The 232,148-nt window shown below is 34.3% G+C and overlaps 37 protein-coding genes, 1 non-coding gene and 2 pseudogenes across 78 annotated transcripts; 18 read left to right on the plus strand and 22 right to left on the minus strand.

The window, feature by feature from the left end:
• The first annotated feature begins 810 nt into the window (after window positions 1–810).
• Window positions 811–2,939, plus strand: LOC102612618 (peptidyl-prolyl cis-trans isomerase FKBP13, chloroplastic). Its single transcript, XM_006468526.3, has 5 exons — window positions 811–1,236; window positions 1,496–1,588; window positions 2,285–2,345; window positions 2,434–2,502; window positions 2,595–2,939. The coding sequence occupies exons 1-5, from the start codon at window positions 862–864 to the stop codon at window positions 2,657–2,659; spliced, it is 663 nt and encodes a 220-aa protein (XP_006468589.2). The 5' UTR covers window positions 811–861; the 3' UTR covers window positions 2,660–2,939.
• A 534-nt stretch (window positions 2,940–3,473) lies between these two features.
• On the plus strand, window positions 3,474–5,262 carry LOC102611829 (hypothetical protein). Its single transcript, XM_006468524.4, has 2 exons — window positions 3,474–3,780; window positions 4,921–5,262. Exons 1-2 carry the CDS (start codon window positions 3,570–3,572, stop codon window positions 5,055–5,057), a joined length of 348 nt encoding a protein of 115 aa, XP_006468587.1. The 5' UTR covers window positions 3,474–3,569; the 3' UTR covers window positions 5,058–5,262.
• A 344-nt stretch (window positions 5,263–5,606) lies between these two features.
• LOC102612315 (receptor-like protein EIX1) lies at window positions 5,607–8,342 on the minus strand. Its single transcript, XM_006468525.4, has one exon. The coding sequence runs from the start codon at window positions 8,340–8,342 to the stop codon at window positions 5,622–5,624; it is 2,721 nt and encodes a 906-aa protein (XP_006468588.2). The 3' UTR covers window positions 5,607–5,621.
• A 3,560-nt stretch (window positions 8,343–11,902) lies between these two features.
• LOC102611540 (vacuolar-sorting receptor 6-like) lies at window positions 11,903–17,534 on the plus strand. 2 transcript variants are annotated; one of them, XM_052434783.1, is made up of 13 exons: window positions 11,903–12,436; window positions 13,324–14,016; window positions 14,096–14,184; window positions 14,317–14,386; window positions 14,932–15,015; window positions 15,126–15,202; window positions 15,308–15,389; window positions 15,821–15,903; window positions 16,044–16,107; window positions 16,241–16,369; window positions 16,810–16,913; window positions 17,028–17,145; window positions 17,248–17,534. In XM_052434783.1, the coding sequence occupies exons 1-12, from the start codon at window positions 12,109–12,111 to the stop codon at window positions 17,142–17,144; spliced, it is 1,920 nt and encodes a 639-aa protein (XP_052290743.1). In that variant the 5' UTR covers window positions 11,903–12,108; the 3' UTR covers window position 17,145; window positions 17,248–17,534. The 2 variants fall into 2 exon arrangements, with proteins under 2 accessions (XP_052290743.1, XP_015382642.2); XM_015527156.3 differs by having other exon boundaries at window positions 17,255–17,534.
• A 1,340-nt stretch (window positions 17,535–18,874) lies between these two features.
• On the plus strand, window positions 18,875–24,526 carry LOC102610649 (protein PLASTID TRANSCRIPTIONALLY ACTIVE 14). 6 transcript variants are annotated; one of them, XM_006468519.3, is made up of 13 exons: window positions 18,876–19,086; window positions 19,179–19,322; window positions 19,504–19,641; window positions 19,844–19,969; window positions 20,198–20,326; window positions 21,343–21,432; window positions 21,539–21,689; window positions 22,214–22,323; window positions 23,122–23,193; window positions 23,411–23,516; window positions 23,623–23,823; window positions 23,971–24,013; window positions 24,116–24,526. In XM_006468519.3, the coding sequence occupies exons 1-13, from the start codon at window positions 19,030–19,032 to the stop codon at window positions 24,192–24,194; spliced, it is 1,446 nt and encodes a 481-aa protein (XP_006468582.2). In that variant the 5' UTR covers window positions 18,876–19,029; the 3' UTR covers window positions 24,195–24,526. The 6 variants fall into 6 exon arrangements, with proteins under 6 accessions (XP_024951465.2, XP_006468585.2, XP_024951466.2 ...); XM_006468521.3 differs by having other exon boundaries at window positions 19,185–19,322; XM_006468520.3 differs by having other exon boundaries at window positions 18,877–19,086; window positions 23,626–23,823.
• Window positions 24,527–25,176: 650 nt separating this feature from the next.
• On the plus strand, window positions 25,177–27,018 carry LOC102610128 (uncharacterized). Of its 2 annotated transcripts, none has more exons than XM_006468518.4 (3): window positions 25,177–25,495; window positions 26,258–26,493; window positions 26,729–27,018. In XM_006468518.4, exons 2-3 carry the CDS (start codon window positions 26,273–26,275, stop codon window positions 26,817–26,819), a joined length of 312 nt encoding a protein of 103 aa, XP_006468581.1. In that variant the 5' UTR covers window positions 25,177–25,495; window positions 26,258–26,272; the 3' UTR covers window positions 26,820–27,018. The 2 variants fall into 2 exon arrangements, with proteins under 2 accessions (XP_006468581.1, XP_006468580.1); XM_006468517.4 differs by having other exon boundaries at window positions 25,180–25,495; window positions 26,254–26,493.
• A 185-nt stretch (window positions 27,019–27,203) lies between these two features.
• LOC102609813 (pentatricopeptide repeat-containing protein At3g57430, chloroplastic) lies at window positions 27,204–30,393 on the minus strand. Its single transcript, XM_006468516.4, has one exon. The coding sequence runs from the start codon at window positions 30,137–30,139 to the stop codon at window positions 27,491–27,493; it is 2,649 nt and encodes an 882-aa protein (XP_006468579.2). The 5' UTR covers window positions 30,140–30,393; the 3' UTR covers window positions 27,204–27,490.
• A 1,942-nt stretch (window positions 30,394–32,335) lies between these two features.
• LOC102609530 (uncharacterized) lies at window positions 32,336–35,941 on the plus strand. Its single transcript, XM_006468515.4, has 8 exons — window positions 32,336–32,541; window positions 33,293–33,442; window positions 34,263–34,439; window positions 34,688–34,776; window positions 34,866–34,930; window positions 35,202–35,304; window positions 35,479–35,589; window positions 35,680–35,941. Exons 1-8 carry the CDS (start codon window positions 32,445–32,447, stop codon window positions 35,797–35,799), a joined length of 912 nt encoding a protein of 303 aa, XP_006468578.2. The 5' UTR covers window positions 32,336–32,444; the 3' UTR covers window positions 35,800–35,941.
• A 269-nt stretch (window positions 35,942–36,210) lies between these two features.
• On the plus strand, window positions 36,211–39,449 carry LOC102609251 (uncharacterized). Its single transcript, XM_006468514.4, has 8 exons — window positions 36,211–36,519; window positions 37,089–37,238; window positions 37,819–37,995; window positions 38,225–38,313; window positions 38,403–38,467; window positions 38,746–38,848; window positions 39,014–39,124; window positions 39,203–39,449. Exons 1-8 carry the CDS (start codon window positions 36,426–36,428, stop codon window positions 39,326–39,328), a joined length of 915 nt encoding a protein of 304 aa, XP_006468577.2. The 5' UTR covers window positions 36,211–36,425; the 3' UTR covers window positions 39,329–39,449.
• A 1,756-nt stretch (window positions 39,450–41,205) lies between these two features.
• On the plus strand, window positions 41,206–46,952 carry LOC102608678 (pentatricopeptide repeat-containing protein At4g20090). 8 transcript variants are annotated; one of them, XR_008052331.1, is made up of 6 exons: window positions 41,206–43,297; window positions 43,913–44,028; window positions 45,328–45,613; window positions 45,794–45,892; window positions 46,461–46,509; window positions 46,599–46,952. XR_008052331.1 is itself a non-coding variant. In XM_006468512.4 (2 exons), exon 1 carries the CDS (start codon window positions 41,298–41,300, stop codon window positions 43,290–43,292), a length of 1,995 nt encoding a protein of 664 aa, XP_006468575.2. In that variant the 5' UTR covers window positions 41,206–41,297; the 3' UTR covers window positions 43,293–43,297; window positions 43,913–44,138. The 8 variants fall into 8 exon arrangements, 1 of the variants encoding a protein (XP_006468575.2); XR_008052330.1 differs by having other exon boundaries at window positions 45,396–45,613; XR_001507153.3 differs by having other exon boundaries at window positions 45,413–45,613.
• A 507-nt stretch (window positions 46,953–47,459) lies between these two features.
• On the minus strand, window positions 47,460–49,646 carry LOC102608385 (cationic amino acid transporter 5). The gene has a single exon (XM_006468511.4). It carries the CDS (start codon window positions 49,412–49,414, stop codon window positions 47,642–47,644), a length of 1,773 nt encoding a protein of 590 aa, XP_006468574.2. The 5' UTR covers window positions 49,415–49,646; the 3' UTR covers window positions 47,460–47,641.
• A 1,691-nt stretch (window positions 49,647–51,337) lies between these two features.
• On the minus strand, window positions 51,338–56,831 carry LOC102607687 (uncharacterized). Of its 6 annotated transcripts, none has more exons than XM_052434663.1 (11): window positions 56,350–56,831; window positions 55,742–55,859; window positions 55,591–55,647; window positions 55,444–55,506; window positions 55,261–55,329; window positions 54,970–55,062; window positions 54,393–54,497; window positions 54,244–54,321; window positions 53,985–54,113; window positions 53,779–53,884; window positions 51,338–51,701 (listed from the first exon to the last, which is right to left on the minus strand). In XM_052434663.1, the coding sequence occupies exons 2-11, from the start codon at window positions 55,847–55,849 to the stop codon at window positions 51,646–51,648; spliced, it is 864 nt and encodes a 287-aa protein (XP_052290623.1). In that variant the 5' UTR covers window positions 55,850–55,859; window positions 56,350–56,831; the 3' UTR covers window positions 51,338–51,645. The 6 variants fall into 6 exon arrangements, with proteins under 6 accessions (XP_052290623.1, XP_015382634.2, XP_006468571.2 ...); XM_015527148.3 differs by lacking the exon at window positions 51,338–51,701 and adding an exon at window positions 53,171–53,643 and having other exon boundaries at window positions 55,742–55,856; XM_006468508.4 differs by lacking the exon at window positions 51,338–51,701 and adding an exon at window positions 53,171–53,643.
• A 145-nt stretch (window positions 56,832–56,976) lies between these two features.
• On the minus strand, window positions 56,977–61,643 carry LOC102607305 (uncharacterized). Its single transcript, XM_006468507.4, has 4 exons — window positions 61,423–61,643; window positions 59,077–59,477; window positions 58,598–58,804; window positions 56,977–57,546 (listed from the first exon to the last, which is right to left on the minus strand). The coding sequence occupies exons 2-4, from the start codon at window positions 59,332–59,334 to the stop codon at window positions 57,250–57,252; spliced, it is 762 nt and encodes a 253-aa protein (XP_006468570.1). The 5' UTR covers window positions 59,335–59,477; window positions 61,423–61,643; the 3' UTR covers window positions 56,977–57,249.
• A 1,440-nt stretch (window positions 61,644–63,083) lies between these two features.
• Window positions 63,084–66,036, minus strand: LOC127900231 (proteasome subunit alpha type-4-like; annotated as a pseudogene).
• A 2,300-nt stretch (window positions 66,037–68,336) lies between these two features.
• On the minus strand, window positions 68,337–75,595 carry LOC102631204 (DNA polymerase eta). 4 transcript variants are annotated; one of them, XM_006468506.4, is made up of 16 exons: window positions 75,430–75,595; window positions 75,058–75,178; window positions 74,508–74,619; window positions 74,256–74,426; window positions 73,145–73,309; window positions 72,928–73,031; window positions 72,708–72,827; window positions 72,253–72,376; window positions 71,277–71,390; window positions 70,951–71,166; window positions 70,405–70,510; window positions 70,200–70,330; window positions 69,666–69,699; window positions 69,412–69,551; window positions 69,008–69,104; window positions 68,337–68,894 (listed from the first exon to the last, which is right to left on the minus strand). In XM_006468506.4, exons 1-16 carry the CDS (start codon window positions 75,503–75,505, stop codon window positions 68,536–68,538), a joined length of 2,190 nt encoding a protein of 729 aa, XP_006468569.2. In that variant the 5' UTR covers window positions 75,506–75,595; the 3' UTR covers window positions 68,337–68,535. The 4 variants fall into 4 exon arrangements, with proteins under 4 accessions (XP_006468569.2, XP_024951004.2, XP_024951003.2 ...); XM_025095236.2 differs by having other exon boundaries at window positions 72,928–73,034; XM_025095235.2 differs by having other exon boundaries at window positions 69,412–69,533; window positions 74,256–74,619.
• A 2,162-nt stretch (window positions 75,596–77,757) lies between these two features.
• LOC102630904 (hypothetical protein) lies at window positions 77,758–79,586 on the minus strand. The gene has a single exon (XM_052435396.1). It carries the CDS (start codon window positions 79,416–79,418, stop codon window positions 78,789–78,791), a length of 630 nt encoding a protein of 209 aa, XP_052291356.1. The 5' UTR covers window positions 79,419–79,586; the 3' UTR covers window positions 77,758–78,788.
• Window positions 79,587–80,838: 1,252 nt separating this feature from the next.
• Window positions 80,839–82,791, plus strand: LOC102630599 (UDP-glycosyltransferase 43-like). The gene has a single exon (XM_006468502.4). It carries the CDS (start codon window positions 80,937–80,939, stop codon window positions 82,605–82,607), a length of 1,671 nt encoding a protein of 556 aa, XP_006468565.2. The 5' UTR covers window positions 80,839–80,936; the 3' UTR covers window positions 82,608–82,791.
• Window positions 82,792–87,933: 5,142 nt separating this feature from the next.
• Window positions 87,934–89,863, plus strand: LOC102628876 (protein UNUSUAL FLORAL ORGANS). The gene has a single exon (XM_006468588.4). It carries the CDS (start codon window positions 88,353–88,355, stop codon window positions 89,712–89,714), a length of 1,362 nt encoding a protein of 453 aa, XP_006468651.1. The 5' UTR covers window positions 87,934–88,352; the 3' UTR covers window positions 89,715–89,863.
• Window positions 89,864–92,027: 2,164 nt separating this feature from the next.
• Window positions 92,028–97,506, minus strand: LOC102630297 (GTP-binding protein ERG). Its single transcript, XM_052435355.1, has 8 exons — window positions 96,937–97,506; window positions 96,160–96,249; window positions 95,541–95,686; window positions 93,776–93,934; window positions 93,598–93,668; window positions 93,296–93,399; window positions 93,023–93,162; window positions 92,028–92,510 (listed from the first exon to the last, which is right to left on the minus strand). The coding sequence occupies exons 1-8, from the start codon at window positions 97,411–97,413 to the stop codon at window positions 92,423–92,425; spliced, it is 1,275 nt and encodes a 424-aa protein (XP_052291315.1). The 5' UTR covers window positions 97,414–97,506; the 3' UTR covers window positions 92,028–92,422.
• Window positions 97,507–100,124: 2,618 nt separating this feature from the next.
• On the minus strand, window positions 100,125–104,276 carry LOC102629521 (protein SUPPRESSOR OF FRI 4). Of its 2 annotated transcripts, XM_006468499.4 has the most exons (7): window positions 104,083–104,276; window positions 103,433–103,533; window positions 102,757–102,883; window positions 102,085–102,506; window positions 101,362–101,516; window positions 101,179–101,232; window positions 100,125–100,461 (listed from the first exon to the last, which is right to left on the minus strand). In XM_006468499.4, exons 1-7 carry the CDS (start codon window positions 104,274–104,276, stop codon window positions 100,390–100,392), a joined length of 1,125 nt encoding a protein of 374 aa, XP_006468562.1. In that variant the 3' UTR covers window positions 100,125–100,389. The 2 variants fall into 2 exon arrangements, with proteins under 2 accessions (XP_006468562.1, XP_006468561.2); XM_006468498.4 differs by having other exon boundaries at window positions 100,125–101,232.
• A 111-nt stretch (window positions 104,277–104,387) lies between these two features.
• Window positions 104,388–106,276, plus strand: LOC102630001 (phosphatidylinositol N-acetylglucosaminyltransferase subunit C). Of its 3 annotated transcripts, none has more exons than XM_015527154.3 (3): window positions 104,388–104,525; window positions 104,604–104,748; window positions 105,178–106,276. In XM_015527154.3, the coding sequence occupies exon 3, from the start codon at window positions 105,207–105,209 to the stop codon at window positions 106,107–106,109; it is 903 nt and encodes a 300-aa protein (XP_015382640.2). In that variant the 5' UTR covers window positions 104,388–104,525; window positions 104,604–104,748; window positions 105,178–105,206; the 3' UTR covers window positions 106,110–106,276. The 3 variants fall into 3 exon arrangements, with proteins under 3 accessions (XP_015382640.2, XP_015382641.2, XP_006468563.2); XM_015527155.3 differs by having other exon boundaries at window positions 105,196–106,276; XM_006468500.3 differs by having other exon boundaries at window positions 105,200–106,276.
• A 793-nt stretch (window positions 106,277–107,069) lies between these two features.
• Window positions 107,070–108,833, minus strand: LOC102629235 (hypothetical protein). Its single transcript, XM_006468497.4, has 2 exons — window positions 108,587–108,833; window positions 107,070–107,594 (listed from the first exon to the last, which is right to left on the minus strand). The coding sequence occupies exons 1-2, from the start codon at window positions 108,681–108,683 to the stop codon at window positions 107,374–107,376; spliced, it is 318 nt and encodes a 105-aa protein (XP_006468560.1). The 5' UTR covers window positions 108,684–108,833; the 3' UTR covers window positions 107,070–107,373.
• A 4,550-nt stretch (window positions 108,834–113,383) lies between these two features.
• On the minus strand, window positions 113,384–115,508 carry LOC102628292 (zinc transporter 8-like). 2 transcript variants are annotated; one of them, XM_006468493.4, is made up of 3 exons: window positions 114,811–115,508; window positions 113,912–114,061; window positions 113,384–113,815 (listed from the first exon to the last, which is right to left on the minus strand). In XM_006468493.4, the coding sequence occupies exons 1-3, from the start codon at window positions 115,450–115,452 to the stop codon at window positions 113,510–113,512; spliced, it is 1,098 nt and encodes a 365-aa protein (XP_006468556.1). In that variant the 5' UTR covers window positions 115,453–115,508; the 3' UTR covers window positions 113,384–113,509. The 2 variants fall into 2 exon arrangements, with proteins under 2 accessions (XP_006468556.1, XP_006468557.1); XM_006468494.3 differs by having other exon boundaries at window positions 114,823–115,507.
• Window positions 115,509–116,216: 708 nt separating this feature from the next.
• Window positions 116,217–119,386, minus strand: LOC102628588 (beta-xylosidase/alpha-L-arabinofuranosidase 1). The gene is made up of 7 exons (XM_006468587.2): window positions 118,952–119,386; window positions 118,451–118,756; window positions 118,180–118,349; window positions 117,961–118,061; window positions 117,530–117,871; window positions 117,006–117,419; window positions 116,217–116,911 (listed from the first exon to the last, which is right to left on the minus strand). Exons 1-7 carry the CDS (start codon window positions 119,384–119,386, stop codon window positions 116,301–116,303), a joined length of 2,379 nt encoding a protein of 792 aa, XP_006468650.2. The 3' UTR covers window positions 116,217–116,300.
• Window positions 119,387–121,431: 2,045 nt separating this feature from the next.
• Window positions 121,432–124,555, plus strand: LOC107175587 (beta-xylosidase/alpha-L-arabinofuranosidase 1-like). The gene is made up of 7 exons (XM_052434152.1): window positions 121,432–121,866; window positions 122,062–122,367; window positions 122,469–122,638; window positions 122,757–122,857; window positions 122,947–123,288; window positions 123,399–123,812; window positions 123,907–124,555. Exons 1-7 carry the CDS (start codon window positions 121,432–121,434, stop codon window positions 124,515–124,517), a joined length of 2,379 nt encoding a protein of 792 aa, XP_052290112.1. The 3' UTR covers window positions 124,518–124,555.
• An 8,085-nt stretch (window positions 124,556–132,640) lies between these two features.
• LOC102627999 (zinc transporter 5-like) lies at window positions 132,641–135,234 on the minus strand. Its single transcript, XM_006468492.4, has 3 exons — window positions 134,384–135,234; window positions 133,209–133,358; window positions 132,641–133,025 (listed from the first exon to the last, which is right to left on the minus strand). Exons 1-3 carry the CDS (start codon window positions 135,074–135,076, stop codon window positions 132,714–132,716), a joined length of 1,155 nt encoding a protein of 384 aa, XP_006468555.2. The 5' UTR covers window positions 135,077–135,234; the 3' UTR covers window positions 132,641–132,713.
• Window positions 135,235–141,070: 5,836 nt separating this feature from the next.
• LOC102625965 (C-type lectin receptor-like tyrosine-protein kinase At1g52310) lies at window positions 141,071–146,478 on the plus strand. Of its 4 annotated transcripts, none has more exons than XM_052434699.1 (7): window positions 141,071–141,330; window positions 141,787–141,887; window positions 141,987–142,044; window positions 143,493–143,918; window positions 144,351–144,921; window positions 145,343–145,864; window positions 146,320–146,478. In XM_052434699.1, the coding sequence occupies exons 2-7, from the start codon at window positions 141,795–141,797 to the stop codon at window positions 146,387–146,389; spliced, it is 1,740 nt and encodes a 579-aa protein (XP_052290659.1). In that variant the 5' UTR covers window positions 141,071–141,330; window positions 141,787–141,794; the 3' UTR covers window positions 146,390–146,478. The 4 variants fall into 4 exon arrangements, with proteins under 4 accessions (XP_052290659.1, XP_006468547.2, XP_024950918.2 ...); XM_006468484.4 differs by having other exon boundaries at window positions 146,323–146,478; XM_025095149.2 differs by lacking the exon at window positions 141,071–141,330 and adding an exon at window positions 141,354–141,470.
• A 105-nt stretch (window positions 146,479–146,583) lies between these two features.
• Window positions 146,584–151,065, minus strand: LOC102626654 (allantoate deiminase 2). The gene is made up of 12 exons (XM_006468486.4): window positions 150,847–151,065; window positions 150,658–150,731; window positions 149,813–149,916; window positions 149,648–149,732; window positions 149,396–149,512; window positions 148,766–148,875; window positions 148,583–148,688; window positions 148,368–148,454; window positions 147,346–147,588; window positions 147,122–147,247; window positions 146,877–147,038; window positions 146,584–146,788 (listed from the first exon to the last, which is right to left on the minus strand). Exons 1-12 carry the CDS (start codon window positions 150,926–150,928, stop codon window positions 146,666–146,668), a joined length of 1,419 nt encoding a protein of 472 aa, XP_006468549.2. The 5' UTR covers window positions 150,929–151,065; the 3' UTR covers window positions 146,584–146,665.
• A 3,630-nt stretch (window positions 151,066–154,695) lies between these two features.
• LOC102626946 (uncharacterized) lies at window positions 154,696–160,794 on the plus strand. Of its 8 annotated transcripts, none has more exons than XM_006468487.4 (8): window positions 154,696–154,843; window positions 154,947–155,059; window positions 155,155–155,603; window positions 156,006–156,191; window positions 156,958–157,065; window positions 157,462–157,665; window positions 157,750–159,662; window positions 160,190–160,794. In XM_006468487.4, the coding sequence occupies exons 2-8, from the start codon at window positions 154,963–154,965 to the stop codon at window positions 160,725–160,727; spliced, it is 3,495 nt and encodes a 1,164-aa protein (XP_006468550.2). In that variant the 5' UTR covers window positions 154,696–154,843; window positions 154,947–154,962; the 3' UTR covers window positions 160,728–160,794. The 8 variants fall into 8 exon arrangements, with proteins under 8 accessions (XP_006468550.2, XP_015382631.2, XP_024950915.2 ...); XM_015527145.3 differs by having other exon boundaries at window positions 154,747–154,854; XM_025095147.2 differs by lacking the exon at window positions 154,696–154,843 and having other exon boundaries at window positions 154,861–155,059; window positions 157,552–157,665.
• Window positions 160,795–160,996: 202 nt separating this feature from the next.
• TRNAL-CAA (transfer RNA leucine (anticodon CAA)) lies at window positions 160,997–161,080 on the minus strand. The gene has a single exon. It is a non-coding gene; the product is annotated as a tRNA-Leu (tRNA).
• A 3,486-nt stretch (window positions 161,081–164,566) lies between these two features.
• LOC102625680 (polygalacturonase QRT3) lies at window positions 164,567–167,197 on the plus strand. The gene is made up of 3 exons (XM_006468482.4): window positions 164,567–165,210; window positions 165,329–165,565; window positions 165,767–167,197. The coding sequence occupies exons 1-3, from the start codon at window positions 164,983–164,985 to the stop codon at window positions 166,769–166,771; spliced, it is 1,470 nt and encodes a 489-aa protein (XP_006468545.2). The 5' UTR covers window positions 164,567–164,982; the 3' UTR covers window positions 166,772–167,197.
• Window positions 167,198–170,943: 3,746 nt separating this feature from the next.
• LOC102625404 (polygalacturonase QRT3) lies at window positions 170,944–174,292 on the plus strand. The gene is made up of 3 exons (XM_006468481.4): window positions 170,944–171,300; window positions 171,379–171,603; window positions 173,035–174,292. The coding sequence occupies exons 1-3, from the start codon at window positions 171,139–171,141 to the stop codon at window positions 174,127–174,129; spliced, it is 1,482 nt and encodes a 493-aa protein (XP_006468544.2). The 5' UTR covers window positions 170,944–171,138; the 3' UTR covers window positions 174,130–174,292.
• A 4,055-nt stretch (window positions 174,293–178,347) lies between these two features.
• LOC102628293 (choline-phosphate cytidylyltransferase 2-like) lies at window positions 178,348–183,037 on the minus strand. 2 transcript variants are annotated; one of them, XM_052434758.1, is made up of 8 exons: window positions 182,727–183,037; window positions 182,037–182,150; window positions 181,489–181,584; window positions 181,029–181,071; window positions 180,242–180,397; window positions 180,032–180,100; window positions 178,970–179,080; window positions 178,348–178,861 (listed from the first exon to the last, which is right to left on the minus strand). In XM_052434758.1, the coding sequence occupies exons 1-8, from the start codon at window positions 182,864–182,866 to the stop codon at window positions 178,727–178,729; spliced, it is 864 nt and encodes a 287-aa protein (XP_052290718.1). In that variant the 5' UTR covers window positions 182,867–183,037; the 3' UTR covers window positions 178,348–178,726. The 2 variants fall into 2 exon arrangements, with proteins under 2 accessions (XP_052290718.1, XP_052290719.1); XM_052434759.1 differs by lacking the exon at window positions 182,727–183,037 and adding an exon at window positions 182,240–182,678.
• Window positions 183,038–185,200: 2,163 nt separating this feature from the next.
• LOC102624831 (organelle RRM domain-containing protein 1, chloroplastic) lies at window positions 185,201–187,327 on the minus strand. The gene is made up of 4 exons (XM_006468479.4): window positions 187,045–187,327; window positions 185,919–185,987; window positions 185,690–185,796; window positions 185,201–185,607 (listed from the first exon to the last, which is right to left on the minus strand). Exons 1-4 carry the CDS (start codon window positions 187,196–187,198, stop codon window positions 185,470–185,472), a joined length of 468 nt encoding a protein of 155 aa, XP_006468542.2. The 5' UTR covers window positions 187,199–187,327; the 3' UTR covers window positions 185,201–185,469.
• A 349-nt stretch (window positions 187,328–187,676) lies between these two features.
• LOC102624547 (VQ motif-containing protein 22) lies at window positions 187,677–188,553 on the minus strand. Its single transcript, XM_006468478.4, has one exon. It carries the CDS (start codon window positions 188,422–188,424, stop codon window positions 187,744–187,746), a length of 681 nt encoding a protein of 226 aa, XP_006468541.2. The 5' UTR covers window positions 188,425–188,553; the 3' UTR covers window positions 187,677–187,743.
• A 3,549-nt stretch (window positions 188,554–192,102) lies between these two features.
• On the minus strand, window positions 192,103–193,345 carry LOC102624261 (U4/U6 small nuclear ribonucleoprotein Prp31 homolog; annotated as a pseudogene).
• On the minus strand, window positions 193,304–201,092 carry LOC102623787 (copper-transporting ATPase RAN1). 2 transcript variants are annotated; one of them, XM_052434675.1, is made up of 9 exons: window positions 200,552–201,092; window positions 197,496–198,110; window positions 196,574–197,003; window positions 196,131–196,453; window positions 195,644–195,702; window positions 195,170–195,512; window positions 194,691–194,891; window positions 194,324–194,581; window positions 193,304–194,117 (listed from the first exon to the last, which is right to left on the minus strand). In XM_052434675.1, the coding sequence occupies exons 1-9, from the start codon at window positions 200,837–200,839 to the stop codon at window positions 193,641–193,643; spliced, it is 2,994 nt and encodes a 997-aa protein (XP_052290635.1). In that variant the 5' UTR covers window positions 200,840–201,092; the 3' UTR covers window positions 193,304–193,640. The 2 variants fall into 2 exon arrangements, with proteins under 2 accessions (XP_052290635.1, XP_052290634.1); XM_052434674.1 differs by having other exon boundaries at window positions 196,131–196,456; window positions 200,552–201,091.
• A 7,039-nt stretch (window positions 201,093–208,131) lies between these two features.
• On the plus strand, window positions 208,132–208,977 carry LOC127900339 (uncharacterized). The gene has a single exon (XM_052434983.1). The coding sequence runs from the start codon at window positions 208,132–208,134 to the stop codon at window positions 208,975–208,977; it is 846 nt and encodes a 281-aa protein (XP_052290943.1).
• Window positions 208,978–210,144: 1,167 nt separating this feature from the next.
• On the plus strand, window positions 210,145–213,228 carry LOC102623497 (thioredoxin O2, mitochondrial). Of its 3 annotated transcripts, XM_052435502.1 has the most exons (8): window positions 210,145–210,473; window positions 210,561–210,626; window positions 210,731–210,781; window positions 210,872–210,951; window positions 212,003–212,047; window positions 212,615–212,709; window positions 213,053–213,067; window positions 213,150–213,228. In XM_052435502.1, exons 1-7 carry the CDS (start codon window positions 210,245–210,247, stop codon window positions 213,060–213,062), a joined length of 576 nt encoding a protein of 191 aa, XP_052291462.1. In that variant the 5' UTR covers window positions 210,145–210,244; the 3' UTR covers window positions 213,063–213,067; window positions 213,150–213,228. The 3 variants fall into 3 exon arrangements, with proteins under 3 accessions (XP_052291462.1, XP_052291463.1, XP_052291461.1); XM_052435501.1 differs by having other exon boundaries at window positions 210,146–210,473; window positions 213,053–213,228; XM_052435503.1 differs by lacking the exons at window positions 213,053–213,067; window positions 213,150–213,228 and having other exon boundaries at window positions 212,615–212,713.
• Window positions 213,229–223,602: 10,374 nt separating this feature from the next.
• LOC102623018 (protein RGF1 INDUCIBLE TRANSCRIPTION FACTOR 1) lies at window positions 223,603–226,312 on the minus strand. Its single transcript, XM_006468473.4, has 4 exons — window positions 226,106–226,312; window positions 224,551–224,625; window positions 224,335–224,475; window positions 223,603–224,244 (listed from the first exon to the last, which is right to left on the minus strand). Exons 1-4 carry the CDS (start codon window positions 226,310–226,312, stop codon window positions 223,918–223,920), a joined length of 750 nt encoding a protein of 249 aa, XP_006468536.1. The 3' UTR covers window positions 223,603–223,917.
• Between the last annotated feature and the right edge of the window lie 5,836 nt (window positions 226,313–232,148).

Genomic DNA, 232,148 nt, shown 5'->3' on the forward strand with positions numbered 1-232,148 from the left:
ATTAAAAATTTTTGCCTCCATTCCCCACCCTATTTCCCAATAAATTTAGTGGGTTGGGGATGGAGAATCCCCACGTGGGGAATGATTCCTCTATCCCCACCCAATTCCTCATTTACTTATTTTATAGTAGATATAAAAATTTGATTTCAGTAAATTAAAATTTAGAGACTTAAAATAAAACCATCACCATATTATAAAGTATTTAATTTTTTTTAAATCTCTAAAAGTTTGAAACAATATCTTAAAATGATATTAACAGTGAAAAATATTTAAAGAGATCAGCACTTTAAAAGATAAAAGAAAATATAATAATATTTTAAAATTAAAAAAATATTGTAAGGTTTTCTTTTACTCATATCATGTTTATATTACATAAAAAATAAAAAAATTATTAATTGACATTATAGTTGATAAAATAAAAATTATTAAATAAGAATTAAAAATATATTTATATATAATGGGGATTGGGATTGGGATTGGGGTTGGGGTGGGGTGGGGAGTGCAATACCAAATCTCACCCGGTTAACAATTTGGGAATTACTTTTTCCCTACTCCCCATCCCCTTCCTAAAAAATTATTAAAAATTTTCTCCATTTAAGGTGTGGCTCCATAGGACTCCAAAGCCGTGGAGAATTTTGTCATCCCTAAATTTCATACTGAGTTTAGGGCCTTTGGGCCAAAGCCGAGCTTTTAATTGTCGTAGGCTGAGTTAGGAGTGGCGTGGTGCTAGCCCAATTACATGTTTTGTTTTGGACTGGATATCTGTCACAATTGTTACAAGTGCAAGTGTTGCTATTCTTATTATTGTGGCAGTAACCCATCTATCCTGTTTTATAGCTTTCAAAATTCTGGTTGGTGGAGATGAGTTCACTGGCATTTTCAGTTGGAAATTGCTCTCTCACTAAACTCACCACACTCAAAACAAGAAGACTCAGTAGACACTTTAATAAAACAGAGGTATCAGCCATAAAATTCTCAAGCCAGCAGCAGAACAGTTGCCCTCCTCAAAAGCTGCATCACCTAAATGAGAACCCAACTCCATTTAGGAGAAGAGAAGCAATTGGCTTTGGCTTATGTTTTGGTCTTGTTGATGTTGTTCTGCAAACACAACCCAGTTCAGCAGCTGAAGCAGCAGCTCCAAGTCCATGTGAACTAACTGTTGCTCCTTCGGGCCTTGCTTTCTGTGATAAAGTAGTGGGGGTTGGCCCGGAGGCTGTCAAAGGACAACTGATTAAGGTAATCAATATCTCTTTTTATAACCTGTTTCTCTTATGTTCATCCAATTGAATAGTTGGAAAATTATATAATTTTGAAATAGAAGAGTTCTGCAAAGCAAAGAGAATCTCATTTTAGTTTGCAGTAACTTAAAGCTTAAATTCCAGGCTACTCTAGTTAGAATGTGTTCCTGCACCCTAAGTATTGAAGCTATAATATCAAGAAGTTAGCTGTTGCGTATCTAGTGGTATTTGATTTTTGTCAACGAAACTATGCACAGGCACACTATGTTGGAAAATTGGAGAACGGGAAGGTTTTTGATAGCAGCTACAACCGTGGAAAGCCTCTAATCTTCCGTCTTGGTGTGGGCGAGGTATGTAACCAATGTGCTAACAAGAGTAATAGAGTTAAGAGTTGGAGTTTGGAATTCGATAATAACCAGCTGTCTTTCGAAACTTGTTTTCCAATCTTCATCTGGTGGCTGTGGTTTTACAATGGTAGTAAAACCATAATTTGTCAGTTACTTCCCTATCCATGAGATTTAGCCAGTGACATCCCATCTACATGGATGTATGAAGGTCGGTGATCTATTTTGTTGGTTTTCAATAGGGTTTAAATTCCATCAGAAGCTTGACAATAGTGCTTGATAAAGAAATTTGGTTCTACCATTTGTAGTAATAAATGACAAGAAAACTCCTTCTGAAGGGTAGAGTGTGAGTGGGTCAGACAAAGGATTTAACTATTCACAGACTGCAATGTGATCTATATTTTATTTTTATTTTTTAACTCCTGTGTGTGCTTGGAATTTGTCACAAGTGGAAATCATATTTTTCATAATCAAGTTAGGCAACAAACTCAGGAAATATAAATGAAAGATAGGATAATGTTCTTTTTCAAAGTAGTTGGTTTCATTGGTAAGACCTCTTGATCTGGTACAAGAGGTTTGGGTTCGAATTCCGCTCACATCAGAGTGTAGGAGGGGTTTGGTTTATTGAAGTAATACATATTTCGGTTAAACATATTATCTCGACAACTAATAGGAAGTCTTATTTTTAATCAATTGGAATAGGTCATCAAAGGATGGGACGAGGGTATTCTAGGTGGTGATGGAATTCCTCCTATGCTTACAGGTATGACGTACTTGTCATTATGCACTTTAAAGTTTTACTGGAATTTGGCCATGAACGATGCTAATGTACTTTCTCCAACTTTCTTTAGGGGGAAAACGCATTTTAAAGATTCCTCCTGAACTTGCATATGGCATGAGAGGGGCTGGGTGCAGAGGAGGTAAGTTCTCATTTTGACTAAACTCGAGTTTTACACAACTGGATTTGCTTGAATATTGATCAAGATTGAGATATGTTTCATTTTATGCGCAGGTTCATGCATCATCCCTCCGGATTCAGTTCTCATGTTTGATGTGGAGTTTGTAGGCAAGGCATGAGATACGCCTGTGGTCTCTTATGAATGACCATTCGATTGTGTTCCAAGTAATGAGAGTGAAGTATCCATGGATCTTTTATTGCTCGGTTTGTCTTTGTATTCTATTAAATTTTACGGGAAATACGGCGTCAGTAATGTAATGTGATATATTTGCAGAAATGTAGTGAAAGAAGTCAGATCTGTACCAAAAACAATCTTAAATGTTTAAACTTAAGAGAAATGAGCCGATGAATGTATTCAAGAACTCCTGATCAGGAACAATGTCAGAAATATTCGTCATCGATTTGTTTGTGATTCTTTTGGTGTGCGCTTATACAAGTTGCTTACATGAGTGCGAAGAAACACCCACAAAAACTTTAAGATCATCTAAAATGCCGCACACAGTTATGATAGGCTTTTGGTATTACACAAATATAAAGAGAGATAGCGACCAGCAATCTGAGGATTATCACCAGCAGTTGCAGTTCACAAGAAAGTCTAGCAACCTGCCATCAAGGTGATAAAACAGCCCTTCAAGGATAAGATAAATAAAGTAGCAGAAATGTGAACAACTATAATTTGTAAATATTAAGTTTATTGAGACTTTAGGATTTTTCATTTATGAAATAAGCTTAGGGGGTAATTCTGACAGTTACAAAAATATCACTTCGAGTCTTTTGACAGAGTCAGAAAGGGAGTAGAGTGTAGAATTTCAATACACTTGGGATGTGTTGTTGTTTTTCAATAGATTAAGGGGCCAGATGAAATTAACCGTATTTTGTCCAACATATTTTAACCGAACAAACAATTTTGGAAATACCAAACCGACACCGTCTTATCAGTTCTATATTAAAAAACAAGAGGAAGTCCACTTGTCAAAACCCTCGGCGGAAACAGAAACCCTAACGCCACCGGAAGCTGAAGGAAAAAAAATGGCGAAGTCGATGAGATCGAAGAGAGAGAAGAGGCTGAGGGCTATAAGAAGAGAGATAGTGGAGCCTTTCTACGAGAAGAAAGATGAAGCTAAGTTTGCTGCCCAAGAAGCTGCCCTTGCTGCCCCTAAGCTGCCCGTCCGCTCTCCCAAAACAAACTCTATGGAGATAGCCACTCCCACTGCTACCTCAACAGCTGATAACAATATGGGTCAGTTATTAATCTCTTTTTCTTTTAATCCCTTTAATATCCTTTTCGAATTATTGCTTAATACTCGATGCCCACTTGATGGATTTCAATTTAATGCCTTATCTTTATCGAGTCTTAATTGGGTTTATAAGCTTAGCTCATTTGGTATTCATGCATATCATTCTTTTTAAGTATGCCAGTTTTGATGAGGTACCTAGATTTTACTGAGGTTAACAGGACGATATGAAAGTATCTGCCAATGGGATCGTACCAATGTTTCTGTTAACCTCTGGTTATTCTTATTTATACATACGGTTGTTTATTGTACGAGTAACTAACTTTTATGTCATCTTGGCAATTATGTCTATTACCTCGTGTTGCTCATGTCACTCCCATGTATGGTAGTGATCATTATCTGAGATGGCTAAATTGTCAAACTGCCAGTAATTATGAGGTTGGTGACTTTCTCTCTGTGTTCAAGTAATCTATTGCTGTTCTTTTGTTAAATGTCAATGTTTTACTCAGTGAGCAATCTTATTGTATCTAAGTAAATGTTTGGCAGGATTCAGTGTCTAATGTTTATGATGTGGGAAAGCATATTCCCCAGACCTTGTATAACCCATTACTAAAAGATTGCTCAAACCCTTTATCAAAGGATAAGGAATTTAGCTGTTTGCAGAATGTGTTTAAAATGTGAGTATAAAATAAAAAGGGAAAATAATATGATTGATGCAGAAGGTAATTAAAGTGTTTTAATCATATTAATTTAACAAAGTATGATTAAGAAAAATGTGATTAGTTTTCTTGGCAGGGAGTTAGTTTGCTCTCTGAGCTATTAGTGCTTAAAACTGGCACGTGAGGTCAGTTCAGTTTCACTTATGCGTCTCACTTTCTTCTTTCAAGATGCATTGATTAAATGTTGGTGCTTGTTTGTTGACATGCATAAAATTCAATTCAGTTTTAAGCAATTGACACTACTTCAATCATCTTGTGTATTTTTTAGCGTCTCATTGTTATGTTAGAAATAATTGTGTTATTATGAATGGTTTTTATCCAAATACTATTATACCAAATTGTATGATTCTGTACTTTTTTTCCCTAAACATAATGCCAGATAGTTTTCAAGTATGTACCATGGATTTTGATTTGGTTCTTCTACAGATGTGGAGATGGCTGATGGAACCCAAACCAAGGGCTCTTTGAAGCCTGTCGGAGGAATAGGGAAGAAGTCCCTAAAGAAGTTGAAGGTGGGAAAGAACAAGCGTCGCGGCAAAGGCAGGAAGAAGCCAAATTTTTAATTACAAATATAGATAGTGATACTGATATTTTTAATGTTTTGTATCATGCGGAAATTTTTATATATTTTTTTAATTTCTTACTGAGTGTCATTAACAGTTGGGAGATAATGAGAGTGTTGGGAGGATTTTTGACATGTAATTTTTTGGTGAGACTGAGGCTTGTAACTTATTGCATACGAAGTTGAATGTGCGTTTTTTTGAGCTATTATTGTGGCCTTGATGTTTCAGGAATTTGAGGTTAACACGTAAACTTGAAAGCATGGACTGAGCTTGTTGGGCAAGCATGCCCTTTGATAGCTTGATGCAGCTTAGAACATCAAAGGATTGGCTTCACATCAATGTAATATATATGAATTCCATAGCTATCTTCCCTTAGAAATGCGATTGAGCTCTATATTTGGTGCAGGGTTGAAATGAATTGACATGTGAAATTGGCAAAGTATATTCAAGGAGATGAAACAAAGGACCGTTTTATAGAAAAAGGATATATTACATTCTGTGTATTGTAGAACAAGTATTTCGGACCATCTCCGTCTTTATTGCCTTTGCAGTTTTAGCTAGAAGTTAGTGTAACGGACTGTGTTTCCCTGGGCATTTGGTAGGCAGAGGAGCTCCACAGAGCAATGGATTACCCTCATAAATGGAGGGGTCGTTGAAATTTGGCAGTGAAGGAATTTTTCCTGCCAAATTGTTGAAAGACAAGTTCAACTTACTCAAAGAGGCTAAAGATGACAAGCTTTGAGGAATTGCTCCCGAAAGTTGGTTATGAGATAAATTCAAAATGTGCAATGCTGAAAGATTTCCAATCTCATCAGGGATTTGTCCTGTTAGATTATTCCATGAAAGATCGATGCTGTTGACATCTGCAATAATGTTGCTATACTCTGGATTTCTTCCTTTCACTACCCTCCAGATCAGCTGTTGAAATACCTCACTGTTATTGCCATACACCAATGCAGACAGATTTCCGATGCACCTGGGAATGGCCCCTGAAAAATTGTTGTGTGAAAGGTCTATGATGTGAAGATTTTGGAGATTGCATAGACGCTGTGGGATGTCTCCACTGAGCAAGTTTGATCGAAGACGGAGCATAAAGAAAGAAGATAAATTTTCTGATATCCATAAGGGTAGACTTCCTGACAATTGGTTTCCTCCAAGATCAATGCTGGTCAATCCTGTGCAGTTTTGCAGGGAACATGGGATTCCGCCACTAAGATTATTATTGCTCAACAGCAATACACTGAGGGAACGTAGGGAACCAAATGAACTTGGGATGCTGCCAGTCAAAGAATTGTTTGATATATCAATACCCCAAAACATCTGTGAATGGTACCAACAGTTGGGGAATTCACCAGACAACTTATTGCTTCTAATGGAAAGAATTTGCAGGTCCTCCAAATTGCAAACGGATGAAGGGATTCTGCCACTAAGCTGATTCCAAGAAAGATACAGTCTCTGCAGTCTTGGCATCAGGCTACCAATGTTTTCAGGTAGAGGTCCTGAAAAACGGTTGTCCTGGAGAAACAGTTCATCTGCATTTGTAGACCAAAGTGGGAGAGTACCCTCAAAGTGATTGGAACTCAAATCAATGGATCGTAAATTCGGAGAATTCATCTGCCTTGGCAACTTCCCCTTGATTTGGTTATTCGACAGAATTAGATAAGTGATCTCAGAAGATAATTTTGAAAACCAGTCCCCTGGAATAGTGTCTGAGATTCCTACATTTCTAAGAATGACAGAGGTGAGCTCAGTTTGAACTTGAAGCCATACAGGAAAGGAAGGACCAACCTGGCAGTTTTCGATTTGGATAGATTTGAGCCTGAAAGGAGGAACCCAATTGTAAGAAACATTGAAAACAAATTTTTTTGTTGGTTCTGTTGTGAGACGGAAGCTTTCTAATCTTTTAAGGTTCATGAACTGAGATTCTTGTAAGATGCCTTCCCAGGAATTTTGGAGAAGGTTTGCTTCAACTAGCTCTGAGAGTTTTCCAAAACTTTCAGGAATTGTTCCATTCATCCCGTTGTAGGAGAGATCCAGTTTTCTCAATGATGACAAGTTTCCTATTGATGATGGAATTGAACCCCAGAAAGAATTGCCGGAGAGGCGAAGATATTGCAAATTCTTCAGGTTTCCTAATGATTTGGGCAGTTCTCCTTCCAGTGAGTTAGAACTTAGATCAAGATATTCTAGGTTGTTTGGCCTGCCAGAGAAACCATCAAAGAACTCATGAACCTCACCGTTTAAATTATTTGCAGAAAGATCTAGACTCTTCAACCTTCTGAGAATGCCAAAGAGTTTAGGGAGTTGACCTCCAAGGTCCAAATTATTAGATAAATCAAGGACTTCAAGCAGTTTCAAGTTTGCAAATTCATTAGGAATGTGACCAGTGAAAAAGTTCCATCTGAGATAGAGCTTTGTAAGGCTAGTAAGACTGAATAACCATGGAGGGATGGCAGAATTGAAAGAATTTTCTGACAAATCAAGGACTGAAATAGAGGTGAAGTTGATGAATGGCAATGAAAGCGGAATGCCTTGAAGCTGACAATAATGTAACCGTAACTCCACCAGGGAAGGAAGCATATTGACTGCTTGCAGCCAATCTGCTCCTACGTGGTCCAGTTTCACAAATCCCAGGTTAAGGAGTTTCAAAGAAGAAAGACCTGAGAGCCAGTTCAGGTTCTGTGCATGCAATGCCAAAGAACCGGAATTGCTGCTGAATGAATCTGCATAGAGATCAAGGTATTGCAAGCTCGACAAACTTCCAAGCTGGGGAGGAATCTCTCCAGAAAATGATGAAAAGGACAGATTGAGATACCTCAAGTTTTTGAGCTGACCAAAATACTCAGGAATCTCAGCACCTTCAAAATCATTCAAGCTCAAGTCCAAAGTATCCAAGTACTTCAAATGCAACAAAGAAGGATTGATCTTACCACCCAAACAAGACCCTTTATAAGCCGTGGAATCGCCTACTCCACCATTGATCAACTGATAGGGATTCCTGAGGTTGAGTTGTGTGACATGACCACTTTGGTTGTTGCAGTAAACACCATTCCATTTGCAGCAGTCTTGACCCACCCAAGAAGAGAGCCTTCCAGAAGGGTCAGTGAGACTCTCCTTGAAGGCAAGAAGCCCCTCTCTTTCGGCATCTAAGCACAAGACTTCGACATTAGCATCAGCTAAACAGTGTTTAATGGTACTACCTAGATATGAAGACAGAGAAAACAAAATGAGGAATGTGCAAATGCTTTTAAAATGATCTGAGCTGAAACCAGTACAAGCAGCCATAGGTTTTGACAAATTTTTGTTTATAGCTAAAGCTATTGCACACAAGCAAATTTATACAAGAAGCTTTTGAGTTTGGACTATAGAAGAAAATAATAATGGGAAATATAGTGTCGGCTCTCTTCATTTGCTAGGTGACATGCGCATTTGCAGAAGTGGTGTGAATTAACTTGTCAACTACGGATAATTTTGACATAGTATGAATTCACTAGCTGAAGGGATAATATATTTTAGAACAACATTGGCCTGATGCTTGGAAAACAACAAAGCTTGGAGAGGAGTGGCTGATTGAGTTTGGATTTTTATAAAATATTTAAAATGTACTATATACCTGTAAACACATGTTGAATCTTAACTTAATAGCTTAAATATATAATATGAACATGCCCTTCGTGCCATATTATGGGACCAAAATCTATTTAATATTACGCTGATTCCCAATAAATGTAGTTTTATTAGAATGGATTAAGATTTTCTTCTGATTTGAGCTTTTTTAAATTGTTAAAAATACTCGATCATATATCTTTTTAATACTAATATATGGATAAAATTTAATATTTTTTTTAAATACATTCATTAACCACCAATCATCAATCAAACTTTTGCCACATGATAGATATCCTAATCCCATCAGCACAACTTGGTCAAGCTGTGAAGTTAGCAATGAATCCCAAGCTCCTTAGGAAGATATGTATCTTAAGCCAACTATTGCAAGCATTACTAACATTTTACACTTGATCGAAAATGGGAAACAAACCTTTTACAATTCAAATAGAGGATATGGAATACTGCATTTTTTAACACAGTTTTTTTTTTTTTTTTTAAATCGTTGAATTGGTGAGTTTTTGGTAATTGTAATAAATATGATATGCATAATGTGATTAGCCTACTCTTGATACTGAATAGTAAATGCTAATCTGAACATATATGACATCAAACGATAATTTTGGGGGTCCATTAGGAGCCCAACAAAAGCCCATCAGTGTGTTCCATCTTCGGGCCTAAATTAATAAGCAAGGCCTTAACTCTTGAAACTCATTACTCAAAAGGTCTTTGAACAAACCCCTTGACCCCTCCTGCCCTTATTTTTATTTTTATTTTGTTTAGTAAAATAATTGCCGCTTAAGTCAACTTTAGCCGGTCATAAAAGAAAGGAAGTTTTTTACAGTTTCATTTACTTCTAGAGAATCATCGATCGAAGCAAATAAATATAATATATCTAAAGATTCTACTAGACCTAGATAAATTTAAATTTAATATATTTATTTCGACCTTGTTTTCTGTAAAATTACAGAAATGTTAAACACTGGGAATTCTAATGGAATTGATTATTCAATTCTATTCTCAAATTGGCAACGGAAATGTAATCAACTAGTCATCCAAATTTAATTCAATTTGGTCAATGAAATTACGAAGAAGTGTATGGTTGACCAGTGAAGGGTTCCATTTTGAATATAAAATAAATTAATTTATTTATTTAACAAGTTATGAGTGGTGATGAACATTTCCAAAATTTAATAAATTAATTGTTGCCTCAATTAATAAAGTATGATGGTTGCTTGTGGAATGTGGAAACATTCAACTTGCCTTATAAGATGGGTTATGCTTTAACCCAAATTTTCCAATTTTCAATGTCTATTTGTTATTAAAGATAGAATAAGGACTTGAGAGGCAGAGGGCCGCTCATCAGTCATTTTTTAACACACATGACATCTCACCTGTAAGAAAGCACTTTTTTATGATATGGTCATTGGATTTACGTAGGCCAAGACTTTACTAAATTGCCCATAATTATTCTTTGGCTCCCTTATCATTAATATATTTTAATTGCAAAAATAAGCTTAAAATTGCTTTAGAACCAAAATAATATGGTATATTAGCTTCAGCATATTACTAATATGGTTTTACAATCAAAATCTCTCTTCCAGACTCTAATATTTAATTTTGTGGGTTATTTGATAATACATTTTTAGAAAAGAAAATAAAACTCTAACAATTTTCGTTGGCAATACTATAAAATAGATAAATTTTTGTTTCTGAACTTACAAAATTAATAAAATGATGGCTTTGATTATTGGCAAAATTCTTGATAGTACCCAAAAGTATAAAAAGAAGAAGAAGAAGAAGAAAAGAAATCAAGTAGACCTTGAAAATTGAACTATGCAAATGCACCTGAAGTAGATAACAGATTAGCTAATCAGGCCAAACAAATTATAATAAATTGGTCGACTGCAAGCATGGTAGAACTTTAAGTTCAATAAAATAATTGTGATATTTATAATCCAATCTTGTAGGTCCAGTTGGGTTTATTTTTAGAGGTTCAAAAGTAATTTTTTAAAAATTAAAATTTAATTTTGAAGTTTGATAATTTTTAAAAAATTATTTTTGACAAAATCATCTTATCTTATACTAAATTTTTAAAAGTAGGAGATGAGTAATTTATTAAAATTTAATTTTAAATACTTAATAGAATTTCATATATATTCTCACATATATTATAAAAATCTAAAATTATTCTTATTCAATCAGGAAATAAAATTATTAAATTTAAATGGATTATTATTATTACTAATTATATGGAGATAACAAAATAAAAAGATAAAATTAATAAAATAAAAGTATTTATTTTAATTATCAATTATTAAATATACACGATAAAAAAAATTAAATATAAATATTTATAAATATATAAATATATAAATAAATTTCATAAAACATTATGTTCATTCCAATGATTTGCATTCTTATAGTAGTTTAAAAATAAAATTTATTAAATACCTACAATTATTTTTTAAATTCACAGCACTTTTAAAAAAAAAAATTTACCAAACGCTTTATTGATTTTTTTTTACAGTTGATTATATTTTCAGCACAATTGTTAAGTAATTATTTTAAAAGTTAGGGCAATATCGAAGTGAACCTTAATTAAATAATAAGTTTTAGACATATAGTTAAATAAGCTTTGGACATATGTTAAATCTTCAAGCCTACCATCAAAATAAAGAGAATAATTTATTCCCGTTTCAACTTTGTCTTAAAAATTTTACTGAGTTATGCAATTTATGAAATTTGTCGAAATCTATCATTTTTTTTTTCAGATTTCCGAAATTAATATTAGAAGTTTATATTGAAAATAAATAAATAAAATGTCGTAGCATATAAGTTGATGTCGTGCCAAAGAAGCTGGAAATGGTAGTTCCGCTGACTTTGTCCACCACCACCTTACTCCTCTCGCTTGACTTTTCTTTTACGTCATTCTTTTAATTATGCTTGAGACGTACAGGAAGGGATAGATTCGTTTAAGCCCCCAATATTTTTCAAATTGTCAAATGGACTCTTGGTATTGAAGAATGCGTACTTTAAGTCCTTAATATTATAAATTTTAGTGCACCATAGAATTTCCATAATGTAAAGCTACTAGAAGATCAATGAACCATGATTTAATTTAAGAACTATTTCTCAATAATGAGGTTTATTTTTTTGAAACTGAACAATAGAAGGACCTTAATAATATCTGACTTGGATAGAAAATTTAAGTTATAGCACTTCACTCCCTCTTAAAGTCTTAACAACAAAGCCAAGTTCCTTCCTTCTCCTCTCCACCTGTCGACCGTTGCAAATTTCTCTTCTACAAACCCGTCCCCGTTTTTCTCAGGAAACAATCAAACATATTTTAACACACCATGTTCACGAAATACTGAAACAGAAACAACCCACATAAGCGTCTGAAAGCCCCACCTCAGTTTTTCTTATTCTTAGCGACCACACGATGATGATGATGATGATCACATGCATGGCTTCTTCCCTGTCGAAGAAGCTCACGGCTCTGCTTCTCATACTCACAGTTGTTTTCAGCAGCTCCGTGAGTGCGAGGTTTGTGGTTGAGAAGAGTAGCATCCGTGTGTTGCATCCGCAGAGTCTACGTTCGAAGCATGACAGTGCAATTGGAAACTTTGGGATTCCTGATTATGGCGGTTTCATGGTTGGTTCTGTTATTTATCCTGATAAAGGAGCTTCTGGCTGTCAGCCTTTTGAGGGTGATAAGCCCTTCAAATCTAAGTTTCCAAGACCCACTGTGCTTCTTCTTGATAGAGGAGGTATTTTCACTGTTACTCTCTCTCTCTCTCTCTCTTAAAACATTTTCTAATTAATATTGTTTTCTTTTCTGTTTCTCAAGTCTTTGAATCTACAAAAAATGGGTTGCCACAGTATAATTCTTTTTTTTTGGGTTGACTTGAAATTTTTTTTCTAAGTTGACTTGTTTGTTGAGAGTTTAATTGATTACTCATTGAATTAACTTTTTTATGTAGTCATGTTTATTTTGATTCAGTTTCATGAACATTTAGTTATTTTGGTAAGGAGGTGTTTGATGGTTCATGAAAAAAGAATTGTTTAAGCGATTGCTTTCAGAAGATTGATCAGTTTTAGAATGGGTAGATGTCAGTTTGCTTTTGTTATTGAATAACAATGACAAGTTTTCTTTAACTGCAACAGATCTTTCTTATAGAATAAATAAAATTCTTGGTTTTGTTTCCGGATGTTTTTAATCACATTTTGAGGTGGGTGCTCTGGCTTTCCCCTGTTTTTCCACTTTAGTTTCTTTTAATATCCTCATAATCATGATAAAGACAACAGATGGGAAACAAATATTGGTCAGAAAGCCTATGCTCCTTCACTTTGTTGCACTATTTAAGTGTGATTTTGGAATGATTCTTTCATTGATTAAATCAGATACATATTTTATTCTTTCTTTTGAAGTTCCTGTATATGCCGTTTGGGGCACATAATTTGAATCTTCATTGAAAATCTCATTTTTCCTTTATAATGGATTTGTTTGATTTTATGAATCACGAGACACATAATCCTGGTTATTATTTTTCTTCCATGTTCTACAAGTAGTTCAATTTTTGTCCAATGAAAGTTTGTCTGAATTTCTATTTTGACGATTGTAAACAACTGAAGTAATGCAATATTGCACTCTTAGAGTGCTACTTTGCCTTGAAGGTATGGCATGGTCAACAGGCAGGAGCTGCGGCAGTTTTAGTTGCTGATAGTGTAGATGAGCCTCTAATCACTATGGATTCCCCTGAGGAAAGCACTGATGCAAATGGGTACGTAGAGAAAATTGGAATCCCATCAGCACTGATAGACCGTGCCTTTGGTCTGAGCTTAAAGGAAGCCTTGAAGAAAGGTGAAGAAGTTGTGATAAAACTGGACTGGACAGAGTCGATGCCCCATCCCGACCAGCGAGTTGAGTATGAGCTTTGGACAAACAGCAATGATGAGTGTGGAATTCGTTGTGATGAGCAGATGAACTTTGTGAAAAATTTCAAGGGCCATGCTCAAATCCTTGAAAGGGGTGGTTATACTTTGTTTACACCACACTACATAACATGGTATTGCCCTCGGGCTTTCATTCTTAGTAGCCAATGCAAGTCTCAGTGCATAAACAATGGGAGATACTGTGCACCTGATCCAGAACAGGATTTTGGAGAAGGGTATCAAGGGAAGGATGTGGTTTTTGAGAACTTGAGGCAGCTTTGTGTGCATAGAGTAGCGAACGAGAGCAACCGCTCTTGGGTTTGGTGGGATTATGTTACTGATTTTCATATCAGATGCTCCATGAAGGAGAAGAGATATAGCAAAGAATGTGCCGAGGAAGTCATGAAATCACTTGGTGGGTCACTGCTCTTATTGCTTTATCAGAAAATCCAGCTATTGTAGTATTTTTAATGATTATTATCTGATCAACACAGATCTTCCCATTGAAAAGATCAGAAAATGCATTGGCGATCCTGAAGCTGATGTAGAGAATGAAGTGCTGAAAACTGAGCAAGAATTCCAGGTGCTTATCTTTATATTTCCACCCTTAGCAACTACCAATGACCTTAGAAGATCTTAATTTTAACAAAAACTCCTCTACAGCTCCATATTTGACTCTTTTTTTTTTTTTTTCCGATTGATTGTCCAAATTTAGGTCGGTCGAGGGTCCCGTGGAGATGTTACCATCTTGCCAACCCTAGTAATCAATGATGTTCAGTATCGAGGTTTGCTATTCAATGAGCAGCTTGTCATGTTTTGACTTAGAAAATTTTACTTCCAGTTTCAATATTAAATGCTTTCTCTTAATTCAATATACGGTAACCATGCTTGAAGTCCCAGTCATATTTATTAACCAGCATAACCAGATGTAAAATATGATTTAGACTTCCAAAATCCATATTTTAATATTGGTCTGAACAAAGAGCACATTCTACTTGTTTTGCCCATCTATTTCTTAATACTATCTTTGCGACATTAGGTTCATTGGCACTCTTTTATTTTCCATCTTTGTTCAGTCTCAATTCTGGTAGCAATACACCAAGCATGATCTATCCAGTAACCCTCTTCCCCCCCCCCCCCCCCCCCCCCCCCTCTTTCTTTTCCCCCATCTTACGACCATCAAAATTAGTTATTTTATCAGCTCCTGGGCTGCGTTCTGTGGCTTGAATGTGTTTTCGAGCCTGCCTATGCAATCCTTTAATCATAAGTTTCATAATATTTACTATACCGGATGCTGACGCCCTTATCCCTTATTTTGCATTATGGATAGGAAAATTGGAGAGAACTGCCGTACTGAGGGCCATATGTGCTGGATTTAAGGAGGCTACTGAACCACAAATTTGTCTAACTGGAGGTTGTTATCCTTAACCAACTTTTTTGTTTGTACTGATAACCAGCTCATTTCATTTGGAAGTGCATTGATTTCCTTTCCTTTGTAATTTTTCCTTGATTTTATGTTGGCAGATCTTGAGACTAATGAATGCCTTGAAAGGAATGGCGGCTGTTGGCAAGACACACAAGCCAACATAACTGCTTGCAAGGTATACCATAGAAATTTTAGAAAATGCTCCTTGTAATTAATGCTTCGATGCTGGAATTGTGTTCAAGTGCAGAATCAATTTTAAACAAATCTGGAATTCATTTAGGATACATTTAGGGGAAGATTGTGTGAATGTCCGATTGTGAAAGGTGTCCAGTATAGAGGAGATGGGTACATATCCTGTCAAGGTACATATATATATATATTCCCTTCTTTCATCTTTTCCTATCTTTTACTTCCTATATTTTTTGTGAATGAGAATTTTACACAAGTATTTTTACACTTTATGCCCCATTTGCTGCATAATCATATCAGCTTTTTCACTGATGTACCATTCTGCATACGTTAGTTTTGTGAACTATCTCATCCAGCCTACCCAATTCTTTTTCATGAACAACATTATCTTCCACCACAGTTTTGTTTGGAGTTGATGTGTGACCCTATAGTTTTTAACCTTCTCTCAGTGAGATGACAATTTGTGTTCAACAGCAAGCTGCTGGATTGTTCATGTCCAAATCTGTTGCAGTTGTTTTCCGATTACAACTTTCTATTCCGTGAAATGCAGTATTGCGCCTATCAGCTTATACATTATTAATTACATTTACTCGTTAATTGTCAGCTTATGGACCTGCAAGGTGTTCAATAAACAACGGTGGGTGCTGGTCGGATACCAAAAATGGATTAACCTTCTCAGCTTGCTCAGTTCAGTGATGTTAACTTTACTTTCGTGATTTTTTTTTTTTTTAAGATTTCGTTATTCGGTTCACCAATCAAGTAAAGTTTTGTCGTGCGCACATAACATCTCTATTATGATATCGTTTATTTTTTCTTTTCTATTTTAGGAGTCCCAAATAACAGGCTGTCATTGTCCAAAAGGCTTTCGCGGAGATGGTCATAAATGTGAAGGTGCTAGTCTTGCCCAAAATGACTATTAAAGAACAGTTCACTTATATTCTTGCCATCTATAGCTGTGTGATCCTTAAAATTCTGGTACTTACAAATAACAATGTTCCGCTTTTGTTTGTCGGATGTGTATCAGATATCAACGAATGCAAGGAGCGTTCTGCTTGTCAGTGTGATGGTTGCTCCTGTCAGAATACTTGGGGAGGATTTGAGTGCAAGTGCAAAGGCAACCTTCTTTATATAAAGGAGCAGGATGCTTGTATAGGTAAGACCAGAAATTTAAATGATTATCCTCATTTCTTACGTGTGGGAAATTTTACGGAAAATTCGATGTGTTTCATGCATTGCCTTCTCTTGATTTAGTTTCAGAGTGAATGATATCATCGTGCTGCATTAAGTTTAGTTGTCTGATGTATGTGCTTCTTTGATAGATGCGGAGATCTCTTAACCCTAAAACAAACTCACTGATCTCGTCGTTGATGTATTGGGACAAAATAATTTTTGACAAGCGTAACTAATCCAATGGGATGAAACCAACTTGCTTTTATTTTTAACATATTCTAGTTCTTTTTCTTTCATGAAAGAGACCTATCCTTGATCATCATAGCATAAGTCTTAAGGCATTTAATTGTCAGTTTAAACCATTAAACGTTATTATCAATGATTATTGGTGAAACTTTTTATCCATGTGCATCCATTTTACAGAGAGAAATGGATCTCGATTTGGATGGTTCTTCACCTTCTTGGTCCTGGCAGTTGTGGTGGGTGCTGGTGTAGCTGGTTATGTATTCTACAAATACAGACTCCGGGTACGTCTAACTAAGTTTTATAGTTTTATTTACTGGTTTTATGTCCATTTTTCAATATTTTCATCCCAAATATGCAGCTAAATGCTTAATATACATTCTTCCTTTCATTTTCAGTCTTACATGGACTCGGAGATCATGGCTATCATGTCACAATACATGCCTCTTGACAACAACCACAATAATGAAGTTCCAAATGAAGCACAGCCTTTACGACATGGTTCATCAGTGTAAGGTAATCAAATTTTTGCCGCAATGAGCAATCTGCCTTGTTTTATGCTAAGACATTGGTCATAATAACTTGATTTATACTAAAACATCGTCACCATTTGTTGAGGCAAAAGCTGAAGCAACTCGTGCGATAAAAGGCTTCCTCAAGAGGACTAGATTACACTTATGCTGGCAGTGAACGTTTTGAATCCATATAATAACAGGTCCTATACAAAACAACCAGAGAGGCCACATTTGCAGGAACTCGCGAGTTTTATGTACACAGAGTACTATTATTCCTCATAGTCACAGGATTATTTTGCTTTTTTCCACTTTGTACATAAAAGGGGTTGAGTAATTTGTATACTTTCGTAAGAAAAAATAAATGCACCAACTCAATACGTTGTGTTGTCACCACGTAAGATAATTTAATTTTTGATGGAATGAAAAACATAAAGTTAACATAGCCCCCGCGCGCGCGCGTCTATATATATTGAGGGAAAAAATTAATTATTTTTCTCCACAGCAGCAAGTGTAATGTAGCTTTGGCTTGGACCAGATTGCAAAATCAAAGACTAAGCAAACAAAATTACGATGCTCCCAGCCTTTTGAAAAGAATTCATTTTTGACCCAGCCTAAAATAAATAGCAATTATATTTTATTTGTAACAAGTGTTACTAACATCTTATAGTAGGAATGATAAAATTTTCTACAGGTTTGGAGTCCTATTAGGCTTTACTTTAAATGGGGTGAATTTGAATAATTTTTTGAGTGGGGTTTAATTTTGTACTCTCCACGCCACGCCACGCCACGCCACCCCAATTCTCATTATATATGATTTTTCTTTTTTAATTTTTGTTCAATAATTTTATTTTATCAATTACAATGTTAGTTAATAAATTTTCTTTTTATTTTTACCTAATATAAATATGATATAACAAAAAGAAAACACTACATTATAGTTCTTATTTAATCCTATAACATTGTTACGTTTTCTTTTTTTCTCTCAAGATGCTGTTCTTTTCAAATATTTTTTAGTTTTGATATTATTTTAAGATATTGTTTCAGCCTTTTGGAAAAAAATTTAAAAAATTTAAATATTTTATAATATGATAATAATTTTATTTAAGTTTTTAATTTTTGATTTACTGAAACTATTTACCCATATCTATTATAAAATAAATAAATAAGGAATGAAGTGGGAATGAGAAAATAATTTTTTACATGGGGATTCTTCATCACCGCCCCACTAAATTTATTAAAAAATAGAATGGGGAATGAAGGAGAAATTTTTAATAAAGTGGAAAATTTAGCCCATTATCTCTGTTTTTCACACCCACCCCACCCCATTGCCAACCCTACTGTCAATTCTTCATATCAAAATTTGCACAACAATAATTTGTATTCTAGTATTTGTTAAATATAATGGTCAAATTCTTTGGTAAATATTTTTATTCAATAAAAAAATCCAAAATAAAGAATGTCAATGTTTTGACTTTCACCTAAAAAAAATTCGCCAAATTTCATTTTATTTTCAAAAAATTTAGAATGATAGATAAACGTTAATATTTTACGCAAAATAAAAGGAGAAAAAATTATTTACTTTTATTAGTGGGCTACAGATTTTATGATAAATTTATAAATTTTATATTCTATTTACAATATTTATGACTAGTTACAGTATTATTCAGTATTCAGTGATTCATTAAAAAAGGATACTAAAAATTTAAATTCTTTCATTATTAATTTGTAATTCGTTGTTTTTAAGAGGCAAAGCAGACGACAGTTGAGTGGCAAAGCGGATAACGTTGTCAAAATTTGTAAAACCTCTTCACTCCAAAACCTTCAGTATGAGTACAAGTTGAGCTTGTAATTGTGAAGTTTGAATTCTTTCTTTGCTACCTCTCAAATGGCCATTTCTGTTCCTCTTCATCAGCTCACTTATTCTTTCTTCTCCAATCCTCAGGTCCGTTCTATTTTCTTTTTCTGTTTTTGTATGTCTTCTTTCTCTAATTTTAGCTAATATAGTATTGACTTTCTTTCTTTTTAATGCAAAAGGGACAGTGGAAATGGTGCGCAAAACCCAGTTACTCATTCAGCAATAACAGTCAAAACAATATCAGAGCCATCAAAGCTTCTGTTGAGACTCCTCCATTTCCTCTCTTTCAGAATCCCAAACTGGAGGAAACACCAGCCGACGGGGTAATAATTTTTAGAGCTTTTAATGGGCATGTTAAGAATGCTACTTCATTTGAGCTCAGCATAAGCTTTAATAATTCAAAAGTCAAGCTGGAGATAAGTTTGCCTTTGTTTCTTTTCATTTTCCTTTTAAATGGAATGGAGTTGTTGACTGTGATGTTTGCATTTCTTCATTTGTATATAGTTGGAGCCAGCAGACCCTGATTTCTACAAGATAGGTTATGTCCGGAGTATGAGAGCATACGGGGTTGCATTTAAGGAAGGTCCTGATGGATTTGGAGTTTTTGCTTCCAAAGATATTGAACCATGCCGTCGTGCTCGGGTGAGCTCAGTTGATTATTTCTTATTGGAGGACCATATGATTGATGGCATAATAGCTATGCTTTTGCAGTATCCATTGTAGTACTTCGGATTGGCTGTGGTTTTGGTGTTTCCTGTTGTTTGCATGACCTTAATTGACCTCTAATTTTGATTCCTATATATATATTTACTTACAGTGTGGGGGTTCTGTTCTTACTGTGCAGTTAGTCATGCAAATACCTCTAGAGTTGATGCTAACCATAAGACAGAAACTCCCATGGATGTTCTTCCCTGATATAGTGCCATTAGGCCATCCAATATTTGATATAATTAACTCTACCGACCCTGAGGTAACTTAGTTTCTTCTAAATATCAGAGATTAGCTCTTGATCTTATTTTCAATTATTGAATCTTCACCATTGCATTGGCATATCTTTTTTTTTTTTTTTTTTTTTAATTTCTCTCTTTTTGTGTATTCCATTACTATATATTCTGTTGATAATGGAATCTTAAGAGCTGAGTTCAATATCTTTTTTTATATCCGAATGTGTAATTATGATAGATTTCTCTATTGGCAGACAGATTGGGACCTTAGATTGGCATGCCTTCTTTTATATGCATTTGATCAGGACGATACTTTTTGGCAATTATATGGTGACTTCTTACCTAGTGCAGATGAGTGCACTAGCTTGCTTCTTGCGACAGAGGTGCGTGATCCACAGAATGGGAAACCACATATGCATATAGATTGTGACTTGTGTTCTTCCAGTGATATTACTGATTATTTCATGCAATTAACTCTAAAGTTTGTAATCTAGACATATATGGGACATTCCTTGTATTATATACTGACATTTTCGTAATGCATATGCGCTTATGTCTTCCGCTTAGAGTCCTACCTTGATCAAGGATGAGGGAAATGCCTTGGGATGAACCTCAAGGCTCATGTGTCAAATATTTATGTGCACATAACTTGTCTTCTAATGTCTCAGGCCCATGAAGATAATGATCTCATATAAGATTCTACTAGCCAGCTGTTGATTGAAAGGTTCTTAATGTTTAGTATCTCCATCTCTCACAAGACATCCAAATGTTAGCCGACTGATTTCTCCATTTTTATTTTTATTTTATTAAAAAAAATGAAAGTATGAGTCTTGAGGATTTAACATAATGAAAACATTTATTTGTTTGCCTTATGACATTTCATTAATTCATTATGCTTTCTTTGCTAAATTGCAGGAGAGGAAAAAATGACTGAATGACTACATATACAAACATATTAACTTTTTGAAATTAGTTCTTTAACTTTGACATGCTTATGGGCAGATTATATGTTTGAAATAAATAATCTATCTTCAAGTTGAATGAGATCATTGTAAATTCTTAAGGTGGTTTTGGGGTTAGTGGACATCTCGTTCACCTTTTGTAGATCTTGTTTTGTATATACAATCTACTTAACTTTTTTCTCCAAAAGAAGAAGAACAAGAAGTTGAATGAGATCATCGGCTGTGGAAAACCCAAGCCTTACCACTTAAAGTTATTTTCTGTGTCATTCTAACATTAATGTTATTTATTTCTTATCTGAACTTGCTTTCATTCTAAGTGTCTGTTAGATAATCCTTTGTCACTAATCAACTTGTTATCTTTACAACTCTTTTCTCTACAGCTCTGTGAAGCAAAATTAACATTTTTCCTCTTCCTCATTGTTCTATGTGTCTTGTAGGAGGACCTTATGGAGCTGCAGGACCCAAATCTTGCTTCAACTATGAGAGAACAACAAAAAAGAGCCCGAGAATTCTGGGAAAAAAACTGGGTACCAAGAAATTAGATGTTGCACAGTATAAAATGTTCTTATTATCTCACAACTTTTATCTACCCTTTAATTGATGGAGCTGCTTGTCTTTTTTAATGTCGCTCAGCACTCAGGTGTTCCCCTCAAGATAAAGCGTCTTGCTCATGATCCTGAAAGATTTATTTGGGCAGTAAGTATTGCCCAGTCACGGTGCATTAACATGCAAGTGAGGATTGGTGCTTTGGTACAAGATGCAAACATGCTAATCCCTTATGCTGGTAAACATTTGTTGTCACATTCTTCTACTTATATTAGTTGATAGCTTGTCATCATATTTATGATATAATGTAGAGGAATGCATACAGGATTGCTGTATATCATCTGATGTTTAACTTCATTAAAAAAATTCTCACTTGTATGTTGTACTTGACAGGAAGTATTCTATGTAAGCTTTAATTAACAAGAAGAACATGAAGTTTTTCATTCATAAATGTTAATGGCAAGTAGATTGAAAACAATTGCATAGATGTTATGTGATGACACCTTCTCTTTTTTTATTTTTATCTGTTAATCTTTGGTTGTTCTCTCTTTTCTAGATTCCAACCATTGCCATGTTCTTTATATGTCTATCCTATATTTGTTCTCAATTTATTCACCATTTTGTTTACTTATTAGTTGTCTTGGATGTAATGTTATTTCATTCCTATTCATCTGCTTTTCATTAGCCACATTTGCTTAATTGTAGTTGCTTTGGCTATTTATTAATGTGTTCCTGTTTTGTAACTTCAATCTTATTTCGCAGACATGCTAAACCATTCGTTTCAGCCAAATTGCTTTTTCCATTGGCGTTTTAAGGATCGCATGCTTGAGGTGATGGTAAATGCTGGACAACACGTTAGAAGGGGAGAAGAGGTAATATATTCTAGAGTTTGATGTTTACATATGCCTTAAATTAGTTTGAATATATATATCTATATGTTGAAATGTGCACAGAGCACTGATGGCAGAGACAAAACTGAGTGAAACATTGTTTGTCGAGCAAGTGTTTAGTGGATGTAGAAATGATTTAAGATATTTAGCAATATGCTAAATTATGATATATTCTGATGCATGATGGCCAAAACCAGTTTATTTCAGTGAACTTTTTCAGTTATAGTCGAAACAGAATAGCAATAGAAATTGGAGCACTGCAGTTATAAAACCCCATGTCAACCATTATAGGACCAATATGTTGCTTTCTAACTGAAAACCAAACTGCATGTACATTTTTCCAACTACAGCAAACACTAATCTGTTCATATCATCAAGGGATCTGCCTTATGTTGAAAATTGGTAGTCATTTAAGCTATGTCCTGTGAACAATTCTTTCTTCATGACTTCAAAATAAGTCTTTTAGTGACACCATTGCATATGAGAAGCCTAGAGGATTGGCTTCCAGCATTCACAAGCTTTCTAAGTTCTATGATGAGTGTTATTGCCCCCATTGTAGGCCTAAATCACTTGAGTACTATCAGTAAAGTAGTTGCAAAAGCTTCCACAGTTCCTGGGTCTATACTGCATCCCACGAAATTAATGTTGACTATTTAGAGTTTGTCCCATTCTGATTCTCTTATCTTATTTTATTACTCTTTTTCTTGTTCTCAAATAACCCTTTTTACATAAATTGACATATTGCATTAGTTCCTCATTGATCTTGTAAAATTTTTACAGATGACTGTCAATTATATGCATGGGCAGATGAACGACATGCTTATGCAAAGATATGGTTTTTCGTCACCAGTGGTAATTTTCTCTCAATTTGCTCATCAGTAACGGATTCCTGTTTTAGATTATGTGGTTCTGGTTGCACTAAGAGAGTAATGTATTGTTTATTCTCTCAAAAGACTCTTCTAAAAGTATTTGATCTTGGTTACTTTTAGTGCTTTTTAAATTTGATATCTTAAATGATCACTTCTCTTCAATATTAACACACACGTATGTCTCGCTTGTTAAACTGCAGAATCCTTGGAATGTAATTCAGTTTTCTGGCGATGCCCGCATACATTTGGATTCTTTCTTGTCAGTTTTCAATATATCCGGTCTTCCTGAAGAATATTACCATAATAGTACGTGTTCTGCATAGTTCTTTGATTTCCTTTTCACAAAAAGCTGTATATTACTATCTAGCAATTCGATTCTAGCATCACTGTAAGATCTGCATAAAATTGATAGTAGGTAAAATATCGAGTGACGAAGAAAGTTTCATCGATGGAGCAGTCATAGCAGCAGCAAGAACACTGCCCACTTGGTCAGACGGGGATGTGCCCCTGGTTCCAAGCATAGAAAGAAAAGCTGTGAAGGAATTACAGGAAGAATGCCGACAGATGCTAGCAGAGTTCCCTACCACTTCTAAACAAGATCAGAAAATGCTGGGTAAAGTTGCTATTCATATTTTACTCCTTCCTAGACTTTAACCGCTTGATACTCTTATTATAAGCATATTTACTTTTGTTCCAATAGAAATATAATTGTTATTCAGTGCTTATGTTTATTTTTTTTCATCTTTTTACCAACTCACAGATTCTATGAAAGAACCTAGGAGGACCCTTGAAGCCGCAATCAAGTATGTAGTTTAGTCCTTTTGAGAACTTTTTTGCTTCTAGTTGAACTGCAAATCAAAAGCAATTTTTAGTGATTCGTTTCTTGAAAATCTGAAATAATGCAGGTATAGATTGCACCGGAAATTATTCATCGATAAGGTTATCAAGGCATTGGACATTTATCAAGATCGGATACTGTTTTAACCATGATGATCTTGAGTTTGCAGGATCTGAAACAGTTTTGTTACATAGCTAATGTAATAAAACGATCATTGTGTTAAGCTATTTCCTGTTTGTGAAGACCTCGGTTGTAATTTAGTTGACAGAATTAGTTTTCTCTTTTTTTTTTTTAATCTCTTTTATGTGTCTGTCTCTTTCTCCTAATTTTTTTTTGTTAGTCATATAAATTATAAGAATAATGCTCGGCACACAATTTGTATCTATGTAATAACTGACCCGACATTGGATATTCAATGCTGAACAAGATAATAGCTGTTGGCTAAATTGCTTACTACAAATAGTTTTTGAGAGGGCTATTTTTATAGTTATTTTTTGATTTTTTTTTTTTAAATTCAGCTAACATTTAAGGCTATTTGTGTTTTGCAATTTGTAAACAAATATGGAGATAAGAAATTTGTATAGGTTTGGTACAAAATTTATTATCATAACGATTACAAATGGATGAGACTTTTTTTTGTTATATATTCATTTTCACACCAATGCATTTAATGTTTAACAATATCAAGCAATTTTTTTTTTAACAAACTCTGATGGCATGAATATGAAAGGACAATTAACAATTTTACTATTTATTATATATTTTTAATAATAATAATAATAATAATAATAATAATAATAATAATAATAATAATAATAATAAATGTTTAATTAAAATATCTATTTGCAAAATTTCAACTAAGAGCTGCTCTTCCGCGCTAAACTCTTTTGCATCGGATGACCGAAAGCGAGCTAATCAGGTACATTCTTTCCTCCGCGTAGGGATGGCAGTAAAATCCGGGTCCGGCCTGCATCCGCAAGGATCCGGAAAATCCGGATCCGGATTTGAAAAACTCAAATCCACACGGATCCGGATGCGGATCCAGATGCACTTGCATCAGGAAAACCGGATATCCGGATCCGGTTTTTTAAATAAAAAATATATATAACTTGAATAAAAAAAAAAAGTCTAATCCCTAAACTTAATCGTTTTCGTTTCTATTGACAGTCTCTCTTGGGTCTTGGCTCTTGGCTCTTGCTGCCTCTCTACCTTCATTCAACTTTCCCACACCCACACCTCACCAGCAGCCGTAAGTCTTGCTTCCGACCAGTGGCTGACTCGCCGTGAGGCGTCTTCCTCCCAGCTCGCTGAAGCCGCGCGGCCCACGCCCGATCTGCCGAAGCTCGCCCCCCCGATCTGTCATTGAAGCTTCGCCGTCCAAGCCTCGCGGTGGTCGTCGAAGGCTTGCTGTGACGCCGCCGTGCTCGTCCAAGAAATTAATTTGCCCGTATTGATTTTGCTCCCTTATTTCATTTACTTTTCTATTTTTTTATTAAATACATGGCTTTTTTTTGGGTTAATAATTTGGTATTGTGATTAATTATTTAATTGTATTTAACAACTTTAATTTAATGTAAATGGTTTAAACTTGAAAATATTGCTGGTTTAATTTAATTTTATTGTTGATTGAATTTTTTTCTGGTTAATAACTTGGTATTGTGTTTAATTTTTTGTTGTATTTATTATTTAATGAGTTATAAGTGTAATCTACTGGAAATTTGTTAATCGTTCGATTATAATTGAATTTTATTTATATTATTAATTAAATTGTTGAGTTTTTTAATTATATTTTTAATTATTTAATTTTATGTTTTGCGGATCCGGATATGCGGAATATCCGTCCGGATTCGGTGCGGATTTTACCCGCATCAAGATATGATAATGGCACTCCGGATCCGGATCTGAATGCACATACACCCGGATCCGAATCTGGATTTTGCCAACCCTTCCTCCGCGCGCTCTCTCTGAGTCTCTCTAGTGATTTTCATTTGCTCTTGTTTTTATATTTTAGAAACACAAACAAAACGAATAAATCTTTATTTATGTAACGCAAGCTTAGTATTTTTATCTTTTAATGTTTACAATAACTATTACGTTTCGCTGATAAGAATGCTCACCAATTTATCCCCGCACCATCAACTGTTTGATAAAATGCCTCAACGGGCATCAACTGTTGTGTACGCCTTATGTTTGTTGTTGTGTCAGGTAGAGTTGGCGAGTGACGATGGCTACAGGAGGGAGGCTTAAGAACATTTTGGCCACAGTAGTGACCACAGGGCTGACTGAGGCGAGGGCCAAGATATTTGGGCATGTACTTAACCCCGCTGGCCAGAGATCACCCCACAAGATTTTGCGGAAGAAGCTCATCGGTGACAAGGTTGCTGGATGGTACCCATATGACATCAAGAAAGATGATCCTCTCGTCATGGCCCGCCAACAACAAGAGTAATCTCTCATACCCATTAAATATTTGCTCTTTGTTTGTTTGCATAGTGCTATTTGCTAGCAATTGCAACATGATATTCTGCTAATGGTTCCCATGACTTCTGTGCTTCGATTTTTTTCTTTTATTGTAAGAACTGCTTGCTTGTTGAATATGATTCTTTTTAGCTATAACAATTATAGTTATGCATGCTGGTTTTTGGTAAGTGTGATACATTCTATTGATTTACCTTGGCAGGCGCTTATCCAAGCTTGAAATGTTGAAACGTCGTGGAAAGGGACCTCCCAAGAAAGGCCAAGGGAAGCGTGCAGCCAAGCGCAGCAAGTAGATATTCTACCTCTGAATTACCTGGGAATTGGATCATTAATGATTTGAAAGAAGAAATGCAACTGGTTTTGGTACCTTTGTTTTAGCTTGTGGAATATAAAAACTTACCGTTTTTTGTGAGATTTTCCATTTTGTGCCCAGTTACTGATACTGAGTAGAGTTTCCTTCTTGAATGGAAATTGAAGTATTTGTTGGTTTTATGTTATGGACTAGTTCGTGCCTATTAACACTCAAAAGTGGCCAGCATATTAGGGAGATGCTCAGCGAATTGGTTAATTTTGTTGCCATAACATTCTGGCAGTTGAAGCCCTAAAGCATAAGCTGCTGCCTTCTACTTAAAAAATGAGAGATAAACATGTGTTATCGGAAAAGAAAAAATAATGTATGAAATCAAAAGAATTATCGACCTTCGAGGCAGCAAAAGGAATTAGACAACTACACAATTGTCATTTTCCTTTCCTCTTTTTACATCAACGCTTCAAAAAGCTTCAAAAGAATGTTGAAACTACAAGAAATTCATGTTTGGTACATTTCTGTGATACAACTTTGGAATTGAACGTATATAATTTAATAGTGGCACTTGAGTCTCAACAATACTTGTTGCTTCTTGCATGAACAACAAAAATCAATCACTTTTCTTTTTCTTTTTCTTTTTTTCTTTTTTTCTTTTTTTTACCAATAATCTCCACAAGAACAAGTTCCATTTTTAAAATGATGGAACCTCCTCACATCTCTTAGGATAATTTCTCTACTTTCTATCTTTGAGATGAACTTAGTAGCCTGATGGCAGTCGTTGCAAACTCTGAGGTTCTTGGCAACTCTGATGGTAGTTCCAGGAGGGGTATTGAGGATACCAAAAGCTATCGCCAACTTCTCACTGTGTCCACAGAGTAATGTTTCTTTCTCCTCCTCATTTACATTGTGAAGAACACAAGAAGTATCAGGCACATAGCCCTCCTTTCTCATTCTTTCAGACAAGTTTTCGAGGAAACCATGGAGCTGCTCACTTTGTTGATGTGATCCATCCCCAGCTAAAAACTTATGAATCTCATCACCAAACTCGATCCAACTGCAACCTGGTTCTTTTCTTACTCCCATTTCCTTCATCTTCTTCCGGACATCCATTGCCTTGTCCCAGAGTTGAGCAGAAGAGTAAATGTTTGAGAGCAGAACATAGTGGCTTGCCACATCAGGTTCCAAGAGGAAGAGATTTTGAGCTGCAATTTCCCCAATTTCTACATTTTGGTGAATCCTACAGGCACCAAGCAAGCTACTCCAAGCACCAGCTTTGTCAAATTCAGGAGGCATCATATTTATAAGTTGATATGCATCCTCCACTTTACCTGCTCTACCAAGCAAATCCACAACACAAGCATAGTGATCTGGCGAAGGTTCAATCCCATAATCATCTTTCATTTTGTAGAACAAGTCCATACCTTCACTTACCATCCCTGAATGGCTACATGCTGCAAATAATGCAATAAAAGTGACTTCATTAGGCTTCACTTCTCCTCCCCTACTTCCTTCTGCCACCATATTCTTTAACAATTCTAAGACTTCTTGTCCTTCTCCGTGCATCCCATAAGCCATGATAATAACATTCCAGGTGATCACATTTCTGACAGGCATCAGATCAAAAACTCTTCTCGCAAAGTTCAAGCAACCACATTTAGCATACATGTCAACTAATGCACTTCCTACAACAACATCGGTAGCTAACATGTTTCTAATGGCATAAGCATGGATCTCTTTCCCTTTTGCTAAAGCTGACAGGGCGCCACAGCCAGGTAGGACAGTCATGAGGGTTATGGAATTTGGTTTCGGACGAAGTACTGTCTCGTCCAGATCATAAACATTGTTCCTATTCTTTTCCTCTTCCATGTTTTGCATCTCACGCAGCAGCATAAGTGCATCACCATGCTGACCGCAAATAGTGTAACCAGTGATCATTGTGTTCCAAGAAACTGTATCTCTAACCTCCATGTCATCAAAAATGGTTTTTGAAATCTCTATCCTCCCCATTCTAGAGTACATGTCCATGAGTGCATTTTGCACATACCTGTCCCTCCCCAGACCCAGCTTTATAGCATGTCCATGGATTCCTTCTTTGTCGGGGAATGCTTCACTGCGCACGCAAGCAGGCACAACACTTGACATTGTGGTGGCATTTGGCCAAAGCCCTGCAACTTCTTCCATTTTAATGAATAGCATCAATGCCTCCTCATCATACTCATTTTGTCCATAACCAGTAATCATAGCATTCCAAAGTGCAATTTTCTTATCTGAAATAAAATCAAAAACTCGACGACCACATTCAACCTCTCTGCAATTACAGTACATGTCAACCAAAGCACTACCCACAAAGGAGTTGTCAATCAAAATATCATTTCTCAATGCATATGCATGAATTTCCTTGCCAGTATCTAACATCTCCAAGTGTGAGCAAGCAGGAAGCACGCTCGCGATTGAGACCCCATCAGGTTTAATTCCTCTAAGTGCCATCTGGCGTAAGAACATCACTGCTTCTAAGAACTTATCATTTTGAGATAATGAACTGACGATGGTGTTCCATGACACCAAATCACGATCCTCAAATGACTTAAATAAAGTTTTTGCATCATCAACTCTACCTAATTTGGCATACATTGCCATCAAAGCATTCATAATAAACGTATTCCATTCACCTACGCGTAAACTATTCCCGTGTACTTGCCTCCCAAGCCTCAAACCGTCACGCCTACTCAAATTTGAACAAGCAAGAGCCACACTGACCAAGGTAAACGAACTAGGCTCCACGTTGCTATATAACATCATTCTAAACGCTTCCAATGCTAGATCCCATTTCCCAAAACGGCACAAAGTAGCAATCATTGAATTCCAAGAAACTTGGTCCTTCTCAGTAATTCTATCAAACACCTTATACACATCCCACATATCACTACCACATTTACCATACATATTTACAAGGGTATTGGCTACCGTCACTGAAGATAACCCGTACCCGTACTTGACAACGTGGGCATGAATCTGCTTCCCTAAGCTCAAGTCCTGGATGCCCGCCACGGCCTTCAAGACGGCTGGGAAAGCAAAGTTGTCGGGTTGAATATCCGAACGAGTCATCTCAATGTAGGACAAAATGGCTTCACGGAATTGATTGGAGCGGGCTTCGGAGCGAAGGGACTCGATCCACGACTCCTTACACCGTGTTTGGGAACCGGGTAGCGGCAAAGACGTAGCGGTGGTTGCCGGTGGTTGGTGTGTTTGGAGGGAAGAGAGAGGCGGCGAAGGGAGGAGAGTGAGACACTGAGCGGAGGAAGCCATTTGGTAGTTATTACAGTTAAAAGGAGTTTCAAGCTTTTGCTCACGTGAGAAAGTGGTTTATGCAGAAGTAACAGAACCAAACATGGTCTTGACTCCTAATAAATAAAATTTCCTATAATTCTGAAAATTTTTAAAAATTCGTTAATTAACATGTGGATCCCTGATTTTTTTATTTTTAGTTTTTTAACGTTTTTAGAAAAAAAGGGCAAAGTGTTTCCATTAGTATCAAATAGGCCCCTATTCCGGGGTGATGGCCTTTATGGTGATGAAAGAAAATCACGCAACGGTGGCTCTATTGGTACGAGGATGTTGAAGCTTAGAACAGATGAACGTACTGTTCTGAAAAGCAGTGCCAAGAGGAACAGTAAATGGTCCTATTAATTCAGTTCGGTTCCATCATAATGCTCAGTTGCTGCTTGTTGTGCTGGGTTGGATAGAAGGCCTAAGATTTTTTTTTTCGGATTGATGGCAAACGGAATACAAAATAGAGAGTATTTTACTTGAAGATTGTCCCGTTCGAAAGAAGAAAGATCTTTTAATGTGTTACCAAATTGACTGAATCCCTAAGGTATGGCTGTATAATTATTTCATTGCTTCCTCGGTTCATGCTGCCGGCAGTTGTTAGAGATACAATGCTGCAAATTTTGGCCAACAACCATGGGGATCAATTGGTGTAGTAATAGAACTTCCAATGTTTTCTACTTGTTGGTTACAGAAACTGATATTTTTGTTGGTGGATTTTGATTTTTGATTTTTTTTTTCATGGTATCAAAGTTTTTGATTGATTAAAAAACATGAAAAAAAAAGTTTTAGAAAAAGAGAAAAAGCTTTATAATTTTATTTCTGATGCCAACGTATCTTTTTTTTTTTTTTTTCCTTCCTTTTTATGCGATTCATTTGTGATTAACTGGTCCATGGATGAATATGCTTAAAGTGGAACAATTGCAATTCACTTTTTTATTTCAGAATATACTCAAAAACATTGTTTGTCAATTTTGTTTCTTCTTTTTCATTTTTTACTTTTTGTTGAGACGTTACTTTTAATGTAAGATAAGATTTTGTGATATTCTCCGATCCTTTGGAATATTTATTTTTCATAGTTGTGTGATAAATTTATAGAGTAATGAAAACATTTTCAGGTTCCATTAACTTGTTTGGTTAGAAAGAGATTCTACCGCTAAATTGTCTCGTCATCATAAATCATAATCCAAGATTCTCTTTGTAACGGTGCATTTGTAATATAGATGGATAGATTCTTATAGTTTAACCCAAAATATGGTTTTTAAGTGCTCGCGTTCTTTTGGATATAAGAGAATTTGAGTTTATTCTATCATGCATACGCATTGTAGGTTGTCAGAAAATCAAACTAATAAGGGTAAAATGATCAACATAAAATATGAAGAACAAAAAATTTATAGTCTTGGTTCACTATTTTTCTAATGTTTTTTTAGTATTTCTCCTTACACACACCTTAAGAAAAGGTAGTTAAATTTTGAAAATTGAAGAGTAGGTTTTTTTTTAATAATAAATTTCATTTTCATGGATTTTAATATTAAGTTAGATATTTGTGTAAATCTAATCAAATATTTAGATCTCAGGCCTTGTTTTTAATGGATTTAATTGCCTTCTAAGCATTTAAATTATATCATTGGACTAATAAATTATAAATAGATGAGATTTGTGTGTGATTTTAGAATAAATTTAAATTTAAATTTGATGCATTTAATTAACTCAAGGGGAAAATTTTTAATTTTAGCTTATTAGATAGAATATATCCTCTGAAAATTTTTGGACAAAGCGAGAGCAGCTTGTCCCTTAATTATTCTGCCATTATTTGTTGGAATGTGTTTGTGGATGCTTGGGACTATATTAAGTCATCATCTTGGGACTATATTAAGTATCAGCTTAACTTGATTAGTCTCTTATCCAACTGGCTCATGTAAACTCTTTTGTTTAGATATATATATATATGTATAAAAAATAAAAATCAAAAGTTAACGTGTCAACAATTTTGTCCCAGTGAGTAATGACACCATCAATTATGACAATCTCTAGGCTTGGACGATTATCTTCTATTAGCATATTTTTATCGTGTGAGAAAAGTAAATCAATCAGAACGAGATAGGTGTTGTATGAACAGAGAATCTAGAGATCCATTAAAAACAAAAAGACATGGAATCTAGATAAGTGGGCCAAAGTTGGGTGCACTGAGCTTTGTCTTATTCTTGAGCAGTACAAAAGTTCAACAACCATAAGCAGTAGCTGACGATCGAGCAAAGGAAAACAGTGAGAGCTACTGAGAAAAATGGAGGCTGCAGCCAAAGTAAAATCAATATTTGTATACCCAATTAAATCATGCAGAGGCATCTCTGTCTGTCAGCAGGCACCCCTCACTCCTACTGGTATGTTATATGCTTATATTCAATCCAATTATTACATTTTTTTCATGCTAATTTATTTATTTATTTCATGCATGTTTGTCGCTTTGACCCAGATGATCTTTTTCTCTCTTTTAATTGATTTGTGGATTAAAATATCTGTGTAATGAATTCTATGTGCTCCTCTTATCAGTTTCTTGCATTTTTCTTAGTTAAAATTCTGTTGGGAGTAACTTATGTGCATCTGTGAATGTCTTTATTTTATTGTTTCATTATCAGTTAAATAAATTAGGAAAAATAAAATCTTTCCATCAGCTCTTGATTCAGTGTTGACTTGAGAGGCCTTTTTATTTTATTTTTTAAATTTTAATCATGTTTTAAATAATCATGTGTGCTAGTGCTTCTTTGAACAAATATCTTCAATGAATTATATCCATAAATGAAGTCTGATTAGCCATCTGTTGTTGCTAAGCCACAGCAGTTTTGCAACTTCGATTTCGAAAATTAATTGAAAAACTAACCTGAATACTGTAGTCAATAAAGGTTACTTGAATAATTTTGCAATTCTGAGATGATTCGATTCCACTGACTTCTCCATATGGTGTAATGATTTTCATATCAATAAAGCAGCACCTTGCTGTTCTTTGCGGATGTTGATAGACTTGTATAACTTTTAACATTTTGAGCTCCTAAACAATTGGATTAAGTTGTGGTTAGCGGTTTGACATGCAAGCTTTTTCACATCTTTTTGTTCATGTTTGTTTGCTATATGCAGGATTTCGATGGGATAGACAGTGGATGGTAATTAATAACAACGGGAGAGCATATACTCAGAGAAACGAGCCAAAGCTTGCTCTGGTTGAGACAGAGCTGCCAAATGAGGCATTTTTAGAAGGATGGGAACCCACTGGGAGATCATTCATGGGTAATTCTAGTTCTTCTATTTTGCAACATAATTTTTCTGAAATTACAGTTGTTATATAGTTTCATGTAAGCCAAATTAGTACCTAGTTATAGCACAAAAGAATTTAGCTGTTAATGCCTAGATGTGGAGTTTAATAGCTTTTCTTATGTTCCCTGAAAAGAGATGCTGGGTTTTCATTTTTCTTTTTTTCTCTCTAAGGTTATCAAATCTCTTTATATTTGAGTATATAAGTTGAGAAAAATTCATAAGAGGTTATAATCTTAAAGAATTCTGGGATTTTCTAATGACTTGTCATACCTCATGTTTGTGAATTGAATCTCCTATTTACTGCAGTTTATCCATCACCACAAGTGGAAAGCATTTCTTGCTGCTTACATAATTCATAATCTAAGATTCAGTGATCATTCTCACATATTTGTTTGAATTAGAGGAAATGAGACGGGCAAATAGTATGTTCTATTTGATGTGGACAAATATAAATATAGTGTTAGTTGTCATGGTGGTTAGGACTGTATCCTGTTACACCTTTTGTACCTGTCACTCAATTGGTCTATTTTTTTCACCATGATTCCTTTCTATCATTTCAAAATTGGTATTAATGGGTATAGTTAGTAGTGCTTTGGGCGCATCCAGCTTGATCTTCATAGATTGATCTATTTTCAAATATTATTTATCTTTGAATGAAAAATTTATCGCAACTGTTTCCTATTCTGGAGTTTGTATTAATATGCTTCTTTTTTCTTCTCAGATAGAACATGAGTTGTTTTTTGCCTGTTGTTTTATCTGATTTTCAAATTGGACTCGACTGTTTCCTGTACAGTAATAAGAGCTCCAGGGATGCAGGCTCTTAAAATTTCACTGAGCAAACCCCGTGATATAGCAGACGGTGTTTCCGTATGGGAGTGGTGTGGCTCTGCACTGGCTGAGGGAGCTGAAGCTTCAAATTGGTTTACAAATTACCTTGGGAAACCTAGTCGGCTAGTTCGTTACAATGCAGGTTGGGTTTGATTTTGGTGCTTTTCTTAAAAATGAGACATTGGGTGCAGTAACTAGTAACTAGGGGCACGAGTAAAAAGCAAAATACTTCTGGTAGGGAACTGCTTTAGCAAAAAATATTGTATTGCAGGCTGGATTGGTGAGGGCATATGACCCATTCCTTTTGGTAGAATGAAATTATGTCGTTTTATATTTTCAGTATCCAAGTTTAGGTGGTTGATAATCTGGCTGCATTATTTGGTACCGCAGAATCAGAAACTAGACCTGTCGATCCCAAATATGCTGCTGGAGAGAAAATAATGTTTTCTGATTGTTATCCATTTATGCTGTTGTCTCAGGTAACTCAACATGATGAACATGTAATGTACATCATCTTTCCTCTGTTATAGAACCTCAAATCGTAAGCTTATAAAAGAATCTTTTGCAGGGATCTTTGGATGCACTTAATAAGCTTCTCAAGGAGCCTATTCCAATTAACCGTTTTCGACCAAAGTACAAATCAGAATCATACAATATCTGTTTATTATCTAAAAGTATCCTTTGTTTATATGTATATAGCATCTGCTTTTCATTGTACATTGTTGGAGTTATGTTTTAGTCTTCTGGAGGAAACCCCCCCCCCCCCCCCCCCGAAACTGTATATTGGTCTCACTACGTTGATAATTTTTTATGGCATAGTTTTCTCGCCCCTCTTTAATTACCCACATTATTTTTCTCATTTTGTATGGTGTATGAATCCCTTTTTTATACTGGAATTTGGCAGCATCCTTGTTGATGGTTGTGAACCGTTTTCTGAGGACTTATGGACGGGCATCCGAATAAACAATTGCACATTTCAAGGTGTTAAGCTGTGTGACCGCTGTAAGGTAAAAGTTATCTTTCTTCATTTCTGCATCTTTTGTGAAAACGTTTCATTCAACTAAATATCATTTCTGTGGTCACTTGTCTAGGTGAGAACTGTGGTCCATTCACTGAGAGATTTTCCAAGCGATACCTCCATTTGTATTCATGTTTTTAACAATACAGAGATTGTTTTCCAGGTGCCAACTATCAATCAAGACACTGGTGTTGCTGGTCCCGAACCAAGTGAAACACTAAGGCAAATTAGGTCAGATAAAGTTTTGCGTCCAAATCAAAAACAGCAGGGAAAGGTGAGCTATTTTCGAATCCAAAACTTCCGAGTATAATCTGTCACCTGATAAAAGCACAACAAAAGAAAAGCATTATCTTGTATCTTGCAGATATACTTTGGGCAGAACTTGGTGTGGAAGGACAACCTTAGTAATGGAAAGGTGCTTAAACTTGGGGATCCAGTTTTTGTCATGAGGAAGGTCAATTCTGCAGCTGAGGCAGCAGCTTGAGCTCTATTGAATATTTGTTAGTAATGCTAATGCTATTGTTGGGGCCAATAAATTAAACTCTGTTGTGTGTGTATCATTGTCTAGTGGAATAAGAAACTGGTTTGTTGCTTGCTATGCCACAGCAAGGTGCCATTTCCAGAGACATCGATATTGTTTATAAATTTTTTTTTTTCTTTATATAATCCGCCGCCTGGCTCCCCCACCTACCAAATCCTCCAACTCTCATATGTGGCAAGAACAGTCCTATGCTTATCCGCTTGTGCGCACACCTCTTTAGATATAAATAAAACAAAGTAAAAAGATGGGCCAATCTTAGGTCAGGTGCTCTGACTACTGAAATTTATCTGACTCGTGGGTGCAAAATTTTGAACAGACTTCTCCATAGAATAATGACAATATACGAAAAGAAAAATGATGGATGCTGATAGAATAAAAACATCTGTATATATGATAAATTAATTAAGGTAAATAATTTGTTTTTGTATCCTTTGTCTTCGTAAATCGTAATTGCCCTCGATTTGATAACACGTATTATACATATTAGTCATGCAAAAACTATTGAAAGCATGAGCAGTAGCTGAACCTGAACTGAGTCGACAAGCAAAGAAAAAACTGTGAGTGAGAAAATGGAGGCTGCAGGCAAAGTCACTTCAATCTTTGTATACCCAATTAAATCATGTCGGGGCATTTCTGTTTCTCAGGCACCGCTCACTCCTACTGGTATATTAAATCCAAGAACTGTAACTGTTTCATTCTGATATTATTGTTGTATTTTCGTTTCTTAAATTTTTTTTTTAATGCAATTTTGTTGTTTTGACCCAGAGAATCTTTTTCTCACTGTCTATTGATTTGTGCATTAAAATATAATTATAATGAATACTAGTTCTCTGAGATGATTTAACTTGGTTTAAATTTTATCAAGTTTGACCAGTTTCTTCAATGCAATATTTGTATGAGTCTTAATTAGCCTTCTGTCGTTGATAAGCTAGAGCAATTTTGCAATTAGGTTTGGAAATTAATTGAAAATCTAAACCTGAATACGGTTGTTAAAATAGATTACTTGTAATAATTTTGCAACTCTGAGATGATTTGATTTCTTTGACATCTCCATATGTTGAAAGACTTTTCATATCACTACAGCAGCAACACGCTGTTCTTTGTGGATGTTGATAAGACTTGCATAAATTTTGATGTCTGAGCTCCCAAACAATTAGATTAAGTTGAGGCTAGAGGTTTGACATGCAAGCTTAATTTGTTTCTATTTATACATGTTTGTTTGCTATATACAGGATTTCGATGGGATAGACAGTGGATGGTAATAAATAACAAAGGGAGAGCATATACTCAGAGAAACGAGCCAAAGCTTGCTCTGGTCCAGATCGAGCTGCCAAATGAGGCATTTTTAGAGGGATGGGAACCTACCGGAAGTTCATATATGGGTAATCCTTGCTTTCTGTTTTGCTACGGAACTTGTTGAAATTACAGTTGTTATATAATCTCATAAAATATTTTAAACACATATTATACCAAGTTATAGCATAAAAGAATTTAGTTGCTCAAGCCTAGATGTTAAAGGAATACAATTTTATTCCCTTTGATCTGTCAGATAATTGAAATGCTTCATGTTAATCTAATTCTGAAGTTTTTTTTCTCATAGTCCCTGAAATGATGCTAGATTTTCATTTATTTTTCTCTGAGGCTTAGTATTTTAGTCAAGAAAATCGTAAGATGTGTTTAGCCTTTGTACCCATCACTTGATTGGTCTCTTATTTTTGCCATGCTACTAAGTTAGTATTAATGGATATGGTAACAGCCCATACAGCTTGATCTTCATGGTTTGAATCTATTTATAATAAAATATTATTTATCTCTGACTGAATACTTTTTCTCTCATATTTCTTATTGTGGAGCTAGTATTAGTTTATATGCTTCTTTTTTCTTCTCAGATAGTTTATGAAGGATGTTTTTGCCTGTTCTTTTATCTGATATTCAAGCATAACTTGACTTTTTCCCTTACAGTGATAAGAGCTCCAGGGATGCAGGCTCTTAAGATTCCAATGAGCAAACCATGTGATATAGCAGATGGTGTTTCCGTATGGGAGTGGTCTGGCTCTGCTTTGGATGAGGGAGCTGAAGCCTCAAATTGGTTTACGAATTACCTTGGGAAATCTAGTCGGCTAGTCCGTTATAATGCAGGTTGGGTCTGATTTGGTACTTCCTTAAGAATAGGACATTGATTGCACTAACCAGTAACAAGAGTTAAAAGGGGAATGCTTTAGGTAGGAAATGCTGTAGCAAAATTATTTGTATCACAGGGGCCACATGGGCATGACCCATTTTTTGTCTGAATGAATTTAGGTTGTGTTATATATTCACAATCTAAGTTAGGTGGTTGATAATCTGGCTGCGTTATTTGCTGGTGCAGAATCAGAAACTAGACCTGTGGATCCTGAATATGCTGCTGGACAGATAACAATGTTTTCTGATGGGTATCCATTTATGTTGTTGTCTCAGGTAATTCGCCATTATGAACCTGTAATGTGCATCATTTTTCCTATGACATGAAATCTCAAACTGTAAGCTTATAAAAATATCTTTTGCAGGGATCTTTGGACGCACTAAATAAGCTTCTCAAGGAGCCTGTTCCAATTAACCGTTTTCGGCCCAAGTATAATTCAAAAATCAGAATCATGCAATATCTGTCTATTATCGGACAGCATACAAATTTCTTTTATAAAATAGCATCTTCTTTACATTGTTCATTGTTGGAATTATGTTTTGGTCTTGTGGAGGAACCCATACTAATTATTGCCTCATATCCTGACAGTTTCTGTCTTGATATTTTTTACGGCATTAGTTCTTTTCTTCCCCCTCTCCTTTGTTAACCACATTATTTTCCTCATGCGTTTGGTGTATGGATTTCTTATTTATATTGGGATTTGGCAGCATCCTTGTTGATGGTTGTGAACCGTTTTCTGAGGACACATGGACCGAGGTCCGAATAAACAAGTTCACGTTTCAAGGTGTTAAGCTGTGCTCCCGCTGTAAGGTAAAAGGCTATCTTTCTTCATTTCTGCATCTTTTGTTCTAAATTTCCATTCAATCATTTTGTTGGTCACTTTTGTTGGTGAGTACTGTTATACATTTGGTAAGAAATATTCGAAGCTATGCCTCCATTTGTTATGTTTTTAACATTGCAGAGATTGTTTTCCAGATTCCAACAATCAATCAAGACACTGGCGATGCCGGTCCTGAACCAAATGAGACTCTAAAGCAGATTAGATCAGATAAAGTTTTGCGTCCAGGTCGAAAACAGCGGGGAAAGGTGAATTTTTAATCCAAGATTTATAAGTCTGGCATTTGATGATAAAAGCATAACAAATGGAAACATATTATCTTGCAGATATACTTTGGGCAGAACATGGTGTGCAAGGATAACCTTACTGAAGGAAACGGAAAGGTGCTTAAACTTGGGGATCCTGTTTTTGTTCTGAAGAAGGTCACTTCTGCAGCTGAAGCAGCAGCTTGAACTCTACAGAATATTTGTTGGGGCAATAAATAAAACTCTGTTGTGTATCAAAGTCTAATGCAATAAGAAACCGCTTGCTTGCTAGACCATGGCAAGGTTCGGTTTTATTTTGATCGGCTTACAGCAACCTCTACGCATGACACGGTTTTCAAACTTTCATAAAAGATCACCATTATACGTGGAACAGTAGAAAAGATATACGCCTAATAAGATATGTTAGAGTATCTTAAAAAACCTTTATAAATTTTACTCTTCAAATATTTATTTGCTTACCTATGTGGCAAATAGAAGGGTGAAAAAATATGATATTCTCTAAAATACTCTTCAAATAAAAATAAGGGTGGGGCTATTTGAACCCACCAATTTACTCAATAAACCTATTTACTAAACAAACCAATCTTTAAATTTTAAAATTTTAAATTTTACTCAGTAAACCCACTAAAATACCTAATATGCCCTTTCTAAACCCAATTTTTATAATAATAGTGATTTTACTCATTAAACCCATAATATTCATTTATAAACCCATTAGATTGGAAATTGATTATTAATTGGAAATTTAATAATCAATTTTGAGTGAATGGCCCTCGTTCAAGGACAAATGAATCAAAACAATCTAAATGGAGAAAATAGTTGTCATCATGAAATTATTTTTTTGAGTTATATTATAGTGGTGAGAAAAATCTTGTATGATAGTATGAAAATCTAATATGAGGAATTTGAGAAAAAATAATTTTTTCAGAATTTGGGAAAAAACAATAATTGATTATTAATTGAAAATTTAATCATCAATATTAATTAAACAATTTTGAGTGAGGGGTCATTCCCAAACGAATCATAACAATTAAACAATTAATCCTCCATAAAATCAATATCCATCAAATCAATAACAATTAATTTTGTTACTCTGAATCAACTCACATGTGCCTATTTAACAATATATATGGCTTGAGAGAAGAATCTCACCTCTTGATTGATTAGGGTTTAATGAAAATTTGATTAGGGTTCTATAAAACTATGTTGAATATAAATATGGGTTTAAAGAGTAAAAATTCTGTTTTTTTTTTAATTATATTATAGTGTCCATAACTGTAATTTAATTTAGGGGTATTTTAATGATAAAAAAATTATTTTTAAAAGTGAGTTTATTGAGTAAATTAGTGGGTTCAAATAGCCCCACCCTAAAAATAAATTAATATTATTTTAATCAAATAATTATCTTTTTTAAGAAAAAAGTCAATAGCAATTAAAATAATTCTCTCTCTTTCTTTCTTTAATAAAAAATAATAAAATATAAATTAAAAATAGACAAATCAACTCTCCAAATTTGAAGAGAGAGAATAATTTCTTATTTAAAGAATTTTAATTAGAGTGTTTTTTAGAACTTTAAATATTGATGTGGTTCTTAAAATAAGTAATAAAATCTTATTTAAAGAGACTTTTGGTGATACTCTTAGGACTTTTTTGCTTCAACTTAAACTTTCAAACTGATTGTCAAACATGGATAGCAATTAAAACGGTAGCTAAATATTCACACTTTACCTCACTATCATTTTCATCCGATAGCAATTATGGATTAAGATTTACAACACTTTTTCCTCAATTATTTTTCTGATAGTATTTGTCTGTATATGGTATACTGGATTATCGGTAATGTAATATTTTTCTGATAGTATTTTTCTGGTAATGTAATGTAATATTTAAGTGAACTGATGTAATATTTACTGGATTATTGGTAATGTAATATTTTTCTGATAGTATTATTCCTCAATTCTTGTGCCTTTTGGCTTAATATGAGCAAACTGCAAACGTAGCGGGGCATAATCGAATTTCTGAAAGAAAAGAAAGAGTCTCTATCGCCCAACTTCCATCCAAGGTGACAAAACAAAACCCATTAAAGACGCTTTTCGTTTGTCGAGTTCTCGAATTCCTCTTTGAAACCTGAGAAAACAGAAACCCTGTTGAACCCATGCGCAAATGGTCGCTTCCTCACACAAAAACCCTTCTCACCATCACCAACTCGGCCATGAAGATGAAGACACTCTCTTTAACAACAATCCCAAGTGAGCGTTCTCATCGATTCTTTTCTGTTCGCAGTGCAGTTTCATCAAATAAACAAATGGAAACTGAACCCCAAGGCAACGCCAAATCAGAGCAACCATTCTCGGATGAAATATTTAACTCCACTCCAAAACTGGGTTCTTACCAGCTAGGTGATTCAACATTTTATTCACTCATTCAACACTATGCGAATTCTGGTGATTTCAAGTCTTTGGAGATGGTTCTGTATCGAATGAGGCGCGAAAAGAGGGTGGTTTTAGAGAAGAGTTTTATTTTTATATTTAAGGCTTATGGTAAAGCCCATTTACTCGAGGAAGCTATTCGTTTGTTTCATACAATGGTTGATGAGTTTCATTGTAAAAGAACTGTTAAGTCGTTTAATTCGGTTCTTAATGTTATCATACAAGAGGGTCTATATCATCGAGCTCTAGAGTTTTATAATCATATTGTTAATGCCAAACACATGAATATCTTGCCGAATACGTTGACTTTCAATTTGGTTATCAAGACAGTGTGTAGATTGGGTTTGGTTGATAATGCAATTCAGTTGTTTAGAGAGATGCCAGTAAGGAATTGTGAACCAGATATTTATACTTACTGTACGTTGATGGATGGATTGTGCAAAGAAAACAGACTTGATGAGGCAGTTTTGCTATTAGATGAAATGCAAGTTGATGGTTGTTTTCCGACTCCAGTTACATTTAATGTTTTGATTAATGGGTTGTGCAAGAATGGCAAACTGGGACGGGCGGCCAAGCTTGTGGACAATATGTTTCTTAAAGGGTGTTTACCTAATGAGGTTACATATAACACGCTCATTCATGGTTTGTGTCTTAAAGGGAATTTGGATAAGGCGGTCAGTCTCCTGGATCGGATGGTAGCAAGTAAATGCATGCCTAATGAGGTTACATATGGGACAATCATTAATGGGTTAGTGAAGCTAGGTAGAGCTGTTGATGGGGCTCGTGTGTTGATGTCTATGGAGGAAAGAAAATTCCATGTGAATGAGTACATTTATTCAACTCTTATTAGTGGGTTATTTAAGGAGGGGAAGGCTGAAGATGCAATGAAACTGTGGAAGCAAATGATGGAAAAAGGTTGTAAGCCAAACACTGTGGTTTACAGTGCTCTTATAGACGGGTTGTGTCGAGTGGGCAAGCCAGATGAAGCTGAGGAAATTCTCTTTGAAATGATAAATAACGGTTGTGCAGCCAATGCTTTTACTTATAGCTCCTTGATGAAAGGTTTCTTTGAGAGCGGTAAAGGTCATAAGGCGGTTGAAATTTGGAAAGACATGGCAAAGAATAACTGTGTATACAACGAGGTTTGCTACAGTGTGCTTATTCATGGTCTTTGTGAGGATGGGAAGCTCCGAGAGGCTAGGATGGTGTGGACGCAAATGCTGAGCAGAGGATGTAAACCTGATGTTGTGGCTTATAGTTCAATGATTCACGGCCTCTGCAATGCTGGGTCGGTAGAAGAAGCTTTGAAACTTTTCAATGAGATGCTTTGCCTAGAGCCAAAGTCTCAGCCTGATGTTTTCACTTATAACATACTGTTGAATGCTTTGTGCAAGCAAAGCAACATCTCTCATTCCATTGATCTCTTAAATAGCATGATGGATCGGGGCTGTGATCCTGACTTGGTTACATGCAATATATTTTTGACAGCCTTAAAAGAGAAGCTTGAAGCACCTCAAGATGGAACAGATTTTTTGAATGAACTTGCAATCCGACTATTTAAGCGACAGCGAACTTCGGGTGGTTTCAAGATTGTAGAAGTGATGCTGCAAAAGTTTTTGTCCCCTCAAACCTCTACTTGGGAAAGAGTTGTTCAAGAACTTTGCAGACCTAAAAGGATTCAAGCAGCCATTAACAAGTGTTGGAGCAACTTGTATGGCTGATTAGGGTATGATGTTTCTTTTTGTTTTGCTTTAAATGTTTGGTTACGTTTCACTCTTGCTCCTCATTCTATTTATCTTCTGTCATACCTACTGTCCTTAAACCCTTCAAATTGAAATTGCATAGTCTGTTTATGTGAAAAAGTAATAGCAGAGATAAGCTGTCAATGTTATTTGTTATATGTTTTTATTTAAGCTTGTGTTTATTCACTGTTGTGTATTCCGTTAGTATCTTCTATTTTGCTGATTTTGGAACTTTAGGGATGGGGTTCAATGCATTTTTTTTCATATGTAAATTTACAATTATGATCATTATCTGCTGTGGCAGACAGGTTGGGACCTTAGACTTTAAGTATGCATTTGATTGGAACCACAAGGTTTTGATGTTTAAATGGTGATTGCTTACCTAGTGCAGATGAGTGCACTTGCTTGCTTCTTGCAACATTGGTGTGTGAATCCTTGGTACAGGAAGTTGTAATTAATGTAAACTGACTCTTACTTGTATTCATCCATTGATAGATTGCTATTGTTTCCTCAAAATTAGGTCTATATTTATTATTATGATCATATCCCATAACTTCTATATAAATGACGGAACCTCTTGTCTTTTTAATGTTACTCAGCACTTGGTGTTCCTCTCAAAACAAAGTCCCTTGTTCTTGATCCTGAGAAATTTATTTGGGCAGTACGTATTGCAGTGTTGCCGTTCAATAACATACAAGTCAAGATTGGTGAACCGGTACGAGATGCAAATGCCCTTATGCCTGTGAACATTTGTCATCACATTCTTTTAATTATATTGTCTGGAATCTTTGACTTGATTAAGAAAATGTATATGCATTTCTGCTATCTCTCTCTTTTGCATCTGTAACACTATTAGCTTAGTCCTCAAAAGCTATTCTCATTTGTGTGGGATATATGACATGAAAAATTCATTGTAAATTAACAAGAATGTTTCTGCCAAGTCAACGAGAATGTTTCCCTCCGCAAAAACAACTTTTTCACACTCTTTTTGTTTGTTAAAAGGTAAGAAAAACTAGAAGTTTCAAAAAACCACCAATTCAAATCCTTATTTTCCAATTCCTGTCATCCAAATCCTTTGACACAGTTGATTGCTAAAGGAGTTAACTTCTTTGGTTAACAAAAACAATTAAATGATGAATTTACTCGGTAAACTTAGTTGAATTTGTAGACAATTTAACCTGTGTTTGAATGCCAGATGCAGGTAATAGGAAGCCTGTGAAAGCATATGTTTATGGGTCAATGATATCATTCTGATTGTACTAGATGTAATGATAATCATAAAGTCTTCATAATCATATCTCTAAAGTCTTCATAGTTACATGAAATTGTGCATGATATTGCGAACTTTGGTGTGAAAACAATTAAAATAAATGTTTTAGAGATGTATCAACTGTGAGGACGTTTGGTTGGGTATTTTCTATCTTATTAGGACTTAATTGTCTCTATCGCCGAACTCGAGGGTTCTATATGTCCCTTCCCAATTGTATTTGGCTGCTATATCTGTATTCTTGGTTGTTATATTGGTAAGGCATAATTTTATGATCATTATAAAGTCAACTTGAGAATGGCATCTAATATTAATTCATGATTGTTTCTTTCACTGCACTTAAAGTAGACTATTTTTCGTAGTTATTATCTTAATTGAAATGGTAAGCTGTACTGCCAGGATACTGGTACCAGTACCTTGCAGATAATATAAGCACATATGACCAAAAGCATATAAGCATTTGTGAGAATGATAAGAGATTGAAGGTGTTGAGTACAAGAATCTTAGGGCCTGTTTGGCACTGTTTTCAGAAGCTTATTTTCATTTTTGTTTTGGGAATATAGATGTAATACATGCTCCGTGAATTGGATTCAAAAAACAAATTATAAAACAAATAATTCAGATTTTAATTTTTAGTTATAAGACTGAGAACGTGCTAAGCACGTTCTCAATGAATCACAAATCATATTACAAAATAAATTATAAAATAAAATTTTCTTCTTCTTCAACCGCCCTTTCATGATCCAGATCTAAATTCATAGCTCTCTCTCTCCATGAATACTCTTCTTCTTCATCCACAATTGACCGTCACACAGCTCTCTCTCCGTCGCAGTTTTTCAAGCATAAGTGGCTGCTGCATTGAGAGAGAAAGCATCAATGCAGCAGCCGCTGCTGCATTGAGAGAGAAAGCTGCTGCTCTGTCTTGGCTCCGTGTGCTGCTGCTGCTGCGTCTCGGCTCCGTCTGGTGGTGCTGCTGCGTCTCTGCTCTGATTCAGCTGGTGGTGGTGGTGGTGCTGCTGCTACGTTTATTTGGGTAAATTTTGCTGCATCTATTTTGTTCATATGATTGTTAATTGATTTTGTTTTTCTGTGTTTTGTTCATATGATTTGTCACTTAATTTTGTTTTTTCGGGGCTTCATATGATTGTTAATTGATTTTTTTTGTTCTTTTCTTTATTTGCTGTGATTTCATTTCTCTTTGGGACAAATTCAGGAAGCATGAGTCCAAATTGTTGTGAATGTATGATATGTGAAGGCCCTGCCTACAATTACTTTGGCTAGTGTGTCAGTTGCAGGCTCTGTGGAGGGGAAGGTACAATAATTTGTGAAAATATTGAAGGGATGGTTGTATAGGCAGTTATGGCTGAAATTGCAGTAGAGTTTTCTTCAATTTCTACCCAGCAAGTAAATGTGATATTTTTTAAGCCAAGGTTGAACACTAGAGTTAGGATTATGGTATTGCATCTGCTTTCTGGAACTTCAATTGCTATCTCCATTATAGTTCTCTTACATCTTTTTGGTTACATTAAAAAAGATGGATTATGGAATGGGGACTTTCAGGTTTTTGTGCGAACTTCCCCTGTGTTCCCTTGCTTATGCTTCACTCCATGTTTTCATTATTTCCTCATTTTATTTTTCCCCTTTCAATATCATTGGTTTATCATAGTTCCAGGGAACGTGTCTTGTCAGAATGGGTGTTTTTGATAGATGGCTAACCTAAAAACACTGATGTAGGAGTGACAAGATTATAAATTAAAAGCAAGTTGAGGGCATTTTTTAATTAAATTTGCTTATTGATGCATTCGCAAGCCTTTCTTTTTATCTATTTCTTATTGCCAACTTCTGTGCTCTCATTCGATATAATGATGTTGACTGCAGAGACATAAACGGCTGAAGAAAATATTTGCTATGCCACATAAGGAGTTGAAGGTGATTCATCGAAATACTCTCAACCTTAAACTTCACATTCAATTTCTATTTTCTGGTCTGATTTATATGTGCATATTCCTATATTGCAGCACCTCAAGCAGAGGATAAAAGACTTTGCATATACATACATGAAGGATTGAAGATTAATAACCATACTACCAACAAAGTTTACCATTCTCACGATGGGCTTGTCTACACAGCAGAGGGCAAAACTTTCACGGTCCTGCAAAATTTTGAAAGTTTTTCAAATATTTTCAATACATCAAAAGATAAATGTTAAAAGTTTTGGGAATTAGATAAAAAGCTAAAAACGTAACACCAGTGTAGATTATTGAGAAATGATTAAATTTCATGGGTTTAATTGAATCATTAACCTTCTGGTGTAGAGTTTGATATAGTTACTGGAATCACCCTTATAAGATATGTTTGGCCAATTGTGATAATACTGGTTGTAATTTTTATACTCTCGATATAATTATTTCTTGGTCAAAGCAAATGAAAATCAATATCAAAGCAATATTCATGACATTCCTTTAAGCATATGATATAAGTAGTCAATGTTACAACACAGATGAACTAAAAAATTGGCTAACTAAATATGAACTTCCCTGTCAGTAGTGAATTGTGCTAATGAAAGAGTGAAAAAGTCTCAAAGAGTACGCAGCGGATTTGATGGTTTAAGAGCTATTAAAGTGTCATCTCCCTTGCAGCAAACTCTAAAAGTAATTGTTGATAATTATTTGTGTTAAATCATGTGTTGTAATATATATTTTAATCATAGTGTAAAAATAATGACAATATAAAACTTTTTTTATTAATTTTAATACTAAATTATTTATGGTATGTTTGTGTATGTATTATTTAAAATAATTATTTTTTAATTATAAATATGATTTAAATATTTAGTAAAATTATTTTTTAAAATAATACTATCAAACACATATCTACTGTTTTTATCCTTCTTAATTGTGTCTATTGAACACATATTACTATTTTTAATTTTAAAATTTAGGATACAGAAATTGATACCAACACATACTTAAATTCGAAATACATAAATTACAAAATACTATTTTCATTCCCATTTTTATGTTTAAAAAATACTAATTCAAAAACAATATCAACCAGACGGTCAAGGTTCTGCTTTCCCTATTGTGTCCTCATCATTATCTTTCAGTGGTCCTGGCCCGTGTTGCTGATGAGCCATATCATATGTTGCATGGAGGCCAAAGAAAAAATAGTAAACCAGCATTACAAGAGTGCAGATTCCAAATCTTACAAAAGCTTGATAGCCCAGAGATCCCATGAGAAAGATATTTGTTGCAATTGACAAGGATGGAAGCCATGGAACTAGAGGAACTCCCCATGTTTTTGGGGTTCTCTGCTGAGGCAGAAGCACTGATATCCCCAAAGTTCCCAAGAACCAAAGAGGAACGGTGATAACATATCCAACCCAACCATTGGGCTTTAACCCCCAGTAAGCTGATATTCCTGCTGAGGAAGCAATAATGATCAGGAGGAAGATTACAAGCATCAAGAGGTTTTTTCTTGGTGTTATTTCTCGCACATAGTATCTCCTCACAAGAAGCGCGACAGCCATCATCATGAAGACGAAGAGTGTGCTTAGTGATAACAAGGCTGACAGTATATCTAAGCCTGAAAATAAAGCAATGAGAGCACTTGCAAGGACAATCAGAAGGTTGGCATTTATTGGTGTTCCGGTCTTTGGATGAACAAGAGCAAACCATGGTGGGATCATATGGGCTCGTGCAATATGAGTGGTGTACCGGGCGTTTCCAAGAGCTCCTACCAGGAGAACAGTGGTCATTCCTTTAAGGGCGCCAAGGGCTACCAAGTATTTTGCCCACTTCATCCCCACTCTCTGAAACGCAACAGAATAGGCTGCATTTGGATCTATATCTGTGTACGGCTGCATCACGCATAGTGAAAGTGCCATTAAGCAATATATTATGGTGATCATAGACATTGATCCAAGCAGTCCAATTGGTATGTCTCTTGATGGATTTTTAGTTTCTTCTGCCATGGTGGCAATATTGTCAAATCCTCCATAGGCAAAGTAAACAACAGCTGCTGCTTTGAAGATTCCCTCCGACCCAAAAGGCAAAAATGGTTTCAGATTTGAAGCATCGGCATGAGCAAACCCTGCAATTATCACAAACAAAATTACTACGGTGTTAATTGCAGATGCTATCCAATTCAATACTGAAGTTTTCCTTGTACTGATCGATGCAATTGTTGCAGCAGTTGCTAGAACTGCAACGGCTATTGGGTCCAGGAGATTATATCCTTCTCTGAGATTTGTGTGGATGCGTAACGAGTTGGGTTCCCGATTCAATAGAGTTGTGAAGTAAGAAGTCCACGCTCGGGCAACTGCTGCACCTCCTACAATGCTTTCAAGAAGTATGTTTCCAGCTGTGATGAATGCTGCAAAATCTCCCAATTCAATCCTTAGGTAAGCAAATGACCCTCCTGCGACTGGAATTTCTATAGCAAATTCTGTGTAGCAGAAGACGGAGAGCATTGCCGAAACACCTGAAGCAACATAAGATAAGACAATAGCTGGTCCAGCATGTTTGTGAGCTTCTTGGCCAGTGAGCACAAAGATACCAGCTCCAATGACCGCACCAAATCCAAACCAGGTGAGATCCCACCAGGTGAGACAACGTTTCATGTCATTCTCACTCTGTTTCCGAAGTTCACAAATCTCATTTCCATCGTGTGATCGGCTGATGAGACGGTCCATGAAACGAAAATGTGTCTGGGAGAGTGCATGTTTGTAGTTACCCCAGCTCTGGAAGGATTCTTCTGGTAAGAAATCTTGTTTGCTCCATCTCCAATAACTCCTTTGTTGAACCTCAGCACCCTGCTCTCCCGTGGAACCCATCTGCTGAATTCTCTTCAATCCCCAACTTGTAGTGATATAAACTATAGTTTCTTAGTTGTAGGAAATTGATTTCTGACGACGCGTGAGCCTCTTTTTAATAGCCCTTATCATCAATTATGGTTCTCACTTAGTTTCTTGGCATCTTGCTTAGTGTTGACTTTGATGTTGAATATTGAGCCAAAATAGGTCACTTCGTCTAGCAGCCGATTGATTTTGGCTGTTTGTTACAAGTTGCAATGACTTGCTTATTAAAAATGTAAAGATTCCGTATCGTTCCTCGTGTCTTTTTTCTTTGAGTATTCTGATGGTTCCCAACCTAACTATATGAAATAATACTGTCTGTACCCTTGGTAAATAAAAAAGAAATATCTTTGCTTCTACTTCTACTTGCTTTGGCAATTTAAAAAATTATTTCTTAACACATTGACGATCTGCACCAACGGAAACGACAGTGTATCGTTTTTAATGTCATGGGTGGCCATCCCTTATTAATGATTCTTGTCCATCTCCAGAAAATATGGCTATTTCTGATTAAAATTAAAAGAAGGGAATAATGGGGCAAGCTTATGAAATTGGAATACGGAATGTGCCGGGTAATTACTGACTTTTTATTCCCTTACTACTATACATAGTAGTTTTACAGTAGCTATTATTAATGAACGGTCCAAATACCATGCTAGTGTTTATACAAACTCTCATTTTGCCAATTGGTATTATGTAATGCAACTCATCATCTGATTAATATTTAGATGAGAACACGTGTTTCTGGTATCGTCATTGGTATAATATCTTAGTACTTTTCAACACTAAAAGTCACCTAAGTCTATAATTTGGACTCTTCACACCCACTTACAATTTTTCAAAAGAGAAGCCAGTCAAATTAGCATTGTGGTCCCTCAACATGCCTCCTCGAAAGCGAAAGCATTGATTCCAAAGGTGTTTGTTATGTATTGTGGGCAAATGGGCATTGACAAGAACTCAAAGATAGGCACTAGGCAGTTGGCCGTGTTGTGAGTGACATGACGAATTAGAATATCGAGATATCAATGCCAAAATAAGATGATGGAAATAAATTGAACAGGAGACTGGCAGCAGCGGTACAAGACTTCTACTTTTTCCAAATTCCAACCAGCTGGGCACAGTTTTTCCATATCATCTCAGGATTCTTTCAACATTACTACAGAGTTGAAGCATGACTTGTTGACATTAGCCAAAGCCCTCCGAAGAAGACCAAAAAAAAAAAAAATCAAGTTTTGTCTATAGAGTGCTGCTGTTTGCACTGACACAATCAGATAAGTCAGAACAGTTATGTTTGATTTAATTTTAAAAAGCCACTTTAGTTGACCAAATAAAAAAAGTCAAAAAGAAATTAAAATTTATCCAAATCTCATAGCACAAAATCCACCCGTTTCGCTCACACGGCAGGAAGCGAGTTAGACCGCACGAGAGCCCAACTCTATAGATGACTTTTTGTAAATAGTGAATGTAATTAGTTGTAGAGTAGGTGTAGAAAAGTACGAGAGAAAGACGAGAGAATTTTATCATTTTTTTTATTTTTTTTTGTTTTATTTTTTTTACCTTTTTCTCGTGCTTCTTTTCATCAAGTATTTTCCTTAGTTGTATATAAATTTCAAAAAAAATACTAAAGAAAGAGAAAGACGAGAGAAAATATATTAAAAAAGAAGAGAAAAAAAGTGGACTGAGTAGAGAGAAAGAGTAAAATTCTCTCATTTTCTATCGTCTTTCTCTCTCTTTAGCATTGCTCTAAATTTCAAGAGTTGAACTTCTAGCACCCCCTCTGTGGTTACGATAAAGTCGAACTCTTGAGAAAACTAAAAACCCTATTAACTGATAAAAGATTAAAGAATTCATTAATTATAAGGACACTACAATATTTCAAAACTACCCCTACTTCAATCGCTATTCCGATGGATTGACAGAAAGCCATCTTATAATTTGAATACTTTGCGATTGTTCATTGTTATGATTCTCACTCTTGCTTATTTTCTCTCATTCTCAGGTTTGTAAAATTGATATATCTACTAATTGTTGCAAATTTTTATTTTCAACTAAACTTTTAGCCTACAAGAGCCAAGTATCAACCCTACAAGCAAGCAACAGCTTCTTAAAACGTCTGTCATCATTACAGAACAAAGCTGGTCTTCAGAAGACAGTATTTTGACGTGTGCTACAAGAAAGTATTCATCAAGCCTTCCCATGTTCAGTTCACCCTAGTCACCGGACTTTTCCATATGCTCAGTTACGAACCAAGCTGTCCAATTGCCACCTTGAAGAAAAGTAAACCATCGAAATATATTAGGAAGAAATATTTACTTGTACACTCAGAAGATATGGAAAAAAATCATTTAAACCATCAGTATGTTTTTTTATATATAAATATTAGACAGAAAATATCCAAGGAATTCACATATATATAAAATCTGATAATCTCTACCTTAACAAAGTATGAAAAATAAAAAATATATCTAACATATGTATTTTCTGACATTAATAGATGATATTTATAATCTTCTTTTTGGTTTATTATATGATATTCTTGCTTGTTATTTATGCAAGCTAACCAAGAATTGTTTAATCATTTGAATTAAAATTAATGTATTAAATAATATTTAAAATCTATTAGAAAAATTGTAATTATCAATATAAAGAGATAGACCTATTATAAAATACAATCATCTTAAGTCTTATTATATTTAAATTTCTGGTGTGTGTACACACACACATATATGATAGTTGAATTGATAAAGATAAAAGAAAATTGATAAATAATAAAAGAATAAAAGAATAATTCATATAATAAAAAATAAATGTATTTAATAGGAATATTAATGAAAAAATATTAAAATTTCATTCGTATGTTTTTCCCATTCAAATAAAAGTCAGAATATCTAACTTTTTTTATTTAGACCTAAACATCTTATAATCAGACATTTTAAAAAACAAAGAAATTAAAAACTCTAAATGTCAAAAAATAATTAAAATTCAAACTTCATATAAAAAACAAATAAAATGTTCTACGATGAACCGAAACAAGGGCAAAACCTAGTTTTGCATGCATGTGAAATGATGTAGCTACCCTTATGTTGGAAGTTTTTTTAGTTAACTTAGAGCATTTCCAAAAGTCTCTATTAATTTTACTTTTTAAATATCTATTTGCTTACCAATGTGGCAAATAAAATAGTGAAAAAATATGTTATTCTAAAAAAAACTCTTCAAATAGAAATAAGTTAATATTATTTTAATCAAATAATTATTTTTTAAAGGAAAAGTCAATAGCAATTAAAGCAATTCTCTCTCTTTCTCCAATAAAAAAATAATAAAATATAAATTAAAGACAGAGAAATCAACTCTCCAAATTTGAAGGGAGAAAACCATCTCTTATTTGAAGAATTTTAATTAAAGTGTCTTTTAAAACCTTAAATATTGATGTGGCTCTTCAAATAAGTAATAAAATCTTATTTAAAGAGTTTTTTGGTGATTCTCTTAGCATCCTCGGTTCACCGTGTTATGTTAGTCGTAGTTCCGTCAATATTATATCATCGAGAGTTGGGGACCTGTGCATGATTCAAATGGACAAACCTATTTTAGAATTATGCAAAAAAGTGGGACCGTAGTACAGTACTCTGCTAAATTTATTTAGACTTTTCTCATATTAACTCCTCGGATAATTCCATTAAAAAAAAAAAAACTCCTCGGAGAATAAGGTAGGCGTTTGGTAAGTTATACTTTTGAAAGTGATATAAATTTCAAAAGCACGTATATTCGATTGATGAATCTCCATTCTCAATGCTGAATTAATTACTAAAATAGACGTAGCCATTCAAACAGCAGCAATCATGAACTCGCCCTGCGTCCCCAAAATTAACCGAGCAAGCAAATACAGCTTGCAGCACCTGCTGTTCTTCAAGGTCATTACAAGATCAAATGTTCACCACCCTCTATCATACCCAAAGATTATAGACTTAATAGTCTACTGGTAAAATCTCATGTGTAACTAGAAACAAATGGGCAAAAGTATCATCTCCAGGATTTCCAAGCCTTCTCCATCTTCTTACCAAGATATCTTGCAGCATTGACGCCACCAGCAGCAAGTAGACCAGAGACTGCCTGCCTCGCACTTGAAATCATAACTTTTCTCCTCAGTACATTCTGCAAGCATTTGGCAGCCTTGTCTCTTGAGCGAACTATAACTTCACTTACAACTCGACCTGCAAAATGTCAGATATACACATATCGTCTAATCTACATGACAAGATATACAGTTATCAGCATAAAACAATGACATTAGAGGTTTGCTTAGAATTTTCCAATAAAATGTTTTTCCTACAAGCTGAAGTTCATACCAGATTCATTCACTGTTTTATTCTCTCCAAGCTTCATTCCCATTTCGCTTTTAATTGTTGGTGGAAGAGAAGAAACAAGGGAGAAAGTGACAGACACACCACAATCCTGGTTTAATAGAAAGTAACATTTTAGAATTTTCAGAGATTTTGAAAAGGCAAATTTTGAGAAGCACCATTGAAATGAGAAACTTCAGATTTATACAAACCTGAGATACATTTGCTTGATGATTTCCATATGACGAAAATCTTAAGAACTCTTTGGCCTCATACTCTTGAATAAGTGGGTTATACATTGACTTGAATAAATCAAACTGCCCCTGCACAATCTTCTTTACCTGGGGAAAGTTGGATCCAGGAAAACTATAAGCTCTAAGCGAACAATATTCCACAAACACGAAAAAAGCCAGCCATGTCCCATTTCCATAGATGCTATCAAACACCATATAATTTTATCTGAAATGTTACCTTATTTTTGTCTTCTGCAAAAAGCATACGCAAGTCACCCATATATGAGAGACTACATACTTTGGCAAACAAATCTTCCTGCACAAGCATGGAATGAATCATACTGCCCAGCAACTCTAAAATGAAGGAGAAATAACATGGAAGCAGACCTGAGTGAACTTGGATGGCAAGAGGAGAAGAGCAGCAGATAATGCAGATCTCAAATTAACAGAATTCGCATTTCCAATATCCAAATTATCCGCAAGTATTTGTACCTGCATGAGAAACATGCCAACACCATGAAATTTGTATATAACTATGGTCTCTGATATATGACCATTTAAAAAAAATTAAAAGAAAAAAGAACCTCTGATATATTATGAGACAACAGCCTCATTCATGGATCTCAGGTCAGAAATAACACCAAACAAAAAGCAGATAAAGTACGAGACAGATAGTAGAATGAAAGTTTGTGGACCAGATAAACATAAATCTCCTGTCATTGATAATTTAACACATCAAAACAAGTATCAAGCTGATAGATGTACCACACATCCTATTAGTCACTTCAGCATATGTTAACCTCCTTTTCTTATCCCACGTTTATTATGACTACTTGACATAAGTAAGTCTAGCTATTTATTCAGGGAAATTCCATTCACCAGCCCTACTGCAAAAGTGAAATGAATGGTAATATGTACATAAAATTAAAAAATGAAAGGAAATGGAAAAATCAAGGACACACACCGGTTTCTGTAGCCGACCACTCAAATAGAATCTCTTCCAGTTCAGTATGTCCGAAATCAAGTCATCCATACGAACAACGCCATACTTCAACACCTTCGCACAATTGTTTTAACGTAAAAAACACAGGAAAAACTTATTAAAAAGAGAGAAATGTAAGAGAATATTCAGAGATTGACTTCATGCCCATTTAAAAAATAAGCTGAACAGAAGTCATCCAAGTGCAAGTATATGCGTATGTGTTTAATGGCATTTGTTTAAATAATTGAACTAAAGTTGTTGAGAAATCAATACCCTGTCATTCCAGGTAACAAATGGGTTGAAGTGTACTCCTACACCTATTTCATCGGCAACTTGAGTAATCTAACACAAGACAAGCAGCCAAATTTCAGTCTTGCTGCAAACAATAATGAATTATTTTCATCATGTCTTTGAAATATGCTCAAGAGATTAGAAGAGAGAGAGATAGAAAGGCACCAGCTTTGCCCCACCAAGCAGTCTCAACCACAAAGCATAGTGATCTGCATTCATTTTCAGATTCTTGGATGTATAAAAAACTAATTAGATATCTGGAATAATGTATCAATAAAAGTTTTCTTCCCAAAACTCCTATGTTAATCTCACCTCTGAATGCCATTGCTGAGGATCTGATACACCAAGAACGTAATCTACCATGGCTGACTACATAACCAAAAATTCATGTGTTAATAAAAAAATGCAATTAAAAGTAAAATGAAAAGATACAATGTGAAAAATAAAAAGAGCAAACAGAAACCTTGTCTTTGTTATTCGGATGGAGAGATGAACCATAAACACAGCAGAATTCAACAGGGGGAATGACTTTCAAAAAGCTAGCTAGCTCAGCTTTCTTGTCATTCTCCATTCTTAAACTGCTGCAAAACCAAGTAACAATAAGTACAAAACAATGTGATTGCATAAAGTAACTCTGCATGATTAATAGTTGCAATTAATCCACGACAAATAATTAAAAAAAAAAAAAAAACTCATACCATGAACCTTATAGCAACAATACTAAAATACAGCGAAAAGGATCACTGAACAAAATTCGGAAAAGTTTTTTAACAAGCAAAGATGGCAGTAACCCATTATTCTACTGTGATTATAAAATTCGACAAGGCTGCATTGCAATGCGTTGTTGAGGTTAACTTTCGCAAGCTGTTTTGAGCTGAAAATAAAGCAACTAACAACAATAGAATGCACGTAAAATCATTTCGTTGAGGAATTATATCAAACAGGAGACGGGCAATGCAAAAAAACTCACTATAATTTCCAGCATACTAATTTTCTAGCAATGAAATAAAGTACACTTTGAATCAAATTAAGCAAATTAAACAAATATGAAAATCAAGGGGTGCCAGTTACGGTGTCAGATAGATGATTCCGTCTTTGTATCTAATACAGTTTTCGCTCTTCTTGTAATTTTCGGTCGGTCCAAGTTCGCTTGTCCAAAAATGGCTCACCGTATAATGGCACGTCGTGAGCGTGATGACGTAATTTACAAAGAGTCCTTGTTGTTTATTATATAAAAAAAAATACACCAGAGTTTTGTCATTTTAATGAATGGAACGCCTCAGGTTTTGAAATTAATCAAATAGACCCTCAAAGTTAATCCTGAGGGTGTTCGGTGACTTCAGACTTCTGTCATATATTTTTTAAATCCCTCCGGTATCGTATATTTCTTCCTACTTATTTTATACTTTTTTTCTAATGATTAAATGCACTTTTAATTTAAAAAATCTATATTTTCACCCTTTCAAACTTTACTTCAGAAGAATTATACTTTTTGTTAGGGGGAAGAAAAAAATTCGTACCAGCCAAAATATTGCACAATTTCTTGATAAATATTAAATCCCCATAATGTCTGAAATTAATAAAACAGTTGTACATTCTACTTTTTGTTCTGTCATTGATAGAACAGTGATTCACGTACCTCAAATAAATGACCCCGCGAGTCATATATCTCGAATAAATGACCCCATAGTAAAAAGGTAAACAGAAATGAACTTATAATTTTATTACCGAATTCAACTTTTAAAACCATGTCCAAGCTAAATTTGTTCTTGTTTTAAATATTTACAAGAAACTCATTCTCTTCAAAATACATATGCCAACTGACCAAGCAAGATTAAATTTCATTAGCATACATAAAATGAAGATGGTTAAATAAATAAAACAATAACAATAAGGGGGAAGAAGAAGCCACTTGCAAAAATGACCTGATGTCTTCATAGAACCAAGATAATATTGAGGCTCATGGGGTGTTTAACAAGCTGATATCTCTGAAGTAAGAAATTCCTTTACTGCCACCAAATCGGGAAGCACAATTGCTCCAGATTTTCTCCATTCCTTAGCATCAGGTGTTTTAAACCTATCTACAAGCAGTGCATGCATCCCCACACTCTTTGCTGGCACGTAATCCTTGCGAAAGCTATCTCCAATATGCAAAGCTTCCTCAGGAGCAATATTTCCAGCTCTTTCGAGAGCAATCTCATAAATCCTAGGATCAGGTTTCTCAACGCCTTCAAGACCAGAAAAGACACCAAAGTCCCACTCGGTCCCCTAAAGTGTTTAGTACGTGAGGGTGTTCTAAGGAAGCATGTATATAATATAAAAGTAAAGACAAAAGCAATTCGTATAGCTTCCTTTTTGTCATGAGAATGTTAAAAACTTCTTGATGTTTCAGAATGGAAAATGTTGAGTATTTGTTTTTCTTTTCCAGACAAGTAACCACCATCCAATGATCCACAAGATTTATATGCAAGGACATATCAAAACATGCATATTTGAAAAGAGTGGGGCTTTTTGAACTCATAATTTTACTCACTAGAACCATACTTTAATAAAAATTTATATTACAAATATGCCCATTAACAAATTACTAATATACACATTATGACATTTGTAAGCTTTCATCATTTTACTGCACATCCAATTTATCTTTTAAATATATTTCTTTAATTCAATTGCTCGCATAAAAAAACTATGAAAGAATGTTAAAGATTTTATAATGAAGATCAGGTTTGGAGACTTTCCAAAAAATTAATAAACTATGATGATTTCTCAAGTTCTAAACAAAGAAAAATACTTCGGATTTAAAAAAAAATTGATAAAATGTAAATTTTGGGTTTTAGTAAAAAATAAAATATAATATAATATACTCTATGTTCCAGAATAAAATGTAATGAATGATTCACTGGGGGAATGTAATCTATGAATATTTTCCTCTTCTATTGCTACAGTGAAGAAAAATAGAGAGAAGAAGTAGGACTTTAATTATTGCATAAGCAAATATTGTGGATTTAGAAAGAAAATAAAAATAAGAAAAGGAATTATTGATTAAGGTTAATTTGGGAATAATGAGAGGTTTGTAAAGTAAAATTTTTAATGTTTTAATTTGATAATGGGTGTACAAAGGAAATGGATTTGATAAGAAATTTTATGGGCTCAAAAAGCCTCAATGTTTGAAATTTAATAAGTTTTTGGACAATTCGCAGGTCCAACAGAGCCCACAGACTGAACTGGGTTATGTAATTATACAAAAAACAATAGGAATGCAAGATTCAATAAGATGCTATAATTGGAGAAAGATTATAATCAGTTTACGGTTTACCTGGTTCACACCCAAGGCCGGAAGAATTACATCCTGATAACGGTATTCTGCATTGCTAATGATCCCCACTATTAGACCCTTTTCGCGGGCCCATCTCAGGAATGGTTGAGAGTCTGGGAAGACTGTATAAGGTGCAGATGAGCCAAATGATGCATATATGCGTCTAAATATCTTCTCAAATGTATCCTCATCATAATCATATCCTGCCTGTTAGTGCAACAAGAAATACTATCATAAAATTCCAAAAACAAGATCATAGAACATATATGGATGCAATTATTACTCAAGAATTGTTTACTTAATACCATTAAAATCAGAGCACATATGGTAATCATTAAGAAGCCCCTACCCACCAGAACAAATCCAAGAGAGTGCCTTCAGAGTGATGTGGCATGCAAAGACAATGACAAGCTGATTGCTATGGTAATTGAGAAGTACACAGAAATATAATTTTACAATGGGTTAGGCATATGTTTTACCCTGACAAAAGAATCTCTGACACAAGTCTTCCACCAGACAATGTTGGGCATTTTGGCTGCAAAACCAAAACAGGGATAATTTTTGGCCATCTCTTTATATGCCAGCTTAAATCCCTCATGCACACGTTTGTAGTCAGGACAAGGCAGTCCAACAGATTTGGCTGCCATGCAATAATAGTCGCCAAGCTCCCCTTTGTAAGCTAGAAGAGTACCAGTAACATCCACAGTGATGCAGCGCAATCTTGACAGTAAAGCCATTGCAACAACTTTGCAGTGGATTCTTAAAATAGAACAAAGTTGATGTGCCTAACAAGATAAGTAGAGTTCTCTGGTTATCACAAATTGGACCCTTCAGTATAGTGGATCAACCAGTTTCTTCGGTGAATTCAAAAAATTTGTACCTGCACAATTCAATGGTGTCTGTGATTATCTCTGACAAAAAGAGATGACTGTAATGTTGTAATACTAAATATGAACTTCAGCTTCTTTTGCCATACAGGGTCAATGTTTCAAGTAGTCAAACATGTGGCTCAGGTCATAGAAACATCATTCACCATATTAACATCAACTAGTATGACATGCTACATAAGCCAGCAACTATTGGCCATCTAGATCACTGAAGCAGTCAAGAAAATGGATTATAATTAAACAGAAAAAGTAAATGAAAGAAATTCAGATAGCATTGACTGTCTGTTGAATGTTAAACTGAAATGAAAGAAAGCATTGAGAAATTCATTGGTCCATAACAGATTAATCACCCTCTTGATACAGTGCCCTCATACTGTTAAATATGTGCTGTGTCCCTTGAAAACCAAATGATACACGTTGATAAATACAATAATTAATAAAAATGAATTAGTAAAACAACAAAAAGTTTTATGCTAAAATGCCAAAAAAAGAAAAAAAAGAAAATGAAAGACATAGGCATGCTTGAAGGCCCAACTAAATTCGTAGAGCCTGCTAAGCGATGCTTGGGCGCACAAAAACCTTAACACTGCAAAATATTAGGGGAATTCATTCCTCATATGGAAAATACAGGAATAAATGGTAACAAATCTAAAATTGATTTACTTTGGGAAAGCAAGAGGTAAAACTAGCCTATATGGAAGCATAATTATGATGGTGTTACTGTTAGAAAGAAAATAAAGGAACCAAAGCAAACAGTTTGTGAGTTGTGAGTTGCTCTTATCATGGTAAATATGATAATAGTGATTATCTAATTGCAGCTGGATGACAGCAGGCATGTGAGAGATTAAGTTAACCAAAAAGGTTATAAATTGTTACACAGTTACAATTGCGCAGCCAGAAAACAACCTCACTAAAACATTCTCCCAAAAATACCATTGATGCACGGGAAACTAATGAACCATTAACTTTACTAACTCCAAACAAAAGAGAAAAGAACCCAAATCCCACAATTCTGCAGTCAGAATAACACATCTTGATCACATCTCCTTTTAATCACTTTTCTTCAATCAAAATTGTCAAACCGTCAACTCAAACTGCTCTTTGTAGACTCAAACTAATGCCACTACTATAAGCTATATTTTCATGCACAAAAAACTCATCCTAAGACCTTCATTCAGACATGAAAATTAAAAAACTATTGCTCCGGTCACCAAAATTCTTACGAACCTGCTGCTTAAGATATGACTCCTAATCTGAGAGTCACTAAAAGTTTTAAGAGTCAAATGATTAGTTTTTTTCTTTAGGAAGTACACGTTCCACAATTTGGAACTATTGATGCAATTATAATAAGATTGAATGAAGCACATTTCCCATCTTGTCCAATAGTTTCCCAAATCTAGTTCATTGGTCCACTTTTGTAATAAGTTCAATAAACGAATTAATGCTTAAATAAATTGTTTGAATAGATTGTTACAACCAATTTAGAACTTTAAAAAACAAACAACCACAAAGAAACTGCTCATAAAAATCAATATAGCTCATACGATATGAACAAGGCAAAATTTCACTACAACAAGTGAAAATCAGCCATCAAAAGCAAAATTTGATTCAATATAAGCAAATTATGTACATTGCATAAAAAAGTAGATAATCCAATTCACCAAGAAAAACAGCTAAAGAAATTCAATCGCCAGCAAAGACAACAACATCATAGATCAATCTCAACTCCCATAATCCAGATCAAAATCTCAGATTCTTGCGCAAAAGGGACAAGATTTATTTTCAGTTATTCAACAATAAGAAGGAAAACACATTGGAAAGTAATCAAAATAAACACGTAAAAAATGGGACAAAATGGCAATGCAAGCTGACGGTGAAATAAAACAAATTAAACAGAAATAAGAAAACCCAATAAGAGACATAGAAAATAGGACATACCCAGAAGCTCAAAATGAAGAAAGGATCCCTGCCGGTGTAGTGTTTGGTTATTCTTTTTGGAGTGCATCTACAAGCAAGCTTCAGCCACACTGCATTTTCATGGGACACTCGGACTACGCTTCTGTTTTTATATGGTAACTAATAACTATGACTTTGAGAGATAAATAGACACGTTTTTCCTTTGTTGCAATATTATCCCTCTACATTTCTTTAATTTTGACGATTCCCTTCTAAATTTTTAACTTTCTCATCCGTCCTCACCTTCATCCACCTTCTTCAATATATGTACATTCTGCACAGCCATCTAATTAATGTATAATCTTTTTTATATACTTTAAAATCAATTTAAAATATATTATTTTCTTTATATGATATGAATCGTAAGTGAAGAATTTTTTTTACCAGATAAATTTTAGCTAAAATATTTATTGTTAGAATTGATAAATTTTTCTAGTAATTTGAAATCAAGTCTAACTCCAATAGTAAGGAGCGGTTCTTTAGGGTTTAGATCTTGAGTTTAAGTAATGAGTGCATAAGTTAATAATAATAATAATAATTTCTTGTGATTTACATAACACGTACATGTACTTAGTTTTTCATTGAGAATCTTCATATAGAGAAAGAATTTGATGTAAAATTCAAAAGAGGTTTCTAAGAAAATAAAGCTTCCTTATAAATTTAGAAGATATACCAACAAATTAAATAAAATTCATTTATAACTTAACGTAATTTGGTCATTGAAATTTAATCCAAATTCTATATTTTCAGCATCACTTGATATAAATATTCAGAAAGCGTGAAGGTGTACATCAAATTAATTTACATATAAAAAGGATTTAAAAAATAATAAAAACAAAACATGACATATTTACCTATTTTTTATCAACGTAGGGAATAAATAAAATTTTATTAACCTATTATGTCAGCTACTTAAAGCGATCTAATTCTAAGTGCAGTGTGGAGGGAGCAGAGATGAAGAATTTTGAACAATCTCAGGTTTCAAATGTGTGGTTTGATATGATTTTGTATTTTTTATCAGGGCGAAGATGAATGAAACTTGAATGCAATGGGGTAAAAAAATAAAAATACAAACGTATAAGGGTGTAAAAATAAATCAAAACCCATTAAACAACCAAAACTGCGGACGCTTGCGGCTCTGCCTGCGGTATCACAAATACCGAAATCAGAGGGGGAAAAGAAAAAGGCCACGTTTCATTAACCAAACCAAACTTATTTCACATGCTATTTCTTATTATAATAATAATACATTTGCACGTGCAACCACGAGCTCATGTGGAAAGCCTTAATCTCACCAACTTTTTGGTGGATTATCATAAGCAAATCAGCCCTTGAGAGTTGGGACCTATTTAGCAAAGTTTAAACATAATTATTAAAAAAAAAACTTACATAAATTAAAGAATAACTTGTAATGATAGACTTACAATTTAAAGAGCTAAATTAACAACTCAAAATCGGATATAAACCAACAAACCTCCCTTGAATAATAGTTCTGTATTTCAACCAAACGATGAATCAATTCTGAACTTGATGCAATTCGGATCTTACTTTATTCCTATCTTAATTTTGTTGTCGTATCATCAATTCCATTCAAACCTATATCTTACCGGGAAAACACGTGATGTAAGTAAAGAAATAATCAGTTTACAAAGAGAAGCAACTTTTCATTCCGAAAACGTTGTTCTTCATAGCTTCTTATCGTTCAAGTTAAGTTCATCTCCTGCTTTCAACAAGAGGAGCAAATGTATTGAAGCAAGTATCAAGAAATGTTCTGCTGAAGGTGATAACCAGTAAAACATTCAATCTGACAAACGAAGTTGTTCAAATTGTCCTGAAACTATTTAAAAGAAGTACACCTAACTCCTAAGAGACTTCAGAGGCAGGTTGAGCCACACCAAAGTTCTCTAGCAACATGGTCAGTGACTCTGGTGAGCATATTCGGTACTTCACCTTTCCAGAAGGCAAAAGGAAGACCTCAGCCAATTCAAGCTTTTCTGAAGTTAGACTTGTGCTATCCATTGTCTTTCTAAGTACCTTTAGTGCAAGCTGAACTGCCTCTTGTCTTGTCATATCATCCTTGTAGTCCTGGCTGCAGCCTTCCAGCCACTATAGTTCCCACTTGGATCACTCATATAAAGCTGGAAAACATAGTTTTTGTCCCAGCCCACAAAGAGAAACAAAACACCAAATGGACGAAGCCCACCAAATTGTGTGTAAAGCTCCTTGCTTGGTGTCACAGAGAGACTGGACAAGCTGTTCAACGGGCATTGGTTCTTGGTAACATTGGTTCTTGGTAAGCATAAGCATAACGCCGGGCTTGGACCCTTGCAGTGTTGATGAGGATATTGGCATCGGACATTATCCCAGCCACAGCACATGCTACATGATCATCAATCTTGTACATCTTCTCAGCTGATGTTGATGTCTGGAGGAGTTTGGAGGTGACATTATTTTCACCCACTAAACAACCCATCTTTAGACAATATCCCAATAGCTGATCCTGCATGGCCAATTGCCTCTATCACATAGTCAACTTGGTAAAGGCAGCCTTCTGGAGAGAAGACTGTTGTTTGCCTATCATACCTTCGAGACATGTTATGTTACCCTGAAGACAAAAGAAGGAAAGAAATTCAAAAACTGAAAATGTAAGAACCTCGGCTTTCATGACTAAAACCAGCCTAACAAAGAATATTACCCAGAACTATGAAAATTTAATTGGGGAGACTCCATCACTCAATCCCATTCATTTATGAACATGCCTTTTCATCTTTCATGATCTTCAAATCAGATGAACATGACCTATTTTTGCACTGAATCAAAACCAAAATAAAGCCAAAACAAAGTTTTTGACTTGGATTTTTCTAGTTTCAAACAAAAGTTTCTTGGAATAAAGTTTCCTCCTACAAGAAACTTGGAAGAGACAGCAAGAGTGAACACTCCCAAATGAAACTTAAAAGGCCATATATGGCAAAAAGAGGTTGTCACATAGGCGAGATTGAGACTTATAACATAACTGTGTATATAGGATACCCTATAGTCAAACAATGCTCCTCCAGGACTTAAAACTGATGTCTTCCCTTGAATCCTAGACTCATGTGCTATGATTTAAACACTTCGTCAATGGGTTACAATGCTGCAAGCATCAGATAGTACTTGTTTGACATTCTCTTAAATTCAACTTATGCAACACATTGAACCACCCAATAAAAGAAGTAAAATTATAGCATAGCGTATTTTAGTTTCTCAGTTGACAGTCTTAACCTCCAGAGGAAAAGCCCTCAGAAACCCCACCCACCAGCAGTGGGGTGGAGAAAACTTATAATGGTAACGCAGAAGAGTAGGAAAAAAAGGTGCCAAAGAGGATCTTATATCTTACAAATAAGAATCAACCAAAAATACAGAAAAGAAGGTTTGTTTTTGACAAGGAATTGCTTTCCAACATGGCAAAAACAATTGGAAAGCCAAAAATGTTATGGCGTCATTCCAAGATGAGAATATTTTAAGGTCACCCGTAGTGTAGCAAAAGAAGATACAAATTTTTTAACTAAAAAAGTAAGAAAACCATTTTTAAATCTTAATGAGAAAGATGAATGCAGAATATAAATGGCTTCCATGAAGCAGTAAATTCAACATAGCAGAGTATAAGACAATAAAGAATCCCCTCTTTACTTGTTCAAGAGCCAGTGAGTGTTATATAAGACAATAAATAATCCTATGGAAAATATATTTTAAACATGAGTGAAAATACATAATCTCCTCCAAAACAAGAAAATCCTAATGAAAATGCCAAAAGAATCTGAAAGGAAAAGGAATAGATTTTGGCTACATCACCAAGGCAAACCCAGTGAGTGTGTGATTGGCTAGTGTTTACCCACCTGAAAAAAGAAAAAAATAACAATTAAATAAAACGAAGAAATGAAGCAGAATTGCAGCCAAAATTAAAATATAAATTTCCAAGTTGGCATTCCGAAATATTTGTTCAGTCGACTTAATTGACTCTTAGCAGCTGTAATTGGGCCAAAAATAAAAATGGAAAAACCATGGAAAGAGTTCATGCGATAGTTACAAATTGAAGGTCCAAAAGAAATTACCTTGGATTTCACATTTTCTTTCCCAATGTATTGGAAAAGTTTATTCGTGATACATCAAAATAAAGCTTTTTTTCTTTCCCAGTGCAATGAATAAAGGAACTTCAATTGCATTATTTCTAATATCAACATTAGAACACACTATACGCTCTATTAAAGAAAACCCACTTCTTAAGACAAGCTTCTCGCTGAAAATTCCAACACTCAGAAAATAATCGTCTTCTCATTTTTCCCTTCGTTTTGTTAGCAACCAAACAGATCATTAACGAAAAGTTCAAGGCAGATGATAACAAAATCAATATATTATATTATATACATTAATGAGTATTCAACATAGTGGAGAACAGAAGCAAACCTGAAGAAGGAGAAGCACGTTTGTGCTGGCCTGAGGATCAAGAAATCTGAAAGATTTTCAAAGGAATTGCTGTTTCGCCAGAGTGCTCCTAGGGGACATGTCGAGCCGGCTGGCCCATATCCATGTGGACTATTGATCGGGTTATTAAAATAAAATAAAAGCCTGGTTTTAGATAATTTAATTTAAAAATAATTTGAAATTGGAGTATTGGCGCCCTCTGTTTTCCTCTTAAAACCACTTTTCTAAATACACCCTGTTAAGTAATTTAAAACGTTACGGAGTTTCCATTGACACCGTCTTTTATTCCATAAATATCCTATTTCACTCTTTTCCTTAAACAAACAAGGATCATGCTACGGTGTTGCATCTAGCCGTTAGATGCAGTTGGATTAGTGAGGTCCACTGACATCCAACGGCTAGATGCAACTGTGGCACGGTGTCACAGTTGCACCTAAGGTTTGCCCAACAAACAAACCCCATCCATGATCAGGGGCGGATCCAGCATGTGACCAGTGAGCCCCCACTGGCTAAAAAAAAATTGTAAAAATAAAAGAGAAAAATATTTTTGTTTTCTAATTAGCTCTCATTAAATTTATTAAAATAGTCACTATAAATTATAAACTCCATAAAATTTAAACTTTAACTTTTAAGAATTATAAAAACCTATATTTTAATTAAAAATAATGATAGCCCACCACCCAAAATATTTTATATTCTCAAAAATATGATTAATTCTTACATTTTCTATAATAATAGTAAAAAGAACATTTTCAGTAATAAAACTCATGAAGAATCATCTTTGGAATTGGATGAGATAAATGATAGTTTGGTTGTTTATATAAGAAATAATAAATTTAATAATATTGATGACAAGTCTATTGCATAACATTTTTAAAATATGAAATTCCGTAGAGAATAATTATAAATGTATTAACAAATATTTTATATATTCAAAATTTTAGTTTTTTATATTTTACTATTATCTAATTTAGCCCCCGATAAATTATTCTTCTAGATCCGTCACTGCCCATGATAACTCTTTTCTTCATTTCTTTAGATATTTAAACAAAAATTTATGTGTTTCTCGCTAACCATACATCTTGTGTTTCTCTTATTATTTAACGGTAACCATGCATTTTATTAGAGTTGAGATTCTAACCCAATATGGAAAATAAACAAGCTGCTTAATATCTATATATTTAACAAAATTTACATCAAATATTTACACATTATTATATATATGTATGTATGCACGTTCAGGAGACATGCTTTTAAATATAAGTTTAGACACAATGTTATAAATATTAGATTAGAGGTAATCAAGGGTTGAGATCAAAGATAATATGACCTTTTTTAATTCTAAAATCTAAGAAATAAATGCAGTGGATCCCTATAAATTATTGTTTATTCTACTATCTCTTACTTAATATATTCTCTCTTTCTCTTCTATAATATTAGCCTTCTCTCTCTTATGAAAACAAAAAAAATAAAAAATGTAAGAGAGCGCATAAGATGTGACAATAAAATCATATGAAATGTGCGTAGAATGCGGGCTGATGAAATAAATAAAGTGAGACTATATTTAATCACACTTATAATTTAATTAACTCCATCTTTTTCTTAATTTTGTAAAATTACTCTATTGTCTTTTCAAGCAAAATTAATAGTGCTCTTGCAAAAATAGGAAAATTTAAAAATCTAAAACCTTGAACAACAGCTTGTGTTTAAAATTCTACTTTTGGTAAGAGAAACCCTTTTGACACCCCTCAAAATTCCTTGGAAAACTCTTTTTAATTGAAATTACTTAAATAACCTAACACAAATAAATTCATGTTTTGTTTTGAATGAAAATTCAATTAAATAGTTACATAAATTATTCTTTTGAAAAACTTTTCACTCCCATCCCATTTAATAATTTATATTTATATTTTAAATTTTAATTATTTTTGTTTGAAAAAATTATAAGAGTTTAGAATTATGAAAAAATAAGAAAAAAATATAAGATAAATTTAATATTTTCAGGATTTGTATGTAATTTAAAAAGAAATATTTTTTGGCAAAATTTTGAGAAAATAATTAATTTTAATATATGAATTTACATTTTATCAATTTAACTAAGGATATTTTAAGAAATAAATTTAAGGAGAATGATATAAGGATTTTAGAAGTGTTACAAGTTGTTCTCTTTGGATAGATTGATAATGGATACGTCTAAGAGAACCTAGCAAGCCCATCTTCAGTTTCAAACAATAAAATAAGCAAGCCCATTTTTCAAATCTCTAACAAGGTTTTTTTTCAGCAGGAATGAAAATCAAGAAAAATTTCTGGATTTAAAAAAGAAGGTGATTATGCTGTTATGTTGGACAATGCATGTTATTATATTGATTGTTAACATCTAATCCAACTCTGAAGGTTGGATAATACCAAGACTCAACATCTTAGCAGCAAGAAACTACATCAACCACGAACATTATATCCTTCAAATGTTCTGCTCTCTGTTACTTTCTCTCGTAATTACATGAGAAGTCCAAGAGATATCGAGATACACACAGTGACATTTACAAATAAACGTGGACTCCAAAGATTTTCCTTTTTAAATTAAATAAATAATACAGCGCCTGCAAATAGATCATATTGCCACCACTACTGCTCTTATCTATTTTTAGACGGCGAGAAATAATCAGCAATGGTGAAACCTCGTTTAACTCTATGAGGTCGCTTACTAGGTCGGAGCCAGGCCTGGATTTCGTCTTGGATTTCTTTTGGTAATTCATCAATCACCGAGGGGTCAATCTCCTCAATCCTGAGTTTCCATGATTCACTTCTTTGTTGAATCTGATCTGAACCACACCTGTCAGTGGATGTGCTTGTGGTTGCAGCCTCTGCTAGTCTCTCTTTTGGTATATTAACTTGATTCTGATTAGACTCAGACAAGCAATCACCTGTCGAATTATCTAGTCTCTCTTTTGGTATATTAACTTGCTTCTTATTGGACTCTGACAAGCAATCACCTGTCAAATTATTGTCTAACCTAATTAAGCCCTTACAATGGGAGAACGTATTTTTTGGTCTAAATGCAAAACCTCAATCTGTTCTACATAAGTAAATAGGATGAAAAAAATACCCAAGGGCAATAAGGTTTCAGCATGTTCAGTATCATGGTTCCCCGAAGAGCAAGAGAGGTCGCCGCTCTTGAAGAAATTCAAGATTGAACTTGCTCCCTGACACAAGAAGACAAACAACACAAAACAATTCCCTCAAATCTGAACTATTATATATAAACTAACGGTATGTTTGGAATTAAGGTGCTGTGGTCAATTAAGGTCAGGATCAGCGTATTTGTCCAGATATAGCTACAAAACCAACTATCAATCCCCAAATCTCATTTATCAGATATAAGCATTCAAACATGTAAAGAATGTTTCCCCATCACAAGAATATCACTGTCTGAGAACACAAATGGTGATTGCAATGTGATTCAGTAAATGGCAATAATCACTGAAGATAAAATGAAGGGCATGAATGAACCTTATCTTTTAATGCACTTTTCTTATGTTCCTGCTGGTTGGATTTAATCGGGACAGACCTCATCCGAGAGTCATCCCTATTCTGTGGCTTATTCTGGTCCAGGCTTGAAGAACTTTCAGTTCCTGAATGAAACCATTGACCTTGATCGCCATGTGTAAAATAAATATGAAAAGGCACCAGAGGGAATTAAAAGAAACAGCATTATATGTTAAGACCTGAGGACAATATTAAAGAGATTTATTGGGTGAACCTACCTGAAGTCTGCTTTGATATGGAGCAAGATGGATCCTGCTCGAAACAGAATCCCAAATTAGACATGTTCCCCCACGAAATATTTACCAGCCAGACATATAAGATCAATGAATTGCAAGTGGTTATATTTTGATTGTTTCTTTAAAATAAAAACAATAAAATAAAATAATAATAATTAAAAAAAAAAGTATTCATCATAATTTAGAACTAAATCTGTTCAAAGAAATATATGCCTTCAGTAATATCACAGCATCAGCTGTGTTCTAAAGTCATAAGTGCCTAAATTCTCAGTAAAGTTAATGCAGCAAATTTTCATTTTAAAGTAAATTGTTCTCAAGAGTCCTTTCTGATTTGATGATCTTAAACAGATTCAAGCTGGCTTCCCAGCTGCATATATGTCTTAACAAGTCCAACTACCATCTATACATGTTGGACTGGCTGCGTGAAACGTCGACGGGGTTAACATTCTCGTAACAACATATTTATTATCATGAAAGAAAGTTTTCTTGGAAAAATTAAAGAAAAAGCAATCATACCAGCCCGTTCCATGTATTTGCTTTCATTTCTAGTTGACCCAAATCAGCCATAGAATGTTCGATCCAAACTTGTTCACCAGGTAACTCATTTTGCAGCTCCGTTGAATTCAGTGTTGAATAGCTTTCATTCCCTGAACGAAAAGAGCATCCTAACAAAGCTGAACACAAATGACCCAGAAATGCAGGAAAGTAAAATTTAAAACACCTGAGGGGGACAATGGTGCAGCATCGATGAAGTTGTCTGGTAACTGCTCTGAAGTCGAGCCGAATTTATCTGGGCCATTAAAGTATTTCATGATTGAACATGTTCCCTATGACATTTATTGTACAATGAGTATTAATGCATTAAAATCATTATCGAAGATAAAAATCAAGTGTATATAACTGAGGAAAAGAGTATCTATGCAAACAGAGAATTTCATCAATTCAGATTAAATAGATTTTCTTTAACTTGTTCTAAGATAAATATTTCAAGATAAAAACCACTTACAAGAAGACAACAGCGCAGTAGATACAGAGATCATGCTATTTTTCAACAAACTAAAATAGCAACAAAAAGAAAAAGAATGCAGAATATTTCCAAACTGTTACGGTTCTTTCCTAGCAAGCTAGAGACAGGGAACCCTTAGCATTATCACAGGCAGAGAATAGATTCCCGTTCATCAGTATTGAACAACAAAAGCCCAGGAATACAAGGAGTCCAAAAACATACAAGCACCAAATATTACAGACCAAGTGAATTTGAACTTACTGAAAGTACGGGAACAATTTTACTAGCTGAAACAGAAAGAGCTGTTATTCTCCACCCACTGTAATGACTTCCTTGAGTCTTAACTCCAAATGAACCCAAAAATTCACGTAATCCAGCTTGAAACAGGTTGAAGGTATCTTCTTGAATCTTGGCAGTTCCATACCTTAAAGGACACGACTTTGAAGGAAACTTTTTACGAGAATCTGAATCACTTGACTGCAGGAGAACTCTAATCAGAAATGTCAAAATAATAAATATAGACCAATTGACGAAAAAGAAGTTGCCAATATAGCATCAGTCAATATAGATCTGGTAGAAATTGGTACCTTGAATGCACTGGCATGAAGAGTGAGTGTGTGAGCAATCCGTTTGTTTTGCTCCAAGTCAGAGCAAAGACGCTCACTTAGTTCTTCACAGAGTTGATTCAGCCAATGTTGAACCTGAGGAAAAGTAACAAAGCCCCATTGATTAATATGAAACTAACTCTAATTCACCTCAAGTGGTTTTCAACTTCCATGATGCACAAATACATACATAATTTAGAATTCATAGACTCAACGATTTCAGATCATAGTCTCAATATATATCTCCAGATTTTTGAGTTTATCAGAAATGGAGCAATCTAACAGCAAATATGTTTTAAAACAAATAATTTACAACCTAAGAAAATTTTGGGTTAATGATAAAATGGTAACAAACAGTAGATTACTGAAAATATTTAACATGTCTTATGCCCAAGAATGCACTTAATCTAATTGTTAAATTGGCAAAATAAAAATAATAAATTGCAAAGAAATATCATTAAGTGATGTGAACTGGTATAACATGATCTACAAATAAATAAATACGTAAATATATGAATTAGGATTAACTACCCCCTGTTCAAAGAAGTTCATTCTGACTTATGAATCATTTCATTATTCCACTTTATATAACTTAGATACAGCTAACATGTGCTACTTCCAACTTTAACATGTTAGATATAATCTCAGTCATTCAAAGTACATCAACCAACATAATATATATGGTCAAATTTAACAATTTAGAGAAATAGATGCACATATTATGTTGATTAAAATCAAAAGCTGCAAACCTTCTTGTCACTGAAGGGAGAAAATCTTTCTCAATACAATACAAATTCATTTTTTGTATACAAATAAATTCTTAGCTAAATCACTCTTTTGTGTCACTTACACATGGGATAACAAGATTATACAACCTAAATTATGCGCAGCCTCTACTTAAGTACAACATATATTTTTTAAAAAAGAAAAATTGAGTTGTGTAAATAATAAATCTTACAGAAGCAACTGTCTTTAAAGCCCGAGGACCAGGAAATGACTTCCCAGAACCATGGCTTTTGGGGAGAAGGCGTGCTTGAACTTCTTCACCATTAATTCCTCTCGCAATATTCCATAACCAAGTACTTGAATGCATATTAAAAGTACAAATAAAAAACAGTAGCATATCAATTAAATAAATAAGCATAAAATTCTTTCTTTGTAATTATCTAGAATTATGGAGGAAAAAAAATAAATATAATGGCTAACCTACCATGAAGCTTAAGAAAATATTTGGCATATAAAGTTCACTAAAAAATCAAAATAACATGAAATTAAGTTTAAAGGAATACATAATAGTTAAGAGTGAAAGCATCTTTCAAGAAGAAAAAAAATCTAATACACATGTAAAATCATTTTTTTTTACTATCTAAGAAATTAGAAAATTCTGAATTTTGTTCTGTAATTGACAATTACCCAGTATTGAAACCATAACGTTCTTGCAGCTTATCCTCTGAAAATTTCAATAGATCTCCAACTGTGGTAACACCCAATTCATTTTGTAAGGATATGCCCAGCTTCCCACCAAGCTGTTTCCTGCAAACGAAAGTTTCCATTATGAAAATATATTTCATCTCAGAAGATCATAAAAAAAAGCAACCGCTCTACCTTAAAATAAATGAAAGGAAAATTCTACATTTTCTTTATTGGCAATGAATCGAGTAGCCCTTTCACGGATGAGAAGGGCACAGTAGTTTGTTGGGCAGGTTTATTCATACCACTTGCAAGTTTAGCCAGCATCTGCTATCAAATTCATACATAAGGTTTACTACAGGAGTTCCCAGAATCCCAGTTATAAAGACAGGCGTATGGAAGACATAACGCAAGCAAAAAAGTAAAAGACTGTTTCAAACCTTATTATGAGCAATTCCAGCAGAACAAGTAAATTCAGTCTCCTTTAGAACTTGCATCCTAAGCTCTGTAACAATAAGGACACCACAAGCTAATAACTTATCACGATGATCAGCATCACACCTACACAGCCACTCCTTCACAGTTGCTTTGGAGTCATTTCCATCCTGAACTTAATGACAAATTAACTGTAACAATTGCAGGAAGCTGATAGTAGGGAATGTTAAAAAAACAGAGCAAGAACAAACAGGCAGTTCACAAAATTCAGTGTTCTCATGTCTAATCCAATGTTAAAAATCTTATTTGCTCAGAACAGCATGATATTCACTCACAAGAAAAAATTCTGAATTTCTCTTTTAAATTCAGTAATAGAAAAGAAAGTGAACGGAAGCTAGTACTTAAAAATTCAAAGGACCACAAGATTTCCATGTCAAAGTAGAAGGATATAAGAAAAAGTTAAGCGGCAACCAGAAAAGAGAGACATAGTGCCCTCACCCCATGCTTCATCTACTTTGTAACACTGGAAAAAGAAAAGGAGAAATACAATTTTTTTTCTCTTCAACACTCATTTCTTTTCTGGAAAGTCAGCGTGTGTAGTTTAAGGAAAGACTTCAAATTCTCTGAGCATAAAACTTTTTCCTAGACTTCCCTATCAAAGTTCAAGCATAAATTATTTTCAGCCAGAACTTGAAAACACTCATTTATCATATATGTGTGATAAGTCACCCTTAGCCGTCAACTCTTGAAGCAAAACCCAAAAGAATAGTAGACTTGGTGTCTTACATCTCACTTTATGGTATTCTGCACTGTTTCCAAGAGTAACATTTTGAATATTCCAATATTAGATAGTGTGGATACCCCCTTCCACCAAATATGCACATAGCATAAAAAATAGGAAGCAGAGCCATTGCTCAATGGTTTTATGGTAAGATAAATGAGGAATGGGCTGTAAAATTTTAAATGATCAATGATCTTAAGAGCTCAGTGGGCTTTCCACAATTAAGGACCCGTATCTAAATGTCACCCACTTCATTCATTCAAAGGCTGAACTATCAAAGTTTAAGAACTACTGAACACATAAGAATCTGCAGAATCAAAAACAATGACTTATACCTTGCTTTCAAGCCCCAAAATATGTGATTTAAGAGCTTCCTCATCTACTTCATCCAAGCTTTCTGGAGGAGTTTCTGCTAGCATAGCTTCTGCAGCGTCAGTAAGGTCAAGATACACTTCATCAATAGAAGCCCTCTCACATCGGCCCTTCCTAGCAAGAATGGAGACCACCTGTAATTTGATAAAAGTCCAGCATAAAATATAGTATTTACAAATAGAAATCCATAGAGAAAACATTTCAACTACAGATACCTCTGAACCAGCATTACGGTATGAACTCAAATCAGCTTTACCACGGGCTACCGGGACTTGGACTAGCTCAATTTGTGGACAAACTTCCTTCGCCTCATCACCTCTCATTGAACTGACAACCATGCATTACATATTTACATTCTGACAAAAATCAGTTATAAAAGATTCAAGTAAAAGTAACTAAGGCTCCATTGTGGTATAGCTTATCAAGTATCGATTTTACGAAAAGGATGATATTTGTTTCACTCACAACTTTTAGTTAAAAACTTATAATTAAGTAAAATAAGGTTATGGTACGAAAAAGATATAATGGAATTTCTAAAATAATGTAGGCTGTTTTGGACAGATTAACATTTCAAAAAACTCCATAAGTACTTATCAAAGAAGATAAGAATTTGAATGGATGTAAAATAGCTTGTTAGATTATTGAGGAGATCCACACAAATTTGGAACCAAATGCAGAGAATAAAAAATTAGAAAAAGCTAATAACTCTTCTGGTCATTCAAAACTCTGCATCAAATCGACACTAAACGAAAGCATTTTGCTTACCGCTTCACACCATAATTACGGGCCTCATAGCCAACAGCAATCAAGCCCCCACCTTTCCACTCATTGTACTGTACCACAGCAGTAGGTAAGCCTCTTAACTTTGGTTGCTTCCTCTGCTCCACTACAATTAAAAACAAACAAACCCAAAGAGCAAAATTTCAGTCAATTCACCAAATTTTGTTTAAATTCAGAAAAGAAACGAGGGGTTATCAGATATTTTCTGCCTCGCCAGGCTTATAAAGTAACATGAGACAGAAAATAGAGAGGGAATTTCTAAATTATTATGTACAGGTTAAACGAGAATAAAACAAATACATAAAATTTTTATAATTAAAAAGAAAACTTAGGGAAAAAGGAGAGAGATTAAGAAACCTTGAACGTAGAAGCAGTCCAAGTCGACGTGAGCAATGATCCGTGCACCAGAAGAATCTGGTCTCGCCACTGGCATTTTCTCTTCCTGCCCTTTCTTTCCCTCCAATTCCAAATTTATTGATTAATTAAAGAGCGAAAGAATCTGAGATACTTTAAAAGTCGTATGTGTAATTCAGAACGGTGTCGTTATATGATTATTCGTGCCGTGTCGATTCAGCAGCCACAAATTAAATTAATTTTGGGCGTAATGTCGTGATTTCAAAAATAATTGATATCAGTTGTAAGGTAGAAGAAATCTCTAAAGAAAATCAGTTAACTATTTATTAAAATTTATTTTTTAAAATATCGGTAAATTTTAAAAACAGCCATTTTTATTTAGTAAATTTTTATATTAAACTATTGTAAAAATACAAATAACTGAAATATTGAATAAACTTATTGTGTATATACAATAATATTTATTGTATATATATAATAATTGATAAAAAATAAATATTTTTATTTTATTTTCATAATATAATTAGTAATAAAGTAATCTCTTTCATTTACTAATGGAATAAAAATAATTTTACATTTTTATTATAGACATATGGATATAAGAAGGACTTTTTGAATTCACCAAATTACGCATTAAACCTGTCTTTGGAAATATTTTTTAATTATTAAAACATCCCTAAATAAAATTACAATTATGGAAACTAAAATACAGCAAAAAAAAAGAATTTTTACTAGGAAAATTTATAAAAACTCCATAACCGTTTTGTTTTATAGATAAAAATTTCCAATAAGTAAAAACACTAATTTTATTCAAATTAGTAATGGTGAATTCTACATGTAAGGATAACAATAACAATAATAATGATAATAATTTCCTGTGGCTGTTTGTTTAGAAAAATGAAAGATTGCCAAAAAAAAAAACAATATACTTTCCCTTAAAAAGTAATATATAGTTAACAAAAAATAATACACGTGTAGCCCATGGCGCTAACTTTCAGAAAGGTTGTTGGGTAGTTTCCATTTGGAAGCGGAACAGGAAAGCAATAGGAGAAGCCAAACAAAATGAAACCTCCGAATTAGAGTATCAAAGAACTTGACTGTTTGCTTGGTCCCAAATCCCAGCAATAGCTCCATGTTTTCACAAGGGAAATTCCATCGTTAATGAATTAATCTTTATTATCGTTACTAACACGAAGTTATTTTGTTTTTTTTTTTTTTTGGGCTATTCTATGAAATTTTTACTCAACAAGAATTTTATACTAAAAGTATTAACAGTGAGCCACATCATTATGAAATTTATATGAAAGAAAAAAATAAATTCATGAAAACTACATCCCCATGTCTTCATAAGATCTAAATCAATTAATAAGGGTTTAAAAATGAATTTAATGCATAAAAACATTAATATTATATAAATTGAATTTAGTAAAGAGATAATGGGTATTTAAGTTGAGCTGTCGAGTGAAATTTAAAATTTTAAAATTTGAGAGTGGGTTTATTTGTTAAATGAGTGTAAGTATACAACTAATCAAATTATAAGTATGAAACTACTCCTTCCTCCTTCTTGAATGTCATAAGATGTGGTGGTTTGATAAAAAATGATTTAAAAAAAAAATAAACACCAAATTAATTTTTTAACATTTCAAAATCACTTCTAAACCTCTAAAAAATAATCTCAAATAAACTCTTAAATCGCTTCAATCCCCAGGTTTAACCGCCTCAATGGGGATTGATTTCAAATTGATTTCTATTATTATTAACCTAAGAAAAAAAAAAAAACTCCAGTTAGCATTTTATGAAATAATCAATTAGTCATTCCTTTAATTTATTTTTTCAAAAATAAGTCCCTCAATACCATTCAGTTAAACTTCCAAGGGCAATACTCACAAAAAGATTAGTCCATTCCCTGGACTACCTAAATTTTAAGAAAGACGACTAACTGATTATTTCAAATTCATAAAACCATTTAAATTAATAACTTATGTCGAATCCAGACATCTAGATATGTGACACAGGAAAAGGTCAACTTTGATGTCCAAAAATGCAGAAGGTAATGATGCAGAGATAACTTTCCAGCCTGTGATTACTCCAAAAGATGGATGCAATAACAATTGATAAAGAAAAGCTTCTGATAAAAACCTTTTCTGATGTTCTTATCTCTAACCTTGAGAACTAGAACAGAGCTACTTTACTCCTTACATGTGAAGAAAAGTGCTCCGAAAGATTGTCTCCAGTAAAGATCATGGAATCATAAATTCTATCCATTAGTGCATAAGCTACTCAAAACATCAAGGTTAAGAGAAACAGGAAACTGATTCTCCAACATTGAGAGACCCCAAAAGAAGCCATATGAGATAGAATCAGTAAGAAACAAATCAAGGAATAATGCTCCTAGTTTAGCAAATGGCAACAAGATTTTGGTGTTATTTGTGGCTTGAAAATTCCTCGGTATATAATTTTACAATCAAAAGAACTATTTTTGCTGTAACAACATTTCAACTTCTTAAAACTTCTACAAGGCATCACAAGAGGTATCATCTGATCTTCATCAAAGCTAAGCTATTGTTTCCAGCTTCTGAAAAATCTTATTGGGGATAGAACGTACCACAAACCATTTGATTGTCCTGGTAAAGTGCATTGCAAGCCAATCGCAATATAATTCAGACGTAAGCACAGACTAGACAGTCAAGTTATGGATGCAGGAAACCAGGCATTACATAGGTGCCCATTCAACGCACCAAAGCAAAGAGCGCAACTCTTATTTTAGGTTAATGTTAAAGCAAAGATAACTAATTTTTTTTTTTAACAAGTTACCGTGTATGTGAATTCCAGCAAAAGTTACTCTAGTTCTTGTTCTTGTTCAGATTTTAGAAAGAGTAGTTATTTTAACAAGTTATCTATCTATTATCTATCTCAATGTCTATCTCATGCAAACATGCAACCACACCCGCACACTCCATTCCACGGAAACAATTCCTGTAAAAGAGCAACCATCACTGCCAGGACAGTATATCTACAACTCAAAACCATTGATTCTATCTTCCCTCCCTACCTCCCATAGATGCACGTGTCTGAAATAACTCGGATATAGGAAATCAGATAAGATTTTCAAACATCAAGTAAGAAATTATCAGCTCATTTCTACCTATTCAACACAAAAAATCTTTTCAAACATTAATTGGAAATTCCCAAGATCAAGCAACAGGAAATGCAAAACACTACGAGCAACTCAAATGTAAAATTCAAACATGGCACTAAGTATCAAAATGTGACAATACCACATTAGAAACTGGCACGTACATCCAACAATCAAAACTGTATCAATATTTGAGAACCCAATATTCACTATTAATGACACTTACTCACGCTCCCCGACTGAAAGTAAGTATCTGGGCGAGTGTTCCCAAAACGGCGAAAGCTAACAAGGGGCTGACATCCAGTGTATCGAAAACAGGGGGGATAATATTCCGAAAGAGATTCAAATAAGGATCACACAAGTCCCGAATGGCCGAAAGCGGCTGCCTTTCCCAAGGAATGTTGGGGAACCAACTCAGCAAAACCCTAACCAACAAAACCCCACTGTAAATGTCAAGCCACTTGGCCAATCCCGCCGCCACAACCGTGAGCGGCGTGTTCAAGCTCCCGCTAGGGCGCTCACGGAGAGCCGCGAAGAACAAGGGCCCCACAGACTGAACCAAATTGGTTGTTGGTTGTGGGAGGGTTGGGATTTTGGAGATGGCGAATTTGAGGAGAAATCCGGAGAGAGATAGGAGGGTGGTGACGGTGCGAGTTGAGTCGTTGAGCAGAGGGGAGAGAGGTGTGATTTTGGGGGTCTTGAGGGGTAAAGTTGGGAGAGATGAGGATGACGATGTGGCTGCGGCTTTGATGGGCAGGAAAGAGGGGGAGGCACGGCAGGGAGATTGGTGGAGGGTTTTAGGGTTTGAGAGAAACGGCGGCGAACGGAGGGATAGTAGAGCGGCGCCTGTAGCCATTGTTTTGCTAGAAAAGCAGAGAAGACCAAAGGTGGATTGGCTTTTGCTATGGAGATAACGGAGACCTTGTATGCTTTTCTTATATTGTTGCTTCTCTTTGTTTAAACTTTAAAGTTGTTTCTTGTTGAAAAATTAAATTTTCGAATAATCACGAATACCATTCCCATTTTTATGCAACCATGATTTCTTTTTCTTTTTTTAATGTGATTTATAAAGCGATCATTGCCCAACTAAATAATCTCCATTAAAATAGTCAAATGATAATAAACTTAAATAAAAATGTTACCTTGATATAATCTATTTTATATAAATTAGAGATTAAACTATTTTATTTATAATAAATAAATAAAAGCTGCTGAAAAGAGAAAATTAAGAAATGAAAACGAACCAATTAAATTAATTGGACGAAGTAAATTTAATATGAATGAATTCTTATCCTGTGTAATTACAAAATATGTCATTATCTCTTTTTTTTTTTTTTCAAACTACTGGTGATTAGACATTTGTTGTTTTATAAAATAAATAAAAAACTTAAATATGAAATAATAGTGAACAAATACAGAAGAGAAAAAAAAAGAACAATTCACACAAGAGAAAACCACACATCTCTTATAATGAAATATTAAAAAGGCATTTCTTTCTTTATTTGAAAATATCAGTATATATCGTCTTTAATTTGTATCAATAAAATATATTCCATTAAAAATTCTAATTAGAATATAGATATCTACAAAGTAAAATTCGAACGCCATATATAAATATACAACAATGCCATAATCAAAATTTGAACAATCAAAACATTATTTCACACTAAAAAACACTAAAAAAAAAGGAGAAAAATTAAAACAAACAGGTTAAGAATATTTTTGTTTTTTACAATCACTTTTATATCATCTTGAAAGAGTAAATATAGGCAATGGACAGACAACATGGTGAAGTATTTAACAAGAAAAAGGCTTCACTGACTATCGGGTTTGACTAGAAACGGTTTTTTCCTGAGGTGTCAGTGTAGTTAGCACTTAGGAGCGTGTATACAATGTAGAGTAATATTAGATGCACAATTAGAATAGAAATTTTATATCTGGTGTCGCAATAAAAAAGAATGATGCATCAAAAATTGTCTAAAATAAATATATAAAATATTAGCTGAATACACACTCTCCAATTTGTAAATGATAATGCCCAGATATATATTTTTATTTATTTTTAGGTCCTTCTTTCTATTGTTTGCAAAGGAAATTCGTGTACGTGACCGGGAACGGAACTAGAAATTCTATTGAAAATTAAAAGTAAATAACTAAATTAATTAATTAATTAAAAGAGTTATGTAATGGGTCAATTAAGCGAACAAACTGAAAATTAAAAAGTGTAAGAAACTCGAAATTCTTGTCAAACAATACTATTTTAATTAAATTAGTAATTAGTTGAAAATCACGTGATGGGTACTAGAAATTCTTGTCCAACAAGTAAATAATACTTTAATTAAATTAGGAAAAAAAAATCATGTGCTAGTCCATTATGACATTGAAGTTCCGGTCCTATAATACAAAAAATCCGAAAAAGAAGTTAATAAGAGAAAGAAAAACTTCAGACTTCAGCATAATTTATAGGCCAAAGCGACCCAACAGTGAGCAGAGAAAGAAACCCCCTGCAGCCATGAAGAAGTTCCGGGTTGTTCTCATTTGTACCCCAGAAATGGGCAATCTCGTTCCACTCGTTGAATTCGCGCATCTGCTGACCAATCGCGACCGTCGATTCTGCGCCACAGTCCTCATCATGACCGTACCAGAACGGCCCATCGTCAACGCCTACGTCAAATCACGGGACGCTTTGGCCACAACAACTGATGCTCATAATATCAACTTCGTCTACCTCCCTTCTGTAGACCCTCCCTCACCGGATCAGTACAAATCCACTCTTGGCTACCTATCTCTGTTCATTGAAAAACACAAACCCCACGTAAAGAACGAAATCACCAACCTCATCGAGACCGAGTCAGACTCCGAAGACTCGGACCGAGTTGCTGGGTTATTCATCGACATGTTTTGTACTTCCATGACCGATGTCGCTAATCAACTCGGCATCCCCTGCTATCTTTACTTCGCTTCACCAGCGAGCTTTTTGGGATTCATGCTTCACTTTCCAAACATAGACGCCCAGATCGCGAACGAGTTCGTTGAGTCAAATACCGATTTCTTTGTCCCCAAAGACTCGACAACCGAGTTGGTGATACCGAGTTTTGCCAATCCCTTACCTCCTTCTGTTTTACCTTCGACGGTGTTGAAACGAAAGCGAGATGGGTATGTTTGGTATCTTCGTCATGCTGCGAGATATATGGAAACCGAGGGTATTGTTGTAAACACGTTTCAAGAACTTGAACCTTACGCAATCGAGTCGATTTCTGTAAACGGGATGCCACCGGTTTACCCGATCGGTCCGGTTCTTGACCTCAATGGACCGGCTCAATGGCACCCAGACCGGGTTCATCATGAAAGTATCATGAAATGGCTTGATGATCAGCCTCCATCGTCGGTGGTATTCCTGTGTTTCGGGAGCATGGGAAGTTTTGTTGGACCCCAACTGCGAGAGATTGCAATCGGGTTACAACGGGTCGGGTTTCGGTTTTTATGGTCAATCCGTGAACCATCCAAGAGCAAAATATATCTTCCTGGGGAGTACACAAACCTTAAGGTTAAGGAGATGTTGCCCGAAGGATTTTTAAATCGGACGGCTGGAGTTGGGTTGGTTTGTGGGTGGGTCCCACAAGTGACGATTTTGTCCCATCAAGCAATCGGAGGGTTCGTGTCACATTGCGGGTGGAATTCCGTGTTGGAGAGTCTATGGTACGGTGTACCAATTGCTACGTGGCCGCTTTACGCTGAGCAACAAATGAACGCTTTTGAGTTGGTGAAGGAATTGAGATTAGCGGTGGAGATTAGATTGGATTATAGGGACGGTAGAGGTAGTGACTTGGTGTCGGCGGAGGAGATTGAGTGGGGGTTACGGCGCCTGATGGACGGTGATGATGAAGTGAGAAAAAAGGTTAAGGAAATGAGAGAGAAGAGTCGGACGGCTGTGATGGAGGAAGGGTCATCCAATAAATCTTTAGGGTCATTGATTGAGAAAATAGTGGCTGATGTAAGAAATTTTGAAGCTCAGAGGAAATTGATCCACTCGACTTTCCAGTAGCTTGGGTTTGATGACGGAGACGACTGGAGAGATAGTGGGACTTGGGGACTGAATTTCGTCACGACAGCTTTGTTAATTTCGAACATTATCATATTAAGGCCATTGTCATTATTAAGAAGTGGCTTGTTAAGCCTTATATACGGTGTCAAATTTATAGTAATTCATAAATAATTTTTTTTTATGACTCAATTGTTATAGGTTAAATAATTAAAGAATCATAAAAAATAACTTACAAGATATAATTACATATATTATAATTTAGTGGTTGTCTAAAAGGCGAATCAGAGTAAAATTTTTTTGTCGTTATTTTGGTTTTTATTTTAATAATAAAGTTGGGTTTGATTTGTTTTATCTATGATAATATAGGTGAGAATATCAGCAAGTCACTTGCATTAACAGAGAGAGGAGGGAAAAAGGAAAAAAAAAAAAAAAAAGAGTACTAATAAATATATTCCAAAGTTTTATCATAAGTTAGGTATTGAATTATGGCTGGCGGTGTCCAAGGTAGGAGGCATTGGTAAAAGTTAATTGAGCATTGAAAAATCAACAGCCATTACTAAACCGATTATTTCATGTAATTTATAATTAGTTAAAATAATGTAAAAATGAGTTACAAATCAGTGAATCAATGTATGAATTATGTTTAGATTATTTTAATTAATTGCTGATTACTCATTATACATTAATTATCTTCAAATCAGCTGTTATTTTTTTAAAAATCAATTTACTTCATATTTATTAATAAGATTAAAAAAATTCATCAATCAACCTTCAATTTTCCTTTCATCTTAAAAAAAAAAAAAGGAGAAGAGGTGATGTGAAAATAATCAATTCACAATAGGGATAATCTAAAATTTGCCCAAAAAATAAGCTTACATTTGCATTGAAACCATGTTAATGTTTTTTTTTTCTATTTTTTACTTGGTATTTTGTCGAAGTAATACAAAAAAACCATGCCACAAATAATGGGGTAATTTTTAATGTTCTAAATGTGGGTTGACTTAAATAAGAGCATTTTCATTATGTTGATAAGAGGTGTATAAATAGATTTGATTAAATCAGGATTCGTCCGTAGTGATTCGAATTCCTGCAATAATGAATACGAGTTGGTGTTTGCACAAAAATGCTATAACTACAATTAATTAATAGTCGAAGTGCACCATAAATTTTAAGCCATTGTTAACTTGGCAGGGACTGTAAAATGGTGTTGAATCATTGATGGTAGGAAAATCAAAACATAGAAGATGGATGCCTTGTGATTCGACAAGCGTCGATTTACGATTTCCTAGACCACTTGGGTCCACCGAATTTTAAAATCAAAAGCATTTTTGTAATGAATAACTTAGGAGAGACTCGGAGAGATATTAATAAGAATTAAATTTAAACCAAATCAAATTAACTTGATAGAATCAATAGTGTGATTACATACCAGCAATGAGAATGTAAATTCTGGAATCAAAATGAACGACGCATTTACTTACAAAAATTAAGGTTTGGAATTGGAATCAAAATAGTATTGGACTAATAAATTTAGGAATCATTACTAGAGTTCTAATTCTTAAGGGGAGTTTAGGAATAAGAACTTCATTCCCGTAAATGATTTTTTTATCCCAACTAAACTTTTTAAGACCCATTTTATCTTTGATTTAAATAATAATTAATAATTAATAATAATAAATTATAGCTATTTTAATAAATTATATCTGAAGTAGTAGTAGTAGAAGTAGTAGGAAGAGGATGATGTCATTGAGTTGGTGGAGGAAAAGAAAGTATTGGAATGAGGGCCTGTCTCCAGCTGCTAGAAGTTGTAGGCAAGGCAAATGAGTCGGGGGGCTGTTAGAGAGCCCAGCTGCTGGAAGTTCAGATAAGGCAAAGAGCTCAACAACAGCTTATAACTTACATAAGTTAGCTACTGAAAAGCTCAGCAGTCGGAAGCTTAAATAAAAAAAAAAAAAAAAAAAAAAACATAGAGCTATTGAAGAGCTTAGCAACTGAAAGCTTTGATAAGACAAACAAATATAGTTACTGGAGAGGGTAGCAATTGGAAATTTAGATAAAACAAACAACTCCCAACTCCCGGAGAGCATTCTTTGAGTCGCGTTAATTTTTTATATGTCACTTATTATTATATAGTCCCCATTTATTAGACCCTTTGTGACAGTTTAACATTGCATTTAGTTGGTCATATATACTGGTTTTTTTGTTTTTAAATTGTTAATATTAATAGATATTTTATTATCATTTGCATATCAATGTTAACTAATGCAGGGGAGGGTACGTAAACACTCCTAACTGAGTGAGATGGTGGGTTTGAAACTCATGCATGCATGCATGCATGAATGGGAAGATAGCCAGTTCATAAAATGGTTCAAAACAATTTATATATAAAATATCAGGCATGGATATTACTTTCGTTATGACTATTACTTTCTCGATAGTCATATATACTTTCGTTATGACTATTACTTTCTCGATAGCTGCCAAGTCATCAACAAACAAAAGTTCCATTAAATTTGGACAAAGTCAAACTGAAAAAATGAGAGTAGAAATTTGGCCAAGTTGACAAAAGAAAAAAAAAATGGTAAAAAATAAATAAATAAATAAATAAAAATTCAGATGAAGACAGTCCGTCCAGCTGCAGGTTAAGTTCTGAACGAGAGATTGCTTGAAGAAAGACACAATTTCCAAATCAGGTCATTATCTTTATACCAAAAATGGAGGTTTCTTGACGGAAAGCAAGGACTACCAAATATGACAAGTAAACTTTTTCCATTTTTGAAAATTCTGAGACAAATGATAATACTAGAGAGGATGATGGACTGACATGAACTAGACAGTGTGTGTGAAGTGATAATTATTTATTGGGTTCAGTTACTTGGAGTATCTCCAACATACACCACCAGTCTCCAAAATATTCAGTCAACTTTTTAAAATTAGGGTTGCTCTATTTTGGAGATACTCCAACCCAGCAGGTGCCTTATTTTAATTGAAGGGGGGGGGAGGGGGGGTGGGGGGTGGGGGGGGGTGAGAGTGAGAGTTCTGATAAACACTTTCTTCTCACTTCCCTTAAACAAAACCATACAAAAGCCAATTGTGTTAGATGAAGAGAATATTACTTACTGCTGAGAGAAAGGAAGTAAAAATTAGTGGGGGTGTTGTCACGTGTACAGCAGAGACATAGACCAGAGAGAGAGATCACACGCCACCTCACCTGAGAAAAAAATAAAAAAAGTAAAAATCTATCACCGATTTGAGTGAGAGATAGATGGGATTGGACGTATGATATGACATACTCTTTTTGATTGTGTGAAAACTGCAGTTGAAATGATATCTCAAAACCATCAACAGGTTCTTCGACCCAAAGCCAAAAGCAAAAAAAGAGATACATGCTACATGTGACCATAGATGATTTAACAATATCAATTTTTAATATTAAAATTCAGAATATTCTAATTCCAGCATTTGTTTATCTTCCAAAAAAAAAAAAAAAAGGTTCAAGAGTTTAATATTGCCTGAAAATAAGATACCTCGTCTCATTAGAATCACTGGTTAACTAATTTAAATAAAATAATAATTTTACCTTGAAATAAATTAAAAAATTATTTTATTTTATAAAAATTTTAAAAAATAAAAAAATTATTATTATAAAAATATCCCTAAGTTTAATAAAAAATAAATCCCAAAATTATAATTTTTATTTTTAATAAAAATCTGAATAAAAAATATAATTATAAAAATAATTGTAAAATTTTGGGATTTAATAAAAACCCCTAAATTATTAAAATTTTGGGATTTATTTTTTAATAAATAAATTCAATTATTTTAATAAAATTTTGCAAAATTATAAATTTAGTTATTTTTATTAAAATTTTGCAAAATTTTAATTTTAATAAAAATAATTATTAAAATTTTATAAAATCGAAATTTAATAAAAATCAGCTGAGCACCTCTATTTAAGATTTTTTTATTGAATTTAAGGGTATTTTTATAATAATAATTTTATTATTTTTTAAGTTTTTATAAAATAAAATAATTTTTTAATTTATTTAGGAGTAAAATTATCATTTCGTTTAAATTATTTAACGGTGTTAGTGCAAAAATATCTAGTTGATACAAATTTAAAAAAAAAAAAGTGATGCAGAGAACATATTAAAATTTTTAGTGATTGAATGAACATAAAATAAAATAAAAGTAATGTAATGATAATTTCTCATAAACAAATAATAAATCAATTCCTTAAATATTTTAATAAAAATTATAACTTTTCAACCACAATATAAAAGCCGGGCCGGCTAAATTCACTTTAATTAAAATCCACCTTTTTTTTTTAAACAATCCAGAAATCAACGCACAAAAATGATTAAACTGCCCCCAGAGGTTGAGTAGTCACTGTTCAATTTTTTTCAGTAAAACTCTTACATCACTTAATAATTATCATGGGAGTCCTCGGAAGCAAAGCTGAATTGAATTTTCCGAGAAGGGGACGTTAATTACAGAAAAGCCCAATAAAAAGCTGTGAAAGAAAACTTGTTAAAATTTAGAAAAAGATTTGGGTACTCCTAAATACACTACAAATTCATGCAACCAATCGTAAGAATTTCAACACATGACAGAAATTTAATCTTAACGATTACAACCGTACACACTCCTCATAAAACTAACCGCAGCATTTTATTGCTACTGAGATTCAAATTAAGTTTGTCATCGTTTTTCTTCTACAAATTTTACTTTTTCTTGAAGATCTTTCCAAGAAAATTTGTTCTCCAATCTCCAACGCTGGCAAATTTGTTCGACTTTCTGAGCTATTGTTCTCAGCTTTCTCAAATTTATTTTTTGTAGTTGATTAAGAGCGCCTAATTCAAAAACCCATTTCAAGTACGCTTTCAAAATTAGATTAGTGGGGATTGATTTTATTCGAAAAATTATCTCAGAATTACTCAGATTACACCACCACATAGTCACATACATAGTAAAATTTTGGTGATTCATTTTTTATTACAAGTATTAGTGAATTTATACTGTAATATTAAGAGGCAAAAAAGAAACTACTATATATATCACTGATTTTGATACAACTGAGATTGGAATCGTTGTCGATTTTTCTGAAATTTAGGCAAAAAAAAATAGATTGAAAGATTTCCCAGATTCTCTCTAAATTTATGACACCAACTTCGGCATTTTTAAACATATGAAAGTGATGATCAAAACTTGATCAGGATTGAGAATTTAATTTTGTGTCGCACTTGCCATGAAAACGAACGACAATAGTGCTATTGGCCTTTGCAGCTCTTCTTTTAATTGAAGTAGGGTGTGAGTGATTGAATATTTGAATTATCAAAGTATAAAAAAGGACACACGTTGTGTGGCAAATGAGTTGCCTTCGTCGTCTCCTACGCTGCAAAGTGTCCTTGGTTCCTCGGCCTTTGACAAGAAAACACTCATGATTTGATAGATGAAACCATCAGAATCATCACTGCAATTCTCCAAAGTCTACTAGAAAACAAGCCCTAAAAACAAAATCATAATTTATAAAAAAAAATATTTAAAAATGAAAAAGAGAAAAAAAAAATTCAAAAGAAGATTTAAAAAAAAAAAAAAAAAGTCTCCTTCACTTCTATATAAACACTTGTCCCTTCCAACCCAACCACAACAACACCAACAAACCCTAGATAAAAGATTATCAAAAACCAACTTCTTCCCAAAGAAAGCCGTCAGCTCTTTTGCAAACATAATTCCTCGTCCAAGATGGAAGCATTTAACACCTTATCAATGGCTTCACCTTTCTCCTACACCTTCACAAGCAGCAGCAGCAGCTGTGGTAGTGGCAGTGGCAGTGGCACTGCCACAAGCAATAATCCTATGTTTACTGCATGTCCCTGGATGGACAGTAGAATCTGGAGCAAGCTTCCACAGCGCCTCCTGGATCGCGTTCTTGCATTTCTCCCGCCACCGGCCTTCTTCCGAGCCCGTGCCGTCTGTAAAAGATGGTATGGCCTCTTGTTCTCTAACAGCTTTCTTGAATTATACATCCATGTTTCCCCACGCCACCATTGGTTCCTTTTCTTCAACCAAAAAACACCCCTCATCAAAACCACCAGCTATATCTACACTACCAATAACAATAGTATTAGATCAGCTGCTGCTGCTACATGCTGTGAAGGTTACCTCTTCGATCCTCATGAGCTTTCTTGGTATCGAATTTCCTTCGCTTTGGTTCCATCTGAGTTCTCTCCTGCTTCCTCTTCCGGCGGCTTAGTCTGCTGGGTATCCGATCACGCTGGAGCCAAGACTTTGATCCTATGCAACCCGGTCACTGGCTCGCTCTCTCAGTTGCCACCCACTCTAAGACCCCGACTCTTTCCTTCAATCGGCTTGAAAGTCACCCCCACGGCTGTTGATGTAACTGTTGCCGGAGACGACTTGATATCTCCGTATGCAGTCAAGAATCTGTCATCTGAAAGCTTTCATATTGACGCTGGTGGGTTTTTCTCTCTCTGGGGCACTACCTCTTCGCTGCCAAGACTCTGTAGCCTTGAATCAGGCCGCATGGTTCAAGTTAATGGCAAATTCTACTGCATGAACTACAGCCCCTTCAGCGTTCTAGCTTATGACATCTCAGCCAACGCGTGGTTCAACATTCAAGCTCCCATGCGAAGATTTCTCCGTTCGCCAAGCCTGTTGGATAGCAACGGCAAGCTAATCCTCGTTGCAGCTGTTGAAAAGAGCAAGCTGAACGTGCCAAAGAGCCTGAGGCTTTGGAGCTTGCAAGCCTGCGGAACACTGTGGGCAGAGATTGAGAGAATGCCGCAGCAACTTTACGCTCAGTTTGCGGAAATTGAAGCAGGAAATGGGTTCGATACCATTGGCCATGGAGAGTTTATTGTGATTGTGATTCGAGGGTCAGACAAAGCCTTGCTGTTTGATCTTTGTATGAAGAGTTGGCAGTGGATTCCACGGTGTCCGTACGTTCAGGCAAATAATTGTGGTGGGAATTATGGAGATGGAGAGGGGGAATTGCATGGATTTGCTTATGAGCCTAGGCTTGCTACTCCAGTCACTGCACTCTTGGATCAGTTGACACTTCCGTTTCAGTCTTTCAGTGGTTAAAATTGGCTAGCCGCTCTCCTGATCCAACGAATTAATGGTTTTATCAAGTTAGTTTAGAACTAGCATGCAGTAGTAGTGTAGCTCAGTGTTTCTGGAGAATCTAGTTTATGGTTTTCTGTACTGTCTCTTTAGTGTATCCAGTCTTTTTTTTCGTCGTTATCTGCTCAACGAGTCAAAAATCAAATAGCTACTACGTTCATCGTTAAATTTTGCAGTCTAATTGGTGCTTAATATTTTTTATTTTGTTATATATTTTGCTACCGCATTGTCCGGGTAAAATTTGGTACTGCTATTTTGCTTGCCTGTGCAAATTATCACTGCTGACGAGGCACATTAAATGTCACATTACTTGTAAGAAAAAACTTTGTAATCTTCCCATTTGAAATCCAATGAGACAATCATAATTTTCTTTAATTCTAAAAAAGATTTGGACTTTGTTTCCAGAAATACATATCTGTCTTTAATAAATTGAAACTAAATGAATCAACTTTTAATTTTTGGATTAACATCCTCTCACAAACAGTAAGATCCTCTCAAACTCAGAATTCACCTGAATGTTTAAAGATTCTACGTCGTCATGTGTAGATAGTTAAAGTTATTGCTTGTTAATCCACTGTAATTCCTCTTACATCTAATCTTCATTGGCGAAGATTAGTACTTAGTAGTAGTAGTAGTAATGACTTCGCAATGAAATCTACAAATGGAATGACTCAAGTTTCAATTCATTCCCCACTTTTGGGCAACTAATTAATGGATTTGCAAAGTGGGCACTGAAATTGAAAACAATGAAATCTTCAATGTTCTTTCTCCCCGTGTGTACAGTGGTGTACATTTAAAGACTTGGCTTTATCATGAACAGATGCACTGGTGCTAAGTCATTATCTAGCGAAGACATTTGTTAGTATTTTCATAAAAAAAAGGATACATTTATACATTTTTTAAAAAGAAAATGCTAAATGTCGAGAGAGTTGAGAGAAACGGCAGCATATGCTGCAATTTTGCTTCCCTCACTCTTTTCGGTTTAGCAATTGAAATATTAAAAATATATATTAAAAAATAATTAAAAAAAAATAAGAGGAAATCCAAAAAGCAGTACTCCTCTCAGCTTATCCTCACCCGCCCGTCAATCCTCATCCACTATCCTCTGTCACGGCAAAGCAACATTCTTTCACTCTTCTCCTTTGTCACTGCAAACCGGCACTCTTGAACGGCTCTGTCGGCAAACAAACCCAATTCCACCATCCACCACCTCGTCAACATTAAGTGAGCTAAATCGTGTTTGTTTTGAACTACTTCTGTTTCTTTTACTTTGCTTACATTTTCTCGGCTACCAAACCTAAGATTAGTTTTCTATCATGGTCCTTACGGATTCTAAAATTAAGAAAGTCATCTTGATTAGTCAAATTTTTATGTTTTTTTTTTTCCTCTGAACTTTTTTAATTTATTTTCTATCATTTTCTCGAGAATCAAACAGGATAAGTCTTTTGATGATCATTATGTGCTAAATTGATGAGATTTGTTAAATCAATGTCATAAGGCAATGCAAGATATGATAAACTTCTTTGATTTTGTAATGCTGTAATGTTGCAGTTAAGTTGAGGGGAGTACTGTTTTTTGGATTTCCTTTTACTTTTTATTATTTTTAAATATTTTTTTTAATTACTAAACCGAAGAGAAAGAGAGGGAAGCAAAGCTTTCTCTCAGCTCTCTAGACATAAAACAACACTCATTTCAAAACACGTACTTTACAAAATATGTACACATGTAAACACACAAAAATAATTAAGCAATGACTCCAAGCCACACATGCAAAGTAATAAATAATAAAACATATTTTATAACTTTAATCGTAATAATAAAAATGTTATAACTTTAATCGTGTGGTTATAAATACATACTCTATCTTAGAACGATTCCAACGTAAATAGACACAAATAATAATCACATATTGCGCAATTCTACCATACAAGAAATTCTAAATCTTAGCGATCCTAGTTGCACACAAATTTTGTCTTATAGCTACGACCTACACTGGGTTAGTTAAAATGTAAACTCTCCGAGGAAAAATATAAAGCAAATTCAGATCCTTTTCCATCCTTTATTTTATGGGTAATGCTAAGTTACATGCATGTACCTTACATCCCTCTCACATGAATAGTGTATGGATACTATTCATGTGAGAGGGATGTAAGGTACATGCATGTAACTTAGAGGGATCCTTATTTTATTATTATTATTATTATTATTTTGGGCACATGTACAGAAGGAGAAACTAAATATTAGTATTTGTCCTTAAATTATTTGATAACCCAATGAAAGTAATTTTTCAATGAATAACATAATGTAGTCATTGTACAATGGTACATAAGTACAAAATTTATAAATACCAGAATGAATTCAGATTAAAAAAGCTAGGCAAATTAATCTTAACGAGATGCTGCAAGATAAACATAATACAAGAAAAGATAATGCAGATTTTTTCCCCCCCTAAAATAAGGGGCTCTTGGGGCATTTGTGTTACAACGCCTAGGTGTCCAATTTAAACTCCTGAATTAAAGCTCAACTCTAAAAAACCTTTGCAAGGGAAAGAAACCAGATGTTTACCGTAGAAGTGCACCTGATAGGCCTTCTTCATATATACACAATCAGATGGTACAGTGCGAGATGAAGCACTTCTCAAAAATTGATTCATTTGTTGAGCCCATCACTTAAGTCTTTAGTCTAACCTGGAGGATTAGATGCACATCCCTTTTAAAGATGGACCTTAGCTCTTCATTAGCTTCAACACCTATTCTCCTGTTTAAGAAAAATAATACTTCTTTGTGTAAGATATCATGAATAATCATAATTATAATAATATTATTAATAAATAAATAAAATACATGATGTTTTGCCTGAAAGAGAGTAGCAATGTTCATCAATAAAATCCTTGTGCTGTACACCTAGATTGAAGCTTGAGAAGAATTTATCATATTAGTGAAAGAACATCTGGATAATTTTGCTGCTGAACTAATGGTCTAATTTTGTTGTTGAGGCATTATACAGAACAATGACTTAAGTCCAATTACAATAATGTTAGTTGCATTCAGGTTCAGCATGGGATAGAACAGATCGCACATATCAATATATTAAAGTCAGAATACCAGCAAAAACTACAGAAATGAGGACTCATGACAGATACTATTGCAATGCTGTAATAGTATTGCATATTTTTTGCATTGAGATAATAAATAGAAACTCCGTTGCTAAATAATTACAGCAATGGTTACCACAAATAGATATGTAATCCTGGAGATTGGGCAAATTACCCTATTTTAGAGCCATTCTTCCCCACGAGAATTTTTCGCTGGCTTAGCTTGTTGGTAATCAAGTGTTGTTCAATCCTAAGGGAGCCATCTCGTAAATCCTTCCAGTCTATCAACCGATGTTCAATACTGTAAGGAATTTCCTGAAAGGAGAAAATTTCTCATTTAATAAGTTCAGAAACACCCATGTCCAGCCCTCTCCCTCTCTTTCAGAATAATATTTCCAGATAGGAGCTCCACAACCTTATACAACATAAAGAGAACAATCTGCTGTACCTGATGTACATGGTCCAGTAACCTCTCCCGGACGACTTCCAATGAAATGTTCTTCATAACTTCTTCACTCATGGTTAATGGATCTTCAGACCAAGGTCTTTGAACTGCCTAAGCATAAAAAGCCATCAAATAGCCAGAGTCAGGATGATGATTTAGAAGAGCAGACATTTGTTGCTTAAGGTTAGAAACTAGTCAAAGACCTAGAAAAATTTAAAAGAAACTGCATTATAATCATATACCAGAAACACCACATAAAAACACACACACTCATATCATCAAGATGAAGTGAAGATGATGAAGACATGCCTGCTCCATCAAATATTGAGTAAGAGCTTTTAATCCAGCACCCTTCAGTCCCGATGTCATAAAAATCCTGGAAAATAAATGAAATAAACAAAGAAAAAGAAGCTATGTTAAGCATCCTTGCTCAGCAAACAAAATGGGAAATAGAACTTATTATGACTAACAAGAAAACCCTACCTTTCGTACCCAGGAAGATGTTTAAACTGCTCAGCAACTTTTAGCAAGTCTTTTTTCTTTGTAACTAAATCAACTTTATTCATACATAAAACTCGCTTCTGCTTTGGAGGAGCTTGTTTGCCCATACGTTCAATCAATCTTATAACCCTTGAATCAGGACTAACCGGATGAAAAAAGATCACATTATCAGTGAAGAGTATAAAAGAAGAGCATAAACGTTTCACAACTACTAAAGCAAGAAGTAAAATGGCATTACTCAAAACAAGAAGTTGAACCAAAAATTATGTACTGTCCTTAAGCACACAAAGCATATCAGTGTCTCAGAAAAAATAAGCAGACAAATAGAACCTTCAAACATATGAAGTGCGGTTCAGAAATTCGAAAAAATAATTGCAGCTCAAAGACGGAGATAGCTCACTCCTGCTCCAAATAGAGCATCCCGAAGGGATTTATGCAACGTCTATACCCATCTAGACATTTGATTAAAATACTTGATTAATCCTTTGATCATAAGTGATATCATGGAATCTTGATTAATCCTTAGATCATAAGAGATACCATGGAATATTACAACAAAAGTATACAATTGATTACCACTAGGCATGTTATTTTCATTAAAATGAAAAATCCTGACATTGACAGTATGTATTTGCTGATCACTCGCAAGCAGCAGCAACAATACATGACTATGTATGATTATCTGTTCCACAAATTAAGTGATGTGGATCACATTACATATTCATCAATAGTATAGATCATGATACATACATACTTATCCATCTACCTTGATGAATGGGAATAGATATTCCAATTATGTGGATTTATGCCAGGAAAGTGCAACTCTTGAAAGATTTAAAGCTCAAGAAAATTAAAAATCCAGAATCACACAAGACAGGAATTTCCTGAAGATAAGGAGGACAGAGAAAGAGAGACTATTATCAGAAGAGAAAATAAAAAAAAGAGTCCGGGGGGGGTTGTGTTGGGGGTGGATAGGAAACATTGATCTTTAAACATCTTTGGCCAAATAACTTCCATATCAAAAGAAACTCTAGGGAGACACAGGCACATTGACAACTATCAACCATGTGTTGTGGGTTCCAGAAGATTGGAGCAATGGGGCAAAATAAACAAAAATTACTCCAGGTAGTGACAATGGGACAATGAGCCTAGTGACACAGTCAAAGACTGAAAGTAATAATTATTTCATCTTTAACTTTGATCAAGAAAGAAGAGTAAAGATTATATTGCCCTGAGTTGAGTTGACCAGAGTGAGAGTTATGTCATCAAACTCGATTTGGTGTGATTGCATAGAACACATATCAAAAGATGCAACCTTCCTTCATAGAATAGAATGATATAGCCCTGAGTGAAGTTGACAGCTCAGAGTGCCATGTAAACTGGTCAAACGGAATATGACGAGGTAACAGGAAACAAATCTAAAAGAGAGCACCTCTCTTGAAAGAATGAAATGACAAAAATAACAGGGAGAAGTCGTTAATTCTCTGTCAATAGAAAGTGGATTTCTATAAGAAATTGATTGAATGGCAACTAAAAAAAATTCCAAATGGTCAAGGCTAAATTAAAGATAAAAGCTGGATTTGCATGCATGTAGTCAAGTTCCATATCCTTTGACCAGTAATTAAAACCTTCCATCATGAACTAAGTGCAAGAACCATTCATATAATATCTTGCTAAGTTTGCATCACAAAGAAAAGTTGACTTAGAAACTTAAATCTAATCAAAACACATTCAACAGATCACGAACCTGGTAAGATGTCTATGAACATCAAAAACAACCATGAGCACCTCAAATAGATTAACCGCACTCCATGCACTTTCCACGCGAACCTTGACATCTTTGTGAGAGTACCCACTTTTGTTCAACATAAGTCCAGGGGTATCAAAGATGCACTGAATAGCAGATACATGCAATTAGGATAATCTAGCTTCCAGTCACCACTATTGCAAATACAAAATATCAAGAAAAGATTATTTTCTTTCATATTACCTCATTAAGAAGCAATATAAAATCACTTATCAGAATGTTTTAACTTAATTTTTAATATACTTCTGAGAGGGGAATGGTGAAGAGTTGTTTTGCATCATTTACAAGTGAAGATACTTATGAAATCTCACAAAAGGAAAGCTAAAAATTTAAACAAGAAAAAAACTATTTTGATTCACCATAAAACAGCCATGCATTTGAGTAAGGTGACGCCTAATATAAATCAATACCACATCACATACTTGTGCTTCTGCATATTATAAACTATTTTAATCTTCACAAAGAGTTATGAAAAAATTGTTAGATGAAATTAATGAAACACAGGAAATAGTTAGAACTCTGAACTGAGAAGTATTAATTAAAAAAAAAAAAGACATACAATTTGAGTGTCCGCCTTTGTCATCACTCCTAATACTTCATGAGTAGTTGTATTCGTCTTCCGAGAAACAGCAGAAACCTTTGTCCCAACCTATAACAAATGAAATAACCATATAACGTATCAGCACATAGTCATCAACTGAATTGTTAGTCATGAAAGGCTCCAAAAACATTATAATAGCTAGTTCTTACAAAATATGATTATGAATGCTTAAACTAGAAGTATCTCTTACTCAACATAGAAACATCATAACTTTGGATCTGTTTTCTTGAACCGTTTTCAAATAAAACTTGACAGACTAGACATGACAGAGTTTGAACTTTGTAAATAAATAAAAAACCTCGATACCAGGATACTATAAAAATACAAAAAAGAATCCTTTACTGTCACAACATTCTCCCTCTTGCCATCATCAGTTATTCATGAAACCTTAGTGAAAATATAATCCAGTTCACATCATTGGTACTAACATACAAGTAAAAATATAATCTCCAGCAATCCTTTCCAAAATCTCATATATTTCATGAAACAACCAATTGAACACTTCTATACCAACTCCAAACTAAAAATCAAATAAAATCAACCCATCCATAACCACAAGATACAAATCTTCTTCTACAAGTTAGAGAACTTCTAGATATGGAGCTCAACCAATAATGGAGATTTGAAAAATTCCCAACAACCCATCATTCAAAAACCAACACAAAAAATCAAACATTCTTAAACCTACAATCCCAAATGAAAAAAAATAAATAAAAAAAAAATCAGTAGACAAACCATGTAGTTAATGATGGAAGACTTTCCGGCATTAGGCGCGCCAATAATCCCAACAGCAACCGATTTCTGGTCCTCTTCCTTCACCTCTTCTTCCTCCTCCTCTTGTCTCTCCAAAGCAGCCTGAAGAAGCGCTTTTGCAAGAGCTCTATGCTTCCTCTCCTCTTCTTCCTCCTGAAAAATCCTCAACTTCCCTTTCTGGGCTTCTTCCCCAAAGACTATCCTATCAGTCCTCTCTCTGTACTTCTCATCCCAATTAGGCTCTTGCTTTTTGGCGGCGTTATTATTCTGGGGATCATCAATCGTCGGAATTCTGAAATAGGAACTGTCAAAAACTGAATCACAGTCGTTTTCGGTTTCATTGTCTGTTTGTTGTGGCTGCGCCGAGTAGAATCGATGAATGAATAAAGGGTTTAAACGGGGCTTATTGGGTTTTTCTGCAAAGGGCGCGAGGGTTCTTAAAGCTCTCAAAGCTTTCATTTCAAGGATTAGATACCCCACTGTAACGAGACGAGCATCTTATGCTTCTAAGTTTGGGTGAAAACAAAATAAAAAATAGGGCTCCTCTGTTATGCCTTAATTTTTTTTACCGTATGAAGATTGTAAACAATATATATCGTTACATGTAATTAACGGTGCATATTATTTTTATTAATAAAATTTTAATTATTTTAAAAATATTTTAACTGGTTAACAAACCAGTTAAAATATTTTTTATCATATCTTTAAAAAAATAGATTTTTTTTTAAGATATGATAAAAAAATAGAAATAAACTTAAAAAGAGAAAAAATAGAGATATGATAAAATATAATTTTTTTTTCTCTCACATTCATATATATTTACAATTGATTTTTTTAAGACTATCTCTATTTCTTAATGATTAGACAAAAGAGATTTGATAAATTATTTTTTATAAGTATTATGGTAAGTTGTTCTTAACAAGTATTGCTTATTCCATAGCACTAACGGTGCAAAAAAATCTGAATTATTTTTGTTATTTGAATTAATTTTATGGTGAATTCTTGTGAATTTCAGTTGTATTTTCAATTTAGATTTTTTTTTTTAATAACACAACAGTCTCCTTCCAAATCAAGGAGATGTATAATGTTAACCTAGGAATTTTTTTTTATTAACCATTTACTGAACCGTAAGCTTGTCCTTCTAGTTCAACTTATTGTTAGTTTATCGCCTTGAGTATTTATGGCCATGGTTTAAGGTCTGTGTCTGTCCTACGCTAATGAAAATCATTCTTTAACGTGCTTAAAGGCACTAGACGACGGCTTCGGGGCTCCTAAAGGGGCCACAGAGATTGCCAGCCATACGGTAAAAGTCAAAGGGGAGAGCAATCACGAGGCAATGAACCCTTAAAGGTGAGATACCTTGGGCTTTACCTGGGCAGGGGGTGATTTAATTGACTATGTGTTCCGTCGTCAGCAAGCGTGGCCTGAGCGAGCTGTTTTGAACTTGGGCTGAGAAGAAAAGAAAGCTTCATAGAGAACTATTCCTTCGAACATGCTAGCCCCTGGATCCAGCTTTCCACTAGTTTTATGAGCAAAAATTGTTTTGAGAAGGGAATTCAGCTGACTATGGATATCTTACAATTAAATTTTAAAAGTTGGTCTTTAAATTCTAAAAATTAAAGATGATCCTATTATGAAAATATAGTAGTTAAAATCTTCAATTTTGTTTATTGATATTTTATTTGTTTAGTTACATATCTTTATAGATATATTTGATGTTACATGATTGATCAAATATTAACACAAAAATGCAAATGGAAGGAAAATATGATGCAGAGCTCTAAAAAAGCATAAAAACAAATGGAGAGGGTGAAGCAAACTTTCAAAATTGAAACCCTGAGAAGGAATTGACAAAGTTTAATGAAAAAATTAATCGAAAAATATTTAATCTCGCTGCTATCAAGTACGAAGTTGGTGAGCTAAAGAGGAACAATTTAGATACTTATGCATTGGTACAAAAAATGTATAGTGTAGTTGAAACACTTAAACATAATATAACTCATGCAATCACACCCACAGATAAAGATGTTCAGAATAGCAAAAATAAATCAAGTGGTCAAAATTTCATGGAAAAGAGAGATGAGTTTGGGGTGAAGATAGTAGAGATTAAGGAGAAGATTGAAGATGCATGTGATGAAAATTTGTCATTAAGAAACTTATTCACATATAGGAAATTGAAACAGAACCATATTTTCCACAATATTATTAAAAAGATATCATAATACACTATTATTCTACATTTTTAAAAAAAATTATTTGTACTAGCACATTCATTAAATAAATAAAAAATTATTAAAATTCATGTTCATTTATACTGATTCCTAAGCTAAATCCTGTGCACCTTGAATCCAAACTTTCCACTTGGGAGAACTCAAAATCTACCAGCAGCTGCCGTTGCTTCACCTTGGAATTTCTGATTACAGCCCCAAGCCTGTCAGCTTCCTTTGTGAGCTATTTGCTGAATCAATAATGCTTAAAACCAAGTTTTAGCTTTGGCCTCTGTTCTTGGAGCCGCATTAGACTCATCTGCATTGCAAAGATTTTCTAAGGATCCAAACCTGACAAAGCCATTTTGCACTCAACTAAGGCATGACAAGTGTGTTTCTTTCCATTTGCCCATCTTTAACCCATAAATATTGTAAGCACCTTTTTGGCCGTGAAGTTTGCAGCTGTTGGAAGCAGATTAATAAAATATAATCATTTTTGCAAGCAAGTATGGGAGTATGGGAGCGACAAGGGCTAATTTTGTCACAAGGAAATCACTAAGGAAAGAAAAAGAATAAACTAACAAAAGAAGCATACATCTGAGGAAGGGGAGGAAACCAAACCAGAGAGAAAGGCATCGAGTTGTTCATTTTCCTTCTTGATATCTTGTAAATCAGAGTGAATGAGAGCGAACCAACAAACATTTTTCTTGGGCTTTTATTATCTTAATGACAAAATAATCAAGTGATTCAACTTCATTCAAAATTTAAAAGCAGAAAAAAAAAACATATATTTTAAAAACCTCCATGGCCACCCACTGCTTGAAATGCATGTTTGACTTTATTCATTAATTTGTGTTATACTATTCTAAAACATTGTGCAAAAAGATCCATAATCAGTACATAGAAATCCATAACTATTAGGACTTGGGAGATATATTTTAACTCGGGAGAAAGGGGAGAAAATTTAAAATGGAAATTCAATGTGATAAATGTGTAATGAGAACCAAAATTATATTCCAATAGGTTTACAATGTGACCAGAAATAGATATTCTTCTTTTTTTTTTAAAAAAAGGAAAAATAAAAAAGTCATAAAATTTCAGATTTCACTGCTTCAGCTGCTTGTAACTTACTTTCTTGCAAAGAATACAACACCATATCTAAATAGCTCTTTTCTAAAGACCCTAAAAAAATGGTTCCAACAGGTTCATTGTCTGATGCCCAGTCAGCCTAAAATGCCATTCGACCTGCAAGCCTGCTTTCTGATATCCTTCTGTCAATGGCAGCATCAATTGAGCTCATCTGAAACAGAAACACAAACAAAACGATAAGAGAAGAACTGAGGATACTATCATTTCGAGAAACCACATATGTTACAGCTTGGTCCTATACAAGTGATGCCAAACATTGCAGAAGAAGCTGACCTGGGCCAAGTCTGAATTCACTGTTCGATCATTAAAATAAATTGTAACGATGCGAATGAAAAATTTTTGGGGTATGACCTTGTTCCACTCAAACCCAAAACACTTAAGAATCCAGCATAGGGTGAATGAATAACAACAAAATTAAGCCAAATTTTAGGAGGACAAGTACATACACTTTGTTCTTTTAACTGGGTACAATATTAGTTTGAAGAATCCTGTACTTGTTTCCAGCAAGCTTGTCAAAAGTGTAATTACTAGAAAAATGCAAATACCTACTTGATTCTTTTGACGCCCACAACAGTTGGAGGCAGTGCGTGCAAACCGGAGAATAGCAGTTTAAGATAAACAATATTGCCATCATCCAATAGTTGGAGCAAAATGATAATTAAAAGAAAGCTAGCATGTTCGTCAACATTTTTTGCCCTCATTTCGTGAAGATTAAAAAAAAAAAAAATTGGAACTCATAGAGAAAATACCTCTCTAAATAGGTAACAAAGCGTAAACAACTTATCTGAAAACACGAAACATAAGGCCTATCCATCTGGTTAGAAAATACAAACCAACTCCATATTTTAAAGAGGTAGTTATAACTTACCTGGCTAGTTTCATCATGCACCTGATACTTCACCGAGGACATTCTTCTCTCCTCCTGCATTTTTTTCAAATCACAACCACAATTAACAAGTCTGCAGTAACATTTGAGATAACCACCTTTTTACTTTGCATTTAAGAATATTAACCATGGTTTATCAAAAATAAATAAATAAAAATAACTAACCATGGACATTGCTTCATCCTCCCAAACTAAATAGACCTCATTAACAGCTGGCTGGGTTGCAGGAGCTTTATTTGCAATTACAGGGGGTGGTCCGATAGAAGGACCACCAGTATTTGGACCAGAAGCATAAGAATGAGAATTGGATAATGTCCCACCTGCAAATATGATATAATTTCATAAATCAGAAAAATCAACGTAGACACCATGTTTTAGGGATGGGAAATAAAAGTTGACCTATTCAAAAACTTCTTGAATTTCAAGGATAACATAAATTGAACTTGTAGATATCCAATGAGCAATCGTACAACAACAATATTAGTCTTAGTACCAATCAAGCTAAACAGATAAGGAATTGGATGTACAATTATATAAAGATATCACTCTCAAATGCTAGGTGATACAAAACCTATTCCTTTTAACCATAACTAGAGGAAGTTTAAACATGCATTTGAACTGCATTCAGCGTGTATGCACGCAATAGAGAATGCAAGGAATCAGAGAGAAAAAGAGAGACAAAAAACTACCAACTACACAGTACATAACCCACCTTAGCTAACTACAAAGAATACAAAATTAAATATCCATCTAATTATCAATAGAGTGAAGAATATAAAGCAGTCTAATCATATGAAAAATTGAAAAAAAAAAATGAGACACCCTTCTCAATCAAACATAACATTGTGAAAAGAAAAATTTTCATTATTAGTGAAAGAATAATCAAACCTTGCATGCTTGGGACATGGTAGCTGTTGGTCACAGATGTGTTAGCACTTGAATGGGCATCAACTGAACCCTTAATTTCTGCTGAAGAGCTCAGTGCAATACTTGTTGAGGGAATAGGAGCCGAAAATAGGGAACTTTGACTAGTCGTATTGTTATTCACCACAGGAAACAAGGGTTGGGATACGGTAACAGGAGGTGTAGACGAGGGCATTCCAGGAGGAACTACTGGAGAAGGTTGGAGTGCAGGTGATGTAGACGATGCCAGAGGGGGCCTCACATTTTGCACAGGAAATAAAGGCTGTTGAGCATAACCCACTGCAGCAGGTGGGGGAATTGAAACTGCTGCATGCTGTGGATACCAGGGTTGAGGACGAGGAGGCACTGGCCAACCAGCGGGAGGCACGGGAACTGCAGAACTATAACTGTGGCCCAAAAACAATCAGTAAAAAACTTCAATAAACATATAACCTCATGGCATGAAAATGTTACCATATCATAATGATTAATAAAATGAAAAAGAACTTATAAAGAAAGGGATGGTAATGATTTGAGATTATGGCAAGGAAAGAGAGAGTTAAAAAGTGGACATACAGAATTATACTTTATGGCTCCTTTTACGAGAGGTATGTATAGAAGAAGAAGAAGAAGAAGGAGAATCAGTAGGAAACCTACATTGGCTGCATCATGCCTAAAGTTGATTGAGGAGGATAGCTGACACCCAATTGTCCTGGCACCACCCCACCTACCAGCTGTGGGAAAGAAGTATCCACTTTGGCCATTTTAGATGGAACTTCTTCTTCTGCAATAATATTAACATTTGTTAAGAGTGAAGCTCTATTTTGCTCAATAGCTTCAGATGTGCAAAATCTTCAAATTTTCTTAAGACAGAATTAGTACCGAGTCCAAAAACCACCAAGACACTTGGAACATTAGAAAGTACTTATCTATCACTTTCATGAACATTGAATCAACAATTAAGATATAAACATAACAAGTACTCCGTAACTTAGTTTGTTCAGTTTCTAGCTTGAAAAAAAGTTTGAATATGAATAGTAAGACCAGGGAGATTGAAGCAAACTATACAAAAAGAAGTTCAACTACTGAAAAATAACCTCTCTTGTGTACATGTGAGCAGGAGAGCGAAAAAACTCCAGCAAAGCATAAGCCAATTGTTCACAAGAAAAAAAAAACACCATAGAGAAATCCAGCAGCCAACTGTTTGTAACTAATCTATTTATTGGTTGCTCTTTAGCTTCTAATTCAATCAAAACTAATTACAACAAACAAACTGGTGCAAAAACAATCCATAAATTAGGTGGATAAGTGACGCATTTGCAAAGCACCTCACCTTCTTCTCCATAATGAGCAGCTAAGACATCAGGTGGTATTCCTTGCATTCCATAAATTTCAATGTCGGTCGACTCTCGACCTGGTTTTGCATTAGGTACTCTGGCAAAAGAAGTAAAATTTCAAAGACAGTAGGTATGAAAACAGAAAATTGAGACTGAATGAGTATACCATGTCAAAAAGGAAGTATATTATTATTCTGTTCATCATCCACAGTAACAAAGAATTCAATAACTCAAAATCAACAAATTCACATCAGTAAATAACTTGAACTGTGCTCCCTTACATGAAAATTATAAGCATTTTCAATATACATACCCAACGATACTTTCATACCCGGTTGTTCCCAGATTAACATGCAATTATTATGCAGTAGCTTGCCTTCGGCTTAATTAATCAAATAATAACTCCTAGATGTTCAGGATCTACGAAAATGCAGCTATCGTATTAAAAAAATCCCAATGCAAAATTGCTTTCTTTTTGCCTCCTATTAAAAAAAAAAATTGTTTTTCTTTTTGCCCTATCACTCACTTGTTAAATATCCGAATTCAGCAAATAGAACAATTATGAAAAGTTTACCAAGAACCTAAATTTGACTCGTATCATCCAAAATTAATCAAATAAATAAAAGAAAAAAAGAAAGATTATTACTTGGTGACATTCTCTTTGTGAACCTGAAGGACGTGAATGGCCATGCCGCCGGCGGTGGAGAGCTTCTTGTGGCACACGTGGCACTTGAAGTGCTTAGCTTTCTGATGTTGTACTAAAATCTTTTCGTCATCGAATTCCCTGTCGCAGTAATAGCACCAAACCTTCGACGATACTCTCTTCTTCTTCTTTCCCATCTTTGCCCTTCCCTGTTTCTCTCTATTTGCCTTTAAAAAAAATTTATCAAAATCACTCTCGTTCTCGCTCGATTGATTTATTAGGGTTTCCTACTGTTTCTCCCCTCTCTCGTTCTCTGCTCGATATCTCTGATCTGAGGTTTTGTTATTTATTTATGCAAGAGGGGAGGTATGACGTGTTTTTAATAGCGCCTCAAAGTGCCGCTTGCCACGTAGGATCTTAGTGGGGGCCACCGAAGAAAAGCTTATGTAAGAAAAATTACTTTTATTAGCAATTATCATAACGAAAGAAATATTGGCGCAAACAACGATTTTTCTTTTAATCAGGAAATCATAAATTCACAACCAGCAAAAAGGAAAGAAACCGAGCGAGCAAGAGAGAGAGAGACAGACACAGCGGACGAGAAAAGAGAGAGACAATGGAGAGATCGAAAAAGAGATAAAGGCTCAACGATTCTTCACCGGAAAATTGGTCAGTAATTCAATGCAAGCAAATTTCACTCCCATTTCTACTGAATTTATTTTGAAATTCTTTTTTTTTTTTTTGCCGATTTTGTTATCCTTGGCCACTGCTGTCTTTAATTGTCGCCACCGTTTAGATTTAATTCTTGTCTGTAATTGTGAATTTGTATATGAGTACTTTTTTTTAATATCCAAAAGTCAGTTTTAGCTTCTAGGTTCTTAGGGTTTATGCCATGTGATGATAAACATGATCTGTTAATTCTTACATTTGAAGAATTTCAGATGGCTTATTATGCATTTGGTGATTGCCAAATGTGTAGATCTTGTTATAGGAACGAAAAATTTGTGTGTTTGTTCAGTTTTCTTAATGAGTAACTATTGCTGGTTTAGTTGGACAGGTTTCTTTTAATTTTGCGTGAATCCTTGTACTTGCTAACAGTTTGAAGTAAATTTGAAGATAGGTTGGAAATGGAAGACAATAGCTCTTCTCCGAATCCACCAAGATGGAGGAAAGTGGCATACGGAGGGATGCAACCTGGGTTTGAGGACAACCATACCGATGAATCTTTTCTTGAGCAAATGGTCATGAATGCCAGTGTTGTTAAAAGGGACATTTTGAAGGTGATGCAAGACTCAGTTTCGATCTCACAATATCTATGCATTGTTGCTCTTGTTGTATTAGTTTGGGCCTACACTCTTAGATCTAGTCTCGATGAAAATTCCCTCTTGCTTCTAGATGTTAGTCTCCTTGGAACAGGTTTCCTGATTCTAGTTCTTACTGAAGGAATGCTTTCTCTTAACCTTTTATTCCATTATATCCTGAATATCTCTTTTTTTATAACTGGGCTTTATGTTTTAGCTCCTATCTACCAAACACTCACGAGATCCATTAGCTCAGACTCCATCTGGGCATTAACCATTTCACTTCTTGTCCTCCACCTCTTCCTGCATGACTACTCAGGATCCACTATAAAAGCTCCAGGGGCTCTACAAAATCCGACCTTAACTAGCTGTATCTCTTTGAATGCTTCTGTTGTAGCATCTGTTTTCATTGCTTCCCGTCTTCCATCAAGGCTTCATGTCTTTGCTATTATGCTTTTCTCCTTGCTAGTCTTCCTTTTTGCTCCGCTAGTCACTTACTGTGTAAAGAAATACTCCTTTCGTTTGCACCTTTTATTCTCTGTGGCCTTAATGATTGTGACCCTGGCATTTGTTCATATGTTGCATCAGTTACTTTTTGTGTTGTTTTTAGGCTTGTTGGTTTTTGTGAACGTGGTGTGTCCTTACTGGCTTATACGAATTCAAGAATACAAATTTGAGATTAATGGTCCTTGGGATGAGGCCAAACTCTGTTTTGATATAACAGATTGAGCATATTTGTGCCTCTCTTTATCTGTTTAATGACAATTTTAAGATTAATGAGTTCAGTTTTGTAACCATGGATTCATGATGAAGTTGTTGGCTGATATTTGCCGTATGTACTAACAGTTACAGACCTAAATTTAGGTAAATATTATAGTTGCTAAACTTTCATTAGATTTTCCAAGTTTTTACTTATACTTCACTAAGTTACTTGCAAATTTTCAAGCCACTTCCAGATATTTCTTCCAAGTGGATCTTCCCGGAGTAATATGCAATTCCACTTGTATCAAACATTTCTCCAACGTTACTGTTTGTTGAATCTCTATGTTAACTGTTGTTAGCCAATGTTCTTTCAAGTTTCAAACTGTGATGTGAGTATATAGTGAAACATTTATTTATTGAATATTTCATTGACCACAAAAAGAAACAAATGATATTTTAAGTTGCATTCAGAATTTGGTTATCTAATAATTCTCCAAGGATCAATCAGAAATATACATTACAAAAATGATGGGCAAGCTTGATTATGGCAGCATTCGGACGATAATCTTATATAATTCATGTAGTGAGAACCTCGGAGAAGAAGTACTATTCAATTTATTTGTTTTAAATATTCGTAATGAAAAATCATTTCCCAACCTTGATAACCAAAAGTGGAACCTCAAATTGTCTAACCATTGCTAATGCAATTGTAATAGATTTGATCACCCAAATAAGCCCTCATAACTGAAGGTTCAAGACCAATCTTATATCACCATTTTTCACACAAGATTGAAGAGAACCAAGAACTTACTATTGGCTCATCAACACAATTAATTCAAAAAAATTGTTCCAGATTTTTTTTTAAAAAAAAAGGGAGAGAGAGAGGAGTAGACTACAGGAAATTTTGAAGCTAAAGGATAGAAGAGGATAAGCATTACATCAGCATATGAAGAGGATAAGCATTACATAAGCATATGAAGATCCTCATCAGTTAATGGCTGGTTTCCAATAATTGCACCATAAGAAGATTATTACATAAGCATTCCACCTCCCTTCACACTTCCTCCACACCAAGTTCTTTTCTCGAAAGAAAAAGGAAAAAATAACTAAGTGAACAGCACAAAATCATACATCTCCCAAAATTGTAGGGTTGGCACTGAAACTCTGGCATGACACTTTAGAAACATAGATAACCAAGCATATTTCAACTTTATCCAATCAGCAGTGAGCCCTGCTTGCACATTTCATTTGAAAATTTTCTCAAAGGTGAAATGGCCAAGGCTTTGGTATCCTACTCTTTTTTCTTGAGGGATTCAGAAGAAACCTCAGCTTTATCGGTAGGCTGGCTTACACTAGCTTTTGCCTCGGCAAGAAATTTAGGGTCTGGCTCATGTTTGTCTGAAGGTTCCCTCATTGCCATATAAATGTAAAATGCAATAACTATATTTACAGATATCACAGCAAGAAACCCACTCAACAGAGTTGCAGAGTAAGGAGTCAAATTTGTTGAACCTGTCAGAAAGTGTGAAAACACTTCAAAATCTTATCATCAAAGAGGAAAAATGATGATGCTTCAACAAGATGCTCCTATGAACTGCATTGGAGCACAGATCAGGAAAAGTATAATAATTGATATCAATTTTATAATATACTCAAAAAAGAAATGGAGCAATCCCCTAAGAAGAGGAGGGGCTACTTTTGGCTTCGAAGTTTCGACTTAAGGAACCATTTTAGAAAGAGATAAAACCAGTTCCTAGACTGTCTTTAAGAAAAAAAGGTCTATCATTGCAAATGTTGGCCAGGGTTTATTTACTTTTTCTAATTTCAAAGTTCCCTGCAGTCTGGACAGATTACGGGATTAATGGAAAACCCTAACTCCCATCACATAGGCTTTCCATAAAATGTTAAATTGTTAATGGCCAAGCCATATGTAATCCAACCACATCCATGGCGCTTCCCTCTCCCGGTGAAGCACACTTCCATTGCAATAACTTATAATTGAAAAAAAAAAAGCATGGTGTTATCCAATTTTCTAGTTATACATTGTTTTTAAAATAACGGAACAAAAAAAAAAAAATCAACTAGTACGGCTGGTGGCACTCAAGTACACGTGTATAAAAAAGCGTTAGGCTTAACTTTCTCTGTTAAGCTTGAGGAGATACTTCTTAATGCGAGATGGTTAGCATCCTTTCCAGGATAATGAAGTTAAGTTGCGAGAGTCAAAACTGCATTCAACAAAAACAAGAGCAAACCTACCAATTGATAACAAATCAAAATGAAAAGGGCATTCACAATAAACTATATTTGTTTCCTCGATTTAGATCCTATTTCCACCAACCCAGAAAAAAAAAACAAACAAAAACGTTCACACACAAACAATTCAAGTAATAGCCGCAATAAAATCCACAATTTTTATCAACCTAAGGGAACTAATTCGAGCATAAGCTACCAAACTTCAGAACAAGTGCTTAAGAAAAAATCGAAAAAAAAAAGTTCGATCTTACCAGGAAGCAAATTATGATTAAAAGCGTATAAAATGGCAAGCGGAGCCATCCACATAAACATCGATGCGATGAAGAATTTTTTCACCACAGCTGCCATTGTTATTTTGTTTCTGCCAAAAACTACGAACTTAAATTCAGCGAACTCTTCCGTTTTGTTTCAGTTTCGCAGAATCGTCCAGATGGGTAGGTTCGATTGATTTTTGAAAGAGAGCATGGAGTATGGTTCGGTTTAGTCTTACTAGACCGAATATTTGGTTCGCTCAGACATGTAAACCAGTCAACCAAAGGGTTGGCTGGCCCGGAAAATTTTGGCCTCTGGGCAATGGCCTAATATCATGTGCCAGCCTAATTTGCTGGCCCAAAAAAGATTTATTTTATTTATCTTGTCATTATTTTGTTTCTTCAAAAATAATAAATTAATAATTATGATAAATTTATGAAATTAGATACATAGTTGCAATTTGTAAATATGTATATCATCACATAAATCGGGACAATAAAAATGTATATCATTACATCAGTCAAGACAATAAAAATTTTGAATTTCTTTTAATAACTTGAGAATCAACCTAAATTTAATGATAATACAATATTTCTTATTCTTACCAATTAATCAGTTTTCACATGTGCCTAATAAATTTTGTATTGATTAAAGTTAAAAAAAATATTTCTATTCTTATGAATCAATGAATTTTCAATTTTTCACAAGTACCCAATATACTTTTTTGAGGAGTAATGATTTTAGTAGTAGCCACTGTAAGAAAATACCTTCAAATTTAGAATTGATGTCAGTTGATAAAATTTCAAATGGAGAGAATATTCACCACCCCATGAAAAATCAAGAAGAATGATTATTGAATAATCAAGATTTGTTGGCAATGGGTTGAATGAGCTGACTTTCTTAGTTGAATTCCTAGCATCAAGTGTGAATAGGCAAATCACACGCTTATGTTGGCAATGGTGATCCAAAATTTAAAATTTAACTAATATTACCGTCAAATTATACTACAAATCCCTACTTTTAGAACAATTCACACATCCATTTATTTTTCTACGATTCAGAAAGCTCATTCTCACCTTCTGGAATTTTAAAAAGTTTGGTTTTCAGCATGATTCGTGATATATCTCAATTAATATTAGAGTTAATTATTCTATGGCGACATTTGTTTTGACATATCTATATCTATATATATATATATATATATATATATATATATATATATATATAAAGTTGGGACTTGAGGAGGTGATGTGACATCACCATTTTTCATCTTTGTATATTCTCTATTATCTAATAAATAGAGAAATTTTCTTTTAGATTTGGTTTTTCATCTTCTCATAATTAATTTGATTGTTATTATACAATAACAATTATGTAAAGATGTTAATGAGGCATAATATTTATAATGAACATTCAAGGGGGAGTGTTATGAATTTATTAAAATAAATGTAGATGTTCATAACATATATCTCTTAGTCTCCCCACTATCTCCCATTAGCAACATTTAGCTTCTCTATAACTCCCACTATCTCACAAGGAATTATGATTCATAATTTTTTATTAATTTCATGGAGTGATTATGTAACTATAAAAGGAGAGCTCATCTTTTTATTTTGTACACACACAATTGGAATGAATAAAATCACTCTATAATATATTCTCTCATTTTATTCTTTATCTTATATAAAGTTGAGACTTTAGGAGGTGATGTGGCATCACCATTTCTCATCTTTATATATTCTCTATTATCTAATAAATAGATAAATTTTCTTTTAGATTTGACTTTTCATCTTCTCATAATTAATTTGATTGTTATTATACAATAACAATTGTGTAAAGATTTTAATGAGGCATATTCTTTGTAATGAACATCTAAGGGGGAGTGTTATGAATTTATTAAAATAAATGTAGATGTTCATAATATATATCTCTTAGTCTCCACACTCTCTCCCATTAGTAACCTTTAACTTCCCTATAACTCTCACTATCTCACAAGAAATTATGATCCATAATTTTTCATTAATTTCATGGAGTGATTATGTAACTATAAAAGGAGATCTCATCTTTTTGTTTTGTGCACACATAATTAGAATGAATAAAATCACTTTATAATATATTCTCTCATTTTATTCTTTATCTTCCATTGCTTCTTTATTTGTATTGCTGGCTAATAATTTTTTTTTTTATTTTTTATAAGGCTGCCTCATCTTTTAAAAAAATTAATTCATATTTTTTATCAGTTTCGTTAAGTGTAAAGTAAAAAAAAAAAGATAATACTAAATTCTTTTTTCAAAGCCGCGTAAAACGCGGTTCTATTTTCTAGTATATATATAAAGCTGGGGCTTGAGGAGGTGATGTGGCATCACCATTTCTCATCTTTGTATATTCTCTATTATCTAATAAATAGAGAAATTTTCTTTTATATTTAGTTTTTCATCTTCTCATAATTAATTTGATTGTTATTACACAATAACAATTATGTAAATATTTTAATGAGGCATATTCTTTGTAATGAACATCCAAGGGGGAGTGTTATGAATTTATTAAAATAAATGTAGATGTTCATAACATATATCTCTCAGTCTCCCCACTATCTCCCATTAGCAACATTTAGCTTCCCTATAACTCCCATTATCTCACAAGGAATTATGATCCATAATTTTTCATTAATTTCATGAAATGATTATGTAATTATAAAAGGAGAGCTCATCTTTTTGTTTTGTACACACACAATTGGAATGAATAAAATCACTCTATAATATATTCTCTCATTTTATTATTTATATTGTGTTACTTCTTTATTTGTATTGCTGGCTAATAGTTTTTTTTTGTTTTTTATAAGGCTGTCTCATCTTTAAAAAAAATCAATTTATATTTTTTATCAGTTTCATCAAGTGTAAAGTAAAAAAAAACGATAATACTAAATTCTTTTTTCAAAGCCGCGTGAAGTGCGGTTCTATTTTCTAGTTTTTAAAATATGACTCATGTTTTTAAAACATTCAATCAAGTGGTAATTAGTTAATTTTTGTCATTAACTCTAATAGCACAAAGGTAACATTAGAAAAATAAATTTATTTATCTTCCACATTTTGTTTGTTATCTCTTTTTTTTTTTCTTTTTTTTCCCCCCCCCCCCCCCCCCCCTTCTTTCTTTGTCTTTCCCGTGCTCCATCTACATGCTTCATCTTCTCTACATTCATAGCACGATAGTAATTGCGAGTTAAAACAAATGCTTACTAAGCCATAAAACCGGACTCAAACTGATTCTTGAGGAATCAAGTCCAACATTTGCAAAATTAGAGCTAATGAAATAAAAACATTAGTGGTGTGTTTACTTCCCGCATTGGGAATCAAAATCCAGAATCGGAATAATTGACGGCATTTACTTCGTAAAAATGGAGTAGGAATCGGAATCGAAATCGTAGGACCCACAACTATTTAGGAATGGGAAATAGGAGATTGATTCCCACGGGGGGTGGGAATCAATCTCCCATTCCCTAGAGTTCCCATTTTGCCCCATTGACATATTAAATTTCCTAAAATGCCCCTCCTTTAAACAAAAAATATAATTATTAAAAATAAAAAAGCCAAATATATAATTAATTAATATACTATTATAATTAATTAATTAGTATATTATAGTTAATTAGTATATCGGTACATTATTAATAATTGTAATTTTTGAATAAATAATCACAATAATTAATATATTATTATTATAATTAATTAATTACTATTCTATTATAATAATTATTAATATAGTTATTATAATTAATTCATATATTATCATTAATTAATTGAAATAAATATTACTATTAATTAATATATATATAATTATTACTATTAATAAATATATTAATACATTATTAACAATAATATATTAATAATCATAGTTTTTGAATAAATAATCACAATAATTAATGTATTTTTATTATTATAATTAATTAATAAATATACTATCATAATAATCATTAATATAATTATTATAATTAATTCGCATATTATTATTATTAATTAATTAATATAATTATTACTATTAATTAATATATTAATACATTATTAACAACAATATATTAATAATTATAGTTTTTGAATAAATAATCACAATAATTATTATATTATTATAATTAAATAAGTAATAATATTATTAATTAATATATCAATATTATTGAAAATAATTATTAATAATAATAATTTTTGAATAAATAATCACTATAATTAAAATATAAAATAATAATTATGACAATAATTCATTAAGTGCTTTTTAATAAATTGTTACAATCTAACTCATTCCGATTCCGATTCCGATTCCAAGACAAAGTAAACACATTTATGACAATTCAGCTCATTCCGATTTCGATTTCTACACTTCAAGCAAATAACTTATTATGATTCCCATTCTCTATTCTCATTTCAACCCATTCTCATTCCTATCCATTCCGATTCTAGCTCATTTTGATTTCAGTTTAGTAAACGCAACATAGATTTATATTGATTCATGAGAGATTGCCTTTTATTATGTTAAAAATGAGTTTGATTCAACAATAATTTTTTTTCAAAAAAATTGATTTATCTTTTAAAAAAAGTCTTGTTAATGAATTCAACTTAAGATTTACATTTAATTTTATATATTTTTCTATTGAAAAAAAATTAAAAATCAATGAGTAGAAACAAACACGTCATTTCCTAACTGATTTACCACTTCCATTAGAATTAATAGTAAAACTTAACGAATTATCATCTAATCGAGTATTTTTAAAATATGTATAATCCTTTTATAATATATCAAAACAAGTGTTACCCACAGATAATTAACCCTTAATATTATATTTTACATGAAGGCAATTACGCTTTAAGTTGCAATAAGTCATGAACAAGTTTGCATTTCGTAAAAACAGGAAGGCGAAAGCATGGCTGTGAATTTTAGGCCCATTTAGCCAAGAGAGACATGCAACCTGAGCCTAAAAGAAGAGAAAAATTAGCTCCAAGCTGCAACTTGAAATTGGTTTGCAACTTAGGACTCATAAAATCCGTTGCAAGAAGATCCACAAGCGCCATATAGATCAAGATTCCAGCTGAAGCAGAGTTGAAAATGCCTTCAATAACAAGAGCTGTTGGGCTATTCTCTTTGTAAACTTTTGATATCCCAATCCCAATTCCAATCCCGACGGGAGTGGTCAGGGAAAAGAAAAGTATCATTGCCGCTACGGCTTTTGACTTGAACTTTGCCTGCTTCCACAAACAAATCAACACCATCAATGCTCTTTATATTTTGTGTTCTTGGCTTTTACATTTTAAAATTTGTGACTAACGAGTAGAGAGTACCTGAGAGATGCATCCACCAAGGCCCATGCCTTCAAAGAACTGGTGAAAAGTTAGTGCTGCTACGAGGGGCTTGATTGTCTTTACACTTCCGGAAGCACCCAGTGAAATCCCAATGATCACCGAATGCACAACTATCCCCAACTCTAATACCTATAAAACATTCAATTTTGTTACGTGGAGGAGAATTGAAGGCTTCGCAATAGTGAACAAACTTTTCAACGAACAGATAGATATAGTGTAGTATCTTCACCATATATGCTTTAAATATAATTCAAATGAAATATAATTCAAATGAAGATAAAGGCAAGATAGCCCCACACTGTAAATGCCTTTATCCTATTTTTTGCACTACCCACATGATACAAACAGTAAACACAGTTCCATTTTCCAACTAATGTCATATCAGTACCAGAAAACATCGACCCATCTTTGTATCAGAAAGCATATCAGTAGTGTCACAGATAATGCTTTCTGCAAAACTGACTTCACAGATAATGCTTTCTGCAAAACTGACTTTCTGAATCTTATTCGCAACTCAAAACCTGATGCCAAGATTGATGCAAAGTCAGGAACTGTTATCATGGAACCCACCTAGCCCAACGTGTACGTGCAATTGATTGACCACACCAAAGGACTTTCAGGACGTACTTACAAGTTAGTCAGTCAACTTCTGGAACATGCGCAAACACAAGCGGCGCGATAAATTATCAGAAGTACTTGTTACAAGTTTTGTCATCTCTGGAAATTGCTTCTTCGATTAGATAGTTTAGTTTTTTTTTTTGGAAAAGAATTAGATAGTTTAATTAAAATAAAATATTTGAGGATTTATTTGTTTTTTTTTTTCTCACCATCAGAATGGTGTAATAGAAAACAAAGGGGAAAGTAAACTATCAACTCACATCAATTGATACCTGTGATACAATTCGGTGTCGGAAAAGATCAGAAGTCCCAGAACCAGAAGCATCCGACGATGCAAAAGCAGAGCCATGAGCATGGCCGTGCGTGGCATGTGTATGTACATGAACATGACCTTCATGCTCTGCATGCATCTCCTTGTCATCATCATTAACAGGCAAAGCCTTACTAAAATGCAAACGTTGATAAAAAGATGTGGCAAATGCATCAACCATCATAGTCAAAATCGCGGAAACCATTGCCACAAACCCGGTGAAAGGGAAATCCTGCCATGGTTTTGGGCTTAAGCATGGACTTGTTAGACTCTCATACGCATCAGGCAGTATGTGGACAAAGCCTGTGGCAAGAATCACGCCGGCGGCGAAGGCTTTGATTATGAAGAAAATATTGTTCTCAGGATGAAAAGTTGAGATGTTTTTTCCAAAGCTTGGAATTGAAACACCGAAAGCACCCGCAATCAGGATTGATAGAATCGCAACGATTTTCAATTTCAAAGCTTTGTTTTTGTGGCCACTGCCGCCGATGGTTTCAGTGAGATCACACTTGCATTCTGCAGAAGCTGAGAGGGGGAGGAGAATCAAAAGAAAACAAAAGAAAATAAAGAGGAACATTGTTTTTCTGGCCATGGCTGCAATTACTGAGTTGCATTATTCAATATTGTTGAGTAGTGTTATCTTTTATGATTTTGAGTGTGTATTTATTGATGAGAATAATTGGTCAATGTGATCAAGAAAGTGTTAAATGGCGACATGAAAGTGTATGAAATATGCATTTGATTGGCTTAGGCTTGACAAGTGTGTAGTCTGTTGACTAAATGATGACATTATGAGTTAACATCTTCGTTCTCAAGGAAGTTGGATTTTAATTGGGTTTTGGGATCACTAACAGTCCCATCAAATTAGGGGACTTAGTGGAAAGTGACACTGTGGCTCTTCTGCGAACTCAAAACAAAGCTACCTTTTTCTCTCTTAAAAAATGGAAAATTTCATCAAGTTCTCTCGGACGTTTGATTGTACTATTATTCTATTACACAATAGATTATTTTAAATATGTACAATTAATTATTACTATTGTTTATGATATCATCATTAGGGCACGATGTGAGATGCGAGATTGTGATGCTTGTTGTACAAACACCTCATGATGAGAACACAATTCTGATCGCCCAAGAACTACCCTTGGACCCCTAACGAGCCCAGATAAACCAAGCCAGCTCATTTTGACTGTATTATCCATTTATTCTTCATTATTTAAGCTAAAAGGAAGGGGCTTGTAGTGGTAGCACGTGTAGGAGTGAATTTCTGAAAATTTGAATGGAAACAATTATAGAAAAGTTAATTTTATTTACCTCATCAATGAAAAAATAAATCAATGTTTTTAGTACAAATAATTCTTTCGCCTCTCTCGAACATATGACAACAATTCATTAAACAGTGTATATAACACATATGGAGTATCGAACACGTTCTCCCGTTTAATAATTGAAGTTGAGATGAATGGGAAATGAAACCCCTCCATTGCCAACAAAAATAGTGTGCTCCCCAGCCGGCAGAAGGGTATTTGCAGCATAGTCCACCATATTTAAGCTCTTGCAAGCATTAAACACAAATTTAATCCTCTTATTCCTTCCGGCCCTCACAAAAACCCTTTGGAAACCGATGACTTGCTTGATATAAGTTGCAGCTATTTCTGCAGGGGGCTTGGAGTACACAATGACAACATCACTGCCATCTGTGCTGCCAACATTTTGAAAGTCAACTTTGAACTCAAAATAATCATCGCATCTCAGGTCATTGACCAGAACACCAGGACACCGGGTCTTGGAGGCATCACTCGTATAGTTTAGATTGCGACAATGTTGAAGTTTGTTCAAATTTACTTGAATTGTCTTCGTAAAGGAAAGTAGATTGTATTTGAATTGCGTATAGCTGAGGCCGTATCCGAATGGATACAGTGTTGGGCCGTTGTAGAATTTATATGTTCTTCCCGGATAACCTAAGCTATCAACAGGCCTCAATGGCATGGAAGTCAATGGTAGCATCTGGACGTAATCACCATTATACCAGGTTATGGGCAATCTTCCACCTGAAAGCAATATCATCATTTCTTTGTTATACCGAAAGCATACATACAAATTAAAATCGAATTAATCCATATTCCCCTGTAAATATATACTTACCAGGATTGAATTTACCGAAGACAACATCAGCAATGGCACGGCCACCTTCCTCTCCAGGATAGCCAGCCCATAAAATAGCTTTGATGTTAGTGTTAGTCTCAGCAAAGGCGATATCGACGCCACCGGCAGACATGATTACGAGAATGACCGGACCTTTGGCAACTTCAGCAACCTGGTTGATAAGCTGAGTTTGGTATCCAGGAAGCCAGAGATCTTCCCTGTCCAAGCTCTCTGCCTCAACTGACAAATCCAAGCCTGCCAAAATTATTGTGGCATCCGCGGTCTTTGCGGCTTCTGACGCAGCAAATATGGAGTTATTGCTCTTGCAGGCAACGTCATCACATCCCGTCTTGTAGGTCACGTTTGCATACCCAGAGAAGCCAGCAATTGGAGACATGTATCGACACGGAATACCTACAACAAATTAACATGTCGTATATAATTAGTTTTTGAAAACTAAAGAGTAACGAGCAAATGTATCTCCTTTATTTAGATTGCGGTTTGGTGGTATTCAACGAATGTACCTGCGTAATTTCCAATCATGGCTACAGTAGCATTGGCGTGTGGCCCCACAACTGCGACTGTTTTGACCTTGGCAGAGTTCAAAGGCAGAGTGTTCTGATCATTCTTTAAAAGAACAATTCCTTCTCTGGCTGCTTCTGCGGCTAACTCTATATTTTCATCCGAGCAAATATCTTGTTTGCCAAGAGATACATACTGAGGGCTTCCATCGAAGAATCCTAGCCTCATTAGAACGGTGTAAAGGTACTTGAGAGATTTATCTATATCTGTTTCCTTCACCTTCCCTTGTTGCACTGCATTTCCAGTGAAGTTTGTGTAGTATTGTCCACAGTCCAAATCCAATCCTAAGACAAAATAAAACCGTGCATAAACTCCATTCATTAATTATAAAACCAAAGCAGCAGCAATATGTTTCGGAAATCTAAAAACTAACCAGCTTTTAGTGTTTGGGCAACAGCATCTTCTTTCGAATCAGCTAGAAATTTGTGGTTATCAACCATAACTTGGATTGAATCACAGTCTGCCACTATGTATCTGAAAAAAAAAAAAAAAGAGTTCAATAGTTATAAAATAATAGTTAGCAACTATAATTTATTTTCGGTTAAAAAGTTATTCATTATTGAATTATATTATAAAAGAATATTAATTGTACCCGTGAAGATCCCATTCTCCCCTAACAGTTTGATTTAAGAGCTTTGGGTCAGCACAGGAAGGTATGCCATTGACACGGTTATAAGAGCACATAACACTGCTAGCGTCGCCTTCTTTGACACACATTTCAAATGGTCTAAGGAAAGTTTCCTCCATATCTTGCTCGGTCACCTTAATTTAAAATCCAAGAAATTGTTAGAAATTTAATTTGAGTTGTATCTCACACTCCGTAGCTTAGTTAATTTTTCGTCATTAGATTTGGAGGTACTAACCCTTGCATCAAAATGATAACGATCAACTCCCTTCCAATTATCAACATCATAGGCAGCATAATGCTTGCAGCACGATGAAACTTTTAAAGGTCTAGAGTTCAAATCCGTAGCATTTTCATGTCCCTCGACGTCTTGTAAGCCCCTAACATAGTTGACTGCATATCTTCCAACAACAAAAGGATCTTCGCCGGGCGTCTCAGTGATTCTTCCCCACCTTGGATCCCTCGCTACATTAATGTTTGGACTCCAATATGTTAATCCAGCTCGCCCTAGATTGTACATCGCTCGTGCTTCTGTTGAAACGGCCTACAACAATAAAGAGTGAGTTTTTAGTTTAATGAATGCTTTCTTAACGAGGATTTTCGTACTTTATTAAGATCTGAAAAAGACTTTTACACACTTTAATGAAGTGCAAGAACCACTTATTAAAATGTTTCGATTAATTTAATTATCCACGACATGCTAACAAAAATAAATAAAATGGCGCGTGAGATCAAATACCTGGCCTATCTTTTTCCACAATGACTCATTGAATGAAGCTGTTGTGAGGATAACAGTGGGAAAACTTGTTGCTCCAGGAATTACATCATCGAAATGAGTGCCAGGACCGACATTAGACACTCCATGCAGTGCTTCGGACCACCACTCGTACTGCGGAAGCCCCAACCTTGGGACGCCGTGAGCAAAATCTCCGAGTTGCTGCACTTTTTCGTCAAGGGTCATTCGGCTCACCAAGTCCTTCACTCTTATGGAGTAGGGTAAAGATGAGTCACAGAAGAGAAAGCTTGACATTTGCAGTCCAAGTTTAGAGAACCGACCGGGGTCACAAACGAAGACAGGGCTACTGCTGCCATTCGCATCAACAGCGTTTGTAGAGAAGACAAGTAAAGCAATGGAGAGACTGAAGCATAGGAGAGAACTAACTACTTTGGCCATCGTTCTTATTCTTAGTCTTTGAGAAAGAAGCTTGTAGCTATGAAGCAGTTTATGAAGCTGCCTATCTTTTTATAAGCAATTAATTATGCGCTTTTGAGTTCATCTCAAAGGTTATTATCTTTGACTAGCTAGATTGCTGTTATAAAATTACAGTTTCACGGTTTGTAAAGATAATGTGAACCACTAAATCTCTATTTAGTTTATGACAACAAACTTATTGCTAAATTTTTTTCTAATGCTTGATTAATCATGGGTGACAACTAAAGCTTGCTGTGCTCGATATGGATGAATGCAAGGAGGTTTTAAGAACAATATAAACGATTTGTTGTTTCAAGTTTCAACCCATTTGATTGTTTTTTATCCAATTCTCACAAACTGTCGCTAATTAATGGCGATTGATTTAGCCAATTAGCCAAACAATAATAAATTTATAGTTATGTTATCTCGTTCAAATTTATTCTAGACCGGTTTATTATTTTTAGTTGGACATTGTGAGTACATTTATGTAAAATTCGTTAATGATTACTGAAGATATTTGGGAAAGATGGGGATCCTTTGACTGGTTAAAATTTATTGGAACCTAAATATTCATTTATTCATTGATTCCATACAATCCATTTAGAAAAAAGATTTTACAAAACGATATTATCTTAATTAGGTTACAGAATTTGATAAAACATATGAAATATTCAATATCCAAGTAGTTATGAAAAATTTTGTCACCTATTTTTTTATATATGAAAGTAAAATTGTTGAAAGAAAATACCGTTTTAAGTTGTTAATTCATCTATTGTACTGATGGTTCATTATTAATTGTGTCACCATCTAAATAAAAATATAAGATATTTACCTCATTTAGAAGAATTAAAAACATTCCAAAATACTGAATGCTAGAATCGAAATCTCTTTAGAGCTGCAACTAAAATTTATGTTTATTGTAGTAAGGCAAAATTCCTTGTGCCTGCTCTAGTTTATGTTGAATTGTTGAAAACGACACACACCACCAACTAATTAATTATCTCAATACAACCTATTAGGATTTGCTTATGTAAGCTTATTATCAACTTTGAACTTGTAATAGAGCTACTAATTGGAATTTGGAATCAAACCTCGTCGATTCATGAAATAGTTTTAATCTTTCGAATTAACTAATTAATATTAACTTCTTCTTTTTTTATAATTAATTTATGAAATGGAGTCTTAGACTTATCTTTTTCATAAGAAAAAAGGGAAAGAAACTAGATATATTAATTTGTTCAAAGGATTACAACCAAATTGATCGGCTGAAACGGAATCCACATTAATCCACGACCTAATTTTCCTGATTTTCATATTCAAATTAACTAACTAAAACAAAATTGTTTGGCTAAGGGTGCGTTTGGGATTGAGGTTGGGCAGCTGTAGCTTAAAAGCTAAAGCACTAAAGTGTTTGGTAAACACTAGCTGCTGTAGCTTTTAAGCTATGTTGATATGATTTTTCACTTGTATAATACAAAATTTATTATATCTTTAATAATTTTATCAAAATTATTATTTAAAATTTATATTTACTATATATTATTAACTTTTGTTTCATAATTACAGCTTTTTTTTCACAGCAGCTGTAGCTTAAAAGCTACAGCACCTCAATCCCAAATGCACCCTAAATCAATCGGCATTAATTTGCGACATTTTAGGAGATTTGGATAAAAGAAACCATCAAATGGGTTGAAACTTGAAACGACAAATCGTTTATTGTTCGTAAACTTTCCATGCATTCATCCGCACTTGAGCACAGCGAAGTAGAGTTGTCATGCGTTACTGTAATCAAGTATTCGACAAAATTTAACAAATATGTTTGCTGTTATAAACTAAAAGGAAAGTGAGTGGTTCACATTCTCTTCTACAATAGTAACTTCATAACAGTAATCTAGCTAGTCAGAGATAATAGCCAATCACATCAGCCAAAGGGTGCAAAAATCACTTATAAAAGCACACAGCTGCCTCATAATTTTTCCATAGCTAAAATCTATAGCTTCCTTCTCAAAGAATAAGTAGAGGATATGATGGCCAAAGTTGTTAGTTTCCCCCTATGCTTCAGTCTCTCCATTGCTTTACTTGTCTTCTCTACAAACGCTGTTAGTGCAAATGACAGCAGTAGCCCTGTCTTCGTTTGTGACCCTGCTCGATTCACTAAACTTGGATTGCAAATGTCAAGCTTTCTCTTCTGTGATTCATCTTTGCCCTATTCCGTAAGAGTGAAGGACTTGGTGAGCCGAATGACCCTTGACGAAAAAGTGCAGCAACTCGGAGATTTTGCTCACGGCGTCCCAAGGTTGGGGCTTCCGCAGTACGAGTGGTGGTCCGAAGCACTGCATGGAGTGTCTAATGTCGGTCCTGGCACTCATTTCGATGATGTAATTCCTGGAGCAACAAGTTTTCCCACTGTTATCCTCACAACAGCTTCATTCAATGAGTCATTGTGGAAAAAGATAGGCCAGGTATTTGATCTCACGCGCCATTTTATTTATTTTTGTTAGCATGTCGTGGATAATTAAATTAATCGAAACATTTTAATAAGTGGTTCTTGCACTTCATTAAAGTGTGTAAAAGTCTTTTTCAGATCTTAATAAAGTACGAAAATCCTCGTTAAGAAAGCATTCATTAAACTAAAAACTCACTCTTTATTGTTGTAGGCCGTTTCAACAGAAGCACGAGCGATGTACAATCTAGGGCGAGCTGGATTAACATATTGGAGTCCAAACATTAATGTAGCGAGGGATCCAAGGTGGGGAAGAATCACTGAGACGCCCGGCGAAGATCCTTTTGTTGTTGGAAGATATGCAGTCAACTATGTTAGGGGCTTACAAGACGTCGAGGGACATGAAAATGCTACGGATTTGAACTCTAGACCTTTAAAAGTTTCATCGTGCTGCAAGCATTATGCTGCCTATGATGTTGATAATTGGAAGGGAGTTGATCGTTATCATTTTGATGCAAGGGTTAGTACCTCCAAATCTAATGACGAAAAATTAACTAAGCTACGGAGTGTGAGATACAACTCAAATTAAATTTCTAACAATTTCTTGGATTTTAAATTAAGGTGACCGAGCAAGATATGGAGGAAACTTTCCTTAGACCATTTGAAATGTGTGTCAAAGAAGGCGACGCTAGCAGTGTTATGTGCTCTTATAACCGTGTCAATGGCATACCTTCCTGTGCTGACCCAAAGCTCTTAAATCAAACTGTTAGGGGAGAATGGGATCTTCACGGGTACAATTAATATTCTTTTATAATATAATTCAATAATGAATAACTTTTTAACCGAAAATAAATTATAGTTGCTAACTATTATTTTATAACTATTGAACTCTTTTTTTTTTTTTTTCAGATACATAGTGGCAGACTGTGATTCAATCCAAGTTATGGTTGATAACCACAAATTTCTAGCTGATTCGAAAGAAGATGCTGTTGCCCAAACACTAAAAGCTGGTTAGTTTTTAGATTTCCGAAACATATTGCTGCTGCTTTGGTTTTATAATTAATGAATGGAGTTTATGCACGGTTTTATTTTGTCTTAGGATTGGATTTGGACTGTGGACAATACTACACAAACTTCACTGGAAATGCAGTGCAACAAGGGAAGGTGAAGGAAACAGATATAGATAAATCTCTCAAGTACCTTTACACCGTTCTAATGAGGCTAGGATTCTTCGATGGAAGCCCTCAGTATGTATCTCTTGGCAAACAAGATATTTGCTCGGATGAAAATATAGAGTTAGCCGCAGAAGCAGCCAGAGAAGGAATTGTTCTTTTAAAGAATGATCAGAACACTCTGCCTTTGAACTCTGCCAAGGTCAAAACAGTCGCAGTTGTGGGGCCACACGCCAATGCTACTGTAGCCATGATTGGAAATTACGCAGGTACATTCGTTGAATACCACCAAACCGCAATCTAAATAAAGGAGATACATTTGCTCGTTACTCTTTAGTTTTCAAAAACTAATTATATACGACATGTTAATTTGTTGTAGGTATTCCGTGTCGATACATGTCTCCAATTGCTGGCTTCTCTGGGTATGCAAACGTGACCTACAAGACGGGATGTGATGACGTTGCCTGCAAGAGCAATAACTCCATATTTGCTGCGTCAGAAGCCGCAAAGACCGCGGATGCCACAATAATTTTGGCAGGCTTGGATTTGTCAGTTGAGGCAGAGAGCTTGGACAGGGAAGATCTCTGGCTTCCTGGATACCAAACTCAGCTTATCAACCAGGTTGCTGAAGTTGCCAAAGGTCCGGTCATTCTCGTAATCATGTCTGCCGGTGGCGTCGATATCGCCTTTGCTGAGACTAACACTAACATCAAAGCTATTTTATGGGCTGGCTATCCTGGAGAGGAAGGTGGCCGTGCCATTGCTGATGTTGTCTTCGGTAAATTCAATCCTGGTAAGTATATATTTACAGGGGAATATGGATTAATTCGATTTTAATTTGTATGTATGCTTTCGGTATAACAAAGAAATGATGATATTGCTTTCAGGTGGAAGATTGCCCATAACCTGGTATAATGGTGATTACGTCCAGATGCTACCATTGACTTCCATGCCATTGAGGCCTGTTGATAGCTTAGGTTATCCGGGAAGAACATATAAATTCTACAACGGCCCAACACTGTATCCATTCGGATACGGCCTCAGCTATACGCAATTCAAATACAATCTACTTTCCTTTACGAAGACAATTCAAGTAAATTTGAACAAACTTCAACATTGTCGCAATCTAAACTATACGAGTGATGCCTCCAAGACCCGGTGTCCTGGTGTTCTGGTCAATGACCTGAGATGCGATGATTATTTTGAGTTCAAAGTTGACTTTCAAAATGTTGGCAGCACAGATGGCAGTGATGTTGTCATTGTGTACTCCAAGCCCCCTGCAGAAATAGCTGCAACTTATATCAAGCAAGTCATCGGTTTCCAAAGGGTTTTTGTGAGGGCCGGACGGAATAAGAGGATTAAATTTGTGTTTAATGCTTGCAAGAGCTTAAATATCGTGGACTATGCTGCAAATACCCTTCTGCCGGCTGGGGAGCACACTATTTTTGTTGGCAATGGAGGGGTTTCATTTCCCATTCATCTCAACTTCAATTATTAAACGGCAGAAATTTTCTGGAAGCTTTTTATACGTTACCATTTCCGTCATGTGTCCCTTTATAGGCGAAAGAATTGCTTTGTACTACTAATTATTTATTGATTCGTTAATTGATATGATTGACATATTGACTCGATAGTTTCTGTTTCTCATGTACTTCTATTTCTTAGTCATTTAAATATTTGTTGTTGAAAATTGATTTAAAAAAAAAAGTGTCAAAATGGTGGGTTGTTGAGCAACAATCTTTGAATTCAAAGATTGTGGGTGGCTAGCCATTGAACAAGGAAAATGGGTAGGTGCCACCCATGGAAAGAAGGAAAAAAAGGAAGAAAAGGAAGTCATAATTTGGCTATAAATAGAGGAGTGCTCCTCCTTATTTTTGTATGCAAATCCCAGAGAAGCGATCAAAATTTTGGTGAGAATTGAGAGATAAAAATATTCTTAAGCATGTAGTTATATTGATGGAGCATTTGGCTCCTCAATATGGGTATTATGGGTTTGCTTTGTTAAGGAATATTTATCGGGATTATGTATTTGGGGCTTGGGTGAGGGAAAATTATTTCTGAGAGTGGTTGTAATAATTTTCCACATAGTGAATATTTTTCTCTGGTTGTCTTGTGATAACGGCCGTAGTTTTTCTCCGGATTTAGAGTTTTCCACGTAAATCTTGTATTGTGTGATTGATGTATTCTCCATTTAATTTTTTTTCTATTAATTTGTTGCTTGATAAATTGCTTGGAGTGATCTTGGGAGGAAGCTCAATTTCCTAACAGTGGTATCAGAGCCAACGGTTTGTACTTGGGGTATACGGTACTGTTTATGTAAAGCATATATGTCAGCAGCTGGTGTTTTTCAAACTTGGTGGAGTTTGATGTTGTTGAAAAATTAATGGGAGAATGATTTTATTGGCTTGTGGAGAATTCAAGTCAAAGGTGTATCTAATCTAGTATGTGTTAACATATATGTTTCCATAATATTGATTTTGATGATAACAAACAAGATTAAGAATGATTAATCTTTTAAGCCCAAATTATTTAATATTCATTTTAAATAAATCATTATTTTCTCATTATAAATGTTTTATATTTAATGGAAAAATGATTTTATGCAATTGATTGTTTTTATTCCTTTTGAATAAATCATTATTTTCACATTATAAATGTTTCATATTTAATGGAAAAATGATTTTATGAAATTGATTGTTTTTCAAAGTTTATGGTTTAATTGAAAGAATTTTGAAAACTTTGAAATAAACAAGTATTGCTTGAAACTTTGGTAAATGACTTATTTGAAAAGTGTCATAGCATTTTTGGCTATATCATAATTTCAGAAAGTTTTGGGATTAACAAAGTATTACTTATAAATTCTGAAATTGGACCTATTTGTAAAGTTTCATAACGTTTTGGGCCTTAGTACAATTTTGTAAAGTTTTGGGGTCAAACTATAAATTTTGGGAAATATTTTACTGTAGCAGTTACTGTAGCAAGCGGCTTACCGGATACTGATAAACGGCAAGCCGGATACGGGGCAGTAAGCACCAGAACGAAAGCGGCTAACCGGATGTCCATAAACGGCAAGCCGGTTACAACCAGAATGTGCATAACGGCTAGTTTTTGAGTGCATAACGGCTAGTTTTTGAGTTTAAACTATATAAACTCAAAACCAATTCATTTTTGGTAACTCAAGCAAGCATAAACAAGTGCACACAACATATATTGAGCTTCCATTTCGTAAATCATCATTTGTTGAATCATCATTGAGCTATAATTTGTATATCCACTCTTAAAGAGAGATTCATTGTTGTATTTATCATTTCTCATCAAATTGTGAGAGTACAAGTGTGAGAGACACTTGGGGTGAAGAGATTGGAGATATAATCTCTTGTTGTAAAGGTTCATTGATACCTTGAAGTCAATTGTAATCGTTTGAAGCCTTGGAAAGGCTTGGATAGTGAAATCCTCAAGCCCGGTGTGCTTGCAGGCGTGGACGTAGGCGGGGATTGCCGAACCACGTAAAAATCCTTGAGTTTGCTTTCTCTTCCCTTGCTCATTTATTATTGTGCTTTCATTGAATTTATTGTTTTCGAATTGATTAAGGCATTAGATTACTTGTTGTGTGGATTTGCTAGGATAATTTTTAAATTTCCAATTCACCCCCCCTCTTGGGTTGCATACTTATATTTCAGTATGCACAAAGATTTGAATGTGTGGACAATTTTGGCACCTTAAAAAAATTGTCAAGAAGGTGAAGTGGGCTCGGCAAATTACTCCAGAATCAGTAAAGGAGATACTGATATTCTCGCAGATGGTGAGTTTCCTTTTGATAAGAGATTGTGTTAGTTCTTTTGGCATGTAGATCTCCAAGTTGCCATGAAAGAGAACATGTTATGATCAGCGGGGTCCACAAGTTTGCACGCGGGCATTGGCTTGGTATAAATGCAAGGTGTGTGGTGGAAAAGTTATGTCATGGCTGAAGATAGGGATGGCAAAACCCCGGGCCGGGTCTGGGTATTGCAATGACCGGACCCTGCCCGGATGCAACCGGTCCGGGTCCGGGTCCGGGCTGGGTTTTAATCCGGGTACCCGAAATTTATATTTTTTAATATTTTGTGTATATATATTTTTATTTTTTGGTAATTTTATAAGTTTTAAATTTATTTCAATAAAATTTGACATGAAAATATAAACTTTAAGTGTTTAAAATTTTATATATGTATAATAAATAAGTTAAATAAATATAAATATTTAAAATAATATATATTTTATAATATTTTTTTAATAAAATTCGGGTTCTGGGTTTATCAAGTGATGCCCAATATCAACCCGGCTTCATACCCGGACTGAGTAATACCCGGCCCACAACGCCCGGATACGGTTCAGGTCCGGACCGGGCGGGTATTTTTGCCACCTCTAGCTGAAGAATTCTTAGGGAAACCAAGCATGAGAATTGCACCAAAAATTTCAGCAATATATTTTGACATGTGCCGAGAAAAATCTTAGAATGGTTGATTCTAAGTGGTATACTCTTTATGGTGGAGTATGATAATTCTCTATGTTGAGAATTATGACTATTGGTGAAGACAGTATTTTGTAGTAGTGGCTATGAATTTTGTTTCTTTTTTAATCAAGGTGGAGATTGTTGAAAATTGATTTTAAAAAAAAAGTGTCAAAATGGTGGGTGGTTGAGCAATCAAAGATGGTGGGTGGCTAGCCATTGAACAAGGAAAATGGGTAGGTGCCGCCCATGGAAAGAAGGAAAAAAGGAAGAAAATGAAGTCATAATTTGGCTATAAATAGAGGAGTGCTCATCCTTATTTTTGTATCCAAATCCCAGAGAAGCGATCAAAATTTTGGTGAGAATTGAGAGATAAAAATATTCTTAAGCATGTAGTTATATTGAGGGAGCATTTGGCTCCTCAATATGAGTATTATGAGTTTGCTTTGTTAAGGAATATTTATTGGGATTATGTATTTGGGGCTTGGGTGAGAGAAAATTATTTCTGAGAGTAGTTGTAATAATTTTTCACACAGTGAATATTTTTCTCTGGTTGTCTTGTGACAACGGCCGTGGTTTTTCTCCGGATTTGGAGTTTTCCACGTAAATCTTGTGTTATGTGATTGGTGTATTCTCCATTAAATTTTTTTCTATTAATTTGTTGCTTGATAAATTGCTTGGAGTGATCTTGGGAGGAAGCTCAATTTCCTAACATTTGTCCCTGTAAAATCTTTTAAAAATGGTACTGGAAAACTAACTGAAACACCAAAAACTAATTTGATATACGTTGAAATGTTGAATCATAAAATTGACATACAATTACATGGCCCTTATTAGTGAATAATGAGGAATCGATTTGACCCACCAAATATCTGAAATCATCTAATCCTAGCAATGAGTCCAAACGAAAAACTTCAGCTTCTCTTTGAACTTCATGTTGTTCACGCAAATTCTATCGTAGCCCCAAAGTGTTTATTTATAGATCTATTTATCCTAACAAACTCATATTGAATTGATCATCGGTTTTTTTTCACGCGAAAGTTCTATGGCCAAGGCTTTGGTGTCTTGAGTCATATTCGGTTAATCTGCTTACTGTTGCGTGGTTCTAAATTAGAATTCACGTTGATTTTAAGAATAAATCTACTATGTTAAGATTAATTTATTATAGAGAACACCGAATAAATAGAAACTCAACACTCAATCTTACAAAAAAACCATATTTTTAATAACTTAAATTTAAGACTCTTGCCTAAAATAAAATTACAACTTGAATAAGAATTAAATTAGGAAAAAGGAAAACTAATGAATATATGGTCTAATTTAAATAAGATAATTTTATTTTATTCAAGTTGTAATTTAGGCAATAGTCTTAATTAGATTACCACGTGGTCATCTTCAAGTCAAACCACCAAACCTACGACTTAATAATTTGAATTAATTTGGATGTTTTATAACTGGGAGAAAGACTATACATGCACATGTTCAAATTATTTTAAAAAAACTTAGGCCATGTTTGGTTTGAAAAAAAATGAGGAGAGGAAAAGAGTGGAATGGAGAGGAAGAGAAAAGAAAGGAACGGAGAAGAGTAGTGAAATTAGATTTTATTGTTTGATTTGATATAAAATTTGATAAGGATCAAAATGAATTATAATTTTTTTTAAGACAAATTTATCTTTTACTTTAAAAATTAAACTATTTAAATTAGTAATAATATATATATATATATATATATATATATATATATATATATATATATATATATATATATAATAAAATGGTTGTCCGGTGGCCGGTGGCGAAGGTCCGGTGACTTTCCGGTGAGGTCTGGTGTCTTTCCGGCGAGGTCTGGTGGAGGTCCACCGACTTTCCGGTGAAAGTTTGGCTACATCCGGCGACTTTCCAATGACGTCCGGCGGCGGTCCGGTGACTTTTCGGTGAAGGTCCATTTATAATATTAAATCAATAAAATAAAATTATAAATAATAATTATTAATGGCATTAAACAAGTTTAAAAGTTGAAGGGTAATTTTGAAAACTTTAATTTCTAACATAAGAGGAATTTAAATTCTTCATTATTAGGTGTGGACTTCAAATTCTAAATTATGATGGATATTAAATTTTAATGGAAATTAAATTCTTATATATTTTGTCAAACCAAACAATGGAAATAAAAAGATAATTTAAATTATTTTCCTCTCCTCCATTCTCTTCTTCCAACCAAACACCACCTTAAAGGGAAAAGAGATGAATTTGTCACCAAATAACATGCTTAGTTAATCGACAAGGAAATTAAATAGAGAAGAAGCAGCGTCAAAATTGTAAATTATAAAACCTAATGGAGCGAGGAATTAATAGAGAAGAAGTAGTATCGATGCATAAATGATATACGAGTTCTAAATATCATGAATTTACTAAAACATGCAAATTAAAAATAATATTTTATAATAAAATTCTTCTACTCTAAATAAGGAAAACAAAACAAATGGCATCTAAATCCAATATTTAAAAAAAAAAGAAAAAAAATCCTGAAATCTATAGGAAAAATAGAGAGAACAAATACTTAGAATAACAAAATGACCAGAAAAGAAACAAAATTTCTAGATCAACCACATGTTGTTCTAAGTTTGGTTCATCTTGTCACAAGATTCAAAATGATATATTATATGTCTAAAACGAATACCTGTAGCCCGACTTTTCACATCTGTAAAATACACCACTCATTCTACGTAACCAACCTATATCATATATATGCCTTCAAAACAACATGAGCCGTTGGCTATCTCATTGTAAACTCTTAATACCCCAACACCAATTCCAACTAAAGTTGTGAAAAATAAGAAATTATACAAATTGGGATATCAAGAGTTTACAGCGAGAATAGCCAAACAGCTCAGGATGTTCAAAGCATATATTCATGATCTCCTGCTTCAGCTAATTAATTTTTCAAATGGGTAGCAGGTTTGGAAGGAAAAAAGAAAAGTTTTCGGATGCTGCTGATGAAATATTGAAGTGTGTATGTGTGCATATATATAGAGAGGCAAAAGCTGATGAAGACAGTTAAGAGCTAAATGAGGACATGCAATAAGCTCATTCAATTTTGGACGTGATCCAGCTGGAGCTAGATTTCAAGTGAGTGGTTGTTGAATTCAATGACGACATTATGACTGCTCGTAATTTGTCTTTTCATTTGAATTATTCCGTTGCGTGTGGATTTTATTTGTAAATTTTGAAATAAAACCAGATCTATGAGCTCAGTCAAAATGAACACAAAAAAGTTGAAACAAATGAGCTCATATCATGCAATATTCCAGATTTCTGCAAGCTTCCATTAATGGTGATAACGAATAATATAAGAGTAATGATATAGCCACAAATTCTTGTACAAACTGATGTGACATTAATTCATTGGTTAAATTAAATATCTTTTGGCCCACATGATTTATTTTTATTATTTTGTATTTTCATTCAACCAATGAATTGATGATATATCAATTTGTACAAAATAAATTCATACAAAAATTTGTGACTGTATCATTATTCATAATATAAAGATGGTAGATAACTCAATCGGGCTCGGCTTTTAGAAACCTCAAGTTTCTCAGAAAGCTTTAATATATAAGATTCGTTCAAGATCACTTTAGTTGAGCAATGAACTTCACTTGAAAATGACATCAAATATTACAGAAACCTCTGTGTAGTAGTGCAAATTAAAATTTTTTAAAATTTTTTTCCCACTTTCCAGTTTTGCCTAGTGATTCTAAGTAGTTTATTTAGCTGATCATCAAAATTCAGGAAAAGATGAGGGCTAAAAAATAGATTTAAAATTTACCAATTTCTTACCTCTCTCTCTCTCTCTGCACACACATGTATCACGAATCTATTATAATTTATAAGTAATCCAATTTTTTTTTTTTTAATTATGATACTATCTAAATTTCAATCATATAATATATCTAACACTTAGAAGAAGAACTCACTAAACCACTCATGCGCCGGAGTGCCACCAGACACGCGTCCCATTTATTTATTTATTTTGATAAGACCGTTTATCTCTAAGTAATGATGATATACATGTATGTACAAAATCACGAACAAAAATCAATACACAATTAACTTTTGACATGAGTGTTATTAGATCTTTACTTCTTGGAGCTAAACTAACTTCTGTTCATCTACAAACAAAATCAAATTAAACAAAATAGCAATAAAAACCCAAATGAAGATCAGATTAGCGAATCCCATTACATGGTCCTCTCTCAACCTCAAAAACTAATTTAGAAGCTGAGGCTTTCCATCACAATTATTAAGTCACCACCAGCCCCTTCCACAATTGATGTGGGATAACGCCATCAATCTACGCCTCACACATCGAGTCTTGGGTCAAAAGCATAAATACATATCATATGTTGAAATGTTGGTAAACCTAAGCTCTAATATCAATGTTAGGTGGTTTTGTACCTCTCTCAACCTCAAAAACTAACTTGGGAGGTGAGGCTTTTTATCACACGTATGAAGTCACCACCAATTCCTTTTACAACCGATGTGGGATAATCCCAACAGACCATAGAAAAAATCTAATGGAAATGGATATATACCGTGACCATTAAATAATTTTACTCAATTAAAATATATGTTACATGAGTAATGACGTATGCATTGAAATGAGTACAAAAAAAAAAAGGCAAACAAATACATGCCATAAAAAATTGTCCTGTAATAAAATTTCTTTCTGTTTTGTAATAATTTTTCTGTCTTTCAATGATGGTATACTTATTTTTGTCCACCTATCACTATTGATATCACAACATTTTAACATTGAATGGAAATGCAGATGTTATTATTTTTAATACTGTATCTCTTTCTCTCAATTAAAATATCACACACACACACACATATATAAATGTAATACACAAATAAAATTAAATTCCTTCCCTATCTATATGGGCAAGATTCAATTATCATCTCTTTGTATTATCTTAGAAAATTTACATTTCTCTCCCTTAGTTAATCAATTTCATTTAATGACTATTTCATTATCTCAGCAATATTTTATCGGATCGATGGCTGAATGCTGATCCACATGGAAATGTGCTATATCTTCAAATCCAAAGCACAAGCAATGAAGCAAAAGCTGCTAATTTTAAAATCATTCCAATTAATGCATAGAACAATAATACATACTAGCTAGGGTGTAATTCTAAGTTTCTAATGTTCTTCTAATTTGGCCAAGAAACACATACAAGATGCTCCTAGAAGAACAGTAAAATTTGCTCCAATTTGGAGTCTAATATTACTTAACATTTTAGGATTCATAAAGTCAGCCGCAAGAAGATCCACAAGTGCCATATAAGTCAAGATCCCAGCCGATGCTGAATTGAGAAGGCCTTGCACAATGAGAGCCGTTGGACTACTTTGATCGTAGATTTTTGAAATTCCAATGCCCACTGCAATTCCAGCTGGAGTAGTAAGAGAGAAGAATAGCACCATGATTGAGATGGCCGTGTAATTGAACTTTGCCTGCACTATAAATAATTAATAAATGCCAATTTGTAGTTCACGGTTATATGTGGTGTAAAATCTTGTGACGGGATTTGATAATATCATATTAAACTTAGGAGTGACATGTGTTTTATTATTATTAGCAAACAAATTATATGGGGAGGATTTACTAGAAGTGGGGTATACGGCATCGGTATATACCTGAGAAATGCATCCACCAAGTCCGGTTCCCTCGAAAAACTGATGGAAACTAAGTGCTGCTACCAGAGGCTTTATTGTACTTGCCCTTTCGGAAGCTCCTAAAGATATTCCAATGATCACTGAGTGAATCACAATTCCCAACTCCAAAACCTGTTTAATGCAGCGAATGTATAATTAGCTTATAAGTTCAGTTTGATAATGCTGTAATTTTAAGAATAATTACTGCTAGTTATACTATGCAAACAATCAACTTCATATATAATCAATTAAATATTTAGTAAAATTTATTTTTAAAAGTGATGGAATTTTAAAAAATGATTGTAAAAATATAAATGATTGAGTTAAAGATGAGGTTGAATAAAAATCTATTTAAATATTTATACATGTGTATATAAAATGTTTTTTTATTCTGCACATATAATAATTGAAAATTAAAATAAATATCTTTTGTTATTAATTTAATTTTTTATTTTGTTATCTCAACATAATTGATAATAATAATAATAATAATAATAATAATAATAATAATAATAATAATAATAATAATAATATCTTAAAAGTTAATGATTTTATTTATTAATTAATAAAGATAATTGTAGATTTTTATAATATATATATGAAATTATATTAATTATAAAATTAATTTTCAAAATCAGATTTTGAAAAATTATTATTTTCTTTTTTTTTAAATCTCCTGTAAAATGAAGTGATTTAATAAAAATAATTTTTTTTAAATTATTACCTATCAAAAATTAACTTTTAACTTTTAAAAATCATTTTTAAACTTATCGAAAATAATCCCAATCAGTCACGAAGTCATGCCCCCGGCCGAAACAAATAATTAATTAGACAATAATTGATTCTTTCACTTTAACAGGTGAACTGAAGACAAAAAGAAGACACCATGCCATGTTCCCTACAAACAGTCTCTTCAAGAAGCTATCTTTGTCCTGTTCTTTCTTTTTCTTTTCAGTCACCATGGCCCATGTGCCATACCTTGAGTGAATGATACTCTGATACTACAGTAGTTACTATTATTTTCAAGGACCAATAATAAAATGAATGTTTAGCAGATCATCAAAAAAATTATTTTAATAAACTCAAAGATTGTATTATCAGGAAATTAAGTGCATGCATTTGGTATTAGTAATCCAGAGTTTTTTTTTTTTTGGTACCTGAGAAATGATACGATTTCTTATAAGATCAGATGAATTTGTTGGCTCGGGTACAAAGCTAGAACCATGAACATGGCCTGCATGCACCCCTTGTTGATCATGATCATGATCACTTTCTTCATCTCCATCAAACGGCTGAGCTTTTCTCAACTCAGTCCTCTTATGATACCCGGTGGCGTAAGCTTCCATCATCAGAGTCCCTATAGAAGACATCATCGCGATGAATCCGGTAAAGGGAAACTTGTGCCATGGATTTTCACTAAGGCAAGGACTTGTTAAACTCTCAAAAGCATCAGGAAGTATGTGAATGAATCCGGTTGCCAAGATCACGCCGGCGGCGAATGCCTTGATCAAGAAAAATACGTCTTTATCTGGGCTTAAATATGAGACTTTCTTGACTAAAAATGGGAGAGAGACCCCTGCTGCACTTGCAATGAGAATTGAAACTATTGCAACAAGTTTATATTTGAGTGCCTCAGTTGTTTTATGTTCTTGAGCTTCTGCTTCGTCACATGTGCAAGTTGATGAAGCTGCTGCTGATGTTATTGGTAAAAGAAGAAATAGAGAGATGGTTAACAAAAATTTGTGTGCACAAGATTGGAAATTAATCATATTTGAAGATATATATATATATATATATATATATATATATATATATATATATATATATATATATATATATATAATGATCATAAGCTAATTCAAATCAGTGGAGAATCCTTGAAAAGAAAAGGGACGATTAAAAAGTTGTGATAAACGGAGTATCCTGAAAAACGAATAAAAAACTTTCTTCTGTATATATATGGTGCCACTTTACGAAGTGTAGGAATCAATTAAAGGCCAGCCTTAGCTTGAAGACAACATCATAACTACAAATTAAAGAGAACAAGCTTCTGGCTACATATCGATGGAAAAAGGACCATTGGCAATTAATTAATCAGCCGCAAAATGCTTGCTTAGCATTTATATTCTTGTGTCTCAATGTATAATGCCAAAAGTCCAAACTTAAAATATTCGATTCCATTATCGATGAAATCGTCATTCAACAATATGAAAAATCTAACCACTCGGGCAGTAGCCCGAGTGGCCAGGGCTGCTGCCCTCTAACTTGGAGGGCAGCAGTTCGAACCCCCACAAAAGTATTGTGGGGGTATTTCCTTCTTCAATTAATTTGAGTGAAGGTAGTCTTCTCCCTTACCCATGAGTGAGGAGTAGACATCCCTCGAATATTTGTGAGGGTTAAAATCTGGGCAGAGCTCCATTAGCATTGATGTCAGTTGGTCCCAGTAATAGTCTGATTTGTAAATATCAGTAATAGTCTCATGTATATGAGTTGTAATCTGAGCAATAGTCTCATGTAATCAAAAAAAAAAACAATATGAAAAATCTCTTGGGACCTAATGGGGGATTTTATTACATTTGTGGACACCAAATAAGGATCATGATCTTTATTTGAGCAAATTATATTAATATGACTGGTGGTTAATAAATTAAAAAGAAAAAATAGTTAAATTCTAATCATCCACTAACATTAAAATAAAAATAGCATAAGATATGTAAAAGATCAAGAGTGCTCAGATCAGGAGAGGATCCTTATCCAATTGGCTTTGACTATTTCACTTACTAATTAGATTCTTGAAATGGTCATATATTACTCCCCAAAATTAATTTATGCATATAAATACAATCGTTCTAATTTTACGTCCATTATAGACCACTGGTCAGAATTCCCATTTCTGAATTCTTAAGATTGATTAGTTTAAATATGGATGTATGTATGCGTAACATTCATAGAGCTTGATTAGAGCACGCATGTGAACTCTGTTTGACCAGTGCAGTCCAAGAAAAGATAACAAGTAGTTGATTACTGATTAGGACAAACTCTAATTTTTTTTCCCTTGCTCAATATGAAGGGAACAGTACTGCAATTATCAGAAATGACTTAAAGCATGCATATTGTGTTAATCATCTCCCAATAACCCATGCAAAAGTTTGACGATTTGACTAATGATTCGATTAAAGATGTATTAAAAAGAAGAATTTAGTTATTCAAATAATGAGTCAAAAAATTGTTTTTAAGGAGGAAAAAAAAGGGTCTATGGCACAATTAATGAGTGAATGGGCAACTGTGGTTAAACCAAACTTTAGGTTGGATTCGGTTCGGCTTAAGCTATAGTCTCCAATGGATTGAAAATTAGAGCCCGTTCGACGAGAATCGAAGTTAAAATCCATTTGGATTAGCATTAAAAATATGGGAGATTGTCATTTTTCCCCCTATAGTAATTAACATATACCATTTCTCTCCTTATTGTTTTTATAATGGCCAAAAACTCTCCTGATAGTATAAGTTTACAATATTACCCTTATTTTCAACTAATCTTTTATTTATATTTATTATAAATTAAATAAATCACATGAATAGAAACTAAATAAAAAATTAAGTATTAAAAATAAGAAATATATATTTTGATATGAACAAAAAAATTAATAATAAAATTTTTTTCTTGTACTTATTTATTTTGTGAAAATTTTCTTATAATAAAAATATAAGAAAATTATTATAAAATGATAAAAAAATTATTATAAGAAAACTTGAATGACAAATAAAAATTTATTATAAGATAAATAATAAATATTTTGCCTATACTTTTTACATTTAATTTTAAAATATTACAAAATATTTATTATAAGAAAATGTTCACAAAATAAATAATTACAAGAAAAAAATTTTATTATTAATTTTTTACTCACATCAAAACATATATTTCTTGTTTTTAATACTTAATTTTTTTATGTAGTTTCTATTCATGTGATTTATTTAATTTATAATAAATGCAAATAAAAGAGTAGTTGAAAATAAGGGTAATATTGTAAACTTATGTTGTCATGGAGGGTTTTTGGCCATTATAAAAACAGTAGAGAGGTAATTGGTATATGTTGATTACTGTAGGGGGGGAAAGTGGCAATCCCCCTTAAAAATATACATTGTTTGGGAAGGAAACATGAGGCCAACGATGAAGCACCACGTGTCGATATTTAAAAATTGGCTTACCTCGGGTACCTTGAGTACCCTAGGTACCCCGGCTACCCTAAGTACTCTAGGGATACTCCAGGTACACCATGTAGGGGTATAAAAAGTCTTTGTAAAAATGTCAAGGGATAGGTGGGCCCCGAATCTCAAAAAGATCGATTGAATACGTGTCAAAAAATAAGAAATCGGTAAGGAAATCTCGTGCTACAAAAGAGGAGACAACCGCCTGTCACGCCAGCAAATCAGCCAAAGTTTGATATTATGACAGTTGGGACCACCAGCTTTTCCTACCACGCCTGCAAAATTACAACAGAATTACAGAGGTATGCATGACCACTCCACTACACCTAGCACATGAATACACCTCAAACTTACTCTCCACGCATATTTTTGAAACGCCTAAGCCGCTTGAAAATAAGAATATTCCTGACATGACAGCAGAGAATGCCAATAATATAACGCTAGGTGGCACGGCGACCCGGGGTACACCATATAAATACTCATGTTTAGTTTTTATCAAGTAAGTTAACACACACAACACGAAAAACTAAGGTTTCTTCAACCTCAAAACCTCCATTACTGAGAGCTTGCAAGCTCTCTAACCTGAGATAACCCAACTCTGACTTGAGCGTCGGAGTGTGGTCGCCGGCTACCTCCGGCTCCACCTCTTACCACTTTTCTGGTTGTTTCGCAGGTTTAAGACGATTTTTGCCAGCCCTCCGCACCTGAAGTCAGACCCCCTCTATATCCACCGCCATCGTAATCCTCATTCGCTCCACAAAAAGCCTAAACAACCCGCACGCGTCGAACAAGTGAGGCACCCCACTCCCCGACAAAAATCAAATTTATTGTTCTTAACTTGATTTTGTGATTTTTTATTCATTGACCCAAAATCATCCGCAAACATACATACATACATATATATAGGGTACTGTTTCAATATGGGAGTCTCGAATTGGAACAGTTTTCGGGACAAAACCTAGTGGCTGCACATGGTGGACCCCACCATGTGCAACCCACAAAAAAAAAAAAAAAAAAAAGAAGCCACCAGCGGCCGCTGGATTCCCGGACAATGTTCCAATCCAGGACTCCCGAATTGGATCACTATCCCCCCCCCCACACACACACACTCTCTCTCTCTCTCTCTCTCTCTCTCTCTCTCTCTCTCTCTCACTATCCCCCCCCTGTCAGTTTCATTCCGATGTTGCAGCTTCTAGCCCGATTGTTGTCTCTTCCGTCTCTATTGACTGCTGTTGCTGACTTGCTTCTGATCTATCAAGGTTACTTTTTTTTCTTCTTCGTATAATTATTAATTGTTATTATAAACAACTGATTTTAAATTATTTTTATGGCAATGTGTTGATTTCAAACTGGGCAAATTTGATGGCGGCTGATGATTCAATAATTAGGTTTTTGTAATAGTCTAAATTGTCATTATAATAATATTCATTTTTCTTCTCTAAAACAATTTCCAAGCAACCAAGCAGCAGCGAACAAAAGTGAAATCACAACAATATAAAGAGAAAACAACATAAATATGCTCTTTAATGGTTATTAATTCTAATTTGTTATAAACATTTATTATTTTTTAGACTGAACTTTTCGCTTGATGAATTGGACGGTTGCTTATCTCAAAGAGTAAGAGGGTAAGAAATTGTTTCAACCCGAATTAACTCGAACTGAAATTTGAACCCAAATTACCAAATCGATCTGATCTGAATTTCAAACCTAACCTGATCAAGTTGCAACCCAAACAATCTAAAGCAAAACCTGATTTGCCCATCCCCAGTGCCTACATTAAAAAAGGGTTTAAAAATTTTGGGTTGGGCTTGCATTAATAAGGCGTTTGAAGTGAAAGGAAGAGTAATGATATCTGACCCCGCAATTTCTCTCATTAAGCCTATTTTTCAATTAATCTCACTTATTTCTACAATTATTCTTGTTAAACAAAAAATAATTAATAATAATAATTGAATAAATAAATATAACATAAACCATATCCATCTTCCACCACCACTATCATCACGTCAACCCGTTGCATCATTAGCTCTTAGTCACCGATTGACCCTACAATCAAATTTCCCAACAGCCGCCGACCAAAATCCTTCATTTATTTGAATTGATTTTAGTGATATTGATATGCTAGTACTAAAATCAAAATAATATCAAATGAAAAGAGGTAAAAAAACAATAATCTCATAAATCAAGAAATTATAAATTAATTGGAACGAATGATAAATAATGAAGATACATCAATAAAATGATTGAGATTGTAGTGAATGATAAAGAATAGTGGCTTGAAGTGGTGATAATGGTAGTGGAAAGATGACTAGGGTCTATGGAATTATTTTTATTTTTAATGAGAATAATTTTAGAAATAAATAGAATTAATTGAATAATGAGGGTAATTTTAGAAATCAAAATAATTAATTGAATAATGAGGGCTAGTAAAAAAATTAAGAGGTCAAATATCACCACTCAAAAAGAAAATAGAGACATTTATAAAATGAAGGAGTAGCACTACAGGCATCCCTCAAATATTCTCTTGAAATTAACTGGGATCGGTAATTTGTAGGCTTGGGCCGGACTTTTCTAAGCCCAGGCTCCAACCCACATTATTATTTTTTGAATAAAATGAAGCCCAAATCTTTAAAAGCCTGTCCAAATTGAACTTAGTAGGGCATGAGCTTTTTAATTAATTATCAAATAATTTTTTAATAAAGTAAAAACATATTTAAATTAAAGATAATTATCTAATATATAATAGAATAATAGTCCAATACACTAAATATTAGTTACACAACATAATAAATCACAAATATTAATATAAAAAAATTACTTCATTGTTTTGAGTTTTTTCTTTTTATTTAAATTTATTTTATTTTTATTTATAAATTAAAAAGACGCTTATCCAAGCTCAATCTATGCGAGCTTTACATTTTTTGGACCCATATCATGAGTTGAGCTTCAAATCTACGGGCCTAGATCAGGCCAGTTCGGGCTCTTTTGTCAACCATACTTGAAACCCCATTTTTAAGTAAACCTCATTGATTAATGCTACAAAATCTATTATTGGTAATAACACTCATTTTAATTCTAAAAATGTCTTTCTTCTAAAAAAAATAATTTCTCTCGCTCTAGGAAAAAAATTTAAAAAAAATCTAAAAATTCAGTTTTAGTTTTCTTTTTCTTGTTGTGCAGTTTTACTACCTAGTGTCTAAACTCTAAACTTTGATGGGTAATACAAATTTTTAGTGCCAATCATTGATTTCAATCCAAAATACGTTGATTAAACCAATCTTCAAGGATATGAATAACTAACCTTTAAAAAATTTTGAGAAAATAGATCGTTATAATATTTAAACTAATTAATTGTAACATGAATTTTTTTTGTATAATAATAGTTTGCAGAAAAAAAAGTATGGTTTTGTAAAGACTTTTACTAGAGAGAACATGATTTTCTTTTTCATAAAGAGAATATGAGTTTAATTAGTTTTATTTTCGTTCGTTATTGTTATTGCAAGGATGATGGGTTTTATAAGATTAACGAATATGCATGTAAATTGTTAAGATGGTGAAAAAAATATACACAAACAATAAGTAATGCATATAAAAGTAGCGGTGCTTTTCAAGCGCTCAACGCTTTTCCTGCCAAAAGGAGGAAAAAAAAAAAAAGGAAGACGAAGAAGAAATAACGCGTGGACTCTCATGGCTCAAGAAACATTAATAAACCAACAACCAACTCACTGCTCACTTCACTCATTCGTAACTGCAGAAGGCCCCACTAAATAAAATAACAATTTAATGTATTTTGCTTTAAACAAAGACTCCATTTTGGCCTTCTCAGCCTCAGGCTCTGCTGTTTGAAGTCTCTGCGAAAAATAGGAACTTGGGTTAAAGCCCATTTCATTTGACGGTATAATCGTATTTCCCATTTGCTCAATTTTTCATTTTTTTATTTTATTAATATCTTTGTGGTTACAGAGAAACTATGAGAACTGGAATGAAAATTAAACATTTTTATGGCACTTTTTGGTACCCAGATGGACAACTAAGGTTTCTTTTTTTATTTCTCTTCTGAGTATCTGGGGTCAGTGTTTTTAGGGTTTTGAGTTACTGCTAGCTAATTGAAGTCGTTTTATTATTATTGCTTCTTTAATTAGCATAGGTTGCCTTGCAGTTTTCAAATTTCAAATGCAATCTGCATAAATTTTAATAACTCAAATAATCTGGTTTATGTCTTTTTGGGTTTAAAACAAGCACAACTCCAGTTCAATTATGTAATACAGTGATTTTTGGGTTAATTGCTTGTCTGGACGAATTCTTTCAAGCTAATGATCTCAACATCAATTTCTCATTTTTCCTCCTTAAGAGTACTGTATGACGCTTCTGATGGAAAAGAAGCTGGTGCCCCTGCAGTGCTTTCTGCTTTTGGTTGCTTATTATGTGCTACAGCTTGTGGCTTCAGATACTGTAAGATCATTGCTTTCTCATTTTGATGTTACACAAATTGGAGGATTTACATGCGTTACTCTCTCTACTTGTATTCTGATGCTTCATTTTGTTTCTTAGATCTCAAATCAGTCAAGTAATGGACAATTGGCTGCTTCTATGAATAAGGACTGGAAAGGTGTGCATACTTGAATAAATGCTTCAATACCTGTTGGTCGTAATAAATATGTGGAAACAAAATATTTTGTAACTGTTTTCTTTTATTTTTCACATAAATGGAAATGACGTGATTGCAAACTCATTTTCTGAAATATTGTGTAATTTTTGGAATTGTCTGTTTAGATTTTGCAAAGATGTTTGCTTGTGAATGCTAACTGTCATTATAATATCATTTGTACGGTTGCCTTTATAGTTTCAAAGTGACACATGGAAGACATTTGATCAATCTGAAAGAAATTGCATAAGATTATTATAACATTACTTATAAATGCTAATAAATGGACGACCACTTTTTTTAAAAATGAATGAATACATTGTTGACAAAGAGATTTTGAGCTCTGGGACTTGTAAGGTGTGCCACAGGTCCTTTGTGACCTCTCGTTTAGACTCTCTTGGCAACCAAACAAACTATTTTTTGCATATGAATTTAACAATTGATACATCATGAATCATTACTGGCATTTACTAATATGATCAGTCATAAGTCGTTCCCGTCTCTGAAGAATTGTTAGTAAACAGTAAACATAAGTCTTTGTTTCGAAGATTCCCCATGTGATCAATAAAAATATGGTAACGATGGTAAAGAGCCCTGTATTTGAGTTAGTCTCATAGTTCAAAGAGATTCTATTTGCACCCAACTCTTAAATTTTTCCACTTCGCTTGTTTAGTGCTTAGCTGAGTGAAGTGTGAGAAGCTAAAAAGTGAAGTGCCGATAGTGTTGCTCCATTAGAAAAGTGTCCAGTGCAGAAAGAATTAGCTTAATAGATACAGGGAAAATAACCTTGAACTCTCTTGCAGCTATCATGTAAGCTTTTGGATCTTAGGTTTTCGGGAACTAGCATATGACAGCAAACTATAAAGGAAAATATCAATACTTCTTCCCTCTCTTTCCCCCCATTATGTTACCAGTGCTAACTTTCTGAAAAATCTGACTAGTTTAAAAGGGCTTTGAGCTTAGCTGTTGAAGCTCTGCTATGTCCAAACGATTTGTTTCTTTTCTTGGATAACTTTGTTTAGTCATTCTTGAACCATAGTTGACATTTTCGAATGATTTTTCTCAGAAAGGTGGCTAATGGTCAATATCAGATGGTCTAAACTCAAGCTATCATGATGTAATGGTGAAATTTTCTGAACTATGGCTGGGACTGAATATGTGTAATAAATCAGATTAGAAGAAAGAGGCATTAAGGATTTAAGTTTTCTATCATTTGATGTGCCAACACATGTTCTTTCAGCATTTCCTTATTCTGAGAAGAAGTTTTGTATTGCTGAACTTCTAGTACTCCTGTAAATTTCTTTAGCAGTATTGTAATGATTAGAGAAATATGGCGTGTCAATTTTCTTATTCTTCATGTTAATTCTGTTCAAGCCTTTTAATCTAACTTCTTTTATTTGCTTTCCATACAGCACCATGTCCTCCTGATTGGATTATCAATGAGGAGAAGAGCAAGTGCTTTGGATATATAGGAAACTTCTGGTCATGGGATGAGTCAGAAACCTATTGTAAAGAAATTGGTGGACACTTGGCAGCCCTGACATCATATGAAGAAGAACATTCTGCTCAGAAGTTGTGTGGCAAAAATGTCAATGGCTGCTGGGTTGGAGGAAGAAGCATTAACACTACTGTTGGTTTAAGTTGGAAGTGGTCTGATAATATGTCTAAGTGGAATGAATCAATCCATGCAGTTGGGTCTTTTAACTCAAGTTGCACCAGTTTGCCTTGCCATGTGCATGCTACAGTTGATTTGTGTACATTGGTCAGTAATGGATCTAGATCTCTTGTGACTGAGAGATGCAATGCATCTCATCCTTTTATTTGCATGGTTGAACATGGTAAGACCTCACTTAAATATTATAGTTGAGTAGCTGTTTGCTAAATTTTCCCTTTCTGAAATATTTTACAAGAATATCATCCATCTTCGCCGTGTTTGCCAAATATGATGTCTTTACATCTTTCTGGAAAAATTATTAGAAACCTGCAGAATACGGACTTCCAATGAATTCTTTTTTAATATTCTTTTTGTAGTTTTTTATGATTTTTTTTCTTGATTAGATACGGTTTTCGAACGATTTTTCAAGGGAAGTTATGGACTTAACATGTATGAGAACAGAGTGGCGGTGGATGAAGTTTTCCCAAAATGTTTCTTGGTTATATTGATTTAGTTTTATTGTCTAGTGGTCAGAACTTCTGTGCTTTTTTTCTTTGTATAATTTTATCATCCTTGCCGAGAACATCCTTTTGACATTTCCTTACTTTTCTCCCAGAGAACAAATGTTACTATTTGCACTGCCATAGGGAATATCTTATTACCCTTGGAGTTGTAAGTGGGTTGATCCTCCTCACAACATTTGCCATTGTGATTTGGCTCCTTGCATACAGGCGGAGCAAGAGACGCAGAAAGTCTCGAAAATTATCTAATCCAGCAGCTTCTGCATTAGTTCCCCCATCATGGAAGGTGTTCACCACTGAGGAATTGAGGTCAATTACAAAGAATTTCAGTGAAGGGAATCGTCTTCTGGGAGACTCCAAAACAGGTGGCACATATAGTGGCATTCTACCTGATGGATCAAGGGTGGCGGTTAAGAGGTTAAAAAGGTCCAGTTTTCAGAGGAAGAAAGAGTTCTATTCTGAGATTGGAAGGTTTGCAAGGCTTCATCATCCAAATTTGGTGGCTGTAAAGGGATGCTGCTATGATCACGGTGACCGCTATATTGTTTATGAGTTTGTAGTCAACGGCCCCTTAGACAGATGGCTACACCACATACCAAGGGGAGGGCGGAGCTTGGATTGGGCGATGCGAATGAAAGTTGCTACAACCCTTGCTCAGGGAATTGCGTAAGTATTTCTTGGGACTCTGATTCAAGAAAAATCAATTATGTGCTACCAGTACTGCCATGACTCTTTCTTAAGGAATTGTTTACATATTACTCTGTTTGGTATCTATGATAATATTCTTATTGGCAATACACCTTCCAGCTGACATCAAATTGTTATTGATCCAGTGCTTTGTTTTTCATCTGGCTTTAAATTATTGACAACTTATTGGCTGCGGGTTATTTATCCTTGAATATGATGCTTTCATTCCGAACTTGTGCATCCTCTAGCCTCTCCTGTTCTTACAGTTACTGCAGTAGAATCAGTAGGATGAGAAGATTGTAGTATTAATTTTTTAACTCTCAAAACGATGTTTCCAAGTGATCTCCTACAGGAATTTAATCTATTAGCCATCTCATTCCTTCTTATCTTGAAAAAACAGGTTCTTGCATGACAAGGTTAAGCCACATGTTGTGCATCGGGATATTCGTGCCAGTAATGTATTGCTTGATGAAGAGTTTGGTGCACATTTGATGGGGGTTGGTCTTTCAAAGTTTGTGCCATGGGAAGTGATGCAAGAGAGGACAGTGATGGCTGGTGGCACATATGGATACCTCGCTCCTGAATTTGTATATAGAAATGAGCTTACAACAAAAAGTGACGTTTACAGCTTCGGAGTACTGCTGCTGGAAATTGTAAGTGGTCGTAGACCTGCACAAGCTGTTGATTCTGTTTGTTGGCAAAGTATATTTGAATGGGCCACACCTTTGGTGCAATCACATCGCTACCTTGAGCTCTTGGATCCTCTCATATCTTCTTTGTCCTCTGATATTCCAGAGGCTGGTGTTGTGCAGAAGGTGGTGGACCTTGTATACGCTTGTACACAGCATGTCCCTTCTATGCGCCCAAGAATGTCTCATGTTGTTCATCAGCTGCAACAATTGGCCCAGCCACCTGTCACAAAGTAAGTTTTGCAATCTCAAGCTCTGGGTATTTGCAATACTAACTATAAGAAAAGTGCAATTTGAATTTCCCCTGTTGAGGCTTGCTGTTAGTTTTGCAGAATCCAATAGAACAATAGTTATAGAGCTGACGTAGTTCTAATAGACTGGACGTGCCCTGATGTATTTGGATCTAATATATCCATAGAAGAAATGATACAATTCATGCAATTATTCATTTATATAAGTTTATTTTCATTATGTCGTGGAATTTGTTTTCTGTAAATAGAGATTTCGCATGCATGAGGCTTTAGGATATGTTTGGAATTGAAGTTACGGTGGTTTTTAATCATCAACTATTTAGCTTATAAAAAGCTCATGGATCTGAAGATTTTGCTTGCTTAATTCTGGTAGACACAAAACTCCAAATAGTAAAATACCTCGTCGCCAACTCTTTTTTTTTTTTGTGCTTTGTAAGCAGATTATTATTCAAGGGACTGGACCGATTGCGCCATATCTTTTTTTTTTTTTTTAAATACAAATTGTGACACCATTTGTAGGCTTTTGAGTTCATACAATTTCAACATTTATCTTGTAATTTATATGTATAATTAACGTACCGTATTGTTATGGGTAATTGTTATGGTTTCCCAACATCAAATACTCTTATCTTATCTTGAGTGTATCTGCATAAACAACTACCAAAAACAAATAATGATAATACATACATATATGCAATGGGTTTTCCAAATTGAGGCATTGCCTAATTAGACTTATTTTTTTAGAAGAAAATATTTACATTAATGCTGCAGAATGTTTACAGTTCACACATGGGTTTCAAGAAATGCCAAAACTGCTAAACCAGCAGCCCATACATCATCATCCAAAACATGCTCTGCAGGGGAATGACTTATTCCTCCCCGACATCGCACAAAGAGCATCCCGACCTGTTCAAAATCATTGGAATTACTATTATTTACAGTGGGAAGATTTTTACTTTCTCAAATTGTTTAGTCGGCACAAGAGAGAACAAACCTTGGTTAGATGAGACATGGCCATTGCATCATGTCCGGCACCACTCATTATTACTGGAATTTCATGTTGAGTCGCACCTGTCATTCTCTTGAGTGCAGCGTAGGATGCAGACTTCAGCTGTGAACTTAAATCAGCATCGCACATCACTGCATTTGCATCATGCTGAAACAATCCATTGCACACAGTTAATCTGTATGTGCTAATTATAATTATTGTGTAGAATAAGATGCAAGTAATTCTCTCACCTTTCGTTCAACAATGCAAGAAACGGAACGTTTTTCACATATTTGATACAATTGATTAGATAGTTCGTAAAGAACTGTCTCACGGCCTGCATCATCAATTGCTCGTAAATCCACAGTGAATGTAACCTGTTACAATTATCTTAAAATCTTCAGTTCAGACGTTAGTTATGAACAAATATAGAGTATAGAAGAAAATAAACATCATCAAGAGAAAGGTTTCTTGCCTCTCCTGGGATGACATTGCTAGCGCTTGGCCAGCTTGAAATCTCTCCAACAGTACAGACAAGAGAACTAGATAGTGATTCCAATGTGGAGCCGTTGGAACGACCATCATAAGACAGAAAATCTTTAGGGTGTTTACAGAGTCTTTCCAGAAGTACAATTAATTCAGCAGCAGCAGTCATAGGGTCCTGACGCATTGACATTGGAACTGTTCCAGCGTGCCCTTGTGAACCTCTCAGTGTAACCTGAAAAAATCATGCAGATATAAAGGTTCGTTGAAATGGACCTCGATTTTCACCCAAAATCATTATTTGAATCTTACTACTTAAAATAAGAAAGTCAAGAGCTTTTGAGGGGGATAAACTGCCTTAAAAAGTGTGAATATCCACTTCAACAGCAGAGGATAAAACAGAACCTATAAAATTGAACTCAGCTGATGATCCATTCCCCAAGTGGCGGAGTTATAAAGAAAATAGAATCTCTTAATTTCTTCCAGTTGGGGGAAGATGAAATTTATCTCAAGATAATCAAACTTTTTCCTTTTGGAGGAGAAGGAAATTTAATCATGATCAAACTTGCATCAAAGCAAATTTTCAGTGGCCAAGCGATTAACCTGCCTGGTTAGATCAGGTTAAACCAACATATATAACTTGCGTCATCTTGCTATGCTAGGTCTAATTCATTACAAATGAGTTATTTCATTGATCGTCATTTGACCATTCATTGGGCTCGACATTGAAAATTATGCTAAAATAAATTTGTCATAGACATATTAATTTGTTGTTCTAGATTAGTTCCCATTAAGCTAAACATCCTTATTTTACCAACATGTACTTCCACATTCAATGTTCTCTGACATTGACACTCCCATTAAAATCAAACACCATCTACTCACAACATGCAACAATCAATTTAAGCGCTTCTTTTTCATCAATCATGCTCAAGTTTCAAGGGAGTTCTCAAATCTATCCTCATGGATTATTAGCCCAGGCTGACAGATATATGGCAAAAGAACCTTGTATACCTTTAATCGTGTCTGCCCAGCTATGCCTTGAACCACTCCAAGAGGAAAACCAACCCATTCCAGTACAGGTCCTTGTTCAATGTGAACCTGCAGTGTCGAATGAGTTCATATTCATGAGATGTATATAAAATTATAACCTTTAAAAGTTTAATCACCAACTATTGAAAAAGATACAGTATGTTCATTCGGAACAAAACTCAGTCCGGCTGATGTACCTCAATGTAACCCCAAACGGATGCTGGATCATACTTGAGTTGTAATAAACTTTCCTCTGCAATGTCTATAGAGTTCTCCCTAAGAGCATCTAGCACTGTTACGCCACTGAAGAAAGAATTATCCATAAACATACTGATAGGAACAGTATATTATAATACATAAAGTTGGAGCTCCGCAATAACCTCTTATCCGATACCCGCAATGCCGAAACTGGTAAAATACCAGCTAAAGCAGCACTCCCTAAGAAAGTAGATTGAAATCTGACCCCCTCCTCATCACTAAATGCAATAACCTGCAGGGTTCGACAGCCAGGAATTAGAAGTGCCCCACATGAAGCACCCTGCAATTCAGAACTCGAATGAATTCATATCCTCACTTTATAGTTCACAAATAATTTCCTCGTTTTACATTCTAAAAGATGTGCAAGGAATACAAGCATTTGATGACAGGATTGGTTCTCAAATCTGCTCAAATTCAATCCAAATTAGACAGATAGGACGATTAGCAATGAAAAAGTACAGCAAGTTGGTGTAACTTTGTTTCACACAAATTGGTTTATAATCCAATCAATCAATGCCAGCCTCCTTCGTTCATGCAAACTTAACAATTATCAGCATTGCTAAATTTTTCAGCAAGTTCAAAGATGCTTCAACAATAAGAAGTCAAAAACAAATACAACTTGTTTCTTATTCCCATAGGAAAAACAGCATTTAGCCAATTGAATCACACAAATATGGCTCAAGCAAATCATTAAAAGAAAAAAAAAATTAAAAAAAGGTTCATAAAAATGTTAAAAGATACATATCACCAACCTCAACTGGCCGTTTTAGTTTTCCTAACTTCCCAGTGCTCTTCAAGACCTTCAATGCAGATATTGCAGTGATTATACCTAATGACCCATCAAAGATTCCAGCATCAACAACAGTATCCTATTTGGAGAACAGAACTGAAAACTATCAGCATTGCTGTTCATCTAATCCTTGCCAGCGTATTCTTTTTTCCCAAAGGAAAACCACCAACCAAAACTTAGGTTAGGAGAACAGAGTGAGAAATAAGAGCATTACCAAATGAGAGCCAATCAACAGAGCCTGAGCACTTGCATTCAATCCCTCAACCCGACCGTGTACATTGCCCAAATGGTCCACCCACCTGAAAAACTCAACAAAAGCATCAGCATTAATCAAGAGTCTCAAAACTTTGTTGAAAACATAAGAAAGGCAGAAGCTAACGTTCTCAAACCAGCATCCTCCATCCACTGACGAATGAGATTTCCAGCTCTCACTGAAGCAGGGCTCATGAATGTCCTCTGAAGATAGCCATTAGCATCACTCACCTGTTACAATTTTTTAACATTAAAGAATAACCAACTTCACCACCATAAATAATAATAATAGTAGTAAAGTAATCAGCGTTAAAAAAAATAGACTGATCCGTTGATTCGTTCCAACTCATTGATTAAATCAGGTAGAAATATCAGGAAAAAAAAAAAAAAAAAAAAAAAAAAAAAAAAAGAGAAGCACCATCTTTGCAAACAAGATATATAGCCTTATTGTTTTTATGAATTATTCCTTCAATTAATTTCAAATAAGTCCTATCTTACTCAGACCAATAAATAGAGCCGAGGTTATAGTTAAAGCCGCTAGTAGAAAACCAAAATAACTAGTTATAGTAGGCATGACAGAGCTAAAGGAAATATGTTAAAAGTAATCAGTCTTTGGGAAGAATTATTCAGTCAACGAAGGATAGCGATTCGAATAAAACTTACAATATTGATAATCAGATTCGAATCTCACCAAAAATTTAACACTAAAAAGGAATAAAACCAACAAAAAATCAACCATGCATTTCATATAGAAACGATGACAAATAGCCAAGATAACGAAAGGGATAGAAATGATTAAAATCCAAGGTACGGGGTGAAAGCTCCAGCAATATCAAAATCACACTAAATAACAAAGACGAAAATCGAATATCATAGAACAAGACTACAAGAAGGCGATGATAGTAATCAAAACAAAATAAAATAAGCCAAAAAAAAAAAGAAGGAAGAAGGAGATAGGGGATCATTATTTACCTTGCCGAGCTCATCGAGCCTTGTCACTGCCTCTTCCTTTAAGATTTGTGGAAACAAAACGTCCCTTCTATCATCTGTGATTTCAATTAATCCAATCAAACTAAAGAACGAAAGAACATTCAACTATTGCATTGAAATGAGCAAAACACATGTATATATATATATGTATGATAAAAAGATATTGATTACCAGAATACATGAACGAGGAAGCAACGTTTGATATAAGAGAGAAAAGCAAATAACAAAACAAAATGGAGGATGAAATTGCCATGGCTGAGTCCTGAGTGGCTGGCTGCCCTGAGAGAGAGGGAGAGAGAGAGAGCTTGCAAAAACAAACACGCAAGCCAAAGAGCGGCGCAGCAGAGCAGCCACACGCAGACGCACCACTTGATGTCTAATGACCAGAACCGCATCTCGTATTTAAAATTAAGAGTTGAGTAATTGGAATTTCGGAGCACCCAGATGACGTGGCCGAATGTGAGTGGTATCTCTTGGAGATTGGGAGAGATGTAGAAAGCCATGCAAAGTGACAAGTGTTTACGTTGGCCTCGAGTAATTGCAATTTAGAGCCTTCTAGGTGGATTGCACTTTGCGCGTTTGCCACTGGCCACGCTAACTGATGGCCACTCCACAGTTTTGCTAAATTGTTATCGCACGACTCCCATGGCCGACGCCCGGCCATCCCACACCCTCTTCCCACAATTTAACAAATCTCAGGTGAGACCGTATACATCTACTCCTTACTCTATTAAATATCATTCACAAATGATTGTAAGTAGATACCCACTGAGAGGTAACACAAAATTACGTATTTTGCTGCCCCTTTTTGGTGTGTGATGACACTGTTTTTGGACTCGCTGTCAGTGAGTTTAGGTCAGCTATCATTATTCATATGAGTGAAAACTATTCAAAGTTTCCATTATAATAATATGCATCTAAAATATTTTTCTGTTAAAGAGTAAAAATGCAAAATCATATCCATTACACCAATTGGGAAATAACCATTATTTTTCAATTATTAATGAAAAAACGTGCTTTGACTACATTCTAGGAAATGAAAAAAGTAAGATGTCAATTTAGAGGATCATGCTACGGTGCAACTGTAGCACCGTGCCACAGTTGCATCTAGCCGTTGGATGCAGTTGAATTGGTAGGGTCCACTGACATCCAACGGCTAGATGCAACTGTGACACGATGCCACAGTTGCACCTAAGGTTTCCCCCAATTTGGAATACCAAGTGGCCAATTTGGAGATTGCCATGCATCTATTCAACTGAGGGCGACGTACTGAAAATATGTTGCTGGAATCAAATAAAGGCATCGCATAAGGAATCGGGCTTTATTACAGGATATTACTTATTAGGCCGGGCTTTTTATCTTTAAATTTTGATTTATTACATATATATATATATATATATATATATTAAAAAATAAAATAATGATACAATCATAAATTTTTGTATAAATTTATTTTGTATAAATTAATGTATCATTAATTCATTTGGTGAATGAAAATATAAAATAATAAAAATAAATCATGTGAGCTAAGAGATATTTAATTCAACTAATTTTATCATGTTACATCAGTTTGTACAAAATAAATTTATACAATAATTTATGGCTATATCATTACTCTAAAAAATAACAGTTGTTGTCTATTTTTTCAGTTACAACTATTAGTTAAAATAGCCTTCCATTTATAAAATAACATATTATTATTTGATTATGACTATGTTAGAATAAATTTACAGTATAACACGAATTTCAATCACATATAAAATAATAAATAATAATAAATTTATAATAATTTTAATTATATGATTATAAAAAAATACTCTTTCTTATAGTAATTTCGACATAGACAGACCCTTACTATTTATTAGTAGGACATAAGAATCTTGATTTCCTGATTGAAATTATGGAGTAAGACAACGGCTGATGCCTGCGAGTCCGTGACTTTTGTACGTTGAGTGGGTCCCGTGGTATCTCACATGTGCCAGCCTGTCTGGTTGCATATCTTCATCACCCACCACATACCACAGTCGACATTGTTAAATTGTAATGTAGTCTTTCCAAGCTAATAATAAGGAACGATCAATGATTTAAAAAATAATAATCAACATATAAAAAGAAGAATAATAAAAACAAACTAGACATGTCTGTTAAAAGAAAAAAAAAAACTAGATATTAAATGTAAAATGAATTGTGTTATCATTAAATCTTTAAATGTAGGGGGAGAACTTGCACCATTTAAATTGAGGGAGCAAGTGCGGATATTAAGATTTTATTTTCCTTCCATTGAAATAATAGAGATAGATATCTTTCTATAAATATAATGTATCTCCTAAAATATTAGTAGAATAACTACATCCTTATACATAAATACAATGTATTATCATCATAAAATTGACCAAAATTAAGAATTATGAAAAATCTCATATTGCCATAGGATAAGAGTTCACTAATTTTTATTTGCTTGATTGACCACTAAGGCAGTGTGCCATGAATTTAGCCACAGCACATGATTTTACTCTAATCAATATCGTAGACCTATTTTAAATCATTTGGGTCCCTGATGTTCAATGTAACTAACACAGTTTGAGTAAAACTGCATACAGCACATTAGGGGCCTAATTGAAATCAAATTAAAAATAATGTCATAATTTAGAGTTGATTTAAAATTAGGGTATTATTATCCCATTTTATACTTATTTCAAAGTGGCGGCTGAAGAACATTCTGTTTGGTACATGGGCCTCCAACCCACAATCAATTCTTGAGGCGTTTAAAAATTAGGGAACCAGGTATTATTTCCCCATTTTATTCTTATTTCAAAATGGCAGCTTAAGAACATCCTGTTTGGTACTGGGCCTGCCCATGGGCCTCCAACCCACAATCAATTCTCGGAGCAGGAAAATAAGAGGTGGTAAAAAGAAGCAAAAATCCACGGTTCACTTGATGTTTCATACTTTATCAAAGAAAACGTAGTATTATTATTTTTTCTAAACAGCTGTCTATCATTCTATCTTAATTTATAAATTATATTACATTTTTACATTTTCATTAACTAGATAATTTAACAAAATAATTATTTTGTCGCTGCACATAAAAAGAATATTTAATCAAATCAAAATGGCAAAAAGGGAAAAAAATTATTTTCTAGTTGCTGGAATCAATAATGGCTACAAAACTAGTTATATGAACTCAACATATCTAGCCATTTAAAGATATAGGGAAATTATCATTCGTATACCTTTAATTTATTTCGTTATCAAAAATATTACAACACTTTAAAGGTGTATCAACCATCCACCATAAGTTGACCAAATATATATATCATTCATTAAACCGTTGCTTGCCGTTTAAATATGATGACGTCAGAGGGGTAATTTGGTCTTTTCATATGATAGTGATAATTTGAAGGTATGCAAGTGATAATAAGAGAATTTAAGGGTATATAAGTGATAATTTTTCTTTACTTTAATTTAAGTTTCAAGGGTAAAATCGTCAATTCACTATAATTCTGTTAATTTTCAAACGACAGCTAATAGTTTAGTGGTCGTGAGATAAGTTTTGTAAATTTAAGGTGAACAACTGATATACCCTTAAAATATTGTAGTATTTTTTATGACTGAACAAATATAGTGTATACGAATGATAATTTTTCAAAGGTATAAAATTGCAAAAATAAACACCATAACTAGTTTGAAACTCATTTACAGCATAAACCAAAAACCCTTAACTCAGATCATCCATCCCAAACAACATAAATTTGTCTATAATAACAAATCTTTAACAGCAAGAAGCAAAAGTTGTGGTAGTTATTCAAAATACTTTCAAAATAATTTTACAATCAGTTATGAGAAACTTTGAGCACTATGGTTTGTTCCCATCAATAAAAAAATAATAAGATAAAACTAAAATCAGTTATTAGTATCTTAAAGTTTATAATTTATTGCCATCAACCTAAAATAACAATACATTATAAAAGTATTCATTTATTTTATTAATACGCAGAAGATTAAATTGTTCGAATAATGGAAACCTGCGAAAGAATAAAAATTTTACTGTATTTTTATTTTTTAATAATGTGTGAAATATTTGGTGATGAATGGATACTTGTCTCAAAAAGAATATATGGGGCGGTGGAGACTAATGCGCGCGCCACACTGCTGGTATCAAACAGAGGCAAGGCTGAGGCATTCTTCTCCTATTCACTTCTTGTCTAAGTTTCATTGAAGATTTATTTGCTTCGATTTCCCTTTTACGATTGGTTGTTTTCTTTGCTCAGGCAAGCGGAACAGTAAATGGGTTTTGAAGAAGCAGCAATGGAGAGAAACGCTACTGCTTGTGCCATGGAATGGAGCATTGAGCTTGAGAAGGGGCTTCGCTCTAAAATCCCTGGTAAGTGGGAGATCACTTCTTACTATCATCGTATGAATTTTCTCGTGGGTTTTTGATCTGAAAAATTTTTAAACCGAGAGTTGGGGACTATCCAGGTAGATGTGTTGAGGCAATATTGCAGATTGAACCAAGGTTGAAGCAGTGGGCCGGAGAACCAGAAGCTACAATGGTAGTGTACAACATGTTTGGCCTGGTTCCCGGGGAGGAAAGGCTATTTGCAAACACCATTTTCTTACGGCTTGCTGAAGCATTTCAGTTGGGGCACAAACATATTAGGGTCTCCATTGTAAGGGTTTTCTTATCACTGCGTAGGCACTGCAGAGACAAGAAGAGAAGTAAACGAATTAAAGGGATTTTGTCCAAGTCCAGGGTACACAACCACTTAGAACTATTAAAAAGAGTAAAGATTGTTTTTGACACAGGGGATCCCGAGTCAAGAGCTCTGGCTTTAGTTCTCTTTGGTTGTTGGGCTGATTTTGCAAAAGACAGTGCTCATATACGATACTTGGTTCTTTCCAGTCTGGTCTCTTCTAATGTTTTAGAGGTCAGTGAAGTATTCTTCCTGTTCCTAGAATTTATTAATTCCTGTGTTAATATTATTCTGCTACTTAAGTGTGGTTTTTTTTATTGGTCATTGTTACAAAATTTTCCATTCAATAAGGGTTCTACAATTCCTGACCTATTTTTAAGATGCTTCATATAATATATCTTATCGAAAGAAAAGGATAACGGGGGGATGTTTCTTAAGAAGGGGGAGAAAACATATCCTAATTGAATTTGTTATCAGATTGTTGTATAGAATCCACTAAAAATCAGCCAACCAGCCCACATGTAAATTTAAAAATAATAAGTATTAATCCTTTTTGATAGCCTATTCGTGTTGGTTTTGGATTCTTAAAAATTATTTGTTAAAAAATATCTGCAACCTTTGATTTGGTTTCTACAGGTAAGAGCATCATTGTTTGCTGCAGGTTGCTTTTCTGAGTTAGCAGATGACTTTGCTTCAGTTTTATTGGAGATGCTGGTTAATTTAGTGACTTATTCTGAAACAGAGTCAACTGTGAGGATAGCTGCTGCACGAGTTTTTGCAAAAATGGGGTGCTCATACTCTGTAGCAAAGAGAGCTTACAAGGTTTTATGACTCTCTCTGATTCTATCTCACAATCAAATGAACATGAGATTTGCAAATTTGTGTTCTGAAACACACTGCTCTAGATAAGAAAGGAGCACTCTCATTATTAATCTAAGAATCAATCAATATAGTTTTAATTCAAGCATGGGATGGTGCAACTGAATAAGGAACATGTAGTTATTGATTATTAGGATTGGATGTTTCCAAACATGTAATCTTGTGTTTACCCATAGTTTCTAGAATTTATTCATGCTTTTGGATTACTATTCATTCCGTGATGTTCTGTGATTCCAAACTTCTTTGAATTTTTCTTTATATATTATTTTATTCACAATCATGCCCACTTGGGGATGCTGATGTTATGGTATTCTGTTGGATGTGAATTTGTTCTTGAGTTTGGTAAATACTTGAACTGCTAGCATCAAAATTTTCTAGTGAATGAGTTGTTTGTTGGAGTTTGAATTTGAGCTAACTGATACAATTATCATGTTGTGAGAGCATCCTGATTTTTGTTTTTCTAGTGCAAACTAATATTTTGGACTCTGTTTTTCATCCAAAAGAATGCATCTTTAGAGTGAGTTTGTTGGTGAGTGTTTAATGAAACTTCTGCTAGTTAGAGCAACCAACACTCCATGGACTTCTAACTATTGGTCAAGTTCTATCTTTACTGGTAAAATTTTCCTTAGTTTTTGTTATTTCTATGTCGAGTTATGCTTTTGTCTGTTTGCATGTCTATCATCTACTAACCATCAGCAGCTTCATGCAGACAGGTCTGAAGCTGGTGTTGGACTCTTCAGATGAGGACTTTCTGGTTGCAATGCTGACTTCACTTTCAAAACTTGCATACAAATCAACTCTTCTTATTTCTGAACAGGTACATTTTCCATTCATTTATGATGATGCTTTGTGTTTTACTTAGGGGTTTCCAAGATGGATACTGCATATATGCTACTGTCAACATTGCCAAAAGGCTTCATTTAGATGCACTAGATTGCCCATTTCAGCTCCTTGTTAGGCCAAAAAGCCATAGACTAACTGCATTTTGCTTAGACTTTGAAGTTTGTTCTCTGTGTGTATATACTTTTTAAATCTCTCATGTGATGCTACATAGAGTCTATAATTTGGAAAATTCAGCACCATTAAGGTTGGTGTGGTTAAAATTAATGATTAGACCTTATCTTTCCAAAAGATGTGGTCGAAGCTTATGTCATTATTAATTTTAAAAGTACATATCTGACAGTATATTATTAACCTTATCTTCTTGTTGCAGGTGGACTTTCTTTTGCACCTTCTTAATCGTGAAAAAGCTTTGCATATTCAAGCAACTGCATTAAGATGTCTGTATCTTACGTTTGTGAAGGGAATGGGTCAATCTCTCATTAGTGCAACTCTATTTCGAGCATTATTTAACATAGTGGAGGAAGCTGAACTTCCATCTACCATGCAATGTGAAGCTCTAAAGCTTCTGCATAAGGTCAGTCCTGAACTTCTGTAGTCACCTTTCCATTTGGTAGCATTATTTTTATGGCCTAATTGACACATCTAAAGCAATTTGCAGATCCTTTTGGGTAGACCACCTAATCTGTCTTGTGCTGACATGCCTGAGTTTGCTGAGCTATTAAGAATTGTTGATAATGCATCCCGATCTCCAATCATATCTAAGAGTATTGTCGCTATCCTTGTTCTTGTAGAAATAGTAATTAAGTTTCAAAGGAGAGTAGAAATGGGTTCTGGTGGTGTTTGTACCTTACCTATGCCATCAGAAGTTGTCTCATTAATCATGGATCGTATCACCTTGCTGGTTAAGTCAATATTGTGTTCATGTCAGTTTAACCATGTTAAAGTATTTGAACAAGTCCAAAGCCTTCTCAGTCTTCTTCTTCTCCTTGTTGGAGAACATCCAGATCTGGGTGTCTTAGTGCTGAATAAAGTTCATTATCTTATTGAGGATCTTGTGGATACTTGTACAACAATGGCTGGTAGGCAAGCAGACTCAGCTGTTAACAACCCAGTGGAGATCAGAGGAGAAAGGGACCAGACAATCAATTCAAAGCTTATATTTATTCTAAACAGATTTGTAGTATCCTGCCTTGAAATTCTCAATAAAGCTGGCACTTTAACTAACCAAGTCTTTGACAAAGTAAAGCTTCTGGTTCAGAGTGTTCATCACTGCAGTTTCTTTGATTGCTATACGCACATAATCTACTCTCTATTGTTGGATACTCGAACGGTATGGATTTGCATGATTAATAGGAATGATGAAGCTCGTGGAGATGATGGAAACTTTCATACATGTTTACAAGATTTCATTGATAAGCATGAACTCCTTACCCTTGAGTTTGCAAAGAAGATGTTGATACATAGGGATACCTGGCCTGCTTATAGAGCTGGAATGTATGCAGCATGTCAGGGAGCATGGGTCACAGCTAGTTTTTTGTTTGGGCAACTGATAATGAAGGTTCAATCTGGTATTTTTTCTTGCTGGTTAAAATCAGTATCTCATTTGGCTCATTCTCAAAGGATAATCCAGCTGCTTTTCTTAACAAAACATGATTCCAGTTCTGTGGATTGGTTAGAGACAAAAGAACTTCCTATCACATTTTCTGAGGATAATTTATGTGAAATTGAAAAAGATGTTGCGGGAATTATTGATGAGCCTAATCATAGTCAAGCTCTTGTTGTGGCTTACCAGAGTCTTATCTCTGCAGAAAGAACATTAGAAACCACTTTCACATCAACTAATGCCTTTTTTTTCCAGAGATGGTTTTTGGCTCTAAGAGCAAAGTTACTTGGAGCTGTAATGGAGATGTTCAGAGTCTTGAGCACAATTCAATCTGAACAGAAAACTAACAACGATGCACTGGTTCGGAAATGTACAATAGTTGACAGTATCAAATTTTTGCAACAAATCACTCAAATATCTTTTCAGTTGAAGAGGTTGTCACAGGAATTTGATCTAATTGCCACTTCTTTCATTGGTATTGACAGCAAAAGTTCAAATATCATCAAAGCAGTTGCTCTAAATTGTTCATTATTGGCTGTTAGCGCTGGATTTGCATTTTACATTCCTTCCCTACCCGCCTATCAAAATTTAACTTGTGGCCTTGGAAGCTCACAGAAGTGTTCCCATGCAATGCTGATACAAAATTTAGTTGGGAGGTTGTGGAATCTAGACCATGAGGTGACTAGCAATCTTGGTATGCTTGCAGAGGTCATTGGATTGTCCAAGAATTGTTTTCACTTGCAGTCCAAAAATCAGATATTGGACAGTAGCTGTGAAGTTAAAAATATTGTTGATGTTTGTAACTATGCTGTTTCTGGCATTGTTTGCTGGCAAAATGAGGCAAAAATGGTTCAGGATGACAAGATTCGATCGGAAGTTATCACGAATGGCTCACAGCTTTTGTTGAACATCATTTTGAAATTAATGAACATCCCTTTCAGAGTTCCCAAGTTCTTCTTCAAAGTAAGGTATGTCAAGCTGGCTTGCACTCTTACTGGCAGATGGTCTTACATGTTAGAGCATTAATTATGAAAGTTCTGTTTAATTTTTACCTGCATTGCTCTTTGGTTTCTCATGACATCTATTTCGAGCATAATGTTGCTGGAAGACAGGTATCATCTTTGATTTTACCAAGAATTGCACCAACTTGCTGGTGAACATTAGGAAATAGGTCCAACATTAAAGCAGCCGACAATACCAAACAGTTGAAAAGAACAGAACTGGAACTTACAAGTTGGTTTTAGCCAACCCAGACAGACTTCAGTTTTGAAATTCATGTAATGACAAATGCTTCCAATAGCTTTTAAAGATTTTAAAAATTCGTACAAACCCACTCCATGACCTCCATTATGATATTAGAAATTTATGCCTAATTGTGAACATAATAGTAAGAGCTAAAAACAATTGTTCTCATGAAGTTATGATTTCCGATGCTAGCCTAGTTCTTCAGTGGACCTGCTGTATTCAAATGTTCAAAATTTCTGCTGAAATGCAGGCCATGCGTTGGGTCAGAGCTCTTTATCTCGAGTGCAGACGTGAGAAACGTTGATGGAATATCTGTCTCGACAGGCTTCCCATTGTCACTGAACCTTTGTCTCCAACTCAAAAATGTGCCACCAGATCTCCCTGTTCGGCTGACCAAGTTCTACTGCATCCTTCATTGTAGTCAGAAGCTTGTTTTAGACGGGCAAAGCAATGAGAAAACGCCGTGGAGTCCTCAACCTTGGGAAGACAGCGATGTGGTAGAAATTAATGAAATGCTGTTTCAATATGTGACAGAATGTACGAAAAGGACCAATTACCGTAAGTGTTTTAGAGACGGTGATATCAATAATGATGGAGCTGTGACTGTATTTGTGCACTTTGAACTAAGTGCGAGAGGACAAGGGTTCTCAAATTGCTTGCTTGATGTTTCACACTTTCCTGTGGGTTCTTATCGGATCAAATGGCATTGCTGTTGTATTGACAGTCAAGGTTCTTACTGGAGTCTGCTTCCCTTGAATGCTGAACCTGTATTCACTGTACTGAGTTAATTTGTTGGCTGATTTTGCAATGCGTTTGTAATGTTCATATTCTCAATATTAAAGGATTTTTATATTACCGGCAGGGCGTGTTTGGTAGGCTGCAAATGAACCTGGACTGTGTTCATAATGAAATCAGCACAATATCTCCCATTAGGCCTTTGATGAAGCAACAAAATTAAGTCAAAATCAATTCTCACAATTACGATACCATTAATTCAATCAAAATGAATTTTCATATCAATTGTAAAAAATTATTTTTTAAAAGAAAATTTTATTAATGTCAGAAGTGGGATTTGAACCCACGCCCTCTCACGAGGACCAGAACTTGAGTCTGGCGCCTTAGACCACTCGGCCATCCTGACATGCGACACGTTTACCCTTTCAGTTTTAATTTTTTAACTGTTATTCTATAGCCTTACGGAAATTTTTCGAAGTGACGTAATTGATTCCTAAAATAAACATATTCTTCTTAGATTTTATATATAAGTGGATGGTGAGGATCTTTGAACTTTAGTTTGTGGCACAAATTTCATCAATTATCCCCATCTAACTTAATGATAATGCAATAAGCAATAATTTCAACTCATCCATATTTATTATTAAGGGTTAAGAACTTGTGTTATAATTTTGAGTCAAAAATTTAAATTTAAAGATCCTTAATTGATTACCCCATACACATTCTTAATTCATTATCATCTCAGCATTGTTTGAAGATATTTTTAGTGAACATCATGTCAAGAAGACTAGTACTATCTCATATTTGAATCATTTCGAAGAGATGATTCAAATTTATCCATTTAATATTAACTACGTACTAATTAAAAAATCATTAATTAAATGTGGACCAAAAATTTGGCAATCCACAGATGAACTTGCTTGTATTTGCAATTTTTTTTTCTTTTTTTCTTTTTTTCCGAAAGGTGGATGATTGCACTTAAGTTTTGTTTGACCTAAAGAGATGGGTAAGGATTGGTGTGAAATACAAGCAAAGAAGTTATATGCCTCTTTTGTTTCTCTTTTATTCTTCAAGATGAAGCAGCAAGAAATCCAACCTTAACAAACAACAATCGTTCAAAAGACAAGCATAAAATAAATTCCTTTACCTTCTCAAGTTCGTTTCTCCAATCAACTACTCAACTTATTATACCACATTATATATATTAATGTTATTCTTAGATAGCATTGATTTTAATGCAGTGCAAAGCAAACTAAGTTATTCTGTTATAGCTCTAATATATCACACAAAGCATGCACACCTACTTGCCCGCTTCTTTGATTTATGCTTTTATTAAAATATTATATAAATTACACCAAATCTCTCTCTCTCTCTCTCTCTCTCTCTATATATATATATATATATATTATTATCTAAACATGGGAGTTAAATCTCAAAAGACCAAGATACTTAAGGTTAATTACGTGATGAAGATATATATATATATATATCGCCAAAATTAAAGATTGTTATTGTTGAGACTCAATATTCATATGTCTAAAATCTTTAGAATAATATAGGTATATGTAAAAATCGATCGTATAAAAGTTTAGATCAAGCTATTCCATTTGATTATTTGATTCTAATTAAACGGTATATTGATTGTATTATGCCCAAGATATGTATGGTGATAATGTCCATGCTATCTAAATAAATGAAGCTAGCTAGGACCAGCAATATTTTTCCAAATCTAAGGTGTACAGTCATGGATTACTTTTCTATAATGTGGTGCAGTGCTGTCAGTTAATTCATCCATGGCATGCATATAGTTGTTAATTATTTTGTCGTTATATTAGAAATAAATTGAATAACTTTTGAAATTTGAAGAAGGGTGGGGTATCTAAATTAACCCAATTTAGCTGCTATTTGGTTGTTCGTGATGTAGACAGTCGAGTTTGGTGGTGTCTACTACGTTAGTGTCCGAAAAGGATGGACCCCGATTGCATGATGAAATGGCACCTCTTGTTTGGATGTGGTTTTGGCTCCATTCAAGTACAGAATCTGCTAATCCCGTCCCGTGAATATTTGTCTCCACTTTTTTTTTTCTCACAAGATGAATATATTATGGGACCTGTCTATGGTACAGATTCTGTAACAAACATCTCCCGTCATCCCACCATCCGATTTTCTATTGTTTAGTTTCTCACTCCACATCCAACCACATCCAACGGCTGATGCTGCAGTCTGTACCTTACAGATTCTGTAAGCTAGTCGAGTCCTATATTATGACTTAAACAGAATTCTTGAAAAGAACAGAAATGAGCATAAAATGCTAAGTAACAAGGCAGGGTAACTGTTTATTTACTTTGTGCCCGAAGTAAATAGTCATATAAAAAAAAAAATTGTGACGTTTATTATCAATTCATGTAAATCATGTCCGTGAATATCACCAATAAATGACAACACGATCGAACACCAAGTAAAGAAAAAATTGAACGTCCTCATCATCTCTTATGGTTAAACGAGTTTATCATGTAATATGTATTTGGTAGTTGTCAACCGCTGTAACGTATACACTCCTCTGTTGTCTGTTAAAAAGTTTAATTTTTTTTTTTGTTATAATAAATAACTTTAAGTATTTTCGTATCTGAGTCTCTACTTAAATCATAAATGAAATGATGATTTTATATTAAATACTAAACTAATAATTTTAAGAATTTATCATCCAATAATTAAGATTTAGCATTATCTTTTATGTAATAATTTTTAAGAAGTTTTAGAAGATGCTCGTTTATATATAATTACATAAAAAATAATATTAGAGTGTCAATTGATGAAAAATTAAGTCATTTTTTTGGGTCAAAAGTTAAGAACTTAAGATAACTCTCTCTCTCTCTCTCTATATGTATACGTATATGGGTGCGTATACAATTCCCCAATACATTATAAGATGTTGACTTCGTACACTCCTACGTACTATGGGACCCAATCCTCATCTAATAAAAGAATTCTTCGATCAGAAGATTTTCCCATCAAATCCTCCACAACCAACTAACAACTCAATCAACCAAACAGGATACTTGGCGCCATCTAGTTGATTGATCAAATCTATCTATGAAGGCTTCGATTCAGGTACGTGTTTGAGCTTCACACACTTTATACTTCCCCTTGGATGTGCTTTCCATTTGCTTTAGAGCCGAAATTAGTATTGAAAAAGGCCATGGTTGATTGAGTGTTCAAAATTATAATTGATTAAGTGTGTTTTAAGTAATGTTTTCAACAAGGTGTTTATGAGAAATTAGTTTTGAAAATGACAACTGATATTTTAATTTGGATATGGTACTTCCACGAATTGCTAATCCATTTCCATTTAGTAGCTTTTGCCGAAAATAGGTTTTCAAAATTCAATGAAACAGAAGAACGTGTTGGGTATTGTATTTCAACTATAAGTAATATATAAATCAATGAATAATAAAAAAAGTTAGTATTTTTCTTCTAAATGCGGTTCTGAAAATTCTCAAAATCAACAAACTACTATTTTCTATTCCATAGTTATAGTTTTGAAAATATTTTTTTTTCTTTTCCAAAAATTACATGTTTTAAACTATTTGCCAAGGACATTTTTTTTTTTAATTTGTTTTCGTTTTCGAAAATTGAAACAGTCGTCAGCTTTTAAATTTAGAAGAATTTTAAAATCGCTTTTCAGAAAGACAACGCATCTGCTAAACGATACAAAAAATTTCCTCACTATTTTCAATCCAAAAATACTTTCTTTACTAAACTTTAATTATCAAATACGTTTTTCAACCTGAAAACACAATTTTCTAAACAGTATCAATTTATTATTTAAAAAAAAAAATGACACCAAACGCACCCAATCTTTGCTCAGCTTCCCACAATGTCAACTTTTCAGGGGTCCCAAAAGTGAGAAGTTGGTAACTGCTTTTCTGTCAGACAAGAAACGTTCAAACACAAGTCTTTGCTCCACAGAGAACCAAATGCAAAGCCCAAACCAATTCTCATGCCATGTATAAATTCAAAACACAAGCTTTAGAAAAAAAAAAAAAAAAACGCAAAAAACACAAATGCGAGTGTTATTTGCATGATCCCATATAAAAATAAATTCGGTTTCTACGAAATAATATACTATGCAATCTTAGTTAGACGTTTCTCTTTCCATGTCCCTTCATTTTCTTCTCTCCAATTCTCTCTTATAAAAAAAATCATCCATCATCTTTCTCCAGCTTCATACTCCATGCTCTCTTCTCTTTCTTTCACTCTTTTGACGTGAAGGAAGTGAAGAGAAAGAGGACTTGGAGTTTTAAAACAATGGCTAGGAAAACCCTAGGTTTACTTTCTTTGATGACAGGCTTGGCCAGCCTGATCATCATGCATGCTTACGGCGAATCTGTCCCTGTAACCACTCCTTTTTCCAGTGGCCGTGCCGACCATTTTCATGAAAAAGTACGCCAAATGCAAGAGTTTAAGGCCTCCTTTAGTCGTCGTGATTTGGCAGCTGCAGCTACTCCTGGCTACGCTCCTGCTCCTTCTCCTCAGGTAATATTTATTTATTTATTTATATATAGTACTTATCCTTTTTTTTTTTTGGTTTAATTAAGAAAATGGGAAAACAGTTTTTGGTGGTGGTGGTGGTGCTGATATCATGTGATTGTAGGTTACGTCCGGGCCACGTGTGTACGGGGTGATATCATACGGTGCAGATCCCACGGGGAAATCAGACAGCACGGAAGCGATTCTGAAAGCACTTTCTGATGCATTTAATGGGCCCAGGGAAGGGTCTTTGATGGAGGGCATATCTAATCTCGGTGGTGCAGAGATTCATCTTGAAGGTGGGAATTACTTGATCAGCAAGCCTCTGCGGTTGCCGGATGCCGGCGTAGGGAATCTTATGGTAGGCTCTCATATACTTGAACAGTTTTTTTTTTTGTAAGTTATAAGCAAATACAAATCTTTAGACAAAATAAAAGTGACATATGGCAGTTCTGTCAAAAACCGGCCCACGTTTCAAATTCACCAAACATGACTAGAAAAATGGACAGCTACTATGAAATTCGCTAATGTTACAATGGATTTTGATTCTTTGACGATACAGATTCATGGAGGCACATTACGAGCCTCGGATGATTTTCCAACCGATGGCTATCTGATTGATTTGTCTGCTTCAAAATCTTCGTCATCATATAACTATGAGTACATAACGCTAAAAGACCTGATGTTTGATTCAAACTACAGGGGAGGGGCAATTTCGGTCATCAATTCCCTTAGGACTAGCATAGACAATTGCTACATTGCACGTTTTACCTCCAACGGCATTTTAGTCCAGAGCGGGCACGAAACCTACATCCGGAACTCGTTCCTCGGGCAGCACATCACCGCCGGTGGTGATCCGGGTGAGCGGAACTTTACAGGCACGGCAATTAACCTAATGGGCAACGACAATGCTGTTACGGACGTGGTAATTTTTTCGGCTGCCGTAGGGATAATGGTTTCAGGTCAAGCCAACACATTTTCCGGGGTGCATTGCTATAACAAGGCCACAGGATTTGGCGGCACTGGCATTTACTTGAAGCTGCCAGGTAACACACAAACTAGGATCGTGAATTCTTACATGGATTACACAGGAATTGTTGCTGAGGACCCCGTGCAGCTTCACATCTCTAGCAGTTTCTTCCTTGGCGATGCATTCATTGTGTTGAAATCTATAAACGGGGTCGCCAAAGGGGTTAATATTGTCGACAACCTGTTTTCCGGAAAGAATAACGGGGTTGAAATCGTTAAATTGGATCAATCCAATGGAGCTTTCAAACAAATTGATCAAGTTTTTGTTGATAGGAACACTGTTCAAGGAATGAACACAAGGGCAACCGTTGCTAGAGCCTCTATGCAGGGGAACGGGACATCATGGACGGTTGATTTTAGCTCAATTTTGTTATTTCCTAACCTTATCAAGCACGTTCAATATTCTTTTAGTGCCAGCGGCAGCTCCTTCCCCAACCATGCCTTGCGGAACGTTTCAGAAAATCGAGTCGTAATCGAGTCTGACGTGGCAGTTCCGGCCAGCGTCTTCGTCACCGTTGATCAAGGTGTGACAAGTTGAAGCTGCTTTACCTGATTCTTTTGGTCGTGATGAAAATACATGCGGCCCGAGAACTGTGAATAGGGTTCTGTATTTATACAACTGCTATTGGGTTTTCTTCAAATTAATTGATCAACACATTCATGGAAATAAACTCCCGGCTACAGTATGTAGACTGTGACATGGCAGCAAGGTATAATAGATTTTACAAACAATCTTTTTAATTTTTTTTAAATGTCGCCTATGAAAGCAGAGTGTTGGTCCGTTGATTTCAAATGCCACAATTAATGTTTTTATTTTTTCGAATGGTCAAGTCAAGTGCCACAATGTTTGTTAGTACTTGAGTGCAATTGAAATGCACGACATTCACAATTTCCTTCTGAATGTTTGAAACTTTTGAACAGGAAGATGACCAAGTGGGTAAACAAAATAAAAGTTAGAACGTTTCTTGTCTAATTTAATCTGCCCAATCGAGATATTAGACAAATCTATCTCTTTATTCTCCAAACGAGTCATTTCACTTAATGAGTTAGTTTTAAATCAGAATATATTCAAAGCCCATTTAATAGTAGTTCAAATTGTTTCCCGGAAAGTCAAAACTTGGTTATGGGTGTTAGAATGTATTGTTGTACGTATCTAGAAGGTCTTGTGTACCTTAATAAGTTCCAAGTCCAGTAGAAGCAAACAATATTTTTATTTAGGACTCGACTAGCTTACAGAATCTGTAAGGTACAGACTGCAGCATCAGCTGTTGGATGTGGAGTGAGAAACTGAACAATAGAAAATCGGATGGTGGGATGACGGGAGATGTTTGTTACAGAATCTGTACCATAGACAGGTCCTTTTATTTAACATCAATCTGCTGGCCTAAAAGAGCTCTCATGCTGATATTTAATAGGCCCTTCAACTGTGAAACTGAGATTTTGGTGATGTGAATATGTATAGTCAATGGGCAATAAAAATCGGTGCAGGTGGAATCAGCAATGGGTTGAAATTGAAAGTTCAACCAATCTGCAGTTTTAGGTGTCTGGTTGGACTGGATTTGGTGAACTTACTGATATTGAAGTAACAACATACTGTGGTAAAATTATTTAATTCAACAAAAAAATAATAATAACAGGTACAATAACAGGATTTCCCAAGTCAAGACGCAAAAATTATATTTAATTGGACAGAACAAAAATTAAAAAAAAAAAGAGATTAACTACTTTGGCTTAGGAATATGATATTAATCAACTTGAGGACACAGTTTGCGTAATCAATAGACCTTCATTTTATCTGTTGTCAATTGGGCTTGGATTTGCAGCAGAAGTAAATTGAAATTGGGCGCAATGGCAATACAAACAACACTCATTGGCTTAGGGAATAGTATAAATAAATCTTCTTCACATACTGACAAAGGGAGTTGAAGAATGACTGGAATATCAGGATCCTAATCGCTTGGAGTATATAATCCCGAAAAAGTTCTTTAAACATTATTCTATCTTTTATTGAAGAGTTAGATAAAGGTTTTAGAAGACTTTTCAAATAAGAGCGTCCTTCTCTCTCTTCAAATTTGAAGAATGACTTCTCCCTCTAGGGGTGGACATCGGTTAGTTCGGTTCGGTTTCAGTTTGGTTTAGGTCTAAGAATTAAAAAAAAAACCATTTGATCTCTAAGGAAAATAAAAACCGAACTAAAATTGCAAGGATTTTGGACTAAAATGAAGAGTTTTTAAAATTATTCTCACCATTTTTAATATAAAATTTTTTAGCCCAAACTGTAAATAAAGTAAATAAGTTTTTGAGTCATAATATAATTTACAAAAATCTAGGGATCAAAATGATATCTTATCATGTTGACTTTCGGTTAAGGACCCTTTTGAAAAGTTTGCAAAAAACATTAGGCCACAATAAAATTCTATATGCAAACATTTCTTAAATATTGGGCCATATAAAAATATTTTAAAGAATAGGGATCCAAAAGATACTATCGGATCGGTTAGGATTTTTTTTTTTTAATCCGAAAACCAAACCGTATTTATATATTTGATTTTTTTGCTTTAAAAAAACTAAATTGAAACTAAAAAAATTGAACCGAATTATTTTTTTTTTTTTGGTTCAGTTCTATCCACCCCTATCTCACTCTTCAATTAGTATTATATTAATTTTATTTTATTTCTATTGAAGAGAGAGAATTTCTGTAATTGCTATTATTTTGGTGGAGACAAAAATTAAGTAAAATAATATAAACTTGTTTTTATTTAAAGAGTGTTTTGAGACATTACTTATTTTTTTCACTCTTCTATTTACTACATAAGTAAATAAATAAACATTTCAAGATTAGAATTAGACGAGTCTGTTGGTGATGCTATAATTTTACTCTTCAAAAACTTATTTTACGTATGTGGTAAATATAATAGTAAAAAAATAAACTATTTCCTAAAAGGCTCTTCAAACAAATGAAAATATGTACATATTATTTTGATCAAATTCTTCTTTTACTAAATTTAACTACTCTCTATTTTTTCATTAATGTAGTTATAATTCTTTTCTTTCTTCAATAATAATGTTATGAAAGAAAAAAAAAACTATAATATAATATGAAGGTAGAGAAATCATTATTCTACATTGAAAATGGAGAAAAACTATCTCATTTGAAAAAAAAAATTTAGAACCTTTAGTGGCTGATATAACTCTTCAAATAAGAAGTGAAATATTATTTAAAAAATATTTTAATGATGCTCTTACAACTTACAACATAAACATTAGATTTTTTTAAATAAAAAAATTACAAAAAAAACATAACTATCAATATGCCATCTTTAATTAACATTTAAATTAAGTGGGTTTTTTTTTATTATAAGAAATTAAATGGTTCTTGAAGTAGTTTCGATACAGAGAAAAACACAAGAACCAATGAAGATGGGCCTATGACATCAAAGCTGCAACCTCAAACCTGGACAATTGTAGAGGCTGGAGGATTGGCTCCTGGTCCTGCCACAATTAATGCCATTGTTTGAACCACCATCATTATTGTTACTATAAATTCAAATTAGCTAACTCATGCTTCTTTATATGTATAAAAATTGAACTTGTAAAGTCTGTAAAGTATCTTTACTTATTTGCTTCCAGCGTAAAGATAGCAAAACAATAAAGAAGAAAAAGAGGAGAGAGAGCTGTGAAAAGTTCTTCCCATAAGTGCTTCTTCCATTAAGTTGTACCAACCCCTGCTGCTTTACAGATATGACTGTTTGAACACAATGAAAGCTGTGAAAGGTTCCCATAATTACACATATGACTGTTTGGTAAATTGTTTTTACTTTTAATCAAGTAGTAAATATAATCGAGACAAGAACCCTTGTATTTTGAGAATTAATCGATGCAGACCTTATGACTTCAATTAAACTATTAAAGCATGCTAACAGTACTTCTATTCTAGGGAATGTTTAAAGAAGTTAGGTCGGCTCTTATGATTAATTCATCTTTTATTTTGACATAATTCATCTTCAATTCTTTTGAAAATCATGTAATGATAATCAATGAAAGCATAAAAAATCTGAGATAGGTCGGCTCTTATGATTAATTCTCAAAGTATTGGGGCTAGTCTGCTGATTTAGTGAAACTAATAGATTAAAATGATATTTTCTTTAGCAAGAATCGGACTTTTAGAAGCTTATCCCCTTTCCGCCCCCCCTACAACTTTTTCTTTTCTGTCTTTCTTTCTTTGCTATCCATCTTTTTATTTTCGGTGGGTGCTTGCCATTTGGCAAATTCCTTCCCCATTTTTAATATCTCATGAATTTATTTCTTTTTAAATTTTATACACACGCTTCTTTTTGCACGTCATACATTTTTCTTTGTTATTTAAGTAACGAACTTTTAATTATAAATTTATTACCAACAAAGTGTTGGTTTCACTGGTAATGGAGTCCCCTTAAGTGCCTTGACTGAGTTTGCTCCCCAGTTCGAGTCGCAGGGAAGTCGCCTTTGTTGGGAGAACCTGTGCCTCCCGGTTCGAGCAGGGACTTCTAGTCTGGGTTGTGGTACGGGCTTAAAGGTGTCTCCCACAATTGGGGCCGTCCCCAGGATACCTCGTGATTAATATAAAAAAAATTTATTTTTAAAAGTTAAGGTTCGGTTAAGTCTTTTTATTAAATCATTCTCTATCTCAAACCCCTGACCCTCACGGCAAGTGAGGAAATTATTTATATATAGGTGAACAAGACTACAAGAGACTTGCATGCTAGTCCACTTCTTTGGAGACTTTCAGCGTATAAAATAAAGGGACAAAAAGCAACCAGAACAGTTTAGCCAAACACTCTTTTCATCCTCCACATCTCTGTCTCTCTTTCTCAACTTTTACACCCATTGATTATCTTATAATAAGGTTACTACAGTACAAGAATAATGAAGCATTTGTTAGCTTTGTGCTTCACTTTATTATTATTATGTCCATTATTGCTGCAGGAAACAACTTCCATCAGTGAAGAAAATATGCCAGCCCGGTTACTAGCAAAGCTTCAAGCTGCCCCAAATGCGCCATGTCCCTCAGCTTCTAGCATAAAAAATGTGAGTCACTGACATTCTGATTCTTTTGGCTGCGGATAAAACTTTGGTGTTTGTTGTGATTTTATATGAATGCTGCAGAACGGGAGAGTGTTTTACCCAATTGGGTATGGAGCAGACCCAACGGGGGCAAATGAAAGCAGTGACGCCATATTGCAATCTCTAAACGACGCGTTTAACGTGCAAAGTGGGCTTGAATTATTGCCTGGTGTCAAGGATTTAGGTGGTGTTATTATTGATTTTCAAGGCGGAAACTATAAAATCAGCAAACCCATCAGGTTCCCTCCTGGCGTTGGCAATGTCGTGGTTAGTTCCCCGCACCCACCCTCCTTTACTGGTTAATTCTCTCTCACTGTAATTTATTTTAAATGAAAAAATAATAACGATAACAAAAAGAGCTTTAGAAAGAAACACGTATGAATAAGTACAGTTTGTCACTTTATTACTGTGTATGCGCCCAAGATCATGTGCAGTTGTGTTGTAATTATTGCATTGGGGTTAACTCTTCTAGCAAGAATTTCAAGAAAGTAAAAGATTTTTGGATGTTTTTAGAAGGGTCTCTTTTATTTGATGCAACATTTGCATGTGGGTCTGTCTCACGTTATCCACCTTTTATTGCGCAGTGCGTTTCTCAGTTTCTCTGCCTTTCATGCATTGGCATTTGGCAGTCAACACATTTGCTTTACTCTTTCTAATTAATTCTACCGACTACCAATATGCATTTAATTAATTAATATTCTTTAATTTATTTCTCTTCCAACTAATAATACCCACTGTACGCCATGGTTCGATATTTTTCTTAATTTATGCATTCCGATTTGTTAATCAATCTTTGTTTTAGTTTGCGTATTTATTTCCGTACAGTAAAAAAAAAAAAAAATTCTGCCACTAATGTTAAGACTTCAGTGTCTGAAGATTGACCATGAAAAAGTAGATAATATGCGTAATACTCGTTGTAAAATTTGTTTCTTGAATTTTTTTTATTGCAAGAGAAGTGTACAATGTGATATTCTTCAAGAAAATGATAAAAGTTCATATTTTTTTAAAGTAATTTAGTAATACCATATCCTGTCATTCACATAAAGTTGCAGTTGGGATAATTTTTAGTTGGATAGCATCTAGTCATCAAATTCAATCTTTTTCATTGCTTTATACTAAAGTTTTTTTTTTATTTAAAGTAAAGTAAAAGAAAAAGAGAAAAAAAAAGGGAAAAAATAACAAATTAAAGAAGAAAGAAAGCTTTAGAATATGTGTTTATTCCTATCCTTAAAGAACGTAGTTAGAACTTTATTTTATGCTCCAAAAATGCTAATTAATAGTTTATATATGTTTTTTTTATAAAAAAAAACAGTTGATATATGTTAATATCTTCCATTTTAACTCATTTGGATAACCATAGCATTATTCCATTTTAATTCTAATTGCATTTATATATATCACGTAGAAATTCGTAGAAATTCTTCAATTTCTGTTAGCTAATTAAAAGGCCAACCAAAGTTCTATCTCTTTACCATGTATGTACCGAGCTGTTATAATATGTTTAATTGTTGAAGTGTGTTAGCTAATCAAATTAAAAGAGCCAACCAAGGTACTATATTTTTTGACACAAATTTTAAATCATTAACTTACAATTTGAGCTCATTGATCCATTACGGGCATTCATGCATTTTACAGCACGATCATTATTCAATGAATTCCTTGAACTAATTGAGAAGTGGTTCATGGTTATTGAATTAGGTACAAGGGGGAACACTGCGTGCATCAGATACATTTCCAAGTGATCGACATCTCATTGAATTGTGGGCACCGAATTCCCAGAAACTGAAGCGAACAGACGCCATCAAAATTGATCGTAATTATGTCTTCAACGACGTGAAAGACCAGACCGCTAGAACCTACTATGAAGACATCACATTTCGCGACGTCCTCTTCGATTCAGGCTTCCGAGGAGGAGGGATTTTTGTGATTGATTCCGCTCGGATTCGGATAAACAATTGCTTCTTTTTACATTTCACAACACAAGGAATTTTGGTGCAAAGAGGCCACGAAACCTTCATATCAAGCTGCTTCTTGGGGCAGCGTTCAACGGTCGGCGGAGACCCCGGGGAGAGAGGTTTCTCCGGCACCGCCATCGATCTTGCGAGCAACGACAACGCAATCACCGACGTTACAATCTTCTCGGCAGCCATCGGAGTCTTACTTAGAGGTCAGGCTAATATTGTCACCGGGGTACATTGTTACAACAAGGCAACAGCTTTCGGTGGCATAGGAATTTTAGTAAAACTAGCTGACGCGGCACTCACTAGAATAGACAATTGCTACTTAGATTACACAGGCATAGTGCTGGAGGATCCGGTTCAAGTTCACGTTACAAATGGATTTTTCTTAGGAGATGCTAACATAGTACTAAAATCGATTAAAGGTCGAATTTCGGGGTTAAATATAGTCGAAAATATGTTTAATGGGAGCCCCGCAAGAAATGTTCCAATAATAAAGTTAGACGGGGAATTTAGTAACATCGATCAAGTGGTGATCGAACGGAACAACGTGAACGGAATGAGCTTGAAGTCGACCGCCGGGAAATTGTCGGTGGCCGGCAATGGGACCAAATGGGTGGCTGATTTTTCTCCAATTTTGGTGTTTCCTAATAGAATTAGCCATTTCCAATATTCAATGTACGTGAAAGGGTTGCCTAGACTCTTTGTTGCTTACGGAGTTACAAATGTTTCCGATAATGTAGTGGTTGTGGAGAGTGACAGAGCTGTTACTGCGGTTGTTTCTGTGGCTGTTGATCAGTATAATATGGTAGGGGAAGGTAATTTTGTTATGTAAAAAATAATGATAGTTCAATTTCAGAATCTTGCATACCGATAAGTTGGCAGCAATGTCAGCAGAAGTCAAATAGGCAATCGGTTACAGGGTATCGTAAAGTCGAATAAATTAATGAGAATTCATTTTTTTCTCTCTCTCTCAATTATATATATGTTAATTATTAGCAATTTTTTTTCTAAAAATTTCTTTTACTTTCTCGCTGTTTCGTCTATGCAATTTCAAATTTCTTAATTACAGCACCACATGTAAGTATCATGCTTTTCAATAAACAATTATCCAAATAAATTTTCTGGTTTGTGATCGCGTTTGCACAATATTAACTTTATTTGAGATTTTGAGTTTAATTTCTAATAAACCATTATGTCTCGTGAGGGATTCTTTTTTTTTTTTTTGTGGAAAGAAAAAATATTGTTGCATTTTTTTAATTTTGGAGGTTCATTATTTTTGCATTGCTTTTTTATTTTATTAAATTGTATAAAGAATCGTGGTTGGTCAATTCATCTGGACTCAAGAAAGCTTCTAAATTAAAGAAAAGAACAGAAGCTTATAGGAGTTGGTAGTGTTTGTTTTCAGAAAACTTTCATTGCATATATTAATCTACCCGTTTTCCCCCTCTTTTCCTCTGTCTTCTCTCATTCATTATCCATTTTATCATATCATAGATGACCAGTTATTGAGAATTGATAATAAATTCATGAAAGTAATTTAACTTGACTTTTAATTTCTTTACATATTTTCATACTGATATAAGGGCGCAAATTAATGTGTTTTCATTTGGTCAAATGTGGTCAACAGTTCATTTAACAAGCTGTATATCACGAGATGAATATTTTGCACACCAATCCGAGCGGTACTTAGAAAACTCTAGCACAAATTTGCTAAGTAAGTTCATATAACTTCTTAAACTAACCAAGTAAAGATACTTGTTGAGAAATTAGAGAGAATAGAGAGCAATATAACAAAGAGAAATTTATTACTCGAAAAAGTGTATACAAGAGAGCTTGAGGGCTTTACAAGTATGCTTGAGATGCTTATTGTGTTGTGTCTAAAGTAGAAAGTGACATGCCCTATTTATAGAGGAGGTTTGCCTATTCTAGAGAATTCCATGCAACTTGCTACAAAAATTTAGATATTTCTAAGTATATATAAGTGTGGAAAGCTCTAAATATGTATAAGTGATATCTATGAGGTGTGTTAGAGTGTACTGGAAAATTCTAGAATCAGCCCAAGCCAGCATACCTTGGCTTCAATTTTAGCTCTTGGACCTAGAATCTTTGGTGCTTGGGGTGGAATTTTGGGCAGCCCATTATATGCAGATAACTAACAGCTAAGCTAAGACGCCTTGCAATAAAATTTAAAGGCAGGATGAAAATCGTTAAATTTACTACAACGTATCTTGAAATTAGCCCAACAATTATTTAATTATGCGTAAGCAATCTTCAAACTCACATGAAAAAATATCATTGTTAATTATATCATGCTATTAAATCATATGACTAATTAAAAACTTTTTTCGATTTTAACAAAGTGTGTGTATGTGTGTATTCTTATGTGCGGACGCTTTCATTTTTTTTTTTTTTCACACGGACGGGCTGTTAAGAGTTAATTTTCAACACACTACAAAACTGTCAATTTCATAACATTAAAAACTGACTTACTAAACCGCACGGCTTAACAGCATGTCAGTATGAAAAAAAAAAATAGGGCACTTGCACTAGAGAATGACCATACATACATATATATATATATATATATATATATATATATAAGAAACAGTTACAAGGCTGGAATTGAAGCCATAAGAAAATATTTACACAAGAAAACTAGTTAGTGAAATTTAAGAAAGATACAAAACCTCACTAGGAGAGTAATTAGTTACGCTGTAACAATTTCATCTAAAGATGGCATAGCATCACTAGGCTTAAGTCTTTGGCGGCAAGTAGGGCAAGAAGAGTGAGAGAGCAGCCATTTATCGATGCATGCAACGTGAAACCGATGGTTGCATTTGGGAAGAAGCCGAATTTCGTCGCCGTCGATGAAATCCAGCAAGCAAATAGCACAGCCAGCTGAAGCTGATGACGGTGATGAGCCTGAATTTGCATAAGTAACCGTAGGCAAAGCAACCATTTCTTTCCTTTTTAAACCGGAGTTGAGTCTACGTGAAACAACCCATTGCCTTGGCTCGGTCAAGGCGCGTTGTGTGCATTGAAATACACATTGTAACATAGAGTGAAGCCCGAGAGCACATACTAAGGCACATAACATGGCCGCGACAATGACCATGATGTTTAAATCAGCGGAAGCTGGAGGTGATGGTGGTGGGGATGGTGTTTGATGTTGAGATTGATGATGATGATCATGAGAGTTCAGCAATGGAGAGGGTGAAATTTGAGCCATTGATGGGAGATGAAGAAAAGTGAGGAAAATGGAAGGTGAATAAGGAGGAGAAGAGATAATGGGATAACGAGGAGAAAAAGGGAGAACATAGTACAAACACTAAGGGAACATATTGAGAGCTCAGCTAGCTAAGACCAAGGGCAACGGCCAAGCTAATATTGAGTGGTTATTTGAAAAGATGAATAAGAGAAAAAGAGACACAAGAGTGTGTTAATTTGATTGGTGAATTGAAATTGGTGGTGGTGGTGTGTGGGATATTATGATGCTTACTTGATAATCCACTTTCTTTTTCTTTTCATTTATGCATGCACTTTCAAAGGAAGATAAGGAAAAGCATCTCTTTCTCTTGGATTTTTGCATATTTTCTATTGGTTGGCTTCACATTCATCAACTTGTTATGTACAGACAGACATCAGAATTTTGTGAAAAAAAGCTATCGTGGTTTTTCGTAAAGATTAAGTTTTTGCCACTGCTAACTCCAGGTACCTATAAGAGAGAGAAAAAAAAAAATTGTAAACAAACCATGTTCCCAATTAAGAAATCGAAATGACCTGGAACCCAAAGGTCAAGTATGTCATAACAATTATAATTTTACCAGCTTTACTAAAATCAATATATATCACTTATTTCTCTACTGTTTTTATAATAGCCATTATCTTTCTGACACAAACTTAAAAAAAAAAAAGTAAATAAGTCATTTACGCAATATTTTATCTTGGAAAGCCCTACCTAAATTTACAGCTACACCCCATTGTCTCAGTTCTAATATAATTAACATTTTACTGTAACTAAATAAGCAGGTTCAAATTCCTATTTTAAAGTAGGGTTAATTGCTGGCGATAATAGACTGATGAAAGGAAAATATGGACCAAGTGAATGTGGAAGTGGAAGGCGAATTATGTAAAGCTGGATTGATTTGTACAAATTGCTGCAAAATATGCCATCATGAAAGCAACCTCACTAGGCACTAACCTTCTTCAATTCAAGCACCTGCACTTTCACTAATGGATTTCCTGTTTGCCAGGGACAAGAATTAATATTTTTGTTTCTACTTTGAATTTTGTTATTATGTTCTTGGTCTCAACGCACATGTAAGGAAAAATAAAAATAAAATTCTCCGTCTTCAAATCTAAAAATAAATCTGTCTAATTCAATAACTAGTCTTTCAAAATATGCTATTTCTTGTTTAAATATAGAAGGCCTTGCAAGAAAAATTTGACCAACTTTCACTGCGATGATAAGTAATGAAATTTGGATGAAGTTTTGATATCAGAATGCACTATAAGATTTGTCCACCCACGGTTCAGATACATATACGAATCATGGTGTATCTTACTAACCTTTGGGCTTACAAATGTAATAAACCAAAAACATAAAGATTTTTGTACATCAAATAATCCATTAATTTTAAAATATTAACACCCAAAAAACACTAATTATTCACCGTTTCATGTTCTAATAATTCTTTATAAAACCAGATATGCATCTATCACCACATCTCTTTCTAATATCAAAATATCAAATAACCAAAATTCAGTATGCTCAATGGTAGAAAAAGAACAATAGTCTTGGCTTACGAGTGAGATATGAAATTGACATCCAACATCCAACTGGTGGCCAACTCCATAACAACACGTGAATAAGAAATAGTTCTTTCAGCCATGCGAAAGAAGGAAGAAAAGGTCGGGACAGGAGGCACCCCAGCAGGCACCAACTAAGCCAGACAATGAGCCAACTTGATGGGATTATTTTCTTTGGAAGAATGAATGAACAAAGGATCAGAATTTGAACTTAAAACGGAATCTCTCAACTCATTGGTCCTAAAACATTTTCAAATGAACTATTTATTTGTATATCGTTTTAATCAGGGTCTATAGATCTAGACCTGATCCACCGGCAAGCTTGACCCCCAACTGGACAGTACTATAGCAGACTGGCATCAGGTCGACCCAACCTGACTGGTTTGATATGTCTAAGTGTGCTTTCATATGACAACTTGAGGCATAGTTAATTTATATCCAAGAAACAAACTAGATTGTCTTAGGTGGGTTGAGTTTTTCATGGTTCTGTCAAAATATTTTTTCTTATTCTAGGATACACAAATCTAACTAGTGCATACTGCAGATAAAATATTTACTAATGACTGCTGAGAAGCAATGGTTCCTATTTTAAAAGTCCTACATATGCTACCCTTTCATCGTCATAAGTACTCATCCTCACTTTCAACACTATCATCATCATAATAGTAATCATCATCATCTTCTTTGTCATATATGAATCCAATTAGATGCTGTCCCCTTAGTCGCTCTTGAATCCGGTCTTTAATAGCCGTTCCCTTGCAACAACAGCCAATGATGTACAGTCAGCACACAAAGGGGTTATGCATCTGAGTAACATGACATATGACTAAGTAGGTCAAGCCATGGGGAGGGAAAGAGTATACCATTTTATGGCAACGTTCTTCAAACATCTCAAGAAATCCAGCAACCAATCGATCAGCATTCTCTACCCATTCATTCCGGCGCATGCTAGCTGTCTTTGCCACTATTTGTATCTGCAGTTTCAACCAGATTACTATCCAAGTGATAAACTAGTTGCCCATACAAGGAACACTATCCAATGACAATACTAAGCATCACAGATAACAGAACGTTAGTCAGCAGGCTATAGCCCATGTTATCTAAATTTAAGGACTGGCTCAATGCTTGAAGAAGCAACTCAATCTTCATAAAGAAATTCAATAGATCATATAAGAGAGATAAACTGAAGCCTAATACTCAGTAAATGGAAATTAAAATGACGAAGTACAAGAAAAAATTATTTATACGTGATTTATACACTTCAGCTGCATAAAGTCCAGACAGTCAGCAGCCACGCTGTAATTTTGTCCAGGGAAAGGTGGTTGACATTTAATCAATCAAGGAGAACTCCCAATTTGGATAGTAGAATTTTTAACCTTTCAAACCAATAACCACCATTTTACCAGCAAATGTAATTGGTCAATGCTTAATGAGAACTTATAGGTCAGATTGTGGAAACATGCAGTCTAGTTTAACTAATTATTTGATCTTCTTAAAAACTAAATATAACTGATTCTCTTATAAGCATCAGATCTTCAAAGAAAATGAAATCAGCACATAGTTCTTTCTTTGTCAATTACATTGTAAAAACAGGAGCGAACAGAGAAAGTGTAACATATTTTCCAAAGATCTTTACATAAACTATTAATCCCGCCCCTTCCGGACCCACCCTACCCCATGTGACCAACTCCTAAATCCTCCATCCCTGGTGTGAGAGGAATTTCATCTGAAGACTGTTTATGCAACCACAGCCCTCAGCAACTTAAGTATTTTACACATTAACAATTTCGCAATATGAAAATTGCAACTATCCTCTTAAGAAGCCCAAAGCAAAGATGTAAGTACGTATGTCCCATGCCATAAAATCAACATTTGTTATTTGGTATTTGAGGAATTGAGCTTAACATACAAACTTTCTCTTTTACCTTTTCTTGATGTTTCTTCACTTTCTCACGCAACTTTTTAAGCCCCATGTTCATTCTCAGCCGTTTTTCCTGATAGAAAGTAACAGGGATGAAAAAGATAAGATTCTCTCACAGAAGAAGAATGAAATGAGGCATCACAGGACACCTAGGGGAGAATTATATAAATTAAGCTTGCAAGTAACCAGGGCGACATTAAGAAACAGAGCATGCCTTCACATAGCTAACACCCAACTCCTTTCTGGTATATCCACGGTCCAAATTACGCGTCACATACTGGTTGTAGTCCTTGACAATCCTCATAATAAGGTCGGATGTAGAGATCCCATCAGTCCGTTTTGTTTCCTTGAATTTCCCAATGGATTTTACCTGTAAAAGAAATGTTCTTGATTATTATTCAAATAGGTGAGAACATGCTTAATAAAATATCAGTGTAAGGAAGACAAGTTAAAAATAAGGACAAGCATGGATCTTTGCAGCAATAGTGCTGATTATAAATATAGATTGATCTCTGATGACACATTTTTCTGTTAACATGCCTCAGCACAAGGACATTACAACAGCCATGGGAAGCTAGAGCTGGCACCAATTGAAGAGATTATGCATAATCGAAAACATGGATACTATTCTCGCTGGAAGTCAAGAGTTAAACCCACTGGTCTTTGCAACAACAAAAAAGCTTTTTGATGTCAGGAAGCTGGAAAAGTGGACTAGAGTCTAGATAGTTATTAGGGACTTTATATCGTTGGAATTTAATCAACTTATTTTAAACTTAATTCTTAAAAAAAAAATCCCTCCTAATTCTCCAAGTTCTATAAATCATAATCATAAATAAGAACCCAATCTAAATGTAAATCCACATTTTTTTCAAATTACTTGGGTTGATCCATGAGAATTTTATAATATTAGTGGATCTTTGAAATTATACCTCAGTACTATTATGTTGGCCCCCACCCCCAAAACCACCCCCCCCCCCCCACAAAAAAAAAAAAAAACTTACAAATTCATAGACATCCTTTCCAGATCCAGTTGCATCAGCGTAACTACAATTGGGTTAAACAAGAAAAAATTAACATACGTGCAAACATTTTAACTTGAATGAACATAAAAGCCTGAAATTTAATGTACAATCAAGAGAGCAGAAGTTTATCCTGCAATTCCCACATTCATCATATTAAATTAATTAATTAATTAAAGCCAAATAACCAAGAAAGCAACAAATAACTGTAAAATGCAAAGGAAATAAACAATTTGAACTACTAAGAAAAGATATTGAAGGGATACTCTAAATGGAATGCAAAAAGAGAAATGCCATCTCAAACCCAGAATTAAAGGTACTGACTTATAACCCTCAAGAACAAATTTTAAGCCATAGAAAAAGTCACCATGGCATTAATTTGAGTGCACAGTTTTCATGTTAAAATAATTTAAAGCACGTTAATTGGGTTGATTAACCTTACGGGAGAGAATCGTGTGCCACATAGTCAATTTGATGCTTGTCGAGAAAGTCTTGTGTGACCACCCATGGTGCATCAGGAATAACTTCATCAACCCACCTGCGTCAAGCAGAACAAAAAGCAGGGTTTGCAGGCACTGTTATTGCAAAGATATATAGTAACTCATTATTCAACGTCAACAACTAATATGAGTCCAGAAGCACATCGCTGCTTAATATACACAAACTAAAACATTGAGCAAACTTACAACTCATCTTTTCCAAATACAACACACCCACCATCCAAGAGGGACAGAAGGAAATTTGGACATATGCATTAGGACCGCAATGAAACCAATGAAGCATACTTTTAGGGATTCTCTTCTCTTTATACACAAGCTAATTTAGATTATAAGTAGAAATTAGCATTTAGAAACCGTATCTTTTGGTGATCAAGAAAGAGTACGAAAGGAAAACCAAGTTGAAATTTCAGGCCAAACTAAAACAAAAAACAGTCTGCCAAGCTGTTGGGCTCTGTTGAGTTAGATAAGCTTAAGATGAAAATAAAGCAACCTGCAGTGGCGGAGTGACTCGTATCGCTCCTTATCAGTCATGACAGTTTTTCCCTTGTATTTGTGCGTATCTTCGTCATTGTTGCATCCAACAAGCAGGTAAGTGTTTGGAAACCTACAATTTCAGCCAAGAATTACAAATCAAATTGAGTAGACTAATAGGCTCATTTAGGCTGTGCCAAGAATTGTATTAAACTCAAATACCTATTCCACGGAATTGCTTTTATAGCTTCAACGTTTATCAAACTTAACTCATAACATTTAGAAAGTCGAATAAGGATAACAAATTACGAGAACTGAGAACCAGAAAAGACGATATTTTTTTTCTTTTTGCTACGAATGGAATGATACACAGTTCCCACAAAGAAACAGAAAGAATGAAATGGAAAAAAACCCAGAGAAATAAATAAAATAAAATGAACCGCATAAGTTTTGACAATCAAAAGCCCACCAATTTAAAACAAAAATAAAAAAAGATTTCGTCATTTGATGCGTACAAAACAAGGTAAATTAATGAAATTAAGCAATAACAGTTAAAAGATTAAACCAAGTTACACGAAGAGATACAGTAGTTTAACCATAATTTTGTTCTTGGGTTCTGTTGAGCGAAGAAACAATGAAAACTTTTAGCGGGAAAAACGTTTCTCATGAAACAAACAGGAAAAGACATGAAATTTATAGTATTTTATACAGTTTTTTGGCTTGCTCGAGAGCACGGGCGTGACCGAAGTGGAAGAGATCGTATATTCCGTCTGCGTATACTCGAACTGGCCGGTCCCTTGGTGGCTCGGCGCTATTTGTACCTTCACGCACAACCTTCCGTTCCTCCATTTTTGCTCAGTTGTTTTTTGGGTTTGACTCAAAGTTTGGTTTACGCACAGAACTGGAGTGTCTCTCACTCCCTCTGTCAGATGATTCCTAGGACTAGTGACTTGTATGTTAAGGTACAACTCGCGGCAGCTACTTCAATTCTTTCCCCACTCTCTTTTATCGGTGACGAGAATCTTACGGTAAAATAATTAACCTTGACTGTACTTAGTTCCTATATTTTAATTTAACAATATATTTAATTTTTATATTTTAAAAAATATATTAAGATATCCCTATTATTAAATATTTTATACACTTATTTTATTTTTATTTATTTTTTACAATAATACTCTTACAATAATATTTTTATGTTAATTTTTTAATTTAAAAAATTAATTAATAAACTAACCAACAATTACTTACTACCAAATTAAGAAATAGATATCCATATGAAACAATTGATATTTTTCATACTCTTGTAACAATTTCTAATTATTATTTATAAATAAATTATTAAATTAATTCCAACCAATTTAAAGCAATGTTTGATACCCTTACGACAATCTCACTAATAATTTTTTTGTAAAAAAATAATTTACTAAATTAATCTTAAAAGTAAAATAAAAATTAATGATACCCTTACGACAATCTCACTAATAATTTTTTTGTAAAAAAATAATTTACTAAATTAATCTTAAAAGTAAAATAAAAATTAATTTTTATTTTACTTTTAAGGCTAATTTAATACATTTACATTTTTTTATTAATATTTCTATATTGTAGGGATATTATTATAAAAATAAAGAAAAAATAAAGATGGGATTGTAATATAATTACCAGCAATGATGGATTTGAGGTATTTTTTAAAAGTAAATTAAACCCTCAATTTTACAACAGTAAATTAAGGAATAAAAATTTTGTATATTTGACACGTCGTTTACAATTAGTAACATAAATGACATTATCATAAACGTTCGTATTTTTGTCACGTTGTGTATGTATCAGAAGCTGGATGACAAGTCGTACTTTTACCCCAGAGAGATGATATCTTATACGGATTAATGAAACTTTATGACATGTCGTTTGAATGTTTATCATATAGACGACATATTGTGCAATTTTTACTCTGGAGTAGTAATTGTACTTATTTACTTAACATCATTTGTAACTTCAATACATAGATGACATTCCATAAATTTTTCTGGAACCTATATGACATATCATTTATATTTTCAGCATATAAATGGCATATCGTAAGATTCACTAGTGAATTATTTAAATAAATTAATTTAAAATTAATTTATTTTACATTATTAATGTTAATTAATTTTACCAAACCCCTTAAACTTGGCTTATTTCTGATAATACCAATTTAACTGTAATAAAACATTAATGTTGTGTTTACTTACTGGAGTGGGAGTGAGGAGTGTGGATTCCTCCCACTCCAGCGTTTACTTACTTAAAATGGGGAGGGATTGGGAGTCCCACTCCGTAGGCCCCACCCATTTTTGGAGTGAGGAGTGGGAGTGGGACTCCCATTGGGGGAGGTGGGAGTGGGAATCCACTCCCACCTCTCCCATTTCTACCTTTTTTTTTTATTTTATGTTTTATAATTAATAAAATAAAATAAATAATATTATATTTATTTAAATAATAATATTATATTTATTTAAATAATAATTTACATTGATTCTAAGTTAAAATTATTTTAAAATAATATTATTATATTAATAGAGAATTAATAAATATAATATTATTATATATTTTAAAAATAATAGTACTATATTTATTTAATAATAATAATAAATACTTTATTCTAAGAAAATATTAATTTTGTACTAAATAATATTATATTATTATTTTATATAATAATAAATTTAATATAATTATATAAAATAAAATAAAATAAAATAACATTTCATTTTATATTAAAATTACAATTAATAATTTATTGTTCATAATTAAGAATATTAATAATTATAATAAATTTACAAATATAATAAAATAAATATTATTCATTAAATATATTTTTTATTAGTTTTGTAATTAAAAATTATAATTCTTTAAATAAGGATAAAATTGTAATTTGAAACTATTTACTCCCAATCCAAGACAAAGTAAACACATAAATTGGATTCTGATCTCCATTCCATGCTTCCATTCCAGTGTAAGTAAACAACCTACTCCCACTCCCACTCCACACTCCCAATCCTAGGATTCTCACTCCCCAGGATTCCCAATCCAATCCAAAAAGTAAACGCTACCTAAAAGCAGTGTTATGTACTCCTATAATATGATTAAGTACTACATAATACAATACGATTAAAAAAAGAAATAAATGAATAGAGCACAACAAACACAAGAAACATTTCCCACAAATGTCATTTCACAGACCCGCACGTTTACTTGTAGCTACCTAAAAAACTTCTATCATTGCATATTTGGAGTTTCAATTACAACTCATTTCTAGTGATTTATGTGTATTCGGAAGATTCACACTTACCTCCAAGCCTAACTCTGGTATACTCTTTCACAAATATAGAAGCTTACACAGAAATTGATGGAAAAATGGGCAATCTTTGACAACATTGGCGACTGAGCAATATTTGACTGTAAGAAATTGATCAGTACCAACAATCTGCTACCTCATCTTGCTCAGACAAAGGCTGCTGTTTCGGGGGTCCAGAGGTTCTTGGATATCCTCCAAATCTATCTTTCCCAGGTTTGGCAATGTCAACATAAATCAACCTGCCATCTAAATTCTGAAATAAATAACAACTATATGAGTCTTCAAAATTAAACGATATGCTCCGAAAAGCAAGAGCAAATTGGAATAGACGTTACCTTGTGATCCATGCTCTCTAGCGCAAGCAAGGCATCATCCTGACTGGTATATTGAATAAATGCATACCCTTTTGATTTCTTTGTGATTTCATCCTTGACAAGCTTAACTGCCATAACAGCATAGAAAGTTAACAAACTCTGAAGCATGCAAGGGAATCACAAATGAAGAGATAAAATGAACCTAATTCATTGAAAATTAACAAGTATGAGAGAGAGAAATGACAAACACCTTCTGCTACTTCACCAAAAGCTGAGAATTCCTTTTGCAACGTATGTTCATGAGTAGTAAAAGGTAAATCTGCAACCCCCAGATAGACAAACAAAGGCAGAAAAAAGTTAAGACAAACAATAGCCTTAACTCAAATAAGTCTTTGAATATCATGGAATTTTAACTCCTTTTAACACTCATGCGTGCGCACACTTATGTAGAGTAATTTTTGCTGGGTAGCGGAACATAGATATAGTATATTACCAACCAACATATCCATACACCACATAACAAAAACGAATTATGTATGAACCAGCTATTTGGGCCAAATGTAGCAAATATGAATATATAGTGGGCGTGTTTCAGTGAGACAGTTTGCAAAGCAAAATTATTTCCCAAAAATGCAAAACAAGAATAATCTATGATAAAATTCTCGAGTACATATTCTTAAAGATTGATATGGTATGTGGGCCCTTCAGAATCATCTGACAGCCTCAAGGGTAAGGTTACCGTGATCAAATTTAATCTTGCCTTTAACATCTCAAACACTCTGGTATTGCCTCCAGAAGACGTGCTCCTTTCTTTATCACACTTGGTAAAATGGTTCAGAAAACCAACATCATTTGGGTCATTTTGAATAAGTTCAGGAAACATCCCTCAATCTAATTACTCCACACCACTCATCCTCAATCCAATACGATACACGGATGTATTGTTATATTTAGGTCATTTATTCTCAATTACTAAATTCAATTCAAAATTGTTCGTCCCAGAAACATCTTCTACAAGTATTTCCTCAATCCACATGCTGTTTATTAATTCTATAGCAGCAACAATATGATAAGCTTTCCTGATAAACTGTTAACACATTCCAATTCGACCCCGTGGTCGTAACTAGCCTACTCTTAGTCATTACTATCTTATTGAGTACAATTATCGGTGATTTCTCAACACTATTCTACTAAAAAAAATCATTCGCTTCTAAATCTGAAGTCTGTCTTTTGAATAATAGGACCAAAATTACGACCAAAAAAAAAAAAAAGCAAATCAAACTAAGGCATAGTATTAACAAAAGAAAGAATCTGAAAACTAATAAAACAAAAACCCAGATGAAAATTAGGGAAAAGGAAGAGAAAAAAGACTTTACTTCTAACCATGATTCTGCTGGCAAGCGGATAATTAGAGAGTGATGCTCTCAGATTGAATGTTCTGAAACATGGGTTCTCACGGTTTGTGAGAGAATTTGCGAACATGGGTTGGGGGTAAGAAACCGTTCCTGCTGCCGCCGCCGCCGCCCACATGCTCAAGATACGCTGCGTTTTGGCGGAGATGAATATGCCGCTAACCACCAACCGCCCTTGTTTTGGAGCTAAGTGTTGTGCGTGAGACTTTCTGAAGAGTTTTCACACTGTCGCTTGGCTTCATCTTCAACGACTTCATCCTGCATTTTATTTATGTTTTAAACCTTTTTATCATGAAGGAAATGTCCTTTATACCCTTGTTTGGCTCTGACTTTTTTTAAAAAAAGAAAAAAGGAAAAGACCGTGAAGTTAACATTTTCTTAATGTTAATGCTTTTCTAAGAGTAAAAATTTCCATCCTCTTAATCTGAGTGGCTCAATCGATCCGCAAGGAGGAATTAGTTATATTGTTGATATTCCCACAAAATTTACAACTTAATTCAAACTAAGAACATATACTTTCCATGAAAAAAGAAAAAAAAAAAAGGGACAGAGAGAAAATATTTTTAAATATTTAATGGCTCGCGAAGTACAACTAATTCTGCAATAATACATATTGCTCAAGAACAAGACACTGTATATTTTTATTTCCAAACACCTTTCTCCTTACAAGAGGTAACCGTAATTCCTACTTTCAATGCCGTAGGAAGCATCGCTAGAAACCTCATGGAACATACCATTGTCCATGGCAAATCCGTTAGGGTTACAATAATTACTAGCTGTCTCAAAAATGGCACCATTGCTGACATCATGGAATGACACCGAACATTGCTGCTCTTGCCATGCTTGATGCTGTTGTTGCGGCAGCTGCTGCTGCTGATGATGATAATGGGACTGCTGAAAATCACTGAAATAATTGTTGCCATAATTTGCTGCAACAGATGTTGCTGCTGCGCACCTTATTTGATCATTCTGCCGATTTCCAAGTCCAAAGTCTAAGTTGACAGGGCCCTTTTTGCTTCCAAATGAAAAGGTTGTGCTAGGGCAGCCAGTGAATTTCTGCACCAAGGCCCGAAAATTGTTAGCGTCGGCATTAAGAAGTGTAGTTGGCGTCTTCTTTGAAGCTCTTGATCTTCTTTTAACTGGTTTTGACACACACCCTCTTGGGGTCAGTTGATCACTCATAGAGCATGAAGTGCTGCTAGGGCTTAATATGCTTTCAGAAGCCCCGGCGCTTGCCGTGACCGCTGTGGCATCAGAATATGCAAAAGAAGAATTAACATGGTGATGATCTTGATCATCTATGCTAATTTGGTTATAGGATTGCATCCATTGATCACTAGACATTTTTTTTAATCTTTTTTGACTGGTGATCACTCTCAATCGATCACTGTTCTTTAAACTTTAAACTGTTTTTTGTTATGGAAAGAAATAAAGCCTAGCTTGAGGTATATTTATAGTGACAGATTTCGGTCAAGTAAACATGCATAATGTTGACAATTCATAGTGAGAGTGAAATAAGAAATACTTGGAGCCAAAGCTGTGCAGCTTCTAGGAAACTGACTCTCCTTTTAATTTATTTCAATGAAGTGATCATATGATCGTACATCTCGGTAAGTGGTAACCTCATCTTTTGACTCTTTGTAGGTTTACTTGCAACTTTTTGATATGGTCTTGGTCAAACAAATGTTTTAAAAGCTTAAAAAACATCTAGCAAAAAAAAGAAATGAAAAAAATTGTTCTCTCCACTGATAGCTACCTCTTTCTCCTTGATCGAGTTCTTATGGTTAAACATTTTTCTTTTAACACTTTGTGACAGAAATAAGAATTATATAATAAATATAAATTGACAATCCCCAACAACCACCAAATTTTCTTTTGACTGGGTTTTTTACAATTATGTGTTCCAATTTGGTGGCATGCCTGGATTAATTTGCCCTTTCATGCATGCCCAAAAGCTGTCTGTGTAAGCATATGGCGTTTATATAGTACAATCTCTATCTTCTTCTTTCTTCAGATTTATTATTTTGTAGTAAGTGTTATGTTTGTTGTACTCCAGAAAGGAACAAGTCTTCAACTCAAATCCTTTTTCAGATGACTTTAAAGATTTTGTATTTTTTTTTTTTAATTAATATCGGGAGCAGTAGAACAAGTTGTCCTTCACCTGTCGATTTTCCCAGTTTTCCAAATTACAAGTCCATTGAAAATTATTGTCATTGTGATGATAACGTGACAAAAAATTTAATATATAATAATCCCGGATGTTACCGACTCCTTAATTGCATTGGAAACGTAAGCAGTTTCGTTTCCTTTGCACAAATGCCCGAATCATAAACCTATGGATTTAGTGTTCCCATTATTCATTAGGTCGCTGGTAATTTGTTTGTCTTATTTTGGTTAACTTTGCCGATAAACTAAACTTGGGTAAAATTTTACAAGAGAATCTTCAATACGCCAAATTAAAATATGTTATTTGTACAGTCATTTATAGGAATCGTAATTTCGCCTAGTGGGATGGGATTGAATCGTTTAGGAAAGGATTGGGATATATTTTTATTCTAAAAAAAATAAAAGGAGATATTTTCTTTCATGTCTTATTTTTTTTATTGTCAATCTTGTTGGTTTAATTTATTATTATATTATTAAATTATTAGATATTTTTAACACGGTTGAAGTTGGTTATCGTCTAAATCCATTTATTAAACGTGTGCATTACGTCGAATGCATGCAGATGATTTTGATAAATAATTGTTTTAGTCATGCATATAATCTAGAACAATACCATAGTTTTTCTTCAACCATTCTCACCCTCTGAATAAATCTTTCAATTTCTCAGTTTTACATTCCCTATTAGAAACTTCAACCATGAGACTTTAAGGAAACTTATTAGAAAATCCTCTATACACACACACACACACACGCACACACACAAATACAAATCGTTGTTGCCAACTCTTCACCATTCATGTATAATATTTGTTCCTATCAAGCTAGCTAGTAGCTAATTAATCCTAGAGCTTCTGCTTCGTTGGTGCTTCTAGTGTTATATAACATTTATGTATATAATGTTTATAATAAATTTCCCAGCTTTGCGTATGCGCATATGCAGAAGATGATGTCACATCCTTATTTATTTTTATTTTAAATGACCGATTCTGATCATTTCAAACTTTTCATATTTTTTTTCAACTACATGTACGGATTTTACTAAACGTACATATGCTTAATTGTCAAGTAATTTAACATTCAATCCATTGAATGGTATGATATTAACTTTACTAATTATAACGATCAAGACTCGTATATTAGTACTCTTATCATTATTAAATCTTTAAGCATCTACGAAAATTCAAATCCATCTAAAGAGAATCTTAAGTAATTATAACCAACGACCATACCTCCATTAATCCGTAACTACATCAACATCAATTAAAGCAAAAACAATCTCTAATGTCAATATCACAGTCAATGTTGTGTATGTGCGCGCGTGTGTGTGTGTATAATTAATGACCAGCATTGCAAGCAGTCTACCATTCAAGTTTGATAACTACCTCAAGTTTGGATAATAATTTCTGTGTAAATTACAAGTAAATGACAGGAACCCATTAACAACTTATAGATTTTTGTCTTGAAACGAGGCAAACCCCACAATTTTCTACCACTAAGGATTAGATTGCGGAGCAGGTCTCCCAATAAGTGGATACTGACTAGGGATTTTATTCAAAGACTTTTGACAAGTCAAATCATCATTGTTTTTGCAAGGCAGAAAAGTAACGTTGCTTAATTTGACTTGATTGCTGTTGTGAATTTAGAAAATAGCAAACCTATTTCACATTGTGGGAGAAAAAACTATTAATTAAACTGATATGGTCCTTAAGTTAGCAGGCACAGTTGCACGTGAAAGGACTCGTTAGAATTTTTGAACCAACTTGTAAAAATCAGAACTATAGATTTTGAATAATTCTGAATTGATGAATAATTCTGAGTTGAAAAACTCATGCCATTGAGAGATTAATGTGAAAAGGGTTTATGTGTCTCGATGACTAAGAGAGCTGACTGATATTTTTATCTTTTATTTCAGCAATCTGGGTGTCTCCAGAGTCAAGAACATATTTTGGTGTGGATAGACTTAGCAGAATGCTGGTGACCGAGAGATTCTTAGTGTATGTTTGGTATGACTTATTTAAGAATCATAAGTGTTTACCTCTACTAGTAAAAGCCTAAAATTTAAGTTTTTAGAAGTGAAAATTATAGAGCTTTTTTAAAAATATATAATATAAAAAATATCACACAGTTTAATGGTTTAAAAGTTTTTTTTTTATTGACAATTAAATACCCAATGGCTTTTTGTCTAAAATCTCTATTGGTATAAACAATAAGTTCTAGTACTATAAATTCTACTATTATAAATTTTATTTAATAAACTGTACCAAAACGAAGCCTTAGAGCTGATGGTTCGGTCAGAGATAGGCACACAGAAAAGGATAATCATTGACTCTAATTAAGAAGATTGCAAATCCTTTTATAAAGAAGTAATTTAAATATGGCCAATCAAATTTAAATATAGAATTTTTGACTCGGTCCTTTTGTCGCCTGAAAGCTACAATTATATTGATTGACTTCCAGCAATTGATTTCCCAATCCACACAGTATCTGATTGTGCTATCAGAATTTCCAACTCCTGATGGCACTTTGAAAAAGTAACTCTGCCCCCATAACTCAAAGAACAGCACAAGATACAATGAATGAACAGGCAAAACAAACAAAGCAAAGTAAAGTAAAGTAAAGAAAAATAATATAAAACTAAAAAAATTAATTGGGTTTGGTTATATTAGAACCGGACTGAGGTAGATTATTTTTTTATAATTATATGATCAAAATTATAATATATTTTTTATTATTTATTACTTTACGTATGTAATTATGATTCGTGTTTTAGTTTAAAACAGCTACAAGATAATCATGGCCAAATTCAAAATGTTAAAAGTTGTGAAGGTGATATAAGCATAAAAACTGGGCAGCCGATTGAAATCAAGAAACTTAATTAACAAGCAATTATGATAATAAATCAACATTGAAGAAGGCAATGAGAGAATCAAGATAGTATTGATTCTCATAAATACAAAATGGTCATCGAGATTGGTATTGGTAAATCATAAAGACAATCAATCGTAAGTGGAAGTGGCAAGAAATTGTTAAATATAAGCTAGCCGATGATTCTTCACTTAATATTCTTAATTTTTGGCCAGCTTCTTCATTCCTATTTCTCCATACGTATTGTATTTTTCTTCATATTCCTTAAGCGGCGGCCATCTCCCTTCTTTTTAGGATTAGCTTTATGAACAAAAAGTATCTAAGGTTTCTTTGCAGCAGCAGGACCACGAAGCTCTTGCAAATTTTCAGTTTTCTTTGGAATACCTTCTCTTAAGGCTCTTCCAAAACTCCCTGAAGGATCTGCTCCATTAGAATCAGTACGTGCCGCAAGAGTTGATTTTGCAGCCAACGATCTGCAAGCCCTCATCCTCAGAGGAGGTGGTGTAGTTTGAATAATCTCTGCTTGTTCAAGGAAACCAACGTGAAGTATCGACGCCGAGAACCCATCAAGATTCTCTTTCTGGGCACCAAGAAGCCAAACATTACAAGCAGGCATGCTGGCTAATGCTCAGATAAACCCAGCGGCTCCCGTAAGTTTTGGTGCAACAGCATGTCCATCGGTTGCAGAGAGATTAGCCGCCGAAGATCCCATTCTGTTTTCAAGAAAATCAAGCACCTTCGTCTTCTCTGTATCAAGAGCCAAAGCTTGATCACACGCGTCCATGGTCTTTGGAAGAACAGCCTCTGGAAGCGGCTTCTTCTTTGAAGCTGATGCAACAATTGATACCACCATAATCATTAGCAATGGCAGCTACCAATCAAGATCAACGGGGGTTGTGTTCAGCTCATTCCCAATTCTCTAGACAACGCCGGCATAAACAATTAGATTTTGTACCAACGTTTCGAGCTCTGGAAGTTTCTTCCAGTAGTTCTCTTGAATCGAGTTGTGAATCATAGCGATTTCATTATCAGTATCTTCCATCTTCAGCATTATATGACTAAGAGCTTCATTGTCAGATGATGAAGCCTCACACACCAGCAACAAACTTCGAATCTCACCATAATGATGAAGATTGTTGTGAAATAAGAAGAAAGCAAAGGATTTAATATTGAATATGAATATCAATGATAATGAATTGAAATTTGGATCTTTCCACCTGCATTTATTGTACATCTTTCCCACTTGCAGTCAGATCCAGTATTGAATAGGGAAATTCCGCAGAAATACGAAACACAAAAAGAAACTCCGATTTCTTGTTTTACAAGGAATCCCAATTGAACTGGTAGACAAGGTTCAAAAAGGAGCTGAAAGAGGATATTATACAACAACCAACATTTACATTCAATGGAGGGGTAAAATAACATCCCCTTGCCTACTGTGAAGTTAAAAAGAGGGAGGGAAAAAATATTAAAAAACTCACCCATTTGATATTTCCTTTCTTTGAATCTAGAGCTGTTTTTCTTGGCGTTTATTCTACAGTTATTTCTAGTATAGTTGTGAGTCGTGGTTTTTTGTATCTCCTAAGAAGCAAAGAAGAGCATACAACACTGACAGATGAGAGGGCCATGCAAGCACCAGCCGCCCATGGTGGCAACTTGATCCCTAACGAAGGAAAGAAAACTCCGGCAGCAATAGGGATCGCAATGACATTGTAGGCCATGGCAAATATATAATTTAAACGAATACGAGCAAAAGTTTTCCTTGAGAGATCGATGGCTATGATTACATCTTCCAAGCTATTCCTCATTAACACATAGTCGGCTGCTTCGATGGCAATATCTGTACCTGCCCCAATAGCCATACCAACATCAGCCGCAGCTAGAGCTGGAGAATCATTGATTCCATCCCCAACCATAGCTACTATGCTTCCGTCTTTCTGAAATGAGCGGACGGCATCAGCTTTTCCTGCTGGCATTACATCTGCCATCACATCTTGAATGCCGATCTGCACAAAAACAATCATTCATGACTCTGCAAATGCAACACAATCTTCAGTTTGAAATTTAACATCTGATATTAGTTTATTTCAACAGATTCAATGAATAATTCAGATAAGTTGTGTTCAGTTTAATTGAAATCAACACTTTTAATCATTTTGTATCAGAATTTCAAATATTGCATTGAAGTAAATAATTAATCGATAACACAAACCTCTCTAGCAACAGCATGCGCTGTCCTCCAATTATCTCCAGTTACCATGACGGGTCTCACACCCATTTTTAAAAGGCCCTCTACAACTACAGCAGCTTCCCTCTTAACTGGGTCAGCAATTCCCATAACACCGATCAAGTTATCATCATACGCAACAAGTATGCCCGTCCTAGCACTTTCCTCCAGTTCCACAACAAAACTTTCTACATGGTCTGGAATGGTGATTCCACTTTCATTCAGCAACTTCCGGTTACCCACCTAGTCAGGAAACACATTACCTTCAATAAGCAATGTCTGAAAAGAAATATAACATCTCTCAAGTCTCAAGCAGTCAAAAAGAGATAGTTCTGTGGAACCTGAAACTCACCAAAACCTGTTTTCCACTTATAAAGCACTGGATACCTCTTCCAGGCAGAGCAGAGAAATCCGAGACATCAAGAAGCCATCCAGAACCAGTGGACTCTTTGCTGTGGCTTTGGCCATCGGGGTTCAAAGAGGGATCATCAAAGAAATGGAAATGACGTGCATAATCCACAACTGCTTTGGCCAATGGATGTTCACTGCTAGCCTATAAAATGGAAGAAAAAATATATTACTTAATCTAGACAACCTTCTGATGTTGCATATGTGAGCATGGTAGCCCCTCCTTCCACTCAAAATAACTCTACAATAAGTAAGCACATTTAATGGAGAAACAAAAGAAAGATCCCGATCCCATTTTGTACCAAAATTAAACCATTCAATGTTGTTACAGCATTGTCATGCTTTTGTTAGCAATACCATGAGGCTTTAGAGTTGGGATGCAGGTGGAGGAAGAACTGCTTTCAGGTAGTAATTAAAAATTACCTCTGCTGAAGCCACCAATGTAAGAAATTCACCACGATCCATTTTCGTGAAAACCTTTGCAGTTGTAACAGTAGCTCTCCCTTGGGTTAGGGTGCCTGTTTTATCAAATATCACATACTTGATCTTCTGAGCTCTTTCCAAAGCATCCCCTCCTTTAATGAGAACACCATTATTAGCCCCGACACCCGTTGCAACCATGACAGCAGTTGGTGTGGCCAAGCCAAGAGCACACGGACATGCAATCACCACCACTGATATTGAAAACATGAGAGCAAAAACAAAGTGCGTGCCATTTTCCGGAAGCCATTGTTCTGGATATGCTCCAAGAACTCCAGCAACATACCTAAAGAATCAACATAGCACTATATTATTAAAAGGATGTATACACCAGCAGAACAGTTAAACATTGTAACAACTGGGTGATACTAATCAAGTGAAGATGCCGAAATAAGGTAATAAACACTGAAAACTTACCAGCACAACCAAGTAAACAATGCCAAAGTAACCACAATAGGAACAAAAATGCTTGCAACCTACAAATCAAAAACAAACCTAAAGATAAGAACAGCTGTGACTTCATAATTTGTGGTCTCATACTTTTTATCACATCATAACAACAGGCCATGAAAGGTGCTTCGCATAATCATAAACATCAAAACTAATTGAAAATAAACAATTTTGGGTGGTCAATACATTAGAGTCTCCATCCGAAACTATAGTCACTATAGTTTTGGCGACGCCAACATATAACCTTGAATCTTTGACAACGATGTTTGATACTTCATGTATTGGAGATGCAAATTAGTTATAAAGCATAATTTGCGAATGCCACGAGACTGTGAAATGTCAAATAGTTTTACTTTTTTCATATAGGCATAATTAGTCAGATTTCATCTCCGCAAAACAACATAATTATTTAACTTGACACAATAATTTATTAGTTCAACATAAAAAAACTTACAAAATCGGCAAACTTCTGAATAGGAGCTTTGGACATCTGGGCCGTCTCAACCAAACTAATTATCTGACTTAAAACTGCATCAGATCCTACTTTGGTAGCTTGTATGTGAAGGACACCGTGTAAATTTATTGTTCCTCCAATAACTGGCGAATTGATTTCCTTTAAAACTGGTACAGCTTCACCAGTTACCATACTCTCATTAACATAACTTGTACCCCATACTACAATTCCATCTGCAGGAAGCTTTGTACCAGGAAGAACCTTTAATGTATCACCAGACTGAATCAGTAAAGCATCTATTTCCCTTTCCTCAATGCACTTTCCTACTGGAGAACCAATAGATTACACTGCTCAGTTTTCCCAGGGGTCTTAGAATTTCTAAAGAAGAAAAAAGAAGGAACAAAAAAGTAGAGAAAGAGCAGACATAAAGAAAGAACACTTACCTTTATCTTTAACTACCAACAGTGCTGTTGCTGGTGCAAGTTCAACTAACTTCTTGATGGCATCTGATGTTTTCCCCTTTGCAAGAATCTCCAAATACTTTCCAAACAGTACAAATGTTATTAGCATGGCACTTGTTTCAAAGTATGTGGGAGACCAAAACCCTGTTACAACACCATATAGAAGTGCACCAACAGAGTAGAAGTAAGCGGCTGAAGTTCCCAATGCAACCAAAACATCCATGTTAGTTGAGCCATTTCTAAGAGCTCTGCCAGCTGCAGTGTAGAAGCGCTTCCCAATAACAAACTGAACAACACTCACCAATGCCCAGTTTAACCAGTCACCCATTAGGAACGGTCCACATCTCCAGAGCAGTAATGCGTACACCAGTGGTATATGAGGACAAATCACTCGTATGAAAAAAACAGGAATCTGGATCCAATTCATCAAGAGTGAAAAATCAATTTAGGAAGAAAAGAATAAGCTAGTGCCAACTGAATATTATGATCTAGCTCACTGAAATATAAAAGAGCATGCATTCATGGCAAACCTCCAGTAAATTACCAATGATTTTTCTCACAAAATGTACTAGGAAAGAAACTGAAAATATATTGTATATCTCTTTTTTCAATCCAAATTTCCAGTTGGTCGGTCACAAACAAACATGCATTTTCCATAATGCACATAGCATTTGAATCAAATCCCTCTAGAATAATATTATTAAGGTACAACTAGAGAGCTCTATCATTTAGTCCCCTAAAGAACGCTTGCATTACAAAGAACAAGTCATTAAAACATAATGCAATCTAAACCATACCGGTAAAGAATAGGAAAAGAAATTAGTGATAATAAGAATTATACAGGACACAAGGCATGATTATCAAGCATGCAGGGAAATATAAAAAGCAAGAGAAAGATTCTCACACTAAGAAACAGGCTTGAGATAAATAGCCGAAACATATTTGAGGTTTCTTCACTATCTCTAGATGTCATTCTTGCAAATGGATTCATGACACGTATTTGGAACTTCCCATTGCTTCTTCCTGCAATCCCGTCAACTAAGGATCTAGAGCTGAGAGCTTCCGGATCAAAAAGAACTTCAAGTTCTCCAGAAATCTTGTCAAAGCGAAATTGCCTCACCCCTTTAAAATTGCTCAGTATGCCTTCTAAAAAATGTGCGTCCAACTCACAGAGCACCCCAGTAACCTGAAGTAAAATTTTATCCTGTCCACTGCTCTGTACAAATGAGGCCTCAAATCCAGCATCTTCAATAGCATTTGCTATATCATCTTTGCTAATTACAGTAGGATCATACTCAACCTCTCCTAATGAAGTAGCCAAGGCAACTACTGCCCTTTTCACTCCAGGAAGACCCCTCAAAATGCCTTCAACAGAGTTTACGCAGGCAGCACAGGTCATACCCCCTATTGTATACTGCCCCACTATGGTTCCTTGTGGCTTTGGCCCAGATGTAGATGATTCAGCTAGTATTTCTGCCTCAAATCCCGCATCTTCAATTGCATTCTTGATGTCCTCATCCTAAATCATATGAGTCACAAATAATTGAGTTTGCACAGAAAGCCAGATTCATAGTTTCCAAATACAAACAGCAAAGGAGAGAAGAGAAGCGGAAAAATAAAAAGAATCTTGTCATGGCCAGAAAGTGTGGGCAGGACCCGGGATGCTAACTAGATTACTCAGGGCCTCGGGGGGTACTAAAAGGATGAATAAAAAATTCAAAAACACTGACGCACACTCCCGTCCTTACAACAAGGTAATTTAAAAGATTCATTCATGTCCTCTTTGACCAAAGAAAAATACTACCAAATACAGTATAAAATAAAAGCTTCCAAATTAATATCTATGAGATTCTTTCTTTTTTTATAAGAATATCTATAAGATCCTTTCTTATGATTTAAGATCTGAAATTTGTATCTAAAAGGGAGTTCGTATAAAAGCAGGTAAAGACTGCAGTAGAGACCATGCATACAACAGGAACAACTATAAAGAATAATTTAAACTAAATTATAAAAAAAAGAAAAGGTGGTTGAACAGAAGATATTAGACAAAGACTAACAGGTCAGTCAAAACTTGCTAAATTCAATAGAAAATCAGGATCTTATGTCATTTGTTTTGGGTTAGTTGCTCAAGGAAAACACCATCAAGTGCAATAATAAACTCTTTTAGGAAAGGGAAAGTAGAGGGTCTATAAATCACTTTTAGCCTAATGCTAATCATTATTACACCCCCAAAATTAAAGCACAGACATACACCCACAACAGAGAGAAAACACCATCAAGTGCAGTAATGAACTCTTAAAAGCAAGTGTAGATAATTGATATAAAATTTAATCCCAATACTAATCATAATTGCAGCTTTTATGAAAGGTAAGCACACACATAAAAGCAAAGAGAGAAAGATTCAGAAATGAGCAGTCTCTAATCATACAAAAGTCCTTTCCAGTCAATTGAAAGTCAACAACTATCATTTACCCTTTCAAATGGATGCAGGATGCCAAAGTAAGATTCTAAAAATTTCCAGAGCATAATCGTTCTTCCAGCAATGAAACCCCACACAACTCTGATTAAGATTAAAACTACATGATCACAAGAAAAAGACTTTAACCCAAAGATTCTAATGCACCAAGACAAGAAATAGGATTTTGAACCAAGGAAACTCAATTATTGAACCCACTCCAAGAACTATGATCCACAAAATGGTCCAAAATAAAAAAAAAACAAGAGTTGAGGCATTCAGAGCAGATACATTAGCTAGAAATTCAGAATAATCACGACCAATAACAGATCAAAATTCCAAGCAGCATATACAACTTTAAGATATAGAGATCATATTAAACCTTGACCAGAAACTGCAAGATAAATAAACAGTTAAAACATAACTTAAATAAATAAAGTTCGAAACAAAAAATTTTTTAAAAAAAAATGAAACCCCAATTATCAACAATTTACAGTTTAAATCTTAAATTGATCCAATGTACCATAAAAATATGAGTAAGCACAGAATTAGACCAACTTAAAACATGATTACAAGACATACATCACAAAAAAAACTGCCGTTAAGGCTAGCCTAAGCATAGGAAAGCAGAAACATCTCATGAGGGACTATCCACCACATTTAAACAACACCAGAATCCACCTATTTAACCCAAATTTTAACAGTAATTACCAAATACTTGAAGTTGTGACTTAAATAGCTTAGCTTTTGTATTAGTAGATTAATTACGATATGTCAATCCAGCCTATAACAAACACAAGAACAAATTAACCTACTAAGAGAAAAAAAAAGTCCTAATACTTGAAAAGGAGTCTTAACCACATTCAATAAACCCCAAAGCTCCAACTCTCATAATGTAAATCTGATCATTATCCAAGTCCACCAGATATGAACATCCAGCTAATTATATTTTCATAGCAGTGAAGATGACACTCAAATGAAACCACCATTGCAGCATAGAAATAAAACTAACACTAGGCCATTATCAAATGGTAATCCAACCAAAATCAATCCAAAACACAGTATAACCAGATTAAATAAACTTGGCCACACCTCAAAACATTGACATAGTTTTCTTCCTAATGCCAACACGAGTTCATTATCCAACAGATCACCACGAAGCAGTTCGTAAACACTAGAGCAAATCAAATCACACTAAACTGCATTAAGTCTGCAGTACTTTTCACCAAAACCAAAACAAACATTCATTTGATCATAGCTTATGCTCCATCTTTTACAAAACAGACACTAAAACATCATTCAAATAATCCTTGAACAATACGAAAAACTTCAACTTTTCTAAAAATAAAAGCTAAAGTCAAACAAAAACAAATCCAATCAAGACACTTGTTATTAAATTAAAGCTAACCCATCACGCAGCACATCACATACAATCAATCAAAGCACAAATTACAGACTCTTTTTTTTTTTGGGGTGATTGTTCACAAAACCAAAAGAGGACTTACTTTGACCAAATCCGGATCAAAAACGACATCAGCTTTATTCTGCAACAAGGCAACAGAGGCCTTAGCGACGCCTTTGAGGCCCATTAGAGCACCCTCAACAGAGTTAGAGCAAGCCGCACACGTCATCCCCGTGACTCCCACTTGAATCCTCCTCATACCATCTCCAATCCTCTCCTTTTTCCCATCGTAATTGTTCAGGAGCCACTCGTCCTCCCTGTCATCTCCATCGCTGCTGCCGCCGCCGTTGAGCTCCGTCAGCTGCAAGTCTCTGTTGCTCAGCGCCATCATTATTTCCCTCTAATACCACCGAACATACAAAGAAATGCACAGCCAATATATAGCAGAAAAATATCAAACCAAAAAACAAGAAAAAAATAATTGTTATTATTTCACAGCGAAAGTTGAGAGTTTCACTTTTTTTATTATAGACACTGAGAGAGAAATTGGAGCTGCCGAGGGAGATGGTAGAGACAGCAATTTTTTAACCACAACGTGGGGCAGTCCCAGAGATTTTTTAAATTTCCCGTTTTGTCCCTCTCAATGATCTCTATTTACTTTTTCTTTTGGGGGAGGGGCTTTGTACTTGCAACTGTGCACATTGTACTGCACACATGAGGATGAGGAAGCCACGCGGAGGCCGTAGTGGGGCCCTCAGTCAAGTTTTAGATTATTTTGACCCATTTTTACATGTTCCATTTTTCTTTCTTTCTTTCTTTCTTTCCTTAGCTTAGTTGATTAATCTATTTTGTAATTTTCATCTTTCTTTTTTCTACATTCAACGATTTATTTCATTTGATGTTTCAAAAAGTGTATATATATATTTTTTTTTACTTTCTTACCTTTATTTCAGGTCTCCATTTGACTGTCCTAATTTTGATTATTCTAAAGTCAAAATTACTATAGCACATTAAAAAAATTATAAAACATCCCTCAAATGAATAGATGATTCCAATATTATTTCAAAATTGTATCGTCAAGCATCATACGAATTAGTTAAGATTTACAGATTGAATTGTTGGTGGCGTTGCTATATTCAAAATATTCTATATTCCTTAGCCTTACTAAGAGTCAATTTTAGGTTTCTTTTAGGCAACCAAATAATGCTTTTTAATCGATTTCTTTTTTTTCTTTTTTTCTTTTTTTGGGGCAACCAAGTACTTTGTATATAACTTGAAGCTACTACATATTAGTGCGCGAGTGGGGGCTACATCACAATCATCCAATTATCTTTATCCCCAAACATCTTTTATGAGCTTCAAGCTTGAAAAAAATATATATATTAAATGAACCTAATGATGCATTAAGTAAACACAGCATAATCTTATATTATTCCTAATCATAATTGTCATTTCATGTGATCGATCCGAAGAGTCAACCTTTTATGAGGAAGAATTAAATGGCACTTGATCACTAAAATGAAAGTATTATTGGGTTATCATCATTTATAAATTTGTATGATCATTGTATTTTTTGTATAAGGTACACTCATATCTTCATTCTTGCATTTTTCATTATAAGTCGATTATTTTTAAATTACACATCTTAAAATAAGTTTATTGTGACCTTTAAATCTAGTTTTTAAAATCGAATAAAAGGGAGAGTTCGTATTGTATTTAATGATTTGAAATTTAAAAAAAAAATCATTATTTTAACAAATTATTAACTCAGTTACATTTTAAATATTTTTGTTAACCAGATCTAACCATTTTAAAAGATTAAAAGTTAAAACTAATATATTTTTTGATCATTTTAAAAATATTTTGTCAAACAAATTATAGTGAATGAGAAATTGAAAAATGATTCTTACATCCCCACTTGAAATATACCGGATGCATGAATTCACTTCATTGTGAACAGAAGATGTTTGATAAAATTTTCTTAAATTTGAGTTAGACTTACTTGATTTGGTCATAAATGACTATGTTATAATTGACTTTTTGTACATACAAGACGGCAACAGACGTTATTATTCTAGAAACAAGATCGCCGTACATTACAAAAAAAAAAAAAAAAAGATAATGATGATAACAATAATAATAAAAATTTTAATTTCTTATTTACAGAAAAGTTCTGTAAATCACATAAAACTATTAGGAAAAAAAATTGAGATGGCGTGGTGCATGAAGCATGTGGTACGGGGTGGGCAGAAGAATGCAACAAACAGGTAATATTTTATTAATCAAAAGTAGTCTAATATCCTATTACAAGAATATATATATATATATATCGAATCTCGGCACGGGACACTCATGTTACTCATATCGTCGTTTCAGGGATTTGGTCGAAGTAGTCTAATATCCTATTACAAGAATATATATATATATATATATATATATATATCGAATCTCGGCACGGGACACTCATGTTACTCATATCGTCGTTTCAGGGATTTGGTCGAAGGGCGCAAGTAGGCTTGTAAAAATATTATGCACGTGGCGACCGCGAGATTCTAGAATAAGGGTATTCTTGGAATTTGAAAGGAGTTGCTGGGACGCGTAGAGTAACGTAGTGTCTTGTGAGTTGGTGGTTTATAATTTTAACGTAGTTATTGATCCGGCCGCCGTCGATCCTTGACCGGCCTTCCGCTGCGATGTCTAGATCTTGAAGGTCAAACCTACCTAAGGAATCCTGTTGGCGTTCTTTGAAGATTACTACCCACTCCTCGTAAAATTTTTATTTAAACAACGTACCGTTCGTCAATTGAATGTCGGAAAATCCAATTAATTTATTTAAAAATTATTAAAAATATCAATAAATAGAAGAATGACGCATTACATGTCCCGTCTTTTAAAATATAACTTCAGATAAAATTTAGACAAATTCTTACTTTAAAGATATCACTTTGAAATGTTATTATAAAGGCATATTCAAATTTTTACAGACACAAAACACCTTGATTTTTCAAAGAACATAGTACTAAACAATTTAACAATTTTGTAATATTTAAATTTTTTTTTAATTTTAATTATGAGTAGGTACACACTACACATTACCATAATTTTGCGGCATTAAAAGTTGAATCCATAACATATGGAGAGAAAGAACTCTAATACTTAGGTTTGAGAATAAGATGGAAAGATGGATACCACTCAAGTAAATAAAGTAAATAGCAATTTGGCCTAAAATTAAATAGGTATTTGCTTTGCATATGACGCTATAACGACATTTTTTTTTTTTTTAAATTTTGAACTTGGTATATTCAAATTTTAACTAAATTTATACTTTTTAATTAAAACTGCTAAGGTTACGTTACATTACGTTGCGATCTGTTTAAGTGCGTTTATGACCTTTACTCTCAGTTCCTGTCAATTTTGGATCCATGTTTATGACATTTGCAGAAGACACTATCAAATTTAGTTGGAAAGGTGACATTTTCTCCAATAAAAGAACCAATAGTGAAAAATAATTAAATAGCTCAAAAAAAAGTTGAAACAATTATACGACAATCCACTAATGAGGACACGACACCTCATTGGGGAAACCCAAAATGGATCTCTTCGAGTGTACTTCCACCCAAACACGTCATTGCGAGTTTGCGACTCCTCAAATTTCATGGCAAAATCCATTATGGGACTTGATTTGGCCCCCATTTCAATCACCGTCTATAAATTATAAATTAGATCGTGGCTGCTTTTTGATTGCCATCTTACTTCACTTTTTGCTGTTTTACTTTTGTGTGGGGGGGGGGGGGGGGGGGGTGAATAATTGGCTTAAGATTATTTTATATTTTGTTTAGATTATTCGAAATTGAAATTTACTTTTATTGAAAATTCTAAATATTATAGAACGAAATTATTTAATTTTATTGTTACTGCAAATTGATACGTTTCAAGTTATGTGCGTGTCCATAAATCAAAGCAGGGGGTTATCAGTTATGAGAAAAAGTTTATAATAATAGTAATGTTATGTGCAGAAAAGGTTATAAGACGAAACAGATAATTAGAATTAGGTGAACTTAACTACAATAACAAGAAAATTAAAAAAAATATACTATAATTTTTTATAAACACCTAATCCCAGAAAATTTCAAACCTGTTTGTTGTAATAGAAAATTTTAAGTGATTTATTAAAGAAACAAGAGATGTTGACGTCCATCAGATGAGTCCGCGTCGATGTCAAATCCGGAGTAAGTTTTTTATTTGTTGGGCAGGTGTTGTTGGTGCAACGCAAACGTCAATGACCAAAAAGATTAGTTATCGTTACGGCCTTGTTCTATTGTGCGGGGCATTTTTTTTATAACACCATCTTTGCTTGGGCGTTTTGTCAAACAACTCACCTGCAATTTTTAGATTAAATTGAAACTTTTAAAAGTGGTTTAATGTTGTTCTACTTACTGGTGAGGGTTTGGTTGTGGTCCTTGTGCGTGTGGCCACTAACTTCAATTTCAAGTCAGTTCATAACCCAAGCAGTGTTCATGTTTTTTTTTTTTAATTTTTTTTTTCTAAAAAAAAATAATAATTAATAAATAAATAAATAAGTATGTTCAACAACTTTCTATTAAAATTAAATAACATCGAAACTCATCAATCATTCGCGTGAAATCAAATGGTGACATTGACATGGTAATAATAATGCAAATCGAAAGCAACACTTGATAGATTCACAACAAAAGATGGATGTCAATGACTTGCATGAGAAATGAGTTTTGTAGACGTCGACTAAAGTTGATCAAACGACACACGTAGACACTCCTTAAAAGGCTTGCAGGTCTGTTCACTTACCCGTGGATTTGTTTTGGAGATTTTAATGAAAAAATGGGTGGGAATGATAGAAGCTTAAGTATGGTGGCTGAGTTTAGAGATGCAGTGAGGGAGTGCAAGTTGGTCGACATTGAGTGTAGAGGGTACCCTTTTACGTGGTCAAATAGACGATTTGGACCTCATTTCGTTGAAGAAAAATTAGATAGATTTTTTGGGTCAAAGGAGTGGGAAGCTGGTTTGTCTGAACTGGTTGCTTATAATCTAGATACATGGTGCTCGGACCACACTCCAATTATGCTGAAAGTGCAAACCAGAATCAGGGGAGTGAAGTTTCATCGAAGAAGGAGATGTAGGCTGCATTATGAGGACATGTGGAGCCCATATGACGATTGCAAGCGTATTGTTAAAGAAGAGTGGGAGACGAAGGTTGGTTGGGATAAAAATGATCCGGTTCAATGTTTCAACAAAGCAACAAAAGACTCAATGGTCCGGCTATTGTCATGGAATAGGCAGCATTTTGGTGATAGAAAGAAAAAAGTGGAGCAGCTGAAGAAAAGGTTGGTGGAGATGAAGCTTAATCAAGTGCAGTATGAAGAAGACAATGAGATGGTGAGTTTAGAGAAGCGAATCGAGAATTTGCGGATGGATGAGGAGATTTATTGGAGACAAAGGTCAAGAGTTGAATGGTTGAAGGAAGGAGATAGAAACACCAAATTCTTTCATGCAAAAGCTTCGTCAAGGAAGAAAAAAAACAGAATTTGGGGAATTATGAACAAGCAGAACAGTTGGGTGGAAGATGAGGAAGAGGTGGACAAGCAATTTTGTGATTATTTTGCCGAGCTATTCACCACATCCAATCCTAATTCAGACCACATCTTAGCTGCCCTTGGCGAGTTAACCCCAACCGTCACGGATGAAATGAATCAACAGTTGGACAGCCCGTTCTCAGCGGAGGAAATTTACACAACCCTATCTCAAATGAGTCCTACAAAGGCGCCGGGACCGGATGGGCTGCCTGCGGCCTTTTATCAGAAGCATTGGCTTTTGGTCAGGTATGGAGTTATAAATACATGTCTTCATATCCTAAACAATGGAGGTGACATTGCCCCTTTAAATCATACACATATTGCATTAATCCCTAAGGTGTCAAAACCTTCGAGAGTAACCGATTTCCGACCTATAAGCCTTTGCAATGTTATTTACCGAATAGTTGCCAAAACAATTGCAAACAGACTCAAACACATCCTTCACTACGTCATAGCTCCAACCCAAAGTGCATTCATCCCGAATAGATTAATCTCGGATAACACTATTATAGGCTATGAATGCTTGCATAAGATAAGGCATAGTAAGGGGAAAAAACATGGACTAGTGGCTCTTAAACTAGATGTCAGCAAAGCTTATGATAGGGTGGAATGGCCTTTTCTGAAGCAAATTATGCTGAGAATGGGGTTTTCACAGAGATGGGTTGATCGGATCATGAACTGCATTTCTACAGTCTCTTTCTCTGTTATTTTAAATGGGGTGGCAAAAGGATTTTTTCATCCGCAAAGGGGCCTTAGACAAGGCTGCCCGCTGTCTCCATACCTGTTTATTATGTGTGCTGAAGCTTTTTCCAATCTGATTAGACAGGCCGAGCATCAAAAGCTTATCCATGGTTTAAATTTCGGCAAAGACTTGACTATCTCCCACCTCTTGTTCGCTGATGACAGCCTGATTTTTGCTAGAGCAACGGCTGACGAATGTAGAAATCTAAAGAGGGTGTTTGAATGCTATGAGAGGGCTTTGGGACAGATTTTTAACATGGAAAAATCATCCATGTTTTTCAGTAGTATCACAAAGCCGGAACATGTTGCAGTAATAAAACAGATTTTTAAGCTTAATGTCGTCTCTAAGCACGAAAAATATCTTGGTCTTCCATCAATGATAGGGAAAAGGACTAAGGGTTTCTTCAACGAGATAAAGCTCAGGGTGATTAGTAAGATTTCGGGCTAGCAGCAAAATTTCTTCTCATGCGGAGGTAAAGAGATCCTTATTAAAGCAGTGGCGCAAGCGGTTCCCACTTATGCTATGAGTGTTTTCAAGCTTCCTCAGGGATTGTGTGACGATATGCAAAAGGAAATAGCCAAGTTCTGGTGGGGCTCATCGAAGGAGAAAAAAAACATCCACTGGTCTAGGTGGGAGAACTTGTGCCAAGCTAAAATCAGAGGAGGTTTGGGGTTCAAAGATCTCTCATGTTTCAACCAGGCCCTCGTGGCCAAGCAAGGCTGAAGGATCATCCAAAATCCAGGTTCTCTAGTGGCCAGACTCTTAAAGGCAAGATATTTTAAGCATTCATCTTTCCTAGAAGCAAATCTGGGTTCTAAACCATCTTACATTTGGAGAAGCATTATTTGGGGAAGAAAAGTGTTGGAGAATGGCTGCAGGTGGAGGGTCGGCAATGGGCAGCAGATAAATATCCATAATGGCAGCTGGATTCCTAGACCAACAACATTCAAACCCATCTTATCCCCAATTTTTCCAAAGGAAGCCTCTGTGGCGGAGCTTATAGATGACAACAATTGCTGGAAGGAAGAGCTAATCTATCAACATTTTGGTAAAGATGATGCTGAAATAATTGTTCATATCCCTCTCCCTAGACAACAAAATGGAGATACTCTAATTTGGCATTATGATAAGCGAGGGAACTATTTAATTAGAAGTGGCTACCAGCTAGCTTTAAAGAAAAAGCACCAGGACATTCCCAGTTGCTCAAATCAAAACCCCAGCCAATGGAATATCATTTGGAAGTTGATGCTCCCCGAAAAAGTTAAGATCTTCCTTTGGAGAGCGGCAAAGAATCTTCTTCCCACAGCAGAAAATTTAAGGGAGAAAAGAGTAATGCAAGAGGCAACTTGTCCAATCTGCAAGAAAGAGATAGAGAGCACAGCTCATGCCTTATTGTTTTGTAAATTTGCGAGGAAAGTGTGGAGATACTCTTCCCTGGGAATTGATCTGAAAACTGAAAAATTCCCTGATGTTATTACTTTGCTTCATCACTCATATCATCATCATAGCAATCTAAATGGTGAGCTAGTTGCATCCTTTTTGTGGGTCATTTGGAATGCTCGGAACAACTGGCTGTTTAAGGGGAAGTGTGATGATCCATCGCGACTGATAGCCAAAGCAATGTCTACAGCTGATTGTGTCAAACGAATAAAGCAACCAGAGCAAAATTTCTCACTGGAATTGACAAGCATGCAGCAAAGCCAGTGGAGTCCTCCTAGTGAAGATTGGGTCAAAGTTAACGTGGATGCCGCAATGGATGAGCAAAATAATCTTGCTGGTTTGGGGGCTGTGATCAGGAATTACCGAGGTGAAGTGGTTGCTGCAGCAGTAAACACTGTCAAAAGCTTTGGAGATGTGGAGATGTGTGAAGCAAGGGCTGCTTTGTGGGGAATTCAAGCAGCTATTAAGGCGGGGGCATCATCAATCATTTTAGAATCCGACTCGAAGAGGGTGGTAGAGCTTATAAACAGCAAGCAAAGCACCTTAACAGAGCTTTTTTGGGTGATCTTCGACATTCTAGAAGCCAAGAAGAGCTTCCAGAATTTCAAAGCTCAGCATGTAGGGAGGACTTGTAATACTTTAGCTCATAATTTAGCTAAGCTAGCTCTTCGGAAGTCAGAACCATGTATATGGCTGGATGAATTTCCAGCTGAAATCTTGTATTTGTTCTCTCTTTGAGGCAATGAAATGCGTACTTTCTTTTCAAAAAAAAAAAAAAAGTTGATCAAACGAATGAGACGATGAAGTCGTTCTTCTTTGTTTTCCAAAAAGCAAAAACACTATACATTTCAAGATCGCAACTGCCAAGTGGCAAAAACTCCGATGTATCTAGAATTTCTCCCCCCCCCCCCCACAATTTTAATTTTAATTTTAATTTTCATACCGTCCTTAAATTAATAGTACAACTAAAATATATCGGAAAAAAAAAATCTCTCTCAACTATAAACCCGCTATTATCAATTTTTTGACTTCCAACAATTATTGTCGGGTTATACTTAGGAATTTTTTTTTTGGTTTCCAATCCAGTGATAATCATTCATTGAAACTCAAAAAATTAACGGTTATAATCACCTCTTAATGTTTTCTCTTCTATTCCCTCCCATTGAAATTAAATCTAATAAAAAGATATCGGTTTAATTATAAATAAAGTAAAGAAATTAATTTAATTAGCAACATCAAAATTCGAAATTCAATATTGATCACTTATTTTAATAGCAGACTAAAATTGAGTGGTTTTCAAATAATTTTTTTTAACACGAGTTTAGATTCTAAGATAATTAACAAACTTTTTTTTTTTGAAACTAAGATAATTAACAAACTAAGTACAAATGAGTGCATGAGTTGTTAATAATAATAATAATAAATTTTAAAAATTAAATACAAATTAATTTGCACTTTGTTTACTCCGAAATCTTAAAAATACAAAAAACATTAAAAATCCTTAAAAGTAAACACTCTTGACTCTTGTGATAAAAATAAGATATCATTTGAGGGTCCCACCCCCACACACTACAATTATTGTCGCGTTATACATGTGATTTTTTAATTATTTATACGTATGTCCAAGTCGCTTGCATGACTGAACTTCCTTTTTTTTTTCTTTTTCTTTTTTTTGGCCCCTCTGAAAACTGAATAACAGAATAAGTCATTCTTACTTGGTAAATGGCTATACTAAGTAGATGTTTTATTATATCAGGTTATGGCCCCGGAGCAAATTGAGGAGGCATCCAAGCCCAAAACTCAAATTAGTTGTTGTATGGGCCTGCCCACCAGGTCCAATTCTGATCCGAAAATCTAGTTACTTTACACGTCATCGTGACACGTGGTATCATTTGAACTCCCTTTGCTGAGTTACAGCCTACAAGCCTTTCAACGCAGAACCCCGCCCGCAGTGGCACCGCTCCCAAAAACCCTAACGAAGAAGAGAGGTGAATTTGCAGAGAAAATGAGAGGAAGTTCTTCAGTTATTTTGCGTCGATTACTTGTTCGACGCCAAGTCTTAAATCCCAATTCTACTAATATTGCAAAATTACTAATTTCGCATTCTACAAACAACACTACTGTTCCCAAGATACCCTCGTTCCGTAATTATATTCCTGCTAGCTCCTCGCAATCACAGTCACAGATGCTTCCTTCTCTTCAATTCCACAGAACTCTGTTCTCATCCCCAGATGGTACCCTGTTATTTTTATTGTTTTTAAAAAATATAATTATATCTATTTATTTGTTACAAGGTCAATGCTTGTTATTTGATATTTCAGGTCCATCAAATATTCTAGTCATCGAGTCAGGGGAAGAGTTCAATAGCTCACTTGGCAAAGTTAAAGGTATACTCGTAATGTAATCATTTTCAGTGTTTTGTTTCTTTGGAACTTTCAAAAAAAAAATTTGTTTTGCTCATAATTTTTTGTTTTTCAAATTCAATGAATAGATGATTCTCTGCCAGCGATATTTTATTTCACTGCTGCTTGGTGTGGCCCCTGTAAGTTCGTTGTTTGTTTCCTTTTTTTGTTTTAATTGGATTAATACGTCGTGAAATATGATAAGTGTAATGGTACATTTACTTGTGCAGGCAAGTTTATATGGCCTGTCATAGGGGAGTTGAGTGCAAAACACCCTCATGTAACAACATATAAGATTGACATTGACCAGGTAGGAGGGATTTGGAGATTTTGGATGCATTTTTTAATTGTTTTCTTTTCTTATTAGTTGGACATGTCGTATTTTGCTGTAAATCTTACCATGTTCATGATACGTCATGCCGCTCCTGTTGAATCTTATGTATGGAATTCAAAGTCCAAGATTATATTAAACTGTTCACTCTGTTTATAATCCTGATATTTCACTTTGAGTTCATTCCTCTAAAGCTACAAGTTATCATTTTTGTCTGTAACATCTCAGAGATTTGTAAACGTGGGGACAAATATCTAGAAAGTTGAGGTAGTCAAAGAAAAGTCATTTGGTTCGCTCATTCACTCTATTTGCTCTTGCCTCCCTCCCTTTTCGCTTTTTCTTCTTTAATAAGTGCTTGCACCTAGTTTGTTTGATGAAATTTTCCTCTATATGTTTCTTATGTTAAATATGCTCTGGGAATAAGAAACTTATCCTTTTCCTTGCTTATTTTAGTACATTTTTCTTGTAACCTTTACATGATAACTTCTATTTTCCAGCCTCTTATCCTAGGCTGGATCTGATTAAAAGATATTATAATATTGACTTCAGCCCTAGGACTTTAGCACGAGCAACAATGGGGGGCGAGAATTTAAATAGGTATTGCTGTGCTGGGTTAGAGTATTGACAATTATAGGGGAAAAGATGTGTCTACTTTTCGTAGATTGAAAGATATCTACCATGCTGAGGTATATGGTATTTATTTCTAGCTAAAGTTGTTTTGGCATGGGAATCTGTTTGCTCCGAGCAGCTAATGATATTTTTATATCTGCCTGCTGGCATGGCAGAAGCCAAAACCTCGTGCTGCAATCTCTGTATGTAAATAACATTACTTGGCATAATATTACATAACATAATGAAGCCATAATATTGCATAACATAATAAACTGACAGTTTGGCTGTTTGCTTATATCATTTCTCTGCAAATAGAATTAAAGCTGCCTCATTCAGGAGTTGGAATTCATTTTGCTTGATAGGAAGTACAACTGCCCTTGAAAACCTTGTGGGACCTAATTTGGTTGTTCTATTGCAGAAAGGACTTGAAAGCACATTAAGCAAGTTAAACATCAGTGCTGTGGTAAGTAGCTTGTCTCCTTCATTCCCTTAATTGTTTGAATATCTCAATGACATAGTCAGGAAGCAAATTGCTTCTGGTCGGTGTGTACTTTTATTGTTGTTTTTATCGGAAATTGGTGCAGGTTATATTTTCCTTGTTGTTCTTTATCTACCATTGGTTGACATTTTTCTTAGTAAATAAATCATATCTGCTTCAAGGTGCACCCTTCTGATTATTGTTAACAGCTGAGATGATTTCTATGAGGGCAAGGTGAATGGAAATTTTTTTTGTCTTCTTTACTTACCTTTTGGACCAGAAGGTTCAGTATCTTCTTCGCTTTTATTATATCCCAATTTCGATGAAGAAAAGCCAGCAGCAATTGATTCTGCTTTGATCCTTTCTTCATCATAATGAGATAACCTTTTGTTTCATTGTTCCGTTTGTTGCTAATATACAGAAAATGGAAAATATGACTACACAATTACATTTGAAATAGTCAGGCCAGCTATTGGTCGAAATATTCAGTTTCTTATAAAGTTAGTCACCTTCGCTTCTGTTTTGTTGCTGATGTGCTTTCTTATGCCACAGCCAACATTCTTGTTCTTTCAACATGGAGAAAAGGTGGCTGAAATAGTTGGTGCTGATGTCTCACGGTTGAAGACAACTATGGAACAACTTTACAAGTAATTCTTCATTTATCTTTGTTGCAGTATATTTATGCATTTGCTTAACTGAAGATTATTCTTTTTTGTATATGTGAACTAGATATGCGTGCTGTTTTTGGTAAACCATAGTAGTTGGCACAGGACCATTTGATCTAAACAATACATTTCTGGAAAAATGCTGTATAAAAAAAAAAAAAAAAAAAAAAAAACTATTGCATTATTCCCCCACCAGGTTGTTCCAGTCCTCCGGGGGCTGCATACATAATATTGTAGGCTTGAGCACTTGATCAGCAATTGGCATAAATTGACGATAATACTGTGTTTGTTGCCTGAGTACTTTTGTCATTGTTTTCTTTTCCAGGAAGGATTGAATGAAGTAAGGATACCTGATCAGATGAGCTTGTAAGATTTTCATGAGAGATTTTGGGAATGATGATGATATTTGTTTTCTGTGTCAGGTTAAAGAAAATCTTTGTATAATTACAGAGTCCTTTAAGTTCAACTCTTCTTGAAGTGAACATTACAGGTTTTTTTTTTTTTTTTTTTTTTCTCATCCCCTGAACTCTAAATTTACAGTCTAGACATTGCATTACAATTTTGTTATCATGGCAAGATAAGAAAGAGGATTCTAATAGATGAGCCTAAAGGGTATGTGAATATGTTCAAATTGTTCATAATGATAATCTATGCTCTTATGTAGCTTATGCCATTGTAAGTTTTGATCTTAATAAATTAGAACAACAATAGATCAATGATTTTCTGAAAAGTTGAAAATCTTCCAATTTCCAAAAATCTTCATGAATCATTGATTAGTAAATTTGTTCACAGGCTGAAGAAAGATTGGGGCTGTTGGGCTCCTTGCTGGCCTTACAACAAACATTAGCTCTTCAAGACGAACCCTGTCCAGCCTGCATTTTTCATAGTTGACGTTGTTTTTGTAATATTATTGAAAAGCCCTTTCAAAAATATTTTCTTCTAATTTCTTGTGAACAAAACTGGCGATTTTTTTTTTTTTGGTTGGGGGGGGGGGGGGGGGGGGGGGGAATTTGATGGGCATTTAATAGCAAACTTCAGAAGCATTTCGTTAATTATACTAATTAATTTTGTTATATAAAAAATCATTCAACCGCTTAAAATTGAAGGAATTTGAACATATGTCACAAGTGTGAAACATTAGTGTAGCATTTAATTAGCTTAACCTGTGATCTCTTGAATTCAATATATAATTTGTTCACAAGTTTTGCCTTTATGAAGCTGAATTGAAAGTTCAGCATGAAAATCTCTCTTTCAGAAAAGAAAAAAAAAAGGGAAATTTACGAAAATAACCATTAATATTTTATTATTTTTGTAATTAACCCTCCCAACTTTTTTCTATCAACATTAGCCAAACACAAGCCTTTCTTCCCAAATTACCCTTCTTTACAGAACAAAACCAACATTGTTTCTCCCATATCGCCAAACCAAAAGCAGTTTTTCACTCTTGAATCATCAGCCAACGGCGACCGCAAAAGACAACAGTAAAAGTGATATCCGATCATAATCTATCCGGATCCAACACAAATCGACATCACTTAGTGGTATGAATTATTTTCTGAACTTACTGAACTGAGTCGGGTGAACGCCGATGATGGGAGTTGGATCGGTTTGGGAGAGATGAGTGAAAGGGAGTGTTGGGGGAGAGATGAGGGAGGGGTATTTTGGTCTCAAATGTTGTTTTATGGCTAATGTTGATAGAAATATTTTTGGGGGGTTAAGATGAAAAAAAGCAAAAAAAATTTGGTTATTACTGTAAATTTCCCAAAAAAAAAGCGGGGAAACATTTGAACTATTAACACACGTGGAGATGTCTTAATACAAATCTGTTTTCAAAATATTTGGAAAGAAACTTAATTACCCATTAAGAAGGCTTGAATGTTTCCCATTAATAACATTTCTTAAAGTAGTGTAATGAGTTTGAGATCAAGATCACGTTTGCTCTTGCCATTATGGATCAAAGTGGGAATAGATCTATCATCCTATTTAAAGTAACCAGGAAAAAAAAAAAAAGGAGGGGGGGGGGGGGGGGGGGGGGAGAGATAAATGCAGAAGACTCAACTTCAACAACTTAGTTATTTACGGTTGACAAAGATGCTGCAAGGTAAGAAGAAGAAGGAGCAGAAGGAGATCAAGATAATTAATGAAAGATGGCAGGGCAGCGGCAACAGGCCTACAAATGTTGTAGGGTAGTGCCAATATGTGTCCCATGGGGAGAAAAATGATGAATGAATGAATTGCAGGTTGCAGGGAAACAGCAGGCAGTCCAAGTCCAACCAAATTGGTCAAAAGTTGAGGACAATTATAAAGCTCTGGGGTTTCTGATTGTTGGGTCCATTTCCACCTCCTTCTGATCATTGCATATTTTTAGACATTGCGTTGCAATGATTTCCATCCGTTCATGGGTTATTTCCAACTCCAAAATAATCATCCAACTAGAATTCAATAGTTATTTATTTATTTATTTAATTGCAACACTCTAAAGTTTGAACAGTTGGGAATCACTTATTAGTTACTCTTTTATTGATTAAATAGGCACACAGCATAAGACCCCTTATTCAATACTTAGACCTTGATAAGACCATTCATTAGCCGGTGGAGCAAGGCCCTACCCTCGAGAGTCACATATCTGTCTAAGCAGTAATTAATTCAAGGGTTTGGCTGCGTTGGAGTTCACTCACGGTATAACACGAATCTCAGCCCACACATAAAGTGATAAATAATAAATTATAAATTATAATGAGTTTTTTTATATTTATCACTTTGTGTGTGTGACTGAAATTCGTACTCTACCCTAATCATAGCCTTAATTCAATAAAATTAAAGACTTCGTGGGTTTAAATTAATAAAACAAAAAAAGAAATATTTTTAAATATTTAATAGTATATTTGATGAGTTATAAATTCAAATATTTCAGCTACGTTATGAACGAGTTGATTTACAGATGATACGAAATGGAGATTGAAAGTTTGAAACAGAACAAACCCGGGTTACCAAAAACCTGACTTGATTAGTTTATCAAATATAATTGCCAATGATGCAATTGCTAGAAATTGGCGAACACGCTTTATACCTTTTGCGACCTTTTTTTTTTTTTTCGGCCTACTCCAATTATTCTCTCGCTTTTTGGCCTTTGCAGCCATTTGATGTCACTACTTTATTACCATATCATCATCAGAAACACACAAAAAAAAAAGGTAATAAATAGTTAATATACGTAGTGCTGATGGGAGGTAAAGCTACTGTAGAACAACAACGACTAACTAAGCCTAGAAAATAAATTCCACTGATACCTAAAACAAATAATATGCTATTTTCTTCCCCCTTTTTTTTTTTTTAATGTCCATCTCACCTTCAAGAATGTGTGCCACACTCTCCCACTTGTGTGGTTGCAAATTTTCCAGGTCATTTCTCTTCCAAAATATAAAGCATTGTTTTATTTGTATGTTTACAGAAATCTCATTTGCCCAAAGCATAGAGGTTATTGAGTTATATAAACAGAGACACCTCCTGTCTTAGTAGGTGCATCAAATTATGAAAAGTTTCACAAATTTTGGGTTAAAACAAATTAAGATGTTGTTAAGTTACATTATAATGTAACTTACATAAATTCAAAAGGTGTAATTAGTGACTTAAAAGTAGTTTAGTTCATTCTACTTTTAGGTAACTAATTACAACTTATTGATTGATGTAAGTTATATCATAATGTAACTTAACAAGGTCCAACAAATTATATCTATCGAAAACAAATATAAAGTACGTAATGAAAAGTAAGATATATGTCTTCTTTTATTTTTATAACATTAATGAAATTTATCTTTATAACATTAATGAGTTTAGAACCTAAAATTTTTTATACTATTATAAAAATTTCACTAATTAAACCAATTAACACTCACAAAATCTAAAGGATAGGGATTCAAAATTCCAAAGATTACTTTTAACTTGAAAGAGTAGAACTGGGACGTGGATGTAGTGTACAGTAATTAATCAAAAAGATGTTGAAATTATTATGCTAGACAGTAATTTATACATACTCTTTTCGAGGAAAAATTTTAATACAAGGATGTGGAAACTAATAAGATTCAAATGGGGAATTTACACGCACCATGGATGGAGAGTTAGTCAACACGATATCAAGGGAAGGAGGAGAGGTCGGCGAAATAACCAATGGTCACAAGAATGTAACCCCATAACCCCAAATCAAATAAGCCGCCAAGAAAAAAAAAGGTGATGGAGAGGGATGATGTTTTTTGGATTGAATCGTGATTTGATATAGAAAAATATAGCCAACCAGCTAGCTGCAGCAAGCAACAAGTTGAAAAAGGCTGACACTTTTTTAGATTTTTGATAGGGATGGGTGATACTGCTACAGATACTCACTTATGACTGGTGCCCCCTCCCCTTCCACTGCTTTTTCTTCCTTCTTTCTCATTCATGCCTCCCGCCAAAAGTCCCATTTACAGGTTCAGTACAGCTCCTCCTATACACTGTTACCACTCACATTCTACAAGGATGAATGGGTCTCCAGCAAGATGATGCGGCTAGCACCTAGAAAGATACATCACAATTTGATGACTCTTTATGAGTGGGGAAAGTATATTCCCATTGAACTTTGAATGCAGTGCGGTAACCATTAACAAACCTACGAAAGATTCAGGAAACAGCGGCTGATAAACAAAATTATATTCATAACCAATTCAAGCACTTAAATACTTTTATTATCGTTCACATGGCTCTTTTGTTTAATTTTCATATATAGCTTAACCACGAAAAGAGAATAATTAAATGCATGAATTCGAATGTACTTGATTCTCAAGAGCATATCCAAACGGAGCTTTACCGACTACAAGTTTTTAGCCTAATTCCGTAATTCAACACTTCATTCTACTAACAAGTGTTGATGACAAAGATAATCCAAGAGGCTAGTTAAGATTTAGGGTTTTTTTTTTTTTTTTTTTTGTCTACCAATAATGGTAATTTAGATCACGGACCTTTTAGTAATAATTTTTTCAAAACCAAAAAAGTGTTCATATATAATTTTTTAAGTCTAAATAACCCCATGGTTCCACTTTTCCATTAATGATGTTAGAGGATTTAAACAAATATTGATAACATGACTATTTAAACACTTAATATAAAAAAATATTAATTGGTTATTATTTGGGATAATTGTAGAATGTATTGTTTTTTTGGATTGATGAGAACAAACAATAAATTTAAACTTCCTCATAACTAGTCTTTTTATTTATTTTTTATTGATGGGAACAAACTATGATATTTAAAGTTTATGAAAACTAGTTTTATAGTCATTTTGAATGTATTATCTATAACTATATAACAGTTTCTGTTGGTGACTTAGTTTTGTTGTTGCTGTCGGAGATATGTTATTAAGAATGGATTATATGAGCACGAGCTCTTAATTTATGTTGTAAATGAACTACAAATTAGCTAAAGTGCTTATTTTAATGATATATATATATATATGGCAACTTTTAATAAGTTAGGAGTAGATTTTAGCAGTGCTTATCATCGTTGCATTAAATTAATTTTATCCCTCTTGATTATAATCATAGTGTCTTTGTAGTTGATTTTAATATTAATATACCACTGTGTTCTTTTAGTGTTTCTATTTTAGTTGAGATAAAATTATCAGTGTTTTTCAAAACACACACATATACTGAAGTAAGCAGAAAGTTAGGCAAAATCTTAATTTTTTAAAAATATTCTCCATATTATTCACCAAAAAAAAAATGAGTTCAAGGAAGAATTGAAGAAATTAAAATCAAGAATTGAAAAATAAAATAGTAATTTTTTATAAATTGGGGAGAAAAAAAAAAGTGCTTATGAATGCAGAACACACATTAAACGAATTTAGTTATTGAAATTGGAGTCACATACTCAATAATTCGGTGGTTTGAATTTAGTAATAAAGACCAATATGATTGGACAAGTCAAGTGGGTTCCACCATTCATAGAGTGATTATTATTAAAGCTTCAATACATGTATTTCACATTTCTTTTTTTTTTTTTTTGGCAAAAATGTACTTGTATTGTGTCTCTTGTTATTTAGTCCAACGGATATAAAACTTGTGTGGTTACTTTTGCTTATTGATAGGAGAAAATGAAGAAAAAAATATTAATGTCCTCAATCTTTCTTTTTTTAAAAAAAAAAAAAAATAGTTATGTTAGCCAGGCCAAAATCTTAGAGGCCAAAAAAAGTAATTAATAAACCATCTAATTTTTGGGAGAACTTGAAATAAGGATTAACTAGAGTAAATATTTTCACCCATGCAAAATTATGGAAATTACTGCCCCAAAGTTACCATTCGTTACTTTTTTTTTTAGTGTGATACCGGTTGGGAAAAGTTCTCTTCATTGAATTTGGAAACCAAACTTACAGAAAATTGTTAAGAGTTTCAAAGTGAATGTTGATTTGATTTGCTTCTTGTTAGTTCGAAAAAGAAAGAAAAAAAGAAAAGAAAGTGAATGTCGATTTGGGCACCATAAATGAGATGAAGCCCCCCCCACCACCACACGTTGATTGGGTACGGCGACCTGCATCACGAATCACGAGCGTCAATGGTGATTGGCTGATTTGGATTTCAAAATTTTTAATTTTTCAGGTGATGACATAATCACGATATGCTAAAAACAACAACCCTAATCAAATCAATCAAGCTTTTTTAGATTTCCTCGAACTTATTCCACCTTGAAAAGCACACACTAACACACAATTTCTCTCTCTCTCTCTCTCTCCCCCTTTGTCTCTCTACACTCTGCATTTATTTTTTAAAAAACTAATAAACATAATAGTAAAATCATTTTTGATTCCTCGGAATGCTCATTTATTTTGAAGCCCCATATTTATGCCCTCAGAGCTACTGCATGGAAGCCCATCATCAGGCCCATGGGCTTTGTTCCTTTTCAATTTTTTTTTAATAGAAAAATTATTATTCGTATACTTTAAATTTGTGTCTTTATAAAAAATATTATAATACGTTAAAAGTATATCAATCGTCTATTCTAAATTGACAAAAATCATCTATTGACCACTAAAACGTTAGCTGCCGTTTGAAAGTTAACAGAACTGTAGTAAATTGACAATTTTACCCTTGAAAATTATCACTTATATACCCTTAAATTATCATTTGTATCATATGAAAAGACCAGATTACCCCTCTGACATCATATTTAAACGGCAACTAACGATTTAGTAGACGACATATACATTTTGTTAATTTTAGATGGACAACTGATATACCCTGAAACTGTTGTAATAAATTTAATAATGGAGTAAATTAAGGGTATACAATTGAGAATTTCCACTTTTAATAAAAAGAATGTTATTATGGTACAACTCCATCTCGTACCACACTCCCTCTCACTTTATGTTGATTATCTCAAATTATATTTTGTTAGAATCACCGGTCTTTAGCTACTACCCTCTAAATTTTCATATAAAATGTATGGTATATCAAAAGTTATTAAGAGTAACAAATAAACATTTAGAGCTCAATAACGAAAAATTTCTGAAGTTTTTCATCGCTATGTAAATGGACGAGTTGTATCAAACAATGTATCATAATTACATTTTAGGGTATAAATAACAGATAGGCACATAAAAAGTTGGCATAGAAATACCACGCCATCATTATAAGACAAAAAAAATTTTCCTAGAGGACAAAACTTCTACCATAAGACATTTGTATTAGTTTTTGTATTCTTTTTTAGGCAGACATCATTATTCGGGTGCAAATAATTTTGAAAGATATGCATCGGGAGTATTGCCACGTATAGTCTTGCTATGCTAGGGCTAATCGTATCATGTAAAATAATTGAAATATAATGGTCCTTGCTGCGAGTGCTGGCCTAGGTTCTTACACATTTTATTATGGAAGCCGAGTGACAATGAATAGAATGTGACAAGCCATGTGATTCATCTGACTCCCATTCTAATAATGTACATTCCTTCAATTAGCATGTGGCAACCTTAGGAGAATTTATGTTTTTCTCTTTGGACATGCATCGCCTTTGTGTGATTACGAGCTTCCATTTATTAATATAATGTACCTCTTCAACTCACGCTTGGGCCACATTTTTTCACTTAATTTTGCCACTTTCTTTTTTAATCCGCTTTGTTGAATGGTTATTTATTCATTTCTTTTACTTGTATGTAGCATTGCTTCTTAAAATTCCTTTTCAATGTGCAAATAATTTTGTTATTAAAAAATCAAATGGTAATTATCTGTCTCCACATGTTTTTTTCACACTTTTAAAAATGCATAATTCTTAATTTTTTTTACTGAGCTCCACTTAAATTTATATTTTTTTTGCACTTATCTACTGTCGTCTTTAAACCATTAAGAAAACTAATGGAATATTGTCCAAATTACGTTTTTGAAGCGTAGGTAAAATTATCGTTATACTCTTATGACGTGAGCAAAGTTTTAACGGTTTGAAAATGATAGTAGACAGATGCAAAAAAACTATAATTTCAAGTAGAGTTAAGTGAAAAAAAAAATTAAGAATTGTTTATTTTTAAAAAGTGCGAAAAAAATATGTGGACGGTGGATAATTGTCCAAAATCAAATAACACTAGTACGGTAAGGATTCGCGCAATTAAGTGTGATAAGTTATGTATTTATTTGATAAAAAATTGAAAACTTGGGCACTTGAATGATAAATGCGATTCAAAAAGATTCCTGCAGATGAGACTCAAATGGTCAGCGAAGCCTCGGGTTTAACATTGTCATGTTGTAGCAGCAGCTAACGAGTAACAACACGTCGCTCACAGCTTCTGCTTTTGGCCCCTGGCTTCTGGTTTCTCTGCCTTGTTCTTGTTGGACTCTCGTTCTGTCAAACAAGTGAGACACCACTTGCTTCCTCCATTGATTTTCTCAAAATTATACCATTAACTAAAGCAGTGCACAAATACCGTTAGAATTTTGATTCATGTCTTTGCCAATGCCAGCCAAGTTTCATATTTATTAACTATTCCACTTGCTCTATTTTATAATTCCAAATTTGTTTTGATTACAGTAAAATAGCTGTAATGACATAATTGTCATACTTTTAAAACTGTGTATCGAATAGGCCCTTCAGGTCCTTATTACTAATTCTCATTAACCAACACTATATATATATATATATATATAACCCAAAGTTATTACTAGAAACTTGAGTTACTACTTTATAATTTATGTAAATTACATCATAATATAACTTAATAACACTTATAAGAGAATTACTATGAAAAATATAACGTGGATCATCTCCGTCACTTGAAATATAATGTGTGTTTCACACTTGTAGAAACCTGATGCATGTTTCAAACTCCTTGAAAATGTATAATTTATACCAATATATTTACAAGACGCGTTATAGGCCACTAACGTACTTGCTAAAATATTAAAATCCCTATAAATTGGGATCATCCCCTTTGTAATCCATTTATTCCAATTCAAAATCAAATTATATAGCATTTTGATTCAGTCCCTGCAAAGCTTGTATATATTTTTAGTTGTTATTTTCTATTTATGTCATTTGCTCAAATAGTTTGGAGTAAGAATATCTGGATATGAGAATTATGCAAATGTGATTATTTGGATATGAGAATGTAATATTGTACTGCATAGTGCATTCGGACCTATTTAATACGAAATGACAAACCGTGTGTGCTTAGTTGAGAAAGTATAAAATAAGTAGGAGGTTGGATAATATTACCCTTCCGAGCACACTTTTCATTGGGAGGAGGGGGGGGTGGGGTGGGGGGGGGGAACAGATAGGAGATATAGAAAAATGTTGTTATTTATTTGAGGTAAAACGAAACTTAATGCCAAAGATTAAATGATTTCCTATATACACTGTAGAGTGGAGTGATTAAAAAAAGTACCAAAATCCATAAGTTTCGAATCAAGTATTTTTCTTAGTGACAATATATATTATGTAAATTACAGAGAGATGCATAATCCCAAATTAGAAATTCATAACTAAAGTGCATGCATTTTAAAAAATTCACAAAGATAACACTCCCTCAAGAACACAACTCAACCAAGAAATTAATAATCTCATTGAATTCACAAAATGTGATTATCAAATACTCTTCAATACCACCATGTATGTCTGTAGTTCTTGAGAGATATTTTGTTATCGATCCAAAAGTCCAAACCAGATTTTCTCAACCTGCACTTCTTGCAGGCTACAAAATAAGGTGTTATCTGTTAGCAGGAGAAGACGTGGCACATGGCGATAGCAGCGACCAAAATGAAGAAAAATATAACAAGAAAAACAAAACGTACGGAGAGGAGGACATGGGCAGCGCTGTCTTGTCTTGTAGGTACCTGCCAATTTTTCTCCATGCCCGTTACAAAACATTTTTCTAACCGTAATTCATTTCACGATCCTTCTCGTACACCCATGCAGGATGCATCATCATCACCTGCACCCCTTTCTCCCTCTAACATGCGCACCGCCTCTGCTAAAATCCACCGCATATAGAGATACCAATTTCCAACCAGTAACATTCACATTTTAAACGCAATGTTTTTTTTTTTTTTTTTTTTTGATCAAGTCATAAATTGGAAGTTTTTACCCAAATTGGCTCCGAGCTATCTCGTGAAGCGACCATCATTCCTTCCGAGAATTTCAATTTTGTATGCTTATTGACCAAACTTTGAACAGAGTAGAGGGTTGATTTCTACAATTTTTTATTTTTTTTTGGGGGGGGCTGTCGAGAAGATGAATTAATGATTTGATATGTATGATGGGGCTATTAGGATGAGTTCTCTCCATCAAAATGAAACGATCATCACGTGCAGAAAACCGATTAAATAAATGAAGCTTCAAAAATTAAGTTTAACTAAATAACATATATATATATATAATATATATACTTTTACTTGCGAGTTTCCATTACATGATCGATACAAAATTGGTGAAATTAAGAGGCTAGAGTTTTAACTAACAATAGTCTCTCCAAGATATCCACCTGAGTTCAGTAACGGAAACGGCTTTCCTGGAGCAAATTCGGATATAGAAAAGAAAATGAAAAAAAAAAAAAAATAGAAATCCCAACAATTAAAAATATAAACCACGCCACGACTCATGAAAACTATGACCGAAGCTATTACGTTACCAACGAATAATAATATTATATAATTTTATTCTTGAAAGTTACCAAATTATTACGTCTTAGGAGAGAGGAGCCCTTTGAGGAGCACCCTTTCTCCTGCTGCTGAGCGAGAGAACGAGTCCCGGGAGGAAGCCTTTCTTCTTCTTGTTGACCACCACGGGCTGGTGCGAAATTCCGGAACTGCCCATGTTGTCGTTGGAGCATGATGTGCTTCTGTACTGCAATGGGTCCTCCAGGAAGGAGCTTTGAGTGATTTGACCATCATCGTCGATGATCTCCGAGCCGTCTACTCTCAGTCCATCAAACTGTGAGTAGGCAAAATCCGATTCGTCAATCCTGTAGAGGATGCTCGACAAGTCCTGCCCTTGATACACCATGTAATCAACCTGCAGCAGCGCGAATATTTACTTGTCAAACTTGCGAATTGCAATTCTAATAACATTTAACAAATCAAAATTTTCAGCAATATGAATTACCTTGCAAGAGAGGGAGCAGAAGTGGAAAGAATCTTGGAGAATTCGGTCACAAGTGAAGCACATGTTGGCCGAGCCTTTACAAGACCTCGACTGAGGCCTCTGATTCAAGAAGATCACCTTGGCATGGTTAATGGTGTAGGGCTGCATGCAAATACAGGGAACAAATTAAGACAAAATCACTATTAATTCTTTCTAAATTAATCAGAATTGAAGTACCTGGATGTAGGCACAATCGATCAGTTTCTCGAGATCCCCCAGTCGAACCACATCGTGGTAAACGTAACGTCTCACCTGTTGCACAACATACCGTAAAAAGTCAATTGACGACTGTCTCTAGAGTTCGGATAGCTGCAAATACTAAATTGGGCAATGAACAAATATGATCAAACACTGGCTGAGAAATGGAGCCAAATTTTGCTGCATTTAATTTGTAGGTTTGTAGCTTGTGAGTGGAGTACAAGTAAATTTCATTAACCTGGGTTAAATTTTTCTATAGGACAGATTGAAATTTTGGTGAAAAGTTGGGCAACCAACTGACAAAATTCATGAGAGGAAATTAAATGAACTGAGTTGGGAATAAATAATGAATTGAAATGCAGTTTTGAATATAGAAATTGGAGAAATGGTGAGTCAAACTTTCACTTTCATTGAAAGCAACAGCTGAGAAGGCCATTGCAGAAAAAATTAAGCAATAAAAAAGGATAAAAAAGAAATATACTATATATAGGAAATAAATCAACTCACTCTAAAAAGTGGGAACAAGGGCAAAATTAAAAATTGAAAACTGAAAAATAATTGGAAAAGTGACCTCAAGCATTAAAGATTCTCGGCACAAGTAAGTAATAACAATAACTAATAATAGAGAGAGAGAGAGAGAGAGAGAGAGAATCTATCAGTGATTTCACACACACACACACAAAAAAAAAAAACAGGTTTAAAAGAATTAAGGAGTACAGATCCTTCATCTCTAGTCAACAAACACAGAAGAATCATTACATATGTGAATGTAAATTAATTAATTAATTATGACAGAAAGGAACCAGAAAGAGTAGTTTTGAGCATCTAGCAGATAGGTTTGTATAATCAATTTGAAGGATTAAAAGGGTAGTTCATTTATTTATTTACTAATTTTAAGAGAGAAACAATTGCATGGAGGAGGAAATTCGACAAAGCTAAAATGAATTGCATTTGATTGACTTTAAATTGGCAAAAATTCAACCTTAAAGATGAGTTAGAACAGCTGGTAGAAGTTTAATTCAGAGGGGTTTGATGCTTTAAGAAAAGATATATTATTGGAGGAAAAAAAAAGTACTTGTGGGAATGAAAACTGGCTAAAGGAAAGTAGAAAGATTCACTAAATTCCCACTTAAAAAACGAACAAGAATATGATAGAAAAATATCCTTGAATCAATTCAAAACAAAGAGAATTGTACTGATATATAACACACCACGAATTGATCAAATTCAAACCCCCTCCAAAAAAAGAAATCGAGCTATGAAAGAATATTAATAGAGGAAGATGAGACACCCCAAAACAGAATTTTGGGAAAGAATAGCAAAAGCGGAATTTTTTTTTTTTAATCAGGCTGAAGAATTAATCCAACGAATTCACTCACAACCCACCAAAAAATTGAGCACGACAGGCAAGAAAAGGGACAAAAAAGATGGTTAAAAAAAAAAAACCTTCATTTATGACGATGGTGTTAAAGAATTCAAAGAATTGAGAACAAAATCAAAGAAAAGAGAAGGGAAAAAAAAAAAAAAAAGGTACCTGAAGAAGAGGGTGAGAGCGATGAGAAGGGAGGCAGTGGGGGCAAATACTAAGGCAGCAGAGCAAGCAAAAGATGTTCTTCTCATTCTTCCTGCAATTCTCATGGACCCCACACCCTCCAAAGAATGTCTCCCCCATCAACCCTTGCAACCATGCAGGCTTCACTTCCATATTCATCATCACCACCTCGTCATCACCTCTTCCCATTTTGAAGGAATTATAATGATACTGTACGGTAGTTAAGGTGCGTACTGTACGAATTAGCTAGTTCAAGAAAATGGTGGTAATTTTAATTGATTAATTAATTAAAAAGACAAGTCTTTTTCTCTCAGGTCTTTTTAACTAATTATACTATGTTATGCGTATTACAAGCGAGCTCTGAAGCTTTATAGGATAGCAGCTGGTACGCAGCACAGAGGCAGCTAGCAGCTAGCAGGCAGCCAGGTGATTTTGGAACCCTAACGATGAAAAGAAAAGCGAATGAAGGGCTATCAGTAATATGTATGCGTGTAGTTGTTATTTGCCGCTGCTTCTTCTATTCTATTAATAAGCCCTGCCCTCCCAGCCTCAGCTGGCCTTCCTCTCTCTATTTATACCGGAACTTTCCAGATTTCTTGTCGTTTCTAGAGAGAGAGAGAAGAAAACTAGAAGAAAAGATAAAGAAAGAAATAAGAGAGAGAGAGAGAGAGAGAGAATGCATGTAATGTGATGATGTATGCTGCTGCAGTATGTGTAATGTATTATGTATGTATGTGGTTTCACAGAAAAATGGATTGAAAGAGAGATACGATGCAATGCTACACATGATGAACTTTCTAAAGAGAGAGAGAATGTGTGTCGTTTTGGAGATTGTAATTTGTAATATCATTTTTATTATTTTTTTATGATCTATTATCTTAATTAATTAACTCCACTTATCTCCGCACGGGTTAGTGATTTTTTAAAATAATTTTATTGAATTAATTATCTCCAATTCAAATATTTTCCTTATCTTTAAAAAAAAAAAAGAAATCCAATTTTTATATCTCACAGGTATCCAAATTAATTTACACTTGAGGACAAAAACAAATCTTGTACAGCCAGCCAGCAGATAGGGAGAAGGGAGGGCATCGGCGGTGAGGTGTACATGTAAGTAAATGTAATGGTGGTGTACAGGATGAGGCTGCAACATATGGCGGGAGTACAAGTAAATTACATACATTCCAACCCACCACACCACCAATATCTGTCCCGTCCTCCTCCTCCTCCTCCTCCTCCTCCTCCTCTCTCTCGCCGTCTGCATAATTGATCTGGGTCACCCAGTTTGCGGAAAGACATAAATACCCCTCCCCCACTACCGGTTTAATATTTAATTCTACTGATTAAAATTAGTGTGGCCGGTGGTAATATCAATAATCAATTAATTAGTACAAATTCTAAATTTATGATCGAAAGAGAAGATCGTCTTTACTTAATTATATATCATAATAAGAAAAGAAATAATTCTCTACATATATCACATAGACTCGAATCGTTGTACATATATCACATAGACTCGAATCGTTGTCCTGTCCTCACATTTAATAAGTGTAGGGTCTGACCACTGAACCAAAAACCTAATGATGACATTGTGTTTTTAGTTGTTTTACTTGCAAAACTTTGTCAAAAAAAAAAAAGCCAATTGACTTGAGTATTGAATTTGAACATGACCCTTTTAATTTGCACTTGCCCGTAACAGTGTCCCTTTATCCAAATTCTTAGACCTAGAAGAAGGTCCAAAGTTAGGTACAATTTAATGTAATGTAAACAGAATGCACCCTTTTGAACGAATATTATTATGATTATTGTTATGGACAAATAGTATAATGAATGCGATTATTCGTCTTTTTTAAACTACGGGCGCAATGGCCTTACCTCGATTTTAAAGCTCGTCATATGAATAAAAATGTACTTTTATTTTTTGTATGCAAAGTTTCATGTTTGGTCTGTCTCCCCTTTGTTTTTATTTTTATTTTTAATATTTTTGGATCAGAATATATACGTGGTCTTCCTATTTTTAACTATTTAATTTCATCGAATTGCTAAATTTAATATTTTTCAATGTATTGAATGACTCAAAACACCAAATTGTAGTCTTATTGTCTACTAATTTTGGGAGGTGTGTCATCGTTGCACTTCTCTATTACAAAATAATAATTGTAGTTGTAATTATAACCAAACCGCTCTCACTTAATTAGTAAGTAAACTAGCTATTAGTGAGTGATTAGTGTGATAAATATTACCTAAATAATTAAGCAATAGTTGGTTTAAGTGATACAAAATGTTATGGAATCAGATCTCCTTTACAGAAAAAGTTTGGAGCAGGATTTGATTTGTAGAAGTTATAAAATGATTAGTATTTTCAAGAAATTACAAAACAAAGGGATCAGAAAATTGTAAGTTCATTTGACAAAAGGGATAAAAATGAAAAAAAAAAAAAGGATTTGTACAAAACATTGGTGGGAAATGCACATGCGAGGCAACGTGCTATTAGATTTCCCAAATATTCTCTAAAACAATTTTTAGATATATTTTTTAAGATATCATTTTTGTAACTTCTGCAGAATTTTTTTTTTTTTTTTAATAAAGTGATTGGGTACAAAGTCTTCAATTTAATGAGGATTAGTAAACTTGGAACTCATTAAAGAGCCGTGGTTTGGCGGCCTGACCAGGTTACTGGGAAGAAGCTATGTTGTTCGATTGTAAAGTTGTCTCAATTTGTTTCATTTATTTTTGTTTTGTACGTTTTGAGTTGTTTCTTGTCTTGGCAGTAATTAAAAAAATAAATAAATAAATTTATATTTATCCCAAATGCCATCTTCTTTCATTACTCACAACTACAGCATTTCATGCCACAGAAGGATTACTGATCAACTCATTCAAAAGATTGAAGAACAAACCTAAATTTTTTTTTATTAAGAAAATAATTTTTTGGGGGCAAAAAAAAAAAAAAGGAGGATTTTGATAAGATTCATTTAAGTTTTGTGAGGGGCAATGGGCTTCATACTCATTAGGATTTCGAGGATTTTGAAATAAACTCTTAGCTCTGCCTGTTACAAGTCCAAAATTATAAGGCCTTCTGGGCCTACATTTGCGGGCTGGCCCAGATAAGAGAGGTATTCCATATTCTATCCCGAAAGAGGTAAGGTTTATTTCAATCATTATCATTGTTATAAAAAAATGTGACTATATTTTTCATTAAATAAATTTTCTATGTGGATAAATTTTAATAATTTATAGGAGTTTTTTAATGGGGCGGAAAAAAAGAAAAGAAAAAGAAAGAAAGGTGGATTTTGAGAAGATTTATGTTTTATGAGGGGCAATGGGCTTGATTACTCATTAGGATCTAAAACTCTTAGCTTAGCCTATTACAAGTCCAAAATTATGAGGCATTCTAGGCCTACACCAGTGGGCTGCCCAAACAAGAGAGGTAGTCCATATTCTAATCTAACCTGAAAGAGGTAAAGGTTTGCTTTCAATCATTATCATAGTTATACAAAAAAATAAAAAATAAAAATCATTAAATAAATTTTCTATGTGGACAAATAAAAATAATTTATAGGAGTTTTTGTTACGTGTCCCCTAAGTGGGAGAGAATATACAATAATAAGTGTACTAAAAATTCTCTAATTAAAATAGCCATGAGCGAATTCTGAATAAATAAACACCAGGAAGTTCAAAGGCCGACATGGATTAGCCACTTAGCCCAAGTTGTATGGAGTTGGACTTGCGTTAGAAGCTTGGATAAGTGAAATGGCCCCAGCGACCCTCTCACTAATTGCGTTAGAAGCTTTGGATAATCTTCTAATTTTGATCTCCAATGCTATACTTGCGAAACATTTTAATTTTCAATTTCGAAGAGCAAGCAAAATTCATTCATGAGAACAACTTTTTAATATTTATAAATATTAGTTAGGAGACGTGTCATTACGCAATGACACGTCTCCTAACTAATAATTATAAATATTAAAAAAGTTAATCTTAATTCTTGTTTGGGTCATGGACCCTCCTTTTCTATGATGATATATTAAATCTAGATGCTATATATTAATCAATAAGGTACTATCCTTTTTTCAACTATATATGGTGAATCAAGTCTAAGCTATATTAGTTAGGAAATGTTAAAAAAAAAATCCAAAATAAATAATAATCTTTATTTCTCTATACTACCCCTTTGATGTTACAAAAAAATAATAAAAGTCACATAACTATGCATCGTTATGTTTGAAACTCTTTTCTCAGAAAAAGGGAAAAAAAAAAAAAGAAGAAGATAATGTGTGTGTATGGATTATTATTGTAAGAGTTGTACAAACTTCTTTATGCCAACCGAAGTCATAATGTTGTAATTAATTTGTTTGGGCTAAATATGCAAAACAAACATTGATCTATAACAACAATCATGCCCAATGTATATAAAATTATCATTTGGTACGTGCTAACTAGAAATTTGGTTATGATCACGACACGCCACCCTTTAGGGAGATAATTCATTTGACCAAACTTAACTGATAATGGTTGTGTGTTGCATAAATATTTTATATTTTCTCTATAAAGATTTCATTTCAATTAAAATTAATCACGGAAGCATATGATTAGATAATGATTTATAATTAATTGGAGTCACGCATGGCCCAAGTGGGATCTAATAATGTATGTACATGTATTCAAAACTTGATTAAAAAATTGTTAGGATGGAGACAAGCGTATGGACCCCTCATACTTTAAAAAAAAATATTCATGGCATCACCTTACCTGCTCATAAATTTTGGTCGATCATGTTATATTCATTCAATTTCTAATTCTCATGCATATGACAGCTTTTGAAACTAATAATTGACCCTAAGGCCAAATTCTATAAATCGCCTTCACATACTTTTGATGGAATGTGTAATTCTATATTACGCCCACTAAACCTTCACAAAAGTTATGAAAAACGTATGAGACTGTGCCTCTATATTTTGTATTCATGATTCTTTATAAGAAAATTAAAATAAAAAACGTAAATTATAATCGTGTCTTAATATTTTAGAGCATTCTCATTGTATTTTTACGATATACAATTTTTTTTTTTAATTTTATAGCATTTGGTTGAAATTTTTTACTTTTTTGAAAAAGGTTAAAAATTTGTATTTAGAATTTAATTCTTTTGTCTTCATTCTTTTTTTTTTTTAATTACATGAGGTTATTACTTAGATTACAACTTATATTTCATGAGATTACTATATTGATATTTACAATCAGACAATTACTGAGAGTAGATTTACAAATCTTATATAGAAGGACATATGCTCCACTTACGTTTTAAAAAAGTGAAGACTGTTTTCACTTAAATTGAGGAAGGAAATTAAACTCCCACAATGCGTTGTAGGGGCTCGAACTCATGTCCTCACAATTGTGAGAGTAGGGTTAAAAGGCCGATTGTTTTTTTGTGGGTATTTTGTGCTTAAGGAATAATCCTTTGGAATGTGATTCTCTAAGCATGAAAATAGATGAAAGAACTGTCTTAATAGCCAGCTAATCCTTTGTCTGCACATGGTGGGAAGCTTGAAGCTTCTTTGATGGAATTACTAAAAACAACATTAAAGAGTATTCTTAGGCAATGCCTAAGCATATGTGTCTTTCTAAAATGCTTATATTATTATGATAGAGTAGTATAATATAAATTATTATTATTGTTTTCGTGGGTGCCATCTTATTGAAAAGTTGTTATAATATAACACACTATACGTTAAAAAAAAATACAAATTAGAATACAAATCATGCAGTGTGATCCAATCTAATCTACCTACCAAACAAATGAATGTCATGTGGTTCGGTGGTTGAAAATATAGCACCATTACGTTGGTGATTTTCATTACTTTAAGACGAAAAATAGATTAACATGCACACAGGTCCCTACATTTTTATAATTTCTCAAACAATGTCATAGTTTGCATATCTGTATCAAACAGGTAAATCGACCCTGACCCACCCTTTCTAGAAGGACTGCACCAGTGCATCACCCTCTCATCATCAATTCATCACA

This window comes from Citrus sinensis, chromosome 2 (assembly GCF_022201045.2).
Source record: "Citrus sinensis cultivar Valencia sweet orange chromosome 2, DVS_A1.0, whole genome shotgun sequence".
In the NCBI taxonomy this organism is placed as follows: domain Eukaryota; kingdom Viridiplantae; phylum Streptophyta; class Magnoliopsida; order Sapindales; family Rutaceae; genus Citrus; species Citrus sinensis.

Excerpts from the sequence above, each read along its gene's own strand:
- LOC102611829 (XM_006468524.4), top strand. The coding sequence starts at position 3,570 with ATGGCGAAGTCGATGAGATCGAAGAGAGAGAAGAGGCTGAGGGCTATA. Across the intron at positions 3,781-4,920 it reads AACAGCTGATAACAATATGG|ATGTGGAGATGGCTGATGGA; the intron begins GTCAGTTATTAA and ends GTTCTTCTACAG.
- LOC102610128 (XM_006468518.4), top strand. The coding sequence starts at position 26,273 with ATGGCTACAGGAGGGAGGCTTAAGAACATTTTGGCCACAGTAGTGACC. Across the intron at positions 26,494-26,728 it reads ATGGCCCGCCAACAACAAGA|GCGCTTATCCAAGCTTGAAA; the intron begins GTAATCTCTCAT and ends TTACCTTGGCAG.
- LOC102624831 (XM_006468479.4), bottom strand. The coding sequence starts at position 187,198 with ATGTGGGCGGCGGCGGCGGCAGCAGGAACGGTTTCTTACCCCCAACCC. Across the intron at positions 185,988-187,044 it reads CAGCAGAATCATGGTTAGAA|ATTTACCTTTTACTACTCAT; the intron begins GTAAAGTCTTTT and ends TGGGGGTTGCAG. Across the intron at positions 185,797-185,918 it reads TTTTGGTGAAGTAGCAGAAG|TTAAGCTTGTCAAGGATGAA; the intron begins GTGTTTGTCATT and ends CTGTTATGGCAG.
- LOC102630599 (XM_006468502.4), top strand. The coding sequence starts at position 80,937 with ATGACATTGAAGTTCCGGTCCTATAATACAAAAAATCCGAAAAAGAAG.
- LOC102608385 (XM_006468511.4), bottom strand. The coding sequence starts at position 49,414 with ATGGGTTCCACGGGAGAGCAGGGTGCTGAGGTTCAACAAAGGAGTTAT.
- LOC102627999 (XM_006468492.4), bottom strand. The coding sequence starts at position 135,076 with ATGATCATTATATATATATATATATATATATATATATATATATATATA. Across the intron at positions 133,359-134,383 it reads GAAATCGTATCATTTCTCAG|GTTTTGGAGTTGGGAATTGT; the intron begins GTACCAAAAAAA and ends TGCATTAAACAG. Across the intron at positions 133,026-133,208 it reads TTGGTGGATGCATTTCTCAG|GCAAAGTTCAATTACACGGC; the intron begins GTATATACCGAT and ends TTTATAGTGCAG.
- LOC102628293 (XM_052434758.1), bottom strand. The coding sequence starts at position 182,866 with ATGGAGGAACGGAAGGTTGTGCGTGAAGGTACAAATAGCGCCGAGCCA. Across the intron at positions 182,151-182,726 it reads CTCGAGCAAGCCAAAAAACT|GTTTCCAAACACTTACCTGC; the intron begins GTATAAAATACT and ends CTGAAATTGTAG. Across the intron at positions 181,072-181,488 it reads GTGGCACACGATTCTCTCCC|TTACGCTGATGCAACTGGAT; the intron begins GTAAGGTTAATC and ends ACCCAATTGTAG.
- LOC102626654 (XM_006468486.4), bottom strand. The coding sequence starts at position 150,928 with ATGGCAATTTCATCCTCCATTTTGTTTTGTTATTTGCTTTTCTCTCTT. Across the intron at positions 149,917-150,657 it reads GGCTCGATGAGCTCGGCAAG|GTGAGTGATGCTAATGGCTA; the intron begins GTAAATAATGAT and ends AAATTGTAACAG. Across the intron at positions 147,248-147,345 it reads GCAATGTCATCCCAGGAGAG|GTTACATTCACTGTGGATTT; the intron begins GCAAGAAACCTT and ends TAATTGTAACAG.
- LOC127900339 (XM_052434983.1), top strand. The coding sequence starts at position 208,132 with ATGCAAGAGGCAACTTGTCCAATCTGCAAGAAAGAGATAGAGAGCACA.
- LOC102610649 (XM_006468519.3), top strand. The coding sequence starts at position 19,030 with ATGGCCATTTCTGTTCCTCTTCATCAGCTCACTTATTCTTTCTTCTCC. Across the intron at positions 19,970-20,197 it reads TTAACTCTACCGACCCTGAG|ACAGATTGGGACCTTAGATT; the intron begins GTAACTTAGTTT and ends CTCTATTGGCAG. Across the intron at positions 23,194-23,410 it reads ATGGTTTTTCGTCACCAGTG|AATCCTTGGAATGTAATTCA; the intron begins GTAATTTTCTCT and ends GTTAAACTGCAG.
- LOC102625965 (XM_052434699.1), top strand. The coding sequence starts at position 141,795 with ATGACGCTTCTGATGGAAAAGAAGCTGGTGCCCCTGCAGTGCTTTCTG. Across the intron at positions 142,045-143,492 it reads TATGAATAAGGACTGGAAAG|CACCATGTCCTCCTGATTGG; the intron begins GTGTGCATACTT and ends CTTTCCATACAG. Across the intron at positions 145,865-146,319 it reads GCCCAGCCACCTGTCACAAA|CAGATTATTATTCAAGGGAC; the intron begins GTAAGTTTTGCA and ends GTGCTTTGTAAG.
- LOC102612315 (XM_006468525.4), bottom strand. The coding sequence starts at position 8,342 with ATGGCTGCTTGTACTGGTTTCAGCTCAGATCATTTTAAAAGCATTTGC.
- LOC102609530 (XM_006468515.4), top strand. The coding sequence starts at position 32,445 with ATGGAGGCTGCAGCCAAAGTAAAATCAATATTTGTATACCCAATTAAA. Across the intron at positions 34,440-34,687 it reads GCTAGTTCGTTACAATGCAG|AATCAGAAACTAGACCTGTC; the intron begins GTTGGGTTTGAT and ends TTGGTACCGCAG. Across the intron at positions 34,777-34,865 it reads CATTTATGCTGTTGTCTCAG|GGATCTTTGGATGCACTTAA; the intron begins GTAACTCAACAT and ends AATCTTTTGCAG.
- LOC102630297 (XM_052435355.1), bottom strand. The coding sequence starts at position 97,413 with ATGAAAGCTTTGAGAGCTTTAAGAACCCTCGCGCCCTTTGCAGAAAAA. Across the intron at positions 93,935-95,540 it reads GTTCATAGACATCTTACCAG|TCCTGATTCAAGGGTTATAA; the intron begins GTTCGTGATCTG and ends TCATCCGGTTAG. Across the intron at positions 92,511-93,022 it reads AAGAATGGCTCTAAAATAGG|GAGAATAGGTGTTGAAGCTA; the intron begins GTAATTTGCCCA and ends TTTCTTAAACAG.
- LOC102609251 (XM_006468514.4), top strand. The coding sequence starts at position 36,426 with ATGGAGGCTGCAGGCAAAGTCACTTCAATCTTTGTATACCCAATTAAA. Across the intron at positions 38,314-38,402 it reads CATTTATGTTGTTGTCTCAG|GGATCTTTGGACGCACTAAA; the intron begins GTAATTCGCCAT and ends TATCTTTTGCAG. Across the intron at positions 38,849-39,013 it reads AGCTGTGCTCCCGCTGTAAG|ATTCCAACAATCAATCAAGA; the intron begins GTAAAAGGCTAT and ends ATTGTTTTCCAG.
- LOC102623018 (XM_006468473.4), bottom strand. The coding sequence starts at position 226,312 with ATGGGAAGAGGTGATGACGAGGTGGTGATGATGAATATGGAAGTGAAG. Across the intron at positions 224,626-226,105 it reads GCTCTCACCCTCTTCTTCAG|GTGAGACGTTACGTTTACCA; the intron begins GTACCTTTTTTT and ends GTTGTGCAACAG. Across the intron at positions 224,476-224,550 it reads TCGATTGTGCCTACATCCAG|CCCTACACCATTAACCATGC; the intron begins GTACTTCAATTC and ends ATTTGCATGCAG.
- LOC102607687 (XM_015527148.3), bottom strand. The coding sequence starts at position 55,849 with ATGGAGAATGACAAGAAAGCTGAGCTAGCTAGCTTTTTGAAAGTCATT. Across the intron at positions 55,330-55,443 it reads TGCTTGGTGGGGCAAAGCTG|ATTACTCAAGTTGCCGATGA; the intron begins GTGCCTTTCTAT and ends GTCTTGTGTTAG. Across the intron at positions 55,063-55,260 it reads TTGTTACCTGGAATGACAGG|GTGTTGAAGTATGGCGTTGT; the intron begins GTATTGATTTCT and ends AATTGTGCGAAG.
- LOC102629235 (XM_006468497.4), bottom strand. The coding sequence starts at position 108,683 with ATGGCAGCTGTGGTGAAAAAATTCTTCATCGCATCGATGTTTATGTGG. Across the intron at positions 107,595-108,586 it reads TAATCATAATTTGCTTCCTG|GTTCAACAAATTTGACTCCT; the intron begins GTAAGATCGAAC and ends ACTTTCTGACAG.
- LOC102628292 (XM_006468493.4), bottom strand. The coding sequence starts at position 115,452 with ATGGCCAGAAAAACAATGTTCCTCTTTATTTTCTTTTGTTTTCTTTTG. Across the intron at positions 114,062-114,810 it reads TATCACAGGTATCAATTGAT|GTATTAGAGTTGGGGATAGT; the intron begins GTGAGTTGATAG and ends AATGTTTTATAG. Across the intron at positions 113,816-113,911 it reads TTGGTGGATGCATCTCTCAG|GCAAAGTTCAAGTCAAAAGC; the intron begins GTACTCTCTACT and ends TTGTGGAAGCAG.
- LOC102612618 (XM_006468526.3), top strand. The coding sequence starts at position 862 with ATGAGTTCACTGGCATTTTCAGTTGGAAATTGCTCTCTCACTAAACTC. Across the intron at positions 1,237-1,495 it reads TCAAAGGACAACTGATTAAG|GCACACTATGTTGGAAAATT; the intron begins GTAATCAATATC and ends AACTATGCACAG. Across the intron at positions 1,589-2,284 it reads TCCGTCTTGGTGTGGGCGAG|GTCATCAAAGGATGGGACGA; the intron begins GTATGTAACCAA and ends CAATTGGAATAG.
- LOC102623787 (XM_052434674.1), bottom strand. The coding sequence starts at position 200,839 with ATGATGGCGCTGAGCAACAGAGACTTGCAGCTGACGGAGCTCAACGGC. Across the intron at positions 195,703-196,130 it reads TTCAGAAGTTTGCCGATTTT|GTTGCAAGCATTTTTGTTCC; the intron begins GTAAGTTTTTTT and ends TTTGATTTGTAG. Across the intron at positions 194,892-195,169 it reads CATTGGTGGCTTCAGCAGAG|GCTAGCAGTGAACATCCATT; the intron begins GTAATTTTTAAT and ends TCCATTTTATAG.
- LOC107175587 (XM_052434152.1), top strand. The coding sequence starts at position 121,432 with ATGGCCAAAGTTGTTAGTTTCCCCCTATGCTTCAGTCTCTCCATTGCT. Across the intron at positions 122,858-122,946 it reads TGCCCAAACACTAAAAGCTG|GATTGGATTTGGACTGTGGA; the intron begins GTTAGTTTTTAG and ends ATTTTGTCTTAG. Across the intron at positions 123,289-123,398 it reads CATGATTGGAAATTACGCAG|GTATTCCGTGTCGATACATG; the intron begins GTACATTCGTTG and ends AATTTGTTGTAG.
- LOC102630904 (XM_052435396.1), bottom strand. The coding sequence starts at position 79,418 with ATGGCTACAGGCGCCGCTCTACTATCCCTCCGTTCGCCGCCGTTTCTC.
- LOC102631204 (XM_025095234.2), bottom strand. The coding sequence starts at position 75,505 with ATGCCAGTGGCGAGACCAGATTCTTCTGGTGCACGGATCATTGCTCAC. Across the intron at positions 73,310-74,255 it reads TTTTGGGGCTTGAAAGCAAG|GATGGAAATGACTCCAAAGC; the intron begins GTATAAGTCATT and ends CATTAAGTTCAG. Across the intron at positions 69,105-69,411 it reads AAAGTGCATTAAAAGATAAG|GGAGCAAGTTCAATCTTGAA; the intron begins GTTCATTCATGC and ends TTCTTGTGTCAG.
- LOC102611540 (XM_052434783.1), top strand. The coding sequence starts at position 12,109 with ATGATGATGATGATGATCACATGCATGGCTTCTTCCCTGTCGAAGAAG. Across the intron at positions 14,017-14,095 it reads GGAAGTCATGAAATCACTTG|ATCTTCCCATTGAAAAGATC; the intron begins GTGGGTCACTGC and ends TGATCAACACAG. Across the intron at positions 16,370-16,809 it reads GGAGCAGGATGCTTGTATAG|AGAGAAATGGATCTCGATTT; the intron begins GTAAGACCAGAA and ends TCCATTTTACAG.
- LOC102628588 (XM_006468587.2), bottom strand. The coding sequence starts at position 119,386 with ATGGCCAAAGTAGTTAGTTCTCTCCTATGCTTCAGTCTCTCCATTGCT. Across the intron at positions 118,062-118,179 it reads GGAGAATGGGATCTTCACGG|ATACATAGTGGCAGACTGTG; the intron begins GTACAATTAATA and ends TTTTTTTTTCAG. Across the intron at positions 117,420-117,529 it reads CATGATTGGAAATTACGCAG|GTATTCCGTGTCGATACATG; the intron begins GTACATTCGTTG and ends AATTTGTTGTAG.
- LOC102628876 (XM_006468588.4), top strand. The coding sequence starts at position 88,353 with ATGGAAGCATTTAACACCTTATCAATGGCTTCACCTTTCTCCTACACC.
- LOC102629521 (XM_006468498.4), bottom strand. The coding sequence starts at position 104,276 with ATGGGAAAGAAGAAGAAGAGAGTATCGTCGAAGGTTTGGTGCTATTAC. Across the intron at positions 101,517-102,084 it reads CCATGTCCCAAGCATGCAAG|GTGGGACATTATCCAATTCT; the intron begins GTTTGATTATTC and ends TCATATTTGCAG. Across the intron at positions 101,233-101,361 it reads AGGATGAAGCAATGTCCATG|GAGGAGAGAAGAATGTCCTC; the intron begins GTTAGTTATTTT and ends AAAAAAATGCAG.
- LOC102625680 (XM_006468482.4), top strand. The coding sequence starts at position 164,983 with ATGGCTAGGAAAACCCTAGGTTTACTTTCTTTGATGACAGGCTTGGCC. Across the intron at positions 165,211-165,328 it reads CTCCTGCTCCTTCTCCTCAG|GTTACGTCCGGGCCACGTGT; the intron begins GTAATATTTATT and ends ATGTGATTGTAG. Across the intron at positions 165,566-165,766 it reads CCGGCGTAGGGAATCTTATG|ATTCATGGAGGCACATTACG; the intron begins GTAGGCTCTCAT and ends TTGACGATACAG.
- LOC102624547 (XM_006468478.4), bottom strand. The coding sequence starts at position 188,424 with ATGTCTAGTGATCAATGGATGCAATCCTATAACCAAATTAGCATAGAT.
- LOC102630001 (XM_015527154.3), top strand. The coding sequence starts at position 105,207 with ATGGAAGACAATAGCTCTTCTCCGAATCCACCAAGATGGAGGAAAGTG.
- LOC102607305 (XM_006468507.4), bottom strand. The coding sequence starts at position 59,334 with ATGGCTTTACTGTCAAGATTGCGCTGCATCACTGTGGATGTTACTGGT. Across the intron at positions 58,805-59,076 it reads TCAGAGATTCTTTTGTCAGG|GCAGGATATGATTATGATGA; the intron begins GTAAAACATATG and ends TTGCACTAACAG. Across the intron at positions 57,547-58,597 it reads CGGCCTTGGGTGTGAACCAG|GGGACCGAGTGGGACTTTGG; the intron begins GTAAACCGTAAA and ends TAAACACTTTAG.
- LOC102623497 (XM_052435502.1), top strand. The coding sequence starts at position 210,245 with ATGAGAGGAAGTTCTTCAGTTATTTTGCGTCGATTACTTGTTCGACGC. Across the intron at positions 210,474-210,560 it reads TCTGTTCTCATCCCCAGATG|GTCCATCAAATATTCTAGTC; the intron begins GTACCCTGTTAT and ends TTGATATTTCAG. Across the intron at positions 210,627-210,730 it reads CTCACTTGGCAAAGTTAAAG|ATGATTCTCTGCCAGCGATA; the intron begins GTATACTCGTAA and ends TTCAATGAATAG.
- LOC102626946 (XM_006468487.4), top strand. The coding sequence starts at position 154,963 with ATGGGTTTTGAAGAAGCAGCAATGGAGAGAAACGCTACTGCTTGTGCC. Across the intron at positions 155,060-155,154 it reads GCTTCGCTCTAAAATCCCTG|GTAGATGTGTTGAGGCAATA; the intron begins GTAAGTGGGAGA and ends GGGACTATCCAG. Across the intron at positions 155,604-156,005 it reads TCTCTTCTAATGTTTTAGAG|GTAAGAGCATCATTGTTTGC; the intron begins GTCAGTGAAGTA and ends TGGTTTCTACAG.
- LOC102608678 (XM_006468512.4), top strand. The coding sequence starts at position 41,298 with ATGCGCAAATGGTCGCTTCCTCACACAAAAACCCTTCTCACCATCACC.
- LOC102625404 (XM_006468481.4), top strand. The coding sequence starts at position 171,139 with ATGAAGCATTTGTTAGCTTTGTGCTTCACTTTATTATTATTATGTCCA. Across the intron at positions 171,301-171,378 it reads CAGCTTCTAGCATAAAAAAT|AACGGGAGAGTGTTTTACCC; the intron begins GTGAGTCACTGA and ends TGAATGCTGCAG. Across the intron at positions 171,604-173,034 it reads CTGGCGTTGGCAATGTCGTG|GTACAAGGGGGAACACTGCG; the intron begins GTTAGTTCCCCG and ends TTATTGAATTAG.
- LOC102609813 (XM_006468516.4), bottom strand. The coding sequence starts at position 30,139 with ATGGCTTCCTCCGCTCAGTGTCTCACTCTCCTCCCTTCGCCGCCTCTC.